Genomic DNA, 284,499 nt, shown 5'->3' with positions numbered 1-284,499 from the left:
ATCTTGCCAAACAGATTCAGGAGCTGACCTCAGGATGCTCAAAAGTGGAGGCAATCTGAACATCAAAATGAACAAGAATAGCCAGGCACTACACACATGCCTGATACTTTCAGAGGCAAGATGAGATCAAAGTTCCAGATGGTTCTGAACTGCCACATGGGTTCTGGGAACTGACCCCAGGCCTTCTGCAAGAGCAGCAAGTGCTCTTAGCCACCAAGCCATCTCCCCAGCTCCCGGGTTATTATTTCAAGTTTGAATTCTTGCAGAAACAAAATAACCAACTAGATGTAAAAGGAATGAAATCTTTAAAATATCATTCTGTAGCCCCGGCATTTTCTCCAGGCAAGCATCATCAGTTACAGACAGGGTGAATCTGGCACCCCACTGACCCTCTCGCCATGTGAAGAACCCACCAATTATTGCTTCCACACAGAATGGGGTGAGGCTTGGTGATCAAGTTCGTATCCGCAGCATATCTGATATTATTCGATCTCAATCTGAGGCGGTGAGTGACTACCACAGATGTTCCAAATGCTAAGCCCAAATTCTGCACCAATAACCGTGTTACTAAAGACATGTCTACACCTAGCGGACTTTTCCCAAAAGGAAATGTCACAAAAACAAACAAGAAGCAGTCATGATAAAAAGGCAAGGAAGGATCTAGATTAAAGACAAAATGACTAAACATCACACGTGAATCTTGATTGCATCCTGGGCATGGTTTAAAAAAAAAAATGATCCGGCTGTAAAAAGGCATCGGGAGAATTCTTCAGGGCCCCAAATGCAGATCGTGTGCTGTGTGCTGCTACGACTTCCATCAAAGCATTGTGGTTTCGTGGCAGGATGACCTTATTAGGAGATGTTGATATATTTGGACAGGAGGTATCAAGATGTCAGCAGTTTGCTTGCAGATTGTTCAGCAAAATAAAAGTATTTGGAGAGAGAGAGGGAGGAGGGGCGGGCAATATGTTAACATTAGTTGCAGGATTAGTAAGTCCTTGTACTCGCTTCAAATCTATAGGCTTGGATTTTCAGAACTAGAAGTGCTGGGGAGAGGAGGATGGCAAAGCACACAGAGAATGCTGTCATCCAGCAAGCAGCCAGACCCAAGGCTCCTGCCGCAACAGAGGTTAGACTGACTCTCTCAATGACAGGAGCCTGATCCTCCTTTTGAAGTTGTCCTGAAAGGGTGAAAGTTTTCCATTCGGCTTCCTTGAACCTCTTCCCACCCCTACCTTCAATTCAGCACCTTGCAAAATCCCTAACCCATGTGTACACTGACCCCACCCCCTGTGTACACTGTGTGCTGGTTTTTTGGGGTTTTTTTTTTTTTTTGCTTGTTTTGTTTTGTTTTTGTTTGTCGAGACCGAGATTCTCTGTTTAACTGCCCTGGCTGTCCTGAGACTCACTTTGTAGACCAGACTGGCCGCGAACTCACAGAGATCAGAGATCTGCCTGCCTCTTCCCTGCACCACCACCTCCCAGCAGCACTGTGTTTAGGGAACTGGAAAACACCCCTGGCAGACAGCGCAGGGTGGGGATCTCTGCACCAAGACGTGGTTCAGGGTCTCTGAAGCCTAGGGTGGGGGGTGGGGGCGTCCCAGATCAGTGCTCTTGTCTTAGAACATCTGTTCCTATGTGGCCCCTGGACTCTGCAAAGAAAGCCTCCGCTTGATACCGCCGCTGTGGCTCCAAACGGCACCCGGGGCTGGGAGATGCTATGGGGGGAAAGGCATACGCTCTGTGGGCCTGATGGCTTTGAGTTCACTCCTGCAACTCACATGAAGGTAGAAGGAGAGGCCCTGTTCTATAAAAGTGTCCTCTGGCCTGCACGTGTACACAATGGCGCACCTGCACACACACCAGCACTATACTTTAAAACTTAAGATAGCATTCATTTGCCTGTTTATTCAATTACCTGACCAGTCTTCTTCCAGCAGCACCAGCAATGCCTAGGCAGTTTGAAACACTGGGGAGAACAAGCGACCATGGTCTCTGCCCTCACAGAACTGTGACGCAACAGGGCGGGCAACGGAGGGCCTATCAGGGACGGTGAGGGGAGGAGCCGTTCGAACTGACGTTTGAGTGACGTTTAAGCGGGGCTCTGGTTTGAATATGACTTTTGTGTGTCCGAAGGCTGATGTGTCGGAAGCTTGGGTTTCAACGTGGCGGGACTGGAGATGATGTGGCCTTCCCTAGCCTTTTCTAGGTAGGGCCTTGTGGAAGACCCATCATGGGAGAGTCAGCCTTAGGAGGATTTCATGTCGTTCATGTGGGGTTAAGTCCTGCAAGAGCCAAAGGTTAGCAGAGAGCAAGGTCTGGCTTCTGAATTTCCCTCTTGCGCGTGAGTCCAGCGTGATGCCGTCAACCATGCCGTGATGTAGCCAGAGTGTGCTCCCTCATCAGGGCGGGTACATACTGGTGCTACCCTCTGCAATCTACAGAACTGTGAAATAAATAAACCTACTCCCTTTAATAAGTACCTCAGCCTCAGTACCTTGCAGCAAGAAAGAAATGAAAACAAGCAGGGAATATAATTTCCAGGTGTGTGTGTGGGGGGCGCGTTGGGGCAGATTTGGGAAATGATAAGGAAACCATCAAGAGACACTCTCAGGGCTCCTTCTTATAAAATCGACCAGATGGTGGTAACCTTCATTGGAAAGTTCTAGAGAGGTATGTAGAGGAAGTGGGGCAGGAGGCAGGAGGAACAAATGTCTATGCGGGCCACTGAATACTCACTGGAGAGAGGCCCACACTTTTTTTCTTTTCTTTTCTTTTTTTTTTTTTTTTTTTTTTTTTTTGGTTTTTCGAGGCAGAGTTTCTCTGTAGCATTTTGGAGCCTGTCCTGGAACTAGCTCTTGTAAACCAGGCTGGCTTCGAACTCACAGAGATCTGCCTGCCTGTGCCTCCCAAGTGCTGGGATTAATCGTGCGCCACCGCCGCCCAGCTGAGGCACACTCTTTGCTTGGGTATGTGAACTGTTTATAGATCAGTGGCCACAAAAGCTATGTAAGGCAGGGGCTTGTGCTTTTAAGATTTATTAATTTGTGTGTATGGGTGTTTTGTCTCCATACCAGAAGAGGAAATCGGAATTCATGGGGTCTACAGTTGTAAGTGGTTGTGAGCTGCCACGCACATGTTGGGAATTGAACTCAGGACCTCTAGAAAAACAGTTGATACTCTTAACCACTGAGCCATCTCTCCAGTCCCCAGGAGCTTGTCTTGTTCCTCTTCTAGAAATGACTGCTCTTCTCAGGAAGATATGCTCAGAGTGATCTCAGTTCGGAACTCTTCCTGGTCATAAGGGAATTCTGGCAGGACAGGGCTCTGCTAGTTCTCCCCCCAAAGCAGGGTGTGTGTGGAGCAGGATGTGAATGAGCAGCTCAGGAACACACACACACACACTCACACACTCACACATGTGGGTACATACGCAACCAGACATGATTCTTTGTGGATTTGCTACTCCAAAGGTGTCTGTCAGCCCTGCGGAGGTTCCAGTTCACACCACTCACTCATAATTGACCAAGGAGAAGAAATTCCAGGATCCATACTGGAGGATGGAATCCTCCTTCCAACCACCAATCCTATTACTCCAAAACCAAGAAATTCTTGGTGCAAGAATGTGTTGCATGGAAAAGGCAGCAGTGGTATGGAGTCTCTCCTCCAGGTGGATACCTCAAGGGAGTGAGGAAACGGGCATACGTGGAAGAAAGGCCTGGGGGTGTGGAACAAGCCCCCCACGAATCCGACATGAACGGGAGGTACTTACTCCCTAGGGCTCCTGCAGCACAAGGTCACAAACTTGGTAAAACAACAAAAGCTTCCAACTCTGATAACCAGGACCTCAAAATGGAGCAGTCAGCAGGGCCACACTCCCTCAGGGACATGAGAACAACCTGGTCTTGCCTCCTCCAACCGATGGCTTCTGGTGGCCTTGGCTTGTGACTGTAGCATTCTAATCTCTGCCTCTGCCTCCATCTCTTGCTCTGTGTGTCTTCCCTGAGCATCTTTAGAAGGGACACATCTCATTGAATTGGGGGATTCTTCCAGACAGTGGTCCTATGAATCATTTCCTCTCGAGGTCCTGATATTTGCACAGGACCCTGTTTCTAAAGAAGGTCTCCTTCCCAGGAATTATAGTTTGGCCATGAGACCTTGTTAATAAGCCATTAGGGGCGGGAGGCAGTGGTTAAACTCGCTTGCTTTCTGACTTGGTGACGGCATCTTGTGGTGAAGACCACTCATTCTGGAACTACACTGAGAAACCCACCCCTGCCACAGGTTCTCACCACTAGAGAAAACTAAAAGCATTCTGGGAAATGCGGGTGCACTCCATCTATGCAAATGGTCCTCTCTTCGATGGCTGTTCCCACACCTCCTGCACTTAAGTTCTTTGCTCACTAACCCAGAACTGGAATGTCTCCCCTTTTGTGGAATTTATGGCTTCTGGCATTGGTATTACTTGCCTGACCAGCACCAGTCTTATGCAAATGATTCTTTGGCAATAAATCCTGAGCTGCCATGTGATGGGTTTTGCACACTTTGGACCTGTTCTGTCCCTGGTGCCTAGAAGTGGGGGAGTCACAAAAGTCAGTACATGAAGCTAAAATGCCTGTGACCTAAATCATTCTGTAAACCAAAGGAGCCGAGACCTCTGTGCTCCAGACCAAAACCCACTAGCCACCTCACATTGAAAATAAGGCTCCCATGCCCTGAGCAGGTCTGGCTTGAAATACGGGAAGAGGTAAGAGAGAAATGTGCCAAAGAGATCTATTTTCTTCCTCCACACCCAGATACTGCAGTTAGCTTTCCCACATTGAGGGAATTCAGAGCATGCCATGTTTATGGATGAGCCAAGGTAGGCCCAGCCCCTCAAGGACAGAAGGAAAACCCTTTGCGACTGCTTAAGAGCAGGGCAGGTGCTGGGTTCAAGTCCCTGGGTGAAGAGGGGGACAGGAGGTAATGTCTACTTCTATGGTCTTACTATTCCAAGGGATTCATTCAGAGACCGTTCAATCCCTTTCTGCAAAAGGAATTACTGGTGAAAAATTAACAGGGAGCTAAATCACCTCTTTGTCTTTCTGTGTCTTCCTTGCTTCCGGACTGAGGCTCTCCCCTGACTGGTTCTATCTAAAAGGTCCCAAGAATAGGGCTCTTGGCCCATTGTCCTCCCAAACATATGGATTCTTTCACTCTGAGGATTCCCGGATCTACTCCATAATATCCCAACCCCGCATCCTCCCATCTCCCCACTACCCCCATCCTCATCTCCCACAACCCTCATAGCCCTTCCCTACTACCCAAGAAGCCCAGTACTGTAGTCTGTGCCCGAGGTTAGGGACGGATCTCCCCCAGCACCTGGCCTCTCCCTCTCTGCCGGTATCCCTTCCCTAAGACAGGAGGAATAACAGCTGTGAACTGGGAGACCTCTGCCTGCTGGATCAATTAAAAGCATTCACCGAACATCTCTTACTCAGGACAGCTAGGCCGAAGGGATGAACGGGCACAAAATCGAGCTGCATACGAAAGTAAGTTACAATGCCCTTGTCCTTCCATACCCATTCCGTGGCTCTCTCCCTTCTATCTTGTCTCGCTCCCCTGGTGCCTCCCAGAAGGCAAGAATCACCATCCCTTCAATCTTTGGAGTCAGCTGAGAGTTGAGGGTTCCAGGACTGGAACTGAGTCCCCAGAGGGATTAAACTGAAGAGGAACTCCGAGGGATGGGACGCCCGGGCAATGGGCTAATCCCTACCTAGATCCGACACTGGGCACTGCTTCAGCCAGAGCGGTCCTGAGGCTTTGAAAAGGAAAACATGGCAGGACAAACTTTGAAGAAAGCCCAAACTTTGCACACAGCTCTTCCGGCATCTGTACTGCCCCTGGGGACTCCCCAGGGCCACCTAGATCAAAGAGCAGGCGACAATGCATCTAGTCCCCGACCTGCAACCATGCAGCGCCCCCTGGTGGTGGTGGTTTCTCTGCCAGAGCCCCGGCCACGGCCAGGAAGCAGGCAAGGCTTTTCTTTTCCCTAACTGGGCAGAGGACGTACCTCTAATTCCTCCTATACAAGACAGAACTCGAGGTCCTTTCTCTTTTCTTTTTTTTGAAAGTAATGTGCTTCATATTGCCCTAGAAATACATACAATTTCTGTATTATGTATATTATTAAAGTATAATACATTAATTTCTTCAAAACACAGGCAAATGGAAAGAAAAATCTCATATCAATTTGCCAAATAAAGATTCAGGGCATTTATGGATTTAAGATCTATAAAGAATAATTGCATGGGGAAATTATTTATAACTGATTCAAAACTCATATTTAGGTGCCTTTTGTGTATTTGCTAAGTCTGACAACTCTGTACCCTTCACATAGTTTTCCCTTTCCATTATGGAGGGTTCATAAGGCAAACTGTTCAGGGACTTAATTGTCCTACTTAGCAGCTTGCCAGAAACATCTTTCCCTGCCACCAGGGTGTAATAAGCTGGACTTTTAGATATCTGGAGACTGGAGTCTCCCAAACCCTTCTTCTATCCCCAGCCCAAGAGTCCTTCCTGTTCCTTCCCTGGCTTAACCTGTCTGTGCCGCTCCTGGGGGCGCACCAACCTCAATTCTACAGCACAGCTAAGCCCAGGTGGGGCTATCCTCAGCCCAATGCCTCAGTCTCAAGGCTCAAACCGTGGATCTAACCCCTCCCCTTCGGACCCCTCAGTCACCAGCACCGTCATCTTGTATGCTGCCTGGAACTGCTCAGTTAAGCCTTTTAATTGTGACACAGTGGAATGGTAACCATGGTGATCATTGTGTCAGGCTGTCTCTTCCCTCACAAGGTCGGAAAACTCATACCTATCAGAATCTCTGTCATATTTTTATGGGGTGTGCTCAAAGTGCTTATATATGACAAGCATTCAAAAACCTCATGATAAAAATATACCCAAGAAAAAAGTCTCCCGTATCTGGGGTTTGGGAAGAGGGGTAGGGGGCAAAAGTGAGAGTTTTGGGTATCCGTGGAGAGAACGAGGACTTTGGGTCAGACATACTGGACTCGAGTCCTTGCTTTGCCATTTTCTGGTTAGATGACTTTGTGTATGATAGGCCATAACCACACTGGCTAAGCCAGTGCATCTTTGCCATCGTCCAGGTCTGGTTTAATCTGGTGGTTAAACTTAACCCTGAACTTCAGCCCTCTCTAGAGGCTGGAGAGAACCCATTTCAGCAGTTAAGAGCAGTGACTTCTCTTGCAGAGGACCCAGGTTCATTTCCCAGCTACACCTAACAGTTCACAAACCCCCTGCCACTCTAGTTCCAGGGGATCCAGTGCCCTCTTCTGGACTCCACAAGCACTGCACACATATGGTGCACATACAGATGAGCAGCTATACCCATACACATTAATACAACGTTTTTAGTTAAAGACAATTCTTTCTCAAGTTAAATGTCATATGTGATGCCCAATATGCCCATTAAGTACCAGGCAAATGTCTCAAATATGATCAAGACCTCTCACTCCCAAGGGTGGAGTTGGTGCTTAACCAGTCAAGAGGAGGTTTTATTTCCCAGTCACAGTTGCTCATGCAAGATGAACAGAAATGATGCATCCACCTTGAGCTGTCTTCCTCTCCTTCTTTTCCAATCCTTCTGCTATCCAGGAGCTAGGGGCACCTTGGACCAGCAGTCCTGAAGGCAGGAAAGAAGGTCCACCATTGAGTGTGGCAAAGGGCCTATATCACTGACAGATGAAATAAATGGATATTACTTCTAAGCCCTGTGTTTTTGGATCTCTCCACTACACCAACTTAAATGCAACCAAGGGTTTTAAAGGTGCCAACCATCAAACCCATATTATTTAACACCAGCTGATGCAATGGGGCTCTTGTCTTTAGTACCACTTTTGCCAAAATCTCCTTCTCCCATTAAAGGATGGGGCCTGAGAGCCCTAGGGACCAAATGACTCTCATCTGATCTTCTGCCCACCTCCCAAAGGTCTCATAGGGTCTGGCAGACCCGCCACATCTCTGACCCCCTGCCACACTGTGGCTTCAGTGTGCCACAGGCTGACGAAGGGGAATGCCCCATGACAAGCCTGTATAAGGAACTTCTGATAGCTCCAATTGAAGTTGACCTGATGAGCATCTGTAGAGGGGACAGAGATGTTCAAATCTAGAGCGCCTGAGACCACTGCTCCTTCCCTAAGTGATTTGCCCCAATGTAGGCCATCTTCATATACAACTGGATTAGAAAGCGAAAATGGAAACCTAGGTGAGGCTTCCTGCTGCCATGGTAACCTCAGTCTCCCCTCACGCTCAGGACTTCATCAGCTCCCTAGAAAAAGGCCAGCTGTGGTGGTACCTTTCAGATTTGCTCAGTTAAACAGAAGGGTCTTGGAGTCTGGCTGGAGTGTAGCTGAGTCTCCAGGATGGGAGCAAACATCACCACTGTCTAGTCTGGCTCAGCCAAGGCAGGTCATTCTGGCTTTGCCTAGACTTGCCCTCTAGGACTTTGGACTTTTTAGTGGGATTTCAGCTCTGGGTTTTATAACTATGAGCTTTGATTATATATATATAGTAAATATACATATGTATAATTTCCCGATACAAGGGTTCTCTGTAAAACAAACCTGGCTGTTCTGGGACTCATTTTGTAGACCAGGCTGACCTCGAACTCATGGAGATCCGCCTGAGTGCTGGGATTAAAGGCATGCAACATCACCGCCTGGCTTGTTTTTGCTTTTATATTTAAAAAAAATTTCAAGGCTCATTTTTACAAGAAAATTAACAAAAGGAACAAATTACTCCACTACTAGAATCCGAGTCTCTGTGGTTGTGTCCTGTGAAGACCACATCTGGTCCGCAGCCACTGTTTTTAAAGTGTCTTCCTTTTACGTGGAGGCTTTAGCGAGTCCATCCTTCTGCCTGCAAAGATGTGCCTGTTGAATTCACCTCACACACACACACACACACACACACACACACGACCCCAAGGTCAGTGTGTGTGTTATCCCAGCATCCAACATCAGTTTCCCCATGTTTAGAAGATTAGTGGGTTAGAGGCCCTTGGTTGCCTGCGGCAGGAGGTTGTAAGACCGAGGGGTATTGTGACATGCTCCAAGGAAAGGCCGTTTTTTTTTTATTTGGCCAACAGAAGTCCCAGCCCATTGGGGCAAGGGAGCCGGACCAACATGGAACAGGGGCCTGGGGAGCAGCCCTCAAGGACCCCGAAGAAGAAGGTCGAGGCTCAACCAGAGACCCCGAATCAAACTATCTCGGGTCGCGGTCGAGTGCTGCTAATAAGAGAGTTCTTGAAGCAGGAAGAGAGCTACACGACCCTGCAGAACTTTCCGGGTCAGCCTCCGACGGATCCGAATGCTGAGCCCGCCGACAGCCAAGCAACTGACTGCCAAAGTAGTTCCAGCAGTACCAGGCGGGGACTCAAGCGTACCGGTAACTGCTTGGCAGACAGCCCAGAAGCCCCGGCCGCCAAATACAAGCGCCGCTCGGAGAAGCCGGAGAAGCCGGAAAAGCCAGAGAAGCAGCAGCTCTCGAATCTCAATGAAAAGGACTCGCCCGATTACGAGGCATCTCGAGATCTAAACCGGGCTTCCTGCTCGGAGACGGCTGAGATTGCCGAAGTAGGCTCGGAGCCCGGCAAGCAGCTGCTCCTGGTGCTGTGCCACGCGTCGGCGCTGGACACGCAGCTGCCCCGGCTGCAGCTGCTCCTGCAGCAGGTGCGCGCCCAGGACCGCCGCCCGCCAGCCGCGCTCCTCGGGATCCTCGTGCAGCCGCGGCCGGATGAGGAGGCAGAGTCGCGCCGCCGTCTGGAGGACCTGCTCTGCAGCGTTTTCGCTTCGGAGAATCCAGGGGTCGAGGTGCACACAGCAGTGTTCTGCCCCAGCCGCTCCCAGGGTGTCCTGGACGTTCAGCGCGCTGCCAGTCAGGGGCACGTGGGCCCCCTAGTGGATCGTCAGACCCAGACGGATGGTGAGGAGCCCGAGGGTGGAGACTGGGACTGTTGTTCCCGAGAAGTGGGCAAATCCCTGACCTCACTGCCCCGTGTTGACACCTCCAGAAGTTTGGGGTGCAATCTGGATGGTAATAAACCAGCGTCCTTTTCCCAAAATGTGCGGGCTGGGACTATCTGAAGTGTTCAAGTTAACCCGGAGGGGTCACCTCTCCCACCCATCTGCCCTACCCACAGCTTAGGAGAAACCATGATGCGGTGTTGTGGGATCTATAATAGCCCACCCTCTCCTCTCCAAACCCAGGGATGTGCCCTTCCCAGGTCCTTTAGTGGGCTCCTATCTCCTGTAACTCCTTCAGGGGATAAAAATGTCAATAAAAACAGCCTATTGTGAGCCAGCCACTGTGTGAAGGGCTCTCACCTCCAGGCTTCACAACAGCCCTCTAAGGTTGGGACTTCAGGAGAGTTAACTGGTTTAAAACTGCAATTTTACTCAAAGCCCCTAATACCCTCCCTGTGGCCCTGGGGGCTAATTTGAGGCCTAGGGTCCTTGAGCAGTAGACTCTTAACATGAGTTTCCAGCACTCTGTTTCCAGAAGCCCCTTTTGGGGACAGCGCAGAGACCAGAAAAGCGTTCTGAGCGCAGAAGCCTTGGTGTCCCGTTACAGAGGCTCTGCCGTCTTTCAGCTAGTGGCCAAGCTCCCTCTCTTTAGACCAATTACCCTCCCGCGTGACACTCAAGGATGGAGGGCTGCTTGGTGCCATATTCAGCACCAAGAGGCTAGCTTCGAAATAAATGGGGACACACTCATTCTCGTGTCCCGAGCACACTGAAAGGTCAGAACCTCAGGGACAGTTGAAGGATAGGGTATGATCACTTTGGGATAGGGTATGATCCCTCTTAAGACCTTGTCACCTCACTACCTATCCCCTCAACCTTTTAAACCCATTCTTTTCCTAAATAGCCACTGACAGGGCTATGTTTCACATGGATAGTTTTAGTGTGCCTGGTTAAGAAAAGCCCCCCCGCTCCGTGGGTCATTCCGATTGTGCCTCTCAGGGGGGGACTACAAAAATCCTAGTCCGTCTTTGGCAACGGCCTCTTAGTAGGGAGTCTCCCAACTCTGCCTAGAGCGATTCCCTGTGCTAGTCCTATAACTTTCACTATCAACTCCGACAGCTTGTATAAAACCTGCTGGCTAAGCAAAGCTAGAAGGAGGCAGCTGCACTAACTGCTCTCTAGAGGAGCCAGGCTCTCGGCAGGGAACGAGGAAGACTTCTCCCAGCTTCTGAACCACGCATTTTCTCCTTAATGGGAGAAACATTCCCCAGTCCGAATTCTGCCATCCATCTCCCAGGAACCCAAGCCTGTGTGTCCTGTGCCCTGTGGCCTCTCTTCGGGTGAAATGGAATAGCTGTTGTATGGCTAGTAGGACATTCTACCATATATAAGTCCCTGCCCCTGTTATTCTCAGCCAGGAATAACGTTGCCACCTCCTCAAAGCTCTGGGGATATTTAGCCACACCCAGAGATGTTTCTAGTTATCATGGAGGGGTGCTGACCAGTCAATACCAGAGAGGATGGAGAATTTTCTATGACACGCAGCGCAGCCTCCCCAGGGAGACATTACTCAACTCAGCATCAATCATGGCTGAGGTTGAGAAACTGGCTTAAACCAGGCTGAGATCCTCCATTAATATCTTGCAGTGATGAGCATCATTCAGACTTCCAGTCTCTCTGGTTCTGAATGGCATCCCCTCAACTGGTCCATCATTCTTGCCCTGAGGAAGCCTCCACCTGCCCACTGGACCCTCTTACTCCAAACCAAACACACACACACACACACACACACACACACACACCGATGCCACTGATCCAAGTTTCTCAAGTTTCTAATTCTCCATACCTTTCTTCAATCTTTTCATGCAATAAACTTTTTTTTTCAATTCGTTAATTTCAAAGCCTGTATAATCTGCCTGCTAGATTCACAAAGAAAAAGAACCCTTAACTGGAATTTAGTCCTAAGTGTGCCAACAATCAGCTGGGGGTGAAGAGGCATTTGCATGTAACTTAACTTCTCTAAACCTCGGTATCCTTTTCATAAAATAATAATAATATAATTGGCAAAGTCTTTGCTGGCTCTAGAAGCCTGAAGTCAATCCTCTCATTTCATTATTGACATCTGGTCTGGCCTTGGTGTGAAACTGGCTTGCTACCTCTCCCCTGACCTGTGTCAGGTCTCCCCTCCCCAGCAGTTGTGGGACTCTGGGTAGGGCAGGTCACTTACCTACACAGCTTACCTAGTTAACTGAGGAAGTTCTGTCTCTCACGAAGAGCACATTTTCTGCTGTGGTGGGTGACATTTAGGCTGTATTTTCAAAATGCCTTTCCCGCTTCCATCCTAAAATGAAAGTCACATTGTTGATTTTGAGGAAGATTCATGGTCTATTTGACCCATCCAGGCTCTTGGGAGGTAGTACATCTGTTTCACGAATGTAATGAGCTTCAGAAATTATCTGTTTTCTGTGAGTTGGCTTAAAGTAGAATTCTTGGTCAAATTCAAGGGTTCATATAAAAATTCAGACACACACGTACCCATGTACACCACACACACACACACACACACACTGTCCCTGGTCCCCTCCCAGGACGAGGAGGAGAAGGAATTTCAGAGATGACAGAAGGCAGTGGGCCCTAGGAGGTAAAGTGTTAAAAGAAGCCAAATCTTCAGAAAAGTTCCCTGAAAACTTACTTAAACAAATGGCGACCATAGATGTTTGTGTTTGGGGACAGACATGTGGAAACCAGTGACAGAGCTAAGAGTTCCATCCAAAATGTCTCCCGTGGACCCAGGAACACGCAGTGGAAAGGTGCCCCAAACTGGTGCTCTAGTCACAGAACCAAGGGGATCCAGCTGTCCTAGGCCCACTGTCTTAATCAGGCCCTGAAGAGATAGGGCTGCTGCTGCCCCCTGCCTGTTCCGGCGAGAAGTCCTGGAAGAGACAAGATGATCCAGTGAAGACTGCCAGAGCCCTAGCCTTGGGATCCACCCTGGCTTTTGTGACCTCACAGGAGGAGGTATGGGTGACTCTTGTCTGGGGGACCTTGCTCCAGTCAAAGACCAGAGCCGTACAGGTAAGGGAGACGACCTCCCTAGGGAGGAAGCCAGGAAATTCACAGCTCCATGTAGCTCCTCCGTGTTAGCCTAGAAGGATCACCATGAAGAAGGTCAAGAAGAAAAAGTCCGATTCCAGGCGCCGCAGGGATTCCATTTCACGGCCGGCTAGCTCCGACTCCTCACAGCCTCCCAGCTCGGAAACCCCACCGACATGCCCAGAGCCCACCTTGCCACCGCCGCAGCCACAGCCCTGCCAGGAGCCCACCCCACCACAACTTAACCCTGAACCTCTACTGCAACCGCCTTCACCCCCAGCTCTCCCAGCTGCAGAACGCCGGGCCTCGACGCCATGCCTGCTACCTGCACAGGTTGAACCCAAATCAAGCTGGGAAACCAGGAAACCAGGTGGGCGGACTTCCTGTTTGAGTACTTCTATCCTTCTCGCTGATGGGGTCCCAGACCCCAGTTCTTGTATGATGTTGGTGTACAGTTAGTATGTTACCTGAGGCCATGTTTATGAAGGATGAAGGGGGAGTAACTACCAGAGAGGCCAGAATTCCTGGGTTTTGTCATTCCATACATCCGAGGTCTCACTGGTTACTATGAATACATAGTAACGTTAAACTTGGCTCTATGGTGAGATTCTCTCCTTAGCAATCAGTCAACAACTATTTAGAAATTAAAGACAAACTGTCTAGAAGAAGTGAGGCTGTCATATGCCTTAAGACTACATTTTTGTCGGGCTCTTCTCATGAGAAACCTGACTAGCACAAAGAAGATAGCCCAGAGTGAGGCGACAATTTTTGAGAGAACTGGGGTTTCCTGTTTATCAGGTGGAAGATGGGAGAAAAGTTTTTCCATGTTGTCCCAAGAGGTCTGACCTTGAACCCACAGAGAGGATAGTGTAATAACATCCAGGATTCCTGGCTAAATTCTAACTTCAGATAAACCACATAATGTTAGTATATGTGTTTCAAATAAGCATCCTGTATTTCTGTTTGCTAAGTTGTCAACCTTTCCCACAGAAGAGACTAGAGAAGAATCTGATCAATGTTTAAAACAAACAAAGCAACAACAACAACAACAAAATAACATTTTGTAGCCATCAGCTCTGTCTACAATTAAACCGCTGGCTGACTGCCAAAAAGCGATCCCCATCTGCTTGGATAGCCAATGAGAGGCCAAACTTTGGACAGTATGAAGGGGACTAAAGTGGAGCTGGGATGCTTCAGACTGCTAAAGACAATGGCGATAGCCAATCAAACTGCCCGCAGGCTATTCTTTCAGTATCTGGCACTCAAGCTCAGCCAACTAACTTAATCATCTTATCTGATGATACTGCAGGGATGGTATTATTTCTTTGCCCATTTTATAGATAAGGAAACCAGGGTTTAAACTAGCTAACAGGCCCTGGAGTAGCCGTTGGTACTGCTGAAAAGGGGACTTCATTCTATTCTGACTCCAGAATCCTTACCCTTAACCACAGCTAACCTTCCAATGCCAAGAAACCAGCTAGTCTCTCAAGAAGCACATCTTTCTCTGACCTTTCCTTGAGCTGCGACGGGGTGCTCTGTGTCCTTGAGCAGGCCACGATCTGTGGGCCACAGCAATCCTAAGACAGTCTGAGTCAAAAGTTAATGAGAGTTCTAAATCCAAGGACTTGCCAGGACACCAATGCCTCTGTGATTAAACACCACGTCCTTGACCTGTGGTGGTTGGATGTGACGTGAGCATGAACCATGGAGACAAACATTTCTGGATGATGACCTCAGAACTGGTGTCACCAGTAGAAGGCAAACTGTGCTGTTGCCAATCTTTTAAGTCTTGAAGCAGTCACTTATAAGGCAGTGGGGTATTGAAGGGGTGAAGAGGAGGCCCACGGCATTTGTTAACTTTCTCATCACTGTGACCAAATGTATGAAACAGCCAAAAGGATGAATTATTCATGTTGGTTCACAGTTTTAAGGTTATCCTTGCATCATGGCAAGAAATAGCTCAGAGTAAAGCAGCCAGGAAGTGGAGAAAGGAAGGACAAGAAGGACAGACATATCCTGCAAAGACGTATCCTGGTATATCTTCCTGTTAGGCTCCACCTCCTACCTTTTATTAACTCCCAATAAGGCTACATTGTGAATCCATGGAAGGGATTAATCCGTTCATTAGATCAGAGCCTCCACAGATCTAATTTTTCTCCAGAAACACTTAATAGATGCACCCAGGGGTGCGCATTACAGACAACCTTGGCGTTTTCCAACCAGTCAAGTTGATGAGATTCACCGTCACGTTCATTGAGGTTATAGTGGGCACCTCATGTTGCTTCCCAGGGAATAGTCCCCCTCTGAGAAAGAGCAGGCAGAAAGGTTGGAAATAGGGGCTGAAGACTTTTAAATATATAATGTCACTTTCTATAACCATACCTTTTTAACGCAAAATAATGTTGACTCAAAGCAGTACCAATCCTCCGTTACAGTGACATCATTAAAAATGACAATAACATGTTGGAGATTTAGAATTCAGAATATACACTGTTAGTAGGATTGTAGAGTGAGATGGGTATTCCTGGGAAGCAAGCTGGACGTTACCATGTGACCCATTCCATATCTGAGTATCCACAAGAGAGAATTAAAACCACACCCAGACAGAAACCTGTATGTGAACGTCCTAACAGCACTGTTGATAATAGCTAAAAGTTGGAAACAATCCAGTGCCCACCACATGATGAATGGGTAGTGATTAAATGTGGTATAAAATATCAGAATACAATGAAACACTACTTGCAAAGGAAAAATTATGTGCTTTATGGATAACCTCTACAACACAAGTGAACCTTAAAATATTAGTCTAGAGAAGCCAATCCTCCCAAGAGTTAATATATATTGTTTGATTTCATTTGCAAAATGCCCAGAATAGGTTAATCTGTTGCCTGGGATAGGAAAGAGAGAAGTGGGGGTGTCTGATGATAGGGTGAGGTTTCTTCTTCAGGAGATGGAAGTGTCCCAAAGCTATATAGTTGTGATGGTCACACAACTTCACAAACATACTAAAGTCACCTAGCACACTAATAGTAAATTAAAGGACTTGGAGAGTTATATCTCAATTTCAACTTTTTAAGCTGAAAAATAAAAGCATTATTTGTAGAATCCTTGCTTTCCCCATTCCAAGAAAACCATGTGTTCTATAGACAGACTAAGCAGGAAGTGTACTGAACCTGCTGGCTGACTAACCGGCTTTACAGCACTGAAGACTGAAGCCCTTGTCAAACCCAGTTGGAATTATCCACTAAAAACCAGCTTGGCCAGAAACAAAGGGTAACATCTTCCAGTTCTGCTAAGTCAGGTCCCAGAAGAACACAGAAATGGTAGGATTAGGGAACTGTTTCTGCAGGAATAAAGCGATGTAATGTTTGCCTTCAGGATAAACTGGTGCCCACGACGTACATGAAATAAAACAACACCAACTCCAGGACTCTCGTTGCAGCCTCTCATGGGCAGTACCATCGCCTGCTCGCATCACTTCCTACCAGTTCCATAGGAAGGACTTCCACTGACTTAAAAGTTAGAGATCTTGCTCTCAGCACTCGGGAGCCAAAGGCAGGATCTCTGAGGCCAGCCTGATCTACAGAACGAGTTCCAAGACAGCCAGGGCTGTCCCCCTTGTGTTTGAGAAGGGACAGCCCTGTAGGCTAGCTGCCTTCTTATCGTTCAATCTCACACCTTTGGGGTTTCCTGTGGTAACACTGCAGCTGCCGCGTGTGACTTCTAGGGTTGTCCTCAAGACTGGGCCCCATCCCCAGGAACATGGTGCCGCCCTCATTTCTCTCGTTCTCTGTCCAGCAGTGCCTCTGACCTATGTGGCTCCACGCTCCTGTTCCTGTATGGCCTGCCCTGGCAGCTCTGCTTGTATGCGTCGTCAGGGGCTGTGTCACAACCGCATCTTCGATGTCCTCCTGCCTCGGGACTGGCAAGCCATGCCGGGGAGAGGATTCCCAAACCTTCTCACCTTCTACAGGTTCCCAAGCAAGTGGGAGGGATAAAGCCTTGAGCGTAGAGTTCCCAGGGCCAGGCTCCGTCCTCAGACCTTAGTAGCAATCATGTGTAATAAATTCCTTCAGAAACCATAGGTCTTTCCAAAGGAAAGCTTTCCCCTCTAAATATCCAATTCTGCTTTCGTGGGCAGACTCTTGTGGTACCTTTTCTCTTTTCCACAGAAGCCCTCACTCCTGAGAGCACCCCTCCACCTAGCCTATATATATAAACTCCAGTCACCTGGGAGCCTTATGATTACATGTTGGTTGTCCATTCGCTTCCTTTTTTTGGTTCATACCATACATAGGGAGCATCTATTTAGCACACTGTATGTGAATTATCCCTGGAACTCATCGATAAACCTGATTATAACTCACACGCCCCTTCTACTAATAATAACAAAACCTGCCCCATTCAGAGTATGCCGTGCTGTTACCACGAACATCCATAAGGGTCATATGTTCCAGACTGGTCTGTTATTGCCAGCCCCTCCTCCATCATGGCATCACCTTTGCCTTGATGTTCCTCAGCAGAAATGTATCTAGCCACTGTCACTCATGGGAAGACCCTCGTCCATGTTAAGACCAGACTGAAGATGTCTTCATTCTTGCAGGGCTGCTGGGTTACTTGTTGGGGCTAAGAGAGGGGCCTCTACCCAGATGATCAGTCCCACTTGTGCTCAAGATGTCACAAAAGCCCCTGGCAAAGGGCCTTCCACGTGGAGGCCTTCTATCTTACATCAGGAGTGCGGCTCACTGTCCCACATTCTTCTCCTCTCCTTACCCTTGCCAGCTCCCTCTCCTGCAGAATATGAAACACACACACGGGGGGGGGGGGGGGGCTGCTCTAGGGAACAGAACATGCCTGGTATCAGAGATACCAGCTAGTCAATCTCGTCCCATCCATCTGCTGCCAGGTGGTGATTGGGTTCCCATGGGTAAAAAGAATCAAAGTCTGCTCTAGCTGGATGCTAGGCGCTATGAGAGTCACCTAAACAAGATCTTCACCTTTCCGACGTGTTCAACCCGGGCGGTAGCTAAGACACATGCATTTAGAAACCTCTACACAAAACACGTAGTGTTGGGTCCAGGAGGGCGCCTGGGAATTTTAGACTAAGACAGCGCCATGTCAGGGTCCACAGCATTGTGTGCCCAGTGTATGAGCCAACTCCAAAAGCGTCCTGGGGTCCTCTACTGCTTAAGATGAAGAGGAGGGGTCTTTTAAGCTGTAGAAAAAAAAAACAAAACAACATTCAGACTTAGGAAAGCGAGGGAAAGAGGCCTGGATCCCATGGCCAGGGAGAGACTCATGGTTTTTATTTCGTTTCCCAAGGGAAAGACTGCGTCCACAGTCTTTACCTTTTCAGAGGACTTAAAATAGGCATTCATGTTAGACAAGGATCCCTGCTTTGGTCAGCTTCCTCTCAGACGGGCTGCTTCATTTCCGGGATGTCTTCCATTTACTAGTACACTGTTTTGCTGTCCCAGTGGTTGCAAGGGTGTCTCTAATCTGTGCTTTCCTGATATCTAAATGTCTCTGAAATGCCTCCGAGAGTTGTTGTGAAGCTTAAAGGGGACGTTGAGTGGGGGGGGTGTCTGGTACCTGGCCCGGCACATCATGGTCTGGACCACCCTCATCCTATCACCCCTCTAGGCATCAGGCCTAGGCCAGCCCACCTTCATGCCCCAGGGGTCTTGCTGGAAGCTTTGAAGGAAGGGGCGGGGGCACTCGTTAGGATACCCTTTCCTTCCTTTAGAAGGACGATGGGACCCTCTAAGTTCCATTGTCTCCTTCCAGGACACAGACACTAAACTTTTCTCCCCCAACCCCCCTTCCTGCTGTGCTTTGCAGAAAACCCTCAAGGAAATACTGCACTTCCCGTAACGCACATACTTCAGACTCTCGGGACTGTTGCTGTGTCACTGGGGGCCCTGGGAGCTGCCTACTTCATCGCTGAATCCTTGTGAACTGAACCCCAGGCCCATGGTCCGGCAGGTAGGAGGATCTCCGTGTTTCTTTCCTCTAGATAGAGCTATCTCAAGGTGGACTAGGCCTTCAGCCTGTCAGGGAAAGCTCATCATCTAGGCAACTCATTCCTGACTCAAGATAGGCTGTCCCGGGACCATTTATGAGAACCATCAGGACAAACTCCTACCTTCTCTCTCGTCCCCTGCCCTGCTATGGCTTCCCTAGCCCTATGGAAAGAAGTAGCATGGTTGGGGTTAGGTTGCTCACAATTTGCAGTCTTTCTTAGAATGTTTAAGAAAACTGGCTACCCTTCTCAACATCTCTAGTCCTACCTCTCTTTGGTGGCTTAGCTCCCTCGGTGTACCCCCCAACTCCAGTGACTGTTTCCACTCACACCAATGTCCTCCAGCCTGTTCCACAAGGTTCTTTGGAATGTGTGTGATCTCTCCTGCTCCTTATATCACACCATCTCTGAGTATGGGGATGTCTTCAAACGCCATTCCGTTTCACCTGAGCCCCCTGAGCCCCAGAAGCAGAGCCAGAAACAAGGACTGGATACACCCGATACCTTAAGGAAGTACTCTCAGGAGAAAGCCAAGGTGGGTGGGAAGGCAAGAGCAAGAAGGGAAGGCCTCAACCTAGCTCCATGGAGCCCCAGAATGTTATTTGTACAATAGAGCCGCTCCCTCAAGAGACATAAGGCTTCTCCTTCCATGTCCCTGTGCCCCTCGATCAGTATGGGACTGTAGGGGTGTAGGGAGCAAATTTGGGTCTTGGTGGAAAAATCAGTTCCTCATCCTGAGTGCCAGCCACTGGAGGAAGGAGTAGCCCTTGGTCATCAGCAGCCAAAATCTACCATTCAAAGAGCCAATGCATCTGCTGAGAAGGGAACTGGGTGAAGTGATCGCCAAGAGCACCCACGGTCATCCCAATAGCTAGGTCTTGATCAATGAATGCTTTAAAAGTGATGGTTGAGGGAGGGAGCGAGAGCCAAGGGAGATATTTCAACCTGACCCTGAGCCGTCTATCATCCATAGGAGTGGATGGGTGATAACTGAAGTCAAACACAGGTCTGTGAAGCAATGCTTAAAATATTTAAATATCCAAATCCTGCAAATGGCCCCAGTGGGGGTCATTTTGCCAGAGCTCCTGATGTCCAATCAAGAGTTATCTGAGGAATAGTAAACCACCCTGCCCTCCAGGAAATAGCGCATGCAGCACCTAAGAGCCTTGGCTTCCCTCTTCTTGCTGGGAGTGAGCAGGAGTTTGAGGGAGATAGTTGGCGTCTGCTGTGTTTTGTTATCATACCAGCATGGCACCAGAAAAGTTGCTGGATTTGGAGTTAACGTGACAATCTCCAGTCTAGACTGTGCTGTTTGGATTCGGTGTTAGATGCATGTTCTTAACTTCTCTGTCAGTGTTATCTCTAGTGGAGAGTATCAGCTCTCTCTGAAAACCACGGACATGAGGAGTCAAAGAGAGAGACTCAGAGGTGCCCTGTTCAGGGCCATGCCCCAGGGTGGGGATGACAGTGGCACTAGCCACATAAAGGATGCAAGCATTTCATCTGTGAGATTTCTTGCAGCATCACTGCTTAGAAATATGGGTTCTGCAAGCATGCAGACTTAGGGTTAGATGTTCCTTTGGCATCCAGTGCCTGGAGCCTGGGGCAGTTTCTGGCATCTCATTCTCTTCCCGTTAAGTGGAGATAATACCAGCAGAACTCTCTTGTTGGGAAGACTGAATTTTAAAAACTGGTAATGGCGAGATGTCTCAGTAAGTGAAGTATTTGCCTGGCAAGCATGAGGATCTAAGTTCAAATCCCCATCACCCATGTAAAAAGCCAGAACCAACAGTGTGATCCCGATGCTGGAAACTTGCAGGCAGAAGGATTCTTAGGGCTCTCGGGTCAGTCAGTCTAGTCGATCCCTGATCTCTAGGTTCAGCGAGAGACTATACCTTGTCTCAAAATAAGAAGAAAAGCAATTGAGGAAGACTCATCGTGTTGACCTCTGCCTTCTGTACATATATGTCAATCTGCATACATGCAGAGACAGATGGGTGGAGAGGGAAGGGGGAAGAAAGAAGAGGAAGAGAAAGAAGAGGAAGAGAAGGAAGAAGAGGAGGAGAAAAGGAGGAATTTGAATTCTAAGATGATTGACTTTTTTACAAAAAGCATTTAGTTGTTGAACCCACATAGGGAAGACTGTTAAAGTGGAAAGTTGTCTAGATAGACGGCAAGAGATTGATTAAGCTAATAACTGTGTCACTTACCTATTATTTATCTTTCCTTACAGATCCAGTGTCCATCAAAGGATCTCACTTGTCACCAAAATAGAGAAAGAAAAATATCTTGTCTCTTTTCATCATTTTATTTTTTTATTTTTGAGACAAGGACTTCCTACGTAGTCCAGGATAGCCATTAACTCCTAATCTTCCTAGCAGAGCCTGCAGAATGCTAGGGTTTCAGGTGTGTGCCACCAGACCCAGGTAGAAATCTGTCTTCAGTGTGTTTTACTCAGAAATATAAAAGTTGGATCCGGCACCCAGTCATGGAGGTAAGAGCCTTGAGGATGTTTCAGTCTGAGTAGGAACCTACCATTCCTGGCTTGGCCTCTCACTAGGGAGAACCACACTGCACACATTCAACTGGACAATGTGTTTCTACTTTTCTCACTCTAAAAGCAAGAACGACCAGGCTCAATTCAACGCCTAATTTAACTGGTCAGCCGCACATCAGGCCAGTCAACAAGGGCAGGAGGGACAAGCTAGTAAAAAGCCTGTGTCCTGGGAGGCAAGGGCCCTGAACCTAGCAGGGCTATCTCTAGGAAATGGCCCCTCTCAGCATTACTTGTGATGGGGTCCTGATCTGTTTACACCCTGTGACTACTTCTGGTCAGTGCTGGGTGGCTTTTTCTTCTAATTCTTAAACTGTCAGGTAGAATCTTAGTCTACAGTAATCCCAGCAAATACTCCTGGAAGAGGCAGGTATTACTTGGAAGGGAGACAGACAGCACTGGAGACAGTGGCCTCCGCAGGCAGCTGGAGCCAGACCCTGCTGGTGCCACCTTGGAAGACGGCAGTAGACACCGTCAGAATAATCCCACCCAAAAGAAAACTAACAGTGAGTAGCCGCTGCTACCTACTGTTGATGGCGGCCTACCAAGAGGGAGATGGCTGTACTTGCATCCTCAGGAGAGGAATCCTGTAGACAGAGAAGAGTAGATGGCAGAGAACGCCGTGCCCAAGCCTTGTGGGGCAGGTAAGGGTGGGATAAGAACCTGCTGTTCCTCTAAGAGTTGGCCAAGAGGGAAATCTAGCCAGACTGCCCCCAGTGAGGCAGGGGACTGCTCTTCCTGGAGCAGTGGATAGAATTGAGTGGATAGGTCAGGCTAGTTAGTTACAGGAAGTCCCCAGAGCCTGTGAATCTTTAAGGTGATCCAGCAAACACCACTAGTTGAGGGGACAAGTGATCGGAACTGGGGTTCCCTCCCTGAGCCCATAGAAACGTTCTCTGAGAAGTCAGGCTCTTAAAGAATGCAGAACAAGGGACCCAGGAGGATCATGTTTCTGCCCTGTGCTGTGTGTGATATGAAGAATCCCACAGATCTCAGAGACCCTGTGACCACTACCTCCGCAAGGCCCGACTCCTATGACCAAAGACAAACTCCTTTCCCTGGTATATTAATTAGACCCTCTTCTGTTGTAAATGACAACTTGGCAAACCCGTGACCCTGCTTAAACCAGCCCTCTGCCCAGCACACAGGCTTACACAGCTATACTTGGAGCCGCTCGCCCACACAAGTAGTTCTCTCTCTCTTAAGTCTCCCTCGATGCCTCGTGTATCCCAGGCTGGCCGTGTCTTCCAGGACGGTCTCATGTATCCCATATCCCCTCTGTAGGAGGAGACCACATTCCCTGAGGAGACCTTGAATGGATCTCCCTGCCTCCACCTCACAAGCACTAAAATTGCAGGCTTACACCACCATGCACGGTTTATTCAGTACGTGGGATCAAACCCAGGACCTCTCTCATTTTAGACAATCACTTTACCAACTGAGACACATCTCTAGTCCCAGACTGACTTTCGATGCCTGACCACAGACTCCCGGTGGGGCTGCAAGCCGCTAGGAACCAGATCACCTTATATTCCCCATGCATTTATTGGTTGTCCTCCCCTCCCCCTCCCCCAGTCTAAAAGAAACTGCCCACAGCACCTCTGTAATGACTGCCCATTACCCTGTCCCTGAGGCATTGACTGATTTGATGATGCTGGCCACAGGCCTGTTCTAGAAACCAAGATAGATGGGTTCTTCAGTCTGGCTGCTTTTTATTAAACACAACGGGTTTTTTTAGTATTATTATTATTTGTTGTTGTTGTTGTTGTTGTTGAAAAAATTTCCGCCTCCTCCCCGCCTCCCATTTTCCTCCCCCTTCTCACACTCCTCTCCCCCTCCCCCCACTCCTCTCCCCCTCCCTCTCGAGTCTGAAGAGCAGTCCGGATTCCTTGCCCTGTGGGAAGTCCAAGGTCCTGCCCCCCTCCATCCAGGTCCAGGGAAGGCTCCCACAAAGTCAGTTCATGCAGTAGGATCGAAACCCAGTGCTATTGTCCTTGGCATCTCATCAGCCCCCATTGTCTGCCATGTTCAGAGAGTCCGGTTTTATCCCATGCTTATTCAGTCCCAGTCCTGCTGGCCTTGGTGAGCTCCCAATAGATCAGCCCCACTGTCTCAGTGGGTGGGTGCACCCCTCGCGGTCCTGAGTTCCTTGCTCATGTTCTCTCTCCTTCTGCTCCTCATTTGGACCTTGGGAGCTCAGTCCAGTGCTCCAATGTGGGCCTCTGTCTCTATCTCCATCCATCACCAGATGAAGGTTCTATGGTGATATGCAAGATATTCATCAGTATGGCTATAGGATAGGGCCATTTCAGGTTGCCTCTCCTCAGCAACACAACGTTTTGAATTTATATTTCAGTCCTATATGTAGCAGTTGTTCTCTTTTTATTTCTAAGTGTGTCACAATCTATTTCTTCATTCTTCTGCTACTGATATAATGTCATTTTTTCAAGTTAGGGTTCTTAAAATAAATTTAATATGCTTGTGTAATTTTTTTTAATGGGAGCAACGTTTTCATTTCGTTTAAACATCTAGAAAAGAAATTGCTGGGTTTTAGGGTGGGCACAGGCTTAATTGATTTGGTGAGAAATTTTTTGAAGTGTTTGCACCATCTCAGCTTCGTCTACCAGAACTGTGAGTGCTCTGAAGACTCCACACTGCCTAGCCGTTCAGTTAACCAGAGCGTGGTGCTCCTCTAGACAAACAAAAACCTTTCTACTGGCCCACTGTCTAGATCCTTTATTAAGGAATGACAATAAATGTTTAGTTGTGAGAGTGGTTTTATAGTCAGTGTTAAAATAATCATTTATGCTGAGCCAGTGACCTCAGCTGGAGCAGGCCTGAGGCAGCAACCTCCACAGGAGCAGGTACAAGGGAATGACCTCTGAGGGAGCAGGCCTGAACCAGCGACCTCTGCCTGAGCAGGCCCAAGGCAGCTGCCTCAGCAGGATCAGCCCCAAGCAAGCAACCTCTATGGGAGCAGAGCAACGCATATGACTTCCAGGGCATCTGAAACTATCGACCTGACTACACCACCAGGAGTAACCTTCTGAGCCTTAGATCCCCTGGCACCTGGAAGATTGATCACCAGAGACACAGCCCCAACTACACCAATCAGAGGAAAAGATGGTAGACAAGGTAAGAACACACTCAACACCACAAAGAGCAACACGACACCAATAAAGACTAGTGGCCCTACAACAGCAAGACTTGAACACCCGAATATAGATGAAGCAGAAGAAAATGACCTAAAAAATAAATGCAGGAGAAGGTTTAAGGGCCTTAAAGAGGAAATAAAAAATTTTGTCAAAGGTATGGGAGGAAAAGACAAATAAAATATAGGAAGAAATCAAGAAATTCCCTAAAGAAAATCAAGAAAAAGCAATCAAACAGATGAAACAATTCAAGACTTGAAAACTGAAATAGAGACAATAAAGAAAACACAAACAGAGGGAATTATGGAAATTATGAGAAAACAATCAGGAACCACAAATACAAGCATAAACAGCAGAACATAAGAGGTGGAAGAGAATCTCAAGCTCTGATGATACAACAGAGGAAATAAACTCATTAGTCAATGAAAACATTAAATCTAACAAAATCTTAAGATAAAATATCCAGAAAATATGGGACACCATGAAAAGAACAAAAATAAGAATAATAGGGATAGAAAAAGTCTAACTCAAAAGCACAGAAAATATATTTAACAAAATCACAGAAGAAATCTTTCCCAACCTAAAGAAAGATATGCATATGAAGATACAAGAAGCTTACAGGACACCAAATAAACTGGATCAACAACAACAAAAAAGTCCTCTCGCCACATAATAAAACACTAAAGGTACAGAAGAAGAAAGAATTTTAAGAGCAGCAAAGGAAAAAGGCCAAATAACATATAAAGACAGACCTATCAGAATTATGCCTGACTTCTCAATTGAAATAATGAAAGTCAGAAGGTCCTGGTTAAGTGTTATACAGACATTAAGAGACCACGGATGCCAACCCAGACTACTGTACCCAGCAAAATTTTCAATGACCATAGACAAAACAAGATATTCCATGACAGAACCAGATTTAACCAATACCTAGCCACAAACCCAGTGCTATACAAAGTACTAGAAGGAAAACTCCAACCCAAGGAACTTAGCAACATCCAAAAAAAAAAAAAACCACAGAAAATAGATGATCTCACAGCAGCAAATCCCAAAAAAGGGAAAAACACAAAATATTACCAACAACGAAAACTAAAATAACAGGAACTAACCATCACTGGTCATTAATATCCTTTAATATTAATGAAATCAGCTCACCTATAAAAAAGACACAGGTTAACAGATTGGATATGAAAACAGAATTCATCCTTCTGCTGCATACAGTAAGAAACACACAACCTCAAAGACAGACTGCCTCAGAGTAAAGGGTTGAGGAAAATTTTTCCAATCAAACGGACCTAAGAAACACGCTGGTGTAGCTATCCTAATATCTAACAAAATAGATTTTTCAAACTAAAAAGAGACAAGGGCATTTCATATTAGTCACAGGAAAAAGCCATCAAGAGGAAATCTCAATACTGAACATCTATGCCCCAAGTACAAGCCCTCATATGTAAAAGAAACACTACTAAAGCTTAAATCACACATTAAACCCGACACGCTAATCGTGGGAGATTTCAACACTACACTCTCACCACTGGACAGGTCAGTCAGACAGAAAATTAACAGAGAAATAAGGAAACTAACAAGTTATGAATCAAATGGACTTAACACACGTATATAGATCATTCCATCCAAACATAAAAAAATATACTTTCTCGACACTTCATGGAACCTTCTCAAAAACTGACCACATACTAGGTAACAAAGCAAACTTCCACAGATACAAAAAAATATTGGAAAAGCCCCATGTATCTTATTGAATCACTATGGCTAAAATTAGAATTCAATGACTCCAAACTCTACTACAGAGCTACAGTACAGAAAAGAGCCTGGTATTGGCATAAAAACAGACAGGAGGACCAATGGAACCAAGTCAAAGACCCGGATATTAGTCCACACACCTATAAACACCTGGTTTTTGACAAAGGGGCAAAAAATATAAACAGGAAAAAAGAAAGCATATTTAACAAATGGTGATGGTATAGCTGGATATCAACATGTAGAAGAATGAAAATAGATCCATATCTATCACCATGCACAAAACTCAAGTCCAAATGGACCAAGGACCTCAACATAAAGCCAGCCACACTGAACCTCATAGAAGAGAAAGTGGGAAGTACACTTGAACTCACTGGAAGAGGAGACCACTTCCTAAATATAACCCCAGCAGCACAGACACTGAGAGAAACAATATGTGGGACCTCCTGAATCTGAAAAGCTTCTGTAAAGAAAAGGACACAGTCAATAAGACAAATGACAGCCTACAGAATGGGAAAAGATCTTCACCAACCCCACATCAGACAGAGATCTCATCTCCAAAATATACAAAGAACCCAAGAAATTGGTCATCAAAAGAACAAATAACCCAATAAAAAAAATGGAGTACAGACCTAAACAGAGAACTCTCAACAGAGGAATTTAAAATGGCTGAAAGACACTTAAGGAAATGCCCAACATCCTTGCTCATCAGAGAAATGCAAATCAAAACAACTCTGAAATTCCATCTTACACCTGTAAGAATGGCCAAGATCAAGAACACTGATGACAACTTATGCTGGAGAGGTTGTGGGGCAAAGGGAACACTTCTGCATTGCTGGTGGGAGTGCAAACTGGTACAACCCCTTTGCATGTCAGTGTGGCGATTTCTCAGAAAGTTAGGGAACAACCTTCCTGAAGACCGAGAAATACCACTTTTGGGTATAGACCCAAAGGATGCTCAATTATGCCACAAGGACATGTGCTCAACTATGTTCATAGCTACATTGTTTGTCATAGCCATAACCCGGAAACAACCTAAATGCCCCTTGACTGAAGAATGGATAAAGAAAATGTGGTACATTTACACAGTGGAACACTACATAGATGAAAAAATAAATAAAGGCATCTTGAATTTTGCAGGCAAATGTATGGAACTACAAAACATCATATTGAATGAGGTAACCCAGACCCAAAAAGACAATTATCACATGTATTTACTCCTAAATGGTTTTTATACATAAAGCAAAGAAAACCACCCTACAAATCACAATCCCAGAGAACCTAGACAACAATGAGGACCCTAATAGAGACATATATGGATTTAATCTACACGGAAAGTAGAAAAAGACAAGATCTCCTGAGTAAATTGGGAGCATGGAGATCATGAGAGAGGGTAGGATGTGAGGGGAGTGGAAGGGAGGGAAGCAGAAAAATATATATAGCTCAATAAAACCAATTTTATTTATTTTTTTAATATTTATTTATTATGTATACAATGTTCTGTATGTGTGTATGTCTGCAGGCCAGAAGAGGGCACCAGACCTCATTACAGATGGTTGTGAACCACCATGTGGTTGCTGGGAATTGAACTCAGGATCTTTGGAAGAGCAGGCAATGCTCTTAACCACTGAGCCGTCTCTCCAGCCCCCAAAACCAATTTTAATAAAAATAAAAAATAATTTATATATTATAACATATAATGGGTATAATATATATTGTATATATATATATATTATGGGTATGGAGATGGTGGAAATTCAGAGGAAGTTAAAATGGGTTGATTGTTGTGGGAACCTGGTGAATAGTGGGTCATTTTTCCTCAGGGGTTCATTGGCATAGCACCCCGAATATGCCACTCTGCATAAGCTGAAAAGCCATTGAGAAATAGCTCTGTAACCTCTCTGCACCACCTAAAAACAGAGCATAATTTTTGCTATTACAATGAGATGACCACTCCGCAGGATGGGGTGAACAGTCTTGTCGCTGGAGACAGCTTACAGGGAAACCACCCCACACGAAGCCCACCTGCCACTAGTGTTCCCACATTTGTGCCCTTCCACAGTCGGCCACCACACAACTAGCTCGTGAAGCGGCTCTTTAAATCCTTCCTTTTGTTACTTGGCTGCACGCCCTCATGTGTGCACGCACTGCCTTGGAATAACTTGGTTTTTCTCTTGCTAATCGGCCTGTTGTCGGTCTAATTTGGAGGACACAGCCAACAAACCTAACACGGGTAAATGAAAAGGATTTTTTCCCTCAAATTAGATAAGAAGTTTTTCATTCACCACCCCCCCCCCAAATCTGTATGTTAAAACCTAAGCCAATTCCCAAAATGTCAGAATTAGAAGGTGAGGCCTTTGGAACATGATTAGGTCATGAAGGTGGTGCCCTCATAAATGAGTTTAGTACCCTTAATAAAACAAAAGTAAAAGGCCTCAGGGCTGGAGATGTGGCTCAGTTGGTAGCGTGTTTGCCTAGCATGTACAAAATCCTGGGTTCCACCACTGGGACAACGTAGACCAGTGTTCTGGCACTTGCAATCCCAGCGCTCTCCAGATAGAGGCAGAGAATTAGAAACTGAAGATCATCCTCCTCTGCTTAGCAAATTCAAGACCAGCCTGGGCTACAGGAGACCCTGTCTCAAGTCCAGTTGTGTCTCCAAAAACTTTCTCCTTGCTCTCATGTCTCGCAACACTGAAGACTCGTGAAAAACCTCTGTGATCTCAGGAAGAGAGGAGACCTCGCCCCACCAGTAGGCCACACTGATGCTGTGATCACCACCTCTGGGTCTTTCCAATCCAGTTCCAACACAACCTGCCTGGAGATAGATCCTACGGGATGAGGCTCAGCTCTCAAGACTGCTTCCATCCAGCAGATTCCAGACCCAGGTCTTGCACTTCTGACCCACTGGCAATAAATCAGAGTTTCCCCCAAGGTCTCTTCAGTTTTGGGTTTGCTAGAACAACTCTAGGGACCCAAGGAAACATGTTTATTCGCTTATAAAGATCTGCAGAAGCTGGGCAGTGGTGACACATGCTTTTAATCCTAGCCCTCGGGAGGCAGAGGCATGTAGACCTCTGAGTTCGAGGCCAGACTGGTCTAAAAGCTCCTAGCTACCTTGCCTTGGCCTCTGCTTAAGTCACTTGCTCAAGCTGGAGTTCACCCTATTGAAAACTGCAAGTTTCCAACAACACAGTACCTTCTAATATACCATAAACTACCTCCAGGCAAAATAAAGCCAATTTTGGTCTTTCACAGGGCTCACATATCAGATATCCCACATACCAAATATTTACATTATGATTCATAACTAGCAAAATTACAGTTACGAAGTAGCAACAAAATAATTTTATGGTTGGGGGATCGCGGCAACATGAACTATATCAAAGGGCTGCAGTATTAGGAAAGTTGGGAACCACTGGTCCAGGGGTTAGACATCTGATCCTAGAATAAAATCCTCTGCCAATGGCTGAATGCATTCTGGTGGGGGGGTGTCAAAACTGAACATCTGGACTCCTCAGCTCTGTGACCCCCCAAGTGCACACACCGTGTACCTGCAGCAAGAGCTAGTACTGGGGACCCTCAAACACTCTGTCTTCATCCTTGGGGGGCAGTCACTAACCACAAACTACAGAGGGAGAACCTGTGTCCTGAGGAGAGGAGTCGTGAGCAAGGACAGATAGGAGCTAAACACCTCGGCCTTTCTCATAGTGATCTCCAAGGGGTGCTGCCTGCAGGGCCTCAAGGACCTACCATGTGTTCTTATACTGGGGCCAAAGCCTTTGGGGAAGGCTTGGCGTCACGTGTTAAATGTCTTCCTTCTCCAAGCTGTTTCCGCCTCTCGAGAACAAAGATGAACTGAGGGTCAGTCCAAGGCACCATTCATAAACCCCACAGGTGACTCCTAAGGTGAAAGGGTTGGAAAGGAAAACCCTTATGAAGAGGGAGGTGAACCCCCATTCAAACTGGAGCAGCCAGGCCCCGCCCACCAAGGCGCTCAGCCGGTACAAAGCCATATTCTTGAGCAAGAGGAGGCTCAAAGCTGGGAAAAGAAACCCTCTTGGGCCTTGGCTGCGAGTTTGCCTCTCACAGCTTAGCTCCCTGGAAACCTCCAGGGAGAAGTGACTCACACACACACATCCCAGCATCCTCTGCTCTTGGCAAAGGAGGCTTCTTGGGGGAGCTGTTTGGGGGAGATGCAGTGTGGGTGCTTTCTCTTCTTGCCCCCTCACTGTTCACAAACACAGAAAGACCTCATTCACAAGCCGGCTATTGAAACATCGCTGGAAATGCAAATTGCTCCGAAGTGGATTCTTCTTTTCAAACACCAACGTTGCATATTCCTGATGAGAGCTGCTAAGCAGGCTGGGCTTCCCGAGGGGGGCGGCTCCTGAAGAACTAAGGTCTGCATTTAAAGGAAGCAGAACGTGGGGCTAGCAGCCAAGCAGGAGGCTCACCCCTTCGGGAATCTGCAGATGTCAGGCCTCCGGCTTTGCATGCTGAGCCCAGCCCCTGCCACTTTCGTCCTTTCATTTGGATGCCGCATTAATCGTGGATGATTAGGGACTCTATTCGACGTAGCTGTTGCTCATCTATAGTTCAAATTCAGAGAACTGGATAAGCCACTAAATGAGCCAATAGTTCCTCTCTGCCCCAAGAACTTGAAGGCTCTGGATACAGTCTCCCACCCCAAACTCTGAAGATGGCTGTCAAGAAGCATAAGGTTGGCTAATTGTGCTCCCTACACTCCTCTGGTGCTCCCGACCCAGGCCCCACCCAGTATCCTGGGACCCCTTCCTCCCCACAGCTTTTCCCTGAGGGTAAGGTGTTCTCTCCTCTCAGGCATCAGATAGCTCCTTCTCTCCTCTCCATAGCTCCCCATTCCCCACCAAAGAACCACTTGGTTAAAATGGGTGTTTTTTCTTCTGGGTTCTGTAGAATTTCATATCAAAGATTTGTAGCTTGCTTTTTCCATTTTCCAAGAGAATATCTTTACAAAAATCTCTTTGTTTTCGGGGAAGGGGTGTTTTGGTTTTATTTTGTTTTGTTTTTTGACAGGGTCTCACTGTGTAGCCTAGCCTAGCCTAGCCTGTGTACACTGTGTAGATCAGGATGGCCTCAAACCCACAGTGATCCTCCTGCCTCTGACGCCTGAGTTTTGGATGTGTACCAACATGTCCAGCTTTGTTTGTTTGTTTAAGATAGGGTCTTTCTAGGTAGCCCAGGCTGGCCTAGAACTCATGATCCTCCTGCCTCAGCACCTACAATAGTACTGGGATAGCAGGTGAGTGTCATTAAACCCAGCCAGTTTCTCACAGTTGCATGATGATCCAGCATATGCCTAACCCGAACCCTAGCCTGGTTTATAACAGATCAAGCATAAGTCAACCAGGCTTGCATTAGTATCTGGCTCACCATACTGTTCAGTGAATTCTGTCTATGATGTCAGTAATAGTCACAAATAAAGGAGAGGAAACCAGATTCATCTGCCTTAAACAACAGGGGTACTCTAATGGCTTGTGTAACTATAATCTATAAGTAGCAGGCTTTGAGGAAGGTTTTAGCCTCAAACTCCTTTTCTTCCCCGCTCCCCTTTTGCCCTCTGTGGAGCTAATTTCACCCTGTGGTTATGATGGTTGTGTTGAAACAGGAAGATGTGATTCCTTCCTCATCCATCATGAGGGCCTGCCCTCCTACAACAAAAGACAGGCCAACAAAAGCACAATACATTTGCTGCATCGGTTTTACTTCAGTACTGGCGACCCCAGGTCTAATGAAGCTCGGCTTCAATTCCACCGTTCAGGAGGTGGAGGTAAGCAGATTTCTATGACTTTGAGGCTAGCATGGCTCACATAAAAGAGTTCCAGGCCAGTCAAGGCTATGTAGTGAGAGCCTATCTCAAAAACAATCTTTTTTCAACCAATAAACAAATAAATGAAGCTGGGTGGTGGACACACTTTTAATTCCAGCACTCAGGAGGCAGAGGAAGGCGGATCTCTATGAGTTCGGGGCCAACCCAGTCTATAGAGTAAGTTCCAGGACAGCCAGGGATACACTGAGAAATCCTGTCTCAAAAACAATGAAAGAAAGAAAGAAAGAAAGAAAGAAAGAAAGAAAGAAAGAAAGAAAGAAAGAAAGGGAAAAGAGAGAGAGAGGAGAGAGAACAAGAGGGAGAGAGAGAGAGAGAACCAAGCTGCAGGGAAAACTGTTTCCAGACTTAGGTCTGGACAGCCACATCGACATGCGACTGGACAATGCAAAGCTAACAGAAGGAAGGTGAAGCCCAGCAGGACCTGTCTTCTCAGACTCTCGTTAGCCTGGGTGTAACACTCCCCCTGGCTGGGGTGGGGGGAGTATCTGGAATGATAACTAGCCCTTAAGGGAGAAAGTTTTCTGACTTCTAGATTTTTATGGCTTAGGGGAAGGTTCTTGTTCCTGTGACCCACCTTGAGGAAGAATTCTGGTTTCTCTGACTTTGGGAGGGAAGGGCAAACAAGAAACAGGAGACTGGCCGAACTTCTTTTATTTAGTTCAAAGGAGCAGACCAAAGCACCATACTTTGCAGTATTGTTTGCTGAGCTCCAACAGCTGCCAACAATACCTGAGGCTACAATAGATCTTTATCCCTGTCCAGAGAGCATGCCTGTGAGCCTGTCGGTCTCCTAGCATCCCAAGCAAAAGTTCTATGGTTCAGTCTCCTTGGGTCAACTTAGGTCGCATGAACTCCCATGACCAGGGCCAGGGACCTGGAATGACTCAATAGACCTATGCCATTCACAGCCTCTTGGTTTCAAGTAGGCTGCCTGAAGGATGGCAGGATATTAGAACAAAAATCCAGATGTTTTAATAGAAAGCCATGGGATACTGAGGGCTTCAACATATGTCAGTTCTCAGTATTTCTTTTTTCTTTTGAAGGGATCTAGAGACTTCTCCGGTGTCTCACTTCTGGAAAGAGCGCTGCAATGGGCATCCTCCGCTAGACATTTTGGAAAAGAACCTTCTCCGTACTGTTCTCTGGTTTATAAACCTCTCCCCTTGTCCATGCCCAATTCTTCAAGGTTGCCCCCACTTCTCTCCACACCTTCTCTTCCCTCCTCAAGCAGGTTACCTCATACTTCACTATCCCTACCTACCCAGACTGGTCCAGATGGCCTTCTGAGGTTGGAAAATCTGAAACTTGATTCTCATCCTAAGACAGTCAACTGCGATGAAAGGGAATTCACATTAAATCAGATATTCTGACTGGATGCACCCACCCACCTGGAGTCTTTAATCGACTTCTTAACTCCTCACGTTAAGCCAAACACGTTGATAGGAATTTGTCTGGCCATCAGATAAATTGCCCTTTTTGTATTCTGTGAAAACACGGAAGCCTGTAGAAATATGACTGAAGTGGATACAGTAGCATACTGCCCACAGATGAGCTGACTACCTGGTGTCTTCACTGCTGGCCATTTAAGGAGATACCTCTCTCTCTCTCTCTGAGCATTGTTTTTTGTTTTTTTGTTTTAGTTTTTGAAAAATAACAAGGAAACTCTATTCAAAAGCACAGCAACGGCACAGATGACAAAGGCACAGCCAGTGAGCAGTGGGCCACTTGAGCAAGAGCTCCCTCAAGGCCTTGTCTTTCTTTTTTTTTTTTTAATATTTATTATGTGTACAATATTCTGTCTGCGTGTATGTCTGCAGACCAGAAGAGGGCACCAGACTTCATTACAGATGGTTGTGAGCCACCATGTGGTTGCCGGGAATTGAACTCAGGACCTTTGGAAGAGCAGGCAATGCTCTTAACCACTGAGCCATCTCTCCAGCCCAGGCCTTGTCTTTCTATTATGGAATTCAAGAGAAGGAGTTTGGCTACTAAGCGGAGAGGCACAAGTGGGTCTGTTTTGATTGACAGGTTTCAATCATGGAAGCCTCTACTGTATGCGTCCTTACCCACAATGCATCTGATTTTAACCATACACACACCTCATCATAGGGTCATCAAGGATGAGTCAATCAGTCTGTTGTTGGAAGTGGGGCATCCTTGCAACTGGATGGAAGTGGGGAGGGAGGGTCTCAGGTTGCTCTGTGCATTGTGAGGAGAAGGGCAGGTGGGGAGGGTCCTTGCTTGTCAGGTTCATTATTTTTATTTATTTTTTATGGCTTTATAAATAATACCATTCAAAATTTCCACTTCCTCCCCTCCTCCCCTTTCCCTCCCGCTGCCCCACTCTGAGCATTGTTTTAACTAAAGAAAGCTCCCTCACCCAAGATCATACCACTTCCCAAGAGGCAATGTGGGCTGACTGACAGGTCCGTGTGTGGTTAATAAAAGTCTGGATCTGAGACTCGTTTGGGGATAATTCTGGAAGACCATCCTGCTGAAGGGAAAGCAAAACAGAACAAAACGAACCAAGGACATGACTGTTCCTAGGTATGGGTCAGGGAGGCAGTTCATTGTAGATATGAGGGAGAGCACAGCCAGAGGCATCCTGAAGGGTCCAGACTGAACCAAGTGGGGGGGGGACAGGGGGCCCTGATCAACAGAGAAAGAGAAGAGAGAGGGAGCAAAGAGAATATCTGGGAATCCAGAGACCAAGAGAACCAATAGAGGCTTGTAACAAAATGGTTAGGCTATATAGGAATCAGAGGCACGGGGAAGGGGAAACCCAGTCCCTAGGGGAGGGAGTTGGAGGAGCCAGGACCCTGTAACAGGTATTGGCTATGCTGAGAGAGACCGGCCCTATAGGCCAGCGTCCACTTTGATGTGATCAGTAGGCACCTCAGTCAGCCATTTGTCCTGAATTTGAGACCTAACTCCAGCTCCAAGGCTGCTTGTGTTTCAGTCACCTGCATCCACACAAAAACCAAAGTTAGCACCTTAAAACAACGGTGTGTGATTCCCCATGCTTTACAAAGTCCAGCTGAGGCTCTTCATGAAGCTTTGGATGGAGAGTTGATTGGAAACAAGAACCCAGGACGTCTCTCAGCCTCGTGGTTTCTCTCCACAGTGTCTGCACTTGTCAGTCATCTGGTGTCTCTTTACAGGCAAGAGCTGAATTCCAACAGTGTTTCAACTGGACGCACCCCAGTGTTCATCCATGGCTCCCGTTGGCTTGCCTTATTTTGGCTAATGTCCTATTGGCCATGGCCTGAGCCTTTATGAAACTACATAAGAATTTTAATAGCAGAAGGTGTGGCTCCCCCAAGGGCCACCAGTTCAATAATCTATCACAACCTGCCTTCTGACTCCCTCCCTGATTCACATCTACTTGTAAAATGAATCTCCCCTGGAGCAAAACCTTATCCAGAGTATCTTAAAGCAATTGGACTCTGGTTTGAGGTCCAAAGGGTCACCATCAAAGTCAGATCGCAGGGTGAGTCAGGTGAAATATTTCAAGGGCTATTACAGGATGCAGAGATCTGTGAACTACCAAGATGGCTTGCCTCCCCTGCACACAAAGGAAAAATTATGACGGGACAGAGACAAGAAAACTACAAAATTCTCCCACTCAAAAAGGTTGAGTGAGGACCAAGGGGGCTCATTATAACCATTAGTCCATAGCAGTTTTTAAAAACTCTTTTACTTTACAGAGGTCTGAAAAACTTCTGTAAGGCAAGGACACGGTCAACAAGACAAAACAACAGCCTACAGAATGGGAAAAGATCTTCACCAACCCCACATCAGACAGAGGTCTGATCTCCAAAATATACAAAGAACTCAAGAAATTGGTCATCAAAAGAACAAATAACCCAATAAAAAAAATGGAGTACAGACCTAAACAGAGAACTCTCAACAGAGGAATCTAAAATGGCTGAAAGACACTTAAGGAAATGCCCAACATCCTTAGTCATCATAGAAATGCAAATCAAAACAACTCTGAGATTCCATCTTACACCTGTAAGAATGGCCAAGATCAAAAACACTGATGACAACTTATGCTGGAGAGTTTGTGGGGCAAAGGGAACACTTCTGCATTGCTGGTGGGAGTGCAAACTGGTACAGCCCCTTTGCATGTCAGTGTGGCGATTTCTCAGAAAGTTAGGGAACAACCCTCTGCAAGACCCAGTAATACCACTTTTGGGTATAGACCCAAAGGATGCTCAATCATGCCACAAGGACATGTGCTCAACTATGTTCATAGCAGCATTGTATGTCATAGCCAGAACCTGAAAACAACCTGAATATCCCTTGACCAAAGAATGGATAAGGAAAATGTGATACATTTACACAATGGAGTACTACACAGCAGAAAAAAATAACAACAGCTTGAATTTTGCAGGAAATTTGGATGGAGCTAGAAAACATTATTTTGAGTGAGGTAACCCAGACACAGAAAGACAATTATCACAGGTACTCACTCATAAATGGTTCTTAAACATAAAGCAAAGAAAACCACCCTACAAATCATAATCCCAGAGAATTTAGACAACAATGAGGACACTAAGAGAGATTTACATAGATCTAATCTACATGGGAAGTAGAAAAAGACAAGATCTCCTGAGTAAATTGTGAGTATGGGGACCTTGGGGGAGAGCAAAAGGAGGGAGGGGAGAGGCAGGGAGGGGAACAGAGAAAAATGTAGAGCTCATTAAAAATCAATTTTAAAAAAGGAAAAATTCTTTTATTTAAGAATCTGCTTGCATCCCACAACTTCTGATATTTTATTTTCACTTCATTTTAGATTTGTTTATTTTGTTATATGTGTATGAGTGTGTAAGTATGTGCACCATGTATGTGCCTGGTGTTCAAAGAGGTGCCCTTTAGGCCATCAGATCCCCTGAAATTGGAGTCAAGCCACCATGTGTGTCCTGTGTAACAGCATTAAGTGCTCTTAACCCCTGAGCCATCCCCTCAACTCCCTGCTGTCACTTTTATTCAATTAAAAATATTTTTCAATGTTATTTATGATTTTTAAAAACTGTCCCATGGATCAACTCAAAGTTCAGTTCTCATAAATTCTAGGAATTTTAATAGATACCCAACTGAGATTGATTACAGCTTAATATTTCTATGATTGATTGCTGACTTAATACTTCACACCGTGTGTGAAGTGACTCTTCGAAGCTTTGTTTGTTGCTGTTTTTGTTTGCTGGTGTTTTAAGGTAGGAAGGGTTATTTAGGCTCACTGTTGAAGAGTACAGCCCATTGTGTCATCAAAAGCCTAGGGCAGCAGGTGTTGCATCTGCAGCCAGGAAGCAGGGATGAGGGTCAGCCCTTTGAAAGTTGAGACTTGTTTCATGGCCCAGCCTATGGTCTCTCCGTGAGCGCTCTGTATTTTTTAATTCAGTCTGTCAGTCTCTGCTTTTTATGGAAGTATTTCGCTCACTGCTTCAACTACTAACATCTCAGGCTTTTCTGTGTGTCCGTTATGTTTCTTTTCTTTTCTTTTTTTTTTTTTTGGTTTTTCGAGACAGGGTTTCTCTGTGGCTTTGGAGCCTGTCCTGGCACTAGCTCTTGTAGACCAGGCTGGCCTAGAACTCACAGAGATCCGCCTGCCTCTGCCTCCCGAGTGCTGGGATTAAAGGCGTGCGCCACCACCGCCCGGCCCTTATGTTTCTTTTCGTCTACTTGTCCTTCTGTCTCTTGCTTGTCTATCATTTAGTTTGCCAATGATGTCCCCTGCTAGTGTTTTTGTTTTTGTTTTTGAGACAGGATTTCTCTGTGTATTCCTGGTCGTCCTGGAACTCACTCTGTAGGCCAGGCTCTGGCCTCAAACTCAGAGATCCGCCTGCCTCTGCCTCCCGAGTGCTGGGATTAAAGGTGTGCACCACCACTGAGCCTCTGTTAGCTTTTCTTGGTGTTGGTTCTAGTATATTTCCTGGAAACCAAGAAAGGCACCTTTAGTTTATCTGTGCCCTAAAACTGCAGCTTGCCTGCCTAGTCCACCTCCCCCAACCCCCACTGCCACCTGAGCGATCTGTTCCTCATCTCCTCTTTCTCAAGTCCTTCAGCTCTTCATTCACCTACCACATGCGCACTTGAGAGCAACAGAATGCAGGAAGAAGGTCTGTTTATTTGAGCAATGCTCTCCTCAGCTTTAGAGCAGTTGTGGGGGAGACGTCCCTCCCATAGTCTCCCCTGTGCAGCAAACAGAGGTCCCCCAAAAGCCCATGGTCTACCTCTGGTCTTTTCTCAGGGTAGACTCAACTGTCTCAATGGGCAATTCCCAGAGCTTCCAGCCCCAGATAACACAGCAGTATCTGGAAAGAAAGAAACTTCCAGAAAGTAACTGAGTGCAGGGACTGAAGAGAACGGAGACTAGGAAGGCAAGAGGCTGTGAAGAGCTCAGTTACCATAAAGCTGCAAACAAGGGTGATTGGAGGATGGAAGGGGGAGAGTTCTAGAAAGCTGCCCAGTCACCTAGAGGAGCAGATTTCCATGAAGTCACCTTAGGGCTGTGGGCAGGACACCAGTGTGGCAAGTTGAGTGTCTGCATATAGGATTATCCCCTCCAGCCCCCTCAGTCAGTGCAGGCACACCCCAGGGCCTGACTGCACCTGCTCCCGATACTGCTAAGTACTCCTGGGCCTATCAAGAACACAGTAGGGGTTTCCTTATGCCAGGTCTCTGTCTCCTGGTATTCTGTGTTTGTTCTAATTTTTCTATGTTTCAGGTTTTTGTTTCATTTTATGTGTATGGATGTTTCACCTGCATGTATGTCTGTACACTATATTCATGTCTGGTAACTGCAGAGGCCAGAAGGAAGCGTCAGATCTCCCTAGAACTGGAGTTCCAGATAATTGTTGGCTGCCATGTGAGGCCTGGGAAAGAAAACCAAGTCCTCTGAAGAACAACCAGCGCTCTTAACTGCTGAGTCATCTCTCCAGTGCCTAGTCCAGCCTTTTTAACACACCTTCATCAAGTAAAACTGAGATGATTACCTCCAAGTGAAGGCCAGCTGGCGTGGAAATATGTTTTCCTATGCCAGACTGAAACCAACCCTCGCCAAGTAGATGAAGAAATGAACTCTTCCAATAGTGGTGCCCTGTCTGGCCATCCAGCAGCCAGAACACAGCCTGGGGCGAGTCATTGAGTACCCGCAGTCCCTGCCAGAATGGTTTTGGTCTGTACTTTCTTCTATCGCCCCTCATTTTTTATGGGTCCTGGGGTTTCTCTAATTCCTACTCAGGCAGCTCCCAGTTCTCTCGCTCCCACCTACGACTGCATGGCCCATAAAACAACAATCAGGCAAAAAGAGACAGCCCAGAGAAGGAGAGAAGCAGGAAGAAAGAATGAACCGTGGAAAAGGAAAAACAATGAAAGTGAAAACAGGCGGAAAGAGAGGAAACAAGGAAGAGGAAGGAGGCACCATGAAAAGGGGTCAAAAATGTGCCCTTTGTTTTCCAAACTAACCCTTTCTTGTTACCCTTAATCCTCACTGAAATCCTGCTGAAAGCAGACAGCAAGGGCAAATGGTTTCAGAAATCCCAGTCTCCGATTGCAGCCATAGAACACCAGAAAGAAGAACTCTCCTTGGTTTATGTTGCTTCCTGGGGTGTGGATGGCCAGGAAGAAAAAAGATTCTTGGCATTCTGCCTGGTTTTTGTTTTTAAAGTCTCTGTAATTTCCTGTTAATTTCCTACCAGAACCTTTGCTGTGTAAATAGCACAGGTAAAGATAAACTCACTGGCCCTGGACTCCAACCTTTGCTTAACATTCCCTCCTCTATCTGGTCTACCTCGTACCCCACCTCTGGAAAGTTTGGAATTTATTACCAGGAGATTGAGAGCCCAAGAGGAGAGGACAGTCAGGAGTGCTCCACGATATGTCCATACTCCTTAATGAGGTGACCTTTCTGTTCACCTGGCTCACACCCTGGCCTGGCCATCCTCTTAGCCTGCGCCCACTTTCAAGGTAAAAGCGTCCTTGAAAAGCGAGCCCCTTCTACGTATATACCCTGACTGTGCTACAGAGGAAGAGGAATAAGGATGCTAGGAAGCTAATGTAAAAACAGGAGAAACACCCACAAAGGCCTCCACCTCAAGGCAAATTAATAAAAGGGGAAGGAGAACTAGGGCCAAGTTAACATCTTAGGCGTGTGCTCTGGTGTCTGGTAGGAATCATTACCCGTCTCTAGTCCCAGCCCCATGCATGGCACTGATAGACAGAGCAGGATACAAGCCAGGAATGAGGTGAGAAGCCACAGCAAAGGGGTCTTGCACTCCCTTTTCTTCCTTGTATGGCTTAGGGATTCTAGCTGATGAAAAGAACAGGGGCCAGGAGAGAGAGCCAAACTTCTGACAAGTGATTTAGTCCCTTGTGCTTGCTGTACGTCCTAATTGGGTTTCTATTACTATATAAATACCAAGACCAAAAGCAACTTGCAGAGAAAAGAGTTTATTTCATTTTGCAGATTACACTCCATCCTCGGGAGAAGGCCAAGGAAGTAACACAAGGCAGGAACCTGGAGGCAGGAACGGAAGCAGAGGCCATGGAGAAGTGCTAAGTACTGGCTTGCTCTTTGTGGTTTGTTCATCCTGCTTTCTTACACCAACCCCACCTGCCCAGGGCTGGCACTGCCCACAGTGAACGGCACCTTCCCATATTAATCATTAAGCAAGAAAATGCCCCCAGAGACTTGTGTGCAGGCCAATCTGATAGAAACATTTACTTAACTCAAGTTTCTTTTCCCAGATGACCCTAGAGTGCGTCGGGTTGACGAAAACCTAGCCAGCACACGCAATTACTTTTCTTGATGCACTGGCAAAAGCGAGCTGAAGATTAAAGGGTTTGTTTTGGCTCATGGATTGAGAGCATGGTCCATTGTGGTGGGGAAAGTGTGGTAGCAAGAGAAGGAACAGCAGGAACACATGGCAACTGGTCACGTTGTCTCCATATCACCAAAGCAGAAAGTGTAAAATCCAACAGGAAGTTCTACAGCTTCAGAAAGGCTGTTCTAACTGTGTAAACGTTCGTTAAGGTGTGTAGACTTTGGGTCTGGTTCGTTTCTGCGTGTGATTTTGATTTTAGTTGCAAGGGTTTTTTTTTTTAATAATAAGGTTTTACAAGAGGAATTTTTCTTTGAAGCAGAGAGAGATGACTGTCAGTACTCAGCTCACTTTTTCCTTTTTCACTCTGTATAGGATCCCAGCCAATAGGATGGGGCTGCTCACATTCAAGATGGGTCTTTCGTCTATTAAATCTCTCTGGAAACACCCTCATAGATGTGCTTCCCAGGGGATCAGTTGACAGCGAATCAATCATTACAAGTCTATCGCTTGTCAATTTTATACCTAAACACATGACTTTGTTAAATGCTATTTAACGTATTGTGTGTGTGTGTGTGTGTGTGTGTGTGTGTGTGTGTGTGTGCACCCACACACAAGAGTGTAGCTGCAAACATGTAGATGCAGGTGCATACATGTCACCACATGCATGTGGAGGTCAGAGAACAACTCTCTGGTATCTTCCGCTACCTCATGGGATTTAAAGATCAAACTTAAGTGATTGGGTCTGCAAGTTAGGCCTCTACCCATTGAGCAACCTTTCCAATCCAAGCACATCATCTTTTCTTAATTGATTTTTATTGAGCTCTACATTTTTCTCTACTCCCCTCCCTGCCTCTCCCCTCCCCTTCAACCCTCTCCCAAGGTCCCCATGCTCCCAATTTACTCAGGAGATCTTGTCTTTTTCTACTTCCCATGTAGATTAGATCTATGTATGTCTCTCTTAGGGTCCTCATTGTTGTCTAGGTTCTCTGGGATTGCAAGCACATCATCTTAAAATCATAACTTCTCATCCTCCGGGTTTTGCAAACACATAGCAATCTATAACACAAAATGCATTTATTCCCATTTCCAAAACCCCCCACTGTCTTGACAGTTCCAAATTATTCAAAAGTGTAATTGCAAAGTCTCCCTCAAGAGTCACACAACTTCTTAACTAATTACAGTGGGCCCCTGTAATACACACACACACACACACACACACACACATATATATATATATCTCCAATGTATAATGACACAAAATGAACATTCCCATTCCATGAAAGAGAGAAATGGGGGCATAGCAAAGAAAAATCAGTCAAAGCTTAAGGGAAACCTACTAGGGAAAACACCAGGTTCTTCAGCTCTATGTCCTGAATGTGGGGTTCTTTATGACGTCATCTGGGCTCCAACAGCCCCACTTGCTGCTCTTTCTCACTGTAAACCTGGATTCTCACGGTGATCAGTAGCTACAGCACTGAGTGCTATTTGTGTTAAAATAGCCTCTGTCTAACAAATTATTTCATTCCCTTTTGATTCAGCCACACACAAGTTCTCAGGGCATGGGCAGAATGTGGTCATATTCTTTCACAGACTAGCACCTGGATAGCCCCTCATCTGACTCGCAACAGAGTTCCGGTTTCCCTCTGGGACCTTCTAAATACAATCTTTCCTGTCTACCTTCAAAGAGTTCTGCTCTTCTGCTCACCCACCGGAATGGGCCACTAAACTCTGCTCAGAGCATTTGGGGTTTCTCTAGCACACAGCACTAAACTCGTCCACATCCCTTCCAAAAATGAATCCCAAGGATCTACAAACCACATGGTCAGGTGGATCACAGAAACAGCCCTTTCAAGTACAACGATAGCCATCGTTTTTCTAGCTGCCGTGACTAACTACCTGACTAAAGCAACTTAGGGAGAAAAGGGTTGCTTTGGATCGCAGTTTGGGGTGTAGTCCCTTACACCCAGAAAGACAGAGCAGCAAGAGCCTCTCGGCTGCGGTAGCAGGAGCCCAGGCATCTGGTCACAATTGCTTCCAGGGAGCAAGCAAAGAAATGATTGCTGGGGCTCAACTCCCTTTCTCCTTTTCCCTTTTAATTCCATCTGGGAGCTGTGTGTGTGTGTGTGTGTGTGTGTGTGTGTGTGTGTGTGTGTGTATGTGTGTGTGTGCATGCGTTTGTACATGTGTGTGTGTGATATTGTGTGTTATATGTGTGTGATATGTGTGTGGTGTGTGTGTGTGTGTGTGATATGTGTGTGGTGTGGGGGGGGTTTCAAACCACATACAGGATAGGCCTTTACTCACTTCAATCACTCTGGACACACCCTCGCAGGCACACCCAGAGTGTGTCTCCAAATGACTTGAAATCTAGTCAAGAAGACAGTGAAGATTAACCATCAGACGTGCCGCTGTCCTCCCGGCCCTTAGAGCTTTGTGCATGCCAGTACTCTACCACGGAGATACACCTCCCCGCCCCTAGTCTCTTAATGGAGTGTTTGATTTCTGTTCTTTTCCAGTGTGGGAGACACTGATGGCTGGAACTTTAGCTGTCATTCTGGTGGTATGATGAGAGAATAATCACTGTTCTAAAAACTGAGTCCCCAAAGACCTAGTAAAGAAGAGTTCCATGAATGAGAACCAGATAAAATATATGTTGCCTTAGGTGGGTGTTGATGGTGCACACCTTTAATCCCAGCGCGAGAAGCAGAAGCAGAGGCTGGTGGATCTCTGAGTTCAAGGCCACCCTGGTCTACAAAGTGAGTTACAGGACAGCCAGGACTACACAAGAAAACCCTGTCTTGCTGGGTGGTGATGGCTCACGTCTTTAATCCCAGCACTTAGGAGGCAGAAGCACAGGGATCTCTGTGAGTTTGAGGTCAACTTCTTGAGGTCTACAAGATCTAGTTCGAGGACAGACAGACTCCAAAGCCACAGAGAAACCCTGTCTCGAAAAACCAAGAAGAAGGAGGCAGAGAGGAGAAGAAATATGTCGCCTGCCTCCAAATACCGGCTAAAACCACTACTAGACTCTTAAGGAAGGAAGGGCTGCATCTTGGGCACCTTGGACTGCTCTCTGCATACAGTAGGTATCCAAGAAAGATTCGTTTTATGGACACGAAAACCCCTCCATGATGTTGGAACATAGTTATAAGGGGTAGGGAATAAGCCGGGCGGTGGTGGCGCACACCTTTAATCCCAGCACTTGGGAGGCAGAGGCAGGCGGATCTCTATGAGTTCGAGACCAGCCTGGTCTACAAGAACTAGTTCCAGGACAGGCTCCAAAACCACAGAGAAACCCTGTCTCGAAAAACCAAAAAATAAAAAAAATAAAAAAAAGGTAGGGAATAAGGTATTTCAAAGAGAGGATTGAGGTTATATGATGAATTAAAATTATATGGGCATTAAAATGTCTTGACACCAACAGCCTTTGGGTACAATTACTATGTAGGGAAAGGAAGGAGGAATAAAGATGCTAGATACAAGCCATGGGGGTCTTTTGAATTTAAATTGACACTAAATAGCATGTAAAAGTCATTTGCACCAACTCCTCTCCTGTGTACAATAATAATCACGTTTGCCTGGGGTGACCGCGTTTGCACAGGGCGGGAAAAAGAGTTCACAGGACATTCCTTTGGACAAAGCTGCCCTGGTCCATGAAAATCATAGAAAATATGTTCCTGCTTCTAACCTGGTTTTCTTCTTTTTTTAATATTTATTTATTTATTATATATACATTCTTCTGTCTGCTTGTATGCCTGCAGGCCAGAAGAGGGTACCAGACCTCATTACAGATGGTTGTGAGCCACCATGTGGTTGCTGGGAATTGAACTCAGGACCTTTGGAAGAGCAGGCAATGCTCTTAACCACTGAGCCATCTCTCCAGCCCCTAACCTGGTTTTCAGACAGACAGACACACAGACATAGATGCGCACCTACACATACACACCCAACACCAGAGCATGCCAGCATCCCACATCTAACTCCAAATCAATGGTTCTCAATACTGCGACTCTTTAATGCAGTTCCTCATGTTGTGATGACCCCCAATCATAAAATTATTTTCATTGTTACTTTATTACATTAATGTTGCTACTGTTATGAATCACGATGTAAATATCTGTGGTTTCCGATGGACTTAGGCGACCCCTGTGAAAGGGGTTGAGAACCACTGCCTTATATTCTGGTCCATAGGGAACAACAGTCCCACAGTACCTCAGGCAGTACCCAGAAGTCAACAACTATTTGTGGAAATAGTGGCCTTGGTCCATTTGAAAGGAGTGTCGATGGCTGAAAACGATCAAGATCACACGGTAGAGGAGCTATGCCCTAGGTGATGGTTAATTCTAACTGCCAACACAATTTAGAATCACCTAGGAAGCCAGTCTCAATGCAGAACTGTCGAAGTCAGGTTGGCCTGTGAGCAAGTGTGGGGGTGGCCGGGATCATCTCAATTGACTTAATTGATGCGGTAAGACCCAGCCTGAAAGTGGGTGACACTATTCCTTGCTGTGGTTGTACAAAAGGAGAGTTTATTGCTCTCCACTCTTGACTGTGGGTGTGATGGTGGCCAGCTCTCTGGAGCTCCTGCCTCTGTCACTTCCCTGCAGTGTTTGTGGTAAGGATATTTTTATCACAGCGACAGAAATGAAAAACTAGGACCCCTGCTTCGCTTCCCTCGCCCACTTACTCTTCTGCGCCATCTCGGTTCCAAAGCCTACACCACTGGGAAAGTAGCCCCTAACCCAGAAGCTAGGAACGGTGACACAGGTTTATAATTCCACATTGAGACTGAGGGATCTCCAGATTCTAGGCTAGGATGGTGAGGTCGTGCGTTTTGGCAGAGGGTGGAGCGAGAGATGGCTCCACAATCCAGAGCACCTGACTGTTTCTGCAGAGGACCTGGATTGAATTCCCAGAACATATTCACAACTCCGCTGGTGCCAGTGCTCATACACGCAAGCAACACACTCATACACATAAAATCAAGTAAGTAAATAAGTCTTTTTGAAAAGTAAATAAATCTGCTCCGGGGTTCAAAACCATCTTATCTTGAGGGGGTACGTTTGTGGATACGTTAACGTCCACTCACCCTCAGCCCCACAAGAGCCCGCACCTACTAAGTGCTCAGGAAGTGTGTACTGGGTGTCTGAATGAATGAATGAGTGAATGATATTCAGCGCACTGGGACAGAAGCGCGCAGGACGCAGCCAGTGAGCCAGGGGGTCGGGGAGGCTCGGCCCTCGGGGGCGTGTCCGTAGAGGAGGCTGCGGAGCTCCGGGCCCCGCGCAGGACGCGGAGGCCAGCATGGAGAGCGAGCTGGAGCCGCTGGCCCTGCAGCCGGCGAGCCCGGCCGAGCCGCACTTCCAGGCGCTGGTGGAGGCTGCGGGCGGCCGCGGGCAGGTGCTGCTGGTGGGAGAGCTGTGGGAGCGCGAGCAGAGCCGCGAGCTGCTGCGAGACTTCTCCCGCGCCGTGTTCCCTCCGGAGCCAGAGCCGGAGCCAGCGCCGGGCAAGTCGGGAAAGCCCGGTAAGCCGGGCCACTACACAGAGGCCGAGAGCGCAGCCACTGCGGCGGCCATCGGGCCGCAACGGGCTCCGGGGGCAAAGGCAGCGCGCTCCATCCGCTCGCCGCTGGTCTTCGTGCTGTGCCGCTCTTCATCGCTGGCCGCCCGGGACCCGCGGCGCCTCCTGCGGGAGATGCTGCGGGATGTGCGCAGCCGGAGACCGGAGGGCGCAGCGCTGGTCGGAGTCCTGGTGGCCGACGCGGGAGCGGAGGACGCGGTGGTGTCAGGACTGCAGCTGCTGGAGACGCTGCTGCGCTCGGTGTTCGGCCGCCAGGTCGGGGGCCCGGTGCAAGCTGCCGCCTTCCGTCTCGGCTCCCCGGCCTCCAGCCTGGCGGTCCAGGAGGCGGCCTGCAGGGCCCTGCAAGCTGCCGGGCCAGGTCGACCAGGTGAGGCTGCGCGGGATCGGGCTGGGTACCGGTGAAGGCGTCTAGGGGAAGACTTCAGTTCCTTTATTCCTGTTGAACCCCGTTAGGCCACCCAACTCTGTTGTGCACCATAGTAAACTGAGACCCGGAGCAGAGAAGTCCCTAGCACAAGGCCTTTGAGCCTAAGGTGACCTGATTCTAGAAAGAGTTGTGTCGATCCAGACTGCCAGTGAAATGGAGGACAAGGAGCCTAGGGTTCAGCTGGTCAGTAAGTGGATAGAGTTGAACTGTTTTGAACAAAATGTACAAGTTGTAGGAGACTGAGGATAGCGGAAGAAGATGGAAACGTCTCGGGGTGCAAAAGTTTGGGTGGTGTGCTTGGGGGATGGTGAAGAACTGAGACGGGCTGGGGGTGGTGACTGGAGCTTTAGGGCACGGTGCAGGCATGGTTGTCGCAGGAGTTGGGGGAGAGCGTGAGCAGCGCCGAGAATCTCTGTGTGGAAGGGTGGGAGGCCGACACAGTTCCTGGCAGAGGCACGAAATAGGTGCCAGGAACCTGGTGTTGGTAAGCAAGCGCAAGGGACCGAGACCATGGTGACCTCAGTGATTCCTGGCTTCCCGCCTACGCTGATCTGATCGCTGCTGCCAGGCGTGGCGGGGTCACCTTTTTCTTTCACACACGCGCTTAAAGCGTAGAAAGGAGTGAGAGCTTCTCCCAGCCGGGGACTCTTCCATTACAGCCGGGTCAGGTGTCCCGGGGCAGCAGGTTTTGCAGGAACTCTGCAGTATAGTGGGATTAAAATGTGGACCTTCAGTGGAGCTGGGGCAGACTCTGGGAGATCTTTGCACTGTTCAGCTCCCTTCCGTTTGACTCTTTACTATAGTAAGCTTCCCAGTTAATAAGTGGCTGGGGGGGGGGGGTGTTGCAGGGCATCTGCTATTGGCCATTAGTCAGCCACTGGGAGACGTCAGACCTATCTCAGCGGGGAGACACTATCTGATGTTCCAAACGTCACACTTGCTCCTGCCAACCTGGCAAATTTCTATCATTGGAGGCTTCCCTAGCTTCTGGTCAACTTGCCTTCTATGGAGGATGAACGGTTTCAGCATCCTGAAAAGTGAGGGAAATAAATTCCCCGTGTATACTCCTGTTCTGAGCATATCCAGCCAGCGGATTCCTTACTTGGTCTTGAGGGAAAGAAGGGAATTCACACAAATTCTCCCTAGACTAATGAGCTGGCACCTAGAAAACTCTAAACCTTCCTTCTCTTAGCTCTCAGTTCCCCCAGGCACGCTTAACTCTGGCCATGGTTTTGTGCACCTGACTGTGACCCAGCCCAGAGACTCCTCTCTTCTCTTCCTTCTATAGCTCGCCCCACCCCTCCATTCAAACGGGGGCGCCTTCTGAAAAGCCTGCACTCTCTCCTGCCCGCAAACTCACTAGTGAAATGCAGAATCTTTGATCTTTGGCTCTCTCAGCAAAGACCAAATGGTTTCATCACTGCTCTCTTGTGAGTTTAACAACCCAAGGATTCCCGTTTCCTAACTCCCTGCCTGGCATCCAAAATGGATGACTAAATCCTTGCTTTGAAATAAGCACTGGCACATTGGAAAATGGCACCTTAGCAGATGTATCATCTTCTGCTATGTCCGACTCTTGCCAGCTTTTATAACAACACACTAAGAAAAACAAAAACTTCAAGGCCATGAGTTAATTATAACTCCTTGTGCATGCATTTCCTTGCAGCTTTTTTACAACAGTTTATGGAAGTCAGGCATGGTAAGCCGCGCCTTTAATCCTAGCAGCTATAGGCAGAGGCAGACAGATCTCTGTGAGTTTGAGGCCATCCTGGTCTACATAGTGTGTGTCAGGCCAGCTGGGGCTAAGAAATGAGACCCTGTCATTTAAAAAAAATTAATCTATTGGTGTTCTGAAATTCTTTGAAGCAAGGCACAATGATGCATACCTTGTAATCCCAGCATTTGGGAGGTTGAGGCAGGAGGATGGAAAGTTCAAGGACAAACTAGACTACATAGTGAAATCCTGTCTCAGAAACAAACAAAAGGATGGATGGACAAACAAATGAAGGATTGGGGTAGGGTATCAAGGAAAGAAGGCGGGGTTTGAACTAAAACTGAGGGAGAAACGACTGCTCTCTGAGAGGTTTCTTTGGTGGTACGCGATTGTGATTGATTTCATGTCATTTTGTTGCTATGGTTCCCCCAGCATGTGCACATATCACAGAAATCTGTGAGGCTGAAGTAAGATAACCAGACAGATGAAAGCAGGGAGGTAGAAAGTCAAGACTCCTGGGTTGCTGAAGAAAGTCTCTTGGTTTTGGAGCAGGCACTAGCTGACCTCTGCCTTGGGGATTTGGACTCTTTCTAGCAGAAGGTGCCTGGGAAAGACCAGGCCTCCCTGGCCTACTGACTTGCTTTTCCTGGGGTCCTCGGAACCAGAGGAAGAACCAAGGATATGCCACCTCCTCCCAAGGCCCAGCTCAAGGTAAGCACATTGGCTGCCTGGATCCTGATACAGGGGCCTTAAGGACACACTTCCTCCGTGCTGAGAATGACAAGAGCACTCGGGTGCCTGTCCCTCCAAGCAGGGCTCAGGCTGGCTCAGGAAGGGCTCCTGCCCTAAGAGTCCTCCAACCTAGTGAAGGCAGGAAGAGAGCTGGAGGACAGGAATTCCACATACATAGTGAGGGATGTGAGGACAGGCCAGTGGCCCCCGAAGAACATGAGTGTTAAGGAGCTAGTGGCATTTCAGCTGAGATACAGGGCTTCCTGTATGCAGACATGGGAAGATGCAGAGAGCACCCTGAGCAACAGTTGCTAGCAGATATCATATTCAGAAAAGGAAGCCCCCTCAAGGGTGCTCAGGGCTGAGGTGCAGATGACAAAGGAAGGCCTTGAAGTGGAGAGCTGGGCCACATGGGGGCCAGGATGCCCTTCAGGGGCACAGGGTCTTAGACACAAGCATAAAGATGGCAGCCTGTGGAAACACAGATCAGAGGCAGATCCAGCTAGAGAGGACCACAGCAGCCCCTAAAGGGATATCGGGTGACCTCATCCACAAAGGCTGGGAGACTAGAAAGGAGGTAACTCACCCAGAGTGGTTTCCAGGGTAGGGTCATCTTGCTGGTAAATGGAGGCAAGGAAAGAGCAGGGCACAAACAGTGAGTGGAGGCACAAAATAAGCTTTTATTGTGTCCCTTATTTAAAACTGACCCTTCACTGACCTAGCAGCCTTCTTTCAATGCCTAATAATTTGCCACAAACAGTGGCTTAAAACACACACACTGAGCTAGGAGGATGGAGTGGGTAAAGGTGCATGCCACCAAGACTGAAAACTTGAGTTTGATTCCCAGAATCTATATTGGGGAAGGAGAGAACTGACACCCCACAAGTCATCCTCTCTCTCTCTCTCTCTCTCTCTCTCTCTCTCTCTCTCTCTCTCTCTCTCTCACACACACACACACACACACACACACACACACACACACAAACACACTAAATAAGTAAATTAAAAATGACAAAACTGAGTCGGGTGGTGGTGGCGCACACCTTTAATCCCAGCACTCGGGAGGCAGAGGTAGGTGAATCTCTGTGAGTTCGAGACCAGCCTGGTCTACAAGAGCTAGTTCCAGGACAACCTCTAAAGCTACAGAGAAACCCTGTCTCAAAAAACCAAAAAAAAAATGACAAAACTGAAGATGCTCAAAGCTCTTATATAAAATAATAGAGTAGCAGTTCTGGGGAGATGTCTCAGTGGTTAAATCAATTGCCAGGCAAGGATGAAGATGGAGTGTCGAAACCCACTAAAGACCAAGAGAGTGTGCCAGTAGGCCTATAATCCCAGCCTCAGAGGGAGGAAGAGGAAGCAGAGGAACCAAGAACAGGCAAACTAGCAAAACTGGTCATACTTACAAGTTCTGGGTTTGCTAGATAGACCCTTCCACAATGGATAAAGTGGAAGAGCAATGGAGGAGGACTCTTGACGTCAACCTCAGGGGAGCCACCACGTGTATGTGCATGTATGCATGCACAGACACTCACTTGTGTACTGGCACCCACACAAATGCACCCACATACATGAAAAGACATGTACATGTGTACATACCACACACAAGAGAAACGAGGGGGCACCGTGCGTATGTTTAGCCTATGTACATCCTCCTGTGCATCTCAGTCATCTCTGGATTATATATAATCCCTAATAGAATGTGAACATTATGACAGCACTTGCTTTACTGTATTTATTTATGTATGTGTGTTGCCTCCATGTATGTATATGTACCATGTGCATATAGTGCCCACTGAGGCCAAAAGAGGGCGCTAGATCCACTGAAACTGTAGTTACTGACTTTTGTGAGCCACCATGTGGTTACTGACTGGGAACTGAACCCAATTCTCTGTAATAGTAACAAGTACTTTCTACTGCTGAGTACATGTGTGTGTAGGTGTTTAGTTTTATAGAATTTTATACAACATCTTTCATTTTAAACAAAACAAAGCACCTTTTTGTGATTCTGGGAGATGGACCTACAACCTTACTCTGAGCTACATGCACAACATTTGTTGTTGTTTTATTTGGTTTTGTTTTTTATTTATTTATTTATTTATTTATTTATTTATTTATTTATTTATTATGTATACAATATTCTGTCTGCGTGTATGCCTGCAGGCCAGAAGAGGGCACCAGATCTCATTACAGATGGTTGTGAGCCACCATGTGGTTGCTGGGAATTGAACTCAGGACCTTTGGAAGAGCAGGCAATGCTCTTAACCACTGAGCCATCTCTCCAGCCCCCTGGTTTTGTTTTTAAAATGATCTTTATGTAGTCCTTGACAATTTTATACATGTTGTTTTGTTTCTGAGACAGGGTTTCATATATTCTAGGTTGGCTTTGAACTCAAGTGTTTCCAAGGATGACCTTGACCTTCTGATCCTCTTCCTTCACCTCCCAAGTGCTGGGACTGCAGGCAGGCACCATCACTCCCGGTTTAGGTGGTGCTAGGGCTTGGACCTAGGATTAATGTGTGCTAGGCAAGCACTCTACCCATTGAGCTGTGTCCCAAGCCCCATTCTTAATGCAGAGCTCCAGCATACATAGAAACCATAGGTTGTTTGCCTCATGAGTTTTCTTGATGCTGAGGATCGGTTGCACAGTTCCAGCTGCAGGTGGGGAAGCCAAGACTCAACCAGTATAAGCTGTAAGAGACCTCACTATCTCTCATAAAAACAGTGGCAGTGGCATTAGAGTTGGTCAGTGTCATCCCAGGATCTCACAGACCCCATAAGGACCTGGGACTTTTCTTTCTCTCCGCTGACCCATCATTTCACCCTTAGACCGGTACTGAGATGGCAGCAGGAGTGTGGAGATCACTCCTAAGCATGTCCTTGCAGACACAGCTGAAAGTGGGCTTGTTGGGTCAAAGGGGGGGTCCCTATTCTAAAATAGTTTTAGGCCTGTGTTTTGCTTGGCTTTTTACATTTCCGATGTGCACATGCCATGGTGTGCTTGTGGAGGTCACAAGACAATTTGAGGGAGTTGGTTTTCTGCTTCCACCATGTGGGTCCTGGGACTCAAACTCGGGTTGTCGGCGTTGGCAGCCAAAACCATGACCTGCCGAGCCATCTGACATCCAAAAAGTCCATTTTGGCTTTAAACGTAGATCTTGGGCCAACTTCTTCCCTTTAAGTGCTGGATATTGACTCATAAACTTGATCTTTTTATTCTCGAATGTTCCAGAACACCTCCAGGTCTCGAAGGAGGAGCTTGCACTGACAGCCATGTGTCCCAATGGAGACTGTGAAGACCGAGGGAGTGGAGCCAGAGCCCAGGATGGAGTTATCCGCATGCCATCTGAGCCCTTGGAGGACACAAGATGAAGGCTGAACCCCTGGACTGGCCCTAACCTGCACTCTGGGGTCTGGACCTTCTCAGTGGGCTTCCATGTCACAGTGTTGACCTCGGCAGCTGGTGACTGACTGACCACAGAGACCCCACTTGCTTGGGGACTGCCGCTTTCACTGTTGCCAGTGAGGCAGCAAGGCCCATGGGACCTGCCCCACACTTAGTGTTTCTTCTCTCTGTGAGCAAGGTGATCCTGTCTCTCTGTGCCTTCATTTCTCAGAGCCAAGGAGCCACTGCACCGCTGTGCAGACTTGCCACTCTGTCTGGGGCTTCTGTTTCCCAGGAAGTTGCCAGCCCAGTGGCTTTCCACCAGGGACTAGGATGCACCTCCAGGCAATACTGGAAACTTGTGTGGGGACAATTAGTGGGCATCTCACAGCCTGTAGGACGGTCCAACCCCAAATAACCTATTTTCTCAGAATACCAGTTGTGACAGTTTCAAGAGATGGAAGAGCCAATCCTTTCTCCCTGTCAGTCTGTGAAGAGATCCCCTTGGCTTTCCTGGGTCCTTGGTCCCCAGAACAAGCCAAACTCAAGACCTGACTGTTGCCGTGAGGGGGCCTGTCAGGTCAGAGCCGAGATGACCTGTGTGTTGCAGGGCCAGAACCGAAAGTGCCTTGCATGCTGTGAGAAGAAGGGGCCTCAGTCTTTCCCGTGTAGACACTGATTACTGTGCCAAATCCTCTGTGGAAAAGTTTTCTGGGAGCTGCCTAGAGCACCAAGGACAAGGAAAGCCAGGGTGTTGGGGTGTTCAGTTCCCCGACTTACGTTAGAGCTCAGGTCCTAGCCCAAGTATTCTGGAATCTTCCTTCTGAGGCTTTGAGTCACAGAGGGTTCACGCAGAGGCAACTGGGAATTGCCTCTTGGCCTTGCCTGCCCCTGGAGAAATCAGTCTTTGGAAGGGGAAGGGCCCTACTAGTTTTCCCTGATGTGAGAAAAGCATTGTCAGAGGGAAGTGGATAGACTTACATATTCAACTGTGTTCCACTCTGCAGATACCCAACTGCGCTGTGCTTGGCGTAGCTCCCTGTGAGGAGATACACACCTTTGAGTCATCATTTCAACTCTTTCTGTGACAGTACCAAGGGAGGGGACCCTCCGTGCTCTGTGCCTCAGTTTCTTCTTGGTGATCCACAGCCTAATCCTGTTCCCTCTCAGTCTCGTGGAGAGAGCGTGAGGTGCAGAGGGATTGGCATCTTCCTGGCATGAGGTGGAAGCAGACTCATTTTAATAATGCAAGGTTGCCCCGTGGGAAGTGGTCCAGCTAGCATATTTTATTCAAGTGTGAGCTAGAGGCTGGGGTATAGTTCAGTTAGTTAGGGAGAGTCTAGCATGTTAATTTGATCCCCACAGCTATATGATCTGGAAGAGGTGCACATGCCTGTATTCCTGGTTCTTGGGAAGTAGAGAGAGGAGGATCTGAAATTCAAATTCACCCTCAGCTACAATATGAATTGGATGGAGGCCAGCCTGGGCTACATGAGATCCTGTCTCGAAAAAAAAAGCAATTTTGAATTATCAATTTGACTTGATTTTGGTTTTATTGGGTTTTTGTTTTGTTTTGTTGTTTTTCAGGACAGGATTTACTCTGTGTTACAGTCCTAGCTGTCCTGAAACTAGCTATTGTAGACCAGGTTGGCTTCAAATTCACGGAGATCTGCTTGCTCTGCCTCCCATGCTGAGATTAATGGTGTGTGTCACCACAGCCCAGCTTGATTTTGTTTTTAAATGGGAAGACTGGTGTATCTGAAGCTGCTATATTTTTTGTTACAATGTTGACCTATGCAATCCTATGTGATCATTCGGTTGAGTTCCATTATTTGAGCAAGAAAAGGGGCTTGAAATTTAAACTGGGAATTTGTCTAAGAAGTTACAGAGTTAAAAATCTTTTGTATTTGTTACCCATGTTAGAAACTTGGGAAACAGCACATTTAAATCAGCCGAGTTTCCTGGGTGAGGAAGGCTGTACCTTCCTCTCCGTCCTTCACTTGGAGCCCCATCCCTACCGTACCTCGGGGCCTTTCGAGTTTGTCACCTCTGCTCCAAAGGGCGATCCGCACACCATTCACCTTAGTTGTGGTCTGAGTTGTCTGCTGTCTTGTCCCTGGTTGCAAAGGTCGGTGTACGGAGCCTGAGCTTTGTTTCCCAGCTGGTGAAACAGGTGTAAGAAACAGCATCCTGCTGTGCATCTTAGTACTGTTTCCCAGCGGACAGCAGGACGTGGGCTTCACCAGAGATGGCCTTGTGGGGCCCTTCCGGAGGAAAGAAGGAAAGGAGGGCGGAGACCTGGAGGAAGGCAGGGGTCCCTGAGAGCCACATGTGAGGACCTGACCACCAACTCCACTAGGTCCTGGGGTTCTAACCTGGAATGCAATGGTAGTTCCTCTGCTTTTGACATGAGTCCTGGCTCCTTAGATCTAATAAACCAGACCGTGCCTCACTGGTATCTGATAGAAACAGAATAGTCTTCCTTTTCTTCTCTAACACTATCTTCACGGGGGTCTGGTGAGGAGGGAGTCTGAGTAAATAAAATACCCCTAAAAGTCCTCCAGGCCCAGGTGATCTCTTCACAGCCCATATCTGGAACTGCAAAATATCTGGGGGACTGGAAGCCAGTATTAAATAGATTTGTTTATTTATTTATTTTTACTTTTTACTTATGGTGGCGCATACATACCACAGCACATGTATGGAGGTCAGGACGACTTGTGGGAGTCAATTTCTTCATCCACCATGTGGACCTAGGGGATCCAACTTAGGTCATATGGTTTGGCAGCAAAATATTTTGCCCACTGAACCATTTTACAGTCCCAGAAGTAAATGTTTAAAAGGAGATTCTCTTTTTAATTGAAAGACAGCATGGTTTTGATATACAATAGAGGGTGCAGATGTGTATGCATATGTGTGTGTTTAAGCAGAGCTAACCCAGACCTTCACTGGCTTTCAGGCAAATCTTTGTTGAGATTTGTGTCATGGTTTCTCTCCTGTTCAAGTGTTTGCCTCCAAAGAGTTCCTGGCTTGTAAAAGCAAATCTTCAGGAGAGCCTCTAAAGGAACCAAATGTGGTTGCTTTGGGCCTGCAATATCAGTGAGCTCCTCTTTTTCTGCAAGAAGCAAGGACCAAACTTCAGCTAGACGGTAACGGCCACTGACCACTGAAGATGCAAACGCAACCTGTGCTTTAAAATGCCAATGACGGCTGGCCAGTGGCGGCGCACACCTTTAATCTCAGCACTTGGGAGGCAGAGGCAGGTGGATCTGTGAGTTCCAGGACAGCCAGGACTACACAGAGAAACCCTGTCCCAAAAACCCAAAGCCAAAAACCCAAAGCCAGTTACAAGGTAGGGCTTGCTTCACAGGGCCAGGTCGCCTGGACTTTGTCCTGTTTGCAGGGTACACAGAGGCTGCCCTGTGAGGGGAGGAAGCTGTCTTCTTTATTGAGGGCTACGCCAGCACTCTGACCTGATTTTGTGTGTTAGTGGATCAAGCATTGGGACAGAGGTGGAATTTAGCCAGGAGAGCCAGTCACTTGCATAACCTTGGTGTTGGAGCTAGGGGAAGTTGGTGGTACGGGACCACCAGAAATCTATGTACATCCTATCTGCCTTCAACTTCGAACCCAAGTCTTCGGCCTCACACTCATGGCTGCCTGTAGGATGCAGTCGCAGGTAGGTTCAGAGTCACAGGAAGTACAATAGGTGAGACTGAGAGGGGAGAACAGGGTGTGTTGGAAGGTCACATCCAGGTGGGTGTGGTTTTGGTAAGGCTGAGAACCCTATCTACCTTCTTCCCTGGGATCTCCAGCTATGACTCCTACCCAAAATGCTTAGCAGGGCTTGGAACAGCCTGCTTAGTCCTTGTGACCAAGCCCTGGTTTTGAGATCTAGTTACAAAAACTGGGTCTATCTCTGTCTCTTCGTTAGGATTTTTACTGCTGTGGAGAATCAGTGTGTCAACAGCAACTCTTATAAAGAAAACATTTAACTGGGGTGGCTCGCTTCCAGTTTCAGAGGTTCAGTCGTTCTCATCATGATGGGAAACATGGCCCCGTGCAGTCAGATGTGCTGGAGCAGAGAGGGCTACATCTCGCAAGCCACAGGAAGAAGACTGAGACACCAAGCAGTATCCTGGGCATAGGGAAGCTCCCCCACAGTGACACGCTTCCTCCAAGAAGGCCATACCCACTCCAACAAAGTCACACCTCCTAATAGTGCCCTCCCTATGAGACTGTGGGGGCCAGTTATATTCAAACTACCACAGTCTCTTAGCCCCAAGTTCTTCTCTTCATCGCCAGTGGAGGAGGTCTTCATGCTGAGGGTGGCTTATATCATTGCTCATACTGCAGGCAAACTTCACTCTGGCCTGCAGTCCCTGTGGACTGCCTGCTCCAGAACCCATAGATGTGGGGGACAGCTACTCTCAACCCCTTGGTCCCTGACAAGAGGGTGCCTCCCCTTCAGCCTACCCAGAGCCAGGCAACAGGAACAGCTCCAGAAAGTAGGCAAGGCCCTGAAGGGCCACACTTGGAACTAGAGGGCTTAAGAGGAATCTATGGCAAGGTGCAAGTGAAACTTCCCATTTTCTAGTAACCACCTTGGGGAAAAAGGCAAAGAAACAGGTAATGTTAATTTAAATCATGAGCAATCTTCATTTTTTGTTTGTTTGTTTGTTTGTTTGTTTGAGACAAAGTCTCACTAGGTAGAGCTCTTTCTTGCCCAGAACTCACCATATAGACCAGGCTGTCTTCAAACTCATGGAGAGTGAGTCACCTGCCTTTGCCTCCTAAGTACTGGGATTAAAGGCAGGTCACCACGCCCAGCTGAATATACTTTTAAAACACATTTAAATTTAATGTGTATGTATGTGTGTGTGTGCCTGACTGTATGTAAATGCATGATGTGTGTGCAGAAGCCCGTGGAGGTCAGAAGAGACATTGAATCCCTAGGGAGATTGGAGTTACCGATGGTTTTAAGTTGCTGAGAATTGAACCCAGCTCTCCGGCAAGAGCAGTAAGTGTTCTCAGCTGATGAACCATCTTTCCAACCTTCATTTTCTTTTTTCTTCTTTCTTCTTTTCTTTTCTTTTTGGTTTTTTGAGACAAGGTTTCTCAGTGTAATAGCCCTAGCTGTCCTGGAACTAGCTCTTGTAGACCAGGCTGGCTTCAAACTCACAGAGATCCACTTGCCTCTGCCTCCCGTACTAGAATTAAAGGCATGTGCCACCACTACTTGACCCAACCTTTGTTTTCTTAAATACAGGGTCTCCAGTATCCCAGGCTGTCCTTCAACTTGTGCGTGAGGATGACCTTGAATAAACTGACCCTCCTACTTCCACCGCCCTAGTGTTGGGTTTACCTGTGTGGCACTATACCTGGTATCGTGTGGGCATGGGTGTGCGTGCGTGCACACACACATACACAGAGGCCAGAGGACGGCGTGGGTATACCCTTTCTTTACCATTTTCCATCCCATTCCCTTAAGACAGGGTGTTTCATTGAACCTGGAACTCACTAGTTTTTCCCTAGGGTGGTGGCCAGCAAACCCTAATGCTCCTATCTCCTTACCTCTCCCAGGGCTAGAGTAACATGTATGTGGGGCCATGCTTGGATTTTTATGTGGGTGCTAGGGGTACGACCTCAGGTCATCTTGCTTGGGCAGCAAGCTCTCTTACCCAGTGCACCATCTCCGTAGCCCCACACCTGATTTTAGGCAATGCTGGGGATCAAACCCAGGGCTGTGTACATGCTAGGCAAGCACACTACTAACTGAACTGCACCCACATCCCATATAAACTTTACTAAGAGCAAAATTCTCTTTCAGTTGGAAATGAATAATAAAGCATTTTACATGTTTAAAAGCAAACTCTCACTACTTAGCCCAAGCTAGCCTTGAACTTGGCTGTGTAGCTCAGGCTGGTCTGGCATTCATGATGCTCCTGCCTCCGCCTTCCAAGTACTGGCGTTACGAGTGTGAGCCCCCACACTGTCTCCACGGCATTTTCCATCCTGTTTTACCAAATCACTGAACCCTGCGAGAACTTTAGTGCTTAATTCATGGCCAGCAAAATGGCTTAGCACGTAAAAGTGACCACCGCCAAGCGTTTGTGTCTGAGGTGGATCCCAGTGACCTCTATGGAAGAAAGAGAGAACCCGGGGCTAGAGAGATGGCTGAGCACTTGCTACTCTCATAGACGATCCCCAGCACACACATGATGATGTACAACCATCCATAAGTTCAATTTCAGGGAATCCGATGCCCTCTTTTGACCTCTTCTGGTACCAGACGTGTATGTGATACACACACATACATGCATACAGACTAAACACTCAACCCTGAATTAAAATAACTATTTAACACATGCATTTATTTTCCGAGAGAGAGATCTGACTCCTGTAAGTCAGTCTCTGATTTCACAAGCACACCTTGGCACTGAAAACACTTGATTTAGAGTCCATTACATTTAGTCATAAGAATATTCACACCCTCAAACTGTTCCATCTATGAAGCTTTCCAGTAACCAAGTTGAGTATTTGTTCAATTGGAAAAAAATGCAGTGAATCGAAGTTCATTTGACATACCAGTTGATTACATTAAATCAATAAATTTTCTACTTCAAAATAAAAATTTAATGTTAAATGATTAAAATTAAATGCAACCTACGGTTTTGTTCCCTCATGGCGTGTGCCTTACGAGCACAAGGTCCTGGCTTCAATCTTGAAAAATCAAACAAAAATGCAATGTAGCTGGGTGGTGGCGCAGTTAATCCCAGAACTCGGGAGGCAGAGGCAAGCGGATCTCTGTGAGTTCGAGGCCAGCCTGGTCTACAAGAACTAGTTCTAGGACAGGCTCCAAAATTACAGAGAAACCCTGTCTCAAAAAAACAAAAAAAGCCCTAAAAATGCAAGACAACTGTCTTGTAGTTTCTGGTGTGAACAACACTGAGAACCAGGAAGACACTAAAGTCTTACAGGGGGGGCTGGAGAGATGGCTCAGGGGTTAAAAGAAGTGGCTGCTCTTCCATGAGTTCAATTCCCAGTAACCACATGGTGGCTCACAACCACCCATTATGAGATCTGGTGCCCTCTTCTGGCCTGCAGGCAGACATACAGGCATAAAAAATAAATAATTAAAAAAAAAAAAGACTTTCAGAGGGGTTCAAGGTGATTCCTAACCCCTAATTCCCGGGAGGTGGCTGGCCATTCCAGAAAGAGAGAGAAAGGAACAGAAAGTGGACGCTCGTAACCATCCCACCTGGACATTTCCCTGTGCCTCTCCCTCCCCTCGCCCTCACCTTCAATGATCATTCGGTGCCTCAGTCTACCCACACCAATTTCAGCCGTAGACGGGCGTTTGGCATCCACACGAAGGGATTCGTGCCATCAGCTGAAGGTCACATTTCTCCTCCCACTAATAAAAACTTTATCTCTAAAAACACGTGGCACTGGTCTTCAATGAAACAGTCCCAGCCGGACGGCTGAGTTGCCTTGAAATCTGCGGTGGTCGGTCGCCATTCAGCAGTAGAAACCAGGAGCCTCAGGACTCAAACGACGCTCAGCCACTGCGCCACTCTACTGCTGGGGAGGGCACCAGGTCTGTGGTTCCCGCCCAACACTCTGCAGGATTGACGCCCAGGGCTGGGGACCTCGGCCACGCTACCAGCAAGGGGCCTTGAGACCACCAGAGGGCGCTGTGAGACCCGCCAATTTCCTGCCTGCGTGTTGGGATTCAAACCCTGAGCCTTACCCATGCTAGGCGAGTGCTCAACCACTGAGCTACACCCTAAGCCCCCAAAATATTTTTAATTAATTGTCAACATACCAAATTCCAGATCTGGGGCGATGGTGCTCTATTAGTTGTCAACATTGTGCACTTTTACCGTGCAAGGAGCCGTGGGTTCCCTTCCAACATTGCAAAAACAAGTAATTAACTGTATATAAAGTAAGGACACGGCTGCTGCAAGGTACGGTTGGAGGGAAGGTTTTTATTTGTAGATATGAGGGAGGGTCCAGACAGAGACAGCTGGAAGAGTCGGGAGCAGGGAGAGAAAGTAGTAAACCCAACACGGTCATAAGGGAGGGATGTTCAGAGAGGAAGAGAAAGACAGAAAGACAAAAGAATCCTCCCAGAGAAAGCGGTAAGAGAGAGGGGGGCCAAAAGAGCAAATGGCCAAAATGACGAGAAGCTGGAGGAAGAGCAGTTCTGAGCTAGAGTAGGTTAGGGTAGGAGGCAGGGTGAGGAGCCAAGAAAAGCCACGGTTACACACAGGCTTGGAAGCCAGCATTCGCTTTGGTATGCTAATAGGCACCACAGTTAGCCATTGGTCCCGTTTCTTTTGGACTTAACACTGACTAAAACTAAGTAGCTAAAAAATAAAAAATAAAATAAAAGTTACGCTCGCACCTGAAATTGTCATTTCTGACTTTCTTGGGGAAGGCTTCGACTTCACAACGGAATGCCATTCTTGAATGGCATTGCTATAAACTCCACAGAAGCCGCGTCCTACACAGACCCCTCTACTCCCTATTGCTGCCTTTGATGTTATAGCTGTCACAACCTAACGTAGTATTCTCGTCCTCCCTCCCGCCTTATCCTTCGCAGGACCTTGAGCATAGTAAACAAGAACTTTGCCACTAATCTGTATTCCTAGCACCCAAGCTCTGATTTTCTCCGAAGTACTAGGGACTTAAGTTGGGGCCTCATGCGTGTTACCCAAGGGCTCAACCACTGAACTATATAAGTGGTCCTTGAGCTGGTATTTTCTTAACAGAGCCTACTTCCGTTCTTCTGAAAGATGGAAGGAGAAAGAGCACCGACCCAAACCGTCATGGCCAAATTAATTAAAGTAAGCAATTCATTAAAGCAAGTTTTTCAATTCAAGTACTTGGGTTTCCTCTCCCTAAGGCGGGGTTTAAGAGGAAACTCTTGGATGTGAACAAGACAAGGTTTTTATAGTTCAGGGGTAGGGGGTTTCCAAATGGGGAATTCAGTGAACCAAATAGAGTTACAGGGGCAGAACATAAACATTCAACCCCCCTGAAACAAAGGCATGATTGCAAGGCGGGCATAACAAGGTGATCATATAATCTTTTGAAACAAAGGTAGGGTTGCCAGTTGGTTATATATAACTTTTTGAAACAAAGTCACAATTGTCATTCCTAGAACAGGCAGTACAGAACCATTTGTAGTTAAGGTTACAGGTAGGGCATAGCCCAATCCTTGAGAAACAGCGATTTAATCACAAACAGGAATGAACCTAGTTGGTCTTTACTATAAGATGGCTTTTAAGCCCAAGGTGGAGGCAGGCTGGTTCTTGAATTCACTTTTGTGTGACCTGTTGGCAGTTGCCTGTGACCTCTCTAGGGGTTTGGGAGCTCACAGCAAAGTTCTTATGTAGTATGTGGGAGGCCCTGGGTTCCAGCACCAGTCCTGTCTGTTTATACTAGATGTGTAATCTCTGCATTCCCCAACTGGAGGCAGGAGAGTCATGAGTTCAAGGTCATCCTCAGCTACATAATATGTTTTAGGACAGCCTAAATTCTCATTGTTTATCTATAATAGACTAATTATTAATTCATTATCATAATAAAGTCCTATGAGAATTTTGTATTTTGGAGGCAAACTTTTTTATTAGAAAGTCTTTTTTTTTAGATATATTTTAAGGATTTATTTATTTGTGTGTATATGTGTGCAGGTCCTTGTGGAGGCCAGAAGAGATCATCAAATCCTCTGGAGCTGAAGTTACAAGCAGTTACGACCTGCTTAATGTATGTGCTGGGAACTGCACGTGGGTCCACTGGAAGCTTAATCACTAATGGCGTCTCTTCAAACCACCGCCAGCCCTGCTCTTTTAAGACAAGGTCTCTCTCTCTCTCTGTAATCCCTACTTGACTGAAATTCACAATGTAGATCAGGCTGGCCTGGGACTCACAAAGATTTGTCTGCCACTACCTCCTAACACCTGGGAACTCTATTTTTGTATGTGTGTGTTCATATTGGGGGAGGGGAGGGGTCCTCCGGGGGTGGCGGCTGCACAAAAGACACCAGCGTGGAGGTAAGTTTGTGCCAAGTAGGTGTTTTCGTGCAAGTAGGCTAGAGGTTGTCATTGGGTGTCTTCCTCAAATGCTTGTCCTCCTTTTTGGTTTGTTTGTTGTTTGTTTGCCCTGCGACAGGGTCTCACTGTGGAACTCTGGTTGTTCTGGAACTCTCTTAAGTAGCCGGTACTGATCTTGAACCCACAGAGACCTTCGCTTCCTTTGCTGTGATTAAGGTGTGAGTCACCACACCAAGCCACGTCATTTCTTTCTTTTTTTAATATTTATTTATTTATTATGTATGCAATGTTCTGTCTGTCTGCAGGCCAGAAGAAGGCACCAGACCCCATTACAGATGGTTGTGAGCCACCATGTGGTTGCTGGGAATTGAACTCAGGACCTTTGGAAGAGCAGGAAATGCTCTTAACCACTGAGCCATCTCTCCAGCCCAGCCACGTCATTTCTAGAAACAGGATCTCTTACTGAACCTGGAGCTCACCAAGTCGGGCGGGCCCCAGAGAGGCGCCTGTCTCCACCTCCTCCAGCACAGAGACTCCACCCGCCCCAGGGAATCCAAATTCAACCTCAGGGGCTTGTGCTTTCGTGGCAGGCACTGAGCCGACCAAGTCGTTCCTCCGGTCGTACCCACCACCACCTTTCCCCGCTTAGATAGCAGATCTTTATATAGCCCAGCCCGGCCTCGAATTCAAGATCCTTCTGCCTCAGCCACCTTTCTAAGAACGTACTTTGCTACACTCCCAACCGTCTTGAGTGGGCGGGCATTGCCGCAGTGAGACCTCCACAGCCATAGGTGGCGCTGCGAGCATTGTTTAGACCTTCCCTAAACCCTTTCTTCTAGCAATGGCGGGTGATGAATGGGCCTCTTTTTTTTTTTGCAAGGGTGTCTATTTTGAAGCCTGATGACAGGTGCTGATCAATGTTTCTTCCCAGCCTGTCAGAGCTCTGATGACCTCGCGGAGAGTTATAAAAAAGCAACGGCATGGTTTTTGCCGTGTTGCATAGTTCCGAGTGGCGGCAGCTGCCCAAAAGACACAGGCGCGGAGGCGAATTTGCGCCAAGTCTCAGGCGGAGGTGCGGGCAGCCCTAGGGCGGGCGGGGTCCTCGACTAGAAGCGAGCCGGCGGCCTGTGGAGGGGACTGAGTGAGCAGCGCACCCGGGAACCTGGAGCCGCGGCGGAGCGAGAGGGCCCTGAGCTGACAGATCCAGGGCTTGGCCAGGACTGTGGACTAGAGGACGGGCGAGTGCAGGGCGCAGCCATGATCACTTCAGCCGGTGAGTGCGGCCGGGAGCAGGCGCCCCAGGGAGGAGCCGCCACCGCGCCGGCGTTTAGCTGAGTCAGGGCGAGTGACTGGGCACCTCCGGGTCGAGCGCCGGCCTGCGCGGCCCCTCTGCCCGAGGCCCACCCTGGGCACAGGGGCTTGGAGGCTGGCCAGGCCACTGCAGGCCCCTTGGGTTTGGAGGAATCGGACCAGGTGGCCACTTGGGCATCCCGCTCCAACCACACCCCCGTGCCAGGACTGGACCGGGCTCCTAGGCGGTCGCTGGACTTCAGGGAGATTTCCTTTCTTCTCTCTGTCCGCTTCTTGGACAAGTGACCCCCACCCCCAAGCCCTTCCCCTCAGGTGTTTCGAGTGGGGTGGGCCCCGATGCCATTGTAAGCATCGTAAAGCAGCTCCTGGTCTCGCACCCTAACTGCTACACCAAGTGCTTCTGGCTCGGGCTAAGATACCTTCTCCTGGAAGTCCGAATTTAGATTGAGGGGGCTGGGTTTTGGGGCCACCGTAGTCACTTAAGAACCTCATTCGGTAAAAAGCAAATTTGAATGGAGAGCTACTTTAACTCTGTGTGTTTAGATGCTCGGGGCTGCAGCGCGATTCCAATACACTATAGTTCTCGTTCTCTCTCTTTCTCTCTCTCTTTCTCTCTCTCTCTCTCTCTCTCTCTCTCTCTCTCTCTCTCTCTCTCCAATACACTATAGTTTTCTTTCTTTCTCTCCTTTCTTCCTTTCTTTTCCTTTTCTTCTCTTCTCTCTCTTTTTTTTCTTTTTGGTTTTTCGAGACAGGGTTTCTCTGTGTAACAACCCTAGCTGTCCTGTAATTAGCTCTTGTAGACCTGGCTGGCCACGAACTCACAGAGATCTGCGTGCTGGCATTAAAGGCGAGCGCCACCACTCCCCGGCCACTTGTATAGTTTTACACGTAGGTACTTGTAGTGTCGATTGTAATGGGAGGGTGTAGAGATTAACTTCTAAATGGAGATTTTCAAGCCCACCGCATCCCGCGCATTGCAGACTGATTTGCATATAGCTGTCCCCAGCCTTGATACTTTTTCAACCTTGGCTGCTTACACAGCCTTGCGTGGTTGTCCTTTTTATTCTGTATACTTTGCTCTACATGTATTTATTTTGAACAAACAGGTTATCCATCCATAGACAGTGATCTGTTTAGTGGGGAGCTTGAGACCATCTTTTTGAGGATTGAGTAAGGAAATTGTAGAGATGCTAGGAATCGTAACAGTTCTCTCCTCCTTCTTTGTTGTTTGTTTTTCAGACAAGGTCTCACTGTGTAGCTTTGGCTGTCCTGGAACTCACTATGTAGACCAGGTTGTACTCACACTCACAGAGATCCCCCTGCCGCTGCCTCCCAAGTGCTAGGATTAAAGGTGTGCGCCACTACACCCTGTGATGGTTATTTTCAAACACGTGGAGAAGTGTCGCCTGTACGTTTGGTTAGACTTTTGTCCTGAAGGATACAGGTGATTACAGATGAATTTCAATTTCCCATCAAAGGAAGCATATTTTTTTTCCAGTTAGCTCAGGAGGTAAACTCTAGATTTCTTGCCACTGTATAGGCTTAGGTCCAGCCATTCCCCCAGGTTGTCAGTAGATGTTGGCTTCATTAATCTCTGGGTGCTTAAGTGTCTGCTGTTGGAGTGGACCCAGAAACAGCGATCTCATTTGGGATGTGGTCCAGGCCACCTTCATCTCTTCCTACATTATTATACTAGCCTCAAACTTTTGTTTTTCCACCAATACTTTTTCTAAGTCCATTCTTCTAATTCTTGGAATTGCTTTGGAAGCCTTGTATAGCATTTCTTCTCAAGAACATCAATGATGGTTAGAATAAAATCCAGACTTCTAATACCCTCGTCCTTATTAAACCATGACCACACTAGACTTTCTGTTCAGTTTCTCTCCTATTCGAGAGTTCTTGCAGATCTTGCCCTACTCTGGCCTTTTCTTTCACAAGGTCTCTTAGATCTTCGGTCTTCAATGTTCATCTCAGCCTTATCGCTCTATTAAAACATTCTGACTCCCCTTGGCAGTCACCTCTCCATCATAATTCTATAATGACCTTGTTAATTTGCCTTAATACTATTAGACTGAACTCCACGGTAGAATTTTGGGCAGGAAATGTTTCCATAATTTTTTGGGCATTGCGGAGTGTGTGGCTAATGTTAAAAAGTATGCCTCAAATAAAGAAATCAGTGCCAACTTTTTAAAACAGACTGAAAGGGAACTTGGTGAGAACATACGGAATTTTAGCTTCTTTGTGGTGTCAGGGCTAAGGATTTGAGTCCTGCCCTGAAATACTGGGTTGATAGCATAGTGTACATTTATAGCTATCATTTAAGTTTATCGAATTGCCAGCTTCTGCTCCAAAATTTGTCACTTTGTTTCCTGTCAGCTCAAGTTGCTTAGGACATGGCTTAGGATCTATCCTGGGTGTGACACAGACCAGAGTCAGGGTTCTAGTGTGTCCGTTCATTTGCTCATTTACTCATTCCACGTGTATCAATCTCTGGAAACAGTGGTGGGTAAGAGACTGATATATGCCATTTTGGTTTTTTGGTGTTTTGTTTTCAAGAGATTTATTTGACTATGAAAAGGAAGGGGGACAGAGATTATTAACTACTCGATGGAAACATGAAATTGAGTAAATTAGATTTAGCACAAGCAAATAGAGGAAGTAATGCTGACAAACTTTGAAACAATACTTTTCTACCCTCTGTCTTCTTCTGACCTCCAGAATTGTGTGTGTGTGTGTGTGTGTGTGTGTGTGTGTGTGTGTGTGTGTTTGGTTGTTTGGTTGTTTTTTTGTTTTTCAAGACAAGATTTCTCTGAAACAGTTTTGGCTGTCCCGAAACATGCTTTGTAGACCAGGCTGACTGCGAACTCACAGAGATCCACCTACCTCTGCCTCCCAAGTACTGGGATTAAAGGCCTGCACCACCAATGCCCACGACCATTTTCAACTTTCAAGTAATATTTCCAGGACATATCTCTATATTGATAAATAATATAAAAATATTGCTATTAATTGAGCCAGTAATCTAAGGCAGTTATGATATAAGCTTTTATTTTTATTTAGATTTATTGTATGTGTGTAAGCATTTTACCTTTGTGTATGTATGTCTACTACCTGTGTGCATGCTACCCATGGAGGTCAAAAGAGGGCATCAGATTCCCCCAGAACTGGAGTTACAGATGGTTGTAAGCTGTCATGTGAGTGCTGGGACCTGAACCTTGGTCCTCTGCAAGAGCAACAGTCCTGACTGTCCTGGAACTGCTGTGTAGACCAGGCTGGCCTCCAACTCTCTGAGATCCACCTGCCTCTGCCTCCCGAGTGCTGGGATTAAAGGCGTGTGCCACCATCGCCTAGCAGCAACCAGTGATCTTAGCCCCTGGGCATCTCTCCAACTCCATAAAAAGTTTTTTTGTTTTTAAGATTTATTTATTTATTTATTATATATGAAGTGTACTGCTTGCATGACAGAAGAGGGCACCAGATCTCATTATGGGTGGTTGTGAGCCATCATGTGGCTGCTGGGACTTGAACTCAGGACCTCTAGAAGAGCAGCCAGTGCTTTTAACCTCTGAGCCATCTCTAGCCCCTCCATACAAGTTTTTATAAAGCGCATTCTTAGGTCTTTGCATGAAAAAAAGCACATTCTTGGTCTTTTCCTATCTAAAGTTGGATTCTGTTTCGTGTTTAAGTAGAAAATATTAGTGTAGGAGTTTATAGCATATTTGATTTGGCTGAGCTCCATCACTGAAGGCTGATATTCTGTGCCTGGACAGCCATGTAAGGAATTAATCACAGCTGAAGCCACATGGGAGAATCTAGAGATCCATCTCTTCTGGCAAAAAAGCCATGCCAATAGAACATTCATGTGGTAGGCAATAGTGTCATTGGGATTAAGTGCTGTATAGTCATTCTGCATGTCAACCATTCTGGCCTGCCATCTGTTCCACACACACCCACTCTCTCACACACACTAGTTACTTTTTTATTTTAACAATAAAAGTGTTTCAATAGTCAAGGCATTTAACGGTTAAATTGATTTCATTTTAAGTTTATTTTTTCTCCTCTTTGTTCTGGGTGTGTCATGCCAACCCAGCACACCAAGGCTTTGGCCTTTAGAGCAATGAGGTGCCCTTGTTTTGCTGCTAAACATTGTGCCTTTTCCTTCATGGCTCCCCAAATCTGCTGAAGCTGTTTGCCCAATCTGTTTTCCAGGTGGAAGAAGCTACCTCTTTGAACTAAAATGACAGGGACTCTTTAATTAACCAGTTTCAGTGTTCCAGAATGATTTTATAACCAGTGGAAAGCATACTTAAGAAAACTTGGTTTTATTTATGGTACAAGGACAGAATTTCCCACTATCATTTTCTTAGTAATCTCTTGTGTTCTTGGGAGAAGACAGCGTTCTTTTATTCTGGTTACTGCTGTCGCTCTGAAGCTAAGGTGAGACATGTGGAGAACATCGTTTGGTGAGACTATTATCATTTAGTAAATTTGTTGTTTGTGGGCCAGCAAGATGGCTGCATGGGTAAGGGCTCTCACCTCTAGGCTAAAGGGCCTGAATTCACTTTCTGGAGCCCAAATGGGAGAAGGAGAGCTCTTACTCACACAGATTAGGAAAGTTGTACGCAGTGTGGCATGTGTGCTCAAACTAATAAGTAGATAAATGTAAAAATAAATTTTGTAATCTGTTATTTGTGAAGGAAATAATTGAAACATTATTTTTTCTAAGTTATTTTACTTCATTTTTTGAGTCAAAATCAGCCTCAAACTGGATTCTCCTTCTCCACATGGCAGGATTACAGCATGTACCACCACACTCAACAGTTGTTAGTTTATTTTGAGTGCATAAATTTTATTCTGAAGTTGTATAGAAATTTTTCCTGGCTTAGTCAGTATGTCAGTGAGTTTTATCGAGCTGTATTGAGCACAGGAACCACAGGAACCCTGGGTCTTAGCCCCTTATTTTCTGATAAAAAAAAGTTTAGAGACAAGAAACAAGACCAAGATTACACTTGTAGTAAGTTTCCAAGTAACAGTAACACTGTTGGACCAAGAACCATACTTTCAAAACGGTTGGGCTAAGCAAAAGATGATCTATGGGAGGTTGGTGAGATTTTATGTATTGATACAGATAGATATAAAAGCTCCAAAATATAAATTTCCACAGTTGTTTTGAAATGTTTTTATTCATGGACCACTGAGGTAGCTCAGTGGGTAAAGCACTTTCCCCAAGCCTTGGCCCTTGTGGTGAAAGAGTAAACCCATTTCCACACAGTGTGTCCATGGCACATACATGTCCCCCCGCCCCGACACACAGTAAAAAGTTGGTGTGTGTGTATGAGAGAGAGAATATTAGATTATGTATGAGGTATATACACAGGTGTGTGTGTGTTCCTGCACACAAACAGAGGCTAGAGGAGTACATTGGGTCTCCTGCTCACGTGCTTTCCTGTGCTTTCTCTGTCTCCCCTTCTCCAACCCCAGCTCTCTCTGTCTTGTTCCCCTGAGACAGGGTCTCTCACTGAACCTGGATCTAGGCTACAGGCCTGCAAGCCTCATTGATCCTGCTGTCTCTGCCCCATTCTACTAGAGCTGGGATAGTTGGTACATGTGGCCATGTGGAGATTTAAACTCAGGCCTTCTTAAGCAAGCACTCTTACCTGCTTGGCCATCTCCCTAACCGCATTAACTTCTACAGTTTTAAAGAAATACAATTGTTTCCCTAACGAAGTTGTACTTTTTTCTTTGTCTTTTGTGTATATATGCAGTGTATGTATGAATGTGTTTTGAGTGTGCATGCACACATATGTGCCAGTGAATGTGGAGGCCAAAGGTTGTCAGATGTTTTCACTCTACACTCTGGTTTTTAGATGGGGTCTCATGGGGCACAGAGCTCACCAGTGGGCTAGACTCTGGCCGGCAAGCTCTGGGTCTCCATGTCTGTGTGTCTGTGTTATGTGCCTATGTGTTTATGCTGAGATTATACCTAGCTGTTAAGTTCACTGAGTTCAGGGTTGACAGGAGGCATCTTCTGTCACAGTCCATCTTTTTTGAGACAGGGCACCTGCTTGTTTCTTCCTTTCCTTCCTCAGCACTAGGATCCTGCCCATCTTTTTGGATGGTGCTGGGGCCCACCTCTGGCCCTCATGCTTGTGCAGAAAGCACTTTACCGAGTGAGCCATTTCACCAGCCCCATTGTTAGGTTTTAACCAAGTGTTAGTCTGCATGTGCATGTTTCTTAATCGTGGATGTCTTTTTTCTTATAGCTGGAATTATTTCTCTTCTGGACGAAGAAGAGCCACAGCTTAAGGTATGAGTTGAAGAAAGTCACCTGGCTTACTGTGAATTCTGTGAAGCTTCTTTGGTTTTGTGATGTCTTTATATTTCCTGTCATGTAAAGTAATCATCCTATAGCCAATCATTGAATTCTAGCTAGAGAAGACAGTATTTTGTTTTGTTTTGATTTTGATTTTCTAGACATTGTTTTCTGTGTAACAGTACTAGCTGTCCTAGAACTAGCTCTTGTAGATCTTGTAGACCAGGCTGACCTTGAACTCACAGAGCTCTGCCTGCCTCTACCACCTGGCAAGAAGACAGTATTTTGATACTAGAAATTAATTTAAGGGTAATAAATCATAAAATGGCACGAGTAACCCTCCAGTTTCATTATCAACAGTAAAAACAAAATTTTGCTGCTTCTGTGTCCCATTCTGTTTTCACTTTACAACATTTTGGAATACTAGGCAGGCAAGATGGCTCAGCAGGTAAAGGCACTTGCTGCCTGGCCTGACAACCTGAGTTTGAGCCCCAGAGCCCATATGGTAGACAAGAACTGACCCCCACAAATTGTCCTTTTACCTCCACAAGTACATGTGGTACATGCACACACACACACATGCACACACAGAGCTAATAAATGTAATAAAACAGTTGTTCTTAAAGTTAAAAAAAATCGAATGTTTTGCAAGTGGCTCTGCACACCTACCTGTATCTGTGTAATACAAACTAGCAAGCTGAAGTCTTACATTTTCAAAAAAGGAAGCATTCATTATAAGAAGTAATGTTGCATGCATAGTTTACTATTTTGTTTGAAAACAACCAAAAAGTGAGTAAATCTAAGAAAAAGTATGTTTCTAAATTTATGTATATGTCAGACACTGAAATTTTTAGATAAATGTTATTGAATTTGGCCATAAATTGTGGACTTTTGTTTTGTTTTTTGAGACAGGGTCTTTCTACATAGCTTTGGCTGTTCTGGAACTCCATGAGAACAGGCTGGCCTCAAACTTGTGGAGATCTACCTGCTTTTACCTCCTGAGTGCTGGGGTTAAAGGCATGTGCCACCACACCTGGTCGACTGGTGGATAATAAAGGGAAGCATGATTTTAAGTCTTTTTAAAATCCAGTTTTGTTTTATTTTACAGGAATTTGCACTACACAAATTGAATGCAGTCGTTAATGACTTCTGGGCAGAAATTTCTGAGTCTGTAGACAAAATGTAAGAAAGTACTTTATTTCTATAAGTTTGTACAAAGTAGAATTGCTTACTAACTCTTTTACGAATGCTAATTTGTTGCTTGAATATTTAAACTTTGAGTTTTCAAGGAAGATCATAGCTTAAAATGAGGCCTACCTTTCCTTATTTCTTTCAGAGAAGTTTTATATGAAGATGAAGGTTTCCGGAGTCGGCAGTTTGCAGCCTTGGTGGCATCTAAAGTATTTTATCATCTGGGGGCTTTTGAGGAGTCTCTGAATTATGCTCTTGGAGCAGGTGACCTCTTCAATGTCAATGATAATTCTGAATATGTGGAAACTATTATAGGTAATTATCTTCTATCTGATAAGGTTTTTAATCTTGGCAGATGTCTTTCTTGCTCTAATGGATGTAGCCTTTTTGTTGACTTTAATCTGACGTTACTAGATTTTAGTTTAATTGGAAGTTCATAATCATCTAATAGCATTAAACAGACATCAGCTTCTGTCTGAGTGCAGCTTACCTCAGCAGTGATGGTCATCTCCTGTCCAGTGAACAGTTTGGTGAAATGATGATATCAGATTGTTATGAGTAACCAGTTAGATAATACTGATTTTTACGTTGTCTGGTTTTTGTTTGTACGAGACAAGTTGTCAGTATCCAGCAGTCTGGTCCTGGACTCCTGCTTCTGGCTCCTGGGTGCTGAGATTACTATAGGCAACTGTCCCAGCTGTCTTAATAATTGCTGCTAATGCAGGGAGTGTTTGTAATCTCTCTTCACACTGTGCGGGCCATTCTTCATAGTCTTGATTTGTCACAGCTGACCTGTGAGAAGGAACTAGCCTTGCTGCACAAATGAGAAGAGCAGGGTTTAAAATGAAAAGGTACATGGCTATTTAAAGGGGTAAGAAATTAAAATCTAGATTGACTCACTCTAAAACCCTTATTGTTATTTTTTTGGGTGACTCACAGGCAAAACTTTGGATTCTCAATTGTCTTAAGTTGATACAACTGCATATGGTTTTCAGTTAAAGGTTTTGTAGCTTTAAAAATTGTTTGAAAATTAGCTGGGCAGTGATGATGAACACCCTTAACCCTAGCACTTGGGAGGCAGAGGCAGGCAGATCTCTGTGAGTTCAAGGCCAGCCTGGTCTACATAGTGAATTCTAAGACAAACAGAGCTACACAAAGAGACCTTATTTTGAAAAAAATTTGATTGAAAATTTTTATCTGGAAGTTGAACACAGGGACTGCATGCTCTTCAGACATAGTTTTATGACAAAATTAGGATCATGGTTTCAGAGAGCTCAGGAACGTGTAGGTGCAGATATTTGCATTGCTAATTAAGAGGATAGTTGCATTATTTGCTTGGACCTTTAAAAGGAGAAATTTTGGTATTTTCCTTCAGAGATTTTTAGTGTGATAAACATTTTCTACAATCAGAATTGCTTGATGTCAATTTTGTGATTGTTACTTTATTTTTATTAATTGACCTGAACTTTCATGGTTCTACCTAGGTGAACCTTAAATATGGTATACCCAGTTTATAAAGGTCCACTGCTATTCTCCCCATATAGACTCACTTAGCATGGACCATCTTGTGGGCTAACAGTTCTTTGTGATGGTTAAGGTTTGGAACTAATTAGTCTGAAACTAGTATGTTTACTTCTCTTTGAGTAGGGGCATGTTAAACCAGTGAAGAGATAGTACCTTATAAGGCAGCTTGGGGGGAAATCCCCTCCCCCTTTTTTTTGTTTTGTTTTGTTTTATCTAGAATGTTTAAAACGTGATTCCAAATACATACAACTAACTTGTTCGTATAGTGTTTCTCATCTGGTGTGTTATGGTACCATCAGTATGTCTCTTTCCTCTCTATTCACCCTAATCATTCTGAAATGTGGAAGTCAAATTGGGCGTACATGCTCCTGAGTGAATTTTCAGGCACTCTGGGGGATATAGATTCCATATCATGTTAAGATGGTTTTTTTGTTTTTTATTTTTTCCTGACTTGCTGTTGTTACTTGAAAAGTGTTTGGCATTCTTTGGAGTTGCTTTTTGAGCCTGTGGTACCATTATTCTACAAAGATAATTTACTTATAGTTCCTAATCTCGAAATACTTCCAGATGTGAAGTATAATATATTCATTATGGTAATTAATGTTACAGGCCTTTTTAAATATTCTGTGTAATGACAAGTATTTTTTTAAAAAAAATGAAGCAGCAATTATTTTAGCCATCTTTTTTGAATTAACTGAATTGATAAGTATGATTTTTATAAAAATAATTAGTAATGTTTGGGATAATATCAGCATTGTTGGCTTTGATGTTTGGTCCTTTATTGTAACTATCATAAAAATGACTTATTTGAAAATCTTAGTGTTTTAAGTCGTACTTATTACTTTGTACTTATTTATAGTGTTCATGATCGTAAATTTACTTTCTGGTAGTTTAAGCCAGTTTACAAAAAAATTATTTTATTTTCTCCATAGCAAAATGCATTGATCATTATACCAAACAGTGTGTAGAAAATGCAGATTTGCCTGAAGGAGAAAAAAAGCCAATTGATCAGAGATTGGAAGGCATTGTGAATAAAATGTTCCAGCGATGTCTCGATGATCACAAGTATAAGCAGGCGATTGGCATTGCTTTGGAGACCAGAAGACTAGATGTCTTTGAGAAGACTATACTGGAATCTGTAAGTAGATGTCATTTAGAGGTTGAGATTGATGGGAAATCAAGAGAACAAAGTATCCAAACACAAACTCTTTTTTTTGTTGTTGTTTTGTTTGTTTGGTTTGGTTTTTCAAGACAGGGTTTCTCTCTGTAGCACTGACTGTCCTGAAACCAGCCCTGTAGTCCAGGCTGGCCTTGAACTCACAGAGATCCACCAGCCTCTTCCTCCTGAGTCCTGGAATTAAAGGTGTGTGCAGCCACCTCCCAGCAGTATTTATTTTTTAGAATACTTGTTATTGATTCTCTGACAATCTCATGCATGTATGTAATGTATCTAAGTCATACCCATTCCAGCCTTCCTCTTCACATTCCTAGATGTCCCCCACCTCATGACCTCCTTTTTTTTCCCCATTGCACTTTATTTATTTGTTGTCTGTCTAGATAGAGCACACATGCATGCAGAGAAATCAGAAGACAATGAGAATTGGTTCTTTCCTTCCTCCACGTGGGCCTTGGGGATTGAGCTTAGATCAGTCTTGGCAACAAGCATCTTTACCTGCTAAGTCACCCAACTGACCTGTCCTTTTATAACTTATGGAGTCTCGTTATTGCTTCCTCCCGCTGACATGGCAGTCCACCAGTTGCCACACCTCCAAAGAAAATGATTTCTCTTCCCTGGTAACCATCGCTGTCAGTAGCTACTCTGCTAGCGCTAGAGTTTCTTGAGCCTCCCTCATCCACACTGGAATGTTGACTGGCTTGAGCCCATGCAGGTCTTGTCCAGGTGACCACGGCTGCAGTCAATTCCTGAGTTCAGTGGAATTCACATGTACTCAGGTCACATGTCTGGAAGACATATTTTGCAGTCTCCCTGTTCCTCCTCACCCTTCAACTCTAGTATTCTATATGTTTTCTGTTCTTCAGTGTTCCCTGAGCCTTGGAATGGTTATCTAGATGTCCTGTTTAGAGCTGAACACCAGTGATTCATTCTCAGCACTTTGACTAACCCTGAGTCTCTATGTTAATCACTGCCCACTGCAGAAAGAAACCTTTCTGACCAAAGTTGACAGCCCCACTAACCTGTGGCTATAAACATAAATATTTAGAAGGTATCTGACAACATATCCATTGACGAAAACAAGAGCATCAAACAAAGGCCTGTGTCAGTCAGAGATGGAGATAGCTCTATCACATTGTGCTTTGTGGCCTTTGAGTGAATGTGGGCAGCAAGTCACAGGGGCATTAGCAGCAAAGTAGGAGAAGGTAGTTACAAAGCAAAGCATTGCACAGCCAGGTTTTTATAATTTTTATTATATGATCATTATAGCATACTATGTTCACATAGTGACATCCTGATTGATCATTAAGTAGTATTGAATTATTTTTACTCCTTTTTTGTGTTTTTGTTTTATTTAATATCTCTTTGGGTTTTATAGCTTTTCTGAAACAGGATCACATGTAGGCCAGTTTGGCCTCAAATTTGAATTCCTGATCCTTCTCCCTATATCACCCAAGGTGTAGATCATGGATGTATATCACTGTGCCTGGTTTTTTATTCTATTTTTTTTCATAAAGATATAGAAATATGTAATTATTCTTAGGATTCCTCCAAGCCACATGTGTGGTGTATGCCTTTAATTCCAGCACTTGGATGTAAAGACAGGAGGGTTGACTACACAGTGAGGTGCTCTGGGAAAGCCAAAGGCTGGGAAGGGACCTCAGTGGGAGAGTGCTTTTCTTGACTTTGATACCTTTTATCAAAAAAACAAACCTCTGAGCTGGTTTAAGTTTTCTAGTTTCAATCATTGGCTGTTCTAAACACAAAATAAATAAATTAAACAGTGATCTCTTAAATGTACATAATGCTTCAGTAACTAGATAATATGTCTTTAAATTATGTCTTTCAGAATGATGTCCCAGGAATGCTAGCTTACAGCCTCAAGCTCTGCATGTCTTTAATGCAGAATAAACAGTTTCGGAATAAAGTATTGAGAGTCCTGGTTAAGATCTACATGAACTTGGAAAAGCCCGATTTCATCAATGTTTGTCAGGTACTTACTCTGATCACCTTACTCCATGCGAACCTGAGCGCTGCACCACTGTGTGGTACAGCATAGTCGCTGTTTTGTTACCCTGAGTGGCTATGGCTTCATACAGGTCATTACACATCTTGTGAGGATAAGATAGCATGATTTATGTTCCTTTTTACTACTAAGTGAATTCTCATAACACTTAAAAATAATTTTTCTACAGAGTATTCTTTGTATTCATGTATATTCTTTATTTAGTTTAATATAATGTATGGGCTCGTTACTCAAAATACAACATTGGATATATTTTATCTCTCTCTGTACCGCTTAAATTTTTCAAGTAGCGTAGAAAATATATGAAATGAAGCCTGATTTCCCCCCCTTCTCTTCTTGGAGGCCTTTCCCTAAAGATCATTAATGGTAGATGTTTTCCACAATTTATTGCACATTTAGATCTACTAAATCTCTGCTCAGTGTCTCTTCAGCTTTCAGTGACAGAAGATATGCATGGTTTGCTTTTAAGCAATTTGATACACTGTATATACTTTTGTATACTGATTAAGAGTATAGTATTTCATATTCATTGTAATGAATACAATTTTATATATATATATATATATATATATACACACTTATATGTGGGGGAGTACATACATATATGTCCCCTTTAAAAATGATTCAGAATGCAATTTGAGACAGAAAATACCAGGATAAAAAATGACCACATTGAAATTACTCCAAGTCAACACAGGGTTTTAAGTTGATTTTTTTTTTTATGTTACCCAAAGTCAGTTTAATATTTAACATTGTATTTCTTTTTACTTTTCTTTGATTTTTTTTTTTTTTTTTGATTTTTCGAGACAGGGTTTCTCTGCGGCTTTGGAGCCTGTCCTGGAACTAACTCTGCAGACCAGGCTGGTCTCGAACTCACAGAGATCCGCCTGCCTCTGCCTCCCGAGTGCTGGGATTAAAGGCGTGCGCCACCACTGCCCGGCTCTTTGATGTTTTTGAAGTTCTGTTCTAAATTATTATTTTTTTTTAATGCTCATATATAATATTTCTCTGCCCCTTTCTTCTGGTTCAACTTCTTTTCTTATAGACAATTGTATTCTTTTAGGTATTTTACTCCCTTTGGTAATGTTTAATGACTTACTGTGGCTATTCAGTACATTAACTCTGCCTTACTTAAGCACTGCTTGCTAGTCACTTCCTTTGTTTCCATTAATTCTTGTTCTTAGTTTATAATAATTTTGACTATTTTTTTTCTTGAAAGTGAGTAGCTTGCTACTTATGAGGGGATAAAATCTAAGCTGAGTTTTTAAAAAATTAAACTGAATTATTGAAAGGTTAGTTTTGTTTAAACACATGGAAGATTTTTAACGGAAGTAAAAGAAATGCTTTAAAATGATAAGTTTGATTACTCTTTTTTTTTAAATATTTATTTATTTATTATGTATACAATATTCTGTCTGTGTGTATATCTGCAGGCCAGAAGAGGGCACCAGACCTCATTACAGATGGTTGTGAGCCACCATGTGGTTGCTGGGAATTGAACTCAGGACCTTTGGAAGAGCAGGCAATGCTCTTAACCACTTGAGCCATCTCTCCAGCCCCCTGATTACTCTTATTCTAGCACAGACAGTACAATATGTGTTAAATGATTGATTCTCAACATTTTATGGCAATAGAGAAAGTATAGGTTAAAAAGTACTGGATGTAAATTATGGCCAGGCAGTGGTGGTACACGTCTTTAGTCCCAGCACTCAGGAGGCAGAGGCAGGCGGGTCTTGAGTTTAAGGCTAACCTGGTCTACAAAGTTCCAGGACAGCCATAGCTACACAAAGGAACTGTGTCCAAAAAAAAAAAAACAAATAAATAAATAAGTAGACAAGTACATGAATAAATTATGGATGTGATTAAAAGAAGTGAAGATTGCTGGGTGCAGTAGTACACACCTTTAGTCCCAGTACTCAGGAGGCAGAGGCAAGCAGATACTCTGAGCTATAGGCTAGCCTGGTCTACATACATAGCAAGTTCCAGACCAACCAGTCAACTTAATCAGGGATACACAATGAGATCCTGTCTTTAAAAAGAGAGAGAGAGTAGTTTGAGATGTGGATCTTCTGGCGGCCAGGGAACTTGAACTTGGCTCTACGAAGAGCCTCAATCACATGTTCCTTATTCTGCAGCTTAGTGCAGATGGACATGATGACCTAGCCAATGTGAACCCTGGCCACTGTGCCCTGGGCTTCCCAAAGGCACCACGCATGCCTGTCCGGAGCCTGTCAGCCCCAGCACAGGACAGCATCTTGTTGATTCGGTGACATGAAAGGGGTGAAGCCTCACTCGAATATGAAAGCCATTTGAATGTAATTGGCCCCCATAATCTCATAAGGAGTAGCACTGTTAAAAGGTGTGGCTTTGTTGGAGGAAGTGTGTCACTGGGCTGTGCGGTTTCCTGTGCTCAGGGTACTGCCCATGTTTCAGTGGACTTCCTGTTGCCTGCAAGATGTAGGACTTTCAACTCCTCCATCACCACAGATGCCTGCATGCTTCCACGCATCTCACAATGATAATAATACACTGAGCCTTTGAAACTGTACACAAGCTCCTTCAATTAAATGTTTTCGTTATTAAAAGAGAGAGAGAGAGAAATTGATTCTGCAACTGATACTGAATACTATTAGCCACAAGGCACAATATTAGAACTGTGAATGTGATTTTTAGGAACCATTTACTTAGTGTTGGGTTCTGAAATGGAATGCTAGACTGGATAAGTCTGTTCCAGTTTGTATTGTGAACTGTGTCATGCTAAGTACCTGTATATGAAGTTTTCAGTTGCTTATTCTTTATCTCCATTTCAGTGCTTAATTTTCTTAGATGATCCTCAGGCCGTGAGTGATATCTTAGAAAAGCTGGTAAAGGAAGACAACCTGCTGATGGCCTATCAGATTTGTTTTGATTTGTATGAAAGTGCTAGCCAGCAGTTTTTGTCATCTGTAATCCAGAATCTTCGAACTGTTGGTACCCCCATTGCTTCTGTGCCTGGATCTACTAATACGGGTACTGTGCCAGGATCAGAGAAAGACAGGTATAAGTATCTTCTTCATTACCGTTAACTGCACAAAAGATTTTTTTTTAATCTGGGGACTACATAAAATATTCACGGGTAGTATATTTTTAAGGATAAATAAGTTTAACTATTAGCTTTTATAGATTGTAAGGTCTTATGGTATTGCACTATAATAGGCAAAATAAGGACAACCAAAGTGAATCCTTCTAAAAAGAAATAGAAAGGATTAGGTGGTAGGGCAAGCATGTGAGATAATATGTCGCTACTTTATTGTATTAAAATATGTGGGATGGATGGGCCAAGATGATGATCTCAGATCCATTTGAGATAGAAATTTAGAAAGAAATGTTCTGGGCTTTGCACTTCTATTAAAGCCAAATAAATAATGCCTTAGATTCATACAATATGCACTTTCCCCTGCATATCCTTATACATTTGGACCAGCTCTTTAAAATGTTTATATCTTGACTGTTCCAGCATATTTTTCTCCCATAACTGTCTGTTTAGCAGTAAGAGTCATTGTTTTGAAACCTATTAAGATCTTGCTTCCCTCTGTTAATGCCTTCCTCATACATTTCAAACAAAATTCTGTATATAGGAAGTATCCTTTGAGGCTCCACAGTTATATCCACAAGCTCTGCATTGGCCGGTTAGACTGACTGACTGGGGAGGGGCAATCCCTAGACAATACAGTATAGTCACTACTTAGATAGTATACTAGGGTTCTTGCAAACTTGACACAAGCTAGAGTCATCTGAAAAGAGGGAATCTCCATTGAGATTTCCTCCATCAGATTGCCTGTAGGTAAATCTATGGGGCAATTACTTGGTTGATGATAGATGTGGGAGAGACCCAGTCTACTGTGGTTATTTCTACCCCTGTGCAAGGGGCCCTGGGTTGTATAAAAGAGCGAGCTGAGCAAACCATAGGAACATCCAGTAAGCAGTGTTCCTCCATGGCCTCTGCTTTAGTTCTGCTTTGATTACTGCCGTGACTTCCTTTCTTGACTTCCCCCATGATGAACTGAAATTGGAACATTGAAGCCAAGTGAACCCTTTTCTTTGGTCATGGTGTTTATTAAAGCAATAGAAAACAAACTACTGGATGGGTGGTGGTGGTGCACACCTTTAATCCCAGGCTGGTCTCTGTGAGTTCAAGGTCAACCTGGTCTACAGAGTGAGTTCCTTTACAGGCTCTAAAGCTACACAGAGAAACCCTGTCTCGAGGGAAAAAAAAAAAGAGGGAGAGAGGGAGGGAGGGAGGGAAGGAAGGAAGGAAGGAAGGAAGGAAGGAAGGAAGGAAGGAAGGAAGGAAGGAATGAATTGGTATTGCTGTGAAGTACCTGACCATGTTGTTTTGGAGAGGACTGTTACGTAATTGAAGTTTTGGTGTGAGGAGCCATTGAATGCTTAGAACTTAATAGGTTGTTCTGTGAATGCTTGAAAGATTTTTTTTTCCTCTTTCCCATTGATCTATTTGTTTTTTCTTATGAAGTACTACCTTTATTACTACTAAGACTTATGTCTTCAAATCAGATAATATAGGATGTTTTTATCCTAGTGCTGGGGGTCCTTGTAAATTCCACACAAACACTATACCACTGAGATACATCTCAGGCCCCCCGCCCCCCAGTTTGATTCTCTTTTTCATTGTGGCTATTGTAGATCTGTTGCATTGCTGTGGGGATTTTGACTGGGATTGTGTTGACTCTCTTCACTGAACTCCATAATACTGAACCTGTAACCCTGGCAATATTTAGCCCATAATCGATGAACATGGTACTTTTTGTCACTTACTTACATTATTTTTACTTTTTCTCAGTGGCATGTTATAGATACTATGAAAGTGTTCTTTGCATTTTTCTTAAATTTTTCATATTTTTTAAATTTTTTTTTATGTGCATTGGTGTGTTTTGTTTTGTTTTACCATAGGTGTCAGGTCCCCTGAAACTGGAGTTACAGACAGGTTTGAGTCACTATGTGTGTACTGGGAATTGAACATGGGTCCTCTGGAAGAGCAGTCAGTGCTCTTAATCCATGAGCCATCTCTCCAGCCCCAAGTCTTTCTATTCTTAAGTGTATTTTATAGTTTTTGATGCTATTATGGAGTATTTTAAATTTTACTTCCAGTTTTTTGTTGCTACTGTATGGAAATACTCATTTTTATGTATTAACTTTGAATTCTGTAATCTTGCTAAATCACTTTTTAGTTTTAGAAAAATTTAAAATCAGAACCTTCTATAGAATTCTCTACATAGGAATTATGCATCTGCCAATAGAGACCATTTTACTTCTCCCTTTCACTCTTCTACCCGCCCCTTTTTTTCTACACTGGCTAGAATTCCAGTTGCATTTAGAATAGCAGTAATGAAAGTAAATATCCTTTGTTCCTGATGTTAGGGGAATAGCATTTAGTTTCATTTGCTGCCCCACTCATATTTACACCTGTTTATTAAAAAAAAATTAACTTTATTTAATTTTATGTATATAATATTCTGTGTACATGTATCCCTGCAGGCCAGAAGAGGGCACCAGACCTCATTACAGATGGTTGTGAGCCACCATGTGGTTGCTGGGAATTGAACTCAACCTATAGTAGAACAGCCAGTGCTCTTAACTGCACAGCCATCTCTCCAGCCCTTGAAATGTCTTCTTTTTGTGGGGAGGGTGTTTTCAGGACAGGTTTCTTTGTAACCTTGGCTGTCCTGGAACTTGCTCTGTAAACCAGGCTTGTGTCAAACTCAAAGAAACTCCCTTTCTTTTTAAAGAAAGAGTCTCACTGTATAACCGTAGCTAATCTACAACACATTATGCAGACCAGGTCGACCTCTGGCTAGTTTACAGCGCATTGTGTAGACCAGGCTGGCCTCTAGCTAGTCTACAACGCATTGTGTAGACCAGGCTGGCCTCAGATTCATAGAGTTCCACCTGTCTCTGCTTCCTTAATGCTGGAATTAAAGGCATGTACCACCATACCTATAAAATGTCCATTACTTGAAATAAATTTTCTCATATTGTATAGAATTTTACTTTAGTCACTTTCTGTGATTTATTTTTAAAACTAGCCTTCTAAAACTTTTACAGAGGTGGCTTGTTAAAGGTCATTTTTCCAATTTCAGTGTTCCCTAAAACTTCTCCTGTGTTAATGTTTCCTCTGCCCACTGTTCTCTCTCCAACATTGTGATTGACCCAGATTACATGTTGGCTGTTTAGTTTAAAGTTGTGGGGTCCCAGATAGTTTACACTTTTAGCTATGGGTGGTTCATCTTCACCTGACTATTTTGGGAATGGACAAGATACTTTTTTTGTCCCCGTTTTTGTTGTGTTTATTATTCACAAAGTTTGCTAACCTGGATTCATTTTCTGTTTGTTTTAAAGAGTTTATTTAGGGGAGATTCAGTATCTGTTTTCTCCATCTTAGCGGTACAAGAATCTTAATTCTTAATGAATAATACCCACAAAGTGAATATATTTTCTTGTAAAATGTTTTGGACATAGTTCAAATCTACAATATAACTAAATTGCCTGCACCTTCTATTTTAAGAGATTTATTGAAATGCTGATTGTTGGCTTTCTTCATTTTAGTGACTCTATGGAAACAGAGGAGAAGACAGGCAGTGCAGTGGTAGGAAAGACACCGGATACGGTGAGTGGACTGCTCAAAGTATTCTTGAAGGGCCTTTTCTTCTTTTTTGAGAGGGAGGAAGGAGGAGCGGGGTGACAGCAGAGCGGACTGTCAATGTGTTGTCCTGGCTGAAACTGACTGTAATAGATCAGACTAGAGCGCTGCCTGACAAGTGTTGGGGTTAATGGTGTTCATTACCATGACCAGCATATTTTTTAAAATACATGATATATATTTGAGTTATTGAAAGCTTTTTGTGTTTTCTATAAAAAGTAGTTTTAAAAATTCATCTAGAGGACCCAGGTTCAATTCCAACACCTACATTGTGGTTTACAACTGTACATAATTCTAGTTCTAGAGACCCTATGCCCGTTTCTAGTCTTCATAGGCAGGCACCTGGCATTCGAGTGATGCACAGCCAATCCATGAAGGCAAATACCCATACACATGAAATAAAAATAAATGGGGCTGGGGAGATAACTACATGGTGGTTCACAACCATATATATTAAGATCTGGTGCCCTCTTCTGGCCTGCAGGCAGAACATTGTATAGATAATAAAGAAGTAAATCTTTAGAAAAAATAAATAAAAGTAAGCAAGTCTTTAAAAATAAATAAAAGTACCGGGCAGTGGTGGTACACGCCTTTAATCCCAGCACTTGGGAGGTTGAGGCAGGCAGATCTCTGAGTTCAAGGCCAGCCTGGTCTACAGGTCCAGGACAGTTAGGGCGGCACAGAGAAACCCTGTCTCAAAAATATGGATGGATGGATGGATGGATGGATGGATGGATGGTAGATAGACAGACAAACAGACAGAAGCTACCATGAGGGTCTGGCCTGGGAGGTAGCCTAGCAGTTAGAAGTGCATGCTGCTCTTTCAGAGGGCCTTAGTTGAGTTCCCAGCACCCATGTTGGGAGGCTCACAGCCACCTGTAGCTCCCATCTCTGATTCTTCTGACTTCTGAGGCCACCTACACACACATAGCATAATTCACACAGACACAGACATATACAAATAACTAAAAATTATAAATCCTGGTTTAAAAAACTACCTTGATAAATTGCATTCTTCTTTTGAATTTGTAGTCTACCTATCTAAGTGGAATGTGATTAAAAAAGGAAATTGTGTTTCTTCCAAACATTGATAGTTGAATTTTCTAGATCTTATTAAAATATGAGGGAAGAAGGGCATGGGAGGGTATGAGTTATATGAGTCCTGTGTGTGTGTGTGTGTGTGTGTGTGTGTGTGTGTGTGTGTGTGTGTGTGTGTGTAATTGCTTTCTGGTTTAAGGCTGATGAAATAAGATTGGCTTAGTGAATTTCACTAATATTTGGATTTTCGTTCTTTTTTGTTTTTGTAGAGTCCAGAGCCCAAGGACCAGACACTGAAAATGATTAAAATTTTAAGTGGTGAAATGGCTATTGAATTACACCTGCAGTTTCTCATACGAAATAACAACACAGACCTCATGATCCTGAAAAACACAAAGGTAGACATTGTCCATAATGGAACATTCTTTAATACCTTGTTGAAGCCTTTGTTTTATTTTCTATAATCAAGAAAATATTAACTTTTTGTAAAAATAACAATGAATGTGGCTAAACTCAAAAAAAGCTACGGAACATGTGTGAATGTGTCCCTGGATTCGCTCCCCGCACCAGAAAAGACCAGTGAGTGGGGAAAGCGCTCACTTTCTGGAGGGAAGGGAATGAACAAAGAATGAGTTCCTGTTTTGTGCTAGTCTCTTGTTGGGAGGTGTGGTGAGTTTTTTTGTTTCATTCTTAAAACATTTTTATCTTTTTGTATTCACATAACAGTTGGCCAAAAAAAAAAAAAAAACAGTGACTATGATAGCATGATCAAGACTTTGCTGTTGCATTATTGAGATACTGATCCTAACAGATTTTAATTTTTGAATAGGTGTGATTGCTATTTCGTTCAGAAGTTTTCTAAAGGGCTTGAGTGATAGCTCAGTTGGTAAATGTTTAGTTGTTTTTCAAAACAAGACATGAGGTCAGTACCAGGAACCCACAAAAAAATGGCAGGTGTGATGGGGAGTCAGGTGAATTGGTTGAACTCCAGAGAAACCCTGACTCAGAAAGCAAGGTGGTTAGCTCCTGAGGAATGACGCCTGAGCTGACACGTGCTCCCTCATGAACACTCACATACGTGCACACATGGTGTTCTCAAGGCAAGTAGCTCATCTGTTATTGTTCTGCCCACTGCTCTCTTTACAGTGTACTAAATAAACTTTTCTTTCTTGGGAGTAAAAAGTTTTCATATTAAATGATAAATAGCATTAAAAAAAATCTTTTTTCTTACTTAGTATCCCTTCCCAGAGACATTTGTTCTTTTCTTACAGCCATGTACTGTTCAGTAGCTAAACAGTGTTTTATTTAATCATCTGTAAGGTGCCTTTTGAAACCTTAAGTTCATGTTTACAAATGACAAAAAGATACAGACTCGCATAATTTGTAAATAGGTTAGGGCTTAGGAGGTAGTTCAGGAGTAGTGTGATTGTCTGAAGTGTAAAAAGCCTTGGGCTCTATCCCCAGCGCTATAACTACATTTCTACATTGATGTATTTATAATTTATAATTGATGTATTTATAATTTGGTGACTGCCAGAAGTGTAGGCCAGAAGAGTTATAGCATTGCTACTTAAGTTAGCCCAGTACCTTGGACCCCTTAGGCAAGATGCTAAAGAGAAACAGAAATTTCTGAGTAGTTAACTGAATAGTTAAGCTATTCAGGAGAAGAGTAGGAAATCTGTAATTCACACTTTAAATCTGTGATTAAAAAAAATATGATTAAGCCAGGTGTTGTAATACAGACTTAGAATTAATAGACTTAAGAGGAGAAAGCAGAAATCTCAGGATTTCAAGCAAGTTCGGGCCTGCTTGGACTATTTGAAACCCTGTCCCATAAAACAAACAAAATATGATCATGACCTTAAGTTCATAATAATACCACAAATAATACTATTTGATTGTCTTGTTTTTCCAGGCTAGCTATGTAATCCTTTTCTAAAGAAATATCCCCAGATTAATTATTTTTGTTTTTGTTTTTTTTATGAGACAGGGTTTCTCTGTAGCTTTGGAGCCTGTCCTGGAACTTGCTCTGTGGACCAGGCTGAGCTTGAACTCACAAGAGATCTGCCTGTCTCCGCCTCCCGAATGCTGGGATTAAAGGCATGTGCCACCACTGCCCAGCTCCCAGAATCATATTTTAAATCTCATTTCAATTGTTTTCCAATTTTGCTGCAAAATACGGCTTCTGAATGTGTGTGAGCTTATGTATGTATAAATACTTTGCCAGTGATAAAGAAGTGTGTACTTGTTTTTGTAGGATGCAGTACGAAATTCTGTATGTCATACAGCAACTGTAATAGCAAACTCATTCATGCACTGTGGTACTACCAGTGACCAGTTTCTTAGGTAAATATGCCTGGAGAATTCCATTGTGGTGGATTTTTTTTTTTGAAATAAGTTATCTGTATTCCTGTGTCTGGGGGTAGAGTAGGTATGTACAGTTGTGTTTGGAAGCCAGAGGAGGGTGTCAAATCCCCTGGAGCTGAAGTTACAGGAGGTTGTGAGCCATTGACTTGGGTGCTGGGAACTGAACTTGGGTTCTCTTGAAAGAATAGTACATGTTCTAAACCACTAAGATGTCTCTCCAGCCCACCAAGTGGTTTGTAACTGAGATTACAATGATAGTACTTCTTACTATACTTTGAGTAGTCTTGAATTTTAAGTATGTTTGTTTGTTACATATATTGTTTTACATTTACTCATTTAAAAATAAAATTAATTTTATTAGTTGCTATGGTAACTTGAAGGAAAAATTCATTTAAATTATATTTATAGATATATGATTTTCCTTTTCAAAGTAGAATTATATATCATCCATTTTAAGAATCTTCAGAGCTGGGCATTGATGGTGCATGCCTTTAGTCACAGCACTGGGGAGGTAGAGGCAGGAGAATCTCTGTGAGTTCCAGGACAACCAGGGCTATGCAGAGAAGCCTCTCTCAAAAAACAAGCAAGCAAAAAAACTTCAAAATATTAACACATACGTGTAATAACAGCATTTGGGAGGCTGAGGCAGGAGGATCACTGGTTGAAGACCAGTGTGGGCTACAATGCTAGACTCTTTCTCAGAAAGGGAACCGCTTACGTAGGACAGTCAGTATTAATAATTAATGCTCTGCTTGCTTTGTTCTGTACAGAGATAACTTGGAATGGTTGGCCAGAGCCACTAACTGGGCCAAATTCACTGCGACTGCCAGCTTGGGTGTAATACATAAGGTAATATATTTTATTCATTGTGACTAGCTATCAGAGAAGAAGCCATTTTTCTGGGACTAAGAAGCGTAAATTTATTGTAATTCATCAACAGGTATATGTTGTCAGCTTAGCTCAATCCTCAGACAGGGAAAGATACAGTAAAGAAGGCACTAAAATAAGTGTATTCCAACAGAAATCCTTTTCCTCTGATGACTAAGCCATTTTGCAACGGTTTGTCTTGGTTTAGCTTAGTTTCTGTTGCTGAGACTGTGGCCACTGCAACTGTTCTAAAGAAAACATTTGATGGGATGACTTCCGGTTTAGTTCATTATCATCATGGTGGGACATGGTGCCTGAGAAGTCCACAGGCAACAGGCAGTGGACTGAACTATGTGTAGGAAACCTCAGAGCACACCTCCACAGTGACACACTTGCTCCAACAAGGCCACACCTCCTAATAGTGCCACTCCCTATGAGTTATGGGGGGCCAGTTACATTCAAACTACCACACAGTTCAATTGAAATGTTGTATAGTCTAAATTAATTTGAAGAAACATTGTAAAACAAAGTAAAAAGTAGATCTAGCCACCATGTTTTGTAATCAGGGTGTACCTAGTTCTCTTAAAGACTCATATTTGAATAATGGAGTTGTTTGGATGACAGCATATTCTGTTACCAGCATCAGCAAAGGGACATTCTGTGGAGATGATGGTGCATCTGTGTTCCTCTACCTTTTTCTTATCTCTTTGTGACAGGGCCATGAGAAGGAAGCATTACAGTTGATGGCAACATACCTTCCTAAGGATACTTCTCCAGGATCAGCCTATCAGGAAGGTGGAGGTCTCTATGCTTTGGGTCTCATTCATGCCAATCATGGTGGAGACATAATTGACTATCTCCTTAATCAGCTCAAGAATGCCAGCAATGATGTAAGTATTAGAATGAAAAACCAAATTTCTATTATTTGAGAATCTAGGACAGTGGTTCTCAACCTGTGTATGTTGCAACCCCTTTGGGGAATCAAACCACCCATTCACAGGGGTCATATATCAGATATTCGGTATACCAGATATTTACATTACAATTCATAATAGCAGCAAAATTGCAGTTATGAAGTAGCAATGAAATAATTTTGTGCTTAGGGGTCCTCACAACATGAGGAACTGTGTTAATGGGTCACAGCATTAGGAAGGTTGAGAACCACTAATCAGATTATTATATTTGTTTAATATTTCAGTGGATAGTGTAGTTGTTTTTTTCTTTTCTTTTTTTACTCTTTGGGGGCCCACTGCCCAGCTCCCAAATAATCACATAGAGATTTATACTTACTTATAAATGCTCAGCCTTGTCTTGACTTATTTCTAGCCAGCTTTTCTTAAATTTAGTTAATCCTGTTTACCTTTTGCCTCTGGGCTTTCACCCTTTTCTATTTTTATATACCTTTTCTTTCCTTTTTGTGTAATATATTACTCTTTTGGCTCTTTGAGGGGGCCCACCACCCACCTCCCAAATAAATCACACACACCAGTAGCTTATTATTACTCAAGAATGCCCAGCCTTAGTTTGGCTTGTTTCTAACCAGCTTTCCTTAACTTAAATTATCCTATCTACTTTTGCTCTGGGCTTTTTCTCTTTCTTAGTTCTGTATGTTTTTCTTTCATTCTTACTCCGTGGCTGGCTGGGTGGCTGGCCCCTGACATCCTCCTCTCCTTGTTCTCTCATTGCCTCTTCCTTGGCTCTCCTTCTTCTATTTATACTCTCTGCCTTCCAGTCCCACCTATTCTTTCTTATTCTGTGCCTGACTGGGTGGCTGCTCCTCTCCTTTTTTTCTTGCTTCTCAGTCTTCTCTTCCTCATTTCTCCTCCTATTTATTCTCTTTGCCTGCCAGCCCCTCCTATCCTTTCTCCTACCTAGCTATTTATCATCAGTTTGTGGTTTTGGGTTTTTTTTTTTTTTGGTTTGGTTTGTTTGTTTTTTGGTTTTTTGTTTTGTTTTGTTTTGGGTTTTTTTTTTGGTTTTTTGAGACGTAGTTTCTCTGTAGCTTTGGAGCCTGTCCTGGAACTGGCTCTTGTAGACCAGGCTGACCTTGAACTCACAGAGATCTGCCTGCCTCTGCCTCCCAAGTGCTGGGATTAAAGGCCTGGCCCTTACCACCAGTTCTTTAGTAAACCAATCAGGTGTTTAGGTAGGCAAAGTTAACACAGCTTCACAGAGTTAAACAAATGCAACATAAAAGAATGAAACACATTTTAGCATCGTTAAACAAATATTAAACAGCATTAACAAAAACGAATGTAACACATCTTAAAATAATATTTCACAGCAGGAAATATTTCTTAGGATTTGATAATACCAAAAACAGTACTTTCCGTAGTAATTTGGTGAGGGGAGGTTATGTTAATACTGCTTTTTTTGTGGGGCGGGGGGTTCAGTTTTCTTGTGATAGGGTCTTGCTGTTTAGCCCAGATAGCCTTCCAACTCAGACATTCTCCTTCCTCAGCTTCCTGAGTGCCAGAATTACAGAGATGAGTCATCACATTCGCTTTTTTCCCTTTCTTCTTTTTTTAAGAGCTAAGTTTCTTTTCTTTTTAGGGAAGTTAAAATTGTGTTTTTATGTCCTTTAAGAACAGATGACATAAGCAAGACATACACAGTTCTAAGTATCCCGAAAATACACCATTGTCTCACTTACGGCTCTTGGAATGTTATTACTGTATTGATCCTACTTCTCACCTGGTTTAACCATGTCATTTTAAAGGAAATGCAGGGCTTCCAAAGTAGCATATACTCTGAGAAGTCAGAATTATTGCTTATTTTAATCATAAATAAGTTTTTTCAATGTTATTTATTTTTGAAAAAAAAATTAAGTAGTCCTGTTATTTTAAGTGACTCTGAAATGAGATGTTAGACTTTAGTTTTCAGGTTCAAGTGACTTTTTAGAAAGTTATTAGGATAATGGTTAAATGAACCAGAACACCTCAGCCTCAAATGTCTGTGGAAAAAAATGAACCAAGAACATGGCGTGTCTTGATTAACACTCCATGTATGTATGCACATCTTTACCTTACTTTCAGGTAGTTTATGGATAGACAGACACACACACACACAAAACACTAGTAATAGAGGCCTCTTCTGAATGAAGCAAGGAGTTCATAATCAGAAGTATCTTACGTAATTAATGAGAATATTGGTGAACCAGCTTTTTACTAAAAGCTGAGTAACTCTGGGTGACGCATTACATATAAATAGGAACTAATGGCGTTATGTCTTCAGGGACCTGTTGTCAGGATGAATAAACTTGAAACATTTTTGTCCTTGAATTTCTCTAGTTGAAAACATTAAAATTCTAGAGGTGGAATGCCCTATTGCCCTGGCTTCAGCAGCACAGTTAGGACAGGGTGTGATTTACCAAGGTCAGCCAGTGGAAAAGGAGTATTCCCAAAGAGTGCTGGAGTTCTGCCGCCAGTGAGCACAAACTGTATATTGCAATAAACAACCTGCAAAGCCTTTTTCAGATGAAGATGAGCTTTGTGCTCTTCCCTATCTCCCTGCTTGACAAATGTATTCAGTAGGTGCTTTCTCCTCAGTCCTTAGCATCTCCTGTACTGCCTCCTTCTCCAGAGGCCACAAACGTAATCAGATTTCACCTGCCTGCCTCCCGTTCTTTCACTGGTACTTGCCTCTAGTATTGTCTTTCTCATGTAAATTTATGGAGGTACTCTTATTTCTTTCTCTCATGCACTTCTCCAGTCACTGTGTGTACCAGCAGACATCATAACTAAAATTGCTGACGTTACCATGGAACTCCTGATTCTCTGATCTTTTTTACTGAGCCATCCTCTGTATGTTTCTCGTCAAAATATTTTTTGACAATTGAGAAGTAGAAGGATCAAACAATTCAAGATCATCCTTAGCTCCACAGTGAGTTTGAAACTAGCCTAGGTTATCACGCATGTGTACTTTAGAATTTAAGTTTGGATTTTAAGTACTGTGTTCTGAATTATTGGAACCAATGCTTTTTGCCCTAGATTGTTAGACATGGAGGCAGCCTGGGCCTTGGTTTGGCTGCAATGGGAACTGCTCGTCAAGATGTGTATGATTTGCTGAAAACAAACCTTTATCAGGATGATGCTGTGACAGGTAAACATTTGTTACTGATACAACAATCTTCATGATTAATAAAATTGTGGTTTTGTTTTTTGGGATTTTTTTTTTGTCTTTTATAGTCTTCTTTTAAAAACTGAAGATGAAGAAATTCTAGGTTTTGGGTTTTTTTGGTTTTTTGGGTTTTGTTGTTGTTGTTTTTTGTTTTGCAGTTGGCATTGCATTGGACAGGATGGAGAAGGCTAGTGTCCTAAAAATTTAGTGGGTTTCTCTTGCTGGGTGCAGATTTTGCTCGGTTAAGCGGGTTTATCTTAATACTTTTTTTCTAACATAGACTTTCTAAAGAGGTGTATGCAGAGTGCTCTGACAGAAGTAACTTGTGCAAATAGGAAGTTTTTAAAGAGAGCTGTTTGTGTCCTGAGAATATTCTATGGTGTTTGGTGATAATGTTTTAAAGCAAACAAACAAAAAAAGTTGCCATAATATCTCTTGACTTTATTACAAGATTTGATGCTGCATTTAAAAAGAAAAATAGCCATAAAAAGATGGCTCCCTTTTTTTAAAATTGCTGTTGGAGAAAGATGGCTCAGCAGTTAAGAGCTCATATTGATCTTACAGAGGTCCAGAGTTCAGCACCTACATCAGACAGCTCACAACTGCCTGTAATACCAGCTTTGGGGGATACAACACCCTCTGACCTTCTCAGACATATGCATATATGTACAAACACACATACATACAAATAAATAGATAATAATAAAAAGTTGGGTTTTTTTTTTTAAGGTGGCAAGGGCTGGGGCATAACTCGGTAGTTAAAAGCACTTGTCGCTCTTACAGAAGGCCTAGATTTAGTTCCCAGTACCCACATGGTGTCTTAGAACTGCTCATAACTCCAATTCTAGGAATTTTAATACTATCTTTTTACCTCTGCAGGCACCAGGCAGTATGTGGTTGTACATACATACATCCAGACAGAACACGCATAAATTAAACCTCGGGTTATTTTTAGTTCCTATCAGGAGGTTAGGCTAATGGTTGTTTTGATAATTGGTGCAAATAGGTGCTACTTCCAATTGGATATGTTTTTTTGGCTCTATAAACATTACTGTTGCTTGTTATTTTACTTCTTACTCCAGGGGAGGCAGCTGGCCTGGCCTTAGGATTGGTTATGTTAGGTTCTAAAAATGCCCAGGCTATTGAGGATATGGTTGGCTATGCACAAGAAACTCAGCATGAGAAGATTCTTCGTGGTCTAGCAGTTGGCATTGCATTAGTGATGTATGGAAGGATGGAAGAGGCTGATGCTCTCATTGAATCTCTGTGTCGTGATAAGGTGAGATCCTATTTGTTTTCTCCCCTACGTTCTCATTCTATAACCTTTTTGTATGCTTTAATAGTCCTCCCCACATCCCAAGACAGGTTTTTTGTTTTGTTTTTTGAGAGAGGTTTTCTCTGTGTAACAGACATGGCTGGCCTGGAACTCACTTTGTAGACCATGCTGGCCTTGAACCTGTCTCTGTTTCCCTGTTGCTGGGATTAAAGGCATGCATTGGTAGGAGACAGGGTTTCTTTGTATAGCCCTGGCTGTCTTGAAACTAGCTCTGTAGACTCAAAGATCCACCTGTCTCTGTTTCCTGTGTACTGGGATTAAAGACATGCACTTCCACTGCCTGGCTTAATAGTCCTTTAATAAGGTATAATGTTTATTATCCTTTCATCAGAAAACTGGCATTCTCTATACTTACTTGAGTAAAGATTTTCTGATATCTTATTTATATGTTGGTATTATGTGCAGAAGGTAGCAAGAGTTACACTCTTCTCTGTAATGCAATCAATACATTATTGTTTATTGGCTAGTTTACTAATTAATTTGATAATCTATTGGATTCCACATTTCTTCCATGTAGAACTCCATGCTCAAGAATAAGGAAAAAGCAAATTAGAATATGGTGATGGTACATGCCTTTAATTCTAACACTAGGGAGGCAAATTTGGTCTACAGAGTGAGATACAGGACAACCAGAGCTATACAGAGACACCCTGTCCTGAAAAAAGACAAAACAAAAACAAAAAATACACCAATTCTTCTTTTAATGAGGGTTTGTTTTCCCCATTCACTTTGCAAACTACTAATCACAAATGAATAGTTTTAAGTTTCATGGTTCGTATATTAAACTAGTCTGCCTGGGGTCTGTGCTACTAAATCTGAGGTGTTTGTTTTCAGAGGGGGATTCGCTGCATTGCCCAGGTTGTCCTGCAACAGCTGGACACAGACCTACCACCATCTGAGCCTCCCAGATAGTTGGGACTACAGGCTTGCTTCACAGTGCCCACCAATAGCCACTCTTGGAAGTAAGTTGAGGATTAATTGGAATTATTCTTTTTCAGGACCCAATTCTTCGAAGGTCTGGAATGTATACTGTAGCCATGGCTTATTGTGGCTCTGGTAACAACAAAGCTATTCGACGCTTGCTGCATGTTGCTGTAAGTACGCTGATATTTTTTAGGGGTAAAGTGGAAGGGCAAGTTTGCAGGTGGACAGTAGAGGTGTAGGCTGTCGATACTATATTATCATGTAAATGATCATCAGTGGTCTCAAGCTTAGATTCTCATTTATTGGACACAGTAATCCATAATTCAGTAGATTTTCAGAAATAAAATAGAATAGTACTATGTCAGCATGAATCGTCCTCAAAAACAGTCAAATATATTTTCTGAAAATCTACCCCAAGGAGCATTCTCATTTGTAAGAGACAAAATCATAAGAATGTGTAGTTATCCTAAAGTAGGCTGATTTAAAGACTGTCAAGAAACCATTTTTTCTAGCCAGTGCAATTAGCTTTAGGTACCACTCACTGGGAACATGCTCTGTTTCAAGAGATCTCCTGCACAGTATATCTGATACCTATGCTTGCCAACAACCTTTTCCACAGTCTTCTCAATCTAGACTATAGTTCATTAAGAATAATGTTTCCAGCCGGGCGGTGGTGGTGCACGCCTTTAATCCCAGCACTCGGGAGGCAGAGGCAGGCGGATCTCTGTGAGTTCGAGGCCAGCCTGGTCTACAAGAGCTAGTTCCAGGACAGGCACCAAAGCTACAGAGAAACCCTGTCTCAAAAAAAAAAAAAAAAAAAAAAAGAATAATGTTTCCAGCTCAAATAGCTTTCATTCCACGTTTAACTTGGTGGATTTCTGCCATCTTGACAATGGGGAAAGGGAGAACAGTATCACTTCCAATACAGAGAGGGTGTTTATCTCTACTAAGATATACTCTTGTCCTACTTTATTAGCATCTGTGCTTGATCATTATCTTTTTGTTTGGTGGTGGTTGTTGTTGTTGCTATTGTTGTTTGAGACAGGGTTTCATTGTGTAGCCCTGGCTGGCCTGGAACTCACTTTATAGACCAGGCTGGTCTCAAATTCAGAGATCCACCTGTGTCTGCCTCCTGCATGCTGGGGTTTAGACATATGCCACCACCATTTGGCAAACCTTTGTCCTACTTAAGTTCTATTGCTGTGAAGAGACACCGTGACCACAGCAACTCGAAAACATGTAGGGCTTGTTAGAGTTCCATTGTCATCATGGTGGCATATAAGCAGACATATGTTAGAGAAGTAGTTGAGAGTCCTGTTCTGTGGGCAGCAAGAAAAGAGTGTGACACTGGTTCTGGCTTGGGCTTCTGAAACCCCAAAGCCCACCTCCAGTGACATACTTCCTCCAACAAGACCATACTTCCCAATAGTGCCACTCCCTATGAGCCCTATGGGGGCCATTTTCATTCAAACCACAATAGTCAGCACAGTGTGTGTTATATCGTAAACATTTGTATTTTGGTGAATCTTTGTTGTAAGAAGGACTGCTTGTTCGTTTCCCGGCCACCCAGACTCCCGTAATAATCACACAGAAACTGTATTATTTAAATCACTGATTGGCCCATTAGCTCTAGCTTCTTATTGGCTAACACTTACATCTTAATTTAACCCATTTCTAGTAATCTGTGTATTGCCATGTGGCAGTATCTTACCGGGTAAAGTTCCATCTGGCTCTGGTGGGACTACATGACCTCTCTCTTACTCTGCCTCCTTTCTCCCAACATTCAGTTTAGTTTTCCCCCCACCTACTGTAGTTCTGCCTTATCATGGGCTCAAGACAGTTTCTTTATTAACCAATGATATTCACAGCATACAGAGAAGAATCCCACATCAGGTCTTGGGGCATATCATTTGGAAACATCAAAGGAATGCTTGAGTGTTCTTATGCCCACAAAAGCTACAATGCAACTGAATTAGTCTTAAGTGGTTCTAAACCATAACCTCACCAGGCCACAAAGGCATCTAACTAGGAAGCCTCAACGTGGAATTCTTTGATTTAGTTTTTCAAATTAAGAAAAGAGGGTTTTTTATTTTATTTTATTTTTTGAGAGATACTGGTTAGCCTTGAACATCATAAGAAGATAATTTTGATCTCAAACTCACAGAGATTTTTTTAATTTATTTACTGTATATATTTGAGGTATACTGTATATATTTGTTTTTATATACTTAGTAAAGAAAAAACTTATCAAAAATATTATTAAGGCCTAATTTACATTTGAGTGATGATGTTTATCTCAGTGTATTAATGGAGTGTGTATTATAATGTGTGTTACAATCATCTTAAATTTTCCCCCTAGGTAAGTGATGTTAATGATGATGTCAGGAGAGCAGCAGTAGAATCGCTTGGCTTCATTTTATTCAGGTAATAATTTTTAGCTTCAGATTCTGTTTGTATTCTATTTTTTACATAAAAGTTTAAATACCTGAATATATTGAAGTTCAGAGGAATGCCAGTAAGATTGCCTCTGTGTGTCTGAAAAAAAAAACATTGTGAATTTGAGAATTAAAATGACATTTTTCTGTTCAGTTTTCTGTAATATCTGCTTTTTTAATTTTTTTGTCTCTTATTATGGCTCATACATGTTCTAAATCCCAGTTTCAGCAGCAGGTGTCGCCTGTGAGCCATCTTTTGTTTGTAAACTCCTTTTACACCATGATAGTCCAGGTGGCGCTAGTGAGTCAAATGATGTATGTGCATGTTCTGTGTTACCCAGCCTGGTCCTGAACTTGGGCTCAAGAGGTTTTCCTGCCTCTGCTTCGTAAGTAGCAGAGGTTACAGGTGTATACCCTCTGTGTGGCTTAAAGGACCTTGATGAGTTGTCTTCCAGAATACCTTCTTGAAGAGGTAGGGGCTAGGAAGTGTTGAGTATCTTGCTTAAAACATTTTTATAGATGAAGAAAATTGAATGTGGTCAATTAGTTTAGGGAACAGGAGTTTAAAAGTAAGTTCTTTAAATTTTACTTCAATGCATTTTTTCCAAATATGAATTTTTAAAGATGAAAATAACTTAGAAATCAATAAATACTCTTTTACTTAGTTGTATATGTGTGTCTGTGGGCATGTGTGTGCCACCATGCACTTGTGAAAGTGAGAGGAAAAATGTGAGAGTCAATTCTCTTGTACCACATGGGTCCCAGAGATCAAACTACAGTCATCAGGCTTGGCAGCAAAGTGCCTTTCCCTACTAAGCCATCTTGTTGGCCTATATTAAATACATATTTTTTTTATACTGAGACTATTAAATTTCACAAAGTTTGCATTGTGGAGCTACATGATGAGCCTTAGATTCCAAATAGTCTCATGGTAAATCTAGCTTTCTCTCCCCCTTTGCTTTTGTCAGAGCTCTGTCTTCCTTGAAGAGGTTCTAATAGAATATTGTTCTCAGTTTCCTGGTTGCGTTTAATATTTGAGAAGTTTCTGTCTTGTTGTCTAAAATTCTTATGTTTCCTCATGTGACACCATTTACTTTCAAGTATTGTACTCTAGTTTTTTGGTTTTTTGTTCTTTTTTTAACTATGTGTTTTACCTGCATGTATGTATGTGCATCACATGTGTGCAGAAACCACAGAGGTCAGTACCGGGTATCAGATCTACTTAGAGTTGTGAGCCACTGATGTGGGTTCTGGGAGTGGATCCTAAGACCTTCTTCTGCAGAAGCAACACATGTTCTTAACTGCTGAGCCATCTCTCCAGAGCTCACTCTTTTGTCTTTCCCTTTCCTCTGATAGTCAGGGTTTGGTTTTTGAGCCAGGTTCTTGTTCCACTCACTATGACTGTGTAGCCCAGGCTGGCTTCCTAATCATCCTGCCTCAGCCTTCCAAGTGCTAGGATTACAGGTGTGTACCGTCATCTCTGATCTCTTAAAATAACCTTTCAGTCGTTTAGCTTAGACCATGTCTAAAGGATTTATTTCATCTTGATTTATAAAAACAAAAACAAACTCTTCAGATATGCTAATTGGAAAACATTTATTCTTTCTCAGTTGAAATGAAATTATCTTTGTGTATAATTCTCATCTGTATTATTCCCTTTCTTCACAAGATAGACCATGCATTTATACTATTTTCAGTCTTTCTCCAGATTTGGAAACTTATTCGCTTATAATGATTATGATGATCAGTGGCAAAGTAGGACTGGGGGTTGATCTCAGTGGTAGGGCAATATTCTGTCATCTGCAAGACCCTGAGTTTGGTCCCTAGCGCTGCATCAAAAGACAAAATCCAAAACCAAAGAAACAAAATAGAGGTTTTAAAAAGTTGATAGACATCATGGTTGTATATGCCTGTAATCCCACCTTCAGGAAGATCATAAGTGTAAGACTAACCTTGGCTACATATACTGAGACCTGCCATTTTTTAAAAAAATTGTCATAAAATAGAAATTTCAATTTAATAACAGTAAAATTTTGAAACTATGTTGTTCCTTTTCACAAATAATTGATAATAATGTTATATTTTAATCAATAGACTATCTGGAAATACTAGAATCATCTCACTAGCTATAGATAAACTCAAAGATACTTTAAGTAATAGCTGAAGCTAGTTTATAGATTCTGTTATTGTTTTTGTAGGTGTGCAGTAATGGAAACCTGCAAACAGTACAGAGCATGTTGGGCAGTGCTTTGGTAGTGTTACCGGTAACTACCAGTAACTGTGTTTAGAGTTTCTGAAACACCTGTATGTGCTTCCAGGTATATAAAATGTACAGCTTAGAGTATTATCAGTGTGATGCCTGACAGTAGCCACCTTAGGTTAGGGGAGTGGCTTTGCAATAAGACACTTGGCTTGGCTTTCATGAGGCCCTGGCTTTAATCTATAGCATCAGGAAGGGGAAGAAAACAATCTGTTTACTATGACAAGAATATAAATCGTAACATATGGCAGACTCATCAGATTATAACCTCAAACCAAAACAGAATAATTTTTTTTCTCTGTGTCTGACTTTTGTTGTTTTTTTTTTAAATCTATTTTGGGGGTAGGGAAGTATAAATTATTTTGATATTTGTTGTTATTTGTTTGTTTTTTTTTAACTGAACTATTATATCTGTATCCTGTTTTTTAAAAGTATTAAGACCACTAGGGGGAAGTGCATAGTGCTTTCATGATAAATTAATTAAAATTTGCCTGGCAGATGATTCAGAGCCCATACATATATGTCCATATTGGGGTCTGTACATCCATATTCTGGAAAAATTCTTCCTCTAGAGGAGTGTATGTCTGATTTACTTACACTGAGATTATCCATCCCGCACATTTTATAAGGTAATTATCCTAAACTCAATTGCCTAGGAAAGCTCAGTGATAGAGCAGGAGATCAAAGTATAAGTACAGCTCAGCTTTAGATGGCAAAGCCAAGACATGGGCTCATCTTCGTGGCCACCTCCTCCAGCCTAGATTTGTTTGCTTTGAGTGAATGAATGCCCCAGCAATCAGCAGAACTGACACTGTTTGCTGTTCCCTGCTAAGGATGGCACAAAATGTAGACTCAAAACCTGAGGTACAGCTAAACTAAAGATCACTTCTACGTTCGGTCAGCTATCCAGTACAGATTGGACTCATTTCCAACTCTTAACAGAGCAAGGTGAAACAACAAACAGTAAATGAAAAATTTTGTACTAGAAGTTCAGCCACATCATTGGATAAATACAAGCAGGGGTAACCTCTGTATGAGACCACTCACTTACTTAGGTCTCTGCATTGGGGTTCCATAGCTCCAGTTTTAGCATGTTGTTTTCACACCTTTAAGGAGCATAGTGCGGATCAAGTACCCAAGGGTGATTTTATTTGCTTTCTCCTCCTCCTCTTCCAATGGACCTGCTTCCGCTGACAAAATGCCTGTTAGCAGTTCCACTACTAAGGCCTGTTACATTTCTTGACATCTAACTACTGTCCTTTCCTGATGAGAAAAATGACTGCGTTTAACTATCTTACATTAAAGCCACTCTCATTTACCTCCAAATACGATTTTTTGTAAGTTTTTTGTTGTTTGTTTTGGTTTTAGGGTTTTATATGTATATTTTGAGGGGAAGAAAATCCAGTTTGTATCATTTTCGTGGGATTGAGGGAGGTCTCACTGAATGTGGAGTTCATTGGCCCAGCAAGAGTTGCTGGCTAGTGAACTTAGGGATCCTCCTGCCCTCACCAGCAATAGGATTGCAGACAGGCATTTCTATACCCACTTTCTATGTGGGTGCAAGGGACCCAGACTCAGGCTCTCATTCTGAGCCATCATTTCTCTATTCTATAATCACTGTTTCAGTCATTTGTTTTTGTCTTTTGGTCATGTCACTATTGTTTATGCCTTATGCTTTTAAAATTTTAGAGAGTTGAACTGCAGAGATGGCTCAGCAGTTAGGAGTACTGGCTGCTCTTCCAGAGGACATGAGTTCAATTCCCAGCAACCACATGGTGACTCACAACCATCTATAATGAGATCTGGTGTCCTTTTCTGGCTTGCAGGCAGAACACTGCATACATAATCAATCTATCTATCTATTAAAAAAAAAACTAGTCAGGCCTTGGCGGCACTTTAATCCCAGCACCTGGGTGGCAGAGGCAGACAGATCTCTGAGTTCAAGGCCAGCCTGGTCTATGAAGCAAGTTCCAGGACAGCCAGAACTGTTACACAGAGAAACCTTCCCTTAAACAAAAGAAAACAAACAAACAACAAACCATCTTAGAGAGTTAACATTTTATTTCATTCTTAGCCCAATTTTACATACAATTAGGAACTTAATTTATGACATTGATTTTTTTAAGACTAAAATTTATTGATTTATATAATTTTATTTCATTTGAAAACCAGAGTAGGAATTGCTTTTGTTTGTAGCCATCCAAAGCTACTTTATCCATGTTTTGGCTTTGTTTAGATAAGGAAATTGGACAACCTGAATATTAACTCTTGCTTTCAGGAGATGATTTTTTATTCTGTACATTTGTCTTGGTGCACTAGCGTCGTGCTCATCCCCTTACTCGAGCTAGATGAGGACTGCCCGTTCTGCTACACATAGCTGACTTGCTCTTCAGTTTTGTCACCATCATTTTCAGTGAGGAGAAGTGTATCTAGGAGAATGATTGATGACGACTGAATGGTTGAACTTCGGAGCCTCATTGGGCTCTGGTACTTGGCAGGATTGATCCCATTTCGAATTCCATGTTTTGTGAAAAATCTAGAGTTTTCTACCATTGAATTCCCAAAGTAGATTGAACTGGAACATTTTCTAAGGACTTTTACTGACTTTGTGGCCCGGTAATTGCAGGTGATGTATCTGCAGAATGCTTCCCGAAAGGTTTTATTGAAGAGGGTGTAGATCAAAGGGTTCACCCCTGAGGAAATGTAACCTATCCACACAAATATCTCCAGAAGCGTTTTGAGAGTAGCCTGGTTGCAGGAATCACACAAAGCTAAAGTTATATTTGTAATAAAAAAGGGACACCACATAAGTAGAAAGAGGAAAAATACAATTCCAAGCACTTTTGAGGCTCTCTGTTCGTTAGAAATGGTCTGTGCTGATTTTTTTCCAACTGAGGACATTCTTCGTATAAGAGTTTCATCACCTGAGTTAGGTAGAGTTTTATCCTTGTGAGAACCATCCAGCATTGCAACCTTTTCGGGTGAGGAAAAGGATGACTCTTCTCGTTGGAAAACAGTGGACACAGTCCACCAAGTTAGGCGCTGAGATGGCTTGTTTTTGACCAAGTAAGCTTTCTTTCGTAAGGCATGAATAGTAAGAAAGTAGGTGACTATCATGATCGCAAGAGGTGCAAAGAACGCAGCCAGCGAGCCAAAGAGCATGAAGTTGCCAAAGCGTTCCTTCTTCAGCGCACAGGTGATGTTGTCTGGGTTAATCACATCATTCTCTATCCCTTTAATAGGGACTGGGATGGCGATGCCTAAGGAAGACGAAGCAAGATAAATGGAGTCATTTTCATGACCTCTTGTTCTTAGATTAGTTGTTTTGAGAGTTAATTTTAGAAATTCCGTGCTGATGAATGCATTATAATTCCTGAGACCCTCAGCTTCAGATCTGTCAGGTGTTAACAGCAGATCCTTTACAAATGGAATCTAAACAAAGAACTCTAAATGAGCAAATCTGCTTTTTCCAGGTTGGAAAAGCACTCAGAAGATAAGGCTAATATCCAGAATAGTTAATTTGGAGAGGATTTAAAGAGATTCAGTGTCTTCATTTTCAAATGGTATCTATTTATCTATTATCTTTAAGGTTATACACCTTCACTTAAGAATTTTCTTTTGGTATTTGTGAATGTATTTTAATCCTTTATAGAGAAAAAATGGACTTTGTTTAAAAATTGCTGCTTTAGAAACAAGAAAACTTGTTCTCAAGGTTGAGAGTTCCTCTAATAGTTGATAATATGTATACCTTGTGCTATTTCTTTAATACTTTAAGTACTACAAAGTATTTAAATATGACGTTGATCAGTGAAGTAGTTATTAGAAAAGGGAATAACACAAGAGTCACCTTCAAAACAGCAGATATTGTTTAAATATGTGAGCTAATTAATCTTTTTTTAAAGTTTATGTTATGTGTGTTGGTGTTTTGCCTGCAGGTAAGTCTGTGTGAGAGTGTCAGATCTTGGAATTACAGACAGTTGTGTGCTGCCATGTGGTGCTGGGATTTGAACCTGGGTCCTTTGGGAAAGCAGTCAGTACCCTTAATTGCTGAGCCATCTCTCCAGACCCAAGCTGATTAATCTTTTAGCTTATATTGTTTAATAAGTCCAAAAGCACTCTGTCTTCTTCACAACTTATTTCTAATACCCCACAGTTTTTAATAAGGCAGTTTTCTCAAACCTTTTACAGAAGCAGCCTCTACCCTTGCCATCTGTTACATATTTACCACTGGAAAGAAGAGTTTGTGTGCTCTGCTCCAGGGCATCAGTGTCTATAGCTAGAGGAACACTGTCTGGCATTCTGTTTCTGTAAGTTTTGCTAGAACAGCCATCCTCATTAGTACTGTATTAACTGTAGCTTCTTTTACCCAGAACAACTTGGGTTTGATAGCCAGAGAGGTAAAAGTAAACGAGAGAGAGAGAGAGAGAGAGAGAGAGAGAGAGAGAGAGAGAGAGAGAGAGAGAGAGAGAACGAGAGAACGAGAACATACACTTTTATTCTTCTACAGAACAGTTAAGTCCATGGAGCCTGCAACCTAAAATATTTACTTACCGCATATAACTGCCAAACACTTTTTCTTTTTTGTTCATGTATTCTTACAAGCTTGAAATTTACTTTTAGTAAAAATTTGATGTTGATAAAGTCATATTATCCAGCCTTAATTTAGATGCCCTCTAACCAACAAACTGTCACCACATTACGCCCATTATAAAAAAGTCTGCTGACCCTGACCTATCTTTTTATTTGCGCTCTTCTTTCCCTTACCAGACACTTCGCTTTCTCGTTCTAGTCATTACTATTTGTTAATTTTTTTAAAAAAATCTCTCTATCCCTCTATTCTGAAGACATTTCTTTAACTCTCCTTCCTTTCCATGCCAGACTAGTAGTTTGCCTTGACGTTTACTCCCAGGCATTTCCAAGAGGAGCCATTATTTCAGGAAAGTGAAGATAATCTTGATGTCTTTCTTACTTTATTGAGCACATTTTTTCACTGGTTAGAGAGAAGTAAGCAATAGTTTTTGTTTGTTTGTTTGTTTGTTTTTACTCCCCTTCTAATACTTCAAGATTCGTAATTATTTTCTTTAAAAATTTCTTTCTACCGCAAAGCAGTGAATGTGCTGATCAGATCATTTGTTACAAATCTGCAAGTTTGTGTTTCTGCACTATCTTGAGAGAGCTTTGAATGGACGATGCACTTCATTCAAGGCACTCTGATAGCAGCTAGCCTTGAGCCTTCAAGATGACAACTCACAACCAGCTGAAATTCCACTTCCAAGAGATCCAGTGCCCCACGTAGCCACCTCAGGCTCTAGGCACACGCACAAGATACACTTATATACATGCAGGCGAAGCACTCATAAAAAATAAAAATAAATAAATCTTTAAAAATATCAAAAAGATTAGTGCAGAATCATAGAACAGTTTAAAGAAAATTGATTTCTTTCTATAAACCATTTCCTAAACATTAGCTTAACATCTATCTTAGATGTTTTTGACAGTTAAGACACTAAAGTGGATATTTAACTGCTTTCAGTCTGTACACATTGGAACATAACTTCCTGGGTGAATTTATGGTCTTTAGTGCCTGCTTACAAAGTTTGGCTTCGTTGTCTTTTTCTCCTCTCTTGTTTATGCTGTTAAATGTGATTTAAGATGCTTTTTACTTTTTGCTGTTTTCTTTGGTGGTTAGATTCCTCATGCTAGTTAGAACTTAGTAATTTATTGGCAAATATAACACAGTTTGCGGCTTAAATTTCCTGAATATCAAAATCGAAGTATGACAGGACCTCAGAAAATACTGACCAGTTCCAAAGGCATAGACTTACTGCTAATGTAGGTTTTACTGAAATGGCTTAGAAGCTACACAGTGAATGTGGTGTGCAAGTTCTTGGATATCAATGGATTTCCTTGGCCTCTGTGGTTTTCTAGGTACCAGACCTGGCATTCTGGCCACATGGAAATAAAGACTGGACACTCCACTGATACCTTTTGCATTCCCCACATACCTATTGAAATTAACCATACCACTGTAATCTTGACGAATGTAGTAGCCCGGGAGTTGCACTGATTGGCCTGTATTGGCTTTTTGATGGCTATGTAGCGATCCACCGAAATAGCACAGAGATGCATGATGGAGGCAGTTGAAAAGAGAACATCGAGGAATAACCAGGCGGGACACAGGACCAATGGGAGGGGCCATATAGCCTCTGAAAGAAAAAGAATTTTTTTGTTTATAGAATAGCAGTCTTCAGATTAATCTTTTTTCTTACGCCAGTACATATTTTTTAGCCTCTTAAAATGACCATGGAGATGTCCTTGATGTTTCAGATGAGTCCATTCAGATGTAATTAAGTCTTTGAATATGAGTTTATGGAGGGAAGAGCATTTATCAAAATTGAAATATTAATTGAAAACATCCTTTAGAACATTGTGTACCCTGATTACAAATAGTGAATAGAGATGAATGTCACCTGGGTCATTGTTTGGGAAAGTAGGCTCTTGGGTTCCATCTGATACATACAGGCATTGTATGAGAATGCAGTAAACCAATCCCCACATGTTCTGTGGAAATGAAAGCTTAAATATCTATTCTGTGGGAAGACTGTAGGAAAGGCTATTTTAGTCTTAAAACGTATGTCTGGGTGTACTTGTGTGAGATAGACACCCAGAATGTCTCCTAGAAAGGAGCATTTAGGAGCTAAAGTGCTTCCAATCAAGCATGAGAACTGAGGTCAGATCCTCGAAACCCTTATAAAAGCCACATGTGACAGTCCGCACTTACAATCTCGTATTGGAATAATCCCCAGTGCTAGGGAGACAGAGAAGGGTCTCTGGGACCTGCTGGCCAGCCAGGCTAGTCAAATCAGTAGCTCTGGGTTCAGTTGAGAGAGCCTGTCTCAAAAAATACGATGGAAAGTGATTGAAGAAAACTCCTGACATACACACATACACACACGAAACCTCATGAGAGCCTCTTAGAACAAAGACCTGTGATAGAACCTAAGCAGTTGAATTTTCTTAACTGTAGTGTTCCAGTTTTCTGTCGTCAGTGGAAAATAGCAGTGCATTCTTTAACTACCCGACATTAAAGGCAACAGTGTAAGAAGGGAAAGAGTCAGTGATTAAGAGTTTCACAGTGGACACTCATGGGAAGCAATACCCTAGATTCTGGGCTAGGAGTAGGGAAATAGAAAAATTAGGATTGTGTAGTCCCTATAGTTCCAGTTACTGTGGAAGCAGACATGGAAGGGTCACTTGATTCCAGGCCTTAATCCAGCCTGCAACATAGCAAGATCCTCATCAAAAATAAAAATACTTTAAGAGCATGTATGTTGCTAGAGATTGAAGCACGATCTGAATTGTGCAAAGCAGCCTTTATATTACTGAAATTACTGCTATTCTGTTGCTTGCTTTGTTTTGTTTTTTTGGTTTAGGAGTTTTGTTTTGTTTTGTTTGAGATAGCACCACGTGACTCAAGCTGACCTAAAATATACAACCCTTCTGTCACACCTGGCTATGTATTATCCTCACGTGCATACAGTCTCTGTAGAACTTTTAAAAAAATAAAATACTTTGCTACTAATTTAAACTTGCCTACTTAGCTATTCTTAATTATGTATTCTACATTTGAAAATTAAGGTCTGGAAAATTCTAGTCATAAATCTTGTAGCCATGAGCAGGAAGCCACAGGGAACACATAAAAACTACATGCCTTTGGAATTTGACTCTTTGACCCGTGGTATTTCTGCTTATAGGCTAAAAGGGCAAGCCTTCCAGTGCTGACTTCATTAGGCCTAGGGTGCCTGTTAGCCTTATTTTCCAACAGAGCTAATGTATTTATGAACACCAATTTTGGAAAAGTGAGAATTAAAATTAGTTCAGATCACTAGAACATTCTTATTTTAATCAGAACTATCTGGCAGTGGTATAGATTTGAAGAAAGAGCAGGATTTTATAAGATTGAGAGAGATACATCTTTAAGATCCCACCTTTCATGAAATACTAATGGATAGACTTAGGAAAGCAATATAATGGCACTGAATTAATAGAAACCTTTTATTAAAAGCAAGAAAGTGGTTCAGAGCCTGGCTGCTCTTCTAGAGGATCTGTGTTTAATTCCTAGCACCATATGACAGCTCAGAACCATCTACAGCCGTGGTTTCCAGAGGACCTGACATCTTTTTCTGTCCTTCGCCAGAATCAGGCACACCCAACAGTGCACAGGTGTACATGCAAGCTAAGTAACACATAAAGTAAGATTAAAATAAAATCTAAATGGGGTGTGGAGAAAGCAAGAATGTAATTATGGGCATGATAGCACTTGCTTGTGAATCCAGCACTTGGAGGCTGAAGCAGGAAAATGAAAACTTTCAGGCTAGCCTGGGCTTCATAGTCAGATGAAAGCCAGCCTTGACAACATAACAAGAACCTGTCTCCAAAACAAAAATGCAACAGTGTAGAAAAGCACAAAAGGAGGTAGGAATGTAGTCTGATGGTGGGGCACCCATGTAGCATATAGGAAGCATTGGGTTGATTTATAATTATATTTGTTTTTTGTAATGCCTTATGTGCCACCTATTTGCAGCAAGACTTGGATTGTGTATTAATTAAATTTTTAATAATCAAGTGAACAGGAAAGATTTAAGTTTAAAAAGAAAAGAAAAATATTATCTATGAGAAGTTAATCTGGCACATAGATTAGTAACTGCTTTTCTTGGACTCTCACATAAAATTTTCTGAAAAACAAATTCTACCCAGCCTATTCTCTTTTCTTCAAACCTTATCACCACCACCACCATCCCTGAAGTGAACCAGAGCCTCGAGACTAAGCAAGCACTATGCCATTAAGCTATGCTCCAATCCAACTGTCTTCCTTTATTGCCTTTGAACTAAAACTAAAAAAAAGGAATATTTGAATAATGGCATTTCTCTGGGTACCCAAAGTAATTGTAGGCTAAATGTCATAGAGTAATATTTGAGGAGCAAAACATGTCTTTGGTTTATAGATCTTTTACTCAGCTGTTAGTTAAGACAGTGCTGTGTTCATTGTGAAACTGCAGCTGTAGAGACCGTGTCTGGAGGGTAGTCACTCACGTGCTGCCTAAGTTCCTGTTTGCCTCCCAGCAAGGTTTGGCAACTTCATAGGCATTGACTGTTTCTAGTACCTTCCTCAGAAAATAGGTTAGTTGGTCATCTCAAGGATTTGTACAAGTACTAGGTGAGGCCTAAGTATTCTGTCACATAATGTGAAATACATTTTTAATTGAAAGATACAGGGTTCTGCCTCACCATTCCTAAAATTCTATATGCTTTCTTGTTAGTCCCATATGCTGAACATAATACTTCGGGTTGGTAGAATCAGCATTTGTCTTTGAGAAGGCAGAGTAGAGCGATAAGGACTGAGCATAGGAATTTTCCAGAATCAGCCCTGGATCCACATATTGCTGCCACTTATTTTATCATCTCAGAAAATTTAGTTAACTGTTGTAGATCTTGTCTGCGGTGGTGCCATTACCTGTTTTATAAGCTTGCTACATTATTGTATTTAAAGCTTTGAAATACAATAAAATAATATTGCAAAGTATTTGAAACGGTGTGTATTCAGAGAGAGCACTCAGAATAACAGTTGTTACTGTTCTGAACAGTGACTATAGTCAACCAAATAGCAGTGAAGGCACACATGTTCAGAAACAAACCAGATCCCCCAACCCATGTAAAACCAGTGTCTTTATCTGTGCAAGTAGAGCAAGAGTGCAGTGCATCTGCTTGAATGTGAGCCTGTACTGGGGAGGCAGGGAACACAGTGGGAACATACCTACTGCAGCGCTGAAATTGATCAGAAGTGTCTTAGTAAAATTGAATGTTACCGCTATTTTAATTGCACTAGAACACTAATAGCCTATGCATATTGTAACTGGGCTGTGTCCATGCTTCTGCTTAGAGGAGGAATATGTTGTTACTTATTACTGCTGTGTACCCTAGGGCTCGCATCCAGTTTGCAGTCTTCCTGCCTCAGACTTCTCTGCCCAAGTATTTCTAATGTAGGTATTTTTAGGGTTTGTGTTAAAAGCTATTGTATTATGATAATGGGTTTTAAGAATAAGAGATAAAACAATAAAAATAAATAGGTAAATAGACCTGTAAATATTGCATCCAGTGTTCCCAAAGAAGATTTGGCAGAAAAGTTAAAAGTGTCATGTCAAGAGTGTCACAGTCTTGGTAAAACAGAAATTCAGACAATACGGAGTTAAATATTACAAAGAAATGTTTGAATAAAATATCCCTCAGTTAAGAACACCAGGGCCACTTAGTTATTTCTAGCTCATTTTTTTTAAAGTTTGACTTTATTAGAATGCTTAACTGCTTAGTGGCTTCTTGTAGTAGCTTAAATTGTTCATAATGGTAATTGATCTTTTATGATTATATAACCAAGAACACTTTGGTTTGTAGGTTTCAGAAGTTCTGAAGATTTTCCATATAATTAGAGAAAATTATACATCGTTTACTGCTACTTTTAAAGATTATCAAAAATTCTTGCAAATGTGTTAGCTTAGAAAGTCTTAGTATTTATCTAGCTGGAAAAGGATATATAAAGATCTTACTATTTGAAGTCAGGTCCCCACCCATTCACTTCAGATAGTTACTAGACATTCGTTTGGTGCTTTTCAAGGGTAGCATCTGTCCATATTCCCCGTGGTCATGGATTATGTCTTAAATAGTGAATTCATACTGTGACATTTTAAATGGTGATTACATTCCCAGGTTGGTTAGGGTTGCTTCCCATCCCCCAATCTAATAACTCCTTTGTGCAGCATAATTACTGGTAGCAACGTGCTTGAGACTATGAGACATTGTATGTTAATTGTTTTATAAGTATTTGAAGAATGAAATGCTGTTAAGATGGGTTATAATTTAAGGCATAAGTATGTAGGTGTTCTATATATTTTAAGTTAAAATGTTTAGTTTTCTGCTGTGTTTTATAGCCAGGCGATGGTGGTACATGCCTTTAATCCCAGCACTTGGGAGGCAGAGACATGCGGATCTCTGTGAGTTCAAGGCCAGCCTGGTCTACAGAATAAGTTCCAGTACAGGAACCAAAGCTAGACAGAGAAACCCTATCTGGGGGTGGGGGGAGAATATCTTAAGCAATAATTTTCTGTATAAGCAGTTTCTTTATCTCATGGGGTGCCTGCTATTTGAAAACTCCTTGTGGAGTGTTTATCAGCTAACTTGAACACTATAGACTTTTCTGTGTTAAGATTCCCTATCCTAATGCAATGATTTAAGTACCTAGCTCAGAATTTTGCGTATAGTAGATATTTGGTAGTTATGGACTAAGCTTTCAAATTAAAATTTACTTCTGTAAAATTCCTTCAATCTTTATCCAATATTTTCAATTTTATGTTAGTAAAACAAAGAAAATGCATTTTTTATTGATTTAAATATAATTTATTGATTTAAAGATAATGCATTTTGATATTTTTCTGTATGCCTAGCAAAGCATCAAAGAGCACAGTTTTATTCTGCAAGCTGTTGAGTTGAGAATTGGAATCTTAATCCTGTGAGGTCCTTCCACATACATCCCTGCATCATCCTTCCTAAATTCTTTGAGCTCCAGGTTGTTATTAGAGTGTCGTTTCTTATGTGATTAACACATACCATTGGGATATTCAAGAGCTTACAGAATCACCAAAGGAAATGAAAGAGAGAGCGAAACAATACTACTGATTAGAGAATCTAATAGGGCAGTAGAAGCTTGTTTATCGTTTAAAACTGGGTGAGTGTTGCTTTGCAGTAGGAAGTTTTAACTTCTGACCATTTTACTACATGTAAAGATACAGCTTCTTCATTTTATATGTCTCCCTGTTCTTTCCTATAAGAAATAATTGCAATAGTAGTTTAGCTTTACTTTTTAATTTAATAAATGATTGTGCTCTGGGTTAATAAATTTTACTTCTATAACTTGTGTGTTTATTCTCCACATATAAGCACAATTCTTGGAAGCCTGAGCATCTATAATTTTCTTAAGTGGTTTATTAGTGGAATATCAGTTTATCCCAAACATTGACTAATTAAATGTTCTTTTAGTGCTGACTTTGAAACTAGGAGCCCTCATAATTCCTCAATAAAATCATTTGTGTTTGCTAACATAGTTTGGGATAATGTACACACAGAAGAAACTCCTTATGCCTACTTTAATATATTATCTCTTTTTTATTATAACAAAGATCTGAAAGTCAAACTATATTTTTATTATCATAGTAACTCAGAATCTGTTCCACTTATTTTATTGACTTACAGGTTTATTGGGAACACAGATGGTCAGATACCATAAAAAAGTTAAACAGATGGGTCTTCTCTTGAGGTACTCTGAGCCAGACAATTTCCTTTTGTAACTAAACATCTTTTCTTAAAGGTTCAAGGCAAGAACTGTAATAGGAATGGGACTCGATTACTCAGTGATTCTATTATTAAAGTCTCAGAATTTTGCAAGGTATTGATTACTTTGTTAAAGGAAAAGTGAATAGGTTTTTTGACAAGTGTGGGGTTTTTTTTACTTAATATAATTTTTAGGTAATGCATGCAGAAACTGTGAATATTGCCAAATTAATGATTTTATAAGGTGGCTAAGGAGGGGGTAAAATTGTTCCTAAGAAATTACTTTTGTGTCCTTTTACATTTATTACAAATCATAGAAAAAATAAGGGAATGTTCCCTTCTATGTCTTTAATCCAGGTCTATCTTTTATTTCAAAGAAAATAAAGATCAAACGAATGTCAGGTTCTTTAGTGGATGGGGTTCAATGGCAGGAACAAAGGGAAATACTTACCAAACATGATTGTCAAGAGGGCAATCGGCATCACAAACAATCCAACCAGCAAATCAGCCACCGCCAGGGACATTAGAAAGTAGTTGGTAGCATACTGCAGCCTTTTCTCCAGTGACACAGCCAGAATAACTAGGATGTTCCCCCCAATGGTGGGTATTATCACCATGAGTATCAGCAGAGCTGCCCAGTGCACTTTAGTCCCCTGTTCCTCGGCAACCAGCTTCATCTCCTTTGCTATTGATTCTGTCCTTAATCCAGAATAGTTAGACAAGATCAAATGATCACATATATTCTGTAGAATGTGTTCAGGATTTGAGCTTTGTTCCGACATTCTATAAGAGCAAACCGTTCGCTGTTCTGTGATTCAGTCCAGTACCAGACAGTGGTCAGCATGGTCAGTAGCTAAACTTGTCATCTGCTTTTTCAAGGCGTTGTACCCATGCCAAACATGCAAAGCCAAGGTTGACTTATATTCCTTTTTAAAGATTCAGGTTCTGCAAGGTGGGAATGTGTACGCATCTGTCCATGTTTGCTGGTAAGGCATCCAGATTTTCAGTCTTTTTCTAGAGGCTTAGATTTCAGAAGATTCAATGAAAAATATCAATAGAGGTAGAAGAAAAAAGATGTTAGTTTCTCATCCTTTTTAATGTAATTTTAAGAGAAGAATTTGAACTTAAATATCAGAGAGTTTCCCTTAGACACAGAGAGGTTGTGTTATTTCCAGAAATCAGTAAAAAAAAATAAAATAAATTAAATTAAAAAAAATAAAAAAAAACACTAGAGCTAACTAAGTACACCCTCCTATTTTGATAGGTTAGTATGCATTTGTGATAGTTCAGCCAGTACCCACAAAAGTACTGTATTTCTGATTTGCCACAGAGGCAGTGCTAGAGGAGATAGCACACTACATGTTCTCTGACCCTTGGGTACTTTCTCCTTAACTGTAGAAAACACACAGCAGTGGTCAGAGCTCTAAAGAGTTGCAAGTGAGGGATTCGGTAAGTACTACCACCCACCCAGTCAGACCCAAGCCCACCTAAGGGCTGAGTCAGGATTTACCCGCTGAGAATCTGAGTGCTGTGATCATTTTTCTGATGCGTGCTGATTTAAATGCTTTTTTATGACTCATTTTATAATTCCTTTAGTTGGAGAGAAAGTAGTCCAAAGAATTACTAGCCAAGTACTTAATTTTAGTAATAACTGCGTCTTTCTACAAGGTTTTAAATGTGATCACGTAAGTCTGCCAAATTTGAACCGTTCTTTTTTAAGTACTTCTTTTCTCTTCCCGATTCCCTTGAGAAACACTCTAAGAGGAAGATGAAGTTATTTGTTCATTATACTCACAATCCCCATATTAATTTAGCCCTTCGTTTTTATAAACTTTAATCCACTGAATAGATAGAAAAGACTGTGGAAACAAAGCTCCTAAAGATTAAGATGGAAACAGCAAAAACCGAAGTTATATTCCATACGTATTTGTTAGCTACTTACCTCTTATCTGCTTGTGAGTTTCCTAAGCATGCCGTCCTTGTGTCTGTTCAGTTGGGCTCCTTCTGACATCCTCCTCCCATTGACTTACTCTGAGCTTCCAGCACTGGCACTTGTAAGCAGCTGTACGCCTGCCAGAGAGGTTATTTCCTCTTTGATACTGTCATTATTAGAGCATAGCTGCATTCATTGTAATTCATAAAACCACTCGCTAATTGTGGCCAACCAGTTCATGACCCTTATTCAAGTTCATTCTTATCTTTGATATTTGGGGGAAATGTAGTAAACTATTACTTTAGCGTAAGATGATTTTATTTTATTTGAAATTAAGCCTCCACTGTTTTTCCCTTCTGAGGAAAAAAGAGATATAATCTAGAGGGTTTGGAACTTGTAATTTCTAGCAATGAAACAAGATTCTTATCCAGCTTTGTGCCTTTGCTGTGGAGCACAATGAACTTGCTCGTGTCACTGCCTTATATAGAAGAGCACACAGAAAGGTCTGCATGCTACTTGTATACATAGGTTTTGGCAGAAACTTTGTCACTGCTCATTTCTAAACAGCCTCTGAATTTGGAAGCTGTTTCATTGCCAGCTTCTTTTCCCACAGATTTTTAATTGGGAAGAGTGTATAATGTATAGAAAAAAATACATTTCTGCCCATTTTCGAAAAGCAATATATAAGTCTTTACAATTATGCTCTTGAAATTTAAACTATAAAACTTGCTTAGTGTTAAAACTTTAGAATTCTCAGGGTTTTCTCTTGAAACGGTCTTCATAGGTCCTTTGGAATTTATTTACTTATTTACATCTAGATTATTGATGGAATTTGTGAGTTTTGTTTTGTTGGTTAGTTGGTTGGTTGGTTTTTCAAGACAGGGTTTCTCTGTAACAGCCCTGACTGTCCTAGAACTCATATGGAGCCCAAGCTGGTCTTGAACTCACAGTGATACGCCTGCCGCTACCTCCCAAGTGCTGGGATTAAAGGTGAGTGTCTCTACCTGGCAGGATTTGTGAATATTTTATAATAATATTTTTAAAGTATTTCCATCATACTCTCCCTTTCCTCCTCCCACTCCCGTCCATTGCTTTCCTCTTCCCAGCTATCCTGCCTCTACATTCATTAGTGTCTGTCTCCCAGCAAGTTGTTTCATTGGGTCATTTACAGAGCATGGGCATCTTACCAATGGCTGTAACACTGGAGAAAGTGGTTTCCCCTTCCCCATCCAACATTAGCTGCAGACAGTTCTCTAGATCTATTTCTTTTTTTTCTTCCTTTTCTCATTTTTGCTTCTTTTGGGTCATTATTCTTGTTTGGTTCCTCATAGTACTTTTTGTTGATTGCATCTTTGTATTATAATTTAATGTATTATTTTGTTTTCTGTACTTCGTAAAATTCTTCTTAAAGTTTTGGTAACAATTTTATTTAGTGTGTGTGTCTGTGCGCGCGTGCGTGTATGGTATGAGAAGGAAATGCATGCACATATATCAGAGGACAGCTTACATTTGTCTCCTTCAGTCATGTGGATCCCAAGGGTCAGACTCAGGTGGTCAGGCTTGACTGCAGGTGCCCTGCCTGCCAAGCCATCTCACTGGCCCCTATTTTATATACCCTGATTGTTGGTTTTTGGAAGCTTGATAACATTCAGATTCTGTTTCTCTCTCCCTATTTATATGTCCATTTCCTAATTAAGAGCTAAGAGTGATGACTTACATAAGGTCTAATTGTTTTCATAATGTATTAGTACTCATTGATAATCATGTTGGGATCCCTTGATTCTTTATAAATGCAAAGTGATTATACAGTTGTATCATGACTTCTTTTACTGCTACTTTAAGTCATTATATACATGTGATGTGCAAAGATTACTATGCAGGTTTTGTTTCTGGTATGTTTTTGCATTGCAGTCACTGCTTAGAAACGCCTTTGTCGGAGAAACGATCATCTGACCCTCTTCTCCACCTTTCCTGATCAAAAAGACCTCACAACCTTTAAGCCCCTCCTTATTATCTCTGTGTCCTTCTATCTTCCTCTGAGTCCTCCAAAAACTCTATGATCCATTCCAATGGTGGTCTCAGAGAGCCAACACAAACAAACCTCCAGCAGCAACTTCAGAGTAGTGATTCCTCTAGGGAGAGGCGGGAAAGAGATTCATAGAGATCATCCATACGTCTGTAATATTTTACTTTCAACAAAAAAGATCTGAAGCAAATATTGAAATAAAAGTTAACCTTTGTTCAATCTGAAAAAAAAAAAAAAAACGCCTTTGTCCATTAGAGCTGTCTGTCGAGACACTGACACGCCTGTGAAGAGCTTATGGCTTTATTGTGCTCTTCAAAAGAGATTAAATGCCTAAGCTAGTTTATTAAAGGCTGTCTTTCCTTGTCTAAACACTTAGGTTTTCTAAAGAATGTGTCAGAGCTGGAATGTTATTAGACTAAAACTGACAGGGTTTTTTTTTTCTGTTTGTTTGTAAAAAGGCTTTGAGCTTCCAGCCCTTACTACCAGTTTCAGTCTTAGGTGCAGCCAGTGAGCTAGTTAAGCCCTGTAACAACTCCGAGGATTTGTGTTCCCAGGGAGAATTTTTTTTTCTAAAATCTCATAAAATAATAATGCCATTTGAAAAACAAAATATGTCCAAGTTGCATTCTCTTTCAGGTGGTTTTCTATTAAAGGTGATGGAGGGGTGAGGAAGGAGTACACTGTATACATGCATGAAAATAGGACGAAACCTGGAATTCTGTGCAGTGGATAGGAAGGGAGGATGTGATGCAGTGACTAAAGAATAGTGTTGGGAGATCTTATTTATTCCTACTGCTTTCAAGTGAAGACTATAAAATAGTGAAGTTTTAAGATAGGTTCTTAGGTAAACTCTTTTCTATACATCAGTTTTCCCTGGAATATCCCACCCTTACTGCAGCCAAATGACAAACTGTAAAATTCTATGGTGCCTAAAAGTTGCTGAGGAGGGGCTCTGAGGTTAAGAGCACTGACTGCTCTTCCAAATAGGACCCGGGTTCAATTCCCAGCACCCACATGACAGCTCACAACTGTCTGTAACTCCAGTTCCAGGGAACCCAACACCCTCACACAAACATACATGCAGGCGAAAATCTATGTTCAGAAAATAAAAATAAATTTAAATAAATTTTAAAAAAGTTGCTTAGGAAATCTGAACGTGAAAAGCTTAAGTATAACAAGCTACCTAGCAAATCTAGCTTGTTTGATTCTTTTTTGAAAGAACCTTTACTGTGAGTTACACTGTCTTTAAAGAGGTCCAACCACAGCTGTTAGCACACAAGTGCCAATTTCTGATCCAAAGCCAAATTCTGGTTTTGCATTAAGATTTCAGTGGTGACAGCATAGAGACATGTCAGCTCTCGTAGCGTGCCCAAAAAGGAACAGGTATTTGTGAGTGAAACAATTAAGTCTCAGTAAGATTCAGAGCTTGTCTCCCTGGTAGTAAATAATCACCCTAGGATTAAAACCCAGATCGCTCTGTTTCCTCTATCTCAATGAATTAAACACAAATAAGTTAATAGTAAAAGCAGAAATCAGAGTTAAGAGTTTTGCTTGATTTACTGGCAGATCGGTTGAGGAATCAGAATGAATAGAATAGAATTGCATAGATGAATGGTCATGAGAGAAGTGGTTTAAGGGAGGGGAATGTTCTTTAGTCCTCTCTGTATGTTGACGGAGGTGTCGATGATGTCTTTGGTTAGAGACATCCAGCTGGCCCTTAGATTCTACTTAGGGTGGTTTTTGGATCTTAGGGAGGACAAGGACCTCACAGGAGCTAATATATCTTAATTTCTGTTAATTGTGCTAAGTCTCTGATGTCATGGCACTTACCTAGTGATAATCATAAACTTGTGACTCTACCAGAGAAATATCATGAAATTTTATGCCTTCAAAATTTACTCTGTGATGACCCTGCCAAGAACAGTGTTTCTGCCTGTGTAAATATATTACTAGTTTTCTCTCTATTAGTAGAGAGAGCTAGAGAGCCATATTCTGAAAGCACTTGATTTATTAATACGGTGTAATGTGGTAGTTGTAGAAAATACTCAGTAAAGAAATAGTAGTTAGAAGTCAGAATGTTGAAACAAAGAAATTCATATGTGCAATTTATGATTAGATGATGTTAGTGATTTGTGTGCATTCCCTTCTTCAGCTCTTGCTCTTGGAAGGTTTATACAAATAGTAACACTGGTAAAATGACTGTTAGGTGTAAGCAAAGAACTTTTTATTGAAATAAAATATCTGAATTTTGTTACTTATTTTAGTGTGGCATACCCACCCCCACTCACTCACTATGTAGCTCTGGCTAGCCTGGAACTCGCAATGTAGACCAGGATAGCCTGAAAGTCACAGGTATTCTCTGCCTCCAGAGTGCTGGGATTGGAGTATTTATACTTTGTGTGCTACTCTGGAAACATCTAAAAGACTCTGTAAATGCCTTGTCTAATATAACCAAATGCATAGTGCCCAGAAAGTAGGAAAGGGGGCACAGAGGAATGTGCTACCTGTGCCTGACTGTCCACTTTGAAAGATGCTAGGAAATAGCCAGCATGCAGAGAGCTTGCTTAAGAAATCCCTGATATAAGCCTCTTTCTCTGAGTGGTTTTTTTTTTTTTTTTTTTTTTTTTTGATTTTCGAGACAGGGTTTCTCTGTAGCTTTTTGGTTCCTGTCCTGGAACTAGCTCTTCTAGACCAGGCTGGCCTCGAACTCACAGAAATCCGCCTGCCTCTGCCTCCTGAGTGCTGGGATTAAAGGCGTGAGCCACCATCGGTGGCCCGGCTCTCTGAGTGTTTTCTGAATGTAGAAAATATATTTCTACTCTCATTCCATGGAAGTTTTTTCCCCATAATTTTTAATAGTCTTACCACTTTGTGTTCCTTGACAGCTTTGAATTGCCTATGTAGTACAGGCTCTGCTCAAGTGAGGATCTCCTCACTAGTGCTGGATTGTAGGTCTGTGCCAACACATCCTGTTCTGTGGAAGATTTGTAATTCTACAACTTATTTGTTAAATATTACGTTGTTTCCTGTATCTTAGAAAAAGACAATAAAAGCTGTTTAAAAGCTGTTCCATTTTGGTTTATAATATATTACCTGTAATACTGTCTTCTTTTTTTGTTTCCTATCAGGACGCCTGAACAGTGTCCAAGTGTTGTTTCTTTATTATCAGAGAGTTACAACCCTCATGTGCGCTATGGAGCTGCGATGGCCCTGGGGATCTGCTGTGCGGGCACAGGAAACAAGGTAAGGCCTCAAACCGATGAGGTCAGTTCTTTCCTGGCACCAGGCTTTTCTGCTGCAGAAAAGTGTGAGAATACAGGTGCAGTGTGATCTCTGAGACTGAGCTTGACACACAGCTTCACTGTGCTCCCCACTCTTACGTGTTACGGTGCCTGAGGCTTCCTAGAACAAACAACAGTACTCGTGGACAGCTATTGAATTGCTCTGTCATGTTACATGCTTAAATAACTCTGTTTAATTGGTATTGTGGAAATTAAGATTGCTGTTTGAAGCCACCCAAAATTAACTCATTTTTTTTGTTATTTTTAATTATATGCATGTGTGTGGGTATGTGTACATGGTCTCCAGAGGCATGAGATTCCCCAGATGGCCGTAACATACAGTCTTGATTCACAGCATTGATATAGTCACCATACTTTACCTCGAATAGCATGCATGTATGTAGGACCCTTGGGTGGCCCTTTTTTTTAACTCAGGTTTTTTTGTTTTTTGTTTTTTTTTTTTAATACGTTTTTAAATACGTATCACCCACACCATAGTGCTTGTGGAGGCCAGAAGAGGGCACTAGGTCCCTTGGAGCTGGAGTTACAGATCATTTGTGAACTGTGAGCTATGAGCTGTGGCTGGATGCTGGAATTGAACCCAGGTCCTCTGGAAGAGCAGCCAGTGCTCTTAACCACTGAGCCATCTCTCAGGCCCAACTTTCTTGACTTTTTCCTCTAATAAAGAGTGTTCATATTAGATACACCCCTGTCCCCCAACACATATCATTAATACTCACTGTGTAAACACAAACACATCGTTTAATGCAATAAAGGTTCTGAATTTCCTTTGGGCTGGCAAGATAGCTCAACAGGTAAAGAGGTGCTTGCCACCAAACCTGGCAGCCTGAGTTCAGCCTCTAGGACCTATATGGTAGAAAGAGACGACCAGTGCCCATAGGCTGTGCTCCATGTGCACACTATGGCATTTATGCCCATACGAGCTCAGACACACACATACACATATACCACACACCAATAAATTAATTTTTTAAAAGAATTTTTAGATCTGGGACTGGAGAGATGGCTCAATTCCCAGCACCCACATAGCAGCTCACAACTGTGTATAACTCCTGTTCAAGGGGATCTGACACCATCACACAGACATGCAGGCAGGCAGAACACCAATGTGCATAAAAAGAAAATAAATATTTTTAAAAAGGATTTTTACAGCTGTTTCATTCTCTCCTGGTATCTTATAAGCATTTATTGCCACCTTGCATACTGTTACAACTATTTAGCTTAATATCTATGTCCCCTCTACTGAAACATAAGATTCCCGTGAGTGAAATGTTCACTACTAGGACAGCAGTCGTCTTGGCGCTTGATTTATTAGGGAATCTGTGAAGACAGGCATATGTTTCCAGTCCTAGCATTTGTGAAGCAGAGGCAGGTAGATCTTTGTGAATTCAGGCCAAGTGCCAGGCCAGCTAGGGCTAAAAAAAAAGCATATATCAAAGGCTGGAAAGATGACTCCATGTTTAAGAGTACAGACTGCTCTTGCAGCAGATCATTATTTGGTTCCCAGCATTCACATCAAGTAGCTCACAACTGTCTTTTAACTCCAGTTCTGGGAAATGCCACACCTTCCTCTGGCCTTGAAAGGTACCCGAATTCCTGTACACATACTACCTCTACACACACATACATAATTAAAATATTTTTTTAAATGTGTATCTTCACCCAGTTTTGATGGTGCACACCTTTAATCCCAGCTCTCAGAATTCAGAGACAGGTGGATCTCTTGAGTTTGAGGCCAACCTTATAGAGTGAAGTTCTAGGACAGCCAGAGCTGTTACACAGAAAAGTCCTGTCTTGAAAAATAAAAAAATTATGTATCTCCATTTTTATTAGAGCGATCATTAAGTGTATATAAGAATTTTGCCTTATAGGTGGGAGGGAATACACACATGCCACCGCACATATGTCCAAGTCAGAGGTAGCTTGCAGGAGTCAGTTCTCTCTTTCTGTGTGTGGGTCCTGAGAATCAGACTCAGGTTTTCAGACTCAACAGCAGGCTGCTTACCTGCTGGCTGTCTCACTAGCTGCCTCTTTTCTTGTATACATCTGTTCTGTAAACACAGGAAGGATACAGTTGGACATTTTGCTAAGTATTTTTCCTCTTAGGCTTTTAATTTACATTTATGTCAGCTCTCATAAGTTAAATACAAATTGGATTTTTTTTCTTTCCATATTATTCTAAACTTAATATGATATCTAGGAGCAAATGTTCTTTGAAACATGGCATCTGACAAGTTAATACAATGAAAAATTTTTATTGCTCATACTAAACAAGTCTGCTTTATTTCTAGATAATTTGTGTGACCTAGGTATCTGTACATAGCTGAAAGAGATTTGGCATTTGATTACTTTTATTTAAGAAATTTAGCCAGGCAGTGGTGGCACACACCTTTAATCCCAGCACTCAGGAATCAGAGGCAAGTGGATCTCTATGAGTTCAAGGTCAGCCTGGTCTACAGAGCAAGTTCCAGGACAGCCAGGGCGTGGAGAAACCCTGTCTCAAAACAAAACAAAAAAAATCTTAAACATCACCCTAATGTAAAATATACCTTTGAAAGCGATTGATTTGCAAATACAGCCATCCCAACTTCACTTAAAGTTTTGTTTGTGTTTTGTTTGTAATGACTTCAGGAAGCAATTAATTTACTAGAACCAATGACGAATGATCCTGTGAACTACGTGAGGCAAGGGGCTCTGATAGCGTCAGCTCTCATCATGATCCAGCAGACCGAAATCACTTGTCCAAAGGTGAGCAAAGAAGCCCTAGAAGGGAGGTAGTCTGGGCTTTGCTTTAGTAATTTATCTTAGTCACTGAAAGTAAGAAAAAGCACATTTAAGGGTTAACAGGCTAGAGTGTTGTAATTATATAATTTTACTTGGTGTGTGTTTCATAAACTTAGGTGACTTTGTTAAGTATATAACATGCTTAAGAAATGATAAAGTGTGCTTTTTATTTGTTTTGGTATTTTGTTTTTGCCTCTTTGTTTTTAAATAGACACAACAGGACTAACTTAGTACCCTGTTAGAGAGTGCAAATTTAAACTTTTCTGCTCCAGCCTTCTGAGACAGTGAAAAATCCCACTTGACGTTATGTGTATAGCCAACATCGGTCTTAAAAGAATGCAACTACATTCTTACCCTCCTAGGCAATCCTGGGAAGGGTGTCAGTGGCTCAGGAAGTTTTAAAAATAGTTCTTGGTGATAGTGTCTCAGCTAATGACCAATACCTGTCACTTTTAGATGTCAGATTCAGTGCATAGTGACTTCCGATCATGAGTCCTCCAAGTGTCCCTCTGAATCCTCTTTCTCTGGATCTGTGCTGAGAGAAAAAGACAGCCCAACTTTCCTCAAGGAGGTGGTCCTCATAGGCCGCACCTCCTCTGGATTAATCACACAGATTTTAAGGCATTTATTTAAAACTTCCCTCATGACAGTCTCTTATACCTCATAGTAGTCATTACTGTACAGTGCTTCTGAACACAGCTTGAAAACAGAAAGTGTATATGCATTATTTGTATATTCTCAAATTATCTTGCTTGATGTATTCAGTAGAAATGTAAGCCACTGATAGTGTACAAGTGATACCTACCTACCTACCTGTAATCATAGCTTCTCAGGAGGGCTATGCCTTGACTACAGGGGATTTCAAGACCAGCGTAGACAATTTAGTAAAACACTAACCCAGTATTAAAACAGGTGAGGCAGAGACAGGTGGGGCTCAGTGGTAAAGTTGTATGTGTTGGCTTAATCTCCAGTACTAAGAAAGAAAGAAAGAAAGAAAGAAAGAAAGAAAGAAAGAAAGAAAGAAAGAAAGAAAGAAAGAAAGAAAGAAAGAAAGAAAGAAAGAAAGAAAGGAGGGAGGGACGGAGGGACGGAGGGACGGACTTAGCCCGTGCCCATAATAATCATATTTAGAGCATTTAGCAGCTGTAAAATGTTATGTATATCTGAGATACAGTTAAAAACAAAACATTACTAGCAGAAAAAAAAATGTTGATGCCAAGTGTGGTAGCAACTGCAGACAGTTGCAGCACCTAAGAGGCTAAGGCAGGGGTTTCACAAATTTAATCCTGACCTGGACAACATAGTAAGTCAGTGTCCTTAAAAAAGAAAATAGGAGAGAAAGGGGAAGAAGGAGAGGAAAGGGGTGAAGCCATTGGCCTCTCTTCAGCCTCAGCAGCAGGCATGGAACATCATTATTTTAAGCAGAGGAGAGTCAGGAAAGAGGGGTGCACTTGCTAGACTCTGCAGTGTCCTGCCTCTTCAGAGCCTGGTCTGACAAACCTTTAGTTTCTAAGCAGTCACTGTCATTTTGTCTGTCATTTTGTCTCACTACCCAGTGCTTCTCTAAAAATCATTTTTAGCATTTCTGAAAGCTGTATTATTGCATGTAGACTCTGGCCTCTCATCTTGTTTTTCTAAGAATTGCTTAATATGCTGTGTCTTCTAGAACATAAACATCTTTGCAAACACAGACTACATTTCTTCATGCTTTAAATATAGCAGCTATCATATGAGTAGCTTTTATTTCTGCTGTTGATGCTGCACTGAGCCTTTGGAGGTTTTCCAACTGAGCAATGTCATTAAAGAATGTACCTCCGCAAATAGTCATATATAAATATTTATCCACTCAGACCTCACATATTGATTTCACACTGCTTCTATTGTCAGCTAGACAAAAGTTTAGCCATCTTCATATCCTGGCTATAGAATTTCAGTAATTAAACCAGGTGTGGTAACTGGGGAGATGGCAAATCAGGTAAGAATGTTTGCTACATAATAATGAAGACCTGAGTTTGTACCCCAGCACCATGTAAATGTCACACATGGACACAAATGCACCTGTAACTCCAGCACTGTGAGGAACAGAAACAAGAGGGTCTCTGGGAATTACAGCTGCCAGCCTAGCTCCAGGTTCCGTGAGAGACCTGTTTGAAGGGAACAAGGCAGGGAGTGAGAGAGTGGCCCTCTTCTCTGGCCTCCATGCATATGCCATACACAATAAAAAAGTTACTTAGTTCAAACGAAACTGGAGCGCAGGGCCAGCCTACATCAGTAAGTCTGAGGCTGTCCTGGGCTACATGAGATCCTATCCCCCCCCCAAAAAAAAAGGAAGGAAAAAAGAATGAATGAACTTCACAATTTCAGAGCCAGGCAAGGTGGCACATACCTTTGATCATTTGGATCAAAGCGTTTGGGAGGCAGAGGTAGGCAGATCTCTGGCTTCAAGATCAGCCTAGTCTACAGAGCAAGTTCCAGTAGAGCCAGGGTTACACAGAGAAACCTGTCTCAGAAAACAAGTTTTAAAAAAAGGAAAAAAGAAGAAAAGAAAAATAATTTCAGCACTTTTTAGAGGCCACAACCTCTTAACTAACTGTGGCAGAATGCTTTTGAAGTAGAATAGGGTAATCTAGTTTTTCATTTTTAAATTGACTCTAAGAAATGTCACATTTAGAAAAACAGGCAGGGTACAGCAGTTTAAGTAATTGATTTTCTTTTTTAACAAATTGTAAGTTAGGAACTTGAATGGAGTCTTAACTGGTGTGAACAAATAAAGTACTCTGCTATCTTGAGGCTGTATCAGAATAATGAATACTAATTAAGAATGTTTAAGTAGTACTGGCAAGATGGCTCAGTGGATAAAAGCAGCTGCTGGCAAGCCTGAGTTCTGTCCCTGGATCCTACATAATAGAGGGGAAAGCTGACTCCTCCAGGTTGTCCTGTGATTTCCACATGTGCATTGTCACACTCATGTACCCAGACACATAAGCAAATGCTGTTTAATAAAAATAAAAATTTAAATGTTCCTATAGCTGCTAGCTCTGCAATTAATACAAATCGGGAATCAAATGTAAATGTTTGCATACTGACTACAAAAGCAAAACTATGTCTGATAATTAGACATATGTTTTTAAAGAGAACAAAATTCTCAAATCCCCATAATTCTATGTTTTCAAATCAGTACATGAAATTAATGGAAACATCTCAAACGCAAACATCAGGGAATTTAGAATTATATCCTGGGGCTGGAGAAATGGCTCTGCAGTTAAGAGCACTGGTTGCTCTTCCAATGGGCCCAGGTTCAATTCCCAGCACCCACACACTCAACCACTCCAATCCCAGCAGATCTAATATTCTCATCGGGCTTCCTTTTGCACCAGGCACACATTGTGCAGAGATATATATGCATGCAAAACATCCATATACATTAAAATGATTGAAAAGAGAATAATTGCACTCCTTCCTCAAAGAAATGCAAAATAAAATGACCTTGGATATTTTGTGAGATTCATAATGGAAATCTGCAGTTTGTGTAATGTTACGTCATAGTTCTAACACTTAGCCTGCCCATTGTGCTGCTCTTGGTTTAAGTAATTCCAGTATGTCTTTGCCTTGTTTATATCCGTTTCTCTCTTGTTTACACCCACAAACATAAACCCAGGATCATAGGCATACTTCTGTATTATTACAGACAGAAAATTTTAAGTGTACACTTAACCTTTTAATGGGTTCTTGAGCTATTTTCTCTCTAAAACCTACCTCCTTTCTTCATGAATCATCTATTGTCTTGCTAAAGGGAACCCACCATTAGCATTTATTTGACCAGTTATGTAGTAATATGGTATATAAAAAGATGAAAAATCACAATATAAAAATAAACTCTTAGGGCTGGGGAGGTGATGGCTCATTCATTAAAATTAGTTCTTGCTGTTCTAGTAGAGGATCCGAGTTCAATTCCCAGCATCCACATCAGGCAACTTACTAGCTGCCGTGACCCAGCTCCAGCATATCCAGTGCTCTGTTCTGGCCTCTGAAGATATACACAGACACATAAATAAATAATAAAGCAAATTTAGAACTAATAATAATGAAATCTAGTGCTCTTCTTTGCCTCATGTCATTTAGCCTATGTCTGGTGCAAAGAATCTTCTCCAACCACTGACAAGTACATGTTGTCCACCCCCATTGGCAACTACGTGTTTTAGAAGTAGGGTCGTGTTAAGCCAAACTTGTTAAACTCCTTACTTCTAAAGTGAAATTACAAGTTTTGTTAGATAATTAGGTTTTTGTTGGCTATCATGATTCATCAGAAATGAGTCCAAACAATTTTAATCCTTTTCCCTTGATTAAAAAATGGCATTTCCCCTTCCAGAATCGAACCCGGGTCCTCTAAAAGAGCAGCTACTCCTCTTCACTGCTGAGCCATCTCTCTAGCTCTCATCTTAGTTTTTTAAGCTTAAATTCCACATATATCTGGCCTCAGATCTCATGGAAGGAATTGCAGTTGTGTAGTTGAAGTTCTAAACACAGATGTCAAAAAAATTATTAAAACTTCCAAACTGGTTCCTGATATGCGGAGATAATTTCTTTTTTTTTTTTTTCTTTTTTCCCGAGACAGGGTTTCTCTGTAGCTATCAAGCCTGTCCTGGAACTAGCTCTCTTGTAGATCAGGCTGGCCTCGAACTCACAGGGATCCTCCTGCCTCTGCTGCCCGAGTGCTGGGATTAAAGGCGTGCACCACCACCACCCAGCATGGAGATAATTTCTGTAGCCAGAATGAAGAAGGGAAGGGAGTATGCTCTGCAGAAGAAATAGCTCTAGAGAATTTTGTTCCTTTCTGATTTTTCTAATAGTATAAGGTATAAAGTACAGTGCAAAACATGATGGATTTTTTAAAATGCATGACTTTAGAAATTTGTACATAGTAGAACATGTAGATCACAGAATAACCTAAATTTTAAGTTAATATTTTCTGCAAGTTCTACTTGAGTGGGGGGGGGGTTACCATTCTGTTTCACTATTTTTTGAGACAGATGGCTCCTTGTATAGTTTAGGCTGCCTTCCGCTCTCAGGTTACAGGGTTATAAGTTTGTGACTCTTTTTCCTGGCCATGGCGCCAACATATTCTGAACAGTGAAGTTAAATTAGAAGACCATGATATGGTAAGATTGTATTAAATTCTCCTTTGTAATGTACATACAGTGCTTTGTCTCCTATTTATTTTTACAAGTTCATAAAATATTTTTTAACCTTTACCACATAAAATTTCCATCCTATATAAGGTAATGTAAGTATTCTTCTAAAATAAGTTCAGAATCAAAGGAATTTGACCTGTTGAGCCAGAGTAAAAACATCAAACTGGTTGTGAGTTCAGTGATGATTTAATCACGCTGGATTTTATAGTTTTTAAAAAAGTAAGGCTGGAAGTGCATGACTTAGTAGTGATCGTGTGCATTTTATTCCCGCAGTACAGTTTATTGCTGCTTGTGAATAAAACCGAAAGCTATCTTTAAGGGGTGTTATTTTGTTAGTAGTGTTTAGATGGCAGAGCTGATGGTAGTCCAGAGGGTCATAAGATTTTGCCTCCATAAGACATTTATACTGAAGTGTGAAATGCCTCATATTTACGTGACCACATGTTACTTCCGGTAGTCTTTAGAACATGAGTGAGGTAGATTACTATAATCCTCAGAGGGGAACACTAAGGCACAGAAAAGCTGGTGAGTGGTCAGATATAGTGATGCTTACCTGTGGTCCCAGCCACTAAGGAGACTTCAGCAAAAGGATCATTTGCACTCAGGATTTCAAGACCTGAGCCACCTTACAAGAAGACCCATTTGAAAAGAAAATGGACACAGAACAGACAGACAGACTAGTAATTTACCCAAATGTCTTCTAAGAGCAGAGAGAATCATATGCCAGGGCTACCTGATTCTGTTACTCAGCCATAGTTTCACACTGTAGCCTTCAGAAAAATAACAGAAGAAATTCTGAAAGAATATGTGTAAAGCTCATTATATTAGGAAACTCAAATCTGGTGTTTTCTGCTTTTGGCAGATTTGGGGAGCTCCATGATCATGTGCTTCTTGAACAAGCAGACTTCTTCCTGAGTGCCTACCATTTGAAAGCACTGTCGGGAAAACAAGGAAGTGTAAGACATGGAAGAAGCATAAGATAGTGCCCTATCTCTACCCAGACAGTTTAGAAAATCAGTGTATTCATTAAAAATATTTTATAAGCATTTTTATGTGGAAGTACTATATAGTAATTTCAGGAAAACACTGAAGATACAGAATTACTGGGGATCTCATCCTGAGATGGATCATAAGAGTACTGATTCTTGGGCTGGAGAGTTGGCTCAGAGGTTAAGAGCACTAGCTGCTCTTCCAGAGGTACTGAGTTCAATTCCCAGTACCTACATGGTGGCTCACAACCATCTGTAATGAGATCTGATGCCCTCTTCTGGCCTGCAAACGTACATGCAGACAAAACATTGTATATGTAATAAATAAATCTTTAAAAAAAGAAAAGAGTACTAATTCTGACAAGTCTTCGGAAACGTGTGTATTCAGAATGCACATCTCTAATGTTTGTACCCACTCACTCTGAGTGAAAGGTCATTTGCTTATGAGGGGCCATGCCTGTTAGGAGATCTGCTCAGTTAACAGTAAGCAGCATAGTGTTTGTGAGGACTGTGTGCCTGCTGACTGGTGCAGAGTGAAGTCTTAATCAGCACTCCCTTGAGTCTGAATTGCCCTCTGTGGAATGAGGACTGAGGGTAGCCAGTGCTCCCACACTAGGAAGTCAGAACACTGATCTCAATGTTCAGCCTTCACATCTGGTCCATCACCCTCTTCTAAATGTCTTGAAATGAGAACTGAGTCTCAGTATCATTAGCTCAGTTTACTGGGTGCTTTTTAATAGCACAACAAATGAACAGACCATAATTTCTTTTCTTGTTTCTTCAGGTTAATCAGTTCAGGCAGCTGTATTCCAAAGTCATCAATGACAAGCATGATGATGTCATGGCCAAATTTGGCGCTATTCTGGCCCAAGGCATACTGGATGCAGGTAAATGTTCTTAGGTCTTCCAGATGTATTGTATAAATCTAATGAAACAGTTAATCTAATGTTCTGTATAACATCATGGAAATTGAGTCTGAAGCAAATAATTCCTGGGTAGAATTTGAGGAGTATATAATTTCCAGAGATAATTTTAATTTATTCAAGCACAAACATAATATTTGAATAGTAATCATTCCACTGCACTTACATGCAGTGTTCCCTCTTGCCTCCCTACTAAAGACTGAACCTAGAACATCACACATGGAATGTAGTTATACTACTGAGTAACTGCATATCACCCTTTTTATGTTTTATTTTGAGGCAGAGTCTATAAGTTGCCCTGGTTGGCCTTGAACTTGCTATCCTCTTGAGTCCACCTCTTACAAGTAGCTGACACAAATGCTCAGCAAGTCCTAATCCTTTTATATAACAACTGTATATGCTCAAGTTATTTTTTCTCTTTGTTCCTCTTTCTTGTTTTGTAAGGCCTCCCCTGTAGTGTTGGTAGCCTTGGAAATACTGGAGAGAAGTTAGAACAGTTCTATTCACTTGGTAAAGTGTTCAGTGACTTTCAGCTGGGGCTTCTTTTGTGGGAGGAGTAGGGAGAGTTCACTGTGTAATCCAGGCTACCCTCAAATTCAAACCAAACTTCCTATCTCAGCCTCCCGAGCACTGGAATCAAGATAGTCATGTGCCATTACATCCTGCAAAAATCCAATTCTTTACCTGATGAATTGGCTCGTCACTCTAATTCACTGGCTTTCAAGCTGTATTTCTCTATACTCCCCAAAGGGGTAGTCTAGAGGTGTAGCAAGAGACATAACGGGTTGGAGTTCAATCCATTCACTCTCTCACAGTACAAACTCATGATCAGAATCAGCTTATTTCATTCTTTATCATACTCTTCCTCAGAAAATGTGTTGAATCAAGAATTAAATGTTATAATTTTCCTTTTGTGGAGCTGGAGAGATGGCTCAGTGGTTAAGAGCACTTTCTGCTCTTGCAGAAGACCCAAATTCAGTTAGTTCCCAGCACCACATCAGGTGGGTCACAACCACCTATACCTTGAGTTTCAAGGATTCAACACCCTCTTCTACCTCTGTGTGGGCATCAGACACCCACATAGTACATATACAACATACATGTAAACAAAACACTCATGCACATAAAATAAACCATTAAGTGCTTTGGTAAACTCCTTTAATCCCAGCACTCAAGTTGCAGAGGCAGTTGGATTTCTGTGAATTCAAGGCTTGCCTGGTTCCAGGACATGATGAGTTCCAGGACAGCCAGGGCTAGATATTGAGACCCTGTCTCAAAGAAAAACAAAAACCAGCTAATTCACTAATACAGTACCTAAAAATGCTTATTTTCATCTTAATGGGTTGCTTTGCTAATGGTTTTTCTCTTTTTCTGCAGGTGGTCATAATGTCACAATCTCCTTACAGTCCCGGACTGGGCATACTCATATGCCTTCTGTGGTTGGCGTCCTTGTCTTCACCCAGTTCTGGTTCTGGTTTCCCCTTTCACACTTCTTGTCATTGGCTTATACCCCTACCTGTGTCATTGGCCTTAACAAGGACTTAAAGGTATGTCTGAGTTCTGAGCTTTGTGGGATATCCTTGTCATAACGGCCCACGTTCATAGAGTCCTGTGACTTGAAAGATGACCATTGCGGGTAGCATATTTTCATTCAGTCAGACTGAACTCAAGTTAGTCCTTAGCCCTTACAGAGTAGAGTGTGTCTGTAGAAGTTTTGAAAGGAAATGTTTACTAGCTGGACACATTTTTTTTAAGATTTATTTATTCTTATGTACATGAATGCTCTATCTGCATGTACACCTTTATGCCAGAAGAGGGCATCAGACCCCACTATAGATAGTTGTGAGCCACCAATTGGTTGCTGGGAATTGAACTCAGGATCTCTGGGAAAACAGCCAGTGTTCTTAACCTCTGAGCCATCTCTCCATGGACACATCTTTTGACAGAAAATGATGTGGTGGGGTACTTAGTACAAAAATACGAAGAGATTTTATATAAGCCATTCTGTGTATTTTGGGTGTTTTGGTTTGGTTTTTGTTTTGCAACAGGGTCTTACTTTGTAGCCCTAACTGGCCTGGAATTCATTATGCAAACCAAGCTGGCCTTCGTCTCACAGAGAACTGTCTGCCTTTTTCTCTAGAATACCTGAAGTAAAGGCATATGCATAGAGTCATTCTGTGTAGCTGGGTGATCTTTCAACTCAGGATCCCTCTGCCTTAACCTTCAGAGCACGGGGATTCCAGGCCTATGCCACCATGCTTGGCCACCTTAACCCAAAGGCAACAAGAGGTTCGGCACAATTCAGTAGCCAGTGTTGGTTCAAACTTTGAAAGTCTAACCCTGAGTCGTTTATTTTAGGCATATTTAAGCATAGCACAGTTTGATGAAAAATTTCCTGGTAATAATTAACTCGGTCTCGTGTACAACAAAGCTATGACTGCATCATAACTCTTAGTGAAGTGTGTATCTTTCATAAAGATGCAGTCTATAGATTGAAAAGAAGAGATAACATCATGAAAAGGGTCTGGGGGAGGATCCTGTGTGTCTCTAGCCACATAGGTAGCGCAGAGGTCGCCAGGCTATTAACCACATCCATTCCCAGACTTCTGGAGAGAAAATAGATGAGATATCTCTCTCTTTGAAGAGACAACCCTGCATGTTTAACATGACTGGTCCCCTAGTACTTATCTGTGAGCACAAAGATCTTGCCTATTCTATCCCTTCAGTAGTGGCAGAAAAGAAGATTGACAATGAGGAATCAGGGAGTCTGGCAGAACAGAACTGATCACAAAGGTTAAAAGCTTACATGCCCTGTTATCACAAGTTTTAATCACATTTTTAATGGGGTTTGTGATTGTGTGTTTCTCAGTCTTGCGACCTGGTGATTCATCTTGTTCTTTAAAGGTCAAAGGCTTCTGGACCTTTAAATACCTCTTACATTTTTGTCATTACTGTTGTTAAGATGTTTTGTTTAATTTTCAGAATGGAAAATTTTGTAAACTCAAATTTTTAATTAAAAATTCCTTATATTAATATTTTATTATAGCTGTACAACTAGTTATTCTTTATTAAGTATTTCAGTATTAAAACTGCTCACAGTTGCAAATATTCAGCATCTTTATCTCTCAAAACAACAGTATTTTGTTTTCCTAATCCCTAATATTTGACATTGTCTTTAAACCTCCTCTGTAATCTTTGGAGACTTGCAATCTGCCAAACAATTTTATACTGTTTTCATTCTTCACAATAAAAGTGAGGTAAACAAGATAAGTCCTGTCTCAGCAAATGTGGTTATTACCATTTTTTCATGAATGCAGATTAGGTAAGTAAAGAAAGCTGCAGCTAGAGAGCAGGTTTGTTCCATAAGTTATACGAAGCCAGTTTTCCATTGGGCCCGTGTTATATGGAAACTAATACAGACTAATAATGGCAGAATTACGTGGACAGACTAGTAAGTTTGTTAGTATGGTAAAAGGAGTCGTCATGGGGGTTCACTAAGTAGGTAACGTTGTCCCATGCTCACAGTGTGAGTAGGGCTTAGCCCACTAACACTGTGTGGTTTGTGAGAAAACAGAAAAGAAAATGATGCTTGGTCATCAAGCATTAAGATCTGTAGGGAACTGAGTACCAAAATTAATTCACAGCGCTTTTCATAGAGCGCTGACATGGAACCAGCACTGTTGTTGAACATTTAACCTGCATCTCCCTTTGTGTCCATATGCTTGAAAAACAGTGCATAAGTCTTGATATTATTTCCATGGAGAGAACAAAAGAGTATTTTATTTCTTCAGATGCCGAAAGTTCAATATAAATCAAATTGTAAACCATCCACATTTGCATATCCTGCCCCTCTGGAAGTACCAAAAGAAAAAGAAAAGGAAAAGGTACGTTTTTGATTCATTAAGTAACATTTGTTCTTATTAGAGAAGCTACTGGCTGTTTAACTGATATAGTTGCTTTTTGTTTGTTTTTGTTTGAGTTTTTTTTTGTTTTTTAAACAATCTTATTTTACATACCAATCCCAGTTCCCTCTCCCTCCCCTCAAGTGATAGAGTTTTTAAGTCTGGTTGGTTGGTTGGTTGGTTGGTTGGTTGGTTGGTTGGTTGGTTGGTTGGTTGGTTGGTTGGTTTGAGTAGGGTCTCACTCTGGGGTCCTGACTAACCTGGAACTTGGTAGTATATCATACTGACCTCAGACTCACAGAGTCCACCTGACTCTGCCTCCAGGTACAAAGATTAAGGCCTTGTACCATCATGCTGCACAACTTTAATTATGTGTGGGGAGGATATTCATCTGAGTGTGGGCGCTCATGGAGCTAGAGACATGAGATCAGCTGCCTGACAGCTCTTTTGGGAACCATACTCAGGTTCTTAGAAGAGCAGTATGTGTTCTTAGCTGCTGAGCCATCTTTCAGCCCCAACCTTGTTTGTTTGTTTTTTGTTGTTGTTGTTGTTGGTTTTGGTGGGGTTTTTTTGTTTTGTTTTTGGATTTTTTCGAGACAGGGTTTCTCTGTAGCTTTTGGTTCCTGTCCTGGAACTAGCTCTGTAGACCAGGCTGGCCTCGAACTGACAGAGATCCACCTGCCTCTGCCTCCCGAGTGCTGGGATTAAAGGCATGTGCCACCAACGCCCGGCTAACCTTGTTTGTTTTTAAAAGCAAACTTGTAGTGATAGCTAACATTAGACTTACATGTAAAGTAAAGGGCCTTTTTTCTTTTGGCATCCCAGCCCCATGATGCAAGACTTCGCTCTGTTCTGTCGGTACCTAATATCTATATATCTATATATATATATAGAGAGAGAGAGAGAGCTCTATATTATTTCTTTTATCTAATGCACCTGTATTTCTTTATATTTCTTTTGTCTGATGTACGTTTTTATTTGATACACCTCAAATGAGACTACAATAAAAGTGTTTGTGTACATATTTGTGTTCTTGTTCAAGTGTGTCTGTCACTTAAAATAGCAGGTAGGAATTATGTTGTCAAAAGTAACTCATGTTGCTGGGTGGTAGTGGCACACACATTTAATCTCAACGCTCAGGAGGCAGAGACAGGCAGATCTCTGAGTTATGAGTTCAAGGCCAGCCTACAAATTGAGCTCCAGGATAGTCAGGGCTGTTATACAGATAAACCTGGCGGAGGTGGGGGGATAGTAACTCAAGTTATTTTTTTTCTTTTTTTTATATGCATTGTTTTGCCATGGGTGTCAGGTCCCCATGAACTGGAGTTGTAGACAGTTGTGAGCTGCCTTGTGGGTGGTGAGAATTGAACCAATGTCCTCTGGAAGAGCAGTCAGTACTCTTAACCGCTGATTTATCTCTCCAGCCCTGATATTTATTTTCATGCATATTACCCAGTTTGCCTTGTGAAAATGAATAAAACTAACTTCACCAATGGTTTTGAGCACCTTCATTGATATATAAGAAATAATGGATTTACAGAGCTGCACTGGCTATGATGTTATACTCAATAAGACAAGCAGCCTTTTCATGATTCTTATGTGGGGAAAATTGTTCTTTATTTTAAGATAATGTTTCACATTAACTATCTGTTGATTTTGCTTTAAGTTTTGTGTATAAGTAGAGTTAATTTTACAACTGACCAAACTCAGGGTAGCAGCTGATGAATAGCCTTTCACAGCACCTTTATTACTCCATTTTCAAAGTCTTGTTTCCCCTTTGATTTCAAGTGAGATTCATCAAGAAAGGCCTCTCCTAGCTAACTATTGTGTATTACCATTTCAGGGTATCTAGTTACGAGAACATCTCTATGGCCAAGAATTTCTCAGTGTTTTCCCCATAAAGCCAACAAGAACATAGCACTTAAGTGTGTGTCTCAGAAGTAAATGATCGCAGATCACACCCAAGGAGGATCAGAAAGGGGGGAGTGGATGTTTTGGACTCAGCCCCAGTAGCTAAAGATGATAGTGGCAGCAAATGATGTGCCTTACTGTCAGTCCATTTACTCTCCTGTGGTTTTGTTGTTCGTGGTTACTGACAGGAAACAGACACTCTAGGACTGTTTTCTTTGGGCTGTTTCTTAGGATGTAGGTGAGAGATTATAACAGTTACCATTTTGACTGTTTTTAGGTTTCCACTGCTGTGTTATCTATTACTGCCAAAGCTAAAAAAAAGGAAAAAGAAAAAGAAAAAAAAGAGGAGGAGAAGATGGAAGTGGTAAGTGTAACTCGGTGGTCATATGTGTTAATCCTGTTGTGGCCAGATTCCTTAAACACCGTTGTACTTTGTGCTTAGCTTTTCCAATTATTTGTCCTGCTTTCAGCATACAGAATAATATCGTTATATTTAAAAGAAACCCTAGAAAACCATGTCTGTGTTAACTTGCTTTTCTTGTTGCTGTGACAATAGCTAACTAAAAGTGACTTTAAAGAGGAAAGAGTTTGGGCTCATGGTTTTGAAGGATACAGTCTGTTGGGGCAGGAAGCATGGTGGCTGGGGCTTCATCTTTGACCATGTTAGTGTGCAGCATGGCTTGCTTATATCTTAATCAGGAAGCAGAGAGTTAAGGCTGGCAGCAAAGCCACTCTGTGTCCCTTAGGCCCATCCCTTAAACCATGAGACCCCGTGTACAGAAAGTTCCCAAGTGTTCACATCCATGAGCTTCCAGAGGGCATTTGACAGCCCAGCCATAACACTGTCCATTTGTGGGAATGACAGATGAGTATAAAACAGGAGAGAGTTCAGAGAGAAAGTCACAGCTAAAAGTCGGCTCTGAAGAACAAAGCTTTAAGTAGACAGTGACTCAATGAAAAAGAAAGACTTTCGAAAGAACAGTAAATGACCCACTTCTGATCTCTGCTGGTAAACAAGTTATCCCATTCCCACCGCTAAGTGGAGTCTGCGGTCTTTTAGTTGTACTGTGTATCTGCCACTGCCTTGTAGCTGACGAGACTCAAGTGATGTGGGCCAAAAGTGATCCTTAGCTGATCGCCTTTCTCCCATCCTAGGATGAAGCAGAAAAGAAGGAAGAGAAAGAAAAGAAAAAAGAACCTGAACCAAACTTTCAGCTGTTGGATAACCCAGCACGAGTTATGCCTGCCCAGCTAAAGGTGTTAACAATGACAGAGACCTGCAGATACCAGCCTTTCAAACCAGTAAGTTACCAGTGGCTCTTAGCTGTATTTGCTGGGGCGGTATTAATCTGTAGGGCTAGGCAAGACTGACAGAAGAGGATTTTAGAGCAAGGCCACTAGTGTCTTTAAAAGAAAGAGTGTGCCCGACAAAAATAAGAACATACCCCTCAGCTCAGCTTCGTATAGATTTTTGAAGAACTTTTCTTTTCTCTAGTAATTTTTTTATTTTTATTTTATTTTTGAGGAGGAAGAGGAGGGGATTCAAAACAGTTTCTCTGTGTAACAGCCCTGGCTGTCCTGGAACTCACTTTATAGATCAGCCTTGCTTTGAACGCACAGAGATCCCTCTGCTTCTGCCTCCCCAGTGCTGGGATGTGCACTCTAGTAATTCTTTTTTATATATATTTATTTATTTATTATGTATACAATATTCTGTCTGTGTGTATGCCTGCAGGCCAGAAGAGGGCACCAGACCCCTCACAGATGGTTGTGAGCCACCGTGTGGTTGCTGGGAACTGAACTCAGGACCTTTGAAAGAGCAGGCAATGTTCTTAACCTCTGAGCCATCTCTCCAGCCTCCCACTGTAGTAATTCTTTTTCTTTTTTTTTTTTTTTTTTTTTTTTTGGTTTTTCGAGACAGGGTTTCTGTGTGGTTTTGGAGCCTGTCCTGGAACTAGCTCTTGTAGACCAGGCTGGTCTCGAACTCACGGAGATCCGCCTGCCTCTGCCTCCCAAGTGCTGGGATTAAAGGCGTGCGCCACCACCGCCCGGCTGTAATTCTTTTTCTTATTTGGTTTTTCGAGGCAGGGTTTCTCTGTAGCTTTGGAGCCTGTCCTGGGACTCGCTCTGTAGACCAGACTGGCCTCGAACTGACAGAGATCCGCCTGCCTCTGCCTCCCAAGTGCTGAGATTAAAGGCGTGCGCCACCACTGCCCGGCCCACTCTAGTAATTCTTAAGAACTGTTTTCTCTCTTGTGTCACAGATTTAGGCACATAACTACAGACCCAGAGACACTGGGCTGAATTTTAATATTCCAATCATAGGCTTTGTAAGTGCTAAATGTTTCTGTTCCCTCCATTTGTAAAATGGGAATTATCTTCTTAACTAATAATCATAGATCAAAAACTTGAATATGCAGCCCCATGTGGTGACACAAATGCCTTTAATCCCAGCACTTGGGAGGCAGAGGACAGCCTGGTATACGAAGCAAGTTCTAGGACAGCCAAGACTGTTACACAGAGAAACCCTGTCTCAAGAAACCAGAAAGGAAAAAAAAAAATTTATTTGCAGGCACTGGGAAACTAGGAACAAGACCTGGCCCTGCCAAATAAGTGATCACCTTCATAATCACACTGTTGTCATAAACACACTGAATTTTAGAATTTCAAAAGAGCGTCTTTGTGATAGTCAGTTCATCCCAAGCCAGAATGTTTCTTATTAGGAACAAGTGTATATTGGTTACCTTCTCGTTATTGTGACAGACTCACTTGCAGAACTTAAGGGAGGCTTTATTTTGACTTGGGATTTGAGAGGGTATAGTCCATTATGGAGTTTGTTGCAGCAGGAGTGAGTGTCCAGGGCTCCTCACGTCTCAGAAGACTAGGAAGTGGAGTCAGGAAGCAGGCCCAGGATATGACTCCCAAGGCTTGCCCTTATGTCTGTCAGTTGCGCCCTACATTCCAAAGGATCATAAGCTCCCAAAACAATACCAACATCTGAGCACCAAGTGTATAAACACATAAGTCTGTGGGGGACATTACACATTCAAACCATGATAAAAATGCTTATCAGAAATTTTATTTTTGAAACAAGGTCTTACTGTGTAGTCTCTCTGGCCTAGAACTTACTATGCAGCCTAGACTGGCCTTGAACCAATTGGCAGTCCTCCTGGCTAGGGCTCCTCAGTGCTAAGATAAAGACATACTACCCCTGACCCGGGTTTCTTAAATCTAGAAAGACTTACCAGTAGACCAACCCATACAAGATATCCAGATATTGAGCCTGTGGTTTGAAATATTATAGATGAGATTTCTGTAAATTTATTTTTAATCAATCCAATGATAAATTAAAAACAGCTCTTGTTTCGGGTATGAACCAAGGTGTTCCTGACTAGATTTTCAGCTTATAGAGACAAAGACAAGAAATGGACATTGTTGTGTGGTTGTTTCAAGCTGAAGGTGAACATGGCCGGGTTTGTATCCTGGCCCTTTTATTCAGTGGTGTGACTTAGTAATCTCTTTGTATTTCATTTTCTTCACCTGTAAAATTCTGTACTAATTAGAGTAGAGTAATTGCCTCTACTCTAGTGATAGAGTGAGGGAGGGCATTTCCAGGTCAGTCCCAGGTGGATTTCTTCAGGTTGGTGCAGGTGCTCTCAAGTTTATTAGAGGTGACTACACACATTTGTTAATGTATTAAGTTTTATACATTAAAGGAATGTTTACATTCCTTTATATTGTGTGAATTATTTTTCATCTTAATAAAGATCACTTCTTCATATGTACATTAAAGAAAGAAATTGCCCTTTAACCCACTCCATACTCTCAATGACAAGGTCATCAACATGTTTCTCAGATTGGAAAGATACTCTGAAGATTGGTGTTTCATTCCTTTAATCCCAGCACTTGGAATACTGAGGCAGGTGGATTCTGTGAGTTGTAGTCTGAGCTCCAAGCCAACCTTGACTATATACTGAGACTCTGTCTCAATTCCCACCTCAAAAAAAAAGAAGTATTATGATAATGTCTCTACTCTGCTTCATCAAGAATTTGCCATCTTAGGTGCTTAATAGCGTTTTAGTCAGCAGAATAGCAAAGGAATTTTTTCTCCAGCTCGAGAAGCATTAATCAATCTAAAATGCAGCATAAATAACTCTTTAGATATGTGGATTGTGTTGCAGAATGTGAGTGAGATCATTTAGTTCTGATGAGCATACTGATGAGAAGTTAGAACCCATAGCTAGAGGTTTCTAGAATCTTGGAAGTTCTCTTCTAAATGGGTATTTTATTCTGCTTGGAGGTTCATCTCCATTTGCTCAACTAGGAATTTACATAAACGTTTAGGCTATGGAAGATGAGGACAGTGGTCATATTCTCTGTTGTTCTTAGGCTGTTGGTAATCTAGGCAGATAGTCCATTCATACAATGGCTTCTTTACAAGAAAAGCAAACTTCTTAAGAGAGAGAGCTGTGGATTCTTTGGTGTGAGTACATGTGTTAAGAGGGGGAAAATGGTCTAGAAATTCTTGGAGGCACACCAGTTTTATAGCACAGCAAGGCAGAGTCTTGATGAGCAAAATCAGATTAGTTTCAACTGCAGAGATATTCACCCATGTGAGTCCTTTGACTGATGGTCTTGTGCTGCTTTCCTTCCCAGTAATGTGCTTTGTAGAAGTATGCTTTTTCCAGATGTGCCTTGCCACTGTTGACTGATTTGATTACAGAGAGTAACTTTCCATTTCCTTTGACACAGGCAAGCAAATAGAATAAGATTAGCATGCCAGGGATGGTTGACTAGTTTGGTGTTTGAATTTACCATCAGCTAATAGGCTGAGAGAGGGCTTAATAGGATTGCTACTACAGTCTACTTTCCTTGTCTTTCCATCTGGTTTTTCATTACTTACATCACAGTAGTTTCCAAATTACAGTGAAAACTCAGATATCTGTTATATTTATTATTTTCTCTGACATTCTAGAATTGCTGGAGGAAAAAACAACCTATTTGCAGATTTTCTTGAAGCACACAAATAAGAGTGCTTCAAAAACTGTAATTCAGGGCTGGGGAGATGACCCAGCAATTAAAGCCTTAACATATGTTGTGCTGTGTGTGTAGGAGCACAACAAAAAAACTATAATATACATTCATATAAAAGGTCTAAGGGGGGGGGGGGCTGGAGAGATGGCTCAGTGGTTAAGAGCACTGCCTGCTCTTCCAAAGGTCCTGAGTTCAATTCCCGGCAACCACATGGTGGCTCTCAACCATCTGGAATGAGGTCTGGTGCCCTCTTCTGGCCTGCAGACATACACACAGACAGAATATTGTATACATAATAAATAAATAAATTTTAAAAAAAAAAAAAAAGGTCTAAGGGTGCTTGTTACTCTTCCAGAGAACTCGGGGTCTGTTCTCCAAACTTACATAGTAGCTCACTGCTGTCTGTCACCCCAGTTCCAGAGAATGCAGTGCCCTCTTCTAGCCTCCTCAGCTATAATACACATGAGGCACAGACATTGATACAGACAAAACACCTACCCACATAAAAAAAAAACAAATTAAAAATCTTTTAAAAGGTTGTGGGGTTAGTCTCCAGGCTTAGGCTAGCTTTTCCATGTTTGAAACAAACTCTGGAGTGGTGATAAAGTTGCTGGTCAAAACTACTGTCTTGAGTGGGGTAGGAAGGAAGTAGAATGCGATGTTGGGGCAGTAAACATTCTACCAACAGTCAGACGGAGGTTAGTAAGCATTTCTCTGGGTGGGAAGCACTTCTGTTGGAATGCAGCATCCCGTAGAACAGTGTCCTGTGGCCCACAGTGCACTGGGTTAAATTGGCAGTCCTCAGTGAAGAGGAGTTGTTTCATGCTAGTGTAATTCTCCCTCAGTCTTTACTTTACACAGCAAGTGTTGTGGGTCCACGGCAGAGCATTGTGAAACGTGAGTGGAGCTGACTGTGTTTTCCTGTGTTTATGCAGCTCTCCATTGGAGGCATCATAATTCTGAAAGACACCAGTGAAGACATTGAAGAACTTGTGGAACCTGTGGCAGCGCATGGCCCAAAAATTGAAGAGGAGGAACAAGAACCAGAGCCCCCAGAACCATTCGAATATATTGACGATTAAGGATTGGGGTAAGTGTAAACAGAGAATGGACTTTAGTTTCCTGGCCACCCTGACCCAAATAATCACACAGAAACTATATTAATTCCAACACTGTTTGACCAATGATTCATGCATATTTCTAGCTAGCTCTTAACATCTTAAATTAACCGTTTCTATTAATCTGTGATCACTGTGAGGCTGTGGCTTACCAGTAAGGCACCAGCCTCTCCTTTGGCAGCTACATGGCGTCTCCTTGACTCTGCCTACTTTCTGTCTGTATCTCTGTTGGGGTTTCCCGCCTGGCTTTACTCTGCTAAACCATTGGCTGAAACAGCTTTATTTATCAACCATGAAACAGCTTTATTTATCAACCAATAAAATCAACACATACAGAAAGACATCCCATATCAGGTAAGTATTCATCAGTCACTTCTGAAGGAAAGCAAGAATAATGCTGTTTCACTTCTCCTCCTTTTATTCGCTCCTTATTTATCCAGATAGCATGGCTGGATAAATGAGCTGGAGAGATGGCTCAGAGGTTCAGAGCACTGGCTGCTCTTCCAGAGGTCCTGAGTTTAATTCCCAGCAACCACATGGTGACTCACAGCCATCTATAGTAAGATCTGGCGCCCTCTTCTGGTGTGCAGGCATACATGGAGGCAGAATGTTGTATATATAATAAATAAATCTTTAAAAAAAAATTTCCCCTTTCTCAATCCATCTTCACATGTGCACTTTTTCTTTCTTCTTTTTGACTTTGTGCTGTCGTGCTCTGCTGACTCCTCAGAGCCGCTAGTCTGTAGACTCTTCTTAAGGAGCCAGGTGGTGGTGGCGCACACAAGAGGCAGAGGCAAGAGGATCTCTGTGAGTTCAAGGCCAGCCTGGTTTACACAGTGAGTTCCAGGACAGGCTCACAGAGATCCTGCTGTCTATGCCTCCTGAATGCTGAAATTAAAGGCGTGTGTACACATACTCCTATGGATTTCCTCTGTCCTTGTCCTCTTGGCAGTGATTCTGGCACTGGAGCTTCAACATTCACATGTTCTGTAGAGCTATAAAGACCCTGGGGTCAAACTATACCACAAACACCTCTGACTGATCAAAGATGATTACACCAGCTGTTTAAAACGGAGGTGATGGGGTTGCTGGAGAGATGGCTCAGCAGTTAAGAGCACCGCCTGCATTATATGAAACTGTCACTCATTTAATCTCTCATTTTCCTTTATAATCACATATTTGAAAACACATACAAAAGATACGTAATTATTTCTTTAGTTTCACTAACCTAACAGACATTTTCAGAAAAATGGGAATTACTTTTACTCTTTAAAGAAAGTAGGCAGCCAGGGAGATGGTTATGGGTAAAGGCTCTTGCCAATATCCCTGACAGCCTGAATTCAATCCCTAAGACCCCCTAAGGTGGGAGGCAAGCACAAACTTCTGCATAAAATCCTCTGACTACCACAGGCATGTTGTACACACAGGTACCACATAATACAAAATAAATAACATTTGTTTTAAAAAAAAAAGGAAGAAAATAGGAGCTCTATCATTTGCTACAGTAGTATTAAAAATATATTTAGGGCTGCGATTGTAGCTCAGTGATGGAGTATTTATTGACCCTACACAGGGTCCTGAGTTCAGCAGCACACACAAAATGTACAAGTTGCTAATCTAGTGTAGTGTATGCATTAATTAGCAATTAATAACGGGACTCGCCCTGCCATTATTTAGAAAGTAAAATCCTGTCTCAGCGAGTGGAAGATGTGTAGTAAGTGCTCTGCTGTTCACTGCCCGGCATGCTTGTCCTGTGATCTCTCAGGACTGACTCACGGTGGCCATTTCAGCCTTTCCTACTACCTCCCTGAGACCAACCTGTTGTATAGTTCAAGACAGTGGCTTAGAAGTACAGCTAGAAATTGAGCTTTTGGGTGTGTTTTAAAGGGTGAAATACTTATGTGTTATGAATTTGGAGAGCAGAGCATCACAAGCTTGGTATAACAGGGCTGTAGGTGCTGAGTGAAGCTGGGTTTAGATTTCAAATAGTAATTTAAAAAAAAACAAACTTCGGGAATAATGAACAATGTCAACTTCTGCCACTTTCTTTTTCCCCAGGATTTCACCTGCTCAGTGAAGATGTCTATCCTGGCGCATACTGAAATGTCTGTGAGGGAACCCACGCTAGACCTATTCGATGCACGCATCATTGCCTACGCTGACCTAAAGAACCTGTGTCCCGAGTCTTTGGTTGAGAAGAAGATACACAGCTGTTAGTGTGCTCTTTCACAGAATTTGGTTTTCAAATAAATATATTAAAATCTCCAGATCAATAAGACTTTAGTTGGTTGGTTTTTCTTCTTTTCTCTCTTGTTGTTTTTGTTGCTTTGTTTTTGAGATAGAGTCTCTCTGTAGCCCTGGCTGTCCTAGAACTCACTAGACCAGGTTGGCCTTGAACTCATAGAGATCTACCCACCTCTACCTCCTGAGTGCAGTTGATTTGTTTTTCAACCTGTTTTTTTGTTTTGCTTTGTTTTTTATGGATCTGATACCACCACCATAATCTAATAAGCTTGCTAGCATCTGGCCATGATTCCAGCATTTAGGGAGCTGAAGCAGGAGAGCTTTGGTTCTTAGAGTTAAGCTTAGGAGACTGGATTTGAAGAACTGTTTTCTGCAGCTAGACAAGTGCTCTATCACTGAGTTATGAACTGTCTCCAGCCCAAATGTGGAGGAAAATGAATAAATAAACCTCTAGAGAGGTCAGCCCTAATGCACTCATCTATCCAGTCTTGTTAGGTCTGGGTCTAAAGGTTACTGATTTCCAAGGACGGTTCCACATAGTTAATTTCATTGTATCCCCTTCTTTGTAAATTCCCTGTTTCCTCAATATCAGATGATTCTATAAAAGAAATTATCTAATTTCCTAGCCTCTCATTAGCTATGCCCTTCCTGTTCAAGCTCTTAATGTTGCTTGCATTTCAGACAGTTATCTCTTACATTTCCCTTAATCTATGAAATGATCGAAAAACAGAAGTGTCTTGAGTACACCATCATCCAGAAGTAAGCAGTCTGGGAAGAGGTAGTATATTCACCACCCTGCTTAAGGAAAGAGCACGATTCTCGTTAGGCATTGCACTTGGATCTGAGTTTCATGAGACTTTCCTGGTGGATTTTGTTTTTCCCTAGATTTCCTGGGAAATGCTGAAAGCTGACAGCAGAATAAAGTCACATGAAAAGGATAGGACTTAGAAGTTGGGGAGAGAAATCTGTAGAAGGAATCGGAGGGTGGAAGGCAGAAATTATCCCCTTTCTAGGATGAAAGGCTAGTTAGGCTAACAACAAAAAGGTGGAAGTAGATGATGTGGTTTCAGAAACTGGGTCTGAAAAAGAGGAACATGGGATGTATTCATACTTGGTTTCTAGCCATAAATAAAGGACATTGAGCCTATAATTTGTGATCCTAGAGAAGCTAAATAAGAAGGAGAACCCAAAGAAAGACATATAGTCATCCTCCTGGAGATTAACCTTCATCAGGCGATGAAAGGAGACAGAGACCCAAATTGGAACACCGGACTGAAATCTCAAGGTCCAAATCAGGAGCAGAAGGAGAGAGAGCACGAGCAAGGAACTCAGGACTGCGAGGGGTGCACCCACTTACTGAGACATTGGGGATGATCTATTGAGAACTCAACAAGGCCAGCTGGACTGGGTCTGAAAAAGCATGAGATAAAACCGGACTCGTTGAACATAGCGGACAATGAGGACTGCTGAGAAGTCAAGATCAATGACACTGGGTTTTGGTCCTACTGCACATAGTGGCTTTGTAGGAGCCTAGGCAGTTTGATGCTCCCCTTACTAGACCTGGAAGGAGGTGGGAGGTCCTTGGACTTCCCACAAGGCAGGGAACCAGGACTGCTCTTAGGGCTGATGAGGGAGGAGGCTTGATTGGGGAAGGGGGAGGGATATGGGAGGCGGTGGAGGGGAGGAGGCAGAAATCTTTAATAAGTAAATAAAAGATAAAAAAATAAAAAAGAAAAACTGGGTCTGATCTAGTATCCAGTCCCTCTACAAGTCTGTAGATAGAGGATTCCTGCCTTTTACAACTCCTCTTTGTGAGCCAGGCCCTTTCATCCCAGTAGGAGGCTGAGGCTGAGCGCTGGAAATTTCAAGCCTAGCTTTGATTATGTGACAAGACCCAGTCTGGGAAGCAGCCAGAAATCTCCATCACCCTGTGGCATGCTCCACTATTCCTCCGATGACTTGAACCTCTCCTCATTTCCCAGATCGGACAAGTGTTGGTCTTAATTTGGACAAGTTCTGCAGGGATCTTGCGCAGGTCCTCCTTGGTCTGACAGCTCTAACTCCTAGCTAGCCCTCAAAGTTATTCTTTGGTCCTCTTCTTAATCTGCTTTGTCTAAGCAACACTTCTATCCATCCCATACCTTCATTGTGCCCGTGATGGGTACCCTACCCCATTCATGCTCCTGGCATGCACCTCCAGCTGCTGGGGCTTCCTCATCTAGGCTGCCTGAATGAGCACAGCATATCCAAGCACAGGTAGTATTCAGCCTTCCCCACTGCTTTGGGGTCATTCCTCCGCCTCGTTGCCCACACCCAGGGCCCAGCTTTCTGCCATGGTTCAGCTCTGGGCCTCTGCAGTGACTACAATTCCACTCTCTTTCCCCAGTGCTCACTGCCCCAGGTGAGTCTACCTCCAGACTCAGCCCACTCTCATCCTTTCCCCAAAGCCATCATTGTAAATCATGTTGGTCTCCTGCTTAAAAACTTGCTGGATAAGCTCCAAATCCCCTAATTGATGTGCATCTATGTAAGACCCGAGCTGCTGCTCAGCTCCGCAGTATCACTGTCCTCCCACGTCTCTATAACTTGCCCTTTGCATATATGATCGCTTCTACCTCAAGTGCACAACTCTTTGGGCACTGCAATTTTGAAAGATGTATGTTTGTGGTGTGTGTGTGTGTTGCCCATGGAGGCTAGAGGCATCCGATCCCCCAGGAGCTAGAGTCTCAGGCACTTGTGAGCTGCCTCAGCGGTGCTGGGAAATGACCTCGTGTCCTCTGTAAGAACTGCTGAACCCTGGCTCTACACCATTTTACCTCTAGATCTGGTATATATGCAGATGAGCCTTGACTCACATCTGATCAATGTAAATTGAAAATATGTTTTATACATCCACAGCAATTGTAGCTTAGCAACACAATACCACCGAGGAGTACCAGTCGTCTCCCTCTGTGACTGCCCGGCTGACTGGCAACGGTGGCTCACTGCCTCTACCCAGAACTCCCAGAGGGCTGGACTTCACATCACTAGCTCAGGAAAAGACCCACAGTCAAAATTGAAAGTACAGTTTCATTGGTTATATATCACTTTCACGTCATAAAACTGAGGTGTGATAAATCAAACTGTAAGCCAAGGACTGTCTTCAGTGGATTAGGTGTCTGTTTCTGGAAACTTGAAGGAAGCCATCCCTGATTTCTGCCACCTAGGTGGGACCATGTACGGCCTCTTACCCTCACAATGTGTCAACATTCATTGCCTCCTTTCTGGCCTAACTTCTCCCATTTTTGTCTTCTGCTGTCTGTCCATAGTTGCCTTACTACTTACTGTTCATTTATATAGTCTCACTATGAACTCACAATCCACCCGCCTCAGGTTCCCAAGTGTCATACTAGAATTTCAAGCATATGCTATCATATTCAAGAATCCCAGCACTAACTATGTTTTTAAGAATGCCTTGTGGCCCTGGCTACCTTTCCTTCATGGTTCACCCAACCACCTTGTTTATTATTGTTTACTCCTCTTCCCCTGGTGGGTATATGAACTTAATGAGGACGAAGCCTGTCTTTAAAGATTGCTCTGTTACCGGGTAGTTCTTGTTTTCTCAAAGGAAGGAATTTCGTCACAGATGGTTTCAGCAGAAAAAAAAACAAAATACGAAGTATACCCTCTGGAGAGATTAGTATGGGCGGATCCAAAGGAGAGGAACAGCACAAGCTTTCGTGAACGCTAATAAGGTGGGTGGCATTTTCTGTAGGGTACTGTCCCTTTCCCCTTCCTTTTCCCAATCATGGTGGCATATCTCCCTTTAGGATATTTTTTCTCATGTTCTCGGAATCCATAGTGTGAGTGAGATTTCCATGAAGTCTTTGGGGCTTGTGCATCCTTAGTGCCGTGTAGCAATTGGAAACCTTTATTTCTCATACAGCAGGAAGAGCCTAACTGAGTTGTTTTGTTGTTATTTGGTTTTGTGAGACAGGGTTCTCTGTGTGGCCCTGGCTGTCCTGGAACTTGCTCTGTAGACCAGGCTGGCCTCAAACTCAGGGATCCACCTGCCTCTGTCTCCTGAGTGCTGGGATTAAAGGAGTGCCCCACCACCACCTGCTGAGCCTAACTAATTTAATTGCAATGGCATTGTGACGTCATACCTAGCTACTGAGATAATGCCGTTTTCCTTGGTTACCTCCTATCTGCCATCCAGGTCTCAGTCCCACTCCTAAAGTCCAGAGCAGTTTCTGACTTTCTGTAGGCACACAGTAAAAATATTTTCTGGTTGGGCAGATAGTAAAGTGGCTTTTAGTTCCCAGGTACCAGGCCCCACTTCAGCACCCTTCACATGGTCTTTCTGAATCCTTACCGTCCCACTGTGAGATGAATATTATCATCCCAACTTAAAGTGAGACTGAAGAGTGGGAAGGGTGGAGAGGTGACCAGTAAGTTAGGAGCACTTACTGCTGCTGCTCTTCCAGAGGACCTGAGCTCAGTTCTCAACACCTATGTGAGGCAGCTTACCACCACCTGTAACTCAGCTCCCAGAGGATCTAGGGCTCCCTTCTGGCCTCTCAGGGCATCTCGGGAATCACATATTGCATAAATCACACTCACACACACATACACACACACTAAATAAAAGTAAATCTTTTTTTTTTAAAGTGAGACTTTATGACTAGAATTAGAGTCAAAGTCTCTTTAAGCACAAGCTCGTCTGTCTTCTCCTTGACAGTCTTATGTTTGTTTGCTTGTTTTGTTTTCTGAGACAGGGTTTCTCTGTGTGGCCCTGCTGTCCTGGAACTTGCTTTGTAGACCAGGCTGGCCTCAGACTCACAGAGATTCGCCTGCTTCTGCCTCCAGCATGCTGGGATTAAAGGCATGCACCACTTCTGCCCAGCTGAACCTGAATTTTCAATCCTCTTGCCGCAGCTTCCTAAGTAGCTGGGATTGCAAATATACCCCGTCAAACCCCGAGAAACTCAAGAGATTTTGTTTCCAAGATTCACAGAGTCATATGCAATCCTATAGATCAACTGTTGGGAGGCAACTATCCCAGAGAACACAGAAAACAGGGAGCTTGCCAAATAGTGTAGCCATGAGCCTGATCTTGGCTTTTTATACACAAACACTATATCCTGGTTCACTCACTTCAGAATAGTAAGCAATAAGCAGAACTACAGAAGCCAAAAAGCAAGGTGTGCTAGTCACGGTTCTCCAGAGGACCAGAGCTGACAGAATGAATATATATTAAATATATTAAAAGGGACTTATTAGACTAGCTTACTGGCTGTGATACAGGTAGTCCAACAATGGCTGTCTACCAATGGAAGATCCAAGCATCCATTAATTGTTCAGTCCAAGAGGCTAGACGTCTCAGCTGGACTCCAGTATACATCTGAATCCTGAAGACGTAGGTGCTAATGCAGTGGTTCTCAATCTGTGGGCCTCAGACTCCACAGGGGTCGCATATCAGATATTTACATAACGATTCATAACAATCGCAAAGTTATGGCTATGAAGGAGCAACGAAATAATTTTACAGTTGGGGGTCACCACAACATGAGGAACTGTATTAAAGGGTTCCTCATGTTGTGGTGTTAGGAAGGTTGAGAACCACTACTCTGATACCAGTGAAGGAAGAGCAAGCAGTTACAGAGCAAAAGATTCCTTCTTCCGTGTCCTTCATATAGATAACCTCCTGCGAAGGTGTGGTCCAAACTAAAAGTAAATCTTCCCACCTCAAAAGATGTGGATCAAAAATGGGTCTTCCCACTTCAAATGATTTAATTAAGAAAAAAAATCCCAGCTGGGCAGTGACGGAGCACGTCTTTAATCCCAGCACTTAGGAAGCAGAGGCAGGCAGATCTCTGAGTTCGAGGCCAGTCAAGTCTAAAGAGCAAGTTCCAGGACAGCCAGAGCTAAAGAAAAACCCTGTCTCAAAAAAGAAAAAAGAAAAGAAAAAGAGAGAGAGAGAGAGAAAAGAAACGGAAGGAAGGAAGGAAGGAAGGAAGGAAGGAAGGAAGGAAGGAAGGAAGGAAGGAAGGAAGGAAGGAAAATTTTCTCACAAATGTTATCCACCCACTCAGGTTCTAGTTAATTCAGATGTGGCCAAGTTGACTTTCAAGAATAGCCATTAAAGGTCAGTACATGTAGGGACTTTCCCAGAACTATGAACTATGATAGATTAGGTTTTTGTTCTTGTTTTGGCAGGTGTTGGAATCTATTGCTAGGCTAGATCTACTGTTAGGTCAAAATGGTGTCCTGATGTCTCTAACATGGAGTCAGTTGTGCTAAGATCTGGGGGCCTGCTATACAATATTCTCATGCCTCGGGCTCAAAGCAAAGCCATGCTTTATCACTGAACCTGAAACTAGGACCACAGGGCTGTGGTACAGGAGGAGTAGCTGCTCAGAAGACAAAACCAGCCGAACAACTAACAAGAAGAAACTGAGGCAGTCAGTCCACACGTGACGGAGCTTAGCTCATGTTGCTGTACCGTATGAGAGAAGATCCAAGAATCCTGTTTACTCATTCTCCAGTAAGTGAGTGAGTGTGTGTGTGTGAGTGTGTGGATGTGTGTGAGTGTGTGAGAGTGTGAGTGTGTGTGTGTGGGTGTGTGAGTATGGGTGTGAGTGTGGGTGTGTGTGAGTGTGTGTGTGTGTGAGTGTGTGGGTGAGTGTGAGTGTGTGGGTGAGTGTGAGTGTGTGGGTGAGTGTGAGTGTGTGGGTGAGTGTGAGTGTGTGGGTGAGTGTGAGTGTGAGTGTGTGAGTGTGGGTGTGAGTGTGGGTGTGAGTATGTGTGTGTGAGCACGCACGTGCATGTCACAGCGTCTTTCCTTCACCCCGTGGGTCATGCAGATTACACCCAGGTCTTCAGGCTTGACATCTAGTACCTTTACAAGCTGAGCCATCCCGCCAGCTCTCTCTAAGTGAACAGTTATGTTCTTACCAGCCCAACAGACGACTCCTTCTTAAGGGGAGGATGAGAGCTGGAGAGACGGCTCAACAGTTAAGAGCACTGACTGCTTTTTTCCAGAGGACCTGAGTTTAATTCCCAGCACTCCCATGGCAGCTCACAACCCTCTGTAACTCTAGTTGTAGGGGACCTCACAGCCTCTTCTGGCCTCTGTAGGCACCAGGCACACAGGTGGTGCACAGACAGACATGTAGGCAAAACACCCACACATAAAATAAAAACAAGCCGGGCGATGGTGGCACACGCCTTTAATCCCAGCACTCGGGAGGCAGAGGTAGGCGGATCTCTGTGAGTTCGAGACCAGCCTGGTCTACAGAGCTAGTTCCAGGACAGGCTCCAAAGCCACAGAGAAACCCTGTCTCGAAAAACCAAAAAAATAAAATAAAATAAAAACAAAAAATAAAGGGTGGGCAGAGTATATTGTCTACGAACATTATTTTAAGACCAGAAAGAGAATAGCACAAATTATGTTGGTTTTTGTTTTTCGAGGCAGGGTTTTTCTGTGTTGTCCTGGCTATCCTGAAACTCACTCTGTAGAACAGGCTGGCCTCCAGAGACCTACCCTCCTCTGCCTCCTAAATAGATACTGGGATTAAAGCATGTGCCACCACTACCACCTGGTTACAAAGCATGTTATTAAACCTGGGCACTGAAGAGGTGGAAATTCATGGCCCGTTTCTGCATACTCGGTGGGGTGCCCAGGTACCTCTCTAGCATGTTCCTTTGGCAGGCCTGGCCTCTGCAAAGTTCTCAGCCTCTCCCTATAAGGTCATGTAAGGACTGAGCAGGCAGAGGAAATGAATGGGTTCCCTAGCTGGCAGGGCTCAGAGCTTCCTGAAGCAGAGAGGGTGGGTGGAGGGCTGGGACTGAGAGACTCCCCCTTTCAGAGATTAGTCTCCTCTGCACCCCATTTTGAGAAACTACCAGCTGGAGGCAGACTCTCAGTTTGATGCTGTGCAAGGCAGACTTTCAAAATAAGTAAGGAAAAGTGTCCACAATGATTCTATTACTTGCCTCCAGATAGATAGTTCTAGAAAAATGTGTCAGGATATCAGAGCACTGGGGGCTCTTAGGGCCAGAATGAGGGTTAGAGAGAGTCCTTTTTCTCGGCTTTTTCCTCAGATCTGGGTTTGGCAAGGATCCTGTCAGTGGTGAAAGGCCTGGACCAGAGACACAACTGTTCAAAGGTCTCGACAGCTTAAAAAGGCTTTGTGACCCAGACCAAGACTGTGATGCTGCAGAGGCCAGGCTGCTCTGTTCTCACTCGGCTGCCATCGTGTACCGCCCTTCTCAGAGCCCTTGGATGCAGCAGGGGGGTTGTCAGTGCCCTGGTCTCCCCAGAAGGCGCGTGCTACTTCCTTACCCTAAGCTTTAGCCTTCCAGCTTCTCCGGAGAGAAGGCTGGGAAGACACTGGCCTTTCTCCCCTTCCATGGTTGTTCTTGGAGCTCAAAATGTTTATTTCCTAACCTTCACTCAGGAAGGGACCATCGTGACCAGGCAGAAGGGAAATGGAGGCACGGGACGGGGCAGTGACTCAGCTGGGTCATCCTGGGTCACACACACTGCCTTGCGCAGAGACCTGGATCCAGACTGTGTCAAAACAGAAGAGGGTCCCAGCAATCAGCTGAGCTACTTTCTTTGTTCCCTAGTGCCGCCCCCACCACACCAGGAGAATGCTGCCCTGAGCCAGGCCCTGTGGCTACCAGAAAAACAGGTCCTGAACTGCCTCAGGATCATTTGCCTTGATCTAGGGTCTGAGAAGGCTTTCCAGGGCCGGTTCTGCATTGAAGTAAAGCAACGAGAGAGAGGGCACCGCAATAGAAACAGGGTCCTAAATCACCCGGAGCATGGGGATTTTAGGAAGTCAAGGGCAGGTGTAGTTATCCTCAGGATCCCCAGTCACTATGGAGGCCCTGGGAGGTCCTTTGGTTGTCCTGCACTCTTGGGTTACACAAAGAGGACTGTTCCTCAGTCTCAATCCATGGAGAAAAACAGCCGAGAGGACAGGTGGCCCGGTCTCGCTCTGTCTGAGTGGATTCAGACCCTTGCAGTTTAAGTTTGTCTGCAATGTTCTGTGCCTACCCGAAGACACCTGGATCTCGCAACCAGTCTTTCTCTGAACTGAGGCTGGGAAGAGGATGGGCTTGGCTGCAGGGTGGAGGCGCCCGAGGTCGGCGGAGCTGGCGGAGGTAGGAAATGGAGGAAAACACAGCCTGGGCGGCCAGCGTGGTTTTCTGGGAACGCCTCAGCCTCCAGACCGCCGGGCTAGCGAGCCGGAGCCCGGGTTCCTGGAAGCGGGCACCGGAGGAAGGTGGGGTGGAATGACTGCTTCCCAAGACTCTGCCAAGACCTCCAGCTGACTCCGTCCTTCCCAGGCTCGAGGTCACGGCAGCAACACCCCAAATGTCAGGCCATAGGGCAAATCTCTCCCCTAGCTGGGTGCGATCTGGGTGGGTAGCGGCGGCGCCCGGTTGGGAAGAGTCTTATCCCGGCGGGCAACGTATACTCAACACCACCACCTGCCGGTCGGTCTGCAACCCTGCCAGGCATCTCTGCGTCACCAAGGCCGTGGTCCCAGGCTGTGGATCATCCTCACTCCAGCGACAGAGGGTTTGCAGGGCCAGCCATCAAGTTCTAAGTTCTCTCCAGAGTTTGCTGTGCATGGAGTGTCAACCCAGGGTCAGTTCTTTTTAATTTTTTCCTCACCAGGCCCGTAGTTCGTCCTCTGGATTCGGGGGGGGGGGGCAGTCCACATCAAATGAATAGTCCTGGGCTCCAGGAGAGGTTTATATTTTACCTGTGATCACAGGTTCAAGGTGGTTCCTGAGACAGTTATTAGAGAGAGTGAAACTTGACGTACCTCTATTATCCTGTTTATTGTTAGACTAATGAACCATGTCCTCATTAGGTCACTTGTCACATCTCACACTTTAGCTCCCCCGTGAGTCTCATTTTAGAAACAGCCATCATAATATAAGTAGGTATAGGGCAAGGAAGACTGGTGCTTGGGTTAAGACTACAAGAACACGCTACTGAAATGTGGTACATTTACACAATGGAGTACTACACAGCAGAACAAAAGAACGACATCTTGAAATTTGCAAGAAAATAGATGGAGCTAGAAAACATTATTTTGAGTGGGGGTAACCCAGACCCAGAAAGACAGTTACCAAATGTACTCACTCATAAGTGGTTTCTAAACATAAAGCAAAGAAAACCAACCCACAAATCACAATCCCAGAGAACCTAGACAAGAATGAGGATTCTAAGAGAGACATACATGGATCTAATTTACACGGGAAGTAGAAAAAGATGAGAACTCTTGAGTAAATTGGGAGCATGGGGACCTTTGGAGAGGGTTGAAGGGGAGGGGAGAGGCAGGGAGGGGAGCAGAGAAAAGTGTATAGCTCAATAAAAATCAATTAAAAAAAAAAAAAGAACATGCTCCTGGCTTGCAGGAGCTCCTCCGGAGCATCCCTTCCAAGACAGAGAAGAGCAGAGGAACTGAATATGGTTTCCAGGTTCCCATGAAACACAACTTACTGGGAGTTTTGTTGTTTGTTTGTTTGTTTTTGTTCATTCTGTTGGTTTTTTTTTTGACACAAGGTTTTTCTGTCTAGCCCTGGCTGTCCTGGACTCAATCTATAGACCAGGCTGTCCTCAGACTCAGAAATCTGCCTGCCTCCGCCTCCTGAATACTGGGAAAGGCATGAGCCACTGTGACCCAAAACTTGCTGGGTTTCAAGGTGTGCTGAGTGCAGGAAATCACCCTAAAGTGGACCCTCTAGCATAGCATCCTCTCGCCCACCCAGTGTGACTCCTTCTGAGCTCAAAACACATACCTTGCGATGCTCACTCCCCCACCCCCTTCACTTTCTTCCATTCTCTTCCTTCCTTCTCTCTTTATCTTTTTTCTCTTATTCTTAAAAAAAAACAGTTTAAAGGCGGGTGGCAGTGGTGCACACCTTTAATTCCAGCACTTGGGAAGCAAAGGCAGGCGGATCTCTGTGAGTTTGAGGCCAGCCTGGTCTACAGGGTAAGTTCCAGGTCATCAGGACTGTCACACAAAGAAACCCTGTCTTGAAAAACAAAAAATAAATAAATAAAAAAGTTTAAAACTTGTTTAGTGGCCATTGTGTCTGTGACTAAAACCACCAGCGAAGAGTGGAGTATGATTACTTTGAAGCCATCTTGGAAGCCATGTTTGCCAGTTCACAATCCCTCTCGGCCTGAGTCTTTGTGTTGACCTCATCCAAGTCACTGTAGTATTAGTGTTGTAATGATCTAACCCCAGGGACACAGCAAAGACACCACTCTACAGCCCCGCTGGCTCCCCTATCATCCCCGTGTTCAGACACGCTGTCCCCAGGTGCTTCCAAGACAACTGTCCTAGGATAGCTGGAGTTTCCCTGCATCTTCATCTCTGTAATCCAAGCAGTTCTGGGAAAACCATGAAGGAGAGCAGTGGTTCTCAGCCTTCCCAAAGCCGCAGACCCTTTAATCCAGTTCCTCACGTTGTGGTGACCCCCAACCATAAAATTATTTCTGTTGCTACTTTGTAACTGCAATTTTGCTACTGCTATGGACTGTAATGTAAACACCCATGCTGTCTGATGGTCTTAGGTGACCCCTTGTGAAAGGGTCATTCGACCCCAAAGGGGTTGCAACCCATAGGTTAAGAACTTCTGCCTTGGAAGCTGGCAAGATCCCAGTTCTTCCAGAGATCCACCTGCCTCTGCCTCCCAATTAAAGGCATGTGCAACCACTTTCCGGCAAGGTGTTTTTGAAAAAAATGAGTTCTGGGGCTGGAGAGATGGTTCAGAGGGTAAGATTACTATCTGCTATTCCAAAGGACCTGGATTGATTCCAGCACCCACATAGCAGTTTATAACCATCCGTAACTCCTCCCAGGAGATCTTTGTGGCCCTCTTCTGACCTTCAAGGGCACCAGGCATGCATATAGTACATGAACAAACATACACAATATTCATATACATAAAATAATAAATACATGAATCTTTAAAAGTAACAAAAAACAGAGAAAATATAATTTTTAAAAGAGAGAGCTCAAGAGAGCTCTGTGATCTTCCCAAAGTTCAGGGTTCAGTCCTCAGCATCCACATTGGTGGTTCACAGCTGCTCATTGCTCCCGCTGCAGGGGACCTGGTGCCCTTTTACTGGCCTCCACAGACACCCACACATACACGGCATACGCTCATACAAACACATAAATAAATAAATCTGTTTAAAAGAAGATGGAGCTATTTTTGAATTCTGTGGCACACCACAGAGACCCATTCCCCCACTCCCACCCATGCACCCCTCTAGAGTACCCAGGGTTGGGACCACAGAGGGCTGAAGACTGATGTTTCCCCAACCCTGAATGCAGGGCTTGGCCTGTGCCTTTGATGTCCAGCGTGCAGCTGAAGATGATGGCTGACGGGCTCTGCAAACCCAAGGGTTTACTTTGAGGGCGAGTTTTTCCCAGCAGCCATGTCTCGATAATCCTTGAATCTGAGTGATGGGTTTATGGGGATTCGTTAAAGTGGTCATTACTCTTCCATTTATTTGAAGTTTTCATAATTAATATTTTGATTTTTTTCTTGGACCCACTGGTGGGATTTGTCCTGCTTTGAGGAAGCTAGAGAGTAAATGAGAGCCTTGGCAAGGTCTAAGAGCCTGGGAGTTGAACCATTCGGCTCAGTAGATTGCTTTGAACCCATGGGGCAGTGAGGACAGAGGCACTTCAGTACTGAGCAGAAGACGCTGCAAAGCTAAGTGGGTAGGGGGCTAGAAACATGGCTCAAAGTTACGAGCACTTACTGCTCCTGCAGAGGACCTGGGTTCAGTTCCTAACACCCACATCTGGAGACTCAGAATCACTGGCTTATCTCCCATTCTGGGGACCCAACTCCCTCTTCTGACCCCTTCGGGCTCCTGTTTATACAGAGTGTGCATAAATTCGCACAGGCCCACACACGTGTATAAAGTAATAAACAGGAGCAGCAAGATGACTCTGCGGATGAAGATGCTTGCTACCAAGTCTTCTTAGCCTGACAACCTAAGTTTGATCTTCTGGTGTGCAGGCATACATGCAGGCAGAACACTATACACAATAAATAAAAAATAATAATCTAAAATTAAATAAAAAATGAACCCTCCATTGCAGAAGTCCCTTTGAGCTTAGATGACATTGTAACTAATAAAGTAGATTTGGTCTCTGACATACACCCTCCCCTCCTTCCTGACACAGATCTAATCCCTTGGACTTTCCTGGGTGATAGGAGATGTCTGTGGTCCAGTGAAGATACTCTGGCTCCTGGCTAGAGACTGGTCACCAGGAAGAGAAAGCCATGGTTAGAGACTGGAGATTTCCACTGTCAATCGGAAGGCAGCCACTATAAAAATCCCTGAATGCCTACTTCTGCCTACCATACCGTGCAGGGCGTTAGTGGGGTCTCAAGGTACCCTGATCTTTACCTTACCCTGTGTTCCACCTCATAATCTACCTGTTCATCTGTATCCTTCACAGAATTCTTTCTAATGAACCAGAAGATGTGTTTCCCTGAATTTAATACGCCATCCAGGCAGATGCATAGGACCAAGGGAAGGGGGCTGTTCCGAGAACCTTGATTTCAGAGTCATATAGTTAGAGTGCATTGGGATAGAATAGGATAGCCGTATGATTGGCATGTGAACTCTGGAGGCACTCCTGTAGACCGAGTCCTTTCCCTATGGAATCTGACTGCGGCTGCAGGTTGCTACTATCAGACCTGAATTTGTGCACACCCAAATTAGTGTCTGCAGGAGATTACTCCACATATAATGGAAAGCCTCCACAGATCTAGTGTCGGAAGCGAAGTCATGGGTTTCATGTACACATAGCAAAGCTAGTCTCTTTTCCCATTTGAAAGACGTATGTAGAAATTATGCCTCTACTATCTAAACCTCTTTGTTCACAATAGATCCCATTTAAGGAGAAAACACAGTGGATCAGAGGATTCTGGAGGACAAGTGTGACTCACAGATTGGCTGGAAGAGCTGCTCAGGGGTAAGGGATTTCCAAATGGGGGATTTATCAGGCCAAACCAGTGGGGTTCCATGAGCAGAACACAAGCACAACAAGTTAGTCCCTCCTGAAACAAAGACATGGTTGCAAGGTGGGCATAACAAGGTAGTCATAAGAACAGGTAGTCATAACAAGGTAAGTCATAAGTGGTCATATAATCTTTTGAAACAAAGGTAGGGTTGGTTATAAATAACTTTTTGAAACAAAGTCACAATTGTCATTCCTAGAACAGGCAGTACAGAATCGTTTGTAGTTAAGATTACAGGTAGGGCGTAGCCCAACCCTTGAGAAACAGAGATTTAATCATAAACAGGAATGAACCTAGTCTGGCTTTACTATAAGATGGCTTTTAAGTCTAAGATGAAGGCAGGCTGGTTCTTCAGGCCCCAGCACTTTCTCTGCAGCATTCTGGGTGACGGTGATGATTTCATTGTCTCAGGCTTTTCCACACAGTGAAGAACATAAGTGTAAGTTTCCCTGGGTGCCATTTTACAGTGCTGTGACCGTACTCCAGAGAAAAATCCCTGGAAAGGACGGCTCCTGGCTCTGTTCAGATTTGCTCAGACAGGTCACATGATACTCTGAACCAATCTGTGGCTAGAGGGATGGAGTCAATTTAGACGTCTGGACCATCTGATTATCTCTGTGGTCAGGGAGGGGATGGGTTGTGTGTGTTATTGTTCTCAAACAACTCAATCCCAGAGTTTCAGAGCTGGCCCACGGTGCCCGGTGATGGGGATAGGCGGCAGGCTGAGCCAAGGTTGTACAGAGTTCAACTTACTGGAGATTTACCCACAGAAGCATGACTTGCAGGTAGATCTCTACAATTTGGGTCAAACGACCTTTACAACTTGGGGCTTTCTACAGCAGTCAGGGGCATAAGTGACTTCATTCAAGTTGGAATGTACCTGGTTTATCTCAGGCTAATATCAAAGAGTCAGGCATATTCCTGGCACCAGGGTCCAGTCCTCCAGTCCTACATACCGCTCTCATGGATTTGGCTATTTATGGTATGCTGAGAAACTATTTGTGGGAAACCAACCAGGATTACTCAAGGGTGATGCTGACAGCTATAACTCAACATGGTTGTTGTCAGATTACACTGAATCCATAGTTACCAAGCGGGAGAGGCATGCTCGATACAATGAGTATAATCCCAGGAGTCAGACAAATGCATCTAGAAGTGAAAAAACTATTTCCATGATCCATGTATGTGTTTCTGCTTGTGTATATGCATGGTCTATGTACATGTATGCAGGTCTGTGCATGTGCTTTCAAGCGACTGTGGAGGTCAAAGGTGAACATAAAAAGACCTTCTTTGGGCAAGCTAGAGAGATGGCTCAGAGGTTAAGAGCACTGGCTGCTCTTCCAGAAGTCCTGAGTTCAATTCCCAGCAACCACATGGTGGTTCACAATCAAGATCTGGTGCCCCCTTCAGGTGTGCATGCATACATGCAGGCACAATACTATATATATATAGATTAAGTAGAATCTTAAGAAATACCTTCTCAAGCCGGGCGGTGGTGGCACACGCCTTTAATCCCAGCACTCGGGAGGCAGAGGCAGGCGGATCTCTGTGAGTTCGAGACCAGCCTGGTCTACAAGAGCTAGTTCCAGGACAGGCTCCAAAACCACAGAGAAACCCTGTCTCGAAAAGCCAAAAAAAAAAAAAAGAAAAAGAAATACCTTCTCTGATCATTCTTCATTTTATTATTATTTTTTTTTTGAGGCAGGGTCTCTCACTGAACCTGGAACTCATCCATTTAGGGAGGTTGGCTGGCCAATTAACCCCAGGGATCCACTTGTGTCTGCCTCCAATTGACTGGGGTTACAGACAGCAGACCTAGCTCTTCAGTGGGCTCTGGGACTCAAATCTTCATGCTTCTACAGCAGGTAGTTTACTGACTGAGCCATCTTTCTACTCCCTGGAGGTGTTTTTATTGTTGGTCGGAGCTTAGAGGCATAAACACCTGTGTCAGGTTTGTTCTTCCCCAGTTCTGTGAGCTCTGAGGAATCCCCTCCCATATACCTTTTTAAATATATCTAATTTAAAATGTATTCATTTATATTTTTATTCGTTTTCATGTGTCTTCTTGTTTGTGCGCCCCCTATGTGCAGTGCCTGGGAGTGCAGAAAAAAATCATCCAGTAACTGGAATTGCAGATGGTTGTGAGCCTCCAAGTGGGTATGAGGAACAAACTTGGATTCTCCAGAAGCTTTTAATGGCTGAGCCATCTCTCTAGCCCTAGATTTTATTTTTTACACGTATATTTATTTGGCTTACATATAGGATGTACCATGTACATGCATTGCCCTTGGAAGCCAGAAGAGAGTATTAGAGACCCTGGAACTGGAGTTACGGATGGTTGTAAGCTGCCATGCTGGGAATCAAACTGGTCCACTAGCAGCCAGTGCTCTTAACTGTCAAGTCCCTGAGGGCTCTACCTCATGTAACTCATTTTATCAAAGACAAAACCTGGACACTTAAGAAGATGGATTTTATTCAAGTAATTGCAATAGGGAGAGCAGGGTCTCCACCTAACTCTTGCTTGGGGAGATGAGATGGTTTACGGTTAGAGTGTATTATGGTTAAATTTATGGATGATTCATAGTTAGATTTATGGTCAGCCCTCAGCAGAAGACCCAGAGATGTTTATTTCTGACTGGCTTCAGGGAGTGGGTAGTTTCCACCTTCAGTTAATCAGCTAGGAGATAAAGGGAAGCTGAAAGGTCAGTGATGGCCGTGTCATGGACAGGGAATCAGTCAACTGCAAGTTTGGAATTTGAGTTGCATGGGATTCATGAGGAAGAGGGGACAGTTTTATCTGAGTCTTCCCAGAACACAAGAAGGGGGATTTTGGAAATCAAGGTGGTGGGGAATGTGTTAACTGTGGCTGTTTTGCAGATGCAGTGAATTTAATAAAGCACAACAGTGTGTGCCTATAACACGCTGAGCCCATTATCCATCCCATAGATGTCAAAGCCAATCAAAGAACCTATATAGACTTGCTTATATGATGCTGGGCACAAATACAGTTGCATATTTAACAAATAAAAACACAAAATATAGCGCCATATATGTACAATACAACATAGCAGTATTGCGGATACATTCCTGCTAAAGTTATCTGAAATTTAGAGATAATTGGCTATCCTATATTTTACTTGGTATCCCCTGGTACATAGATACGCTGACAATAAATGTTAACTGAGAATACACCAAGGGAAAGTTATTTTCAAGTCACATTACCTGGACAGGACATAATACTCTCTTCTTGCAAAATCTAGCCTTGCTTGAAAGACGTTCTAACTTCTAAAAGCAACGACAGGGCAGAGAGCTCAGGAGATCGGGGCCTCAGACCACCCTAGGGCTTCCTTAAAGGGGAGGTCAGCTTCCTTCTCCAACCTTTGGGAGTCTCCCACTTTTTTGAGGGTCTGGGAAGTGGAAATATATAGACTTCCATACAGAGACTCAGCACTCCTAGAGAAGGGAAAGGTTTTGTTTGTTTGTTTGTTTTTTCTTGCCTTCAGCACTGAGTTTGGACCAGGGTAAGAAGAGTAGACCTGAATACAATAATGAGGGTGGACTGGGCAGAGCCTTGAGTACTGTTTAATGCACGCGCAGGCTTCCCAGAGTTCCTTCTGTCGCCGGGCTAGGAGGAAAGCGCCTTTAGCATCTAAACCATCTCGCCAGTCTCCGTCTCTTGCTTGTTTACAAACCTAAATTCACACAAAAAGACAAACGTGACACTAATAGCCTCTGGGAGATTTTGTCGTAGGTGGAAGTGTGATGCTCCGACCTGAATTAAACATCCAGAATCAGCTAAAGAACCCCGAACGCCACGCGACTTAAAGCTCTCTCACTTCCGCTGCACACCGCTTACGCGGCCGCCCGCACACCCAGAATACCCCGCGCCGGCTTCGCCCTGCGCGATTGGCCGCTTCGCCTCACGTGACCCCGCGGTGGCCGTTGCCGGGGTGACGGCGGGAGAGCTGGCAGTCCGGAGGGGAGAGAGCGCAACCCTGTAGCTGGTAAGTGCGGCCCTCGAAGCGGCTGGGCCCCGTGGCACAGGCCTGGGAACCCCGCGTGGGTGGCTAGCCATGTCAGTCCTGGCTCCTACATGGCCGGGGCCTGAGGCAGCCGCCTGCGCATCCCAAGCGTTCATTGCTTCCCCCAGGAACCCCTCGCTCAGCTGCGGTGGGGTGGACTTGGAGTGGCCCCAGGTCGTCTAGCTGAGCATTGGCAGTGAGATCCCATGGCTTGGGGCGTTTAGTTCCCTCTCTCCCCATAGTTTTCATGAGTAGATTTTCCTCCCAGTTCATTCTCTGATTTTACTGAATCTAAGTGGAAGCATGGTACTTGCAATACAAATTCATCTTCGTATTCAGCCAGATGTAGGCCTAAATCTCTCTCACAGATGGAAATGCAGAAGTCGTCCCCGCGTACCAAAACACGATGGATAGCCCCCTTCTTTCTCCACAAAGTAGATCCTTCTCCCAGAAGCAGTCTGGACTAATTCAACTAAGCTAAGGAGCTAAGGAGGCGGGACCTCCACCCAACAAAAAGGGTTCTCAGACGGGTGACCTTGAACTCACAAGAGGTGTGCACTTGCTGACCAAGCCTGATGACCAGGGTTGAAACCCTAGGACCCACATGTTGGAAGGAGCAAACCAACTGATGCATATTCTCTTGCAATATCAGCCCAGATTTAATTCTAGCTTTGCAGCCTTCCAGAAGTGAATGTGAATTTGCTCATGAGGTGAGGCACTGTCTTAGCTAGAGTTTCTATTGCTGTGATGAAACAGCATGACCAAAAACAATACGGGGAGGAAAGGGTTTGCTTTGCTTACAGTTCCTCATCACTGTTCATCAGTCAGGGTAGGAACTCAAGCAGGGCATGACCTGGAGGCAGGAGCCAATGCTGAGGCCGTGGAGGGGTGCTGCTTGTTGTCTTGCTCCCTGTGGCTTGCTCAGTCTGCTTTTTAACTTAATTAATTTATTTGGTTTTTCAAGACAAGGTTTTTCTGTATAGCTCTGGCTGGCCTGGAACTTACTCTGTAGACCAGGCTGGCCTCAAGTTCAAAGATCCACTTGCCTCTGGCCTCTGCCTCCCTAGTACTGAAATTAAAGGTGAGTCTCTGTCATCACACAGAGCGTTCAGTCTGCCTGCTTTCTTTTTTTAAAAAAAGGTTTATTTATTATATGTGTATGAGGTTTTTTTTTTGTTTTTTGTTTTTGTTTTGTTTTGTTTTTTTCCGAGACAGCGTTTCTCCGTAGCTTTTGGTTCCTGTCCTGGAACTAGCTCTTGTAGACCAGGCTGCCCTCAAACTGACAGAGATCCGCCTGCCTCTGCCTCCCTGGGATTAAAGGCGTGCGCCACCACCGCCCGGCTGTGTATGAGTATTTTTGCCTGCATGTATATATATGTGCACCATGTGCATGCCTATTGTCATGGATTCCCTTGAAACTGGAATTACAGACAGTTATGACCTGTCAGTGGGTGCTGGGAATTAAACCCAGGTCCTACAGGGGAGCGGCCAATTCTCCAACCCCTGACAGCCTTTTTGCTTATAGGAGTTCCCCTCCTTACCTCTGTACTTGTCTCGGAAATTTCAACATCTTGACCTGCCCGTTTTCCTATTCCTATTTTCAGCATGTTTTCCTCCATCCTCCGCACCCATGCGCTCAGTGGTAGTAAGCCTCTTGTTACCGTGTCATGCTTAAAAGTGCAATAACGCCTTCTCTCCCACTCAGACCCCTGCATTCCAAATCACTGGAATGTCTCACACACACACACACACACACACACACACACACACACACACACACCATTTTTGGCTTTTCAAGACAGGGTTTCTCAGTGTAGCTCTGGCTGTCCTGAAACTCTCTTTGTAGACCAGGCTGGCCTTGAACTCGACAGAGATCCCCCCCTGCCCCTGCCCCTGCCTCCCAAGTGCTGGGATTAAAGGTGTGCACCGCACCGCCACCACTTGGCTGGACTGTGCCTGCTTTTGCAGTGCGCTGACAGTGTTACCTCACTGTGCAGCACCCTTGGTGCCCTTGCTTCCCCGACCCTGACCTAACCTAACTTCTGTGTTCCATCATTGTTTCTCTTCTTTCTTCTAGGAAGGCCTCACCTGGTAACTGAGCACAGACAGTTAGAGGTGTCTGGAGAAAGCAATGGTACCGCAGACTGGTGCTATCTTAGGTTTAGTAGTCCATATAGCTTCAGTGATCTCAGAATTCTTGATACCCTGTCACGTTGCCTTAGTCAGTGTGGTTCCTACCTTCCCTAATCTTCAAACTATTCCCTCTTTTTTTTTTTTTTTTTTGGTTTTTCGAGACAGGGTTTCTCTGTGGCTTTGGAGCCTGTCCTGGAACTCCCTTTGTAGACCAGGCTGGCCTCGAACTCACAGAGATCCGCCTGCCTCTGCCTCCCAAGTGCTGGGATTAAAGGCGTGCGTCACCACCGCCCGGCGCTATTCCCTCTTTCTAATGAGACAGTGACCTCAGCTCTTGTTTTCGTTTTCTTCCCTGAGTCCCTTTCCATTCAGCTCCAGACCTGTCAGGACCTGACTGTCTAACAGGCATCAAAGGCGTAGGGCCACACACGATGCTTGCCTTGAGTTATTGAAGGGGATTCTGATGCAGCTGCATCAACGACAGGGTTCGGAAGTCAGCCAGTGGGAACTGCTCTGGGAAGCTGCAGTACTTGGGAGTGCTGGGCTACGTAGATGGGTGGTTTGGCAGGTCTCTCTGGGTGGGCACCTTTAAGTGAAGACCAAGCAAGATGTAGATGTTTGCAGGAAGAGCCTCGAAACAGATGGAATTGTGTCCTTGCAGGTCCTTGAGGGCAGGACATCCTGTGGGCATCACTGAGTTTTCATATATGCTGAAACGGACAGCCAGTGGTTCAAGTCAGCAGATCAGTGAAAAGCTCCAAAATGCTTAGAGAGATGGGCCTGAGGAGTCTGCCTTCATGTGCTACAAAATGCTTAGAGAGATGGGCCTGAGGAGTCTGCCTTCATCTGGAGGGTCCCAGACACACCTGCCGCGTGCTGGGATGACAGGAGTGTGTGCCACACGCTTCCCTTCCCGAGTGCTAGGATTCCAGACATGTGCCACCACCCCGGTTTATGAGGTGCGACAGGGCTCTATGCCTTCTAGTTAAACACTCTACCAATAGACCCACAGCTCAGCTCTCAGGATTTCTACCATTGCTCTGAGGAATCGCCATGAACATGGTGACCTGAAGTAGTGCAGGCTTAGTGTCCTGAAGTTCTGAGACCAGAAGCCTGCAATGAACATTTCCTGTGCACAGTCACACAAAGCCCCTGATTGGACCACTCCTAAGGGGACTCAGATGTGTGTGCCGAATTCAGGTCTTGGCGGCTTATTTATTTCAGGACAAGGTAGAGGACAGTGTACCTTGCTTCCCAGTTCCTGCCTTCCTTCCCTCCTTGACATGATCATACTTCTGTCTACAAAGCCTGCAGTGATAGGTCCATCTTTCTGCATCTTGTCCCTCTGACACTGGCCTTCCTGCCCCCCTTTCCTCTGGAATCTCTTGGGTGCTCTGGTAATCCAGGCTTACCTCTGATTGAAGGACAGCTGATTATCTTAATGCCACCTGCATCCTTAAATCTCCCTAGTCATGTGGCTCCAGTTGTCCTGTAGTTACAGGTTCTGGGGATTACTATGTGCCTGTCTTTGGGGCCCTGTATTCTCTCCACCACAGCCGCCCATTTGCGATTTCTCAGGTGGTTGAAATTAACCTTTGTCTTACGTTTTTGTCTTGTAGAGATTTCTGCCGTGAGAATTGCTAGTAACAATTCACTATGGGGGATATCCTGGCCCATGAATCTGAATTACTTGGACTGGTGAAAGAGGTAGTTATATGAAACACAAGTCACAGAAAAGCCTTTTTCTTAAAAAGAGATTATTTGTGTGTTTATGTCTGTATGAGTGTTTGTATTGTGTGTGTGATGGCTGATGGAGGCCACGGTGGGACATTGGATCCCTTGAAGCTGGAGTTGCAGACATTTGTGAGCTACCCTTTGTAGGTACTGGGGTTGGAACTCAAGTCCCCAAAACATGTATTTTAGAATGCAGTAGGACCAGAGAGATGGCTCAGTGGTTAAGATCACTGGCTGCTTTTCCAGAAGACCTAGTTTTGCTTCTCAGCACCTGTATGATAATTTATAACTATTAGTAATTCTAGTCTCAGGGAATCCAACACCCTCTTCTGGCTTCTGTGGATAGCAGACATGGATGTGGTACACAGATATACCTATAGACTACAACACCCATACACATAAAAATAAAAATGAATAAATATTTAAAAACAAAGCTAAAATGTAGCTAGAATGACTTGGTGGTTAAAGTATTGACTGCTCTTCCAGAGGACCCAGGTTTGGTTCCCGGCCCCCACACATGGCTAACAGCCATCTATAATTGCAGTTTCAAAGGCTTTGCCATCTTCTGGCTTTGTGGGTGCTGCATGCATGTGGCGCTCAGATATACTTGCAGACAAGCTACCTGTGCACATGTTATAAAAATAAATAAATCCTTAAAATATAGCAGGCTTACACATGTAATCCAGGTGCTTGGGAGGCTTCAGCAGGTCAGTCTGGACTTTATACAGAGACCCTGTTATAAAAACAAATGAGTAAATGAATATACAAATAACTAGTAAGCTGAAGCAAATTCTTTCTACTTTGTAATCTTTTATCTTTCAATCATTACATGATTTTCTACTTCATTCACTCATTCTTGAGTGTGTGTTTGATTGGGTCTCATGTAGCCTAGGATGGCCTTGAAATCCTTATCCTCCTGCCTCTGCCTTCCCAGTGCAGGGATCACAGGCTTGTGCCTTCTTTGACTTAGGGCCATGTAGATTTGCTACACTGAAAGCTTGGGTAGAGTAGGGTTCAGGCAGACTTCTGAGGTTTGGAGTTGAAAACATGGATGCTGTTCATTGTGAGTGGACTGTGAGCTGTGCCTTGGGACAGTGGAGGAAGACGGGTGTCCACTTTGGATAGGCAGCTTGGTTCATCGTGGTGATGGTGTAACTGCTGTAGCTGGCACTGCAAGGACCGTGGACAGCCCCGGAGACCCAGCCACAGTTAGGAAAGGTGGAACGTGGTGTGACTGACTCCGACTGAAAGGACGTGTGAAGAACAGTATTAGAGCGGTGTTCTCACCCCGCAGGAGGCTCACTGCTAACATTTCCCATTTTAATGCTCTATTCTCCTGTTAGAATTATTTCTAATTCTATTCCAGATGGATTCTAGCAAACCAAAAACCATCCAATCATTTTGCATTTTTCAGACTGCATCACTTTCATTTCTATTCATAATAAAAATGATGGGGCTGGAGAGACGGCTTAGTGTTTAGGAGCACGTATTGCTCATGCAGAGGACCCAGATTCGGTTCCCAAAACCCATCTAGGGTGGCTCATAACCACCTGTAGTTCCAGCCCCAGAAAATCTGATATTTTATCTGGAATCTGTGGGCGCCTGTTTTCTGTAAGAATAATTGACAAAAAGATGTTTGTTTATGGCCGTATGTTTCAACATATGTATGATTGATGTACTGAGGTAATCACCTGATTAAACTAATTAAGTCCCCCATCTTGTGTTTCTTTACATTCTTCCTTTCTTCTTCTTTCCTTCCTCTGGTTGTGTTAAGAGCACTTGACACAAACAGCAGCCAGGCAGTGCTGGTGCATGCCTTTAATCCCAACACCCAGGAGGCAGAGACTGGAAGATCTTTGTAAGTTCAAGGCCAACCTGATCTACAGAGCAAGTTCCAGGACAGGTTCCAAAGCTACAGAGAAACCCTGTCTCATACAACTACCAAAAAAAAAAAAAAGAAAACCACTTAAAATCACCTCTGCAAGCAAATCTCAAATGTGCTTGTGCTTTGCTGTCACCTTGTTGAATATTAGCTCACAGGCTTTACTCATTTTGCACAACTAAAATTTATCCCAAACTGTTTTCTCAGTGCCTGGCAACTGCCATTGTGCTGTCTGCTTCTGTAAGCATGGCTGTTTAGGTCATGCACATAATTTCAATATTTATCTTTTTGTGCCTGGCCTATTCCATGTAATGTATATCCCCCCCCAGTGTTATTCATGTTACCAGTGACAGGATTTCCTAGACTGTAATATTTTATTTTATTACCATGTTGATGGACATTTTATTACCATGTTGATGGACATTTAGGTTCATCCCATGTCTTGGCAGTCTTGAATAATGTTGCAGAAATACACATGTGCAGATAGCACTTTTAAAAATGGATTTTAGGTGGGTGGTGGTGGCGCATGCGTTAAATCCCAGCACTCGGGAGGCAGAGGCAGGCGGGTCTCTGTGAGTTCGAGGCCAGCCTGGTCTACAGAGTGAGTTCCAGGACAGGTTCCAAAGCTACAGAGAAACCCTGTCTTGAAAGGCGAAAAAAGAAGAAAAGAAAAGAAATGGATTTTATTTTCTTCCTATCTATACCCAAAAATGTGATTGCTGGATCATAGGGTAGTTCTGACTTTTTGTTGAGTGATTTGTTATTTAACAATTGCATACATATATGTACATAATATGTTGTAATTACTTTCCTTCCTAGTTTTAGTCTTTCGAGGAACCTCCATTTATTTCCATTATAGCTGTGTTGGTCTCCATTGCCACAAATAGTATATAAGAGTATAGAAGGGTCTCTCTCTCTAATTCCTGCTAGCTCTTATCTTTTTGAAGACTTATTTTATGATTTATGTGTTTGTGTACATGTATGTACATTCGAGTGCAGGTGCTCATTGAGCCTGGAGAGGGCATTGGATCCTCTGGAGCTGGAGTTACACAGGAAGTTGTGAGCCTCCTGATGTGGGTGCTGGGAATTAAGCTTGGGTTCTCTGCAAGAGCATCACGAGCTGCGCCATTCCCAGGTCTTGTCTTTTTGATAGTAGACATTCTTGTGGGTGTGGTTTTGAGCATATTTCTGTTGGCTTTTTATATGTCTGCATTAGAGTGATGTATGTTCAGGGCATTTGACTATTTAATTGGATTATTTGGAATTTGTTGGGGTTTTTGTTTGTTGTTGTTGTTCCTGAATTATGTTCTCTGTCCCAGTATTTAGATTTTGCTGAATTTGAGGACACCTTGAAGACATTTTCAAAAGAATGCAAAGTAAAAGGAAAGCCATTATCTAAAACTGTAGGTGGATCACTAAAGAAGGACTCCAAGTCACTAGTAATCCAGGTGAGACTATGCCCCGTCTTCAGCTCTGGGAAGAGGCTTGTGACGGTCTGAAAATTGCAAGTTCTTCAAAGCTAGGTAAAAATAGGCCAAAGCTATCAGGAATGCACCAAGAATATGAGGCATCAAGGCATCATATGTTAAACACATTGGGATGGTCGCTATCAAAAACAAACAAACAAACAAACACAAATAAACAGCAGGGGCTGTAGTGGTGGCTCAGCAGTTGAGAGCACTGGCTGCTCTTCCAGAGGACCCAGGTTTAATTCCCAGCACCACATGGTGGCTCACAACCATCTGTCACTTCAGTTTCAATAGATCTGACACCCTGTTTCAGCATGCATGTGGTGCACAGACATACACGTTGGCAAAGCACCCACACACAAAATAAATCTACATCCCTCCAACAATGTAGGAGGTCCTCACTTCATCTGTCTTTGCTAGTACTTGTTCTTTTCTAGTGTGTGTTTAATGTTTATTTGTCTTTATTTTTTGGTTATCCAATCAGTAACTAGTAGATAATACTGTATATTATTACACTCATGCCACCCTGTCATAGTGCCCCACTGATTGATTTCCAAACAAAAATCCTCAGAGCAAAAGAGGAGTATAGTTGCACATGCCCTATTCCCAGCACTTGGGAGGCTGAGGCGGGAAGTCAAGATGAGGGAATCTAGCAAAAAACTGGGCTAGAAAGATGGCTTAGTGCGTAAACACACTTGCTCCCAACCCTAAGGACCTGAGTTTTATTGCTAGGACTATGTGGTCGGAGAGCCAGCTCCCAACAGTTGTCTTTTGACCTTCACATACACACTGTGGTGGCATGTGCGTCCATACGTTACACACATACACATACATGCATACACTCTCCCTAAATTGATGTAATTAAAATATTCTTTTAGAAACTCAAACAATAAAACTGTCTGGAGTAGTGGTTAAGCAAAATCTTCTGATGGTTGGTGGCCTTAAGCTGATGTTCTTAGGCCTAGTCCCAGCAGCAGTGTGATTGGTGGGATGCATGCATTCCCATCTTGGTGACCCTGGCTAACAGAAGGTCATTTGTGGCCATAGTAACAGTGGATTTTTTGTGTGTAAAGGTTATCTTAAAGCAAGGACCATTTCCAGGTACAGATGTGATGGTTATGACATAGCAAAGGTTTGTAATTTCAGGTTCACAAATGCAGATCTAGAATAATTGTAGACAGACCATTTGATATGTAGAGTCTACCAAGACATGTTGTAAGAAACTTCATGACTGTAAGCCTTAAAATACCAGGGAAGTCTGCATACCTCTTCCACAGTCAGAGAGCTCTCAGCCTCCAGAGTAGCTGGCAGGGATGCAGGGGACTCAGAAGAGGGGATCATCGGGGTGCGCCTGGCCCAGCAGCACATCCGTGGGCAAAGTCACTGCACCGTTATAGTCTTGGTTCTCAAGAGAGTGAGGAGCCTCTGCCCACGTCCCCACTCTAATGGGGGCTGTGCATGGCCACCTGTGCTTTGTTCTAGCAGCCTGCATCCACAGTGGCTAACAGGCCGCCTGTTTGGAGGAGATAGAAATGCTTTATTGGGCTTGCTTTAAAAAGTTCTGAGTTTCAGCTAGTCTGTGGTGGTGCACGTCTCTAATCTCAGCACTCTGGAGGCAGAGGCAAGCGGATTTCTGAGTTTGAGACCAGCCTGGTCTACAGAGTGAGTTCCAGGACAGCCAGGTCTACACAGAGAAACCCTGTCTCAAAAAACAAACAAAAAAGTTGTGGGTTGACTAGAATGGGTGGTAGTAGCTCAGGGTGAAGGCAGCACTTTGAGAACTGTTGTTCTTCATCTTGGAGTTTCTGTAGTCCTCCCAGGGAGCCTTCAGTGCACTCATGCCTGTGAATCCTCCAGCCTCAGAACTGTTTTCAAGGCTTTAGTGTTTCATAGAGTTCCCCTGGGTATTGCAATGGCTGAAAAGCTTGGAGTGGTCACAGAGGCTGCAGCCAAAGGAGCCTCTGGGAAGGAGTGTGTACGTAGCTAGTAGTAGGTAGATGGTGAGAGTTTGGAGTGTTGGAAGAATGAGCATCATCTAGGATTCTTGTTTTGTCTTTTCCGCAGAAGGATCTGGTGGCAGCGTTTGACGATGGAGACCAGAAGTTATTCTTCGATTTGTGGGAGGGACATGTTCCCAGCTCCATCAGAGATACTGACTCTCTGGCCCAGAAGCTGGAGTTCTACCTTCACATCCATTTCGCCATCTATCCTCTGAAGTATTCTGGAGGCAGGCCGGTAAGCTGATTTGGGGTTTCAGTCTGAGTTAGCTAACAGGCTGTCATGGATTTCAAGGAAGCATTGATTCAGTTTTGTGACCATTTTATCATGGTGCATCTTATGCCCTGATAAACAATCTTTTTTTTAAATTTATTATGTATACAATGGTCTGTCTGCATGTATGTCTGCACACCAGAAGAAAGCACCAGATCTCATTATAAATGGTTGTGAGCCACCATGTGGGTGTTGGGAATTGAACTCAGGACCTCTGGAAAAGCAGCCAGTGCTCTTAACCTCTGAGCCATCTCTCCAGCCCCCTGATAAACAATCTTTGGCTACATTCTCAGAAGTTTATTTTCTAATTTATGTGCAGATTTTGGTAATTTATGTGGTCAGTTCAATTTTTTTCCTAAACACCTCAGGTTCTCAAGAGACTCATCAAAACAAGTTTGCTTTATTTAGTAACTTGGTGTATCTAAGAAAAGGCATAGACCGTACATTTATATGCAAGTAATGGAGAAGTAGTAATGAAGGTGCATGGGTAGCTTGAATTTAGCTTCTGCTACCTTTTCCTAGATGGGCTGGAGATGCAGAAAGGGAGGCAGAGGGCTAGCTTGTCAAGCCACTGTGGTAGATGAGCTTTCAGTTATGTTTGAAACAGCAAAGAACACAGAGCTGACATTTGATCACTCATAGTAACACTGACCTGAGTTCCTGTGGGAACTCATTGGAGTGTCAGGGACACCAGTGGAGGGCTCAGTGGTGAGGGAGTATCTCCACACTCCATGAAGTAGTTCCTTTAAGTATGACCCTTGTGGGGAGGGGCAGACCCTCTTTGGTGTTTGTTATTGTTTTGTTTTGTTCTGTTTCGGTCCACCTTATTTCTGTCTATAAATTTTTCTGTTTTGATGTAATATGGAAGTCAGGGTTATCTGTTTTCTAAATCCAGTGCTCAGAAGAGGGCCTTATGGCCTAGGTTGAGTGAGGTTTGTTACAGGAATATGAAGGTGGGGTCTGTGTGGTAGAGGATAAAAGTACTAGTTCTAAAGCCTCAGTGTCCACATTGAAGCCAGAGAGGAGTGAGTCCTTGAATTGGGATGTGTATGGATCAGTGATGGAGGGGTCCCTTGAGTTGGGTTGTGTGTGGTTCAGTGATGGAGGGGTCCCTTGAGTTGGGTTATATGTGGATCAGTGATGGAGGGGGTCCCTTGAGTTGGGTTGTGTGTGGTTCAGTGATGGAGGGGTCCCTTGAGTTGGGTTGTGTGTGGTTCAGTGATGGAGGGGTCCCTTGAGTTGGGTTATATGTGGATCAGTGATGGAGAGATCCCTTGAGTTGGGTTATATGTGGATCAGTGATGGAGGGGTCCCTTGAGTTGGGTTGTATGTGGTTCAGTGATGGAGGGGTCCCTTGAGTTGGGTTATATGTGGATCAGTGATGGAGAGATCCCTTGAGTTGGGTTATATGTGGATCAGTGATGGAGGGGTCCCTTGAGTTGGGTTGTGTGTGGTTCAGTGATGGAGGAGTCCCTTGAGTTGGGTTATATGTGGATCAGTGATGGAGAGATCCCTTGAGTTGGGTTATATGTGGATCAGTGATGGAGGGGTCCCTTGAGTTGGGTTGTGTGTGGATCAGTGATGGAGGGGTCCCTTGAGTTGGGTTGTGTGTGGATCAGTGATGGAGGGGTCCCTTGAGTTGGGTTGTGTGTGGTTCAGTGATGGAGGGGTCCCTTGAGTTGGGTTGTGTGTGGATCAGTGATGGAGGGGTCCCTTGAGTTGGGTTGTGTGGAACAGTGATGGAGGGGTTCCTTGAGTTGGATTGTGTGTGGAACAGTGATGTAGGCACAGTCAATCCTTAGCTTCATAAGGGAAGGAGAACCCTTCTGTTTCAGGAAACTACAAAGATGTGTCGTTCCCCTTTAGAAACCTCTCTGAGGGCAACATGGGAATGCTTAGAAATGTTTCTATGTCTGGAAAGTGGAAGCAATGGTGGCTGCATCTCACAATGGGAGAATTAGTCAAATAGATTATGATAGACGAGGTGAAATTAGTTCTGATATTGAAAAGGATGTTCATGAAGCTTTTTGAGGATGTGAGAAGATGTTGCTATGATGTAAAGGAACATGTGAACTACACATTGGTCTTCTGGCATTCCTGTCTAAAGTGATGTCAGACCCTGGAGCAGTGTGCCTTGTCAGGCCAGATAGCGAAGTGCTAGTGGCATGGCGGGAACCTAGGGGGCCTCACGGAGTGGACAGGGTGAACAGGAGGATTGAACACTGAGCCAAAGACCCTGAACACATGTCCTCCTTCTTCTAGGACAAGCAGGAGCTAGAGGAGAAGATTTCGTATTTCAAAACCTACCTGGAAACCAAAGGGGCTGCCTTGAGCCAGACCACGGAGTTTCTTCCATTCTATGCCCTCCCTTTTGTGCCTAACCCTATGGTCCACCCCTCATTCAAAGAACTCTTCCAGGTAAGCAGCTTCCTGGGCATCTGTCAGAGCCTGGACCGCACTGTTGAATTGGTGGTTTCTGAACAATGCTTTGAAAGACCTAAGTTTTAGCCTCATAATTATTATTTTATTAAAGACCTTATTTATATAATTATTCTATTAAATGGTTGGATACTGTTTGACTTACTTTTAACCATCCTGTGCTAGCTGTGGTTGTATGTTCTTGCACATATATGTAAATCTGTAAGGGACATAAAAAGACCTTGAAGCAGCCCAGTTAGATGTCAGTAGTGACATGTAGAAAGAAATTGGGTTGTAGTCTCAGAAGTACTAAGGATGTGTACTCTGCACGAACGGAGCCACATCAGACACTAGAGAAGACTCATCATATGATCCCTTTGCAGTTGGCAAAGCAAACAAACGTAGGTTTTATCCACACACAAACCCGTGCACACACATCAGATCAGTTTTTAAAACATCATATAGTAAAATTGATTTTTGGACAGCTACAGTTGTGTGGATTTTAACATGTTCCTAGGTATAACTACTGCCACCACCATCGAGGTACAGAATTTTCATCAGTCACTCCTAAGAACTGCCTTTGCAGATGCTTCTACCCCACCTCTCTGCCAGGCAATCACTTTCATTGTATTTTATTTTATTTTATTTATTTTTCCATTCAAAAATTTACACTTCCTCCCCTCCTCCCATTCCCCTCCCGCTCCCCCACTCAGCCTCCTCCCTTCCCCTCCCTCCTTAAGAGAGGGCAGGGTTCCCTGCCCTGTGGGAAGTCCAAGGCCCTCCCCCCTACATCTAAGCCTAGGAAGCTGTGCGTCCAAATAGACTAGGGTCCCAAAAAGCCAGTACATGCAGTAGAAACAAGTCCGAGTGCCTTTATCAATGGCTTTTCAGTCAGCCCCTATTGTCAGCCACAATCAGAGAGTCCGTTTTGATCACATGCTCGGTCAGTCCCAGTCCAGCTGGATTTGATGAGCTCTCATTAGAACAGGCACACTGCCTTAGTGGATGGACCAACCCCTTGAGGTCCTAACTTCCTTTCTCGTCTTCTTCCTCCTTCTACTCTTCAACTGGACCTTGGGGGCTCAGTCCGTTGCTCTGATGAGGGTCTCTGTCTATATCTCCATCCCTCGCCAGACGAAAATTCTATGGTGATATTCGAGATAATCATCAGTGTGATAGTGGGGTAAGGACAGTTCAGGCACACTCTCCTCTGCTGCCCAAGGACCTAGCTGGGGACATCCCCATGGACACCTGGGATCCCATCTAGAGCCAAGTCTCTTGCCAACCCTAAAATGGCTCCCCTGGAAACAACCTAGATGCCCCTCAATGGAAGAATGGATAAAGAAAGTGTGGAATATATACACATTAGAATACTACTCAGCAGTAAAAAACAATGACATCTTGAATTTTGCAAAATGTTAGCATGACATTTTGCATGCAAATGGATGGAAATAGAAAACACTATTCTGAGTGAGATACCCAGACCCAAAAAGATGAATATGGTATGTACTCACTCATTAGTGGACTCTAGCCATAAACAAAGAACATTGAGCCTATAGTTCACAAGCCTAGAGAAGCCAAATAACAAGGTGAACCCAAAGAAAAACATATATAGATCCTCCTGGAAATTGGAAGCAAACAAGAACGCCGGGCAAAAGTTGGGAGCATGGGGGTGGGGGTAGGTGTTGGTGTGGGGATGGGAGAAGGGGGGAGGGGGAGAGAGAAGGGAGAAAGGAAAGACTGGGGAGAGCTTGGGGGAGTGGGAGGGTGGAGATGGAGGAAGGGCAGTTGTGGGAGCAGGGAAGAAGATATCTACATTACATTGTGTTTTAAAGCAGTGTTCTGATTGTTTTAATAGACTTTCCTTTGTCATAAGATAGGGTATTTTGTTGTTGTCATCAACACTACAGCTTATTAACGTAAACCAATGTTTAAAACACATGTTAGCCCTTTGGTCGTGCTGTTGATACTTTATAGGTCTTGAAGAGATGATCCACTTTTATTCAAACCTAGCTAAACTGCATCTCTCCTGTCGCCCTTGCTGCTGCCTTGGAGTTGCCTGTCTCTCTCTGAGAGTGATCTATCTTTTCTCTCTGGATTTGAGATTGTATAATTTCACTTTAGTGTTTTCTGGGTCAAATTTCTAATTTCATTTATTGAGCCTCCTTATATGTTGAAAGAGTTCTGAAAAAATCCCAGTTTATATTTCTTCATCTGTTACCTCTCTTCCATTCTCTTTATTGTTTCCTCCGGGTAGCTGATCAAGTGTCCCTGATTCTTCTCATTATCTCCATTTCTTTTTCCATTTTAAAAATTATGATAAAGAACATATGGGATAAAATTTACCATTTTGGCCTGGAGTGAGGTTTTCTGCCCTTCGTCTGTGTTAGGCTTAGCGCAGCTGCAGTTCCTTCCCTTAGCCTCTGAGTGAAGAACCGGAGCGGTGGAGCCTCTGGATCACAAGTTCATGCCCTTAGGATTCTTACTTTCACTTCACTGGGGACTCTGCAGTTCCTTTCCTGCCACTCAGGTTTTTTTTTTAATGGACCTCATTTTATCAAGGTTTTTCATTTTTTTAAAATATTTTATGTGTTGCAGTGTCAAGAAAAAAAAGAAATTTCTCTGTGTTTTTTTCGGTGTGGTGTTTTTCTTTCTTTCTTTTTTTTTTTAGAGACAGGACAGGACAGGGTCTCTCTAAGTAGCCCTGATTGCCCTGGAACCTGTAGGACTCAGAGATCCCCTAGTCTCTGCCTCTTGAGCCCTCGGATTAAAGGCGTGTACTGCCACGACCAGCTCCTTTTTTTTTTTTCTGAGATAGACTCTTACTACGTCAAGTTTTCCTGGTTCCTTAAAACTCTTTGTGTAGTAGAATAGATTGGCCTTGACCTCACAGAGAGCTCTGTCTTGCTAGTGCTGAGGTTAAAAGTATACATCATGGGCTGGAGAAATGGCTCAGTGGGTAAGAGCAGAGGACCTGCGTTTGAGGCCCAGCACCCATATCAGAGAGCTCACACCTGCCTGGAACTCTGCCTTCAGGGAGTTAACACATCACTTTCCTCCTCGGGAACACACACAGCCACTCATACATTCACACATCAATAATAAAAAGTTTGGAGTGCGCTTCACCAGCCAGGTCAGTTTCTGTGCAGTGCTCAGAGCTGCACACTGTCAGTGAACACCCTCTGTGGAGACACTTAAGATGCCTCTGATTTTTTAGGGAGAATTCCTGAGCAAGCGCTTGCTCGTGCCAGGGACTGACTTAAACTAGTTAGTAGAGATTTAAAGGGACGGAAGGGTCAAGCCTGGTGGTACAGACCTGTAATCCCAGCTGTTAGGGAGACTGAGGCAGGAAGTTTAAGGCCATCTGGGCAATTTAATGAGATCCTATTATCTCAAAATGAAGAGTAAAAGAAGCTGGGGCCGTAACTCAGGGTGGTCCTTGCTGAGCCTGTAGAGCACCCTAGGTTCAGTCACTGGGGGGCTGGGGAGAATCGAAGTTTTCAGGCTTTGCAAGGGAGAGAGAGGGCAGGAGGCCAGTGTTGGGGGGACCATGAAGGTGAGCCCTGGGCCCACTCAGCCCCAACATCCTTAGTTGTCCTGCTGTGTATTAGGGTTCCACCAAAGATTCTGAAGGATCAGAGCGTTCGGTTCTGGAATACAGCTCAGCAACCATGAGTGCACTTGAAAGCCTGTGTTCTGCCCAGGAAGAAATAGAGCGAGGATGAGTGTGGCCTTTCCCACACTTCATCTGAGAGGCCCAGTTTTTTCCTGCCTTTCACACTTCTCTTTGAAAGTGTGGGATCAAGTGCTTCTCAGACTCAGAAAATGTCCTTCTTAAAGCTAAAAACAATAGAAATAAGAACAGTCAAGGAAAAAAAAAAAAGGATCTGTGCATAGAGAGTTTGTATTCAAGTCTGTTTGTGTTGGTTGCAAAAACATTGTCAGAGAAGTAATTGAGTGGAAAAGTCCTGTTTATTGGTTAATAAGATAGTAATCAAAACCAGAACAACTTGACTGGGGGAGGGTTAAATACTTGTTCTTTTTTTGGGGGTTTTGAGATAAGGTCTTGCCTGACTGTCCACGAACTCGGCACATAACTGAGATGACCTTGAATTTCTGATCTTCCTGCCTCTAACTTCTCAGTGCTGGGATTCCAGGCTTGTACCACAATGCTAAGTTTTATTTAGTATTAAGAATCAAATTTAGTGTTTTACCATGCTAGTATTTTGTATGCTAGACAAGTACTCCTCCCCCTAAACCACACTCTCAGCCCCTGTTTTGATTGTTTTGGTTTTTTTTTTATTGATTTGGGAATTGGAGAAATGGTTCAGTAGTTAAGATCATTTTATTGTTTTTGCAGAGGACCCTTGGGTTTGATTCTCAGAACCCACATGATGATTTACAACCATCCATAACTCCAGTTCCAGGGTATGCGATACCCTTTTCTGATCTCCACAAACACAAGGCAAGCACATGGTGCAATACATACATGCAGGCAAAATCCTCATACATAAAATAAAATGGATAAATCTAATTTAAAAATTTAATGTTTTTACTGGGCTGGTGACAACTTGGTTTTGATCCCTGGGACCCACAAAATAAAACCAGATGGGTTGCTATCATCTGATGTCAGTATTCCTATAGTGAGAAAAGAGTGGAGGCAGGAGAATTGCTCAGAAGCTCTCATGTCAGCCAGCCTGGAATACACAGAGCTTCAAAAACAGGAGAGATTCTGCCTCAACAAGGTGGAAGGAGAGAACTGACCCCGAAAAGTTGTCCTCTGGCTGGGCAGTGGTGGGGCCTCTCTTTAATTCCAGCACTCGAGGCAGAGGCAGGCAGCACTCTGTGAGTTCGAGGCCAGCCTGGTCTACAAAGTCAGTTCCAGGACTGTTACACAAAATAAGTTGTCCTCTGACCTCCATTCATATACTATAGCATGTATGTACCCACACTAGCATGTATTACATATAAACAATAATAACTTAAATGTCTTGATTTACATTGGCTACTTCATCTCCCTTTTCTTGAGACTCCTCAGATGGTGGGTTGGACAGAGCTAAGGCGAAGCACTGTTGCTTTCCTAGGGCAAAGCTGGACCACCAACAATGTGTCTAGGGATCCAGAGGCCTGAGACCACGTCTGGGCTGCTGTACTCATGCTCTAAGCTCTAGAAAGGAGCAGCCTTCCTTTTTCCTCCAGCTTGTGATGAACTTGATGGTTCTTGGCTTGTGTATACACCGTCTAGACATCTTCCCTCTGTGTGTGAGCTCCCTTTTTGTTCAGACTTAGTGGCACTGAATTAAGGGTCCACACTATTCAGTATGCATACATCTGATGTTTGCTATGGCCCCATCCCCAACAGCTTCATATCCCAAGGTGCCAGGGACAAGGATTTCAACATGACTTGGTGAACAGTACAAAGCCATAATAGCATACATTACATTTTTTTTTTAAATCTTGCATCAGAGAATTTAAAAAATTTTGAAAACAAGGGAACTTTTTCCTATCTGTCAGTATTGTGTCCAAACATCAGATGGCGTAAGGAGTAGATTGGTTGATGACAAGAATGTGGGAAGGGTGCTGAAGGAAGGGTGCTGGCCTGGAGAGAGGAAGATGTGGGGATGATCTGAGAAGGGAGTGGGCATGATTTGAGTGGAATAGCTGCTTTTTTGTGGAATTTTTTTTATTTATAAACTGACTGGCCCATTAGCTCAGGCTTCTTATTAACTCTTATAACTTATATTAGCCCATTATTCTTGTCTATGCTAGCCATATGGCTCAGTATCTTATTCAGTGAGGCAGTCACATCTTGCTTCTTCTGTGGTCCAGTCAGAACTGCAGAATAAGCTTTCCTCTTCCCAGAATTCTCCTGTTCTCATTGACCCGCCTATACTTCCTGCCTGGCTACTGGCCAATCAGTGTTTATTTAAAATATAATTGACAGAATACAGACAATTGTACCACACCACTTCCCCCTCTTTTTTTTTTAAATAACAAGAACTCTGAATCTAATATCCTTTGTTTAGCTTTTCTCCTGACCATTAGCCATAATAACTTGTAACCAACATTCTAAACAAAGAAAAATATCCATAGTTCATTTTTGGGGAATGTGGGCATAGTTTTCCTCGCTACTTCCTGCTTGTTGGGGGTGCCGATAATCTTATGGGGACCTAAAGAAAATTTAGATTTTGATCAAGTCCTGACTGGAGTATCCTGTGAGGCTTGATCACCTCAGACAGCATCTTGAATCTGTTTTAGATATAGAACTCAGACATCTGGGCCATCTGTTCCTACCAGAGATTTCTCAGGTGGTCTTGATCAAACCTGATTTTTCTTAACTCACAATAAATCCATAGCCTCTCATTTTCTGTGGAAACAAAAGCAAAACATCTTCTCCAAAGTAACATATCTTTTTTAAAAAGATTTATTTTATTTATTTATTTATTTATTTATTTATTATGTATACAACATTCTGCCTCCATGTATGCCCACATGCCAGAAGAGGGCACCAGATCTCATTATAGATGGTTTTGAGCCACCACGTGGTTGCTGGGAATTGAACTCAGGACCTCTGGAAGAGCAGCTGGTGCTCGTAGCCACTGAGCCATCTCTCCAGGCCCAGTAACATATCTTTTGACTTCAATTTTGAAGTCAAGGTATTTTCAAAATACCTATCTTGGATTAATTCAGCAGCATTTATAAACAAATATCTTTTAGTAGCCATTGCTCCTTCCTCAGCATTCAAACAATTTAAAGAGAACATAATAACATATAGTTATCCAGATTCTCTGTGTATTTTCCATCTTTATGTGGCTTTATTTTAACCTCTGTTTCTTTTATTTTTATTTTTAAATTTTTGGCTTTTTGAGACAGGTTCTCTGTGTATCTTTGGCTGTCCTGGAACTCCCTCTGTAGACCAGGCTGTCCTTGAACTCACAGAGATCTGTCTGCCTCTGCCTCACAAGTGCTGGGATTAAAAGTGTGCACCACTACAACTGGCAGTAGTTTATTTCCAAGGGCAGATTGGACTAAAATTATATTACAGTGCTCGTCGTGACATGAGGTAGTGTGGTGGGTACTACTTCTTTCATATAGTGTAGACGAGGTCTAGAAGTGACTCCCTTTCTTTACCATGGCATGCATGCCTAGACTATGCTGAATTACGTTTGGTATTCAGCCTAATAAGGTTACCTATCATGCTTATTTAAATCACATGAAATTTTCCAGTCATGTGCAAGTTATTTGTCCCTGCTGTGGATCCTTGAATTATTTATGAATGAATCAGTCATACATCAGGAAACCTGTTTTCCATGCTCTCCCAACCCTGGCAGGCCACTTCACATTTGGTTTCTGTAACTCACAGAGCTATTTAACCCCACGTCCACAGCTTTGCTGGTACCGTGGCTATTTAGTGAGCTGACGTTTTGTTTTGTTTTTCTTCAGGATTCTTGGACTCCAGAATTAAAGCTGAAGCTGGAAAAGTTTTTAGCTTTAATTTTTAAAGCCAGTAACACGCCAAAACTTTTAACCATCTATGTATCCTTTTGAAGTGAGTGGGGACCCCTTGGGGTTATAGCAACAACACTGGCTTTGGGTATCTCAAACCAGCAAACTGTCGAGGATCTGCTGCATTTGTATATGAGGTGAATTAAGCATCCGTGGAGGCTATACCATAAACTGGAAAGGGCTGACTTTCGTAGGTTTCTGAGACTTGGCAATGTCTAATTTTATTTTTTGGAAGATATATTTATTTTAGTGTGTGTGTGTGTGTGTGTGTGTGTGTGTGTGTGTGTGTGTGTTAGGCCTCTACAGAGGCCAAAAGAAAGTATCAGATACCCAGGAGCTGGAGTTTCAGGAGGGTGTGTTCCCTGATGTGGCTGCTGGGAACTGAACTCAGGCCCTGTGGGGGAGAAACAAGTGTAACCATTGAGCCATGTTTCCATCCCTCTGGTCTTATATTGGTATCATCAGCCAAGAAACTGCCTCAGTAGGAAAAAAAGAAAAAAACTCTATGTTCAAAAAAGTGTTACTTTGCAAAGGCCCTTGAGTCATTTGGGAGGCCTCGAGGTCATGGCGTTTGGATTTGCCACTCAAATCAAGACTTCTTTCTAAGCAACCATGTCGCATAGCTGTATATACTATAAAGTTTAGCCATCATAACTGTCAAAGTGTTTGATTTTTAGCAACTGGACATAGTTGTACAACCATTACCCTAATCCAATGCACTGGGGACATTGAATGTACAGAGGGACAGTGTCACAGCTATAGATGGAGCCTGTTCCAAGAATAACAGAATGTTCTGTCACCCTCCCATTGGAGACTGACTTATTCCCCAGAGGTTGTAAGTCTTCAAGAACATGAGTCTTTTCTTATTGGACAAGCATCTATCCACATGTGTCTTATGCGCAGGCCTGGGTTTGCTCCCTTACCCTGGAAGAAAAGAACAGAGGTGACTGCAGTGCTGGAAGTGCAGCTCTCGCTGTGCAGAAACTCACCGAATGCTCACTGAATAGGCCGCGCAGCGTGCGTGCATGGAACTGTGAGCAGAGAAGGAAGAAATCCGTAGGAGACTCTGCTCTTTGTACAGACGTGGTGGTGCAGCCTTAGCCACTCTCCTCCCCCAGTCTGTGCCCTCAGGATGAAGCTTTAGGGCTGTGGTGACAGTTTTATTGTTACGGGTTCAGAGAAGCATACTGGGAAGGTTTTGCCAGCAGTGCAGAGACCTCTGTTAGGGGCAAGCAGGCCAGTGTGGAGGCTGTGGAAATACTGCAGTGTATGGTTCTCGTGGAGTTCACTGCGGTGGCGTGAAGGGGTGGCAATGGCCAAGCAGCATGAGAAACTGCTCTCTGGTTGTTTTCAGCAACCTTTGGAGCTCTGGTCTCTGCTGGGTCGGTCTCTCTCTTCAGCCTCACAACACCAGATGCCCCAGGGCTGTTTTCCTGAGCCGCTTTCTCATCCCAGAAGGAGAATGGACAGAATAGCAAAGGTAAATCATCTTGATTACAGCTTTCATGAGAACAGCTTTGCCAGCTCAACTTGTAAGCTGTGAGAAGAAACAGAGACGGAGAGAATTTGTGGACTTGGCAAATGAGGGCTTTCAAAGTCTAAATATTTACAGAGTGCCCTGTAACCCTGCTCTGTGCAGTTCCTGGAGGCCCGCTCTTTAAGGACGGCTGGTGGGCCACCATGTCCAGCATATTAGATAAGAAATGGAGGAAAGGGAAACAGCCAAGTCACAGGCTGGCAGGAACCAGCATGGGGCAGAGAAAGTATTTTAATAGCTCAGCTTTTACCTCCAGTTTGTCAGATGCAGTTCCAATTTTAGCCAGCATTTCCATCTTTTTAAACATCCAGAGTAGTTTCAGTCTTGAGTGTTTACATAAAATGATATTTTTTCCATGGACAATAGTTCTTACTGGAGCATTTCATCTTTCAGTAAGGTGAGAAAAACTAGTTAATATGCCTCAGTGGCTTTAGCTGCAGTGCTCTGCGTGGTCTTGTCTTAGATACTCTGTTTTGGAAATGCCTTCAGTTGTTGGGAAGTGTTTGTGATGAGCTTCACACACAAGTATTTAGGAAGGCAGGGTCCTCGGCTCCCAGCAGACGGAGTTTTCCTACATGAAAATTTGGTCCATGAAACAGCAATGTTGCTCTTTTCCAAGGAGAGTGGTGTCAGAGGGTTTGAGAACTTCATGTCTGTTTTTTTCTGTGCTTTACTTAAGAGAATTAAACTTTTTAAAAAAAGATTATTTTTATTTGATATGTGAGGTATTTTGTGTCCATGTAAGCCTATGAAGCGCATACGTGCCGGTTTCCCTCAGGTGTCAGATCCTCTGGAATTGGGGTTACAGGCAGTTGTGAGTAGCAGTGTGGGTGCTGGGAGTCAGACATGGGTCGTCTGGATGAGCAGCCAGTCCCTCCCTCTGAACCCTGTCTCCCACACCAGCTTCTTTTTAAGAAAGGAAGTATTAGTAAATTTTTAAATTCAGCTTACCAGGAAGTTGATCATTTAGCTGTGACACATACGGAGAGTCTGGTAGCATGAGACAAGGAGGTTCTGAATGTTTGTTTTTGTCCTCGGTTTCCTCGTGTGTTAGCCATCTTCCCATGATCACAATGCCATAAACAATGGAGGCAGTTAACTTACAAAGCAAAAGTGTTGATCCAGTTCTCAGTTCCGGGGCTGCAGCTCCACATGAGACAGCTGATTGCTTGGGTCTCTGGTGAGGGCACCTGATGTTAATAGTGAGTGATGTGGTAGAGCGTGCTACTTACATCCTGAACCAGGAAGCAAGGAGACGACGGTCTGTGTCCTTCCTGAAGTTTTGGTGCCCTCCCAGTAGCACCACCCTGGGGATTAAGCCACTAACACTTGAATATATGGGAGACACTCACTCTGACTGTTGGATTGTACCACTGGCCCCAGAAGCTGATGACCATCTCACAGTGAAAACATTCATTCCATTCTGAGAGACTCCAAAGCTTGCTTGTTCTAGCATTGCTCAGAAGCCCCATACCAGAGATTCATCTAAGAGGCAAGAGCTCTGCACTCTGAAAAAGACACCCAAAAAATCAGAATGTGGGCAGGATACAGGTTCCTAATCCAAAAGGAAAGAAGGGGAAAATAAGATGTAGCAAAGCACCTGAAGCCAGAGCCACGCCCAGGCCAGGCAGTAGTGGCACACATCTTTAATCCCGGCACTCAGGAGGCAGAGGCAGGTGGATCTCTGAGTTCGAGGCCAGCCCAGTCTACAGAGCAAGTTCCAGGACAGGTTCTAAAGCTACACAGAGACTCTGTCTTTAAAAACCAAAACAAAACAAAAAATCCAAAGCCCTCCAGGGCAAACGTGAAACCCTACAATGCATAAGTTCATCGCTTGGGGCAGTATGGTGGGATATGAACTAAGGGATCCCCACCCTTGCCTCCATCCGTTGTTTTTTCTGGTGGCAGCCCACATGGCCACTGTCAGGCTGGCTATGCATCCTGCCTGCAGCTTTCCTAAGTGGGCATTGCACATTGCTGGCCCCTTCTCTTGTAGCTTCGTATCACTGCTGGAGCCTTATAATGTTTTGCCTCACTGGGAGTTGCTTGCAGGGACTCAATCCCAGCACACTGCTTAGCCTCATGGGCTTCCTGTGGGTGACCCTGGATTCTGCTGTCAGTATAAAACATCCCTGACCCAGGGGGCTGGAGAGATGGCTCAGTGTTAAGAGCACTGTCCCCTCTTCCAGAGGTCCTGAGTTCAATTCCCAGCAACCACATGGTGGCTCACAACCATCTGTAATGAGATCTGGCACCCTCCTTTGGTGTGTGGTCATACATGGAGGCAGAATGTTGTATACATAATAAATAAATAAATCTTAAAAAAAAAATCCCTGACCCATTAGAAATCCCAAGGCCATCTTGAGTGAATAGGGCATCATAGGTTTGGTTTTGGCAGAGTCTTGAACATAACAGTCTGGGCTCCCGTTGCTCTTTCTGGAAAGTCCTTGAAACCAATTTATATTTTTGTGTTTCTGAGTCTGGTGGCCTTGTGGGTTTCTGCAGTGTCCTCTAGGCCCATTCCCTGTTGTCTCAGTAGAAAGGCCTTGATTTACTTATACCTGAATTTAGGCTTCTCTTTATTAGAGCTAATTTCTTTACCAACTAAGATAAGTCTTGGCCATATGTCATTGCTCCTTTTCCTGGCTCGGTGTTTTGCTCTTGATTCTCACTGCAGATTTGGCTAAGAATAGCAGCCAGTGCCCATGCCGTAGCCTGAGTGCCTTGTGGTTATGAGGTCTCTGCCAAGTAAGCCACCTTTCAAGCTGGCTCTCAGACATGATGTAAGGAAGATGGCCTTTTTCTCCGGTCCCAAGAGAATTCTCTTTTCCTTCTGGAAGTATACAACATGGGTCTTTTAGTCTGTGATTGGTTTTGCATGGAAGCCCTACCTGGCTCACCCATTAAACGTGGTAAACTTCAACTCTGCTAATAGCATTGAGGAGTCCTCGAACCCCTTCCATGCTCCCCCCCGCCCCCACATCACCAGGTGCAGTGTAGTCAGCAGCTCTGCATCTTAGTGCCAGTTTCTCTCGCAGATCCCAAGCCCAGTGGTTCCAGATGTGTGACTGGTTCTGCCTGCTATATTCCACACTCAAGGCTCAGAGTGGGCAGGTCTTCTTGAACCTCCATGGAGGAGCAGGAGTATAGATGTGGCTTCACAGGGCCAAGCTAGAATGCGTGGCAGCTACTACCAGGCTGCTGCATGGCTGGTACACAGCCTAGGAGCACTGCAGCACCTGAGGTTTCTCTGCCCACTACAAGGGGTGGCAGGGGATTGTCAGCTGCTCTTGGCAGACGAGTCAGGGCTAGCCCTTGGCTTGTTTGTTTGTTTGGTTGGTTGGTTTTGCCTTTCAAGACAGGGTTTTTCTGTGTACCCTTGTCTGTCCTGGAACTCATTCTATAGACCAGGCTGTCCTCAAACTCAGATTTCCCTGTCTCTTCCTCCCCATGCTAGGAATAAAGGTGTGCGGCACTACCATACCCAGCAGCAGCTGATATCCTTAAACACGATCGCATCGTTGGCACTTGCCCTGCTGCTCCTGCAAGTGCACCTTCTGCCCACAGTTACACTGCTGCCGTTATGTGTGGGGGTCCCATCTTATTAGCTAATGTACCATTGGGCATTTAGGCTCGTTCTGTGTGTTTGTTATTGTGAATGCAGTAGCAGTAGAACAGATATGCAGCTATTCTTGTGGTGGGACAAAGAGTCCTTGGGGTACATGCCCAGGAGTGGTATAGTTTGGCCCTACGACCTTCGCAGGGAACCTCTATCCTGCTTTCCATAATTGCCGCCTGCGCTCACTGTCACACCATCAGTGAAGGAGCGTTCTTCCCCACGTCCTCGCCAGCATTTGCTGCTGGATTTCGTTTTCATCATTGTCACCTCTTAAGCAGTGCTGTGAAGGACTGAGGCAGAAGGCTTGGCAGGCTCAGAGAAGAGCATGGCTACTTGATTCTGGTTTGCTGCCTCTGCTGTCCTTGTGCTTGCCTTCAGCGTCGACTGTCTTCCTAGAAATGCTGCAGCAGCTCCATCAGCAGCTGGTGGAGGCCGAGCGCCGGGCCATGACCTACCTCAAGCGGTACAATAAGATCCAGGCCGACTACCACAACCTCATTGGAGTCACAGCCGAGCTGGTGGATTCTCTAGAGGCCACGGTCAGTGGCAAGATGGTAAGGAACATCCTCTTTGTGTATTTCAGAGAAAGTGTGTGGAGCCTGGGCTGCATTGCTGTGGGACTCCTGGCCTTCACTGATGGAGCCTGCCCTGTATTTCAAAAGGCCAGTGTACAGCAGCCGTGCCGACACTTGCAGTATTTTACCTAGTTCTGAACACAACACATGCTCTTCATTGATGTCAGTTTCTGCCTTACTCTTTTTTTTTCTTTTAAAATATTATTTATGGCCAGGTGATAGTGACATACACCTTTAATCCCAGCACTCAGGAGGCAGAGGCAGGCAGATCTCTGTGAGTTCGAGGCCAGCCTGGTCTACAGAGCGAGTTTAAGGACAGCTAGAATTGTTAGAAAGATAACCCTGTTTCGAAAAACAAAGCAAAATACAAAACAACAACAACAACAGCAAAACAAAATGTTATTTATGGGCCCATTGTAGTAGCATATACTTTAATCACAGCACTTGGGAGGCAGAGGAAGACAGATCTCTGTGAAAACAAAAAAACCAAAACCAAGGAAATGCACAGAGTTGAGAGAAGTGTCTGGATACCAGATCAGCACAGGAAGAGCCATTGCTTTACTGACCCTGGCAGGGAACTGATCCCAGATCTGCGTAACACCTAATTTTGTTGTTGTTGTTACCAGATAACTTGTGATAAGTGGCTAGTGTAGAGAATAAGGTAGGGGGGACTGGAGAGATGGCTCAAAGGGTAAGGACCCAAGTTTGACTCTAACATGATTTTTGGAGGAGAGGAACTGTTCAGCCTCTAATAGGCATGGAGAAACTCAACTCACACAGAAAGTCTGCAAAGAAAAACACACTTCCCTTTTGTCTTCTCTCCTATTACAAAATAGTGCCCCCTTCTGGGTGTGCCTCTAGCAGCCAGGAGGATGTGATACTTGGTGTGGCTTGAGGATCAAAGATGATCTCTGAACTCCTGCTACTGACTTCCCAAGCTGAGATTTGCAGACGTCAAGTCAGAGATACCAGATGAAGCACGGTTAATAAAAACTCAGAGTCAGAAATTAGGTTCAACCTGAAGTTCCAAAGAGCAAAACAGTCAGCCATTGGCTCTTACCTTGACCTCAGTGTGAAATGGTGATGTTTCCTCCCGGAATCTCAGAATGAGACTGCACCTAAGAGCTGTCTTCCCCCGCCTTATATTCCTCTCTAGGGCTGGGAATAAAGGTGCACCACCGTCATTAAAGGCATGTACCACCCAGTTTCTATGGCAACTAGTGTGGCTACTGAGATTAAAGATGGGTGTCATTGTGGCTACTGGGATTAAAGGTGTATGTCTTTATGGCTACTGAGATTAGAGGTGTGTGTTACTATAATCTGGTCTGTAAGGCTAGCCTGGTCTACAGAGTGAGTTCCAGAATAGCCAGGGTTGCACAGAGAAACCCTGAGGAAAAATACTTGCTCTTGCATTGGACAGGGCTCAGTTCTCCCTGAACTGAGCTTCTGGAAGTGGTCTGGCGCCCTCTTTTGGTCTCCTTGGGGAACCAGGCATGTATGCAGTGCCCTTACATGTAGACAAAACACATAAAGATACAGAAATCTTAAAAAAAAAAAAAAAGATGGGCAAAACATAAAGGAGTCATTCTTTTTTATTTTCATCTAGATCGTATGTATATAGGTGTTTTGCCTGCATGTGTGTTTATTCACCATGTGTATACCTGGTGCCCAAGATGTCCAGAAGAGGGGCATCAGATCCTGTGGAGCTGGAATTATAAGTACATGTGAGTTCACTAATGTGGATGCTGGGTACTGAACTCAGATCTTCTGGGAGAGAGCAGCAAGTGCTCTCAACCATCGAGCCATCTCTGCAGCCCCATAACTCGTCTAGAAAGACGTGCTTATGACAAAAAATTGAAACAATGCCGAGGACCCCACCATGCTTTCACCCCGTTTTGACATAGAGATTAACGTGTTCTTGCATGTGATTTCAGTACATTTGTGTGCATACATACAGGCTTGCAAGTGCAGACACATGTACCCAGTGTTCTTAGATTTAGTTGCGGTCTTATGACCCATCACCCCTCTGAAACTTGCTACTTATTTCCCATTTGTCACAGTGTGTTGATGGTCTTTGCCCTCCATCTTTTCTTTAGCACGTTAGTAAAGAAATGGAATCACTGAGTCCCCCACCTCATCCTGCAAATGCTTGTGCAGGATTTCTTCTTAAGGACGACCCGTTAGCAGCTCCCCAGTGATGAACATTGAGACCTTGTTACTGTGCTCCAGGGTCATATCAGAACGTGTTTCTCTACACACTTGCTAAACACCATCCGTGGTTAAACTTTATAGTTGGGTGTGGTTGTGCGCACCTGTAATTCCAGCAAAGCCGTCCTGAGCCGTCATGGCAGGAAGTCAGCACCATGTTGTCATGCACTTGACAGTGTGTTAATAAAGGCTGTTACTACTTAGCTAGCACTTCCTTAATACCAGACGTATCTGGCCTCATCGCTCCTCAGTATGAACCAAGCAGGTAGGCATCTTTTATCTCACCGATGGCTCAGGAATGCAGCTGCTCATTTCGTCAACAATCAAAAACTAGAGCCCAGATCTCCAGATCTGAAGCGCCATTCTTGTCACTGCATGTGGCCGGCCACCTACTTTGTGCCTTGAACTTACAGGATCGGCTGAGAAACCGTTCATTTTCCATGGAATTGAAACGCACTGGGTGGAATGGCACCCTTCAAAGTAGGGCGACTGATTTTACCTGTATTCAGTTACCTTTTTCTTTCTTCCTGACACAAAGTTTCTCTGTGTAACAGCCCAGCTGCCCTGGAACTTGCTCTGTAGACCAGGCTGACCTTGAACTCATAAAGATCCACCTGCTTCTGTTTCCTGAGTGCTGGGATTAAAGGTGTGTGCTACCACCAGCTCCAGCACTTTGTAAAAATTATTTTTTTAATTGTATGTGCATTGGTATTTTGCCTGCATGTTTTTGTGAGGGTGTTAGATCCCCTAGAACTGGATCACAGACAGTTGTGAACCACCATGTAGGTGCTGGGAATTGAACCATGGTCCCATGGAAGAGCAGCCAGAGCTCTTAACTGCTGAGCCATCTCTCCTACCTCTGTAGTCAGTTACTTTTATCTCTTGGGTCAGTGTGTTAATTCCTCTCCAGAGCTCTGAGGTTGTGGTGATTACTTTTAATTATCCACCTGATACAATCTACATCTGGGAGAGATCTCAGCGAGGGATTGTCTGGATCAGGTTGGCATAAAGGCAGGTCTATGGAGTGTCTTGATTTAAACTAATTGGTTGGGAAGACCCAGCCCACTGTGGACAGCACCATTCCCTAGATCTGGATTCTGAACCATGTAAGAATAGAGGAATCAAGTTAAGTAGTAAGCATGCAGCATGCGTTCTCTCCGCCCTTGACTGCACGTGACTGGCTATACCCTGGATTACTGAGCTAAAGTAAACCCATTTTCCCTATGTTACTTTTTGTGTCTTAGTTAAGGTTTTATTACTGTGAAGAGACACCATGACCATGGCAACTATTATAAAGAAAACATGTAATTGGGGTGGCTCACAGTTTCAGAGATTCAGTCCATTATCATCATGGCCAATGTGGTGCTGGAGGAATAGCTGAGAGTCCTCCACCTTGCAGGAAATAGGAAATCAACTGAGATATTGGGCTGTATCCTGAGTGTAGGAAACCTTAGAGCCCTCCCCAACAGTGATGCTCTTCCTCCAACAAAGCCACACCTCCTAATAGTGCCACTCCCTGTGAGACTGTGGAGGACAGTTACAGTCAAATACCAGAGTAAGGTGATTTTGTCACGGCAGAGAAACTCAGACAGAGGATAAAGTGTAAGATGCTCTTTCTCGTGTGGCTGTTTCGTCAGCTCACCTATAGGAAGTGCTGAGGTAGCATCCTTTCACCTGATGGCCTTGTCCTTCTTGCAGATCACGCCCGAATACCTGCAGAGCGTCTGTGTCCGCCTCTTCAGTAACCAGATGCGGCAAAGCCTGGCACACAGCGTGGACTTCACAAGGCCTGGGACGGTGAGGTGCCATGAGAGGGGGTGTCCTGGATTGGTCCCCCCAGACTTAGAGTGAACTCACTAAAGAGAGTGAAAGTGTGTGAGAAAGTGACATCCAGGAGACTCAGATGCAGTTGTCTTTGGCAGTCTGGAAATTCCCAGAAGGAAAACAAAACTGTTTTTGGGAGGGTGCAGCTGAGGGTCAGCTGTTGGGGTGAGCAAGGAAAGATGCTGTTTTGATCTCCCAGGGCAGCTGCTCCTGGGCACTGAGGCCTGGGCGTCGGGAGGATCAAATAGAAACCCTGCTTTGTCTTTTGGAAGACCTCTTAGGGCTGGGACGATGGCTCAGAATATTATATTATACTCAGAATATTATATACATAAGAAATAAATTAATTTAAAAAAAGAGGCCGACGCAGGAAGAATTATAGCAAATTTGAGATCAGCTTTGATTACACAGGGAGGGTGAAACTCGTGGGCTGTAGGAGACTGTCTCAGAAATCAAACCAAACAGAGGTAAAGATGAGAATTGCTAGTCTTTTACCCGACCACATAATTATCAGCTCCAGTAAATTTAATATCTGTCTGTCTGTCTTCTCTGTCTACCTAATCTGTCCATTTCCTTTCCTCTGTGGAACCAGTACTGCCCTTCATAGCCACCCCTCAGCAGGCAGGGACCCGTGCTGTGTGAGTCATCTGGACTCTAGCTCCTTCCATCTGGACCATTTTCCTGTTCTTCTCTTTGACTTTCATTATGTTGACACGTGAGGAAACTCTAGTCCCCAGACTACAGCTTGGCTGGGCATGGTAATGCAAGCCTTTAATCCCAGCTTGCAGGAGACAGAGGTAAGTGGATCTCTTGTGAGTTCGAGGCCAGCCTGATCTACAAAGTGAGTTCTAGGACAACCAGGGCTACCCAGAGAAACCCTGTTTCAAACCCCCCTGCTCCCCCTGCAAAGAAAGCAAAGCAGACTACCCTCTTTGTGTTTTGGTATTGCTTTGTGATTGGGCTCAGGTCTTGCATCCCATGCTGAGTGTTCCGGGGGAATGGCACCTCTTCTAGGACAGCACACCTGGAAGTGCACAGTGTCCAGTCAGGGCCTCCTAACCCTGGTGGCACCAGTGTCCCAAGGACATCCTCAGAGTTCAGGAGCCACCTTCATCCTAGAGCTCTGGCCTGCCTGCTCCTGGTCAGAGGTACCCTGTGGGCCAGCTCAACTTTAAATAGGATTTACACACTCACATTAGAATCTTCATAAACAAGGCTGGAGAGATAGCTCAGAGGTTAAGAGCACTGGCTTCTTCCAGAGGTTCTGAGTTCAATTCCCAGCACCCACATGGTGGCTCACAACTATCTGTAGTGAGATCTGGCACCCTCCTCTGGCCTGCAGGGATACATGCAGGCAGAACACAGTGTACACAATAGATGAATAAATCTTAAAAAAAAAAATCTTCATAAACAGGGGTTGTCTTTACTATTAAAAACAAAATTACAGCTTCCTTCACTCTCAAGTAGATTTAAAGTGGCTTATTGAAAGATAAATACGAAAAATGAGAAAATATAGATGAAAAATAGATTATGGATGACAGGAAACAGAAGCTAAGCCAGGGTGAAGGATGGTTGAGCAGTGCCTGTCGCAGTCCCTGCACCTCCGAACTGCTGGCCCCAGGCTGGCCCCAACAAAGGAGACTGCAGCTTCATGACTCGCTGTGCCGCTATAATGTGGGGGTAGGAAATTTTATTAGGTAATATTCTGTGTGTCCAAAGCACCATGGTGCATGCTACCCACATGGCCAGGAAGTACACCCAAAACTGACTCCTGTGCGCCCTCACACATCCCTGAAGTAAACTCTTAGGTGCTTATACGTTCTCTGTATGCCCTTTAAAATTAAGATAAAAAAGTAATGAAATTTTCTTTTTCTTTTTTTAATATTTATTTATTTATTATGTATATAATATTCTGTCTGTGTGTATGCCTGCAGGCCAGAAGAGGGCAACAGACCTCATTACGGATGGTTGTGAGCCACCATGTGGTTGCTGGGAATTGAACTCAGGACCTTTGGAAGAGCAGGCAATGCTCTTAACCACTGAGCCGTCTCTCCAGTCCAAGTAATGAAATTTTCAGGTGTTCATACTTTATAATTTAAAAGCAAGTTAAGTTTGTTCTTTTAAAAAGATTTTATGAGTATGTTAAATACATTTTTACTTTTATTTATTATTAATTAATTTATTTGGGTGGGTTGAGATAGGGTCTCTTTTTTTTTTCCTTTCCACACAGGATTTCTCACAGCTTTGGAGCCTGACCTGGAGCTAGCTCTTGTAGACCAGGCTGGCCTCGAACTCACAGAGATCCACCTGCCTCTGCCTCCCAAGTGCTGGAATTAAAGGCGTACACCACCACTGCCCAGTGAGATAGGGTCTCTTTTTATAACCCTGAATTGCCCTAGAACTCACAGAGAACCACCTGCCTCTGCCTCCTGAGTGCTGGAATTAAAGGTGTGCACCACTATGCCCAGCTAAAATTAATATTTATTTTTAAAATTTTAATTTTCTGTGTATGATCATTGTGCCTATATGCTTCCTGTGCAGCACATGGATGTTGTTAAAACAAACAAACAAAAAACCCGGTTGTCAAACACTGCTGCCAGCAATTAGCCCAGTACTGAGGCATAAGGCGGTTGCTCGTATGTTCTCTATAGGAAGGATGTGTTCAATTTGCAGATCAGTTATGCTGACATGTTCATTTAAGTACCAAGGAGCTGTCCTCAGAGCTGCTGGCCATGTTGGGCAGTCCTTCCACAGGGACAGAGGAGACTGGACTGTGCAGTCTGTACCTTAAGATGTGACCATGGGAGATGTAGTATGTAGAAATCTTAGGACTCGCTGTTTGTTTGAGACAGGGTTTCTCTATGTAGCTTCGGAGCCAGTCCTGGAACTAGCTCTTGTAGACCAGCCTGGCCTCGAACTCACAGAGATCCACCTGCCTCTGCCTCCCAAGTGCTGGGATTAAAGGTGTGCGCTACTACCACCCAGCTAGGACTCGCTGTTTTAAAGATATAAAATAAGTGTTGGCCATCCAGGTTTAAAGAATACACCCTCCTGGGAGGCCTACAGGATAAAGGACTTCAAGTCAGGCAATTGATCAATCACCTAAAACCTGCTAGTGGTTGTAAAATTCACTGCACTGGTTTCCAGTCTGGACTTCTTCACATATTCTCTTCTGAACCAGAAACCTGGACTGAAGAACTAATCAGAGTGTTTGTAAAGATCACCATCAACACTGACAGAGCTCCTGTTGGAGAGAGAGGGTCCCTACGCTGAGTTCAGGAATTGCATCAGTCTGAATAGCCTACCAAACCTGGACTGCAGCTCTCACCACAGAGAAACCACATGGGGGCAGCATAGATGAGCAGGAGCTGGCCTTACCACAGAGCCGCCACACGGGGGCAGCATAGCCGGCAAGAACTGGCTTAGTTCCTCTAGCCGACTCCGCAGTCATCAGGAATGGCTGGGAGGGTGAGTCCCGAGTGCCCTGTGCCACAAACCTCTACCCAGAAAAAAGGACGACTCTGGCAGAAGGCCTCACACACTCCAGGAGAGGTGGTGGTGGTGTGTGTGTGTGGGGGGGGGCTCTTGTGCCTTGTCTCCTCATTCTCAGACTGCTGGGTCCAAAGCTGCCTGTCTGAGCTGGCTGATGGATCTAGTTGCTCCCAGGATTGGCCCTGGTGAGATTCTGCTTTTCCGAGGTAGAGAAGTCTCCTAGATGTCCTGTAGCACTGAATCCTGCATGTCACTGTGTCCCTGTGTGGCTGACCTAACCCGAGTTTCCCTCATCTTTGCCTTACGAGGGCCAGAATTGGGGTAGATAGAAATCACATGTTCTCAGCCACCTAGTAAAAGAAGTCTGAGTCCTCCCCTGGGCACAGGAGATGAGACGGCTTTCTAGGATTCTGGAAGGACATCCATGCTGCAGTGACATTTTCACACCAACCAGCAGCAGCCCTGAGCACTCTGGTGATCACATGACACTATAAACAGTCTCCCTGTGTAGCCTGCCTCTGCCTCCTCCTGCTGAGGTTGCAGGTGTGCGCCACCATGCCAGCTTACAATCACTGTACAGTGACAAAACCTTGGACCTGCATTTTCTAGACTATATCCCCGTTGTTTTAAAAAATGATTGTATCTTAATAATTATGTGTATGTGAATGTGGCATTGGATCCCCTAGAACTGGAATTCCAGGAGGTTGTAAGCTGCCCGATATCAGTGCTGGGAACTGAACTCAGATCCTCCACCAGAGCGGCAAATGCTCCTAAACTCTGAGTATCTGTGTCCCCTGTGTCCCCTGTGATAGAATGCACGCCTAGTGCTTAGGTCACACGGGTCACATGCAGTCAGAGGGAGCGTGATGCTAGTTCATCCCTCTGTGACCTGCCCAAGAGTCAGCTCAACCACTTGGGCTAGGGCTATTTGAACATTCGTCTTGAAAACAGCAATTTAAGAATAAATATGGCGACCACAGACCTTCCCCTTCTCCCATGGCTTACCTGCTGCCTCACACAGCATGTGTTAAATACACCTCCTCCAGACCTTTACAGAATGGATGTGCATGCTCTTCTGCTCCTCAGCCTTTAGCTCAATAGGACTGTTGTGCTTGTGTTTTATTGTTTTGAGACAGGTGCCAGGCTCGCCTGGAACTCAATCCTGTTTCAGGTCTTTCCAGTGCTGGGGTTCCATGTGAGCACTACCTTGTCTGGCCTAACTACGTGTGTGTGTGTGTGTGTGTGTGTGTGTGTGTGTGTGTGTGTGTGTGTATGTGTGTGTGTTTTCAAGATAGGGTTTCTCTGTGTAATCTTGGCTGTTCTAGAACTTGCACTGTAGACCAGGCTGGCTTCTAACTCACAGAGATCTGCCTGCCTCTGCCTCCCGAGTGCTGGGATTAAAGACAAGTACCATCACTTAACTACATTTTTTAGAGCATTCTCTGTCCTTATTAGTGTGCTTTTTAGTGCCCTTACCTTGTGGAGGTGTTGCTGTTCAGTTGGTTGGTTGGTTGGTTGGTTGGTTGGTTGGTTGGTTGGTTGGTTGGTTTTTTGAGACTGGGCTTCTCTGTGTAGTCCTGCTGCTGTTCTGGAATTCACTAGTGGACCAAGGTGGCCTTGAACTCACAGAGGTCCCCCTGCCTCTGCCTCCTGAGTGATTACACATGTGTATCACCATACCCGGCACTTTGTAGGGTTTTAATGGAGGACAGTGTGGTCTCTGGCGTGGAGATGACCATCCAGCCTGTGGCTGTCTCGGAGCTGCAGCTACATCTGTGTGTGCTGCTGCTGTGGCTATGACAGCATGTGCCCCCCCCCCACCACCACCACTCTGCCACTGTTCTCCAGATACACATGAGCATAGAAGTCCTCGAGGACAGGTGAGGCACAGTCCTTCCCACCCCATGCCAAGGGTTTGCCAAGAGAGTGACTGACCCTGAGAAAAAGCCCAGGCCAACTCTCCAGTTGAAATACAAGCCATATCCCCCCTAGGTGAGCCCCAAGGCCTAGTGGTAGCCTTCAGGGCTGTGAGTTCACGAGATATTTTCATTGAAATGAATCCTTATTTGGACAAATAGTGCAACTGGGAACTAGTCCTCCCTTTCCCACATCTCCAGGTGAGGGTGTATTGGAAGTGAGTTAAAATACCTCCATGATAGCAGTAAATCCAAAAAGGCGTAGGAAATGGGAACTGTGGATGGGACCTGCATCCTCACTGTCCTTTGTTTGGGTAAAATGCTATAGGGGTGGCCTGTGTAGCTGTTGAGGGTTGGGGCCACACGGGTTGTGGTGCCCCTCTCTCAGAGTGGCCAGCATGGTCATTGAGGGTCGGGGCCACACAAGTTTTGCTCTCTCAGGGTGACCTGTATGGCCAGCTGTTGAAGGTCGGGGCCACACATGGCTCTTCTTCCTGTTGTGTAGTCCTTGCTCTGGCTGAAGCTCAGCATCTGTACCCTCCTCCCCTCCTGGTGACTTCCCTAAGTCTTCAAAGGGTCCATGCAGCTGGCCACGTGGCTCTACTTCAGGCTCAGTGTGGTGAGCCAGTCACGTGCAGAGATCCTGTCCCCTTGCTGTTACTCCACACAGATGTGTCTGAGACAGTTCATACCTTTCTTCTTTAATCAGCTGGTACCATTACTGACCGTTAGCTCTGACCTTTCCCTAGCTGCAGACGTTGTCTTCCAGCCTCTTTCCACAAACATTTGACGTGCCCACCATCCACTCTGCCCTGTTTCCTGTTGTGGAGAGTGACACTCTGTGAAGCACCTGGAGGTCACCCGTGTGCACCGGTCATCGGGATCTGGCAAAGAGGCTCATTTCTGCTGTTAGTTGCTCGGTGTGGCTGGGACTGTCCCCAGTTTGCACCTGCTTTGAGCTAGGACCTTCTCTGTGTCTTGCTGGTCACTCAGCTTTCTAGGTGTATCTGTTTGTTTATATTTTGTACCCCAGGAAGGAGTCAGGTATCTTAGTGGTAGCAATCACGTCACCCCTTTGCTAGGTGACCCTTTGCTTGAGGGGAAAGTGGCTCTCCTTCTGTGCACACCTCCTCTGGCTACACAGTCCCTCAGGGACGATCCCCCAGTTGCAGGCTGAGGCCTTGTGTGTCCCACTGTGGTCTGAGCCTCTCTGGAGTTTCCTCAGGAGTATCCATAGCATGGCGGGAGTGTGCCTGGATAGCCGCAGGGGGCTGAGGGTGTCAAGCTGCCACCCTTTTCTGCTCCTAGATAGGCCAAGCACTTCTTCCCTCTAGCTTTTGTTTGTTTTGTTTTGGAGACAGGGTTTCCCTGCATAGTTCTGACTGTCCTGAAACTCACTCTATAGACCAAGCTGGCCTCAAACTCACAGAAATCCATCCACCTCTGCTTCCCGAGTGCAGGGATTCCAGGCATGCGCCACCGCAGCCTGGCCCTTCCAGCCTTTCTTGTGCTCACATTTTTCAAAACTGTTTGCAGACTAAACCTGGCCCAGAATACACTAACTTGGATTTAGGAAGCGTGCTGCCTGGTGAGATTCCTGGCTCACTGCTGTGCAAGGCACTTTGGTAGAAGGCCTATCTCCCTCCTGAACTGCCCCTAGGAGTACTTTCCTTGATGTCACACCTGCAGGGAGCTCTCCAGCTCTCCACCGATAACCTTCCCAGCCTGACGGTGCAGGTCCTCAGGTGGTTCCCAGCAGCTGTCCCAGGCCTACAGCTGGTCCTCACGTCCTTCCTGTACACCAGTCCTCAGGCCACCCTGCTGAGAAGGCAGGGCTCCTGGGCTTCCAGTGCCTGGGGAGAGGTGAAGTGTTCACCTTTGTCTCCACAGCTAAGAATCCTTGGAGCTTTCACTGACTGGATTCAGTAGTTGACACCTACTTTATGGCTTGTTCTGCTGTGTCCTCTGTCTGTGTCCTGAAGAAGCTTCCCAGCCTTCCTTCAGCGCTTCCTCAGGGGGACTCCACCTCTAACCTTTCAGGGAGGCTGGGCACACTATCTGCAGTCTGTGTCTCAGCCTGCAGCTGTCCTGGCAGTCAAATAGCACCCTCTCCGACCAGCTCAGGCCTCCATAACAAGGGCATCCTTTCTGGGCTTGCTTCTTCAGCATTCAGTATCCGCTGTTGGGTCAGGCAGTAACGGTGCACACCTTTAGTCCCAGCACTTGGGAGGCAGTGGAAGGTGGATCTCTGAGCGTTCAAGGCCAGCCTGGTCTACTAGTAAGTTATGGGACAGCCAGGGCTACCGAGAATCCTCCCTCAAAAAAAATATAAAAACAAACAAAAAAATCCACTTGCCTCAGTAGAGGGATTAGTTCTGACTGAGAGGGATTTTCTCCTGCTGTGGCTGTCACCTGCTAGCTGTTGGGCTCTGCATGTTCTGTACACACTGCGGTGCCTACAGCCATGGAGCAGTGACGCAAATGCAGACAGCAACAGCAGTGCTCGTAACTGGCTCGAGAGCCTGCAGCGGATACAGTAGGGATCCACTGCCTGCCCAGGGTTGCTCAGCAGAAGTTCAGAAAGCCTCTTGGTGTTTGTGTGTGATGACCAACACTTCTGGGCTAGGATATGGCCCAGCCTGTAGAATGCCTCACGTGAGTGGAGCCTTGGGTTTAATCCCCAGCACTGCACAAACCAGGAGTAGTGGCTCAAACCTGCAGTCACAGTGGTCAGGAGGACTGGAAGTCAAGGTCATTCTCAGTTAGCTAGTGACTTTGAGGCAGCCTGGGCCACCTGAGGTCCTGTCTCAAAGCCTATAGGACGGAAAGAAGTAGAGTTTCTTTGAAGTCCCCATACCTTGAGTTGCTTTCTTTCCTCTGCTTAGTTTTTCTCAGGTCTGCTTCATTCCGCCCTCCTCTTCTCTTTTTCTTTGCAGAGTGAGGGTACTAGGCAAACGCTGCCATTTGGCTATGTCTATCCTCTTCTCTCCAAGTCCTTTGAAGCCAGTTCCAAACACTGTCTCACCAATAAATAAAATACCCACATTTAACAGAGAGATTTAAGAAATAAACACTAGGAGGCTGGAGAGATGGCTCATTGGTTAAGAGAGTAGATTGTTCTTCCAGAATACCCTAGTTCAATTCCAAGCACCCATATGGCAGCTCACAACTGTCTGTAACTCCAGGACCCAACACCCTCACATACATAGGCAAAACAACACACATACAGGTAAATTACACATACAGACAGGCAAAACACCATTAAAAAATAAGAAGAAAAGAAAAGAAATAAATATAACCCACAAACAAATAGAATCAACAAGAACCCTCCACACCAGTTCAGCCTATATTCAAATTTCTTTTTTGTTTTTTTGTTTGTTTTGCTTTGTTTTTTCAAGACAAGGTTTCTCTGTGAATCTGTGGAGCCTGTCCTGGAACTCACTTTGTAGACCAGCTGGCCTTAAACTCACAGAGATCCACCTACCTCTGCCTCCTGAGTGCTGGGATTAAAGGTGTGCGCTACCACACAGCCAGCCTATACTCAAATTCCTTAATGTCTAGAGTTTCTTTTACATTTGGTTTGTGTTGTCCTATACATACCTCATGCTACATTTCTTTATCCCTCTATATTCCTCATATTTAATCTGGCAATGCCTGTGGTGAAGAAAACATGATGATGTGTACTTGTACAGTGCACATAAGCTGGATGGGACTGGGACTGTCAATAAAGGAGGTGGCGAACTGGCCTGCACACAGGGTGAAGGGGCGAGGTAAAAGGGAATTGTAAATTCTTCCTTTATTTATGTGTATTGATGTTTTACCTGCAGGTATATCTGTGTGAGAGTGTCTGATCCCCCGGAATTGGAGTTAGAGACAGTTATGAGCTACCATGGAGGTGCTGGGAATTGAACCTGAGTCCTCCGGAAGAGCAGTGTTCTTCACCACTAAGCCAGCACTTCCCCCCCCCTTGTAAATTTTTTCTTTTTCTTTTTTTCCCACAAGGCAGGTTTCTCAGTGTAGCCTTGGCTGGGCTGGAATCCCTCTGTAGACCAGGCTGGCCTTGGAGCACACTCTGCAGCAGACGCTTTGCAAATGGCTGCTTCTGTGCTGTTAATGGGGCGAGGGCTGATGCCCTGCCGTCGGGGTTTAACACAGTCTGTTTGTTCTGTCCTCCCGCAGGCCTCAACCATGCTGCGAGCCTCCTTGGTTCCTGAGTAAGTAATCATGCTTAGAAGTTTTCATTAATTGTGTTCTAAAATTTGACTTACTTTTTATTTTATGTGTATGGGTGCTTTGCCTGTGTGTATACATCACCTGCCTGCCTGGTGCCTGCTGAGGCCGGAAGATGGCATTGGATACCCTAGAACTGGATTTACACATGACTGTGACCACCATGTGGATGCTGGGAACCAAATGCAGGTCTTCTGGAAGAGCAGCCAGTGCTCTTAACCAAAGAGCCATCTCTCCAGCTCCGTATTCCTATCTATATGTGAAACTGGAATTCAAGATAATTGAACTAAACATTCAACTACATGTGTATATGGAAGGAAATACCAATGATTATAAATAATGCTAAACTAGATTTATCTTTTAATATTGACTCTTATAAGGTAGCATGAAATAGCAAAAAACTGTTGGCTTATTCCTCTGATATTCTCTAGAAATAAATTCTGTCCTCCTGCCTCAGCCTCCAGGTTCTGAAATTATAAGTATTAGCCACGTACCCAGTTTGTTATAGTAATTTTGAGATGTAAATAGATGATTACAAAAATTCTTTTTAAAAATTCTCTTTTGAAAATGTGTTCGTGTGTTCATGTGTGTGTGTGTGTGTGTCCCAGCTCACCCATATGTATACCACATGCACACAGTGCTTTCAGAGGCCAAAAGAAATTAGAGTTACAGATGGTTGTGAGCTGCCATGTTGGTACTGAGAATAGAACCTGGGTCCTCTGCAAGAGCAGCCGGTTCCCTTAACTGTCGAGCCATCTCTCCAGCCCCCCAAGACTTCCCAATGTTAACATTTTCCACAAGCCCTGTGCAGTTAGCAAAGGCAGAAGGTCAGCATGGGTGTGAGCCTTGGCCTTGAGTAACACAGCCTGTAATCACTGCACTTGGGAGGCTGAGGTGGGAGGGGCAGCCTCGGCCACACAGTGAGACCCTGTTGGAACACTAAAACAAAAACAAAACCTAGTATGCATTTTGTCTTATTATAGAAAATTTGTATGCCATTGAAATCTAAGAAGAAATAAATTTAGACTACATAAAATCCATCATGCAGGGCTGAGCCGGCTGAGCTGGGTGGGGGCCTAGATGCTAGGCTCCCGGTGGAAGAAGGCTCTGTCTATTTTGGGAGCCCACAGTTGTGGTGTCATTTGAGCCACTGATAGTTCCTTGAGTCTGCATCAATATCTGAGTTCGGGAGATGGAATGACATGTCCCTTTGCCCTTTTTCTTCTCTTTGAACTTGCGATGCTGAGTAGGAAGTTGAAGGATGTCCCATTACTGCCCTCCCTGGATTATGAGAAACTGAAGAAGGATTTGATTTGGGGCAGTGACCGCTTGAAAGCCTTCTTGTTGCAGGCTCTGCGCTGGGTAGGTATCGTCCCCTCGAATTTAGAAACAAACAGGGAACACTCTGCACTGCTTTTCTTGCCTGGCTACCTGGTAACTTGGCTGGTATCTCATAACCCCTCTGTTAAAGATCCCTTCCTGCTGCTTGCCACCAAGACCTGGGGTTAAAAGCTGCTCTAACCAGGTATGGGAGCACGTGCCTTTATTCCCAGCTGGCAGAGGTAGAGGTAGGTACAGTTCTGAAGTTCAGGGCCAGCCTGGTCTACACACCAGGTCCAGCCCAGCCCAGGGCTATATAGTGAGGTTCCACCTCCACCCACAGCTCCTGAGTAGTCCGTGGCCTTTTTCTAAAGCACTCTGTACTGGTGTCAGTTACCGTTGCCTGCATGTGGACTGTGGCTGCCAGTGCTGTTCAGCCCCTACCCGGTCAGGTGCTAAAATCAGCTAGGAGCCTTAATGTTTGTTAGAGCCCAGTCACAACTCCAGAGACCGCTGGGTTAGCCCCACTGGGTAGGCCTCATCTGAATTCCCATTCTTCAGTCCTTAGGTTCACCAGTTGAAGCCAGTGGTTGGTTTTCAAGTGTTGCAGACCACCCCCCTACACTCTCAAAAAGTTTTGAGGCCCCCAAAGAGTTTTGTTTATGTGGATTTTCTCTTAACAGTATTTATACGATTAGAAAATTAGGATAGAAAAATTAAGAATTTATCATTCCCTGTAAATAGCAATAACTGGTTTTCAAAAAACAAACCAAATGTGTGCAGAGTGGCGTTGTTCATCTCTGTAACTGTCTTCATTGTGTGCCCCGAGGAGGGTTCTGGGTTCTCAGACCCTAGTGTCACGTCTACACAGTCTGAGAAAGTGGTCAGGAGCATGGCAGAATGCATCTTAGTGTAGTCTCTGTGAGAATAGTCATGTCCCCTCCAGTCCCGAGAGTTGGGGGGGATGCCCAGAGTGTTCTGAACTTCACTTTGAGAATTACTGACCAAAACCTTTCACCAAATAGCGTATTCTAACTCACGATAGCGTAGTGTCAAGCTCCTTTGTGGGCCCTGTATTTCAGGATCCACTGGTACCAGAATTCTTTGAGCAGCTTCCCTACCTTTGAGTGGAAACAGTCCTCACTGGTACTTAGCATCTGGTGGTGCTTCCTGGACTCTGCCTGATTGGGAACTATGAGGAATACTTGGGGCCCAAGGGGAGAACCCCCTGGTACCTGCTCTGTTTGTAGGGGCTTGCTGACCAGGGTGGGCGGGCAGCCTGAGTGATCATCAAGAGCTGCCCCACCCCTGGTTTGCTTGTGTCTGTTGGTGTTATCACACTCACCTGGTTGCCTGAGTTTGCCACCCAGCACTGGCTCAGTCGGCCCACTCCCTGGGCCTCTTGCTGGGAGAAAGCAGGCGTCTTAACCAGATAATCAGGAAGGCATGCGGGTGTTCAGTGGCTGTGCCTGTTTTCTTCTCCAGGGCCCCATGCAGCCTCTTGGCTCCTCAGGAATTCCCCATGTGACATTCTTGGCACAGTCCTTCAGCAGTCCCCTCTTCAGGGGTGATCAGATCAACCAGCAGCATCTTCCTCCCCTGAAGGCCTCTCCTTCCTCCTGTGTGTTGTGTCTGTTGGCTCTGGCCTTTGTCTGGGTGTTTAAGCTTTTCCTGGAAAAGCAAGCATATTTGCCCATTTCTCAGGGACGCAGCTTTCTCCTGTCCTAACTATACACTGCCTTGTGCACCTGCACGTCACACACACCTTCCCACCCAAGCTTTTTTTCTTCTCCTGTGGATATCACACAAATACATACGGCAGCATAGCAGATTTAATGGCTTCCTAAATTCCAACCAGCTTGCCAACCTTTCTCCCATCTGCCCCCTCCCAGCCATTGCTCATCAGGCCCTGTAGGATAGGGCCATTGAGAGCCTTCTACAGGTAGCCTGGGCCCCACTTTGTGAGCTAGGCCACACCCACCCCAACCCCTCCACACGCTTGCCTTCCTTCCTGCTGGTTGACCATCTGCTCACCCTTCAGGGCCTAGCTCTTGCCTCTGTAGAAGTTTGTAATTTGGTTTTTCTTTGCAGCGCTTGACCACGTCCCATCCTGGAGAGCAGAGGGAGACGGTCCTGCAAGCCTATATCAGCAATGACCTCTTGGATTGTCACAGCCACAACCAGGTCAGTAAGAGGGGGCCAGGGCCTTCTGCAGTAGGGAAGCACTTAGCAGACTTGAGGCTTTGGTTTCTCTTGATTGTCAGTGTGCTGACTTTTGAGTATGAGCTTATCAGTTGCTTGAGGTCTGTGTTTACCTCTTGTCCTCCTCTTCAGTTCTGGAGATTCCCAAACAAGCCAGGTGCCTTGATGGGCTCTGCAGCTCTTCTGTTCATCTTCCCTCGCCCCCTTCCGTCCTCCCATTTTCAGAGTTCAAAGTCAATGTGTTGCATTAGTGTTTTTTGTCTAAGTGCTACAATCTCTGCCGCCATTGAAGACTGTAGTTCCTTCAAGCACATGTTACTTGATTTGTTGTTTGTTTTGTTCAGGTGTTGTTGTGTTAGGGTCTTTTATTTTTAAGATTTTTTAAAAAATCTTATGTGTATGGGTATTTTGCACCTGCATGTATGTATACCACATGTATGCACTGCCTGTGGAGGTCAGAAGGCAGTGTCAGATCTTCACAGTTGTGAGCCCGCAGTGGGTGCTAAGAATTATATCCTATGCTCTGGAAAAACAGCTAGTCAGTGTTCTTCACTGCTGAGCCATCTCTCCAACCCTTTGTATTAGGATCTTACATAGTTCAGGCTGGCTTCATATTTTCTGTGTGGGCTGAAGCTGACCTTGAACTTCTGAACTGCGTGCTTCTACAATCTCCTGGACCCTGGGATTATAGACTTGTGCCCATGGCTGGTTTCCGTGGTTTGGTGCTGAGGATCAAACTGAGGGCTTCATGCATACTATACAACAGAGCTCATCCCCACCTCTGTTTGTTTCTAAGAAGGAATGACTTAAAGTTCTCTAAAGACAACCCGCCGGGTCAGAAGACTCCTTGGTAATGCAGATGCTGGGCCACCATGACTCCAAAATGGATCAGGCTGTTTGGGCGGGAAACTGAACTGGTTGGCTAGCTATTTCTCCCTTTGTGGTCCTCAGAGTTCAATGTGTAGCATAGCATCGTCAACCTGAAGGAACTCCTGTCATTGTAGACATCTGACAGTTCTAGCTCTGCAGCATTATGTGTGCATCTCAAGAGCCTGCTTCCTTAGTGCAAGAAATACTGTCTTTCCGAATCCATAGTTCCACTTACCATTCACAGAAGTTAATATCGAAAATACTTGAAAATTTTGAAGTTGTTATTCCCTTACCTAGATTAAGAAATAGAAACTTAGGCCAGAGAGATGGCTCAGCCATTAAAGGCCAGGCTCACAACCGAAAACACAAGAAATAAAAACTTCTAGCATTTTGGGAACTTCTAGGCAACCCCTTTTCTTTATAAAGAAGTAGCCACAAAACCAATCTCAGAGCGAAGGAGGCAAAAGTCTACATGGTAGTCCAGGATAGCTAGGGCTACATAGACCCTGTCTAAAAGAACGAGAAGAAGGAAAGAAAAGAGAGAAAGAGCCAAATTTTAAAAATTATATCCCAACTTTTAAAAATTATAATATCCTGTGTTAGGGTTTCTAGTGCTGTGAAGAGACGCCATGACCACAACAGCTCTTACAAAGGAAAACATTAAAAGGGGGTGGCTTACAGTTTCAGGGATTTAGTCCGTTATCGTCATGGTGGGGCATGGTAACATGTAGACAGACACGGTGCTGGAGAAGAAGCTGAAGGTTCTGTGTCTTGATCCACAGGCAACAGGAAGTGAACTGAGTACCACACTGAGCATTGCTTGAGCAAAAAAAACCTCAAAGCCCACTCCCACAGTGATACACTTCCTCCAACAAGACCACACCCACTCCAGCAAGGCCACACCTCCTAATAGTACCACTCCATTTGGGGGCCATTTTCTTTCAAACCACCACATTCCACTCCCTGGCCCCAAAGGCTTGTAGCCATATAATGCAAAACTGAATTCAGTCCAACTTCAAAAGTCCCCAGTCTATGATAGTTTTCAAATTTATTTAAAAGTCTAAAGTTCAAAGTTTCTTCTGAGATTCATGCACTCTCTTAGCTGTAATCCCTTGTAAAATTAAAACTTCTGCACATAGTAAATGAGTAGTGGAGCCCAGACTGTCTAGCTACTTTAAAGCTAGACATTAAAAGTAGTTTAACTCCAGAGAAGCCAGTGTAACACCCACCAGGGGAAGAAAGGAAAAAATCTTGACATCCAGGAGCAGCTTCTTTGCACGGAGCATTCTGTTATGAACTTTTCCTTAAGAGACCTTGGTTGATCCTGACACCTTGAGACGCCGGGTCATATCTCTTCCACAAGTCAGAGAGTCGAGGCTCAGGGCTGAGATAATGTCCAAGCCTAGGTTATTTTCTGTTACTGAGATGAATACTGTGGCAAAAGCAGCTTGGGGAAGAGTTTATTTTTACTCTTAAGTCCATCTTTGCCAGCAAATCTAGACAGCAGGATCGTGACCCAGCTAGTCACATCCACAGTCAAGCAGAGAGATGGACGTTTGAGTGCTTGTGGTCAGCTTGGCTTATCCACTCTCACACAGCTCGGGATCTCCTGGTCAGGAACTGGGCCTGCCCGCAGTTAAAATGGAGCTTTTCCTATCAGTTAAGATAATCCCCCACAGGCCATCCTGATCTAGACAGCCCCTCACTGAGACTGTCTTCCCACCTCATTACAGATTTGATGAAACTGAGATTCAGACTAAGATCTTAAACCAGGCATCAGTGTTTTCTGTAACAAACATTTTACTTTTGCCAGTCACAGTTTTTTTAAGAACAGGCAGTTTTGGGGCTGGGAGCTGGCTCAGCTGGTAAAGTGCAAGCATAGATTCCCAGCACCCAGGTTAAGAAGAGGGCAGGGAGGGAGGGAGGGAAGTGGGAGGAGGGGAGGAAGTGGGAATTTGGATTGGTATTATTATTTTTTTAAAATATTTATTAAGTATACAGTATTCTGTCTGCATGTATGCCTGCAGGCCAGAAGAGGGCACCAGATCTCATTACAGATGGTTGTGAGCTACCATGTGGTTGCTGGGAATTGAACTCAGGACCTTTGGAAGAGCAGGCAATGCGCTGAACCACCAAGCCATCTCTCAGCCCCTGGATTGGTATTATTTATAAAGTAATAAAAAATTAAAAAAAAAAGAAGGTGGCAGGTAGGCAATCTTGCTGGGGAGGCAGAAACAGGATCCCAGGGGGTTGTTGGCCAGCAGTCTAGCCAAATCAGCGAGTTTCAGGCTCTGTGAGGGACCCTGTCTCAAAAACTAAGCTGCAGAGTGGATGAGGAAGACACCTCTGGGCTCCACATGCATGTTCATGCACACATGTGCACACACACAAAAGCAAAAAGCAAGACAAGAATTAATGTATATTAGAAGCCAGGAGAGAATTGTTTGCAAGGGTGTCTGAAGGGTCCCTGGACTGTGGGAATGTGGCTTCTGGACTTGGTTACCTGTTAGCACACGTTCACTTGTGAACACTCTTCAAGCTGTTCCCTGGTGACCTATTGTTGTAATAAGAGCGGCGGGCTACGTTCCTGGCACCCAGCCGCCTGCACAGCTAGAGCTTTACCCGAAATAATTACACGGAAACTCTATTCTTTTAAACACTGCCTGGCCCATTTCTATTAATATGTGTAGCACCGAGGTGCGCTTACCAGGAAGATTCTAGCCTATGTCCATCCTGGGTTGGAGTGTCATCGCGTCTGCCCTGAGAGGAGCTGCATGACTTCTGAGCTCACTTCCTTTTCCTCCCAGCATTCTGTTCTGTTTACTCCTCCCACCTATGTTTTAACCTATGAGGCCAAGCAGTTTCTTTATTACTTAACCTTCCTCCATCAACCTATAAGTTCTCTGTATTGTACCCTACATTGAAAATTTGCCTAAATAAAGATGATACAAGGACAGTCAGAGATGGCAGGTGGCTCTTTCACTGGGCGTAGTCCAGTTGGAACCCTCTACATCCAGTACAGAGCTACCATACAGGAGTCTTGCTTCCCCAAACTTCTACTAATGCCTCCTTGTTTCTCTTTCCTGAATTGATGTGCTCCAGCCTCCTTCCCTCCCGCTCCTTTCTGAACACAGGGTGTTAGGAGTGCTCTACCACTAAGTTACATCCAACCACTGTGTTTGTTTGTGTGTGTGTATGCGCGTGTGTGTTTGTGTGTGTGCGTCTGTGTGTGTATGGGGGGGGGGAGATATTTGTCTGCCTGTATGTGCACCATGTGTATTCAGGGTCTGAGGAGGTCAGAAGAGGGCATCAGATCCCCTGGAACTGAAGTTGTTCATTGTTGATAGCTGGCATGTGGGTGCTAGGAACCCAACAGGAGCAGCAAGTACTCTTAACTGCTGAGCCATCTTCTTCAGCCCTATAGCCACTGGTTTTTGAAAATATCTTGCTATAACCTGGACTGACCTCAAATTGGAGATTGTCCTCCCTCTGTTTCCCAAGTACTGGGTGACAAGCATGCACCATCATGATGGCTTCCTGTCTGTATTTTGGTAACTCCCTGCTCATGAGAATCTGGTGTGCCCCAGTGCTGAGACACTCTGTGTTAGCTCCCATGATAACACCTCCTACCTGTTGCTGTGCTGGAAGATCACGGGAGCAGCATAGTGCAATCTAGCCACGTTGTTTCTGTCTTGTGTTTGTATTGTCCCACGCCTTGTCCCTAGCTCTTCAGCCTTTTGGAGCATAAGTGGAGGAACTCGGGATTTGCCCTTGCTCAGTACTGTCTTGTGAATAACCTCGGGGTCTGCATTGTTGTTCCAGAACAACATTTCTCATGGTATTTAGTCAGTTGTTCAGAATTTGTCTTTTTTTTTTTTAAAGCCATTTGCTTATAGTCCTGTCATGTTTGGAGGGGGCTGAATTAGATGTGGAAAGCCAGCAGCAGTAGCGACCACATGTGCCCTGTTGTTCTAGGTGCTTGGCATACTTAATGAAACTTAGAAATTTGGGCAACTTCCTTTTGCCAAGTCTCATCAAGTACTGTTTGGAAATCAGGAGTTGCAGGGGAAGTGTGTGGCTGCAGCCTATTGCCCTCGAGTCAGGCAGGCCTGGGGGCCATGGTCCCTGCTCTGCCTCCCCTCACTGCTGGCTCTCAATGTCGTCCTGCAGAGGAGCGTGCTGCAGCTGCTGCACTCCAAGAGCGAAGCTGTGCGGCAGTACATGGCCAGGCTCATCAACGCCCTGGCATCCCTGGCTGAAGGTGAGGTGACATTTCCCTCCAAGCAGAACATCCCTGGCAAAGCCACGTGGCATGCCTGTGAAATTAGTGTTTCCCAGTGTTGCTTAAAGTAGCCCAGGTCTCCTCATTTTTTCTGTTCTTCTAACGTCTCTTGGGAAATTAGTTCTTAAGATAATTGCCTAAGTTTCTGTCAGAGCAAGTTTTCATGCCTTTGGAGTTTATTTTACAAGACCCAAGATTTTTATAACTCTTAGTTAAATTGTTTTTAACTGCATAGTAGATAATTTTCTATAATTCCTACTTGCCATAATAAGTTTGTTGAAACAAGTAAAGCATATTCTAGCAAGCACTAGAATTTCCTACAGTCTCTAAAGGATTTGAAAATTTCAGAAGTATTAAGATGCTGTAGCTGAATTAAAAGTCAGTTTTACACAGGGCCATTGTCTGGGCAGGCAAACCAGCTCAGCTAATAAAAGCTCTTGCATATGCCCGATGACCTGAGTTTGATCCCCAGAACCCACTAGCAGGTCAGATGTGGATCCCAGCATTGCTAGGGTGAGATGGGAAGTGGAGACAGAATTGTTTGTGGGACAGCCAGCCTGGAGAACACAGTATTGGTGGAACGGCAAGAGAGACCCTGCTTCAAACTGAGGTGGAAGGAAAGAACTGACTTGACCGATGTGTGTGCACCCACACTCCCACACTCCCAGATGTGTGTGCACCTGGCACCCACACTCCCACACTCCCAGATGTGTGTGCACCTGGCACCCACACTCCACACTCCCAGATGTGTGTGCACCTGGCACCCACACTCCCACACCCCCAGATGTGTGTGCACCTGGCACCCACACTCCCACACTCCCAGATGTGTGTGCACCTGGCACCCACACTCCACACTCCCAGATGTGTGTGCATCTGGCACCCACACTCCCACACCCCCAGATGTGTGTGCACCTGGCACCCACACTCCCACACTCCCAGATGTGTGTGCACCTGGCACCCACACTCCACACTCCCAGATGTGTGTGCATCTGGCACCCACACTCCCACACCCCCAGATGTGTGTGCACCTGGCACCCACACTCCCACACTCCCAGATGTGTGTGCACCTGGCACCCACACTCCACACTCCCAGATGTGTGTGTACCTGGCACCCACACTCCCACACTCCCAGATGTGTGTGCACCTGGCACCACACTCCCACACTCCCAGATGTGTGTGCACCTGGCACCCACACTCCCACACTCCCAGATGTGTGTGCACCTGGCACCCACACTCCACACTCCCAGATGTGTGTGCACCTGGCACCACACTCCACACTCCCAGGTGTGTGTGCACCTGGCACCCACACTCCACACTCCCAGATGTGTGTGCACCTGGCACCACACTCCATACTCCCAGGTGTGTGTGCACCTGGCACCCACACTCCACACTCCCAGATGTGTGTGCACCTGGCACCACACTCCATACTCCCAGGTGTGTGTGCACCTGGCACCCACACTCCACACTCCCAGATGTGTGTGCACCTGGCACCCACACTCCACACTCCCAGATGTGTGTGCACCTGGCACCCACACTCCCACACTCCCAGATGTGCATTTCACACACACTGTACACACCCAGGATGATTACCTTACATTCTTATTTGTGTGAGATTTTTGCTGTTGTTTTGTTTTTTAATTATTGTTGAAACTGCCTCTCTCTATGTAGACCAGGCTGGCCTTGACCTCACAGTAGTCCACCTGCCTCTGCCTCCTGAGTGCTGGAATTGTGTGCCATACCCCCAGCCTCATTTGAGGTGTTTTTTTTTCAATGTGAATAAACAAAGTTTTCAGGTTATGAATACATGATATTCAGCATGTTTATTTAATTCATTATCCCATTTGTTTGGCAAACACTTATTGTAGGCCAGTGTATACCTGAGAACTCTTCATCTAACAATCCTATTTAAAATTGGTATCTGTCAATGCAGAAATCTATGAAAGGTCAGTGGTGAGTCTGCACTTACTAACGTGTCCTAGACAGGGCCCCACCTCCATCGGGCCCTGAGCGTGTCCAAAGGGAACAGGAGAGTGTGGCAGAAGCAGTTCTTGTGGAGGTCCGGGGACGCACAGCATAGCTCCATTCCTTTTTCCCTGTAGGTCCCTCAGTTTCAGGATGTCACAGACGGTGATGGCTGATGTTAACTTCCAGGAAGAAAGGCTTTCTATTGGTTAGATCATTGCTTGAGTAAGCTTCTGTTCTGAGACAGGATCCCCCTATGCAGGTACTAGCATGGCCACGAACTTGTAGTCCTCCTGCTGTGCCTCCCCAGTACTGAGATTGCAGGCATGTACCACCATACCTGGCTCGGAAAAAAATACACTTGAATAATTTCTTCTAGAACTTTCTGGTGTATCCTGTGCAAATCTTCCCCAGATTAATTCTTTACGTCTTCCCTATCTTCCTCTCTGGCCCATCTTTACTCTCTAGGTCGACTCTACCTAGCCCAGAACACAAAGGTGCTGCGCATGCTGGAGGGAAGGCTGAAGGAAGAAGACAAGGACGTCATCACTCGTGAGAATGTCCTTGGGGCCTTGCAGAAGTTCAGCCTCAGGTGAGGACCATGCCATTGGTCAGTCTCTGCCATGAGCTCAGAGTGCCATGCACCATGTTTGTGTGTGTGTGTGTGTGTGTGTGTGTGTGTGTGTTTGAACCACCACTTCTTTTTTAAAAATTTTTTTATTGATATTTATTGAGCTCTACATTTTTCTCTATTCCCCTCCCTGCCTCTCGCCTCCCCTTCAACCCTCTCCCAAGGTCCCCATGCTCCCAATTTACACAGGAGAGCTTGTCTTTTTCTACTTCTTATGTAGATTAGATCCATGTATGTCTCTCTTAGAGTCCTCATTGTTGTCTAGGTTCTCTGGGATTGTGATTTGTAGGCTGGTTTTCTTTGCTTTATGTTTAAAAACCACTTATGACTGAGTACATGTGATAATTGTCTTTCTGTATCTAGGTTACCTCACTCAAAATAATGTTTTCTAGCTCCATTCATTTGCCTGCAAATTTCAAGCTGTCGTTATTTTTTTCTGCTGTGTAGTACTTCATTGTGTAAATGTACCACATTTTCCTTATCCATTCTTCAGTCGAGGGGCATTTAGGTTGTTTCCAGGTTCTGGCTATGACAAACAAAGCTGCTATGAACATAGTTGAGCACATGTCCTTGTGGCACGATTGAGCATCCTTTGGATATATACCCAAAGTGGTATTACTGGGTTTTGAGGAAGGTTGTTTCCTAATTTTCTGAGAAATCGCCACACTGACATCCAAAGGGACTGTACCAGCTGGCATTCCCACCAGCAATGCAAGAGTGTTCCCTTTACCCCACAACCTCTCCAGCATAAGTTTCATCAGATTTTTTGATCTTGGCCATTCTGACAGGTGTAAGATGGAATCTCACAGTTGTTTTGATTTGTATTTCTCTGATGGCTAAGGATGTTGAGCATTTCCTTAAGTGTCTTTCAACCATTTTAGATTCCTCTGTTGAGAGATCTCTGTTTAGGTCTGTACTCCATTTTTTTTATTGGATTATGTGATCTTTTGGTGTCCAATTTCTTGAGTTCTTTGTATATTTTGGAGATCAGACTTCGGTCTGATGCACCACTTACTTCTTCTTACTTAATTCTCATGATGTTCTAGAATGCAAATGTTATCTTTCTGTTAACATGTAAGAAAGGGTAAATGACTTTTCATGATAGAGCTAGAAACTCCCCTCTAGTCTAAGGTCTGCTGGGCTGGAGAAAGACATTACAGTGAGTACACAGTTGCCTTCCCTAGCTAGTGTCGGGTCATTACTGCCAGCCCGGTGTTTGGTGTAAGGGTAAACACACAGTCAGGTTGTTCCCCGTTAGTCCTCTGGGGGCCCCTCTCCTTGGCACATCCCAGAAGCCCACCCTGAGTCTGGGCCTGGACTTAGCAGGACCTGGAAGTACTACATTATAACTTTAAAGTCATGTTCTGTTCTGTTTTTAAGTATTTCTTTTTAAATTTATGTTATGTATGTGAGTGTTTTGTTTGTATGTATGTGCACCGTGTACATGTCTGGTGCCCCCATAGGGCAGAGAGAGTATTGTATCCCTGGAACTGCAGTTACAGATGACTGTAAACTGCCTGACTGAACCAGAGTTCTCTGAAACAGCAGCAGGTTTTCTTAACCACTGAGCCATCTGCCCAGCCCTTCATGTTCTTTTTGAACCAGATCTAATGTCTTCTTAGAACCCTTTTACAAACAACAACTTAGCTGGGCACGGTAGTGCATGTCTTTAATCTCAGCAATTGGGAGGCAGAGGCAGGTAGAGCTCTAATGACTTTGAGCCCAGCCTGGTCTACATAGTGAGTCCCAGCCAGCCAAGGCTACATAGTGGAATTTTGTTTCCATAAAAAAAATTGTTTTAGGGGGCTGGAGAGATAGCTCAGTGGTTAAGAGCATTGCCTGCTCTTCCAAAGATCCTGAGTTCAATTCCCGGCAACCACATGGTGGCTCACAACCATCTGTAATGAGGTCTGGTGCCCTCTTCTGGCCTGCAGACATACACACTGACAGAATATTGTATACATAATAAATACATAAATAGTTTTTAAAAATTGTTTTATTTTATACATATGAGCATTTTGCCTGTGTGTATGTATTTGTAACGTGTGCCTGGTGAAACACATGTTTTAGCAGTCAGAAGAGAGTTCTGATCCCCTGGAACAGGGGTTACACATAGAGTTCTGAGCAATGATATGGGTGCTGAGAAATGAGCCTAGATCCCCTGCAACAGCAACAATGCTTTTAACTGCTGAGCCATCTTTCTAGCCCCTGAAGTCACCATCATAAATGGACAAGTCTGGTTTTCACGGATTTGCAGAGTTCTGCAACCATCACAACTTGATTGAAGAACCTATTTTCCATTTATTTATTTATATGTGTGTACTGTGGAGGTCAGAGGGTGATTTGTAGGGATCGGTTCTCTCCTTTCACCATGTGGGTCCAGGAATCACTCACCCACGGAGCCATTTTACCAGTCCTAATTTAGAGCATTTCTGTCTCTCCAGAAAAAGTCTCTCATGAATTGACGTCACTCTCCATTCCATCCGCAGCCCTAGCCAGCCTCCCTTATCTCTCCTGTACTTCTGCCTTATGCATGTCTATCTAGCACATGGAATCGTGGAAGATGAGCCCCTCCAAGTTGGTTTTTGTTTTCAAAGTAGTATTTCTGTGGCCGATTGCCTGGGTCAAGTAAGCCAAAGCTGTTAATGACATACATGTATTTGAAGTAGAAGTCTGCTAGCTTTAGATATTGCAAAGGAGACTTTCAAAGTGGGAGGCACTTCTTACTGCTCAATCATTCTTTAAAATATCATGTCCCAGTTGAGCGGGCTTAAGGGTGTTCCCCAGAGTCTGTCTTTCATAACTCCTTTGATCCCCATCTGCACCGTGGAACATTCTTCCATGGAAAGTCCCTTGCCAGTTAATCCATCTAATAAGGAAGGTTGTTTCCTCTTAGGCGCCCGCTACAGACGGCGATGATCAGAGACGGCCTCATCTTCTGGCTGATCGACCTTCTGAAGGACCCCGACTGCCTGTCTGACTACACCCTGGAATACTCCGTGGCGTTGCTCATGAACCTCTGCCTCCGCAGTGCAGGTGTCACAGCCCCTCAGGCCTCCCCACACGCACACACCCAGATGCACATGTCCTGGTATGGAGGATGGCTGGAGAGACCTGCCTACAAATCTGCATTCCCAGGGAGCTCAGCAGGGCTTGCTTTTTGTTTCCCTTATGGAAAACTTAGTACAGTGAAGCATTTCTAGCTAGGTATGGAGCTAGCAAGTGCTTCAAGCCAAAGTACCATGTTACCCTTGGAAGAATCTACAGCAGTTTTGTGCTTGTGAAGTGCCCTTCTGAAGAGGAGAGTAAATGCAGTGACATTTCTTTCATCTTTGTTGCACTTTTCTCCTTCCTTCCTTCCTTCCTTCCTTCCTTCCTTCCTTCCTTCCTTCCTTCCTTCTTTCCTTCTTTTCTCTATAGGCTTTCTCTGTAGCTTTGAAGCCTGTCCTGGAACTAGCTCTGTAGACCAGGCTGGCCTTAAACTCCCAGAGATCTGCCTGCCTCTACCTCCCGAGTGCTGGGATTAAAGGTGTGCTCCACCACCGCCTGGCTTTTTGTTGAACTTTTCAAAGGTAGGAAGTTAAGAGTTATGATCCCTGCCACTGGAGACAGAGAAGTGTGCTCCCAGCATCCTCTGGGATTAAGTTAGTGGCAGGAATAGTGACATTAATTCATGCTGCCTGCTCAGTATTTTCCATGTCCTGGAGCTGGAGGTTCATAAGGGCACCAAAAGCTGCTTCTCACCTATGGGACTGGAGCTCAGTTGACTGGCATGCACTAAGCCTTAGGTCATAAAGTAGGCATGGGGGTGCATGCCTGTAATCCCAGCACTCAGAAGGTGGAGACAGGAGGATCAAAGCTCAAGGTTATACTCCTTGGTTATACTGCAAATTGGTGACTGGCTTAGGCTGATGACTCTGCCTCAAAAGCAAAAGCAGAACCCTCAAAATAAACCAAAAAATGTTTACCTACTCAACGGAGATGGGAGTTTTAGTTTCTGTGCACACTCGCTGGGCTGCCTCCATCCTCCAGGGTCTGCAGGAAGGTAGGTGAGAAGTCTGCTGGCTCAGCGGCTCGCCTGCTCTGCCCAAGCCACACGTGTGCTGCTGACGGAGTAGGTGACTGCACAGTCTTCTGCTCTGGGCATAGCCTGTGTGGGAGCCCCAGCTTGCACATGCTTCTCAGATCCCAGCCACCTTTCCTGGCATCAGCATGCTTACAGTTTGGCGATGTGTTTGGTGATACAGTATGCCCACATAGCACATTATGCTAGAACTGTTGTCATGGCCACCACCAGCTCCAAGTTCCCAGGGTTTTTGTGGGCTTACTTAATTCTGTACCTCCTTTTGGAGCAGGTGCTAATAATCTATTTTTATTTGTTTGTTTGTTTGAGATGGGGTCTCTCTATGTAGTCCTGCTCACAGAGACCCTCCTCCCTCTGCCTCCCTGGGTTATAAGCGTGTGTCACCAAACCCACCAGCATCATAATTGTTTTTAAAGGGAGAAGACTGAGGCTCAGAGTGACTGAGTGACTAGCTTGTCACACAGCTCTCTCCTGTCTGACGTGTGTTTTCCTCTGCCTTGCTTCCCGCAGGAAAGAGCATGTGTGCTAAAGTGGCAGGGCTCGTGCTGAAAGTCCTTTCAGATCTCCTTGGCCATGAAAACCATGAGGTACTCAGGCAGTGCTGCTTGCCTTGGGTGGATTGGGGGACTATAATGGTGACCTGGGTGCTTGTGACCTTTCAGGCAAGGGGTTGGCTTTGGGCAGGTGCTGTATTTAATGTATATTCCTCCATGTATTTGAGGGTCGTGTGTGTGTGTGTGTGTGTGTGTGTGTGTGTGTGTGTGTGTTAAGTGTCTGACATTGCAGGTGTGTGTGGGTGTCCATGAAGGCCTGAATTTGATGTTGGGTATCTTCCTTGATTGCCCTCCACTTTCTTTACTAAGGCAAGATCCATGAGAACATGGAACCCTGAGATCTCCCATCTGCTAGCACTTGGGAGGCAGAGACTGGGGATCTACAGGGCTAGCTCCCAAGTGCTGGAATTATTGGTACCACCATACCTGCCCAGATTTTACATGGGTACTAGGGATCTGAACTCAGGTCATTCTGCCTATATAGCAAGCATCTTATGCACTGATAAGACTCTCCAACCCATCCTCTGGCCATTTTTTTAAGCAACTTTACATCTTGTATAATCTGAAATATTTCACTGATGTAGCCAGGTCCTTGTCCCACCTCACTTTCACTTTCTGATTTCTTCCCCTGACATTAACACCCCCACCCCATATCTCCTCTACTGTTGCCTGTGGACACTTGTGCCCTTAAAGCACCTCTGGTGCTATGTTTGTGTGAACTTAATTTACATATTACATATTTCAGCCTAGAGCTCATCAGGTGATGGCTGTTCTCTGGGGAACTTTCTGTGTGCGTCCTGGGTCTCCTGTTCTAAGCCTCACTACTGCAGTACCCTTGGCTTTCACCATGTCCTGGTGCATATTGTATTCCTCATGGGCGGGCCTTTGATGGCTCCCAGCTCTGCTGCTCCTGTTGTCCCCATGGGACCCCACACTGAGCTTCCATGGGGTATGTGGCCCTCAAGGCTGCCAGGTCACAGCATATGCCGGCTCAGATTGCCCTGCAGAATGACCTCATTACCTCACAGCTGGTTTTCTAGCCATTTTTAAATATGATAACAAAGCCGGATGGTGGTGGCGCACGCCTTTAATCCCAGCACTCAGGAGACAAAGGCAGGCGAATCTCCGGGAGTTCGAGGTCAGCCTAGTCTACAAGAGTTCCAGGTCAGGTTCCAAAGCTATAGAGAAACCCTGTCTCAAAAAAACAAACAAAAAATTCCGGATGATTCATCTCTCACTTGGTTTTTACAAATGTTTTTTCAGAAATAATGGCATCTCAAAGAAGCCCAGCCTGGCCATAACTCTATGTAGCCCCTGCCAGCCTCAAACTGGTGATTCTCTTGTCTCAGCCTCCAGAATACTGGGATGATGGCAAGACTTTTCACCTGCAGCTGAAGCCTCATCCAAAATTAGACGTATTTTGACAGAGGGCATCTTTCAGCAGGCATGACTGGCAGGACCCTTGGGTCAAAAGGAGCACTAGGTTGCCGCGCATCTGTTCCCATTCCAAACAGGCAGCTCTGCTCTAGTTCATCTCATGTGCAGCTACATTCTCCACAGCTGCATCACCTCACTGACACAGGCGTCTTCAGCGGGTAGATGTTAGGTGGCTGTTCAATTCATGCGGGCCTTTTATATTTCAAAGTCAGGGAGGTTTTCACTACTTCAGTCCTGTCCTAATTGCTGCCCGGGACTCTTCTCCATTGTGTTTAACTTAGGCAGGTGAGTGCTGCAGGGATCCCATTCTTCCTGTGACTCAATGGAATGCAAATGGATTACACCAGAGGAGTTAGTTCTTGTCATCGGCTATTGCCAGTGCATTTGCTTAAGAGCAATAGAACCCTTGTCTAGCATGCGAAAGCCCTGTCTTTACTCCCCAGTGCACATAAACCAGATGTGGTGTCTCATGCTCCTAACCCTAGGACTTTGGAGGTAGAGGCAGGAGAGTCAGACATTCAGGGTCATCATCAGCTCCGTAACAAGTCGAAGCAAGTCTGTCTCAAAAAAGAAAAGGTACACAAATACATATGTGTATTTTAGAAGCTGGAAGAGTGGGGGCTGCAACAGATAGAGGGAGCCCCGTGTGTCCTGTGTTACATAGCTCTGGGCTTGATGAGACCCAGAGTCGTCAGGAGAACGATGCTCATGTCTGTCTGCACATTAGTATTTTTGGGGTATGGAGAAAGGCTCTTATTACACTGAAAAGGCAGAAAGGCTCAGCTGCATGGTAAGTGGCTCACAGAGAAAGCTTCAGAAGTGGGATCTAGTTTAGAGACAAGGTATCCCCAGTCATGACAGGACATCTCAGCACGGACAGTAGCAGCAGATGTGGGGAAACAAGGGCTCTTACCAATAATGGCTCAGAGAGGAAATATTGGGGATAAATCTGGGTGATCAGAATGCTAGGATTGACATTAGTTAAGCAGGAAGAAGGTGGAGAGGGAGTGGTGGATTTGAATTTGGACTCAGTTGCAGCCCTCACAAACACATGAGGTGTCTCTTGTGAAATGTTCATTCTGGGTTCTGGAGACAGGGACACCTGCTCTCCCCTAAGCCTGACTGGTCCTGAGGCTGGCATCTTCCATTGATTTGTTAGTATTTGAAAACTTGCAAAAAATGACTGGTCTTTTTCTCCTCTTAAAGATACAGCCGTATGTGAACGGAGCCCTGTACAGCATTCTTTCCATCCCATCCATTCGTGAGGAGGCCAGAGCCATGGTAAGAGGATGTGCTGAGCTGGGCATAGCAGTTCACATGTAACCTCAGTACTTGGGAGGCTGAGGCAGAAAGATCGCTGCAAGTTTGAGACCAACCTGAGCTACATAGTGAGTTTGAGGCCAGTCTGTCTCACATGAGACTTTCTTGTGAGACTGTCCCCCGCCCCCGCCTCTCTCTCTCTCTCTCTCTCTCTCTCTCTCTCTCTCTCTCTCTCTCACACACACACACACACACACACACACATACACACATACACACACACACACACACACACACAAAGCCCTGAGCAGTTCAAAAGCTCCTCTCAGCACTTTAAGTCAGAGCTGTGGGGAAGAGAACATTCCAGACAATGGTTTTGTTTTGAAGAGAATTACTAAATCCTTCAGGGCCAGCTTACATAGCTTACAGACTCCCTAAAACTGTATGTGAAAGATAGATTTGTGGTTTTCTCAAGGGAGAATCTGTTGTTTTATCAAAATCTCACAAGGATCCCTGCATTGTAATTGTTAAAGAGCTACAGTGTTGGGGAAATTTTAGCAGGCTTATTTTTGCAGTGTTGGAGGCGTTTCTTGACTGTTTATAAGCTGGTTTGCATCTCAGGTGCTGGCAAATAGAGTTTTACTTACTTTGTTTGCATTTGTGCTCATATTTGAAGTACAACAACAATGGCTGGGTGATTAGTGTCTTATTTGAGAGGACGGTTGTTTTTAAAGCTAGCCAGCAAAGCCACTAAAGCTCTGGCCTTTTTCCTGATGCTGTATAAAACCTGAGTAACTGTGTACATAGAAAATTCTGTGGTGAAGGGATTAGATGTGTGTCCATACTCAGAACACAGGAGACCACAAGAACATTCCAGACAATGGTTTTGTTTTGAAGAGAATTACTAAATCTTCTAGTTGGTTTTCGAAAATCATGTCACAGTTGAACAAGACATTATTCATTTAAGAACTGCATGTGGATACACCCCACAATGGAACTGACAACCTGAGTTCTACCTCAGAACCCGAGTGGTAGGAGAGAATCAATTCCTGAGAGTTATCCTCTGACTTCCGCGTGCACACACAGTAGGTGTGCTCACTGCTCTTTCCCACTTAACCCTCTCAGCAGTCCCTGAAGGACTGACTATGCTATGTCCGTTTCCTTCCTGCCTAGAGTCACACAGCCAGGGGCACCTGAGTTTCCTTCCAGAGCTTTCCACACCTGTGCTGCAGTATCGCACCAGAAATTAAACCTCTCTCCCTCTCCCCATCTTTTCCTCTCTCTCTCTCCCTCTCTCCCTTTCCCCAAAGTAAGTACCAAGGGTGAAACTGAGGTGGCTTTTAGTGGCTAAGAAAGGACTTGGCCACTAAGTCCCATCCCAGCACTAATGCAGTCTTTAATCCAATGAGAAACTTAGTCCAATCTGGCCATATTAGGTTGTTTTCTCTCCTTTACTGTCACCTCTGCTGGGACAAGCTGAGCAGTCCTCTTGCAAAAATTCAGACTACAGAGGCCAGAGAAATGCTCAGCAGTTAAGAGCAGCTGGCGCTCTTCTTGAGGCTCCAGGCTCAGTTCCCATCATATACATAGGGCAGCTCATCCCCACCTGTAACTCCAGTGTCCTCTTCTGGCCTTTGAGGGCACACATGTGGCTGGCATGAACACATGCACACACACATAAAAAAATCTTTAAACATTTGTGTTATCTTAAATGTATACATACATACAAGAATCAGTAATGAGCATATTTAATAACAAAGTCCAACTAATCAAAAAAGAACATCTAAAATGCTCAAAATAGAAATTTTAAGCACAGACATGAAACCAAAGATGGAAAATGCTCGCCATGAAGCTGTTTCATTCACAAAACTGTTAAAATGTTGTAGAGCTGTGTTGGCTAGTACACAGCACTAGCATTCAGCAGACAGAAGTAGGAAGGTCATTAGCTTGGGGCCAGTGTGGGTTATACAGTGAGACGGTCTCAAAAATAACAACAGGTTGTGTGTGTGCGTGCGTGTACATGTGTGATTATATACTATGTAATATAGGTATACTATGTAAAATTATCTTGAGCCTCCATATAGAAGGTATGTGAAACTGTGGAACATAAATGAATTCTCATTATACTGGGTCTCCATCCTTAGGATATCTATCTTATTATGTATATGCAGATGTCCCAAAAATCTAAGAAATCCAAACCTCTCTGATGCAGGCATTTCCTCCGAGGTAGAACTCAGCCTGCGCTCTCGGTGTTTTCTTTAATGAGAGCTGAGTTCCTCAGTTCTTTCTGCTTGGCTCTGTGTGTTCTGAGACAAGCAAGTGGCTAGTGACAGTCCCTGCTATCCTCCCCACCTTGTTTATGCAGGTTATCTGAAGGGCCAGGCTGTTGCTTTTAGGATGAAATACCAGGTTTTGTTGTTTATTTTTACAGGCAGGGTCTTACTCTAGCCCAGGGAGGATTGGAGCCTTTGGTCCTTCTGCCTTTGCCTGCCAAACACTAGATTACAGGCGTGTGCCACCACGCCCAGCAGAATACTGTTACTTTTTATGTCTACTCATTTCTATAATTTAGATTAAACATTACCTACTATATGTGGTTTTAAAAAAATATGTGAAGCTTTTCACTGGATTGTTTGCTATGAAGAAAGTGTTTGAACAATCCTCCTAACTACAGATGGCGAGCTGTTTGTTTTCCACATGCTAACTAAGCTGGAGACGTAGGAATGAGAGCCAGTAGACTAAAGTGACCTATAAAGGGATGGAAAGATAGTCCTCACAGAAGGTGCCTCTGGGAGAAGAGTCTGGATGAATTCTTTGTCTCTGGCTAGTCCTAAACTGCTCAGAAACCATTGTGGTTATTGGCATGTTGAGGTTGAACACATATATGACTGTCTTCTATTAATAGCCCCTAACTCACCCTTGTGGGGAAGAGTTCTGGCAGCCAAGAACTAAGGCAGACTGTGATAGGTGGCTATAGGACAAGCTCAGATAGCAGACTGACCCACAAGAGTTGGCACAGTCTCTCAGTCCTCTTTGAAACACTGCCCTTGCTGTGTGGGCACCCATCAGTTGGTTCTCTCTTGCAGACCTTCATGGTCTACTGTCTCTAGGCGTGCAGTGCCATTTTTCTCTAAGGTTCTGGCCCAGCCCTCGGATCTTCTCACTGTGCCCTCTGGGACATCTCATTACACCAGGGCTTCAGCTGCGCTTTCTCACCTGAGCCACACCACAGGTCCCTCCAGACCCAGCAGGTGCCGTTTCACCACACACTAAGCACCCCCTTTGTGCCATCCATTGGACTAGACAGCATTTGTTGGGTATAATTTGCACAAGTGAAACACTCAGGTCTTATAGACAGTTACATACAGGCCTTACCTTTTGAGAGACAGACATCTACAGAAGTAGTACCAATGATATATCTTGTCTCTGGGTGAAGTTGAGTGATTCAAGTAAGGTAGCAATGGGACCTGACTCGGAGCTGATTCCAAATCCCACATGATCAAAGCTCTATGGAATATCTTGATTCTGTTAGGGCGAGCCACCATGTTTGCTATGTTCTCCTTTTAATTAGGATAGTCTAGAAGCACTAGTCCAGGAGGACCCTTGCGAGACTGAGACTAGTCTGGTCTATCTATATAGTGAGTTCAGGACAGCCAGGACTACATTGTGAGACCTTGTCTTTAAAACAGAGGGGGAGAGGGGGAGAGACAGAGAGAGAGAGGGAGAGGAGAGAGGTAGATAGATGATAGGTAGATTAATCAACTAGTTAAATTGAAAACAATAAAATACAAACCATATTGGCTCATGTCACCACAAATTCAAAGGCAAGTGTTAGGCAGTCTGACGGGTGTCTGCCTGCCTGCCAGTGAGCCAGCCTCTCTGGACGCCAGCTGCTCTGTCCTGGGTTCGTTCTTAGTTATGCTTCCCTTCTTGGTGCCTAGAAAACATCTTTTTGGTCCAGCAGAGCACACGCGCACATCCCAGTGCTTCAGGGGAGGGGGAAGAAGAGGAATAGTACTTTGTCTAAGTTAGTATCTTATGTCCAAATTTGCTTAAGTTCTCTTAGCTAGAGTGGGAAATTCTAGTGCTATTGTGTTATAGTGGTACAGTATAGTAACTCTATAATTTTGTATGGCTTTTCTTCTAGTTCTTTGGATGAGAATGTTTTACGTGCATGTATGTGCATGTACTTGCATGCCTGGTGCCCAAGGAAGTTAGAAGGTGTCAGATCCCCTAGAACTAGAGTTACAGACAGTTGTGAGCTGCCATGTGGGTGCTAGCAGTCAAATCTGGGTCCTCTGTGGGATCAGTAAGTGCTCCTAACTGTCTAGCCATCTGTCCATCTCTGTTGTTCTTTCTTGAAAATTTTAATAAAGCCAGACATGGTGGCTCGTGCCCTTAATTCTAGCACTTGGGAGACAGAGGCAGGCATATCTCTTTTAAGTTTAAGGCTAACCTGATCTACATAGTTTCAGGCTAGCCAGAGCTACATTGTAAGACTCTGTCTCTAAAAACCAAAAAAGAATCTCATTAATTTATTTATTTGAAACGTGGGGTGGCCTGAGCACATGGGAATGTCCATGGACGATTTTCATGCCTTGGTTCTCCTTTCTGCTTGTGTCTGTCTCGTCTCTGCCTCTGCCCTGTGTGCTGTAGCCTGTCTTCCCACCTGCTTCCACCTGTGGTCTCTTGGAGTGCTGGATTGCAGCTGTGCACTGCCGCATCTTCTTCCTGTGATGTCTCGTAGGAGTGCTGGATTCCAGCTGTGCACTGCCGCATCTGCCTTTTTACATGGGTCCCAGGGGTTGTACTTAGGTCACCAGGCTTGTGCAGCCTGTGTTTTTACCGGCCAGGCCATCTCCCTGGCCTCTCTATCATCCTTTTGATAGAATAGGAATTACAGTTGTTTGGAAAAGCCTCTGTTTGTTTAAAACATGTGGTTCAGCTTCTCAAAGATCACAAATGATCCTAAAATTAAGAGAATGTGTATAAACTTAGGGAGAACATGGGAAAGGGATCACCTCCCCAAACCACGTTTCCCAAACTAAAGGCAGTGGTGTACATAACCACAGGCACGGGGATAGAGGCATACAGTGCAAGCTCATGGTCTTTTCAGCTTTTCCTAAGTGTATTATAATATCGTAATTAAATTGAGATCGTCAACCAAGAAGAAAACAATTTCACTGTGAATTTTAAAGGAAATGTTTAATACCAAGCAGATAATTTTTATTTTAAATAGTCTTTCCCCAGAAGAAGGAAAGAATGTCTTTTGGATTAGATGAAACTACCCCGCTGAAAAGCGGTCCTTCCCATCGCAACCCTGAAATGTCTGTCTCTGCTCTGCTCCTAGGGAATGGAGGATATCCTGCGATGCTTCATCAAAGAGGGCAACGCTGAAATGATCCGCCAGATAGAGTTCATCATCAAGCAGCTGAATGCCGGTCAGTGTCACGGGAGACCCATGTGTCAGAAAGGTGCACAGGCTTCCTCACGGAGGGTTGTGACGCCTGGTGTTATTCAGGAGGCTTTTGAGTCAGATGTGGTGGTGGAGGGTTGTGACGCCTGGTGTTATTCAGGAGGCTTTTGAGTCAGATGTGGTGGTGGAGGGTTGTGACGCCTGGTGTTATTCAGGAGGCTTTTGAGTCAGATGTGGTGGTGCACACCTGTGATTCCAGCACTAGAGAAGCTGAGGCAGGAGGATCATAATGAGTTCAAGGTCAGCCTGGGCTACATTAAGAGTTTAAGGCTATCCTAGACTACATAAACAAGACTCCACCTCGAAAAATAAAAACAAGCAAAAAAAGAAGTGTTTGAAGAAAGTAGTGGGGGCAAGTTCAACACAAGAAAGTTCAGCCAAGGGCTAGAGTGTAACTCAGTAGGACAGCGTCTGCTTGACCTACATAAGGCCCTGGGCTCCATATCTAGTGTTTCTCTCTTTCTGACACACACACACTCTCTCTCTCTCTCTCTCTCTCTCTCTCTCTCTCACACACACACACACATACACCCCACAATGGGGATATGAGAGTCAGGGAGTTGGCTCTACCCCTGAAGTGCTTGCTGTGTAAGTATAAGGACCTGAGTTTGAACAGCAGCATCCATGTAAGAAAAGCCGGGCATTGTTACACACACTTGTAATCCCAGAACTGGAGAGTTGGAAACAGGCAGATCCCTGAGGCTCACTGGCCCGTCAGCCTAGCCTAGATCCCAGAGAGACACTGTCCCAACAGACAAGACGGGCAGCTCCTCTGGAATGGCGTGCAGGGTGACTCCTGCTCCACATTCACACGTGTGCATGTACATACGTGTGCACGCACACTTCCCCCTCACGTGTTTAGCAAGGTAGTCAAGGCCACATTGTCCATATTAACATCTCTTATCACAGTAGAGATCTCTTATCACACTATCACACTTTTTGTGGTCAACAAAAAGGAGGTCAGAGCAATTTCTGAGGCCTTCTCTTCCCTTGTAAGACCTCTTTACGAGCCCCTCCTGTCCCCTCTTAAATCTTGTCCCACTGATAAGGACAATTTTCCCAGGTCCTGTGGCCAGTTAATGGAACAGATACCAGTCTTTCTAGAACCATGTAGAAAATGTCACCATTTCAGAAAAACATGGCAGCAGGAGGGAGGCAGCATGTCCTCTTTCCAGCCCCTTCATTGCCATGATACGCATCTGACAAGAGAACAGAGAAGCTTTGTGTGAGGGATAGGGAAGCCCCTTGCGCTTTCTGTGGACATCTGGGGACCAAGTTTATCACCCATCTCTCCCCATGCCTTCCCTGGCACCAGCAATCCAAGTACACAGTTCCATTCAGTACACAAGAAAAGGAAGAGTGTCCCCATCTCTCCAAAGAACCCAGCACACCAGGGAAGTGCCCACTGGCAGCCATCTTCCACCCACATTTCCCAGTCTGGGTCGTGTCATACTGATGAAATCAGTCCTGGGAGCAGGGGAGCTTTGAAATTCTCAGGTTCTTCCAGCAAGGTGGAACCTAACGGAAAATTTCAGCCTGCTGCAGAAACATGCAGAATATGTAGCCAACAACAGTGGGAGGTTTGTCCCCTGACTTGGGCCCAGGCCATGACTCGAGTGAGGGTAGCCAGTGGATCTATCACAGAGAAAGGTTAGAGATGCCAGCCAGTATATCCAGCAGAAGCAAGGCCAAGCAAAATCCCAACTTTAGGCTGTGCTAGTTACCAAGGGAGCGCCCTTGTAAGGCATGCACCAACTCAGGAGGAGTGAGGAGATAGTTGTCCCTGGAGGAGGAACTGCGGCCTGTAAGGGACGCTAGTTCATAGGTCTGGAGGGTTCTGGGTAGTAAGGATGTCTGAGCCAATAAGTTAAGAGATTATAGGATTGGGGATCGGGAACTGGGCTGGGGGGTCAAAGTAAAGCACGTCTTACTGAGGGGCCTTAGATATGTGACCATAGGGAGTATGTAATTGGTGGCATAATGATAGTGCTATTTTGCATTTTTTTTTTTTATAATTTATTGTCCAAGCTACTTGTATTAATAGTGTTCTGGTAAACTGTCTTTAGAACCCAAATTAAGGATTTTCAGCATTCATTTCAATCTCTATTTTTGGAGGGTATATTTTCTATTGTCATTGTTGCATTTTAGAAGGCATTTCCTCGTGGTGTACTGGAGGACTGCCTGTAGGCAGAGAGGAATTAGATGATTAAAATGCAGGCGAATGCAGAGTGCACAGCACCGTCTGGACAGCCAGCCTTCTGAGACCATGGTGCAGGTCAGGAGGGTGTGCAACTGTGCAAGCACCAGTGAAGGGACAGGCTTCTGTGTCCCCCTGGCTCAGGCCCAGGAAATCAGTATGGACGCTCCCTTCTGAGGCTGTGTCAGCATGGATGCTTGCCTCTCGTAGTTTCTGCTTGCCTGACCCCTTTCTCGGTAAGCTAGGAAGTCTCTTCAAGTATGGTCTTTAGTTCCCTCTCTCTCCTGTTTCCTTCTTCTCTCAGGTTTTCTTGACCTTCGTGTCTTTCAAGGGATAAAATCTAATGAGGAAGATGCAGCAGGAAGAAGTTAGTTAGGTCTTCTGCCTTCAGGGACTTAGGACCCAGAACAGTGGGTGGGGAAAGATCTCTTAGGGTTCTCTCAAGGACCAGAACCAATAGAAAATGTGTGTTTGAGTGTGTGGTGTGTGTGTGTGTGGGGGGGGGGGTGAGTGTGTTACAAAAGATTTATTAGCTCGGCTTGCACAATTGGAGGCTAGGTTGTCCTCTAGTAATTGTCTACTTGCTACAGAGACAGAGAACCTGGAAGTTGCTCAGTCCAAGAATCTAGAATCCTCAGAACAAGAGAGACCCTAATCCAAGGCTAAAGGCCTAGAAACTTCCTGGAATCCCTGCTGAGTTCACACGGAAAGGCTGAAGGAGCTAGAGCAGCCACAGACCCCTTTGCTCTGAAAGAGTGGAGCTTGCACTTCACCCCTTCTCACCCTGCCTGGGTCCCCAGCCGACTGTATGGGGCCACCATGTTCCGGGCAGGCCCTCCCACTCACCTGCCAATCATCTCAGTGTCCTCCGTTCCTTTCTGTGGCTGTGATGAGATAGCTGAGGAAAACACGTAAGGAGGGAGGGGCTCTTTTAGCTCACAGTTTGAAGGAACAGTCCATCATGGCACCGTGAGCTGGGGGGCTCACCCCATTGTGTCTGCAGTTAGGAATGCTGAGATTAGAGAGACTGGAGAGAAGAATGCAGGTGATCGGCCCACTTTCTCTTTTTCTTCCTTCCTTCCTTTCATTTTTTGTTTGCTTTTGGAGACAGGGTTTCTCTGTGTAAGGGCTTGAGCTGTCCACTTTGTAGGCCAGGCTGGCCTTGAACGCACAGAGATCCAACAGAGAGAACCCCCGCCTCTGCTTCCCAAGTGCTGGGATTGAAAGTGCGCACCACACATCTGGCTCACTTTCTCTTTTCATTCAGAAATTCAGCCCACATTTAAAGTACACCTTCATACCCAGTGATCCCAGTCTAGGAACTCCCTCCCAGACCTGCCCAGAGGTTTGTTTCCACAGTGTCATCAAGATGACAGTCAAGATTAACCATCAGCCTTCAGAGCCGCATCAGAAGTGAACTTTACTAATCTCATAAGCATCTCTTACTTCAGTCGGGTTGACAGTTAACTCTGACGGGGCTTCCTGGCACGTCAGCAGCCATCCATGCACTAGGAATTGGGCTCTTCCATAGGGAGAGTGCTGCTGGGAGTCTAGGTGCCATGCTGAGGGAGAGAGGATGACCTGTTGAAGGCTACTCAGAGGAGAAAGTAAAGGATTGGGTGTTGTCTGCTATGTACCTGGACCAGGTCCCTTAGTTCCAGTGTGCTATAAAATCCTCCTGGCTGTTCCCTCCCCTCCTTTCCCAGAATCCGAGGAGTAAGCAGTATTTGCCCCATTTGCCAGGTGAGGAAATGGCTCATTCTCTGGTAGCAAGTACTGTGGACTTGTGCATCTGTGTAAACTAACAATCTAATGATGAGCCTTGGCCTTCGAGAACCTAGGTGCCGCCAGCGCCGCCAGCACCCCCGCCCCTGCTCTCTGGGAAAGTCATGATGTTCTGTCATAGACCTGCCACTTCAGCCTTGTCTACTCTGAGAGACCAGATGAGGCAACTTCGAAGAAGTCAGGTTTTGTCCCCAACAAAGAACTGCCAGGCCTCTGCTCTGACTATTTACGCACACAGCTTTGGGGAGAAGGCAAGCCCAGTCCTACTCCCTTGTAGCTGCATGATAAATTTGTGCTTCTGCCTAGTGCTAATGCCTGCTCCGTTCCCCTTTGCTTGTAGGCTAGGCCACAAGTCACATGGTGTGGAACTTCCTGCCGCCCCCTCAATCACCCCACCCCACCCAAGAAGGTCTGAATCAGAAATTCTCGTTGTTCAGGGGATTTTAGAAGTTCTTCCCTTCAGGCCCAGTTCTGCTGTGAAAGATAGCAGTCTCTCCTAATGCAGTTCCTCCCAAGTTTGAAAAGATGACTCCTCTCCCTTCAAGACCCCATCATGGCATCTCTAGTATAAGTGCTCTCTCTCCTAATCTTCTTCAAGGCCTGATCATGGCCCTTTGTGGTCAGTCTGTCTCTGTGTGTGTCTGTCTCTCTGTCTCTCTCTCCCACCTCCCAGCCCCCATAATGCCCATCTGAAGGGTAGCCTCTTGTCAGCTCCTTTGCAAAGCTACCCCTTCGGGTTAGAGCAAAGGGGCTTAGGACGTGGTCCCTCTGCGCCTCCACTGTTGACTGTGCTTGAGGACTGATGATCAACAGAGCTCCCGTGAGGATCAAATGAATTTGCACCTCTGCAGAACTAGCGGGCTTCAAGGAGTAAACACTAGGTCATTTTCTGCCCTGCAGTTCTCTCCAGTTCTGCATTCATAAGAGTAAGAACAAATATGTTCTGATAAAAGCAGAGTGTGTTTGAGGCTGCTAAGAATGATAGCCAAGGCCAGGCGGTGGTGGCGCACGCCTTTAATCCCAGCACTCGGGAGGCAGAGGCAGGCGGATCTCTGTGAGTTCGAGGCCAGCCTGGTCTACAAGAGCTAGTTCCGGGACAAGCACCAAAACTACAGAGAAACCCTGTCTCGAAAAAACCAAAAAAAAAAAAAAAAAAAAAAAAGAATGATAGCCAAGTGTGGCTGAAGCAGCTGTAATTAGGGATGGCCAAGGGAGTAAACGGGAGTAATAATGGGGGATCAGGAGGTGGAAGGGTGGTGACCAGGAGCTCTCAGGGCTGCGGAAGTGCCCTGTTCTGAAGCTGTCAGGGCTTGTGGTCAGGAGTATGACTCTGTATGATGCTCACATGAGCGCTCTGGCTGACATTCAGGGACCGAAGGCCAAGCCTTGTGGTTTTTCTGATGAATTTTTTCTTTATAGAAGATTTACTGGATGGTGTTCTCGAATCCGATGATGAAGAAGATGAAGATGATGAAGTAAGTTGAAGGCTCTTGAGACAACACAGAAAGCTCTGCCATGCTCCTCTATGTCCCTTTTATGTCCCGAGCACTTAGGCAGCTGTGGTGTCTTCCTTGCAGTTGTGGGGTTAATGGAGACTCGGTGTGCTGCGGTTCTGTGGCCCTCACTGAGGTCTCAAGTGCCACCACCCTCATCCTCCACAACCTCTCCAGGTGGCTGGTGTCTTCCAGTGCTCCAGCGTGGACTTCTTATGGGTCAGAAGCTGGGCTCCCAGATGGAAGGATTAAGTTTCCCATCCTCTCTGGGCTCCAAAGTCTCAGGGAAGTCCTCCTGCGGCATTCGACTCCACACACATAAGTCCAGTCCAGACTGGGGCGTGGACACAGACCCCGTGATGCTGGCACACTTCATAAGTGCAGCCTCGCACCTCCGCTTGCTTCTAGGGGAAGGGTCAAAAAGAAGTTCTTCTCTGTGAGTTCTTTGCTCTGAAAGGCTGTGAGCTCTTGCCTGTCTCCTTGGTGAAAGGAATGAGGTACATAGGCTCATGATGAGTCGCTCTAGACAAGGGGGCCTGGTTTGGTTTGGAGCTGGCAGAACCAACGACTCCACTGTCCTGTGTTCATTCTTTTGGTGTAGGTTTGCCGACTGACAAATCTGCCCCCTGGTCCTCAGAAGTTAGTTAACCTGTGGCGTCTTGGTGAGGTGCTAGCAAGGCCAGTAGCTTGCAGGCTGCAGGAGGCAGCTAAGATGATAAGCTTCTGTGTGGCTTTCCCTTCAGACATAGAAAGGGCAGACACATTATCATCATTCTCGTGGTGACAACATTCTTTCCTTCGTTCTGTGCGTGGGGAGCAGTTAGTACAGATGGAAATACTGGGAGCACCTTCTCTTTGGGGAGCATCCACCCCATATGTGAATGTTCTGCTCTGTCAGTTTAAAGAGTGTTTGGTGAAAGCCAAGTCTGTGTTCCGAAGAGGCATCAGTGAGGCCATAGTTATTTAGGGTCTTCCCCTACAACCCAGTTTCCTGCCTGCCGTTCCTTTTCTGGGCTGCAGGTGGCACCAGTGGACACTCTCAGGGCAAGGGAGCACCAGATCCAGCCAAGGACCTCTCCACAGGGGACGGAGACCAGCCCTGTGCCCAAGAAAAGCTGTCTGGTAAGACTTGGCTCAGCCAAGTCAGCAGACTCTGTAAGGGGAAAGTTGACAATGTGTCAGTCTGGGAGGGCCACATGGTCTTAGTTTGAGCCACTCAATTCTGCCCTTTAGCACAGTGGTTGTTGGGAAACCTGTCTGTATTCCCCGAAAACTATTTGTGGGCACTAAAAGTTAGAAGACTATATAATTTTAATGTCATTTAATTTTTTCCAAGTATTTAAAGGCGTAAAATTTGTTCTCTCGACACTAAACAAACATAGGCACCTGCATTCAAGGCTGTTGCTGCCACCCCTAGGGTAGAGCCCAGCTACTGTGCATCTCTGAAGCGAGACGCTCCCTTTGTGCTTGACGCTTTACCAGTTCTGAGTAGTTAATCATTTCATTCCATGAACTTTTTGTCACCATATCCAAAAAGGGTTCCTCTCAGGTTCTGTGCTTTCCCTTCCTGTGTTGTCTTCGGGAACTTTGGGGTTCCTCTGTTTTCTCAATGACTTGTTTCATATTGTTTGGAGACCAGGGTCTCGTGCTGTAGCTAAGGCTGGCATGGTGGTGTGTCCTCTTGCCTTGGCTTCCCAAGTGCTAGAATGGTCATCATGCCTGACTTGTTCAATTGTTTTGCCATTAAGCCTTTAGTTTTGTATTATAATAGAAATTCATTTGGCCCAAAAGTATGCTGGTTAATCATGGGGATTCAGCTTCTGCACACTTCCCTTTGGTAGTGCGGCAATCAGCTACAGAACACACATGGACCAAGGTCTCTGGATTTGCTGCTTCTCCACCAGTGTCTTAGGCCTTCTGCTGCCTTGACAAACCACAGTCAAACACAGCCTGCAGAGGAGAGGGCTCACCTAGTTTATGCTTCCACATCACAGTGTGTGATGAAGGGTGTCAGGGTAGGAACTCTAAGCAGGATCCTGGGGGCAGGAGCTGAGGCAGAAGCCATGGAGGAGGGCTGCTTACTCGCTTGCTCAGTTTGTTTTTTATGCACTCTGGGACCACCTGCCCAGAGACAGCACCACCCACGTGGATGGACCTTCCACATCATTCATCAATCAGAAAAATGCGCTACAGACTCGCCACAGGCCAATCTGATGAACGCATCTTGTCAGCTGATGCCAGCTGAGGTTCCTCTTTTACGGTAACTCTATTTTGTGCCAAGTTGACAGAAACCAACCAGGGCTGAGGTTGGCATTTGAAAACATTTGTCACCGTAACCAGGCTTCTGAGAAGTTTCCTAAAAGAGGTTTTGTAAGAACAATGAAAGGACATGGTTGATCCAAAGTGACGCTGATGACTAGAGCCAGCAGGTCCTGGGCTTCCCTCCTCAGTGACCCTTGCAGTGAACTGCTGTGTGTTAGCAGGGGCCACCTGCAGACAGTCTGCTGCGTCTGCTTTCACCAAGGCCAGGCATTACTTTCATAACTATTAATTAAAATTGACAGAGAACAAAGAGTGGCAGATGCTTAAGTTAGAGGAAGATGCCCAGAACTACTTGAGAGGCCAACTGTTGTCACCTTTCACAGTGACAACCTGAAGAAGACATTATTATTGTCAGTGCATGACAGTCGAGTCTCTCATCAGTGCAAGAGGCTTTTTTAATTTGATATTTGGACCCAGTACAAAGGCTGAAGTCCCTGAACTGTTTTTAGGCAGCTGCACAGGGATGTGGCTCTGCAGAGTGACCCAGGCACCGTGGGAATTGTGCTGAGACTCCATTGCAGCATTCTGCCTCGCTGCAAGCCCTTGAGGGGACTCATGCAAAATCTAGTTTTCCTTTCTAATGTCTAAGAATGCAACTGTTTGTCGAATGTGTAGAGAACTCAGTTATGTTGACTATCTGCCCATTTATAACTAAAAATGAAAAGTTACATAGCTAGCAATATGTCCTCTGACTTACAGACCATTTGGGAACATTGGGAGGGCAAACATAGCAGGGTGTGGTGGTACTAGTCCTCAGGAAGGAAGCTGAGGCAGGAGGATGTTGAGTTCAAAGCCAACATGTCAATACCTTGTCTCAAAAAAGAACCATAAAGTTAATGTGAACAGTGCTTAAAGCAAAGCAAACATATAAATCTACCCGCCCGTGAGTTATAGATACACTTATGTGCCCATGCAGCAGAAAGGTGTGCAAAGCTACACCCTTTTTATTGACATTAGGGGGAAGAGGAATGAGGAAGTGTGGGTGGGAGGCTGAGAGGCCGTGATCAACAGACTGCAGACTGGCCAGCAAGGGGAGAAGTTGAAACGGGACAGTGGATGTGGTAGGGTGAAGTCATTTGCACGGTTTGGGGTATGAAATTAACACTGTAGTCAACTAGAGAGCAAGCAGAGCACAAGGAAATGGCAGTGACAGTGTTTTCCACTCTTCACACAGTGTGAACACATACAGGGAAAGGGGGGAATGAAGGGCCCTTTTGGTCTGGTTTAAGATTGGGAAAAAACTAAGCATATCCACCCATAGCTGTTGACAGACACAACGCTGGACAGTCAAGGTAGGGAGAGGAGGACCTCAAAGGACAGTGTTCTCATTGTCTTTGAGACGGGGTTTGTCTGTTACCCAGGCCAGGCTGGACATATTCACAGCTTACAGAGGGGCATCCACATCACTACATGAGACTGTGTCTCAAATAAAAAGAAAGATAGGGGAGTAATAAATAACTTGCTTCTTAGATCCTTTTGCTCCAGAAGGCTCCAGGCCCATTTAAATCTCCAGGGAAATAAAAGCAGATTAGATAAGCTGGAAATGCACTGAGAGGATCCGCAATGCAGCAAGGGTTCAGATGCTCCCGTCTAGTGCTTTGAAGAGCCGTGTTATCTCCTGGGCTTCATTTTATGGTTAACATGAGCACGGTGTTACTCACAGGCTGGCAACAAATCCTAAGACCAGCAGCATGGTTCTCGTGTCCTCACCGCCAAGGAGGTTTCCTCGGTACCTGCTCAGATGAGGCTTGTGTGTCAGCTTATACATGGCTTCAAGTGAAGGAAAAATGCCTTCCTATACTATTTGAGAAGATTGATTTTAAGACAAATATTTTTTCCCTTTTACCAAAATAGGTTTAGTACCAGGAGCAGTCAGCCATAAACATTTGCTCGTAGGATTCATGTAAGACCCACGTTTCCTTCCGTCCTATCTGTCCTTCATTATGTATTGAACAAATATTTAAGGACCTTGAAGTAACCGTGTTCTAGGAAATACAGAAGGGATTAAAAAAAAGATTCTGTGAGACTCTCTGTGGTTTACAGTGCCTCCATAGAGGAGCTGGGGACGGTCCTGTCGGCGTCACCACATGGCAGCTTCTGCTCCAGCAGTTCACCCGTGTTCCCACTAGCATTTACCCTGTGGGTGCTACTGTTCCATCCGCACCGACAAGCAGACACACAGGAGAAAGGTCACGTGCCCCGTGCGTGAGGCTGGTCAGTGAGCAGTGGAGCTGGGACTCACACCCATGTGATGCGGGGCAGCAAAGCAAGCCCTGCGCTCCAACTCTGGGGCCTCTAGTCAGACAGTGGGAGACACCAGAGCAGCAGATAGAAGACAAACAAGCAGTTATAGATCCATAAAGGGGAAGGAAATGGGAAATGCTATAGTTGTGTGTGTGTGCTGGGGGTGCGTCCTAAAATACTAGAAGGCAGAAGCTGGGTCAAGACAGCCTAGGGTAGAGAGGAAGTGCAGTGGGCTGAATTCAGGAAGGCACACAGCGGGGACAGGAGTCCACGCAAGCTTGTGCCTGATTCTCTGCCTCAGCCCCAACCCAGGAAAGCATGCTCATTACCCAGGTGTATGTGGGCATTTTGAGAGATGCACATAGACATATGTATGCATATGCTCCTGTCTGTATGTTCTGGTAATTGTTTGTTTTGCAGATAGAGATCTAATATAAATATGCAGACATGTACATATGCACAATGTGGCCTTTTTCCTTTGTTAATGTTCCTTGGAAATCCTTCTGAGCTGGCAGTGCAGCAAACTGATGGTTCTCAGTGTGATGGGTGTTCAGTTGTCCACATCTTGCTACTCTAAGTACTAGAGAAAACATAAATATGTCATTTGCTGGAACGTTCACTTATGTGGGCTCCTCTTGCTAGGTCAGGTATATGTTTTTTAATTACAGTAGATTTCACCAGATTGATTGTGTGTGTGTGTGTGTGCTTTGCTGCTGTTGTTGGTTTTGTTTGTTTTGTTTTCTAGGTAGAGTTTCTCTGCGCAACAGCCCTAGCTATCCTGGAACTAGTTCTGCAGACCAGGCTTGCCTTGAACTCACAGAGACCTGCCTGCCTCTGCCTCCCTGGTGCTAGGACTAAAGGCAGGCACCATCAGCAGTTTTTTGTTTGTTTTTACTTAGAGACAGAATTTTCTGTAGCCCAGACTGGCCTTGAACTTTGTATTTACCTAGGATGACCTTGAATTTTCTTTTTCTTTTTTTTTTTTGTTTTTCAAGACAGGGTTTCTCTGTAGCTTTGGAGCCTGTCCTGGAACTCCCTTGGTAGACCAGGCTGGCCTCGAACTCACAGAGATCCGCCTGTCTCTGCCTCCCAAGTACTGGGATTACAGGAGTGCGCCACCACCGCCCGGCTTGAATTTTCATTCTTTAGTGCTTCTGCCTCCTAGGTATAGATTTTGCTGGTGTGTGCCATTGAGCCCCTTTATGTTTTGGTTTTGTGCAAATTTATTTCCTTTTTTAAAAAAAGGAATTTATTTGGACTTTTATGTTTCTTCATAAAACAGCTCGGTAATTTGTGGTTTTAAAATACTCTTCATTTCTTTTTTTTAAATATTTATTTATTTCTTATGTATACAATATTCTGTCTGTGTGTATGCCTGCAGGCCAGAAGAGGGCACCAGACCTCATTACAGACGGTTGTGAGCCACCATGTGGTTGCTGGGAATTGAACTCAGGACCTTTGGAAGAGCAGGCAATGCTCTTAACCATTGAGCCATTTCTCCAGCCCTGTTTTTCATTTCTTAAGTGATCTGTTTGGTTGAGGTGGTTTTGCTCCTGTCATTGCCTTATGACCCTTTGATTCTGTAGGTTTAATGATATCCATTTACTAATATGAAGCTTCTCTTTTCTGGCTGTGTCTAGCTAAAGGCTTTGACAGTTTTGTTCATCTGTTCCCACAGCCAGGGTTTCTGCTTTGTTTTGTTTTGTTGGTTTTCTCTGTTTTCCCATTTTCTCTGTCTCTTTCTCATCTTTGTTATTTCCTTCCTTCTGTCAGCATTACTTTGTTCATACTTTTTTTCTGCTCCCTACAGTTTGAAGTGAAGCTATTGGCTTGAGGTCCTTTAGCTGGCTAGTTATAGCTGTGTTCCCTCCAGCCCTGCTTCTGCGTGTGTTTGGTATGTTTGTCTCTGAGAGTTTTCTAGTTTTCTTTGTGATTCCTTTTTGGCCCATTGATTATTTAAGAATGTTTTTTTATAAAGTCCCTCCTAAGAAGTGACCCTAATGCAGGGTGCTCGCTCCTGGAGACCTGCTGTCTAGAGGTGTGGTGTTCTCTTCCTTCTCTCTGTGCCGTTTGCACCCCTGCTGTGATGTTTGCCTCCTCTCAGGTCCAAAGCAAAGGAGCCACCCTAGCAAGGATTGAAACCTCAGAGCCAGGATAAGGCTTGCCTCCTTCAGTCTCCCTCGGGTTGTCCCAGTGACAGAGTGTCCTGACACGCCTGTGTCTTCTGCTCCCTTCCCGCTGTCAGTGGTGTCGCTCAGGCTGGGCCGCCCCTCTGCAAATGTCAGAAGTCCGGTTGTTCCAGGATCCGCCGTGTGACTTTAAATACTTCACCTGAGTGTGATTGCCAAGTGTTTAAAGATCACTGATAATCGGTCAGTGTTGATCCTGAATACTCTTCAAGAATAACCATTTCAGACACCGGTCTATAGATTGTTGATTCAGCGCTGGTGTTTGCACCTTCCCAGGCTGTTGTCATGGTCTCTGATCATGCAAAGATGCTTGTGTTTCTGTCGCCAGGGTCCTCTGGGTATCTCTCCCTTGTGTTTATTCTTCAATGCCTGGGTTTTTAAAGATTTTGCTAGCTTCAAGAATTTTAGCTTCACAGGAAAAATAGCACAGAGACCCTTATGTCCATCGGACAGCTCGGGGGCTTATGCGTTTCTAGTTTAGTTTCAAAAGTTATAAAAATTCATTTTGGACTTTTTATTTTTGTTTTGAGTTTTTTTGTTTGTTTTTTGAGACAGGGTTTCTCTGTATTACAGCCCTGGCTATCATGGAACATGTTCTATAGACCAAGCTGGCCTCAAACTCAGAGCGATCCTCCTGCCTCTGCCTCCTGAGTACTGAGCTCAAAGGTGTGTGCCACCACCACCAGGCTGAAATTTTTTACTTTTAAAGAGTTCAGAACATTTTGTTTAGATGTTTCAATCCTTTAGTTGTTGAATTCTGAATAATTTTTTCAAATTATACACGAATTTATTACTGATACTATAATACTGTTCAAATATCTTCTGTTGCCTAAAGTTACAATAAGGAAAGTTATTGACATTCATATAAATCTGGGAAAGAAGCCAGGCTCATAGTGGTGCACGCCTTTAATTCCAGCACCTAGAAGACAGAGGCAAGCAGATCTCTGTGAATTTGAGATCAGCCTGGCCTCCACAGGGAGTTCCAGGCCAGCCAGAGATATACAGTGAAATCCTGTTTCAAAATAAATAAAGAAACAAATAATAAATAAAATAAAACCAGGGAAAGGTGGCTTTCATCATATTTTCAGTGATGTTTTTCAATTTCCTTTGTTTTGTGTTGTTTGTGGGGTGTGTGTGTGTGCATTTGAACATGTAGGCCTCTCCTTGAAAGCTGGGGCTCACTTGGTTAGGCTAGACTGATGCCCTCTGGACCCTCTGGGATCCCCATCTCCATGACCCCAGTGAAGGATTGCAAGCGTGTTCCACCACACCTGACCGTTCTCGTGTGTTCTAGGGCTCAATCTTGGGTCCTCACACGGGTGCAGTAGGCACTCAACACACCAGGCTATCTCTTCTGGCCATCTGTTTTATGTACATGAATGTTTTGCCTGCACATGTGTGTGTGTCCCACATGCATACCTGATACCCAGGGAGTTCAGAAAAGGGTGTCAGATCCCCTGGAACTTGAGTTCTGGGTGGTTGTTAGCCATCCTGTGGATGGAATACTGGGAACCAAACCCCTGTCCTCCGTGAGAGCAACAAGTGCTCTTAACTGCTAAGCTGTCTCTCCAGCTCCGGATTTTCCAATTTTGTTTTGCAGCTTCACCTTTTTAGATAAATCCCACCTCCCATAAATCAGCACCCCCTGCCCACACCCACATTTACTCCTAAAGGAACTTAGCAATATTAGATCTGGGATATGTCTTCCCTGGGATGTCGCATCCCATGCACACAGTTTATCGCCATTGTTTTAAGGTCTTGTATACTGTCTTCATGTTCCAGTCTTTAAATACCCAGGTCATGTGACTTGTGTCACTGCTGAATCACCTTCTCTCATATTCCAAAAACTTTGGAGAAAGATTAATTCAAACATGAGTAAATTCAGATATGTTTCATATAAGTATAATGGCTAAACTAATTATATTATTGTTATAGTTTGGTTGTAGTGGAGCCTCACACAACTTACCCAGTGAGATTAAATCAGAATTAAATAAAGCCAGGCAGTGGTGGCACATGCCTTTAATCCCGGCACTAGGAGGCAGAGGCAGGTGGATCTCTGTGAGTTCAAAGTCAGCCTAGTTTACAGAGCTAGTGCTAGGACACCTAGGGTTATACAGAGGGGGAAAAAATCAAATTCTCTTGGGGAAATAAGTGATAAGATCTTCATTAAGGATGAAGATCTCAGGCAAGGAGCCAATAAAAAATGTCAAGGGACAGATGCCATATGGATCTGTGCAGTGAGTGTTGGACAACGGGATAGCGACTGTGTAGCTTCAGACAGGGCAGAACCCCTCCTTCCTTTCCCAGCCACAACCTGGAAGGCCCTCAGCACATGTGCACCCGAGGGGAAATCAGACGTCAACTCTTTGGTGGTACCTCTGAAGATACTCTTGGTCTCCATATCTCCTGCCTTAGCGTTCTGTTCTCACTCCACCAGGTTTTGCTTGGGGACCAGCTCCATCCTGCTCTTTCTTGCAAACCTAATGATGAGCCATGCTGTGTTTCTTTCTTCTCTTAGGGACTATAGAGCCCTCCATCAGTCTTGAAGATGTCCCTACTCTGACCTGCCTTGTCAGATATGGAGACACCAGGGATGGGATTCTAATAAAAATTTTAGCCTTTGTCAAGTCAGCATTTACAAAGTCTAGCTTCTAGAGAGCAGGCACTCACTACCTCCAACGTTGCCTTGTGTGGGGGAAACCAGCAAATTCATGTCTCTCTCTCTGTCTCCCCAACCCTACTCTCCTGCTGGTCCATGGTGAGCACATTCTCCTGAAGAAAGGAAGGCTGACCCTCCTGAAATCATTAGTTACAGAAAAAACTTACATTATCCTCTTCAGCTATATTTCACAAACACACCAGCCCATAGGTAGCATCCAAAGCAAGGCCAGACTGGGGTGGTTTTGATAATCTTCCTGTATGCTCAGGCTTCAGTAATAGATTACAGGGGGAGGGGCAAGCATGCAGAATGGTGCCTGGGTGTTATGTAATATTTCTTTACACTATGTGAAGATGTGTCATTGTGATTGGTTTAATAAAAAGCTAAATGGCCAGTAGCTAGGCAGGAGGTATAGTAGGTACTTCTGGGGACAGAGAGAGCTCTGGGAAGAAGAAAGGCGGAGTCACCAGCCAGATGGAGAGGAAGCAGGATGGGCAGAGTAAAGATAACTGAGCCGCAGCAAAGAACATAGAGTAAAAGAAATAGGTCAGTTTAAGTTATAAGAGCTAGTGAGACAAGCCTAGCCTATAGACAGAGCTTTTATAATTAATAATAAGTCTCCATGTATTTTTAAAGATTTATTTATTATTTACTTATTTATTGTGTATGCAGTGATCTGCCTGCACACCAGAAGAGAGCATCAGATCTCATTACAGATGGTTGTGAGCCACCATATGGTTGCTGGGAATTGAACTCAGGACCTCTGGAAGAGCAGCCAGTGCTCTTAACCTCTGAGCCATCTCTCCAGCCCCCATGTCATTTTTTGTGAGCTGGCAGCCCAAAGAAAAATCCATCTACACCTGGGTGTCTTAAGCTCTTGGTATTTGTTAGTCACTATCCCCATTACCACCATTATCGTTTCTAACCATCATGCTGGGCTGTGCAGGAGCTTCAGTAATAGATTACAGGGGTATAGTGTTCCTGCCCCCTGTCTTCTCCTGGCTTTGGAGGAAACTACAGAAAAGCCTTGGTAAGGATGTGGCCTCCAAGGATTTAACACTCCACACATTAATAGAAAACTGTGAGGTTCTGTAAGGCTACCAGTCTGGAGACACACTACTGGACGGTGGTTCTGTAGATTGAGGATGCAGCACAGTTGGCTTTCAAGTATGCACGGCATAAATCAATACTGGAGCCCACACCTACAGTCCCAGCCACATAGCGAGTTCAGTGTCAGCCTCAGCCACACGGAACTGCATCTTTAGAGAGAGAGACAGAGACAAAGACAGAGAGAGAGGAAGGAGAAAAGTAGGGGCATGCCATGACACAGGGAACCATGCAGGAGGGGGCTAGAGGCAAAGGAAGAATAGGGGAACATGGGAATGAGCCCTAATTGTGATTTCATGAGCAAGGTAGGGGAAACAGAATCGCCAACTTTGGCTCAGTCTAGGGAGTGCTAGGGTGTACCTGCCTGACTCCTCTTCCTTCATGTCTTAGGGTTTCAGTTGCTGTGATAAAACAGCTTAAAGAGGAAAGGGTTTATTTTGCTTACGGCTTGTATGTAGTTCATCATCAGGAAAGTTAGGACAGGAACTCAAGGCAGGAGCTGATGCAGAGGCCATGGGGGAACACTGCTGACTGGCTTGTTCCCCTGGGCTTGCTCTGCCTGCTTTCTTCAGGACCACCTGCCCAGGAGTGGCCCCACCCACAGTAAAAGCTGGGCACTCCCACATCAATGATTAATCAACAAAATGCCCTAAAGACTTGCCTACAAGCCAACCTAGGGAGGTATTTTTTCTCTCTCTTTTCTTTTCCTTTCTTCCTTCCTTTCTTTCTTTTTCTTTTGGTTTTTCCAAGACAGAGTTTCTCTGTGTAACAGTCCTGGCTGTCCTGGAGCTCACTTTGTAGACCAGACTGGCCTCAGACTCACAGAGATCCATCAGCCTTAAAGGTGTGCACCACCACCACCTGGCAAGGTGTTTTCTTAATACATCTAGATTTGTGTCAAAAACCCACAGTAGGTGGTGTATCCAGGAATGAAGAGCTGAGGCGCACTCTGTGTTGTCTAATTCCAGCCAGTTTACGCACTGGCTAGCAGGGAGGGGCAAGGCTTGCAATGTCCCAGACATGAAAACTTTTAGTTGAGACAATACAGGCATGGTTTCTCTCTGACTCACAGCCTACTCCACTGAACGCTTTCGTCCTCACCTTCCTGCCCGTCTCCCAGATCCCACCCTGCTTCTCCTGCTTCATCCACCACTGCCGCCAGAGCTGGGACGGTTGTCACTGTGGCATCTGGTCACAGCTCATATTCAGCTCCCTTACATACACCTGAGTCTTTCTTTTTCTCTTTTTTTCCCCTCACTATCCTGGAACTCACTCTGTAGACCAGGCTGGCCTCAAACTCAGAGATCTGCCTGCCTCTGCTTCCTGAGTGCCCGGATTAAAGGCGTGCTCCACCATACCCAGCCACCTATATCTTTCAAAAAGAACTTTAATCAAAAGCTAAAGGAAGAACTTAGCATTTTCTGAAACAGGACTGTCCTGATTTAAATGGCAGGGAATGCAGGTTCCCGGGGTGTTGGGGAGGTAGTAAGGCAGCTGAGAGCACACTGGAAGGGCCAATCACAGCAAGCGTACAGAAAGTGGAGACCCATTAGGATCTGTTATGTCAGAAGGGGAGGGAGGGAGCGGAGAGGAGCTATGCCTTTTGAAAAGACTAAGGTGGCATCAGAAGTCAAGCTCAGTGTGTGCAAACAGCCAGTGTTGGCCGTGTGCTGATTGTGTGCAGGCCAGGGCTCAGGAGCTTCACCAGCTTCTCTCCCCTCTTATTCCTCAAGCCCTCTGCCGAGTGGAGCTTGGCTCTTTGGCTTTTTGAGACAGGGTTTTTCTTTGTATCAGCCCTGTCTGTCCTGGAATTTACTGTGTAGACAAGGCAGGCCTCGAACTCACGGAGATCTGCCTGCCCCACAACTGCCTGGCCCTGAAGCTTCACTTACTTCCTGTTGTTGGTTTGGATTTGGGTTTTATGAGACAGGGTCTTAATATATAGTCAGTCCCTGCTGGCCTCAAACTCTTCTGCCTTAGTCTCCCATGCTGGTATTATAGGCTTGCATCATCACACCTGGCTCTAAGCAGGGCTAATTTTAGCCCCATTTTCTAGATGAAAAACAAAACAAAACTAAACAAAAAAACCCAAAAACCAGAGCTTTGAGAGGCACAGAAACTTAGTCAGGGGCCCAGGGTAGTAATTAGTAGAGATGAAATTAGACCGAATCTTGCAGATGTGTGTACCCAGCCGTAATTACCTTGAGTAAGGGGTAGTTCAGAGCCTGGCCAAGGGAGGAAGTGTGCCTGGAAGTGGGACTAGGAGGAACTGGGAGCTAAGAGAGCTGTCATTAAGAACCCCAGCCTGGTAAACTTTGGGTGTTTTGTTTGTATGTATGTGGATGTAATAATTTTAAACGGGAAGCACACTGTCCAGTCTGGCTAGAATAGGAAATTAAGGCCAGTTCCCTCTCAGGGTCTTGCATTAGAACTCAGAGTTCCAGTTCCGCTCCAACACTTTCACCTCCAACCTGCAAGATTGTTCTCTCACCTGAAGTTTCTTCAGGACATGTGTCCACAGTAGACTTTCTCCATGAATCACCTCTGCTGAGGGTCACCTGTTTTGGGCAGCTTGCTTGGCACGGGGTAGCCCACGCTTTCAGCTCCCCGGTACTCAATTAGCAAAGAAACGCCTGTGTCTGTTTTCCTTGCGAGGCTTTTCCATTATTCAGGCAAGTCAATAAAGAAGCCAGAGTTTCCCAATTAAGACTTCTACATTTTTCTGGTACCCGTTCCATTTCTGAGTTCATGTATTTCTGCAGCACAGCCCCTGGGCTCCCAGACCGTGGCTGGGATGAAGCGCCCAGCACGCTGACTCATGGCTGCTGCCCTTGTTTCCACTCTGGTTTCTATGGAAATAGACAGCAGCTGGCTCAAAACAAGGTGAGGGCTCAAAGACACCTCATGGTTCCTAGGCATAGACAAACCATATTTGCCTGATATCGTTCCCATGGAAACCAAGAAAGGTCAATCAATGCTTTACAGTAAATGTTTTTTTCTCTCCTAATATAATTTTTTAAAGTAGTATATGTGTTATCCTATTGGCGCAGGTATTTTGGGATAACAGTATAGTCAATATGTGAATTACATTATCATTTTAAATAATGACATTTATTTATTCTTTGACAATTCTACACATGTAAACAAGGTATCATTATCTACCTACCTCCAGTTTCCCCCAGGCACCTAACGTGCCTTCTTTCTTTTCCACTTCCTCTTTCTCTGTGTGTCTGTGTGTGTCCAATTAGAGATGCCTGCTGGACTGTTGACTGTCCGTGCTGGCTCGACCTCATGACCGTATGCAGATCCCCATGGCTGTGGTGACGTGAGTGCCGTGGCAGTGTCGTGTCAGAAGACATTTCACAGCATTCCTCCCCATCCCTGCCTCGTACAGTCTTTCCTGCCCCTCTTCCAGGATGTTCCTGATTGGGGTGGAGGATGCTCAGACGTCCCATTTGGGTTTAGTGGTCACCTACTGCTGTCACTTTGATTTGTTGAGCCTGCATCAGCTGCTGACTAGGGCGCAGGGAGGCATCTCTGGTTGAGGACAGGGACAGGACTGACCTTTGTGTGTGAACAGAAATACTTAGAAGACAATTTGGCAACATGTCAATTTAACAAGACAACAATAATAGGTCCCCATCCCTTCCCCACTCCCCACTGCTGCCCTAGGGCCTGTGACTTCCTGAGCCATGGGATTTTGACCAGGTTTACAGTACCAGGCTTGACTCCTCCTGTGGAACAGGCCTCAGAACAAAAGTGCTGGCTTGGTTGTCCTCGTCGCTGCCATCCCACTGTGGCGTCAGTGAGCGTGTCTTGCCAGGATTCTCCACTGGGCGATACTATTGACGGCTCTCCACCAGCAGCTTGCAGAGCCCCTTCTGGCACTATGGAAGCAAACAAGCAGGAGGAAGTTTTCCGGTCAGTTCTAGCCAAAGGGTGTTGTGATTTCAGACATATAATACCATCTGATACTAGCAAGCAGCGAAGAGCAGTGGCAATATTATGTGTTGTTTGGGGGACCCTAGGGCCTTTTTGGCCAAGAACTCATAAGAAGGTATCCTGTCGACCCTAAGATTTTCGTTTAATAAACCATATCTTTGAAAGGGGAAACATTGTCCACCCATGCAGGGTACCTGTTTTCGAACTTGTTATTTATTTGTTTATGTATTTTATTTATGTGAGGCTTTACCTGCACCGACTTATGTGTACCACATTCATGCAGTGAGTGTGGAGACCAGAAGAGGATGTCCTATCCCCTGGGATCGTAATTACACATGGTTGTGAACCTCCATGTCAGTGCTGGGAACCAAAACCTGGGTCCCTGGAAAGGCAGCCAGTGCTCTTAACCCCACTGACCCACCCCTCCAGCCTCGTTTTCCAGTGTCTTGTCATGTTTTTGTCCCCAGTGTCTGTAGAGGGGAGTTGAGTATCCACAGTGTTTTATTAGAAACTGCCGAGCCCTAGTGAGAACTAACAACCAGAGCAGACAGTGGGAAGGCAGACCTCAGGCAGACACACACGTAGTGATGTAGAGTCAGGAGGAGTGGGCCGGTGAGGAGTTACAGAGCAGGAAGGACGTAGGGGCCTTGCGGCAGGCAGAGGGAAGCTGGACGGGAAAGCACAGACTGGTAGACTACGGGAACGGTGGGATACCGGTGTGTTTTAGAACAGTGAGAAGCGGGGAAGAGGGGGACGTGGAACCAGGTCACCTAGGGACTTGGGAAGAACATCATGTTTGGACTTTTTTTGTTGTCTGTTTGTTCTGAGACAGGGTTTCTCTGTGTAGCCCTGGCTGTCACGGAGTTTAGCTCACACTGTTCTCGAACTCGGATATCTGCCTGTCTGTCTCCTGAGTGTTTTACTAAAGGTTTGTGCCGCTACTGCCCGTCTCAGCTGGGCTCTTTTCTTTCCTTCTTTTTTCTTAAAGACTTATTTTTATTTTGTGTGGATGGGTGTCTTGTCTGCCTGCATATATGCGCACTGCGTGCATGCCTTCTGCCCCGGAGGACTAGAAGAGATTGTTACGTACTGGGACAAGAGCTACAGACAGTTGTGAGCTGTTGTGTGGGGAGCTGGAAACCAGCTAGGTTCCTCTTCAAGAACAGCAAATGTTCTTTTGTTCTTTGTTTTTTCCTTCAAGACAGGGTTTCTCAGTAGCTTTGGAGCCTATCCTAGAACTAGCTCTTATAGACCAGGCTGGCCTCGAACTTACAGAGATCCACCTGCCTCTGCCTCCCGGTGCTGGGATTAAAGATGTGAGCCACCACTACCTGGCTACAACAAATGGTCTTAACTGGTGAGCTATCATCTCTCAAGCCCCAGCAGTCAGCATTTGTTCTGAAAGAGGAAGGAAGCTGAGAAGTAACTTCTCTGATTTACAAAGAAAGTTAAAACTTCCTGGTGTTTTAGAAACTTATTTACTGGACTTTCCATGGGGTTGAGCTGAGCCTCAGAGCAGTGAGACCAGGCAACTTTGTGGCCTTCCTTCACTTCTAGATTGAGGAAGCCTTTGGGTAAAGACAGGCATCCTCCGCGACAGTCTCGCCTGCATGCTGACCACCTTGCATGGGTCAGTTTCTCTCAGTGTTCCAACTACTGACTGCTACAAACTAGGGCTATGCTCATCCCACTGTCTAACCCTGGCCTGCAGCGTCTGCCGAGTGACCTGTGTCACATGTGGAGCTGTGGGCTCGGTGAGTCCCTTGCCTTGTTCCGTGCTCCTCTAACTGCCGAAGAACCCGAGTCTTTTCCCTCCTTATTGTCACCATCCTCCAGACAAGACGAGAGCTGTGACTCATCTGTCTGAAAGCTCTTGCAGCTTTCCTTTCATTTCCTCTTCTGTCCACATCCTGGCCTAAGCCTGTCTTCACTCTCTTGATTCCTGTCCACCTGCCTTCCTAGTCTGCCATGCATGTGGACCACAGACCATCTTCTGAGAGCAGGGAATGGTCCACGCAGGGATTGATCACTTATCTTTTAAATGCAGAACATTCTATTTTTACATTTTAAATAATTTGTATTGATTTTTATGTATGTAGCTATTTTGCCTTCATGCATGTAGAAGGAAGCCACTAGTTCGTTCCCGGCTACCCAGACTCAAAATAACCACTCAGAAACTATATTATTGAAATCACTGCTTGGCCAATCACTTAAGCGTATTGCTAGTTAGCTCTTATGTTTTTGGTTAACCCATTATTATTATTTTATATTTTACCACAATGTGCATGGTCTACCAGCAAGGTTTTAGCTGGTGACTTGCATCTTTTCCCTCTGGTGGCTCCATGGCATCTCTGCAACCCTCCCAGCATTCAGTTTAGTTTTCCCCGCCTAGCTCTAGTTTGTCCTGCTATAGGCCCAAAGCAGTTTCTTTATTGATTAACCAATAAAAGCAGCACACATACAGAAGGACTTACCCTGTGTGTCTATGTACCATGTGTACAATGCACATGGAGGTCAGAAGAGGGCATCACATCCCCTGGAACCATGTGGGTGCTAAGGATTGGATCCAGGTCCTCTGAAAGGGCAGCCAGTGGTCTTAACCACAGAGCCATCTCTCCAGCCGCTCTACATTCTGGAAAGTTTAGAATGTTATTCAGGAGCTGGAGTGATGGCTCAGCATTTAAGAGCATGTCCTGCTCTTCCAGAGGGCCTGGGTTTGATCCCCAGCACCCACAACAGGCAGCTCATGTCACTGGAACTCCACTTCTCTACAGGTACCTGCACTAATGTGCTTATGCCTATACACACACATAAGTAAGAATAATAAAAATAATTTTTTTAAGGTAGAACGTCCTAGACTACGTGGCCAGCTGTAGGCCAAGGAGAGGGTAGTCCCATCTCCAAACCCAAGACAGACAGTGCCTGAGGAAGGACACCTGAAGTTCACCTGAAGCTTCCATGCATGTCTGCATACCAGCACATCTGAACCCATGCAGACCCACACACATGCTCCAAAGACAGCAGCAGGCTTCCCTTTCTGTTTCTGGGTTTTGCTCAGTATCGCCAAAAGCTTCCTTTGCACATGTGTGCAGTGGAGGAGGGGCTTTCCAGACCTCAGGTCACTGACTCAAGTGCTATGATGGTTTCAACCTCACTGGTTCCTGCCAGATTGCTCTCTGAAGAGGCTGGACCCTTTGATACAATCCCTCTGTAAACATGCTGTGTTCTGTAACTCACCCAGTAAGATGTCCAGCTGTGGTCAGAACACACCCAGTAAGGTGTCCATCTACTCACCATGGCGGTCAGAACACACCCAGTAAGATGTCCATCTACTCACCATGGCGGTCAGAACACACCCAGTAAGGTGTCCATCTACTCACCATGGCGGTCAGAACACACCCAGTAAGATGTCCATCTACTCACCATGGCGGTCAGAACACACCCAGTAAGACCCTCTTCTACCTTAACTTCCACACACATTCTTAGGTTTGCTTTCCCATTGTAAGATGGGGATAGAGTGATCTGTTTTTAGACAATGAGTCAGGCTGTAGCCTATGGTGTGCAAAGTGCTTGCTCCCTCCCATCTTTCCTATACATTATGGTGTCCGCTCCTCCTTCTGGTGCTGCGCAGAACTCTAATCCAGAAGGCTGAACACCCTGGGGTGGGGTTGAAGCTACAGCTACTGTTTGGATCTCTGATGGACATGTTACTAACAGGTCAGCTTATAGCTTCAGATTAACTGGGGTCTTGGGTCAAATTCTTGTCTTGTGTCATTTGATCAATTTTCTGTCTTTTTCTGTCCTCTTCTCAAGCCCAGGGCAGCAGGGAACATGTAGGCCAAGCATGAGAGCCCTTGCGTACCCCCTGAGACCCTAGAAACGGACAGGCACATGGTTAATGCACTGAAAGTCAAGGCAGTGCATAGCAAATCTAAGTACAAAGAAGACATCTCATCTCAGGCCCGAGCCCTGACACCACTTGTCCCCGTGAGGGCCTTGAACAAGTGGGTTCTCCTCATTCGGCTCAGTGACGTCCTGTCTGTGACGTCCCTTGATTTCCAGCGTCTGTGCTAGCACCGAGAAACGGTGCTTGGTTACTGTGTCACTGTCACAAAACGCCTCCTGCCAGAGCTTAGAGGATTCATTTTTGCTCATGGTTAGCATGGTGGGAACGTGAGCCTGTCACCTCATGGCAGACAGGAAGCTGTGAAGAGACTAGGACCCAGACATTGCCTTCAGAAGCACACCCCGTGTGCTTCTTTCAACTCGCTCCCACCCTTTCCATTTCCAGAAGTTCCTCTCCCCAAATAATGCCACTAGCTAGGGACCAAGCATTCAATACATTGGCCTCTGAGGACACTTGATCTTCAAAGAACGCCACACCCCATGTAAAGCGCCAGCCTGGGGTCCATATCTGGATGCTAACTGTGGTCTACTCATTCTTAGTCGGAGAGAACCAGGGTCATGGGAGACAGGGATGGAGCCAGGTATAGGAAGCAGCCAGATGAGATGTTTTTGTCTCCTTCATGGGTTAAAGACAGGACAAGGGCGGGGATTATGGCTCAGTAGAGAAAGTGCTTGCTCTACAAGCCTGAGGATCAGAATTCAGATCCCAAGAACCCACACTAAAGCCAGGCAGGTGTGACCGCCTGCCTGTAACCACAGTGCTGTGAGGTGAAGGTGACACCAGGGACAAACTGGCTGCGCAGCCTCGCAGAGTCGGTGAGCTCAGGTTCAGCAAGTGCAAAGTGATCAAAGAAAACACATGCATGCATGCACAAACATGCAGACACGTGCATAGTACACTCAACGTTCACCCAAGGGGGGGAGGGAGGAGGGAGAGTTGGGGGGAGGTTAAATAAGGAAGGAGTTGTGTTTGGAGCCTGGCTGTCCCAAGGCAAGACTTATTTATGTACTGGTCAGCTAGGAAGAGTTTTTTTCTTTATTTTTTTCTGTGATAATTTTGAAGTTCATCTGAATATCATTTTAGAACTCACAGTATATCACAGTTCTTTCTTTATGACATTTGTGCTGATATAAAAGGACATGCTTCCCACGTGAGAAGCATTTCAATTCTAAGGTGACACTTTCCCCACCTTCCCCTCCTCCAGGTTGGGGAGTGGGGACCCCCTGACTTAGTCTCTGGGGCATTTGTTCCTTCAGTCCCTCTATGTCAGCCTGTTCCAGTCAGCTGCTGGGGCTTCTGCTCTGCTCAGCTGGAAATTGTCTTTAAAATAAATAATTTTTTAATGGGCTGGCAAGATGGCTTGGTGGGTGTAGGTACTTGCTGCCAAGGCTTACGGCCTGCGTTGTCTCAGGACTCATATGGGGTAAGGAAGGAAAGGAACTCTGGTCAGGCAAGGAGGAGCTTCCAGCGCTCTGCCTGGCTGCCGACACAGCTCAGCCTGCCGGCCCTCAGCTGCCGGTGGGCTCCGCTGTGTCTGAGGTTTTCCTTTGTATTGAGCCTAAGGTTGCAACGCCAGCAGAGGTGGCACAGGTGTGTGTCCTAGTTAACCAGGTGAGCCCAAGGTCCTTGTGCTAGGCCACAGGGACTAGGTGGGAATCGCTGCAGGGTCTGGAAGCTCTTGAGGTTTGTGATAGCAGAAAGGCTCATACCATGGTTCTCAGCATGTGGGTTGCGACCCCTTAGGGATCCAACAGCCCTTTCACAGGGGCCACATACCAGATATTTGCATCGTGATTCATAATAATCACAAAATTACAGTTGTTAAGTAGCAACGAAAATAATTTTATGGTTGAAGTCACCACAGCCTGAGGAACTCTATTAAAGGTGGCGGCGCTAAGCAGGTTGAGAACCCCTGGTCTAGTACAAGCTGCCTGGAACAGCCCTGGCTGTGCTCTGCTTTCAGAAGCTGGGTAGTTCACCGCAGTCGTCCTGTAGTTTCTCAGGATATCTGAGGAGTGTCCCAGACAGCAGGTGCTGGCGAAGTACCTTCTCACCGGCTCTCTGATCCGACACCAAGGGAGAATTTGATCGTCAGCCAGGAGTCATGCTGCCCATTCCCCAAAGTCCTTGCTTCCTCACAGGAAAACATGGGTCATGGGTACTTCAGTAAGACTGTCAGGGCTCTCTGGTGAATGTGGGATTTCCACAGTGCACACCTGCCCAGTGACCCCGGGCGTTGTCTCCCTGTATGAGGAACAAGAGTTATGCTGCCCCTTGCCTCTCGTCTACAGTACCATGGGTGTTTCTGCAGAGCTGCTCCAAAGCAAGTTCCTTGCCCTCTGACCTCATGGAAGCTTATGCTGTAGTCACTTCCGGTCCTGTCAAGCCTCCATGTCACCTCGGACTCTCTCTATTAAATACATTGTTCTCCCATGGCATTATTAACAGCACCTCCTATCTTGCCCCTTTTTGGTTAGAATTAAGGAGATGGTTGAGCAAATGGAGCAGCTGAAGCAGTAGACTTGATGTCAGAAAGGGGATGCTGGTTTCTCCTTGTCATTGTAGAAACCATATCTACTTATTGAGCTGGTCCGGTTGTCACACTGGCCATCACGAGGCCGGAAGCATTTCGTAGATGAAGAAGTTGATGTTACAGCAGCTGGGCACCACAGGGAGAGCCCTTTAGGATTCAGAGCCCACTCACAGCCCAGGCCTTGGCACAGTCTCGGGAGGAAAGCTCCTACACCTGGAGAAGGGCCCTCTGCACACAACACCGAGCCTGGTCACCTTGGTCCACCCTCGCAGGCTGTCCCATGTGGAGGGCTTTCCTGTGTGTTTACAAAGAGCGAGGCTTACGCTCAGCCTGCTGAGAAGCTGTCTCAAGTTCAGTCGCTCGTCAAAGTCTGTAATTCTTTCAATTCATGCTGGAGACTCTCACTTGTCTTAGGGAAACCACTCGAGTCCATTCTCCTGCCTGCACTCTATCTGGAGGAATCTGAGTTTTCAAATGCATTTAGTGGTCAACCCTAGTTCTGTTTTCGGGCCAGCTGCTTAGAATCTGGTTTGTCTGGAGTATTATGTATCTAAAGCCCCAGTTAAGAATCTTGTCGTGTCATAAGATCACGGACTCCGTGGGGAAGCCTCGTTTCAGAGCATCAATTCATCTCAGCTCAGGGGCCTTTTTTTTTTTTCCTAAGGCATTCTTAATTCTTGGAGTAATTGTTATCACTGCACTCCAGTAACCTGGTACATTCTGCCTCAGAACATAAAGGCAGTAATTTTAGTAAAATTCCTCCAACAATGGTATTTAAGACCCACCCTAAAGAGGCATTTATTCTCCAAGCATTTCCTTGTTCACTGGTCCCTTCCTTCCCAACATGGATTTTTTTTTAAACACTCTTCCGTGGGCATTCATGAGTCACTCAGAAACCCACCAGGTAACCAGCTCAGGGGTGCATCTGGCTGTGAACTCAAGTTCCAGAACGCAGCCACAGCTGTGTTAAAGGTTTCACAAGCTGATTAACTGACTAGAACTTCGTGGTCGTGAGGGGTTGGAATGTTGCAGATCCAAAACAAAATGATGTGCTGCTGTCTTCAGCCTCTTTGGTTGCCCGTCTTTGTGTCTGAGGGAACACCATGAGTAACAGGTGAATCCTGCTGGCGCTCCAGCTAAGAATGCCAGCAGATGGCATCTGAGACCCATGGCAGGGGCGTCCCCAAGTTGCTGTAACCCACCTGCTAATATTCCCACCAGTGTGTTTGGAAAGCGCCTCGATTACGGCTTTGCTTTGTTCTCCAACTGTGAAAACTTCATACCCATGTTGAAGCATGGGATTGGGGGCGCATGGTTTCCTGCGCCCTTCCTCTTACTTACAAGAGTAAACCTAGCCCGGGGGGGGGGGATGCTTTGTGTCCACTGGGCACTAAAGTGGCCAGCACTCACGTGGGGCCACTGCTCTTCCCTTTTGAACTGCACCTGTGAGAGGCAGTGTGCTCACACACCTGAGCCGCCGTCCTTGCTGAATGCCCGGCTCTCACCACCATACTGCATGCTCCAGCTAGTTTCGGCTGTTTGACACTCAAAAAACGGAGCCCGTGTCGCTTGCTGTCACAGGCGCTGTGTCTTGTAGAGGCTTCCCTATGTTTCTCCTGTGTTTCCCAGCATGTGCTGGGTTCCTCTGCATCCCACAGCCTCCCACAACCTCTGACTTCTCCGCCAGCACTAACTCTAGAGCGTGGCTGGAACCGCAGTCAACTATGGGTTTTGTTTGTTAATGGAAAACAGATTTTTTTTCATACAATATATCCTGATTGTGGTTTCCCCTCCCTCTACTCTCCCCATTCCTCCCCATCCAGATCCACAGCCTTTCTTCCTGTCCTTGGAAAACAAATAGACTTCTAAGGAATAATAATAAACTAAAACACAACAAAAAGAGCAAAATAGGACAAAACAACTAAACAAGAAAAAGCCAAAGAAAGAGCACAAGAAATGCATGTAAAAGCAGACACACATGTTCACACACAGAGATACAGTAACAACATGAACCGGAAGCCATACTATATGTGCAAAGAACCTGTAAGGCTTAAAAAAAAAAAGCCCTGATATAACATGAAAGGAAAAAGAAGCCACTGAGTTCGTTCTGTGTTGACCATCACTGGACATGGGGCCTACCCTTAAGAGTTTCTCCAGTGAGACTCCCTTGGAGAATACTAAATTTTCATTTGCAAGTGGCTTCTGTGCTAGGGATTGGGGCATCTGTCCACTTCTCATTCAGTTCTAGGACTCCATCTGGTGCGGACCTGGGCAGACCCCGTGCCCTGCCTCAGTCTCTGTCAGTTCGTGTATGCACCTGCCTGCGTGTCCAGAAGGCCTTGTTTCTTTGGGGTCCTCCATCCCCGCTGGCTCTTACACTTTCCACTTCCTCTTCTGGCAGAGCGAGAACTTTTGATGGAGACATCCATCCCTTTTTGTGCTCAGTGTTCAAGGTCTTTCTCTGTATGTTTTCTGGCTGTAGGTCTGTGTATTTGTTCCCAACTGCTACATGAGGAAACTTCTCTGATGATGTCTGAGCAAGGCATGGATCATAATTTGTCCTTCTGGGTGTGAGTTACCTCACTCAGGATGATTTTCTTTCTAGTTCCATCCATTTACCTTCAAATTTCATTTTTCTTTGGCTGAGCCATGTTCCATTTTCTTTATTTATCCATCCATTGTCAGGCGTCTAGATTGTTTCCCATCTCTGGCTATTATGAATAGAACATCAGTGAACATGGTTGAGGAAGTGTTTCAGTTAGTAGAATGTTTATGTAGTGAACACAAAGCCATGAGTGCAAACCCCAGCACCATGTACACCAGGTATGGTGGTCCATGCCTATAATCCCAGCACCTGGGATACGGAAGCGGAAGGATCAGGCCAGCTATGCTAGTTGAACCCTATCCTTAAAGGGGGAAGAGGAAACTGGAGAGATGGCTCAGTGAGAATGCGTATTGCTCTTAACAGAGGACTCAAACTGAGTGCCCAGCGCTCACACTAGGCAGGACGATTCACATCCACATGAGAGTCCAGCTCAAGGAGGCTGCACAGGCACCTACACTCACATGCACATGCATGTGCATGAATACACACACACACATATACACACACATAAAGTTTTTAAAATACTTCCAATTTTTAAAAAAGCTTTTAACTTGTTAGTTTTAAAAACCAAAATTGGCCGAATATTTAACTGCCTCTCTTACTAGCTCACTTTGCGGTCATTGCAGTTAAGGGATGCCGCTGGCAGGCGTGGGCACATATAGGTCGATGTGCAGGTGAATGGGTCTTACATATGTTCTTCTTGTCCCTGGTAAAGCAATACTTCTGCGGGTATTGGCTGAGGTCAGCCATTGGGTTTCTTTGTCTTTGACACGGAATGTGGACTTTTGTTGTTCCTGAGTGTTTCATTTTCCCTCTTGGCAGGGAAGTAGTGTGTCACTAATACCTCATGAAACCGTGATTCACATGCCCATTTCCAGCTGAGGCCTCCACGGCGTGCTCCCTGGAGAGGAGGTGAAATACTACCTGGCCCGCATGCCTGCCACTCAGCAGACCGCAGAGCCCGCTGCCTTGGTTCCCAAGGAGCAGTCACTTTCCTGAAATAATCACATAATATACACGTGCTATTTGATCCCTGAGGTGTTGCTATTTTTGTTAACTCAACTCCGAGCCAAGCACCATAAATTCCCCCCCTCCCAGAGGTGACCCCAGGCTCGAGGTTTGTAGATAGCATTACCTTTGGGGAACTCCAAGGGAAATTTCAGGATGACGGCTCCTCCAGTGCATGTAGCTGCCCTCACTGTAAAGACTGGGCCTGGACAAAGCTCACAGCAGTGACGAGAGCCTGCTTTCTGGGCTAGACAAATGGATCCTCAACCTATTGTTAAACAAAAGCAAGACAAAGAGAAGAATGAACCTGTGGAGTCCAGACTATAGACTTGGCCCTCCCTCCCTTTCCTCGCTGTGCCCTGTGGAGCAGTTACAGCCAGACACCAGGGACCTGATGCTTAAAGGGACCTGGGCAGTTCCCACTGTGCATCCTCAGAAACAGGCTTTCCCCACAGAGCCCTCTGGGCTGAGTTAGAAAAACCTAGACAGAAAGGGCCTGACCAAGCTGAAGGCCGCACTCAAGGCTAGACTGTCACTCTTGCTCCTTGCTCTCCAGGCCTGAGTTTCCCAGTCAGAGGGGGAGATGAGAGGGCGCCCCTCTCAGGAATAATGTGCTAAGGATGTCTGAGGTGACATCTGAGGTGAGGGTCTCGAATAGGTGAGCATCCACTCAGTAAGGTCAAATGGAAGCTGATGGGGTTATGTCCACCTGCCTTGGCCGTGCCTCTGACCTGCCCTTAGAGACTGCCTGGGAAAGCAAAATCCCCTGCTCTTCAGTTAGTTCCTCCCTGGCTGACTTCTCTAGCAATGCCAGGCAGACAGCACCTGCTGTGTAGCACAGACAGGTCAGGTCAGGCGGCCTCACTGTGGGGTCCTCGGGCTCCAGCCCAGCTCCAGGCCCACATATGGCCCTTAGCTGCTTTAGGAACTGATTATTTACCTGTAATCTGATCCACAAAGACCAGTCAGTCAGTAACAGAGAGACCATTTGAAAGAAGGTGGGGATTTGCTTTGGCTTGTGGTGTCAGAGTTTCCATTGCTCTGGGCTGAGGTGCCGCAGAGTATTATCAAAATGGGAGTGCGTGGCAGCGGCTGCTTTCCTCGTGGCTTCAGAAAACAGCGAGGAAGGCCAGAGCATGGCATCACCCCCAGAGCACATTCCAGTGACCGCCTCCCTCCAACTAGGCCCCACTTTCTAAAGTTCCCAGAACCTCTCCAAATAGCATCTTCAGTGTAAGGTTCGAGCCCACGATGCATGAGCCTGTGGGGGACATTTCATATTTAAACCATAACACCAACAACAACCAAAAAATGACTTCAAAGAAGCACAGGGTACCCACATTTTCAGAGCAGTGCTTCCTCTTCCTGTGGGGAAACCCAAGGGAACTAAATCCAGACATGCTGTTGGGTGTCCAAGGAATCGGTGGCAGGTCGGGTGGCCTATCTTAGGGGGCATTGTCACCAGGGATGCAGGTGCCAGGTGGCCTGAGGCCATTTCTTGGGCACTCTGATCATTGGGAGTTAACCGTACACTGCCCGGGACGTGGCAATCTGCCTGGGCTGACTTGAAGACTTTGTTTTGAGGTAGCTTGGGGCTCCCCTCAAAGACTGAGCCATGCCTTGCTCGTTCTCAGCACCAACCAGCTCCCTCCGTCTGCAGCTGACGTCCCAGTCACTGCAGGTCCAGGCCACTGCTCTTTGTGACTTAACCTACAGAGGACATCTGACGTGGAAGGTCATCTGATGTGGAAGGTTCCACAGAATTCCCCTGCACAGCCTAGTGATACCTTCAGTCAGCCCACGTACTTCCCCGCCAGGAGCCAGCCCTAGGTTGACAGGTCCAGAAGGGATGGAAGGAGTTGGCGAGGAATGGAGTGAGCCAGACGTCATGGTCAGGAGAACCTTGCAGCCTGACTGACTGGTAGCCAGAGCGCTTCTTTATTTATACAGAATTTAGTAAGCAGGGATAGATTCCAAGTTGTTCTAAAACATAGATCATAGCATTTTTGGCTTTGGACATGTGTTTCACTTCCTCTTGCTCATCTTTTATTCATCATTAATAAACTATGACAGAACAGAATTATCATTTCCCCTCAAATTTTGACATCATTAATAGACAGCTATCATTTTATCCATTAATCCCATAACCCAGTTTTTATGAATCTCGAGGCACATGGCAGCCTGTTCTTAGGCTGGTAACTCTTGTGACACAAGGACACTAGGGCCAAAACCAAGTCTCCAAGGCGGCCTGGGCAGGTGGCCGTGTCCCCAGCAGTGTAGTTAGCTCTTAATGGTCAGAGTGCCCAAGAGAAATCCTCAAGCAGTTATTATTCAAATTCTGGCATAATACAATGTTTACATTTTATCTTTATAGAATTGGTTTATGTCCAATCCTGGCATTCTGTTGTTCCTTTGTCATAGGACACCATGGTGGCTCTGTGTCCTGACTTTTCTAAGAAAGGGAGGTCCTGACATCTCATTCTTTTTGCCATCTTTCTACATCATTCCTTACCCAACAGTTAAAGTCTCTGCATAGGGCAGAGGTAACTTCAGCTAACCTAACTTTGTTGCTGTCTATGCCACGTAATTGTCTGAGTGCACAGTGGGAAGAGGCGTGCAATCTGGCCGATGGCCAACTCTTCCAGCCCACTGAATCTTGTTGACCTTTTTAAGTTTGCTTTGTTTTGATTATCTTGTTCCTAAGAAAGTACAGGGACAGATGTTTCAAGACTATTTCATAGCCTCATAAAGAGACCTCTGGCTTCTTTATGTGTGTTACAACCTCCAAGGCATAAGGAAGACCTTAAGGTACATAAGGCTATCTCCCTAAAATCGGGAGGGGTAGTATGTTCAGGACTTTCCTGGGGAAAGGCCCAAATGATTGATGAGAACTTTTCCATCAATCCAGTATTCCCAAATTGTACGAATAGTAAATGTCCCCCAAGTTTGTAACAAGTGGAGACGAAAACCATGGGTGTCTTGGCAGCCATTATGTGGCTCAGTTTGCTGGATCTTTGTCAGGCAGCTGTCATTCTCATCAGAGATGGCTGTGTCACCTCCCCTGTTCATACACAGCCTAGTGATGTCGTCAGTCAGCCCTTGGTGTCCACAGATTCTGTACCAGAGGATCCAGCCAATCAGAGATCAAAGGTACTCATGGGGAAATTTGCGTTTGTACTGAATACATAAGGACATTTTCTTCCTTGTCCCCAGGCAGTGTGGTTACTATTTACCAAGTCTTACAGTGTTCTTTTGTCAAAATTGGTTGGACTCTAGTCAGGTACAATGACGTAGACTTGTAGTCTCAGTAGGATCATTTGAACCCAAGAGTTCAAGACTGCTGGGCAACATGGGAAGATTCCAGACTCCAAAGAAAGAAAGAAAGGGGGAGGGAGGGAGGGAGGGAGAGAGAGAGAGAGAGAGAGAGAGAGAGAGAGAGAGAGAGAGAGAGAGAAAGAAAAAAAGAAAGAAAGAAGCCAGTTAGGAACATTTGTATAGGTCTGTTTCTGAGTCCTCTTCAGTTTTTGTTAAATCTGCCTATCGCTCTGCCAGAAACACACAGTCTGGATTACTCTGGCTGCATAGTAGCTCTGACAATTGGGGTCCTCCCCCTCTGCTAGCCTCCTTTTAGACTGTCTTAGCCTGTTGTGCTTCCTCAGCCTTCTCATTTGCTGGCACGTAAGATATGTGCCCCGCACCTGACAAAGAGTTAAATCTTGACTGAATTTTTTTGTCTGTTTGTGTGTTGTTGTGTGACGGGGGATCTCACTATTAGCCCAGGCTGGCCTTGAACTCACCTACCTTCCTGCTAGGCATTTATTTTAAAGTCATTGTGAGACACAAGCAACCAAGCAAACTTGACTAGGAAGTCCAAGGTTCACAGGTGCTATTGAACAGAACTTGCCAGAAACTCGGTCTGCCCGGGGTGAGCCACACCATCCGCTTTCCTCTACCTGATAGTTTGGCTGAAGCAAACAAACAAGAACCTGCCGGAGTGGAAGACAACTCCACAATCAGTGGCCCGGGACGGGGACAGGCTGGCAGAAACGCCTCTGTGGGGCTTACGTATCTCTGAGGTAGCCTTGTCACAAGGCCCTGCCCCTCCATCCTCACCCTGTTTGATTTACAGGGACCAGACATAAAGCAAGTGATTTCAGTACCGCTTGAGGACAGACTCAACACCAAACCTTGAGCCTTGCAGCAAGGGTGGCCAACCTTTGGACTTCACTGAGTTTCAGATGGATGACCCCCATTATTTCTGCAGCCATAGGTAGATGGTCCAGATTCCCTCCTAGGCTTCCACTAACACCCTTGACAAGAAAGGATAGGATTCCCTCATTATTATTTGCCACTGGCCTCAATACTATGCCAGCAGAGAGACACCAATTTGCTATCACATGGGAGTGGCAGCCTTTGTTCCATCTGGATCTACTTACCAGGCAGTGGGGGGCTCTGCACTGCCCAGCACAGATGAAATGCCCCTCTGCTTGGCTTTCTCTGGCTCACCGCCTGGAGATGTAGATGCTTCATCAGTCTTGGAGAGCAGAAGCCCAGGAATCAGAGGCCTTTGCTGGCAAGGTTGGACGTTGGTCAGAATGTTTTCTTAAGGTCGTTATTTTCTAAAGCATGTCTAAACTCTTGTGTTCCCCTTTAATGTAGCTTCAGAGGAACTTGTCTTCCCCATTGGCATTCTGGTTGCTGGCTTCTTGGGCACCAAGTCTGACAGATGTCACTCCTAGCTAGTCTGCACCTTCCAGGGTCTTGTGTGTTTGTTGTATATGTAGCATCCAGGGTTTTCTTGATAACAGGACAAGGGGAGGTATGTCCACCACCTTTTCCCAGAAGCAAAGCCACCTTCTCTGTTTGCTGAGTTGCATTGTTATCTCTCTGCTGTGTGTCTAATCATTGAAATTCTCGTTGTCAACTGGATGCTGCATTGACTACTCCCTGGAGTCAGGAGTTCCTTCGCTGAATCAAGCCATGCATTGTTTGGCCAGTCCTATTGACGTCTCATCTTCCTGCACTCCAGTGACAGCTTCTCCTGCACTTGGCAGGGAAATCTCCTTTGCCACTGGTTGACTCATGAGGGTGGTAGACTTCAGAGCCACCATGGCGTGTGCATTTTACTGCAACATTTCCCAAACAGTTATGTGCGTTCTGTTATCTCGCTCTGTGTGTGTGTGTCTGCTGGAGCATACATGTGTGAGCACGTATGCCCATGTGCATGTACAGAGGCCAGAGGAGGGCAATGGATGTCTTTTTCACTCTTACTTTCATTCCTTTGAGGCAGAGTCTCTCCCTAAACCTGGAGCTCTCCTTTCTTTGTCTCTGCTCAAAGTAGCCAGCAAGCCCTAGCAACTCTCTGTCTCTGCTCTCTTCCTTCCTACAACACTGGGTTATAGCATATGCAGAACTATCCCCAGCTTGGTATGTAGGTGCTGAGGTTTGAACACAGCTCCTCGTGCTTACACAGCAAGCACTTGACCATTGGGCAGTCTCTCCAGGCCCACTGTTTTATTTTAGTGACTGAGACCAAAGTGCAGAGTCTTCATATGCCCTGCGGACACTAGAGAGCAAGCTTGTTGTGTACCACCCGTAAGGCACGTGTGTGTGGAAATATTTCCCAGTTGTCTGTGATCCAATCTATGTTTGGCCTTTCATTTGATCCATTGACCTCTCAGAGATAGACCTATCCCTGCTGTGAGGCCTGCCACAGCCATGGAAGTACTTCCTGGGAGCCCAACTTCCTCAGGGGTTGTCAGCTCTGCCCCTCTTCTTTATGGAGGGATGGTGAGCAAGGGACAGATAGCTTCTGGGTCCGCATTTCCCAGCTGCTATCTGCACACTCTGGGGGTGCTGTGGCTGGGTGACTGTCCAGAACTCTCACCCCGTCTCTTTTGAAACAGGAGGATCATGACATCATGGAAGCTGACCTAGACAAAGATGAACTGATCCAGCCCCAGCTTGGAGAACTCTCAGGCGAGAAGCTTCTAACCACAGAGTACCTGGGCGTAAGTGCACATGCCAGAGGTGTCCTGGAACAGGAGGGGCAGAAGGACAGGCATAATTTAATGCCTTCAGTAACACAGGGTTCAGTGGGGCCTGGGTTGTGAAAAGGTCCATGTTAGCCAGTTGCTCTCAGTGGGCCTGAGGTGCCTTGGAGATCTGTCAGAGATAGACCTGCTGGTGTATGGAGATGGGGAGAAGTAGGAACGAAAGGGCCTGCCAGAAGTCTTCACCATGTCTGCTGTGTCACCCACAGTGATGGTCATCCCAGCTCAGTCTTTTCATTTCCATGGTCTGGTAGTTTGAATGTAATTGGCCCCATGCGCCTATAGGGAGTGGCACTATTAGGAGGTGTGGCTTTGTTGGAGGGGGTATAGACATATTGGAGGAATGTTTCCTATGCTCAGGATACCACCCAGTGTCTCAGCCAACCTCCTGTTGCCTGCAAGATGTAGGACTCTCAGCTCCTTCTCCAGCACCATGTCTGCCTGCACACTGCCATTCTTCTCACCATCATGATAATGAGCTGAATTAAAACTGTACGTGAGCCACCACAGTTAAGTGTTTTCCTTTATAAGAGTTACCATGGTTATGGTGTCTCTTCATAGCGATAGAAACCCTAACTAAGACATAGTCAAAGGCCACTCATTCGTTCCCGGCCACCCAGACTCAAAATAACCACACAGAAACTATTAGCTCTGGCTTCTTCTTGACTAGCTCTTACATCCTTAAATTAACCCATTTCTATTATTTTATATTTTACCATGAGGCTTGTGGCCTACTGGCAAGGTCCAGTGGGCTCAGGGGAGGCATCTGTCTCCAGCAGTGGCTACATGGCTTCTCGTTGACTCAGCCTTCTTTCTCCCAGCATTCAGTTTAGTTTTTCCACCTATCTCTATTCTGCTAAGCTACTGGCCAAAACAGCTTTATTCATTAACCAATAAAGCAACACATAGACAGAAGGACTTCCCACACCACTAAGACAGGAGTGAGAGTAGAGGAAGGACTCAGTTGATTTATATCCCAACAGAGTCTGGGGTGTTCTCATTTGGTAGAGTGCCTCCCTAGCATGCATGGAGCCTTGGGTTCCATTCTAAACACCACATATTTGTAATCCCAGCACAAAGGAGGTGGAGGCAAGAAGTTCAAAGTCATCTTCAATTGCATGTGATTTTGAGGCCTGCTTAGGATATATGAGACGCTATCTCAAAAGTATTTTACCAAAATATAAATAAGGAAATAAAACATATCCACTTAGACTCACACTCTGGCTACTTTGTGAAAAATGAACTGGGGGGCAAGAATGAAAGAAGAGAAAGAAGTGGTTGAAGAAAACTGGAGGAAGGCAAGCTACTGCCACCCAGTTAGGGAAAGGTCTGCTGGACAGTACCCTCTGTTGTCCTCAGAATGTGTCATGGACCAGAGGAGCCCCACTGGCTGTGGAGACTCGCTCCGTTCCTGCTTGATCAGTACAGTGATGCTCGCAGAGGTCAGGAGGGCACCAGCCAGGGGCTCCAAGTTGCTGGCAGCAGTCCTGAACTGTCACTAGACTTTTGTTTCCCTTGGGGAGCATGCTGACTTCTCCGAGAGAAGACATGATTCTTCAGAGTTTCTACTTCAGAAGAGTCTCTACTTCAGAAGACCCTATACTTCAGAAGCCGGTGACCAGAAGAGGCCAGTGTGTGGGGCTCCTCTGCAAGAAAGGGCATAACACCTATGTCTGCGTCTCCAACTCCACAGTGCCCTAATGCCAGCAAAGGGATTAATTGTGATTTTGTCAGACATAAGCTGAAACACAACCTCAGTTAATTTTGTTGGCCCCTCTACATAGTATACTGCTGTGCGTGAGATCTTATGACGATATACTGACAGTTTTAAACAAAACCTGAGGCAGAACATCCTAGGACTGCCGGTTTGGCTGAAGGTACTGGTGGAGTGCGAAAGGCAGCTTTCAGTGGCCACCGCAGTCCACACTCAGAGCCTCCTTGGTGCATGGCTGTCCCTTTAACTATGGAGGGGATGGTTTGGGACCCCACAGGGAAGTTCTGAACACTCTTGCTTATCTCACTGGTGGAGCAGTGAGCAGTCAGAGTGAGGACAGAAAGAACTGATTATGTGGGGGTGAAGACCAAGGGCATCCTTTTCCCATGGCTGTGGGAACAAAGGACCACAACTGACTGCCTTAAAGCAGAAATGTTTTCTGTCATGGTTTTGGAGGGCAGACGTCCAAACTCCAGGTGTTGGCAGGGCTGGCCTACCCCCGAAGCTCTGAAGGAGAAACCTTGCTTGATTCTTCCAGCACATGGTGGCCCCAGGTGATCCTCAGCTTGTGGCCACATCACTCTGGTCTCTGCCTCCATTTTCAATGGCCTTCATGATTTCAGAGATCCTTAATTGTATCTGCAAAAATTCTTTTTGCAAATAAAGTCATGTTCACAGGTACCAGGGTCAGAGCAGACATGTATTTTTGGAGGCCTTTTGAGCCCCTAACCCCAGGCCAGCTCAGGAGTTCATCATGGAAACATCTTTATTTAAATGTATTCACAGCTCAGTTTGGGGCAGAGCCACAGTCACCAAGGGTGCAGGCACATTCCTCGTGCTTCCATCATTCATAAAATCACCCTTAGCTGCTTTTCTTCACCCAGACAGCCTGCAGCCTGTGCATTCTGGGCCAGGAGTCTTAAAAGCGAGGTCTTGTCTTGCCCTTTGCACTCATGGTGCATAAAAGGATGTCACATCTCACAACTGCAGGTGCCAAATGAGGGAAACTCAACTGTACTAGTGACTTTTACTGTGACCAAGCAGCTGACAGAGCAGCTCAAGGGGGTGAAGGTTTTTTTTGGCTCACAGTTCAGGGGATACGATCCATCTTGGCATGAGGGGGAATGTCTGGTAGCCACTGCGACATGGTCCATGGCAGCAGGAACTTGTGACATGGCTCATTCCTGCTGTTCTGTCAGGAAGCAGAGGGCTAGACTAGAAGCAGAACCCAGCTTCAAGGCCTGCCCTGGCCCTGGCTAGCGTGCATCAGCCAACTGGTAGCCATGAGGCTGTGGGGACATCTCACTGACCAAGGGTCACTGGCATTTCTCTGGAAAGGGTTAATGTCTGGAAGTCATGGCTTGGGGCTTTCAGCAGGACCTAGCAGGCTGAGTCTGAAGATATTTGGTTTTGAACACTTCCTCAGAAAACTAGATTCATAGCCTTAGTCTTGAAGACCATTTTCCCGACCTAGCAGAATGGAGATGAAGGTCAAGGCGCCACAGTTGCCTTCATGGAATTTACAAAAGAAGACACGGAGCAGCTAGAACTTCTCCTGATGGAGATCCACACAGAAGAAGATACCGAGCAGGTGAACTGCTCCTGATGGAAATCCACACAGAAGACGACACCGAGCAGCTAGAACTGCTCCTGATGGAGAGCCACACAGAAGAAGACACCGAGCAGGTGAACTGCTCCTGATGGAGAGCCACACAGAAGAAGACACCGAGCAGGAGATCCACACAGAAGAAGATACCGAGAAGGTGAACTGCTCCTGATAGAGATCCACACAGAAGAAGACACCGAGCAGGTGAACTGCTCCTGATAGAGATCCACACAGAAGCTATAGAGCACAGAATTCCCTGAGACCTGCCTGAAGTCTCCGGCATGTCTGGAACTACTACTGATTTTTAAAACCAGCCCAGGTACTTAGGGTGGGGGAAAGACAAGGTACAACTGGGACACCTTGCCAAGATGTCCAGACCTGGAAGGGAGTTGTCTCCAGGTACCTGCTCTGCTGAGCCGTGATGCTTCCCCTAGCTCCAGAGAGCTGTGTATCAGAACTCACAGCCTCTGCACCAAAGAGCCAGTCCATGCCAAATGCTGGGTAGGAGAGTGAGTTAGTCTTCCAAGCTTACAAGAGAATGGCAATGGTCACATCCAGCATGGTTTTTGCCCATTCTGGTTAAGCAAAAGAATTCTGTACAAACATACCTTGTGTCTTAATTACTGTTCTGTTGCTATAAAGAGACACTCTGGCCAAAGATACTTACAAAAGAAAGCTTGCTTATGGTGTCAGGTTAGTCCATGATTCCTGTGGCAGGGAGCACGGTGACAGGCATGCAGGCATGGTGCTGGGGCAGCATCTGAGAGCTACATCCTGACCTGAACACAGGAGACAGAGGGAGGAAGGGAGCCTCCTCAAAGCCCCCCTCTAGTGACCTTTACTTCCTCTGAACAGCTACTTACCACCAACCTCTGTGTCTCAGCTGACATCCTCTTGACTACTCAGTGAAACTTGGAGTGTGTGGCTTAGCACAGCTCTCTAGTCTCCAGGAAGGGACCCTAAAGCCAAGAATGCGGTAGAGACGGTATCTGATTCCCATAGGAAAGACCTCATCCATGATAAAGATAGTGTCTGAAGCCAATAGAAAAGCCCTTTCTGCCACGCCTTGTTAGTCTTCCTCCCTATCTTTTGGTAGGCGCGCTCTCTCTCTCGCTCTTTCTCTCTCTTTCTCTCCCTCTCCCTCCCTCCCTTCCTCTCTCTCCTTTGAATCATGGCTTTATTCTCTGTTGGTGTGAAAGCTCATGTCCCCCTTTCAGGCTGGCTTGGATTTGTGCTCCTGAGCCATGGTTATTAATATTTGGCACAGAATAAATTATTCCCTTTACAGCAGAGTTGTTATTTTATATTCACAAAATATAATTTTTAAAATATGCATTAGGGTGTGTTTGTAATGTTTTCTACTGAGAGATAAAAGCTGACAAGAAATATTTTTACAAGGTGTGTTTAGACAGAATTCTCTTAGCCCTTGACGTCCCAACCAGGAATGTGTCTTCTCCTGATACAGGAAAGTCATCTCTCACATGAAGTTTTTATCTCTTATTTCTATGGAGAATAGCAGGGAAGTCAGAGACCATTCTTATATCTGCTCTGTTTCAAGTGTCTTTAGCTTGTAATAACCTGTCTGCCAAAGTGGCCTGTTCTGGAATGATACTCTGCCACCCTTCAGCCGTGAGACAGACATTCCATGTTTCTTTGCACACTGAAGCCTGAGAATACTCTGGCCACATAGTAAATCCCTACACTAGAAGAGCTAAGTGTTTGGCCTTGTGTGACCGTGAATCATAAAATTTTCCTACTAAGCTCAAATTAATTAAATGCAACCTCTGCTCAGCCCAGTGTGTCTTTGGCAAACTGAAAAATTACTTGGTGATTCCAGCATCAAGTGACATAAGGGGAGGAGACAAGGGAGCCAAAATAGACAAATGACAGGTGGCAGCAGTAACTGATTGTTGTCAAGTGTTTCTACTCTTGCAGGTATATGCACACATCACCGGGAAGGCTGGGTCTCATCGGCTCTATGCCTCTGTCTCAGTGTTGTCAATTACATGTCGGTTGTCTCTTGTTCATGAGATGGCTGACAGCTACTGTCATAAACTGTAAAGTCAAGAAGGGGACCCCGAGCTGCAAGAGAGTCTGAGAAGATGAATTCTTTTTAACTAGACATGGTACTGTGTCATCAATAATAAGTGAGGGAGTGGATAGTAGTCAGCTAAGAGTCTGCTGTTCCACGTTGTTTTTATGTGTGCTGAGATGGATGGATGGATGGATGGATGGATGGATGGATGGATGGATGGATGGATGGATACATACATACAAGATAGATAGATAGATAGATAGATAGATAGATAGATAGATAGATAGATGATAGATAGATTGATAGAGATAGATAGTCAGTCTTAGGGTTTCTAGTGCTGTGAAGAGACACCATGACCATTGCAACTCTTATAAAGGAAAACATTTTGTTAGAGCTGACTTGCTTTTCAGAGGTTTAGCCCATTATCAGCATGGCAGAAAGTATGACGGCATGCAATCAGACATGGTGCTGGAGGGGAGTTGAGAGTTCAGTGTCTTGATCCACAGGCAGCAGAAGAGAGACTGACACACATTGGCCAGGCTTGAGCATCTGAGACCTCAAAGCCCACCCCTGTGACAGACTTCCTTCATCAAGGCCACACCTCCTAATAGTGCCTCTCCTATGAGCCTATGGGGGCATTTTCTTTCAAACCACCACAGACAGACAGACAGATTCTGTAATTTCTCTTCTTTTGTTTGTCGTGTATGTGTGTTTGAGATAGGGTTTCTCTGTGTAACAGCTCTGGCCATCCTATAACTCGCTTTGTAGACCAGGCTGGCCTTGAACTCACAAAGATCCACCTGTCTCTGCCTCCTGAGTGCTAGGATTAAAGATGTGCACCATCACTTCCCAGCTTGTTCAGTTTTTTTGTTTTGTTTTGTTTTGTTGTTGTTGTTGTTAATTTTTTGAGGCAGGCTCTTACTATACACCCCAGTCTGGCCTGGCACTTGAGATGCCCCAGCCTTGGCCTCCCAGCACACCTGGCCTGGCCAACCTTTACCACTGGGTAGACTGTGTAAGTCATATGCTACATCGCTTTTATCATGGTAAAAAAACACATTTTGCCCTGTGAGAACCTTCCTTCAAGCAGAGCCTCCATCTGTAATCCAGATGGAGCTGTTCTTGGTCTAGAGGTACAGCCACACCCTTTGCCAATTTCTGAAGCTCCTCAGGCATTTCCTTGGGATCCAGCTTGAAGAGTGCGTCCTCATCAACAGATGCAGGGCAGGCAGGGCCACTGAGAAGTCCCTGGGTGTCCTTGTGCGGGCCCAGCAGACAGGAGGGCAGCTCTGACCTCAGGAACGGCTAGTGAATGGTCCCTGCACTGCGTGCCAGATGCATTGCCGGGTCCTGTTTTCAAGCATCCAAAAAACAAATAAGTGATTTATTTTCTGACCCCATGGGAGGCTCTGGGAGGGGTGGTCTCCCACGAAACTGCGAGCCAGCAGGAGCCTCAGACTCGGCTGGAAAACCTCTTTGTGGCACTGGCCCCTTATCTAGTAGCTTAACTACTGGTTTTGTTTCAGTCTCACTAAGTAGCCCAGGCTAACCTTAAACTGGATATGTTTCTCAGCTCCTTGGGATGGCCCAAATTCTAGCTAGCATAGCAGAGAGGATGTAGATCAGGCCGTCCCTTAGCCTACAGAGATACACTGTCTCTGCCTCCCTCCCGGGTGCTGGCTTTATGCAGGTTTATACCACTACACCTGGTTAAAATGTTGATTTTTTTTTTAAATCGAATCTGCCTGGTTTTCCTCCCCTTCTCACCTTTAAAAATTCAGTTCTCTTCAAAGCCTACAGTAACTACTGTTCTTACCTGTTTTTTTCTTCCTGTGCCTTTTTAAGTTTTATGCTGCTACATGTGATTGTATGCATAGCTAGAAAGGCTCCTCTCCCCTCATAACGTGTGTGCTCCCACAGAGCCTGCAGCGCAGACCCTTTCATGTAGCCCCTTTTGTTTATTTGGTTTTCTTTTTTTTTTTTCTTTTGGTTTTTCGAGACAGGGTTTCTTTGTGGCTTTGGAGCCTGTCCTAGAACTAGCTCTTGTAGACCAGGCTGGCCTCAAACTAACAGAGATCCGCCTGCCTCTGCCTCCGAGTGCTGGGATTAAAGGCGTGCACCACCACCACTTGGCTCTTATTTGGTTTTCATTATTGTTTCTAGGTTTTCCTTTTTCTTTTTTGGCACATGGTGTGTGTGCATGTGGAGGTCACAAGTTGACACTGAATGTCACATGTCTTCCTTTTTTACTCTCCACCTATTGAGAGAGGAAATTGAGGCAGGATCTCTCACCAAACCCAGAGCTCTGGGATCTGGCTGCTCTCCTTAGCCTGTTTACCCCGGCATCCCTGGTCTGTATTTCTCAGCTAGGACTTCAAGCTAGGCACTGTGTCTGCCCAGCTTTTTTTTTTTTTTTTTTTTTTTTTTTTTTGGTTTTTCGAGACAGGGTTTCTCTGTGGTTTTGGAGCCTGTCCTGGAACTAGCTCTGTAGACCAGGCTGGTCTCGAACTCACAGAGATCTGCCTGCCTCTGCCTCCCTAGTGCTGGGATTAAAGGCGTGCGCCACCACCGTCCTGCCGTCTGCCCAGCTTTTATGTAGGTGCTGGGATCTGAACTCTGATCTTACACCATCTCCCACACCCCAACCCCACTTATTTTTAAGACAGAATTTCATGTAGCCCAGGCTAACCTCAAACTTGCTACGTAACTGAATTCTGATCTTCCTGCATCCTAAGTGCCAGGAATACAGGTGCCTGGAAGTTCATGTCCCTGGAAACCTCTCCCCTTTCATCCGCTCAGCTTCTGGGTAGCTGGGACACACTGTTTCAAACCTGTTTCTTAATTCCACCAGATCATGACCAACACTGGGAAGGCGCGGCGGAAAGGCCTAGCCAGCGTGCAGTGGAGTGGGGATGAGCCCCTGCGGCGGCCCGTCACTCCTGGCGGCCACAGAACGGGGTGCCCAGTGTAAGTTCGGGATACAGGAAACGGGAGTCTATTTTCTTACGCTCTGCTTTGGTTAACCGCTGTGTAATATATATTAAAGTACACAATAAAGTGTTCTTTCTGGAAAGCCTTTCTCCTTGTTTATCTCTTGAGGGGTTTGGAGGAAAATCAAGTGAGGTCCTATATCCCCGTACACACTTAGGCTTCTTCCAGGAGAAGTATGTGACTTTATAAAACCCTAGGGCCACCTCCAAAGACCACTGCTGGCCAGGGTCATTTCAGAAGGAAGCTGCTGAGCCATGGCGGATTCAGCCTGTTTGAACTCCTGCCCTGGCGTTCATTCCTCTGGTGTTCATTCAGCACCAGGCCCAGTGCTGGGACTGGAGTGTCGCAGCTCTGCTTTAGACAAGAGCAGCTATATGGCCCGCGGCATGCACGAACCCTGGGTTCTACCCCTAGCACAGGAAAAACAGATAGGGAAAGCGTTTTCTAGCTGCCAGGCACTGCATTCTCTGTAGCCTGGTCTCTACCTCTTGACAGAAAAATAGAACTTCAGTCAGGTCACCTGGGCCTCTGGGCCTCCTGAAAGGCTTGGGGCTGAGCTGCCAGTCCCTGCCTGCCCTGTCTTTTCCTGGACCGGGAAAACTATAACCAGGTGTGCAGGAACAGTCCTAGCATGCTGGCTAGGAGCCTCCAGTTCCCCACTTGGCCAGTAGTGGCCTTCTCCTGACAGCCACACCGTGTTTTCCTTAGCCCCTATTGCTGGACAGTTTGACATTTCCAGTTGTTCTGTGCGGCAACCTTATGATAAACCAGAAGGCACCGAGCAGCCAAGCGGGTGGAAATACCTGTCTGTGTGAGCTCTGCGCCACAGCTCCGGAACTCAGTGTCCACACCTGCTCTTGCCCGGCTTTATTGCCCGTCTGAAATTTGCTGGGTGACACTTCCCACGCCATAGGTCAGCACTCTGAGGGCTGCTTGGCTAGCTTCCTTGTGCTTCTGTTTTTCGGTTTTTAATTTTTGATGCACAGGTAAGTATATTGTGTCCTTTTCTCTCGTGCGCACAGCCTGCAGTAGAGCTGAGAGAACACCCCACTAAAGGGATTCGGGCGTTCACGTCGCCTTTTCTCTCGCTCTCTTGCTCTCTGTGTGTCCAGCACAGCCTTTACGAATACCCTTGTCCTGTTTTTAAGAGATTCACTTCTTCTGTGTAGGTGGGGGTGCTCACGGAGACTAGAAAAGAGCAGCGGATCCTCTGGTTTTTGGGGTTTTGAGGGATTGCAACCACCCGACATGGGCGCTAATCCTGATCCTCTGATAGAGCAGCCAGCACTAACTACTGAGCCATCTCGCCCGACCCTTGTTTGTTTTGTTTTCTCAAGACAGGGTCTCACTGTGTCGCTCCAGATGCCCTGGAACTCACTATGTAGCCCAGGTTGGCCTCAGACTCACAGGGTGCTGGGATTAAAGGCTTGTGCCACTATACCCGGCCTTCCAGACCCTTGTTTTATATTTTGTTTGTTGAGACAAGGTCTCACTATGAATCACTGACTGACACAGAACTTATTATGTAAAGCAGGCTAGCCAGAGATTCATCTGCTTCTGCCCCTCTAGGGCTGGGATCGAAGGTGTGCTCCGCCAACCTGGCCTTTCTTTTGTATCACATGGTCCAGGCTGGCCTTGAACTTGCTGTGTGGCCGAGGGACAGCCTCACAGTCCGGTACCACCATACCTGGCTTATACAGCTTTTTGTTTCTTCATTTTTTTTTCTTACTGAACTGTTTAAAAGAAGGTTCCAGACCCTCAGCATAAACCTCCTAAGAATAAGAACACCCTCTTAGATGTGCCGGTTGCCCTGGTGTGATGGTGTATCGTCTGTGTATTGAAATGTCACACTGTACCCATACGTATGTGCACACGCTGTGATGACTAGGTAGGAACAACCACTTGACCACACCTCCAAGCTTCCAGTAGTGTGAACTGTGTCGCCATGCCTTCCTTGTCCTCCGGTGCGTCACTCACAGTTGAGGGGTTTCTGCCTTGGTCTGGAATATAGCAAGAGATGACACTGGTCAGCCTAGTTTAAAATGGTCCCTTGGGACAGAAGAGCAAGAGGAACTGATGAAATGCCTGTTGGGCATGGGAAAGAAAACAGTCTTCAACTTTTAGACAATAACTAAAACCCTGGCTTCACAGCAAGGCAGCCATGATGTAAGGACATTTCAGTCAGAGGTGACCGTGGATCTAACAAATTTAACACTGACCAGGGGGCACTGTTCATTCTTGGGCCAGGTGACCTGTCCTTGGGCGTGCTTTTCCAGCACCCCTGGATCTGCCGTCCCCCCCCCTCCATGAATTAGTGGCTACCCCCAAGTCCTTCTGCCAGAATGAAGTGAGTCAGGGTCTCATTTTTAGCCCAGGCCGGCCTCAAACTCACTATCCACTGCCTCAACCCCTTGAGTGCTGGGAATACAGGTGTGTACCACCCCACCACCTCCAAGTTCAACGTTGTTTTCATTTCTATGACTGATGGGGTGTAAACTCAGTCCTAGGGACCCAAAAATAAGCGAGCTATGACGCCTACCCTCAGAAGCACTCAGAACAAATCCTGTAACAAGAAAAGACAAGGAGAGATCGGCTCGGTGTGACCTAAGGCTGTGACAGTGTTCAGAAAACCTGCAGCCCCCTGAGGGCCCTGAGGGACGGTAGGTCACTAGACTTCCTACCTCTGCTTCTTGAATTCACACTCAAGGAATCTGACTCTGCTCACAACCATGACCCCTTGGTAACCTTGCATTGCTTCCAGACAAATCCAGAATCTTAGGCCTCCTGGGGACACTTAGTTCATGTGTGTTTCACAGATTTAAGAGGCTGGGGCTTTCTGGGTCACTGGCTCTACCCTGTAATTTCCAGACCCGCACAGGGTACTTGTTACCGTAGTGATTATGATGAAATATCGACATGCCCAGTAGAGAAGGCTGGCTACCAAGCTATGGTCATGAACAGTATTGGAAATACGTAGGAGCATTAAGAATAGTTGATGACACGTAGCTCCTCACGATGTGATAATATGGTGTTGAATACAAAAGCAAACTGTAAAGTGGGATGACAGGCCAACTGTAAAGAGCCAGACTGGCCCGTTGGTCCAGGTTCTTTGAAGTTTATATTTGCCTTTTGTTTTTTTCTCCCCTTTCGAAAAAAAACAAACGAAACAGGTGTGGTGGTGCGTGCCCTGTTTTTTAAGACAGGTTCTCACTATACGGCCCTGGCTGGCTTGGAACTTACTGTGTAGAGTACGCTGGCCTCGAATTTGCAGAGATCCTCCTGTCTCTGCCTCCCTAGGACTGGGCTTAAAGATATACACCACAGTGAGACGGGGTCTCAGGTAGCTTGTATTTAACTGAGGCCTGGAGCTTGTATTTAACTGAGGACGACCGTCACGTGTCTGTTCTCTTGCCTCCCCCTCCCAAGTGCCAGGTCAGAGGCCTGTGCCAGCATGCCTGGTTAATGCAGTGCTGGCGATCGATCCCAGGGCCCCCTGTCTGCCAGGCAGGCTGCGTACCAACCGAGCCACGTTCCCAGCCAGTTTTATAAACACTGATTTAACCATGAAGTGGTCACTGTGGATATTGTGATAGGGGCTGTTCTACAAATCCTTTGTATTACCTAATTTTCTTCTTGATAAGCACTATCAAGTTTTATCAAGAACGGAAAGGCTGAGGTAAACACAGGCACACGACTCCACCCTCTCTCAGCCTTGTGTTGGCTGTGCCTCGCAGAGAGGGCTCCTCTCCACGTCGGCCTACCGAACCTTCCTGGATTCTGGAGGCCCTCTGCTCCATCTCGACACTTACTGCCCCTTTCTGTCCCTCCCCAGCTTCTCCTTCCTTTAGTCTCCCGTACACTTAGGTGCTCTCTGGTTACTTGCACCAGTCTGGACTTCCTCCTGAATGTTCAGTGACGTCAAGCATCACAGGTGATTTTACAGTTCCCAACTCTTGGCTCCCTCAGGGCCCTCTGCACAGTTACTAACTCCCTCCCAGTGACTGTCCCACCCCTGTCCCCCGACACAGTGGGCTGGCCTTCTGCCATAACCCAGCTTCCTCCTGTGTGCTGCATTCTGGATAGGGTCTAGAGCCCCAGTCTGGGGTCTTCACCCCCTCCTACTCACTGATAGCACCCCAGCCCAACTTGGACTTAGAGATAGACGTGCCTCAGAGCACCCCAGCCAGTGTCTACAGGGGCAGCATAACAGCCTCAGCCGGTACCTCAGGGACTGACATGGACCCCTGCAACAGCCCAGCCAGAACTCACCCTTCACTCTTTGCCTCTGCCCTCTGCCCTCTGGGCCTTCACCCGAGCCACCTTTCCCTCCTGACCTTCCACCCTTCTCTCCTGCTAGCTCATACCCACCAGGACCACAGAGGGCCTCTGTAGCACGAAGAATAAAAACCCAGAGACAGATATTGGGGTTCAGGCTGAAGATCAGAAAAGCAAAACAGCCAAGCCACTAGAGAAGTCTTACCTCTACCAAGGCTGGGCGGCTGCAGACTGAGCCCCGAGTCCCTGTCTCCTCCTGTCTTATATCCCCTTTAGTGCTGGGATTAAAGGCATGACTCCCTAGTACTGGGATGAAAGGTGCGAACCACCACCACCTGGATCTGTTTCTGCACTGATCTTGTGTAGCCCAAGGTGACCTGGAACCCACAGAGACCCATCTGACTTTGTCCCCCCAAATCCTGGGATTGAGGGTGTGTGACACCACTGCCTGGCCTCTAGTGGCTTAGTTTTACCCTCCAATCTTCAGGCAAGCTTTATTTATTAAAACATAAATAAAGATCACTATAGAGGAATCCTAACGCAGAATGTCATTTTTTTGTTTTTTATTTGGCTCCTCGTCTCCCTCAGGATTCAAATCTAAACATCTTTCTTGTTCCTCTTTACCTTGCCCCCTTCTTTCCCTCCCTGACCCCCAAGAAAACTGCAGCTCCGAGCTAGAGGCTGAGTGGCCCACTTCTAACTCACTGCAGGCCCAGCACCATGTTGAGAAGTCTCTCCAGCATGGTTCCGCGTCTCCTTGGCTCTGTTCAACCGGAGAAGCTGATACTGATCGGCAGTCATTTTCCCTTATGTGACCCTAGGCAGGCGTCGTTGTCATCGAGCTGTGACTCACTAAAGCCCCTGCTGAGTCCATGGCCCGTGTCTGCTTGCTGAGTGAATGCTCTGTCACACACACAGCTAGAGTGTCTGTCCAGGCTGACCCACAGAGCCCCGGAGTGCTTGCCTGTCTCTCAGGGTCGGCTGGACCGGTGTCACACACACACAACTAGAGACCCGTCTGTCCAGGCTGACGCACAGAGCCCCCAGAGTGCTTGCCTGTCTCTCAGGGTCAGCTGGACCAGAAACTGCCATCCATCTCCTCAACATGGGGCCAGTACAGCAACAGGCATCGCTTGTCTCAGCTGTGAGCTTGCCTGCCTCTCTTCAGAGCTGACGTGACAGGATGTCACAGTTAGCCTCTCCTTTGAGAAGTGCTCTGTGCCTTGTTTGGTGGAAACACGAGGGGCCTTGAGCAACCCGCAGCTCTTGAGATGGAGTGCTGTGAAGTCACAAGGGGATTAGCAGGCGTGAAGTCCAGCTGCCACCTTACAGGTCCTGCTGGCCTCTGTCGCTACACTTTAAAAAGGTTCTGCAGAGCCAGTCAGTGGTGGCACAGGTTTTAATCCCAGCACTCTGGTGGCAGAGGCAGGAGGATCTCAGTAAGTTTGAGGCCACCGTGGTCTACAGAGTGAGTTCCAGGACAGCCAGAGCTACACAGAGAAGCCTTGTTTCAAAAACAAAACAAAACAAACAAGCAAGGTGGTTTATCCAGGCTCTGCTTCTCACCCCAGCACTTAGGGGAGGGAGGTAGGAAGGTCAGAAGTTCAAGGCAGTTCTCAGCCAAGTGATGAGTTCAAGGCCAGCCTGGGCTACTTGAGAGCCTATCTTTTAAAAAAAAAAAAAAAGCTGGCGGGTAAGCTGGTCCCGCGAGTAAAGGTTCTCGCTCACCACCAAGCCTGATGATCTGAGTTCCGTCAGCAGGTTCTCAGATGATGCAGAGAATCAACTGCTCCAAGCAACCTTCTGACCTCCGTGCATGTGCCGTGGGGCGAGCACACAGGACAGGCAGACACTAAATAAATGTAACAATTGTTTAACTTCAAAAGGCAAAACTAACAAAAGTATGTTTTAAAATGTCCGTTTCCCAAAAGAATCCCAGGCACAGCCACCTCCTGCATCTCTTTTTGATACCACCAAGCCAGCCAGCCTAGCTGAATCAGTGGGCTCCAGGTCAGTGAGAGACCCTGCCTCAGCTGCCTCCCTGCTATCTGTATTTATTGTTTGTTTTGTTTCATGTTTTTCTGCAGGCTGGGCGACCACCTCATTTCTCCCCAGAATGCCCAACAGGCCAGACATAGCTGCCTGCAGGCCCTACCAGCCACTCAGCCAGACATCCGCCAAGAGGGCAAACCTGGTGCTGCCGGGCGTGGCCCACCCTCTCCATGTAAGAACCCTGTGGGTGCAGAGCCGGGCCTGAGCTCCCGGTTCAAGAATCCAAGTGAAGTAACAGCTGGTGCATGCCCGCTCCTAGGAAGCAGCCTGGCTTCAGCCACGGTTCTGGATCACAGAAGTCCACACTGACAGAGGGGTGCCGGGCTTGTCTCCCAGATCCTGCTGAAGCAGTGTGTCTACCGCTCACATCTAGCAGCTCCTGGAAATTGGTTTAATGGGAGACTTCAGCGTAGCCAGCTCAGTTTGCTATCTGGCCTAGTCCACTTTCCATGGCTATAACAAAATGCCTACGACTGGATATTTCATCTTATGTGTGCCAGGGGTCAACATTGGGTGTCTTTCTCTGTCTCTCTCTACCTTGTTTTTTTGTTGTTGTTGTTTTGTTTTTAAAGATTTATTTATTTATTATGTATACAACATTTTGCCTCCATGTATGTCCCCACACCAGAGGAGGGTACCAGATCTCATTACAGATGGCTGTGAGCCACCATGTGGTTGCTGGGAATTGAACTCAGGACCTCTGGAAGAACAGCCAATGCTCTTAACCACTGAGCCATCTCTCCAGCCCTCTACCTTGTTTTTTTGAGGCAGGGTCTCTCCCTGATTCCGGAGCCCACTGATTCAGCTAGGCTGGCTGACCAGTGAGCCCCAAAGGTCGTTGTTTCTCCCTCCTGATACTGGGATCATATGTGCACACTACCGTGCCCTGGTGTGTCTGTGGGTGCTGGGCACTGAACTCAGTCTTCGTGTTTTCAGAACAAATGCTTTACCAACTGAACTCTTTCTGCAGCCCCTGGGGCTGGGTACTTTAGGATAAGTTAACTTAGTTCACAGTTTAGGAAACTGGAGATTTAAGACCCGGTGTTTCCATTGCTTCAGCCTCTCACGAGGGCCTCATTGGTTGTCATAGCATGGTCAACAGCACTGTGATGGGTGTGCATACAAAAGACCCAGAGCTTTTGTTTTCATGGCAGTCATTCTTGAGGGGACCAATGAGATTCCCAGCAGGATTGCCTCAGCACCATCCCCTAGGAGGTGAGACGGCCATGACCTAATCACCATGCCCTAGACCTGATATCTACAGATGTCACCACCTCTGCACTGCCAAATGAACCTCAGGGGACATTCCCAAACCTATCTAAACCATCCCAATACAGCATGACCAGGTTCCAGCAGCCCCGAGTCTCATGCTGAGGGTACATACAGCCATGTGTCTGCGGGCTCCATGGCATCAGAATGTGCAGCTAGACACACAAACAGCCCTGGGGCCGGGATGTAGTTTAAAGGACCCAGTCAGTGGAGTTAAACTGAAACCGGTGAGGCTTGAAAGTGTATTTTAGATGCCAGAGGGGAGAAAAAAGCATTTGGATCGGAAGTATACAGAGTATTTCTTTTTTTAATTTTCAGAAGGAAATTGCAAGGATTGCGATTGCCAGATGAGACTCTAACCTCCATTCCAGTAGGGAAAGCCACAGAATAGCAAATGCCATCTCAGGAGGACCTGATCTGTCAAAGGTTCCTGTGCCCAGACACTGAGGAACCCGCTAGTGACTGAGCCCAAGGGAGGTCCCTATGGCTCGCGGTGAGGGGGACACTCAAGGGTCCTTTTGGTTATGGGCAGCTTCAGAGGTTTTTGCCAAGTCACTGGCCAGTGGTTATCTGGTTTATTTGGCCTGCGTTTGCAGTTAGTCGTAAATCTCACTAAGTGTGACGTCACCGTGAGGGATGGGCTGGGCCATCCAGGGCGTCTGCTGGTCCTGCTGATGCAGAGGATGAGGTCTCTCACACATGCCAGGAAGGTGCTTTACCACTGAGCCACACCACACCACCAGCACCCCTTCCTGTCTTTCAGATAGAGTCATGGTGCTGTTAGGGTCCAGGGTACTTGAGCTTGTGCGTAGAAATGACGAGGTGGCACCGGTGGCAGCTGCCACAATCAATATTGATATTGACTAAGGGTGTAGTGGCACTCATGTGTCATCCCAGGACACTCCACAGGCGAAGGCAGGAGGACTACACAGATCCTGTCCAGGAAGGTGAGGCAGCAGGAGAGAGACAGGGAGGAGAGAGAGGGGGCCAGAGACAGATGGAGAAAGAAAGAAAGCGAATGTGAATTCGTTTCAGCCCTAACAGATTCCAGTTTCTTCCATGAATTCCATCGGGGCACTCCGCGTTGGTAGTCAGGAGAAGTTTCCAGGGCCTCCGCCTAGTATGGCAGCAGCTGCACCCCAGACCCTGGGGTAGCCATTTCTTCCGGATGAGCACACCCTGCTAGCCTGCTCCAAGTGCTGGGATGGTCTTCCAAGTGTCAGCTCCTTAACCCACCTGATTACTTGGCCAGTCTGGGTCCCCGGCTCTCCAATGCCTTTCACTTCCATGTTTGTCTCCTTACACTGAGCCTCAGCCCATCTCTGTCACCATCTGCTAGCCAAGCCTCTGATACTGAGGCATTTGGTTTGCATTTGTTCTACGCCTGGTGTAGACTTCACCTCTCCTCTACCGTTCTTGCATCCTGGCCCATCCACAGCCACCTGGCCCCTGGGTACACTAACGTCAATTAATCCACTGACTGCCGCCCCTTCTTATGGGGGTCTAAGGAGAATCTAGCTCTCATCAGCCCTGGCCTGAGGGAATGATGGTTTGAGCTCTCCCTGCCCCATCTTGTCCACTGTTTTATTTCTTCCTGTTGGATACTAGTCAGTCGGCCTGAGGAAAGTTCTTCCCCAGTCACCAGCACATAACTTGCGTTTCAACCGTACACCAGTTAGGCCCTGTATTACCAGTACTCAGAAGCAGAGGTAGGAGGGTTGCAGCAAGTTCAAGGCCAGACTGGCCTACAGAGCAAGTGGATTTCAGGTCCAGCTGGGGCTGTGTCCTGAGATCTCACCTTTGAAAAAAAAATCACACTGAGTGAGCAGATGCGGGGTTCAGGTGCCCAGCACTGTCTGAAATAGACTCACTGCGGACGAGGCACCTCGTCCAGTGTGTCTCCCCAGTAGCTGTTTGTGTGTGCTGGTGATGCCCTTTCCTCCAGATCCTGGCTCTGTCCATGGGCCCATTTTTCTTAGGTGGGGCCCCAGAATCTATAGTGTGCCCTGTGCCGGGAGAAGGACAAGAGAAGCGGGCAGCCTTGGCTGCCACAATAAAATACCTGGGCAAAAGCAACTTAAGGGAAAGGGGCCTATTTGGCTCACAGTTTCTGATTACAAACCATCGTTGTGGGGAACTCAAGGCAGCAGGAACCAGAAGCAACCAGTCACATCACACCCACGCGCAAGAGCAGAGGGCAGTCAGTATGCATGGATGCCAGTGTTAACTTCTTTTCTGCATCCTTATACCAACCAAGATAGCCTGCCCAGGGAATGGTTCCACCCACAGGCTTCCTATTAATCAAGGGTCCCCGCCCACAGGCCCACCTGATCTAGACATGGCCCGCACTGGGACTCCCTTCCTACGGGATTCTAGACTTGTCAGGTTGGTAATAAAACTCACCATCAGAGCTAGGCAGTGGCGATCCCAGCACTCGGGAGGCAGAGGCAGGCATATCTCCAAGTTCAAGGCCAGCCTGGTCTGTGGAGCCAGTTCCAGTACAGCCAGGGCTACACAGAGAGACTTTGTCTCTGTATTGATCCTGAGAGAGAAATTTATCAAAGATTGGGAATGAAAAGAGGTGAAGAAATTTCCTCCTCAGGACAGAGCCCCCACATAAAGTCCAACATGCTTTTGGGAAGCCTTCAGAGCCTGTGGCGGGCAGTAGCTGGCCCACTTTTTGATTTCCAAGGAGACCCCGCTCAGCAAGGCAGAACCTTCATTTTAGGCCCAGGTAACGGCATCCACTTTGTGCACCGAGACAGGAACAGGTTGGATCACAGCCCTTACACTCTGCTTTGCAGCTTGTGGGAGTTCAGCCTGTGAACTTCATGAGCAGACCTACAGTTATCCACATGGGACTTTCCACTTGTGAGCAGGCCCTGGAAATGTGAACCAAAATGCCAGGCATCATGGCTTTATGAAATTACGAAAACACAAAACTCATGTGCCTATAGAACTATATTCTGAGAGGCATTGGTTGTCAAAAATGGGGAAAACATTTTAAATTTTATAGCCTCTATAACTATCCATTCAACAAAAGACTTTTAGCAACTAAAATATAAGAACTGGGGCTGGAAAGATCCCTCAGTGGTTAAGAGCACTTGCTTCTCTTGCAGAGGACCTAGGTTTGGCTCACAGTTGTCTGTAGCTCCAGTTCTAAGGTGTCCAACACCTTCTTCTGGCCTTGGGGACCAGGTGCACGTGTGGTAAACATGCATAAATGTAGGCAAACACTCATGCACATAAAGCAAGAATAAATACATCTTATGAAACTACAAAAAATAAACAAAAGAAAAAACTAACCATCAGCTTGGTGTGGAGGACACATCTTTAATATCAGCCCTAGAGAGGCAGAGGCAGGTCACAGTTGCCTGGTCTACATAGTGAGTTCCAGGCCTGGGAGAACCAGTCTCAAAAACACAAAACAAAACTGGACTGGACTGGACTGGCTTAAATGGCTTGGATTCCCAGCATCCACATGGCGGTTCACAACCCCCTGTAAACTCCAGTTCCAGGGGTCTGGATGCCTCTTTCTGGCCTCTGAAGGCTCCTGCGTTCACATGTTGCGCACACATACACCCATAAAAGAATAAACGACAACAACGAAGATTAACCATCACAGGAAGGATGGAACAAAAGCCTCAGCAGGGGCTCCAGGGAGCTCACCATTGTTCCTCTCTCCTGCTGTCCCTGGACCCCGACCTCAGGAAATCCAGGGCCTAGAGGTCTTTCCTGGCCTGGTGGTAACCTTGGAAAGCTGTGAGTGGAGGTTTTCCCCGTGTAGAGCCAGTGCCTGGTGTGCGTCCGCTCAGATCGTATGCAGTAGGCTGAGCCTTTGTCCCCTGGTCCTAGTTCCAGCACACTGCTGAGCGACTGCAGACAAGTCCTGCCCTCGCCCCTCAGAGAAGAGAGTCAGAAGCCCCAAATTGTAAGCTCAGACAGACTGGCAATAAAACTACCCTTTAGGTTCCGTATTGGAAATGGATTTCTTGTTTGGGTCAATAAAAACTTTACGGTCTGGATTTGAAAGGTTCCTTTATACTTAGTGTAGAACTAAGAAGAGAAAATGAAAAAGACTGACTAGGTGGTGGTGCACACCTTTAATCCCAGCACTGGGAGGCAAAGGCAGGTGGATCTGTGAGTTCAAGGCCAGCCTGGTCTACAGGGTGAGTTCTAAGACAGCCAAAGGTACACAGAGAAACTCTGGAGAGAGAGAGAGAGAGAGAGAGAGAGAGAGAGAGAGAGAGAGAGAGAGAGAGAAGAAAGATTGAATAGTCACACCTTAGAGGGGACAGAGGTGGAGACGAGAAAGAAGCTTGGATCAAGGGAGCGGCAAGCCGGGACCCTGTCATACGGCCACCCTAACAGTGACTGGGCAGAAGATGGGCATAGGACTGAAACGGAGACAACATGGGCCTGTCTCCAAGCCTCCACAGAAGCTCAGCATAATGTCCAGGTGTCCTGACAGCCTGACCCTGCCAGTGACCACTTGCTTGCCCTCCTGTGAGCACACTGAGGGTCCAACTGAGTGCCAGCTCCATTTCTATCTTAAATACAAAGCTGCCAGACTTAGCGATTCCAAGGACAGGAGACTTGATTATATTTGTTTGTAATAAACAAGCAAGCTGCTGGACAGTGGTGGCGCACGCCTTTTAATCCCAGCACTCGGGAAGCAGAGGCAGGCAGATCTCTGTGAGTTCGAGGCCAGCCTGGTCTACAAGACCTACTTCCAGGACAGTTAGGGCTGTTACACAGAGAAACCCTGTCTCAAAAAAAAACAAACAAAAACTATGCCTCCCAGCTTTGTGTGGAGATGTGAACAGGCCAGGGAGACAGTCCCGTGACTATTGGCTGGCTTCCCCAGAGGCAGAGAGGAGACTGGAGGCTGCACAGGAAGGGGCAGCCCTCCCATACTGTGCCCCTTGCCCATGAGATCCCAAACTGCAGGGCTAATAAGCCCAGGTCTGTGAATATCAGGGCCTGGGAGCCAGCACATGTTAGGCCTGGGGTCGGTTCTTCTATGGTTGTGTAGCCCAGCCCAGGAAAGAACATCCTAGGGGGCTCCAGGGCAGGTGTGTGCTGGGCCCTGTTGTCTCCTAGGGGGCTCCAGGGCAGGTGTGTACTGGGCCCTGTTGTCTCCTAGGGGACTCCAGGGCAGGTGTGTACTGGGCCCTGTTGTCTCCTAGGGGGCTCCAGGGCAGGTGTGTACCGGGCCCTGTCCTCTCCTAGGGGGCTCCAGGGCAGGTGTGTACTGGGCCCTGTCTTCTCTCCAGCAGTTATGGATCCCAAGCCAAGAGATTGGTTACCAGCTGGACATCAAGAAGAGCCTCGGTTGATTCCCAGCTGGCCAAAGGACGTGGTCCAGGACCCAGACAGTGGACATACCACCAGGTAGGCTGTTGGATGTTGTGAGTCCTGGTATCCCACTTAGACATCAGGTGCTCGGGATCAGCCCCACAGGCTAGATAGACAGAATCCTTTCTGAAGCAGGGTTTCCCTATGTAGCCTTGGCTATCCTGCTACTCAACCAGGCTGGCCTCGAACCCAAGAGATCCACCTGCTTCTGCCTCCCAAGTGCTGGGACTAAAAATATGTGCCAACTCTGCCTGGCTGATATACAGTGTTTTACAGGACTCCTGTGTCCCAAGAAAAGTGAAAGAGACTTCTCTGGGCCCCGAAACATGGTGAATATACCTAGTGGAAGTACCTGTGGCCCATGAGTGTGTCAGAGCCGAGAGACGGTGGGGACATGCTGCCTGAGAGCCTTTGTTGTCAACATATGGTCATATGTTTACTATGTTGGTTTTGGGTTTTTTAATTTATTTATATTTTATATATGAGTGTTCTGCATGTTTACCTGCATGACAGAAGGGGGCATCAGGTCCCACAACAGGCGATTCTGAACCACCATGTGGGTCCTGGGAACAAACCCCAAGACCTCTGGAAGAGCAAGTCAGTGCTCTTAACTGCTGAGCCATCTCTCCAGCCCCTTGGTTTGCTTTTGAGACAGGGCTTCACCGTGTAGCCTTGGCTGGCCTGGATATCACTCAGACCCCCTCAAACTCAGATCCACCAGCCTCTAAGGGCATGTTTTGAGGAATTGCCAAGAAGGCAAACCTAATGAAGGACACCCATGATCCTAGCACTTCTGAAGCTAAAACAGGGCAATCGGGAGTTTGAAGCCAGCCTGGGCTGCATGGGAAGACTTTATCACAAAAAGGGGAGGGGAGGGAGAGAGGGAGAGAGAGAGGGAAAGATGGAGGGGGGAATGAGGGAAGGAGGGAAGGAAACCCGCTGGGAGTGCTTAGGAGGAGTGATGTGGGCAGCAGGCTCTTAGCTTTCACAGAGGGTGGCGTGGAGGGAGACAGATAGTGACAGGAAGTGCTCGGGCAGAGGTCCCTGGAACAAGACAGACGTTTCTTCCTTTCTCTACCCCAGATGAGCACAGACAGGTCCTCAGTGGATCGCTGTCTTTCACAGTCTAAAAGCACCTGTCTGAGGGTCTCAGCAGCCCTTTCAGAAACCTCCCTCAGGAAGGGGCCTCCCTTGTCCTCTCTGGGCCCTCCAACCCTCTGGTCAGCCCTGCAGGCAGAGCAGCCTCAAGAGGGAGGATCCAGTCTGTAGCACTGAAATGGAACTCGAGGGTGCTGAAGGGGCGAGCGCTCTTGGACATGGGAGGAATGCGGCAGTGGCCACACGGGCCCTCCGTGACCAGCCTTCCTAACAGACTGGGAGGTGCTGCCATCAGCATCTTCAGTGAGCACACCCCCAGTAGTACCTTCAGGAACCCCTACACACACGCGCGCACACACACACACACACGCGCGCGCACGCACACACGCACACACTCACACACGCACCCACGCACACACTCATACACACACACGCACATACACACACTCACACACACGCACGCACTCACACACACACGCACGCACTCACACACACACACGCACTCACACACACACGCACATACACACACGCACTCACACACGCACCCACGCACACACTCATACACACACACGTACGCACTCACATACACGCACACGCGCACACACACACACATGCACGCACTCACACACACACGCACACACAGGCACTCACACACACGCACCCACGCACACACAAACACGCACGCACGCACGCACTCACACACACACGCACACACAGGCACTCACACACACGCACCCACGCACACACAAACACGCACGCACGCACTCACACACGCACGCACTCACACACACACACACACAAACACACACGCACGCACTCACGCACACACAGGCACTCACACACACGCACCCACGCACACACAAACACGCACGCACGCACTCACACACGCACGCACTCACACACACACACACACAAACACACACGCACGCACTCACACACACACGCACGCACTCACACACGCACTCACACACACACCCATCAGTGGCATCTAGAGTCAACAGAAGCCCCTTCCACCTCCCTAGCCAGTCTGCCGTGGCCCTCCTCGCCTTTCTTGGAGGGGAGCTTGTCTACCAGCTCGGGCTCCTTGGCCCTGGGATTCCTACAGTGAGGGTAAGGATCAAAGTCAGCCACAGCCTCCTCATGTTGCCTGCTTGCTCCCCCACCACAGGGGCCTCTCCCGCTCTTCAGCGCTGCCAAGTCTGCCCTTCCTGTGCTGGGGCCTCTTTCTTCCTGTAAATGCTGAGCTCATTTCCGAAGCTCACCACTCAAGACGCCCTTTCCCTAAAAATAGCCATTCTCACAGTGGCAGGGCACCTCCACAAAGCTCTCCTGGGAACACCCCCACTACACCCAGCTGGGCCCAGATGCCCCTCGAAGCTGAACTCTTAGGTGGCTTCATCCTGGTGTCAGTCACAGAACTGAGCTCTCTCGAAGTGTAGGGGTTCCACATGAGGAAGAATAGGGTGGAAAGAGGGAAGTGGACACACTGCCCCACCCCCACCCCACCCTGACCATGCAGGGAATACTGTTTGCCGGCTCCCAACCTCTTGTTTGCTGGGCTGACCTCAGCTCAGTCCCCTTGTGGATCTCAGCCAGGCACTCTTCCCTCCTACCTGACCACAAAGACAGGTCACACCCCTGACCACAGGCTCCGGGCAGCCACAGCCCTCTCCCACAGTCAAGGAGCCAAGGGTGCTGTCCGATGGCCATCTGATTCCCACCATCCTCAGAGACAGCGCGGATGGGTGGCTGCCGCCGTGTCCCCATTCCTGGCTGTCAGAAAGCATGTTAGATGGACATTGGAGACAAGGCTATCTGCACAGCCTTTGCAGGGAAAGTTTGCCTCTGGGATAGGGACAGTGCCTCATCCCGGAAGAGTGGGGTGTCTGGGCAGCCACAGCCCTGGACACACGGATGACAGTGCTGCCCCGTTGGCCCAGCTCCTGGGGCTTTGGGACACAGTTGCCACGCAGGCTCCTTTCCAGGACTTTGCAGCACCCTCCTTGCTTTGTAAAATGGCTTTTGGGGAACCAGAAATAAAGTTCCAGCCTCACTGTTCCCTCTTCCTCTCCCGGATAAAAACTTAGTCCTTTTCTTTCTTAAAAACCCATAATCAGTTTGTCTATGCGCACAGTGTGGGGCTGGAAGGTGGACCGGGGTATGTGTATGTCAGAGGACAACCGCTGTGTATTTTCTGGGGTTTGAACTCAGGTCCCCAAGCTTGAGCAGCAAGCATCTGACTTTCCTGCCAGCTCCTTCAAACCCGGCACTAAGTCACTGGGAAACACTGATGACCAGACTTTTATTTCATTATTTTCTTTTTATTTTTGTTAAAAACCAACAAACAACCCTGATAAAATCAGGAATAGGTTTAGAAGTGGTGGTGACGCAGAGGGAAGCCTGGATAAGATAGGGTGGGGGCTGGCAGGGGAGGGGACAGTGGAGTCTCCACTCTGATCCCTGGTATCCTCTTCTAACTCGACAAACTGCTACACTCCAGAGTAGGTGATTCCTCTGCCGTGTCTGTTCAATATAGGAGGAGCTGTTCATCTTATCAGGGAGCT

General features: G+C 45.1%; 5 protein-coding genes across 8 annotated transcripts; 4 read left to right on the top strand and 1 right to left on the bottom strand.

The window, feature by feature from the left end:
* The first annotated feature begins 9,176 nt into the window (after nucleotides 1–9,176).
* On the top strand, nucleotides 9,177–23,456 carry Spata3 (spermatogenesis associated 3). Its single transcript, XM_075951305.1, has 3 exons — nucleotides 9,177–9,981; nucleotides 18,957–19,100; nucleotides 21,371–23,456. The coding sequence occupies exons 1-2, from the start codon at nucleotides 9,183–9,185 to the stop codon at nucleotides 19,070–19,072; spliced, it is 915 nt and encodes a 304-aa protein (XP_075807420.1). The 5' UTR covers nucleotides 9,177–9,182; the 3' UTR covers nucleotides 19,073–19,100; nucleotides 21,371–23,456.
* Nucleotides 23,457–46,581: 23,125 nt separating this feature from the next.
* Nucleotides 46,582–56,801, top strand: C17H2orf72 (chromosome 17 C2orf72 homolog). 2 transcript variants are annotated; one of them, XM_075951626.1, is made up of 3 exons: nucleotides 46,582–47,248; nucleotides 49,620–49,733; nucleotides 52,987–56,801. In XM_075951626.1, exons 1-3 carry the CDS (start codon nucleotides 46,606–46,608, stop codon nucleotides 53,124–53,126), a joined length of 897 nt encoding a protein of 298 aa, XP_075807741.1. In that variant the 5' UTR covers nucleotides 46,582–46,605; the 3' UTR covers nucleotides 53,127–56,801. The 2 variants fall into 2 exon arrangements, with proteins under 2 accessions (XP_075807741.1, XP_075807739.1); XM_075951624.1 differs by having other exon boundaries at nucleotides 49,617–49,733.
* Nucleotides 56,802–64,310: 7,509 nt separating this feature from the next.
* Nucleotides 64,311–142,552, top strand: Psmd1 (proteasome 26S subunit, non-ATPase 1). 2 transcript variants are annotated; one of them, XM_075951128.1, is made up of 25 exons: nucleotides 64,311–64,473; nucleotides 70,775–70,818; nucleotides 71,933–72,006; nucleotides 72,161–72,330; nucleotides 74,472–74,677; nucleotides 76,563–76,706; nucleotides 79,550–79,776; nucleotides 83,343–83,403; nucleotides 84,744–84,872; nucleotides 86,732–86,820; nucleotides 87,612–87,690; nucleotides 88,425–88,598; nucleotides 91,698–91,809; nucleotides 92,910–93,106; nucleotides 94,162–94,257; nucleotides 96,447–96,511; nucleotides 118,248–118,362; nucleotides 121,053–121,169; nucleotides 128,171–128,273; nucleotides 129,687–129,856; nucleotides 132,101–132,193; nucleotides 134,400–134,486; nucleotides 135,278–135,424; nucleotides 140,092–140,246; nucleotides 142,333–142,552. In XM_075951128.1, exons 1-24 carry the CDS (start codon nucleotides 64,458–64,460, stop codon nucleotides 140,236–140,238), a joined length of 2,862 nt encoding a protein of 953 aa, XP_075807243.1. In that variant the 5' UTR covers nucleotides 64,311–64,457; the 3' UTR covers nucleotides 140,239–140,246; nucleotides 142,333–142,552. The 2 variants fall into 2 exon arrangements, with proteins under 2 accessions (XP_075807243.1, XP_075807242.1); XM_075951127.1 differs by having other exon boundaries at nucleotides 79,550–79,782.
* Nucleotides 100,714–113,196, bottom strand: Htr2b (5-hydroxytryptamine receptor 2B). The gene is made up of 4 exons (XM_075951324.1): nucleotides 113,103–113,196; nucleotides 111,612–112,181; nucleotides 104,788–104,988; nucleotides 100,714–102,042 (listed from the first exon to the last, which is right to left on the bottom strand). The coding sequence occupies exons 2-4, from the start codon at nucleotides 111,940–111,942 to the stop codon at nucleotides 101,150–101,152; spliced, it is 1,425 nt and encodes a 474-aa protein (XP_075807439.1). The 5' UTR covers nucleotides 111,943–112,181; nucleotides 113,103–113,196; the 3' UTR covers nucleotides 100,714–101,149.
* Nucleotides 142,553–160,503: 17,951 nt separating the features above from the next.
* On the top strand, nucleotides 160,504–274,746 carry Armc9 (armadillo repeat containing 9). Of its 2 annotated transcripts, XM_075951461.1 has the most exons (23): nucleotides 160,504–160,583; nucleotides 164,354–164,441; nucleotides 167,670–167,798; nucleotides 169,884–170,054; nucleotides 172,353–172,508; nucleotides 179,952–180,044; nucleotides 181,470–181,494; nucleotides 185,567–185,724; nucleotides 189,652–189,750; nucleotides 199,365–199,399; nucleotides 200,666–200,777; nucleotides 202,827–202,919; nucleotides 207,978–208,068; nucleotides 210,520–210,643; nucleotides 213,579–213,718; nucleotides 215,277–215,353; nucleotides 217,964–218,038; nucleotides 223,368–223,458; nucleotides 228,895–228,950; nucleotides 259,391–259,495; nucleotides 267,744–267,859; nucleotides 274,246–274,382; nucleotides 274,470–274,598. In XM_075951461.1, coding segments are annotated over exons 2-23 (2,136 nt in total). In that variant the 5' UTR covers nucleotides 160,504–160,583; nucleotides 164,354–164,390; the 3' UTR covers nucleotides 274,472–274,598. The 2 variants fall into 2 exon arrangements, with proteins under 2 accessions (XP_075807576.1, XP_075807574.1); XM_075951459.1 differs by having other exon boundaries at nucleotides 274,246–274,746.
* Nucleotides 274,747–284,499: the final 9,753 nt, after the last annotated feature.

The sequence above is a fragment of the Microtus pennsylvanicus genome, chromosome 17, assembly GCF_037038515.1.
Source record: "Microtus pennsylvanicus isolate mMicPen1 chromosome 17, mMicPen1.hap1, whole genome shotgun sequence".
NCBI lineage: Eukaryota > Metazoa > Chordata > Mammalia > Rodentia > Cricetidae > Microtus > Microtus pennsylvanicus.
This window is presented reverse-complemented; position numbering and strand designations above follow the sequence as displayed.

Excerpts from the sequence above, each read along its gene's own strand:
- Psmd1 (XM_075951127.1), top strand. Across the intron at positions 86,821-87,611 it reads ACCAGTGACCAGTTTCTTAG|AGATAACTTGGAATGGTTGG; the intron begins GTAAATATGCCT and ends TGTTCTGTACAG. Across the intron at positions 94,258-96,446 it reads GACGCTTGCTGCATGTTGCT|GTAAGTGATGTTAATGATGA; the intron begins GTAAGTACGCTG and ends TTTTCCCCCTAG.
- C17H2orf72 (XM_075951624.1), top strand. The coding sequence starts at position 46,606 with ATGGAGAGCGAGCTGGAGCCGCTGGCCCTGCAGCCGGCGAGCCCGGCC. Across the intron at positions 47,249-49,616 it reads TGCCGGGCCAGGTCGACCAG|CAGAAGGTGCCTGGGAAAGA; the intron begins GTGAGGCTGCGC and ends GACTCTTTCTAG. Across the intron at positions 49,734-52,986 it reads CTCCCAAGGCCCAGCTCAAG|AACACCTCCAGGTCTCGAAG; the intron begins GTAAGCACATTG and ends CGAATGTTCCAG.
- Htr2b (XM_075951324.1), bottom strand. The coding sequence starts at position 111,942 with ATGTCGGAACAAAGCTCAAATCCTGAACACATTCTACAGAATATATGT. Across the intron at positions 104,989-111,611 it reads CCTCTTGACAATCATGTTTG|AGGCTATATGGCCCCTCCCA; the intron begins GTAAGTATTTCC and ends TTTTTCTTTCAG. Across the intron at positions 102,043-104,787 it reads GGTATGGTTAATTTCAATAG|GCATCGCCATCCCAGTCCCT; the intron begins GTATGTGGGGAA and ends CGTCTTCCTTAG.
- Armc9 (XM_075951459.1), top strand. The coding sequence starts at position 164,391 with ATGGGGGATATCCTGGCCCATGAATCTGAATTACTTGGACTGGTGAAA. Across the intron at positions 180,045-181,469 it reads CAAAACTTTTAACCATCTAT|AAGGAGAATGGACAGAATAG; the intron begins GTATCCTTTTGA and ends TTCTCATCCCAG. Across the intron at positions 210,644-213,578 it reads TTGCAGAAGTTCAGCCTCAG|GCGCCCGCTACAGACGGCGA; the intron begins GTGAGGACCATG and ends GTTTCCTCTTAG.
- Spata3 (XM_075951305.1), top strand. The coding sequence starts at position 9,183 with ATGGAACAGGGGCCTGGGGAGCAGCCCTCAAGGACCCCGAAGAAGAAG. Across the intron at positions 9,982-18,956 it reads TCGTCAGACCCAGACGGATG|AAAACCCTCAAGGAAATACT; the intron begins GTGAGGAGCCCG and ends TGTGCTTTGCAG.